We start from the raw sequence: 288,358 nt of genomic DNA, 5'->3' as shown, positions 1-288,358 counted from the left end.
AAATGAGAATAAAATAGTGCTAGTCTCGGGCGCCTGGGTGGCTCAGTTGGTTAAGCGACTGCCTTCGGCTCAGGTCATGATCCTGGAGTCCCTGGATCGAGTCCCGCATCGGGCTCCCTGCTCGGCAGGGAGTCTGTTTCTCCCTCTGACCCTCCCCCCTCTCATGTGCTGTCTCTCTCATTCTCTCTCTCTCAAATAAATAAATAAAATCTTAAAAAAAAAAAAAATAGTGCCAGTCTCATGAGGCCGTAGTGAAGGTCAAATGAGATAATACAAGTAAAGCCTGGTACAAAGGAAATGCTCAGTAAGTGTTAGCAATTGCCATTGTTTTTTAAAGGAACTCTTTTTTTTCTACCTTTTCTCCTTTGAAATGGAAAAAAATGAGGGCATGAAAAGTTTGTAAATCTTCTAAAATTTTGTGTGTACCTGCTGTGGTATGAATATTTGTGCCCCTCCGTCCCATTCACTTGCTGAAAACCTAATGCCCAAGGGGATGGTATTAGGAGGGTGGGGGGAGGGGGCTTTGGGAGATGATTGGGTCATAAGGGTGGAGCCCTCATGAATGAGATTAGGGCCCCTATAATTAGTGTCTCAGAGAGCTGGCTCATCCAAGGAGAAGTATGTGACCTGAAAGAGAGCCCTCACCTGACCATGCTGACACCTTGATAGTAGACGTCCAGCCTTGATTTCTGTTGTTTACAAACCAGCCGGTCTGCAGTATTTTGTTACAGCAGCCCAAATGGATTAGGACAGTATGAAACAATTAGTGTCTGTCTCCAAATTTAAGTCCTTATATTTTTGTGGAAATGTTGATTCAAGAATTACAACATGATAGTTTTTCACAGAAAAAAAGCATTCGATGTACAATATACATGTACATTAGGAGCCATGTTTAGAATCTAGATCCCCCATTTAGTGGTTCCTATAATGCATTTTCTAATATTCCAGTGTATAATTTCTAACATCACAGTATTGCAGTCCTGCTCACTCACATTCATATTTCACCAGAAACTTAAAGAATAATAGCTGTTTGTTAGCCCTATTTAAAGTCAGAAAGACAAATGAATATAACGAAAATATAGGTATAATTTGGCAGTCTACACTTATTTTTCTGCTGAAATATTTTACTCAAGATTTCTCCCCAGGTCCATGCTCTCAAACAACTAACATGGGGGTTATGATCTTCTTTCTCTCCTCCCTTCCTTCTTTCCTCTCTCCTCTCCCTGTTTCCTTCCCTCTCAGTACTTCATATCTTTCTCTCCCTATGTGTTCCCTATTGTCTCATTCATATTAGAGAACCAAAAAGACTTTGGAGAAACATTACCCAAGGCAGTGTATTGGGAAATATGTATTCAATGACTTTCATGGGTCACAGAATAGTGCTATTTTAGGAGTGCTCCAGCTAAATAAGAGATCATTTGGTAAAGGATATCAAAGACTCACAAAGCTATTTAGACTATTAAATAGAAGAGAGTAATTATATAAAAATTTACATCTCTCACAGTGAGGAAGGGAAATCTAATTATAGAAGGTGAATTAGAGGTAGACACACTTAATATCTTCTTTGCTTTATCCTCCATAGAAAGATCAGAGATGGATTATTGTTTGGGGACTGATATAGTTTTGAAGGAATAAGAGAGGAAGGAACAAAGTTCTTAGAGAATATCTGGAAAACCTGGGGCACTCAGATCAGTAGGGTCTAGTGATATGTTCCTTAGATTTTTCCAAGAACTTCAGGGCAGCCAGCCAATATTTCTAAGAAATTCTGGAAAGGGGTTGATGTCCTTTCAGAGCAGCAAAGGGAAAGTGTTGCACATATATTAAAGAAAAAAAAGGTCTCCTAAAATTTATTAAAAGAATTTTTAAAATAAATTATCCATGACTTGCAGAGGCACAAATGATTAGAAATCAGAAAGTATAACTTTGGTGTTAATAAATCTTTCTGAAGTTAAGTAGTTATTTATGCTGTACTAGTGGGCCATGCAGACAAAGGTAGAGCAGAAGAAATATTTTGCCTCAATTTTCCCATGGTTCATAACTCATAAGCTAGTTAAGAGATTCTGGGATATTGACAGTACTCATGAAGTTAACAGCACAACTGATTTTTGTAATGCATGGTTACTTTGCTTGCATGCAATATTTTCTTGCTCCACATTTGGAATGTTAACTCCTAAAATTCAAGTAAGGCAGAACAGCTAAATCAGAATCTCTGAAGGTGGGGCTGAGATATCTGTATTTTGTAAGCTGCACGGGTGGTCCTGGTGCCCAGTGAGGGTTGAGAGCTACTGTCTGAGAGAAAAGGTATTGCAGCTCTACACTCCATAGAGGGGAGTAGAGACTGTCAACCAATTGAAAGTTTTCTCTTTGTCCCCCTTGTTTTCCTGCCTTCTCACCTTCAACAATGGCATACCCTGTGCCTACGAGGTACCTTCTCTCCTTCTGAGGGTCCATGTCCCATTTATCTTTCAAGCCTTAGCTCGATTTCCAACCCTCTTACAAAGCTTACTGCCCCATCCTTTACTATGCAGCCCCTCCCACACCTGGACATCTACAGTCTCACTATTCAAAGTGTGGTTCATGAACCAGTAATGGGAGCAGCATGGGAGAGTTTATTGGAAATGCAGGTCTTGGACCATACCCCAGACCCACTGAATCAGCAGCTGCATTTTAAGAAGATCCCCAGGGGTTGGGTGTGCACATTCAAGTCTGAGGAGCCCTGGTCTATAGTACTTAAACTGCTTAGCACTTCCCTGGATGTTGTCTGGTATAGTTCACAAACTGATTTGTCGGTTGGGCTCATCTTATCAAAGAGACTATATGTTCTTTAATGGAAAGGACCACTTCTTATAGTTTATTGTTTCTCTCTATAACATTTTGTATATGGACACACAATGGCCAATAATAATGGTAACATTTATTGAAATGTAGATTGTGTGCCAGGCAGGGTGTCAGATGCTTTATATGAATCATTTTATTGAATCCCCATAGCAATTCTGTGATGTAGGGTTCAATACTCACTGTAGAGGAGAAACTGGGGTTCAGAGGGGTTAACTAAGTTGTGCCAGGCCACAAGGCTGGCAAATGGCAGAGCTGAAATCTAAAGCTATGGCTCTTAACCTCTATGTGAACTGCAACATGCACTCAATAAATTGTTTAATAAGTCCAGGCTTAGAAAAAGATGTCATTAATTTAAAAGTCCTATGGGTTTTACTTACAAATGGGAGCTAATAGGCAGAGGTCCACTGGCCCATTTAGGATATTTGGCGGGTTTACAAAAATCGTTATAGGCAACAACTCTTCTCTCGTCTTATTTAGCTTTCATGGTAGCATATTATTACATTCTTCATCTGGTTTCTCTTCCACCATTTTCTTTCTAGAATGAATCTCATTTGTGTTGTTTAGGGTGGCAAGACTCAATCTGACTTCTATTTTTGTTCATCTCTTAGTTGGTTTTATCTAAGAGGCACCTGGTCTGGTTTTGGTAAAGGAGCTGGGGGTGGGGCCGGTGTGCATCTTTGTTTTTCTTTCTGTTGTCTTTGTTATCATGACCGCAGTAGCAGTGAATAAAAGCATGGACTTTGGTAGCAGCAGGCTTGGGTTTGAATTGTGACCCCATCACTTGAATAATTTATTTTACTCCTCTGCACAGTTTCCCCTTTTATAAAATGATGCCAATAGTATTTACCTCATAGGGTTGTGAAGATAAAATAAAATTATCTATTTAAACTTCCTAGGACACAGTAAATAGTAACTATGAGATGTTATCATCAGTGCAAGTCAGACTCCCTGTTTCCTTTGTTTTTGTTTTTTACCTTGTCCCAAGTAACCTTCTGGTAGAAGGCAGACCACCAGGCTGTCAGCCACGCAGGAGACACTGCTTTATTTCTAGTACATTGCACAGGGTAATGCGCATAGTCTTGAATGGGAAATCTCGGTTGGATGTTTCATGGTCAAGATTGAAGATAATAATAGGTCATAATCACATATTTCCCACTTGATCATCTCTCTTCCTTATATGTTAGTGCCAAGAAAAGTTTGACAGATGATAAAGGCAGGGCTTTCTGGGAAGCTGCAGGCAGTCAGGGTGTGGCTTAATGGGTTCTTTCCTAGGTGGCTAGCCTCTACCTGGCACAGCATCTGTAAGGCATGCATAGGTATCTATTGAGTGACTGGCTTTGCAGGCAATGAACTGGACATGATTGCTAACCTAAAGTTAACCATGGACAAGCATCGCAGCATCAGGATAAACTGATTTGGAAAACCAGATTTAGAAATCAGTGCTTTTAGAATTCCACTGTTCTTCTAGAACTGGTTGAATTTGGGGCACGTTTCTGAGTTTTAGTAGCCACAGCACTTGGCAACAAACACATAAAATGTATGGCTGGATCCCTCATCTGTTCTGCAAAGCTAATAATGCTTAGCTTACCTCAAAAGGATATTGTGTAGGTTTGCTAATTAGTGTCAGTAATGAACTCGAGAGCTACCAGTGAGTGCTGAATTAATGTTAATTGTTTGTCAAGAATAATTTGATTCAGATGCATTCTGACGTTCAGTGTTTAGGCATCCAATGTCCTCGGAATTTCAATTCTAGAATTTTTTGGGTGAATCAAGTTAGGCCTTTAAGGAAATTGAAGTCTTCAGTAATGCATGTATCTCTGAGGTTCTGCCATCACATATTATATAGGGTGAAGGGGCAGGAGTACTAGTTTGGGAGCCCAGGAACCTGCTTTTGGTTTCAGTTCTGCAACCATATCATCTTGGGCAACATTCAGTCTTCTGGAGCTTCAGCCTCTTTATCTGTAAAATAAGAGAAGTTGACAAGACCTTTTAATCACTTACAGCTTTGAAGTCCATGACCAGGCTTTCCTCTGGGCTTTTACAGTTCAAGAAATTTAAAAATCTCATCCATTTCCATGCTACACAATGTTTCGAGAATCCAATATTGTAGCCTGTGATATTAAATATTCAATATATAGAAGTATTTGTGGGTTTATTAGTCCTGGTAATTACTACCACCTGAATTGTATTTTCTATGTAATTTCCAATATTCCTTAGCTATTTTGGTTGACAACATAGTAATATGGCTCATTGGCACTCCCAATGTACAACAACAATAGACAGAAAAATAAACAAAGCCATTCTTCACTCATGGAGAGGATGTGGAAGGTATTAACTAGAGAATATAAGGTACCTATAGTGGTTTGTGTTTGCAGAGCACTCCACTCCCAAGCGACACTGTTATTTTGTTCCCTACTTGGTTCTGTTCATAATTTACAACAGGTTTGAGGGAGGAAATCATTGAATATTATTGCTCATCTAAATACCAGTACATTTTGTGCCAGAGTGGAAAGGAATATGTGTTTTATTTCAATTACTATGTACCTACTCCTTTGGGGAAGGCAGGCTACTAAAAATTATGGGCTGGTAAATATTTTCCATTTGTTTCCAAGACTCCAATAAGTGGTATAACACTTCAGGGATCAAGGAAAATTTTCCATTTGGATAATATGTCTCTTGAGCCAAAATTCCATTTGCCAATTCAGTTGAGGTCAAGAATTGTGATAAAAATGTTAGTACTTACCTTCTAAAACTGATCACATTTAACAGAAAAGCAGGCTGAATTTTAGTAATGTAGAATATGATCTTAAACTTCTGAAGAATGTTATGAGGAAGCATGATAAGTCTTTTAATTTATTTAAAATTTATTCCCACCTACTTCTGAAATGGATTTGAGGTGACTAAGCTACTAAGAAATTTGAGTTGCAATTGAAATTCATCATTTCTGCTGTGCTGGAGGTGATTTGGTTAATGGAAGCTTAATGGGCTAAAACTGTCATTGTTTGGTTAGGATTTGTAAGTTCTTTTATTGCTTCTTCATTTTCACATAGTTTTCATCAACACTGATGGTTCAGAAAATGAATACAAGTGCTTTCGAGACCTGCAGTTTTGAGAAAGCAGATTCTAAAACATTAGCATTGGATTTGTATACAATGAAGCATGTACTTGTGTGAATATGGCCATGCTATGTTATTTAAATTTTTAAAATTCAGTAAACATCTCTTAGAAGATTGATTTTATGGAGAAGCAATGGAAAGGGGGATGGCATTTTTTCTGGGATCTTTTATTCTCATTTTGGTATTTATTTGATTAGGATAGTACAGAATGAAGGGCGCCTGGGTGGCTCAGTCATTAAAAGTGTCTGACTCTTGATTTTGGCTCAGGTCGTGATGTCAGGGTTGTAAGATCAAGCCCCATGTTGGGCTCTGTGCTTGGTGTGGAGCCTGCTTAAAATTTCTCTTCCTCTCCCTCTGCCCCTCCCCACCACTCACAGGCACATGCGCTCTCTCTCTCACTAAAAAAAAAAAAGATAGGACAGAATGAGAGGAAAAAGATTGTATTTTATTAATTCAAACATACACTTTTTTCTTTTACATTTCAGTATATGAAAAAATTTGTCGTTGAAGTATAGTTAATATCCAGTATCCTATTAGTTCCTAATATATATCATAATGATTCGATAGTTTTCTACATTATGAAATGATTCCCATAGTAAGTCTAGTTACCATCTCTCACCATCAAAAGTTATTTCAATATTATTTTATTACATTTAAACATCTTTGAAATAAGGATGTGTCTTATAGTTGAGAGTGTCTTACAACTGTTGTCAATCAAGGGATATGGTTTTCATTACTTGCATATGAGCAAACTTGGTTATAACTCTTAGGGTGAGAAACAACTGGAGTCCCTGAAGGTTGACATCAACAAACTGTTTATAGACCATTTGACAGAGGACCAAATCCTCCTTGTCTGAGAACTTTCAGGTGACAAGTTGGTAAGATGAAGAAAGTACCAACAGCAAAGATTTCAGTATGGATGTCAGAGGATGAGCAGAAAATCCACAGACAGCAGTGGAGAAACTCTGAGAATATAGTGCCACCAACACTCTAAATGGAAGGTTTATTCAGAAGGCTGAACTCTGGGAAAAAATTTAGGAATAACTTAACCAACTTATTTTACTTACATTTTATTTCATGTATGCACACATAAGTACATAAGAATGATGTATGATAAACATTTATACTTACACATATAAAGTAAATATCCTAAGCAATTAGAAAACATTGGTCATAGTTTAATTAGTAGATATTTTTCTTTCTTAAAAATAATTTATGGTATTGTACTTAAAACAAAATCCAGTATTTATGTATTGATTCAATTTCTACAACCAAAATGATGGGGGCCACCAATAAGTTAAAATTAGTCCCATATCCCCAAAGAGTCAAAAATACTTAGGACATTATAAATTCATGACATCCTACATTATTGTTTCAAAAAACCTGGTACACTTTTGAAAGACTCCATTGTTTCAGGAGCTGTCCCTTTGATTATGGGAAAAAGTGAGAACGTGGACAACACAGATGTTTCCAATTTGGAGAATGAGGAAGCCCATGTGCCTGCATTTTATTCTCATTCTTGAGGATCATGGGAATCTGTTTTCTGGCTTCCCCGCCATGATCAACATATACACAGCATTTAGCTTTTACAAGTGTACTTTATGCTAACCCCCTGCCCCAACCCTAATACACACTAAAAAAAAATCTGTAGAGTTTTCTTCTTGACCTCCTCAGGGAATTTTGGATAAAATGTTGTAAAGATTGATCTTAGGTTAAATCTTGTAATAATGTAAGATCTATCCTTCTGATCTACTCTTCCCCATTAATGTAATGGGTGGATAAAAATTGTCCTATTTCTCTAGGGAACACATATCCTGTACATTAGGAAAAGTCAAAGAGATAAGCCACATGGAGCTATAAGAAGGAATGAACATAGCTATGGCCTGTTTGCAAACCCAGGGCTTCAGTGTTCAGATTTCATATAAATTTGACAGATGCTAGGAATAACTATCCCCAAATAATATTTTTAATTAAAAAAAATGGTTTCAGATCTTTTCATGGTCAGTACTATCACATGGAAACCTCCCAGCTCAACAAGGCCAACAACAAAAGTATTTCCAATCCTTGGCCAATGGCCTACTTTTTTCAGTAGCATGCATATTGTGATTCTAGGGCAGCAAAAGAAATGGGGCAGTCCCTGAAAGTGGTCACAAAGGGATTTGGTCTCTTCTCAGGGCAATCTATTGCAATTATATTCAAGCCTAATATTCAAGGCATGAGGCTTTAAAATACATACCAGACTCAGGGACTGGAGGCAGTTGTGGGGCCTCAAGACAAAGGTGTATACGATTGTTCCACCGTAAGAAAATATCATTGCTAAGACAAATCTTTCTTCTCTTCTCCTTCCACTCTTCCATTAAAACTTATTTACAGTATGCCAGGTACAGTCCTGGACACTTGAGATACATCAGCAAACAAAACAAAACAAAAACTTCTCTTGTGGAGCTTATATGCCGTTGACAGAAGAAGCAATAAGCAATAAATAAATACAAGTCACACAGTGCATTAGAAGGAGTTACGTGGGAAAGACAAAACAGCAAAAAAGGCTACTGGGGGTGGGGGTAAGCTGTGGGAGGAAGCATGTGATATAGCTTTAAATAAGGTAGTTGGGGCGCCCAGAGCAAAGGTGAAATTTGAGCAAAGACTTGAAGGAATGAGGGAGTTGGACAAGCAAATACCAATGGAAGAGCATTCCAGGCAGAGAGAAGAACCAGTAGAACAGCCTGGAGCCTGGAAGATGCCTGGAGTATTAGGAGGACTGAAGCACTTGCATGCAGGATGCATGTGGAATAGCAAGTGATGACGTCAGAAGGTAAGGGGGTCCAATCAGCTGGGACCAAGCGTGGCACAGTGTGTCTCCTTTGGTGCTGGAGGCCATATCTTCTCTCTGATGCTGAAAATGGGAGGGTCATCTCAGACTTTGGACATGGCTGTTTCTGAAAAGCTCTTTCCTCAGCTCATGCTGTAGCTCCCTCTTTTCTTCTTGCAGACCTCAGCTTTGATGCCACCTCTGTGGAGAGGACTTTTCACATCACTCCAGTCCACCCCCACATTGCTGCACTTTAGCTTGTGAAATTAAAACTGTCAACAGTAAGAAAATACATGTATTGTGCAAAAACCAATTGACCTTCATTTAAAGCAATTCACTCCCTCTGACAAGGGGCTTACTTTTTTCCTTCCCACCAAGTGGAAGCTACAAGCTGTGCAAACACTCCCTTTCAGTGATAGAATAATGGTGGTCAAGGACGTAGATCTTGAGCAGCTTCACTAAGGAAGGTAGGCCTGCCCTGAAAGAAGCTACAGAGAGCAGCCCATCTTACCCTCTTTACTGAAACCACTGCAAGTTCATTGTTTTCTGGGAGTTAATATTTCCTTACTCTTTTTCTGAAACAGAACTCCTGTTTCCTCCCCTGGCCATTGTCCCCATGATAGGTCTGGGGACAGACACATGGCCCACGTCACACTAACTGGAGCTGCCACTGGAAATTTTATGCCAGAGCCATTAGGGCAAATGCTCCTGTTTTGTGGAGTCACTGAATGGATGTTGGGAGCATTAGTGTCCATCCTGCTCCCCAGATGGAAAACTCTTCTGCAAGAGGTCATAAGAGAGACTGAGATCTGGTGACATCATATGAGACCTTGATCCCACTGTGCCTGAGCCTCTTGTGCTTTTGGACTTTTTCATCATAGCAACCATAATTACACTGGTTAGATTGGGGTTGCTCTCCCTTGTAATAAGAAGAGTCTTAATAATGCAGATATCATTCTCATTTCTACTCTTTCAATAAATAATAGTGATGATCATTGCTCCCTAGCCACTGTAGGATTCAGAGGCAACATAACTAGGCCCTCAGTTATTATATGAGGCCTTCTCCAATACCTCATACTGTATACCATTGCCGATTGGAATTCTATTTGTTTCAGTTTCTCATCCAGCAAATGGAAGCTCTTATTTTCTTCTTGAACTTGTATCTTTAGTTCCAGTTTAATTATTGTAAAGATCTCCAAAGACCTTGGAAAATTAAATTAGGCCCCTATGCAAAATTTCAAGTTCATTTAAGAAGGTCCTAGAAATCCAATTCCTTCACAGTCTCTTGCTCTCCCTAAAATGATATTTTTCTACTTAAAAGGTAAATTTGCTCCACATTTAAAAGCTGTTAATGTTAACTGGCATTTAGAAGAAGTTAAGAAGAAAAATAAGTTTCTAGGAGGATGTTTCTCTTTGTTTCTTGCTCTGCCCTCTCTGTTCTGCAGCATCACAGACCATGACAACTATTACTCAAGAATGTACAGAAATAACCCCATCTCCAAAATAACAGTATGAAAGCATTTTTTCCTTGCTGATAAAAATCAGGGGTATCCAAAAGCAACACTGGAGCAATTCCACTTCTTGGTATATATCCAAAAGAATTGAAGACAGGATCTCAAAGGAATATTTGCACACTCATGTTCATTGGAGCATTATTCACAACGGTCAAGAGGTGGAAGTAACCAAGTGTCTGTCAACAGATAAATGGATAAAGAAAATGTGGCTTATATACATATATACATATGATGGGATATTATTCAGCCTTAAAAAAAAAAAGAAATCCTATCTATGCTACAACATGGATGAAACTTGAGGACATTATGCTAAGTGGAATAAGCCAGTCATCAAAAGGAGAATATTGTATAATTCTACTTATATGAAGTATCTAAAGTTGTCAAACTTATAGAGACAGAAAGTAGAACGGTGGTTGTCAGTTGCTGAGGGACAGGGAAACGGGGAGTTGTTGGTTAATGGGTTCAGAGTTTCAGTTTTGCAAGACTCTGGAGAGCTGTGACACGACAATATACACATCATTACCACTAATTTACTGTACACTTAAATATGGTTAAGATAATAAATTTTATGTTATGTGTTTTTACCACACTAAACACGTTTTTAAAAGAGGAAAAACAAAGAACAAAGCAACACCAGAGCATTCGCTTTACATCTTCCTGAGGCCCCCGTGCCTGGGAACTCAGTGTCACCAGGAGTCAGAAATCCCATCTGAAGGGTAGAATACGAAAGCTAGAAAGTCACTCAGTTATCTTTGCTTCTTGAACCTCATCCTCTTAATTTTTGCTTTGCTTGTTTCATTGGAACACAACCACACACAGTTGTTTGTATTTTCTCTGGCTGCTTTCACTCTACAGTGGTGGAGCTGAGTAGTTGTGGCAGAGATTGAATGGCTTCCAAAGCTGAAAATATTTGCTCTCTGGCCCTTTATGAAAAAGTTTGCTGACTCTTACAGGCTGAAATGTGTCCCCCTAAAATTCATATGTTGAAATCCTAACCCCCAGCACCTCAGAATATAACTGTATCTGGTGATAGGGTCTTTAAAGAGGTAATTAAGATAAAATGAGATCATTGGGGCGGCGGGGGGGGGGGGGTTAATCCAATAGGACTGGTGTCCTGATAAAAAAAGGAAATTTGGACATAGACACATGGAGGGAAAATGATGAGAAGACCCAGGGAGAAGACGCCCACCTACACGCCAAAGAGAGAGTCCTCAGACAAAATCAACCCTGCTGATATCTTGATCCTGGAATTCCAGACTCTAGAACTGTGAGAAAATAAATTTCTTTTGTTTAAGTCACACAGTGTGTGGTACTTTATTGTTACAACCTGGCGAACTAGCACACCGCCCCCTAGAACGTCCTTTGTTTTCCAGTGTTTTTCAATGCCATCCTTGCCATTAATATCTTGGCATTTGTTTTCAGATAACAGAACTGCTTCTTGTTTGTTTTGTCTGATGGGGAACCATAGATCAGACCTTAACGAAGGAGAACAGGGGAAGGACTGGCTGCCTTATGGCCATTTCACTTGCTAAGAAGATGATATCTGAGCAGCTTAATACTTTTAAGTATGTAATCGAGCCTTGTAGTGGGCTGAATGGTGGCCCCCAAAAGATATGTCCAGGTCCTAATCCTGGGAACACGTGAATGGGAGTGTATTTGGAAACACGATCATCCTGGATTGTCTGGGTGGACCCTAAATCCAAGGACAAGTTGCCTTAGGAGAGACACATGCAGAGGAGAGTCCGAAGAGGAGGCAATGTGACCACAGAGTCAGTGACTTGGAGGGACGTGGCCATAAGCCATGAACACCTGGAGTCCTCAGAAGCTGGAAAATGCGAGAAATGGATTCTCTTCAAGAGCCTTTGAAGAGAGTGCAACCCTATTAACACCTCGATCTAGGGTTTTTGCCCTCCCAACTGTGCTATAATACATTTTCATTGTTTGAAGCCACTGATTAGTGCAGTCCTAGGAAAGGAATTCAAGCCTTGATGATATCCAAAGTTTGCACTCAAATGTTGTCAAATGCAGTGCACGCTATGTTTATGATGATCTGGGGTTAAAGAGAGAAACAATATTATAGCTAAGGGATTGGTCTGATCTTGAACTGGTCTCTCCTTTTTCTGGATTCTCACTGCAGGGATGATAAGGTTTTACATTATCAATATGCACTGCAGTTTCCAAAGGGCTTTTAATGTTATACTCTCACACTTGAGAGAGTGCTACATGCCGTCTCTAGGACGTGGGGAACACATGATTATCCCCAATCCACAGATGCAAGAACTGAGGTTTGAATTCATAACTTACCCAAATGATTCATATCCAGGCTTACTGATTGCTAGTTGATGTCCTTTTGACCCAGACACAGTGGTGCCTATAGACCAGCATTAATGAGAGCAACTGACCAAGGACTTCCAATGAACCAGGACGTGGACTTCAGTAATTTTATGGTTTCTTTGATTAATCTTGGATACAGTGCTATACTACCCATTCATTTGGATGGGGTTTTTGTTTTTGGAAAAGCAAACATAAATGAAAGTATTTTAATAATGTAAAATCTCAGATGCACAAGCCATTAAGGTGAAAGCTTGACTCTGTGAGGCTAAATGAACTGCTGGGAATGACTGGTTCATTTCCAAAGCTTGGACCTCAAAAGTTGAGGCAATGCTAAAATTTCACTTCTGGTTTTCCTTGATCGCTGCTATAAGCCTAAGAGGGAAAATTTATATAAAATTTTTATGTTCCTTCTTTGTTTAAAGCACAATAATAAACATTTTTGAGTGTTTCTTTTGTGTACTTATTTTCTCATTTAACTTTCATGTAACACTGCAGGTGAGCACTGATATTCCTTTGAATGAAAGGCATTGGGGTCTAGAGCAGTTAAGCTGCGTGTCCAGGTCACAGACCCCCGAATGTTGCAGCTAGATCCAAAGCTTGGATCATTTGATTCCAGAGTCTGAGGCAACAAGCTCCCTGCACATGGCAGGACCTATGTGCCTTTGCCCCATCCCCAGTGGTCATGGCCTCCATCAGACCTGTGTGCACGTAGCTCTAACCCCTAGATGAACCCAGAGATTTGGCGCCTCCCTTCAGCCTACCATGTGTCACAAAACAAAGCAGATAGGTTTTGGCAGCTCTGGGATGCTGGGTCCCTGACACAACATTGACTGAGTGTCATATTTTCCTATCTGATTTCACCGCTTTTCACAAGGCTATTATTTAGTGTGCAGCAATAAGTGAGCATAAACACAGCTCTGACTTTTTGGAAGTAAATATCAGCTAGAATAAGCATTTGGTCTCCCTGAAGGCTTTTAAATCTACTGAAATGTCAGGTGCAATGAGATTCTGGGCAAAGGACAGAAGAGCAAATCTCTGGATTTTATAAAAGTTCCCTGAATAATCAGTGCTTCAAACGAGCCAAGTGCGTCCTGCTTTGGCTAGCCTCTCCCTGGATCCTTTATACGGTTCTAAATTCATCTCCTTTGGTGGACAACAAGTAAGGATTTAACTTAGCTGCCAATTGAGGTAATTATTTAAACTGCAGGTACAGATCACTGATCCATTTCCCCTTTATCATACCTAGAACATCACTTGGAACAGAGAACGGACTGGATCGTGCTCATTCTGAGGGAGGAAACAATTGGAGGAACATAGCTATAATTCAATGCATTTTGCCTTTCTGGGGGCCCTTGCTAGAGAAAATTTTTCACATTTGGGTTGCCAGGAGGGTAATTGTTTTGTTTTATATTAATATTTAATATAGATATAAATCCTCTGGGCAAATAGACACCGTTAGCTGGAATATACATACGATACTACCAGGGAGAGAATTCCTAACATTCCACCCATATCATTCCAGCCACAGCACTGGATTTCCAAACAAAACCATTTATACAAGGATCTCCTCATATTTCCCTATCAGAATATTAAGACTTTCTATGTGAACGTTTTACATACTTTTTGGATATTCTTGACAGATGGATTTTTCCCACGTCTACCAGGATCTTCTGTGTAAATATTTTAGATAGGTCAAAAATTACTGGTAGCTTTTATGGGTCACTTGAGTGGAGTGGTTATACTTACTCCTTAAAATATTTCCTCCATCATTTGTATGTCTCTAGAAGGAGCGGCAATGATTCCCAAAGCCAATATCGAAAATTACAAAGATATGCCAAAACTATCACCACCACCACCAAGTGCAACAAACAATGACAATGAAGCAACACAACAGCAACCTATAATATAGATCTCCCCACCAGGAGGGGCAAGCATCCTAAGTGTTACTATAATTCAACATAATCCCTTATTTTAATTTTATTATTATTATTATTATTATTATTTTTAGAGATAGAGAATGTGCATGAGCCAGGGGTGGGCAAAGGAAGAGGGAGAGAGAGAATTTTAAGCAGGCTCCAAACCCAGTGTGGACCCTGACATGGGGCTCAATCTCATGACCCTGAGATTATAACCTGAGCCACAACAGTCGGACACTTAACCAACTGAGTCATCCAGGTGCCCCTCAACATACTCCTTTAAATATTTTTCTTATTATCTGTATTAAAATCGTTGTCAGAATTTGCTCCCTACTAACATTGGTCAAGTCCCTGAAATGAACATTTCTGTTAAGTATTTTTTATTAGCTCTTTTTGTTTTTTAAGAATCTATGGAAACACAAAGAAACATCCTTAAACTACCATTCCACTTTTTAAGACTTTTAATTAATTTATTATCTCTCAGAAGTTAATTCTTCTTTGATAGGTGCTTAAAAGCCATGGTAGGAGCTCATAAAACTCTAAAAAAGCCTATTAATTATAGGACACTTGCAGAATTTATAGTTTTAAGAAATGCTAAGTAGCAAAAAAAAAAAAAAAGCTCTTAAATTCATGTTCCCCTCATTCTGACCTCTGGAAAAATCTTAATAAGATTTATTATTTTGTACTTGGGTGGTTGATATATTCTGCAGATAACAATTCAGATAGGGCATTCAGGATTCAGGAACTCTTGTTTTACGACTTTGGTTATATGGGTATAAGGCAGTTATCCTTTGGAGTGCGTAAGATCAGTGCTATCAAGTCCTTTACTCAGGTTGCAGAGGGATTTCAAAGTTAGTGAAGACTCTAGCCCTGGCAGTGACTTTTGGAGTGCATTGTTTCCAGAGGACTTGATGCCATTATTTCTACCTTAGTCTTCATTTTTGGCTGTGGTTACTGATTAGAGTCAATTCTTGGTGTTTCTTTCTTTAATCAAGCTGAAGGCTTATGTAGACTCCCTTTGCCTAAAAGAGTTGATGAGACCCTGCCAGCTTGAGTGATTATCCTGACTAGTGTTAGATGCCTCCCTTCTCCTGTGGCCATCTACCCTCACGGCCTTTCTCTGAGTTAGGCAGGAAAGGCAGGGAAAATTGTTTCCAAAATACCACGGCAAAAAGTACAAGTGCTAACTGGAAGCAAAGGGATGATCTGAGGAATCTGTTTGTTTGTTTGCTTTCCCATGAACCCTACTGAGATGGTTATTTTGCATAGGACTTAGGGAGGCAGAGGTTCATGTAGTAAGAGTGGTCAGGGATGGGGCAGGACGGGGAGTAGGCAAGTAGAGACCAGATTTTGGTAAGTGCCTGGCCACCTGTGAAGACTGACTCTGAGGAAGGGTGCTTCATGGTGGTATTTTTAGCAGAGGCAATTGAAACACAGACTCATAGGTCAGGTGCTTGATGGAAGGCAGGTGTGTTGGTAGAATGTCTCAGAGAAAAGATGAAGGTAGAGCAAGGAATCCACTTCATCTATTATACCATTATGCCTAAAACAACATTACAAATAGGATTACTACTAGATTATAAAGCCTCTGGGCCTCTAGCCAACACTAATTTTAAGCATGTTTTCCAAGCTTTGAGAGCATTTGTGTATTAAGCCAACAGTTCACAGCAGCTCTGTTATTTGTAATAGTCCATTTTAAGTCTTGGTTGCTCTGCTAAGCAAATCATATTTTAATGTTGGCATATGAAGAATAAATACTGGAATCTAGTCTGTCATCTTAATATGGCTTCAGCTTAGCATAGACTTCACTATTTCTGAAACTCCTGTGTTCCCCTACCTCCACTGATATAAGTTCAGTTTTTGGATATAGGAACATCATCTCTGATTATGAACTGTTTACCTACAATTCCTCAGAGAATCTCACATTCCACCACCTTACGCACATCTGTATTTGAACCATATAAGTCATAAAAGCAAATCAGGCCATGGCTCGCTAGCATGCTTCTGCTTAGGGGCTTCTGGTACTATCTAAAGAAATACTGACGTATAGGAAGCCTGTGGGTGAGGGTAAAGAGGATGAGTTGCATGTTGACTTAAGTTCTAGTCAGTGGACTCAAGATATGCAGGACTGGAACTCAGAAGAGAGTCTAGTGATGGGCCAAGAAAGTTAAGATCATTCCGTTGAGGGGGAATGTTAATGCATTAAGTGTGCTGAGAGATATATCAATTGGGAACAAATAAAAGGTTGTTTAAATAAAATAGAAGACTATGTCTCTCTCATGTCATGAAGGGCTATTGGTTGGTAGTCCAGACCTAGTATGGTGGCTCTACAAACAATGACCCAGAGTTCTTCCAGCTTATGGTTCCTTATCACTAATGTGTGGCTCTCAATTGTCTTTATGCCAGATATATGCTAGAGCCCTAACCATCACATTTGAGTTCCTGGGAGCAGGAAAGGCACACATACTCACTTGAAGGAGACTTCCAGGAAGTTTCACAATGTTTCATCTTACTTATTGGCCTAAACTTAGTCACTTGGGAGCCTTCAGGGGAGGTTGGCAAATGTGGTGTTTGGGCTGGGTAGTAATAAGAGATCCATGTGATCAATTAAAAATTGGAAGTTTTATTACAAAGTAAAAAGGAGAGGAAAGTGGATATTGGGAGGCATTTATCAGTGTATCAGTGTCTGCCATGGAATCCTGAAGGGAAACCATTTAGGGAGGTGAGAACAGTCCAAGGAGCAACTGAGTCTTTTCTCAAAAAGGAGGTGTTAGTTGTGTTGCCAGATAGGGAGAAAAGTCAAGGAGAATGGAAGCTGAGAAAAAGTCACTGGATTTCATGTTATTGGATAATTTTGTATTTCAGCAGTATTTAGTTTGAGTAGCTTGGGGCCTTGTTGAAGCAGCATACCTTCAACTCCTGGAGCTTTCTGCTTATTTGGGTGGACAGGAAACCAACCAATGAGCAAACAAATCAATGTAAAATTCTTCATATAGAACTAAGGCAGGAAGAGGAGAGAATTACTGGCATGCTCACTTGGAAAGAGTGGTCAGGAAAGCTCTCTTGAAAGAGGTGACGTTTGAACAGAGACTGAAGGAAGTGATAGATGGATTCAAGTAAATAGCAGTTGACTGTTTTGGGCTAAGGATAGCAGAGGTAAAAGCTCCATGGTGCAGTGTGCTTGTATTATTATAGGAACCAGAAGAGAGTCATGTGGCCAGAAAGGAGGGAACAAGGAGAGGAGTTTCAGGAAATTAGTAAGAGTAATATCCAGGTGCTGGATCATGAAAGTTTGCTCAAAGCATAACAACATTTTTTTAAAAGATTTTATTTATTTGGGTGCCTGGGTGCCTCAGTCAGTTAAGTGGCTGCCTTCAGCTTGGGTCATGATCCCAGGGTCCTGGGATTGAGTCCCGCATCAGGCTCCTTGCTTAGTGGGGAGTCTGCTTCTCCCTCTGCCTCTGCTTCTCCCCCGCAACTTGTGCGCTCTCACTTTCAAATAAATAAATAAAATCTTTTTTTAAGATATGAGATAGAGAGCGAGAGAGAGCACGAGTGGGGGGAGGTGGGGAGAAGCAGAAGCAGGCTCTCCATTGAGCAGGGAGCCTGATGTAGGGCTCAATCCCAGGACCCTGGGATCATGACCTGAGCCAAAGGCAGGTGCTTCACCGACTGAGCCACCCAGGTGCCCCAGCATAACAATATTTTATTCTAAGAACAATGGGTAGCCATTAGAAAGTTGAGTGCAAAAGTGTGACATTTTATGATCTACATTTTAAAAGAATCTCTTTGATTACTATGTAGAGCATGAGCTGTAGGACAGCAAAAGTGAAGCAGGGAGACCAGTCAGGTGGCCGCAGTGCAGATCCAGGTGAGTAATAATGGTGCCCTAGATTTGGATTGTAGAGGTGGAGGTGGGGAGAAAAGGTTTGGGTCCAGAAGGTATTTTGAAGGTAGATAAAGCAGTATTTACTGAAAGATTTTATGTGGGGTATGAATGAAAGAGAGAAGTCAAGGATGTTTCCAAAGTGTTTTGCTTTGGAAAATGGGGGAATGGTGGTGTTATTTCCTTAAGTGAGAGCTTATTGAGTTGGTCTGGGAAAAAGCAGCAAGAGTTTGGTTGGACATGTTAAGCTTGAGATGTCTATTAGACATCCAAGAAGAGATGGTTGGTGGGCAGTAGGATATGCCAGTCTGGAGTTAAGAGAAGAGATAGTTCAGATATAAAACTCAGCAGTTACCAGCATATTGATAGTAGTTAAAATCAGGGAACAGGATGAGATCACTTAGGGAAAGCATGTAAAAAGTAGATAAAAGAAGTCTGGGGGCTGAGACTAAGAGCACTGCAACATTTACAGCTGAAAATAGAATGAAGTTCCAAAAGAGGAGCTGGAGAAGGACCAGAGATAGGAATACATCCAAAGAGTATAATGTTCCTAAAGCCAAGTGACTAACTTGTTTCAAAAAAGAAATGATCAAGTGTGCAAATGCTGCTGCAAGATCAGGAAGATGGGGTTCATTGGATTTAATGATGAGGAGTAGTTGGAACAAAATCTGGTTGAAGGGGTTAAGGAGAAAATGGAAGGTAAAAAAATGGATAAGTCAAGTGTAGACAATTATGGAGTTTTCTATAAAAGGAATCAGAGAAATGGAGCAGTACTGAAAGAAATGTGGTGGGCTTACATTTTTTTTCTTTTTAACATGGAAGATATTTCAGCATGTTTTCATGGATAGGAAAATACTCATTAGGGAGAGAGAGAACACTGGTGATGCATATGAGAAAGGTAATTATGACACACAGAAAGTCTTCAAGTAAATAAGACGGCTAAGTCCTAGGTAAAGTAACTGAGTATTTTAGATCAGCAGAGGGTCAGTTCATATAAGGCAGAGATTGGGGGTGCCGACGGTGAAGGCTGGCTAGATTTGGTGGTCAAAGGTAGTCATTCTTTCTGAGGTCATCTATTTCCTCAGAGAAAGAAGAAGCAAAACCACCAGATGATAGTGAGAAGTGGGGAGGGGCTCTCATAGGTTTTACAAGAAACAGAAAATGTGAAAAAATAATCATTTTGGAACTTGGGACACTGGATTGTGACTCGAGAAAAGTTAGTAAATTATGAACACAATTGTGAATCAGCTTTTTTGGTGGTTTCCCAGAAGAGTGGACAGAATAAGGCCAAGTGAGGAAACTAAATTCCTGAGGTGGAACACAAAACAGGAGGGAAAGGGTACAGAACGGAAAGGAAAAGGAGGTCTCTTTTGTGATTAATTGGAGGATTTTACATATAATGAAAGAAGGAGTTTAATCAAAAGGAAACCATCTCCTGTAAGAAACACACTTACCAAGACTAATGATAGAGACACATATGCAGTGGGATCTTTAAAACAGGAGTAAAGCTGGCAGCCAGGCAAGCAAGCAAACAAAATATAATGGCTTATATAACTTTTATTGTCTGATAATTAAAGCATACCATTTTCTAGGAGAGTCAGGGTTTGTTTGTTTGTTTTGTTTTGTTTTGTTTTGTTTTGTTTTTACCACGTTATTCTAAGAGAAATTTATTTTGTGGGTTTGTTTACACTTAACAGCTTAATTGAAAATCTCTTCAATGACAATTTTACAGGTTTTAAACACATTTTGCTATGGCTGTTTCATATTCCAAATCTACTTAGTAGCGATGGTATTATGTTAATTCTTGTTCTGAGAAGACATTTGTAGGGGGTCATGTAGAATAACGTAGTCTAGTAGATTTTGCTGCTCCATTCATACTGGGATAGGACTGGGTAACTCCAGAGGAGGAATGAATGGTTAATATGTCCTTTAGTTTTCAAATATAAATTATCTCAATGAAGTTTTTGGAAGGAGCTGAATAACCTTTAATTTGAGATGAAATTCTCTGCAAAGTATTGAGAATTTTGGTATATTGTGCTATTAGCAAACAAAGAATAGGCTTGGGGACAAATAATGTTTTATTATTTATTCATATAAAGTATTGACTGAGCATGTACAACACGATATATCTGGCATTGTTCTGGGCATTTGGGATACATCAGTGAAATGCTTTGAAAATTCAACACCCTAACTCGCCTCATGCCCAGATGGATGACAGAGAAATGTTTTTGTAGGGATGTGGAGTAATTAGCCAAGAGAGGAAAGATCTTTGACATTCATTCAACAACATTTAGTAAGTGGTTGCTAGTAAGTTAAGAACTGACCCAGGCTGAGATGGCTGAATGAAGCCATCAGACAGTCATCAGAAAAACGGACTGATGGGCCAATCTGCATAAATGCAGAGACCAACACACACAAATTAATGTGGGCAAATATTGATGTAAAATTAAAAAACATTCTGCCGTTTAGGGTCCTTTAACAATGTTGTAGGTTTCAGGGATGTGATGATGTCCTCCTTGATGGGACAATTCAAACAGAGGCTGAATTAGATGCATCTGATGAAAGTTGATTGGAAATTCCCTAAAATCAATTCCAACTCTGAGTTTATTCATGCCTATGACCCTGCCTCCCACGGAATATCCAATGTATGTCTAGCTCTGGGGCCCTCAGGGCTGTGAGTTTGGACCTGAGTCTAAGAGTATATCCTGAAGGAAAGATCCTAGAAATGAGGAGGGGATCCTCGGGCAATAAGTTTTTTTGACATGACACTATTAAGCCCTCCTTCCCATGATGCCCCACTGAACTGGTTGTTTCCTAAAGCCACGTTTATGGTGGTGGAAGTGGCGGTGAGCTGGTGTTTGAGCCAGATTTTCAGTATTTGTGCTTCTTTTGTCTGTGTGAGGACCATTTCTGCCTGACTTTTATCTGCAGAGTTAAGACTGATTTAGGATGGATGTTAAATACGTGAGTTTTCAAAGACCTTTAGTTGACCATATTGATTTGATGTGGTTTGATAAGTTGTCCACTGTCATGTGCAATGACATTAAAGGGCTTGAAGCCTAAAGTCAAGTAGAAAAACAACAACTCTTTTGTGAGGGTGATCATTCCCTGAGATTTATTTATCTTGTAGATAGCTGTGGATGCTAAATCTCTCATTTTACTAACATTGTCCCTCACTTTAGAAGGTCAACAGCCACAAAAGTCATATAGATGGGACCTTGGAACATAGGACCCATACACCCTACTCCTGACACTAATAATGGGAGCTACTTCCTGACCTAAGAAAGATCAGATTACCAGAAAAAGTTTTTCTCCATTAACATTTTCTCTCATAATTTGTTCCTTTCAAATGTCCTGCTTCTTTTAATTAGGACTATCAATCTAATAATTCCAACTTATCACCATGTGATATATTTTGTAATCTTTAATTTTATTAACAATATTTTGTGATGTTCAGCAAAGAATAGTATATTTCAGGGGCTCCACTGCCTGCATAAGATTGAAAACAGCTGTGTGGGACCTTCCTTTGATTTATTCAACAACTATTCATTAAATGTATATGAGTGTTATACGCAAACAATGAATCATGGAACACTACATCAAAAACTAATGATGTAATGTAAGGTGATTAACATAACATAATAAAATAAAAAAATGTATATGAGTGTATACAGAGAGTTAATAATATAGGGAGGGAGTAGATCCATAAATTCTAAACATTCTAGTAATTCTAAAGTAAAAACTCTGAAATATCTTGGAAATAAAATGGGACAAATATTGAACAAATAAGTGCAATGTAAGATGTGATAGTTAACATAGGATAGTGAAGGTAACATAAGATAGTTAAAAGGTCCAGAGAGTTCAAATAAAGCAATGATTAATCTCAACTGGGGAGCTAGTGATGAATTGTCAGACCACATAATGTAGCCTTGAAGACTGAGCAGGAAATGCTGGGTCAGCACTCTCTGGGCATGAGCAACAAAAACAGAGGTGTAAAAGGGAATGAACTGTGTGGGGGAAGAGTGAGATGTCTTGCAATGATGGTACTTGGCAGGGTAAAGTAGGAAAGATTAGGTATGTTGAAGGTAAGTTGAAGCTAGTCATACAGCAAATATGTATTAAATACTTTCTATCAGCTATGTTTCTATCCCAGATTATGAGGACCTTGAGTGCCATACTAAGGATTTGGAGAACAGACCCCACACTTTCATGCTGAAGTCCAAAACCAGTGATCTGATTATGTCTGTGTAATAGAAAATAGAGTTGGTGGAAGTCACGTGGATGGATTTGGAGAGAAACAAGACCAAAGTATGGAGACTAATTGGAGAATGACAGAATAATCCAGATATAAGATGAAGAGTTGGAAATGATGGAACAGAAAGGTGGTGTTCGTAGCAACAGCTGCATTTCCCATCGCTGACTATCTGAGGTCTTTGACATGTCATACAAAGCATCATCAATATATGTCTTCAAAAGACTGTCCTGATTTCTTGACTGTGGAACATTATAGAAGAATCTAGGTTTTTCTATTTTGCTTAATTTATTAATTAACAGCTATATATCACATACTTAAAAGGTATCGGGAATAGTGTTAAATAAGACAGACAAGGTATTGGCCCCATTTCATTGATATCTTTGTAGGAGAACATAGATGAGGAACATGTAAACAAACAAATAATAAGTATATGTGTTGTTAAATTTTTTTAAATTATGTTTGGCGTACTACCCATGTAATGGCCCAAATATGAATCTTTATAGCCATAATGTCATCATATAAATCTAGATCCCCTAATCCTTCACCCCCAAGGTCCTGTGCCTTATTAATATCAAGAGAAGAATTCAAGGTCTAGTAGATAAAGGAGGTCCTTGAAGACATATTTTTTACAGCAATTGTGGACTGAATGTGTGTATTTATGTAAAATATTATATTTGCATTTACAAACATTGCTTCTGGCTTCCATAAGGTCCTGATTAGTAGTTTAGAACAACCTCCTTTTTTTTTTTTAAATAAAGACTTTATTGATTTACTTGAGAGAAAGAGAGAGCACGAGAGCACACAAGTGGAGGGGGAGGAGCAGAAGGAGAGGGAGAAGCAGACTCCCCACTGAGCAGGGAGCCTGATGTGGGGTTCCATCCCAGGACCCTGGGATCATGACCTGAGCCGAAGGCAGCCACTTAACCGACCGATCCACCCAGGCGCCCCTAGAAACAACATTCTTGATTAACAATAAGCAGACAAGTAGAACAAAATATTTCTTTAAAGTATCTGGTTGAGGGGAGCCTGGGTGGCATAGTTGGTTAAGCCTCTGACTCTTGGTTTCCACTCAGGTCATGATCTCAGGGTCCTGAGATTGAGGCCTGTGTTGGGCTTGGGCTTGTTATGGAGTCTGCTTAAATTTCTCTCTCCCTCTCCCTCTGCCCCTACCAACTGTTCTCTCTCTCTCTCAAATAAATAAATCTTTAAAAAAAAGTATCTGGTTGAAAGCACAGGAGACTTCCCAAGGAAGTGAGAGCCAAGATATGAGAGGGGAAGAAATCCCAGAAAGGTGAGACAAGGTGCTATTTTTCCCCTAAAGGTACCTGACAATTCCAGTGAAGATGATAAAAAAATTGGAAAACAGAATAACTTTTGAAATATTCAAAGGAATGAAGGCAAAAATTGGAGGCCACAGACTGCCAAGGCAAAAAAAAAAAAAAAAAAAAAAAAAGGACAAAAAAACAACAAAAAAATTTGCTGGGATTTTAAAGAAAAAAATACTAAAACAGAATGCAAAAAAAAAAAAAAAAAAAAAAAAAAAAAAAGAGCGCTAAAAAACTACCAAAGCTTTTGCTGGGATTTTAAAGAAGTATATGCTGAAAATCAGAATGGGCTGAACATAAACCAGTTCTAATAGGGGCTGGAGTATGCTTTACATCATGCTAATCTCTGATTAGTTGAAGGTGATCTGGAATTGCTAATAATAAACTGGTGCATCCAAGGGGCACCTGGGTGGCTCAGTCGTTAAGCGTCTGCCTTCGGCTCAAGTCAGGATCCCAGGGTCCTGGGATCGAGCCCCGCATCGGGCTCCCCGCTCAGCGGGAAGCCTGCTTCTCCCTCTCCCACTCCCCCTGCTTGTGTTCCTTCTCTAGCTGTCTCTCTCTCTGTCAAATAAATAAATAAAATCTTTAAAAAAAATAAAAATAAATAAAAAAAAACTGGTGCATCCAGAGCCTCAAATTATTTTTTCAAGTTTTCATATACAGCATCCACCACCCAAATAAAAATTACTAGCTATGAAAAAATAACCAGCTATATGAATGGAAATTAAAATATGACATCAAATCATAAAAAATAATAGATGAAAGGACATGGCCCACAGGACATTCAGATAATGGACCCATACACAAACATTAAAAAAAGCTTTGTTTAATATGTCAAGGAAATAAAAGAAAAGAGGAAATCTTGGCAGAGAACATGAAATTGTAAAAAAGTGCAAAATGGACATTTCAGAACTGAAGAATACCAAAAAGAAATAATTCAAGGGATGATTTAACAGCAGATTAATCACAGCTGAAAAGTTGTAGTAATTAGTAAATTGTAAATTTACTATTAGTAATTAGTAAAATGAAAGATAAACCAAAATAAAATATGTAGACTTCAGGGATGCCTGGGTGACTCAGTTGGTTAGGCAAAGTAAAATATGTAGACTTCAGTATAGAGAGACAAAAAGATGGAAAATACAGAAGACAAAGAGACATTTGGGATATAGTGAAAACATTTAATATATGCATAACTGAAATTGTAAAAAGGAGATGAGAAAGAGAGAGAGAGAGAGAGAACAGAGCACAGCAGATTTTGAAGAGTTAATAGTTGAGCATTTTATAAAACTGATGAAAAATACCATGACATATTCAAGAGATATACCCCCAAAAAAGTAAGTAAAAAAACTACACAAAGGAAGTATTCAGTAAAAATGCTGAAATCCAGATTTAAAGAGAAAATCTCAAAAGAAGTCGGAGAAAAGATAATTTCTGCTAAAAAGCAACAAAAAGACTTCCATTTCAAGAAGCCACTAAGAAAACACCAGTAAATGAAACCCATGGTAGAGAAAAGGAAGATGATGCTAATGATGAGATCAGAAATGAATGAATTTGAAAATAATCTTAAAAGAGAGAGGAGCACCAAAGCTCAGAATCAATTCTTTCGAAAGAATAAAATTAATCAATATTTGATGAGACTGACAGGTAAGAATGAGAAAAGGCACAGAAAACCAACTTTAGGAGTTAAAAGGGGGGCATCACTGTAGAACCCATAGACATTCAAAAGATTTAAGAGGATATTATAATCAACTTTATACCAATATATTTGAAATTTTAGATGAAATTTTAGATGAAATTAGATGAATTTATATGAAATAGAAATAAATTCCTATAAGACACCACTTACCAAAGCTGACACAGAAGAAATTGAAAATCTGAGAAGATTATAACTATTTCTGTACTTAGAAACTTCTCTACAAAGAAAACTCCAGGCACATAAACAAATCACATCAATCTTATGCAAAGTCTTAGAACAGGAAAAAAAAAAAAAAAGAAATAGCTTCTCAACCTGTTTTATGAGGCCAGTATGACTTTGATACTAGACCCTAACAAAGACATAGTAAGAAAGGGAAATTATAAGCCAGTATCATTTATGAATATAGATTGAAAATATCCTATAATTTAGCCATTCAAATACCATGATATAAAAAAAAAATGCATCACAACCAAGTATTGTTTATTCCAGGAATGCAGGTTGGTTTATCATTTGAGTATTAACTGGTGTATTCACTACATTAGCAGAATAAAATATCTACATTAGTTCAATAAGTACAGAAATTTGAAAAAAATTCAACATCCATTCATTGTAAAAGAAAAATACCCTGGGCGCCTGGGTGGCTCAGTTGTTAAGTGTCTGCCTTCGGCTCAGGTCATGATCCCAGGGTCCTGGGATCGAGCCCCACATCGGGCTCCCTGCTCTGCGGGAAGCCTGCTTCTCCCTCTCCCACTGCCCCTGCTTGTGTTCCCTCTCTCACTGTCTCTCTATCTGTCAGATAAATAAATAAAATCTTTAAAAAAAAAAAAAAAAAAAAAAGAAAAATACCCTTACCAAACTAGCAACAGAAGGGATATTCTCTATTTGGATAAAGAATATCTACCAAAAAACTAGAGTGCCCATCGTACTTAATGGTGAGATAGTGATAACTTTCCTTTTGACATGGTAATGAGAATAGGTGGTCACAATCAACACCTTTATTTAACATTGTTCTGAAGGTCCAAGCTACAGCAATATGGCAAGAAAATAAAAGGAAAGTCATAAAGAGTGGAAAGGAAAAATAAGCCCATCATAATTTGCAGATTACATGATTGTATAACTAGAAATCTAAAAGATCTACAGATAAATTATTAGAGTTAATAAGTGATTTTAGAAATTTTGTTGGATAGAAGATCAATACAAACAATTAGTTATATTCTGTATACTGGTCCCAGAGAGTTAGAAAATAAAAATTTTTAAATTTTATTTTTTTAAATAATCTCTACACCCAACATGGGACTTGAACTTACAACCCTGAGATCAGGAGTCCCATGCTCTACTGACTGAGCCAGGCATATGCCCCAGAAAATAAAAAAAATTAAATACCATATGCAATAGAATAAAAACATCAATCATAAAATGTCAATTTTCCCAAATCTGTATATTCAGTGCAGAGTCAAAATCCCAGCAGATTGTGTGTATGTATGTTTATAACGTGTGTGTGTTTGCAAATTGACAAGCTGATTCTTGAATATACATGGAAATGGAAAGAGCCAAGCATATAAGATCAACTTAAAGAAGAAGAAAGAATTGAAAAACTTATTCTATTGGAATAAACACTTAATATAAACTAGAGTAATTAAAACTAATCCACATTTAATTTATGACAAATGTGGTGCTGCAGAATGATGGAAAAAAGATGCTCTTTTCAATAAATTTTGCTAAGTTAATTGGATATCCTTAAGTAAAGAAGGAAATTTGAACCCTACACCATACACAAAATCAATTCCAGATGCGTTTAAATCTAATTATGAAAAGGAAAACAATAAAATTTGTAAAGGACAATATAGGAGACTATTTTCATAACACCACTAATACAAAAGAAAATTCTAATAAATTACATTATTTTAAAATAAAGATTTTTTTGGTTCTTTTAAAAACACCACTGAGAGAGTGAGAAGGTAAACTACTGTGGGAGAAGATGATTGCCACACACAAAACTGACAATGTGCTTTTATATAGAATGTATAAAGAATTCCTACAAATTTATAAAAAAAGAGAAACAATCTAAGGTTAAGCAAAAAAAGGAATGTGGGAGAAAAGAGATGCAAACAGCCACTCTACAAAGGAGGATATCAAAATGGCCAATAATGGGCGCCTGGGTGGCTCAGTTGGTTAAGTGACTGCCTTTGGCTCTGGTCATGATCCTGGAGTCCCAGGATCCAGTCCCGCATCGGGCTCCCTGCTCGGCAGGGAGTATGCTTCTCCCTCTGACCCTCCCCCCTCTCATGCGCTCTCTCTCTCATTCTCTCTCTCAAATAAATAAATAAAATATAAAAAAAAAAAAACCAAAAACCAAAAACAAAATGGCCAATAAACATTTGAAAAGGTGCTCAATCTCATTAACAATCAGGGAAATACAAAAGACAACCATGATGAGATACCCCAATAGAACCACCAGACTAGTTCAAATTAAACAGACTGACAGTTCCAAGTATGGAGCAATGGGGGCACTGTCACCACGTTGGAACACTGGATTATCTGTTAGGGCTGAACATACATAAATGTCATTACATAGCAAATTGACTCTCCACAGATCTGCATGCACAGGTGAAGCAAGAAACTTGTTTAAGGATATTTGTCGTGGCATTATATCATAATAGCCCCAATTTGGGAAAAACCCAAAGATCCATCAATATTAAAATGAATAAATGAGCTGTGGTATATTCATGCAATGGAATACTATTTGGCAGTGAAAATTAAGATACAGGTACACATAATAATATGAATAAATCTGTCAAACATATTATTAAGCAAAAGAAGCCATATGCATAAGGGCACAGTCTACCTGATTTCATCTGAACTTCAAAAACCAGGCAACAGAAATCTAAGGAGTTAAAAGACAGGTAGGTAGTTACATTTGGGGAGGAGGAAGGAGTTAGTATTTTGTTTCTTGGTCTACATTGGTGGCTACATTGGTATGTTCACTGTGTAATAATTTACTGATCTGTAGGCTTATGATTTATGCATTTTTCTGAGTGTATGTTAGAGTTTACTTTTTTAAAATTTAAGGAATTTTTAATTTTCCCAAGAGAAGGTTTATTTTGAAGGCACCCTGTAGATCGCCAAAATGTAACTGCCTTATTTCCCCCAATTTTTTTTTAAAGATTTATTTATTTATTTTAGAGGGAGAAAAAGAGAGAAAAAGAGAGAGAGTATGTGCGAGCTTGTGGGGGAGGGGTAGAGGGAGAAGGAGAGAAAGAATCTCAAGCCAGCTCCCTGCTCAGTGCAGAGCCAGAAGTGGGGCTCAATCCCAGGACCCTGAGATCATGACCTGAGCTGAAATCAAGAGTGGGATGCTTAACCGGCAGAGCCACCCAGGTGTCCCTAGTTCCCCCAATTTTTATTTTATACTTTGCCTTGAATGTAAAAGGGAGAGGTACAAAATTTGATTTCTTGCCACTATTTGTAGTTTTTAGATTTAATAATCATCCCAGAATTTTTTTCTTTCAGATAATCTTTGCTTCCTTTTTTTCCAATCATACACTACAATTGATAGACAAATAAATCTCATTTTCTCTATTTACACTTATATCTTCATTGCCAATCACTTCTGAACCAGCAACTATGGTAGAACTTGTTAAAATAATGTATCACTTACACTAAATGTGTGTTTATCATTAAAGAAAACCACACAAAGTTTTTTCTTCCTTGCAAACTGGTATGATTTGTTTCCTCATGAAGTTAGAAAACATACTTCCTTGGCTACAGTGCCAATTCTATTATAAGGAGAAAAATTATTTAGCCATTTTCATAGGGCATTTTCCTTATCGGGGCATATATAGGACCAACTGAAGCCTTGGCTATTTTCTGGGATCATCCTAATGCAGTATACAGAGGGACAGGTGGGGTGGTCCCATTGCGGGATGGGAGGTGATCTGTGCTTGATTAGAAACTCAAGCAGGAAGCCTGAAAGGAAAAGGGGCTTGAATCTAAGTTTTTATTTCCATGGCGGTGGCTGACTTTGACTTCCTTTCATGGTCCTTCTGCCTGTTTCCTTGGAGCTTTTGATATTTCCAACCAAACTGATGATGATGAAGAAACCATGAAAATACTTGAGGCCAGCTTGCAGTATCAGTCAGTGGCCCAGTGGTCCCGCAGGTAGGTATTGGCAGGTCTGCATTTGCGTTACGAAGTTCGACAAGAATGTTTATTGTGTGTAGGAGGAGGCCTTCAGGAGATTATCCAGCCATCTTTCTGGGTTTTGCTGGGACTGCATGAAGCCAGATTTCAAGTTCTCTTAGCCGTCCTGTTGACAAAATTGGATAACCTCCTCAAAACAGGGCAGGCAGATTCCCATGATGCTGCACCCTTCACAGACATTCTGTTTGGCTTACAGCCACTCTGCCTGCCAAATTCCAGCCTAGCTCCCCAGACACATGTGAGGCTGCCCTCTGACAGTCCAAGGCTTTCCTTTTCTCTGACATATCTAGAGGTCCCAAGTTTGATCCAAAGATAAGCAGTATCTGACTGGGAACTTGTTGGGAATGCTGAAACTCTGGCCCCACTGTGAACCTACTGATCTTGCCTATGAACAAGATCCCTAGGTGGTCTCTTCACCCCGCCCATCTAGAAGCACTGCTAGAAGTGAAAGTTTCCCAGAATGGAAGAATAGAAAGACAGATAAAGGAGCCTTGAGTTAATCTTCAGATTTAAAAAATGCTTTTAGTTTGTTTGGAACGATGGAGAAATCCAATATCAGATGTTTTTGACACTTTCAGTCATTTATAGTTAAGTCAAAATAATTTATTTATTTATTTATTTATTTATTTATTTATTTATTTATTTAAATTCCAGTATAATTAACACACAATGTTATATCAGTTTCAGGTGTACAATATAAGGATTCAACAATTCTATGCATTACTCAGTGCTCATCACAATAAGTGTACTTTTAATCCCCTTCACCTATTTCATCCATCCCCCACCCACCTCCTTTCTGGTAACCATCAGTTTGTTGTCTATAGTTAATAGAACTGTTTTTCTGTTTGTCTCTTTTTTTCCCTTTGTTTTGTTTCTTAAATTTCACATATGGGTGAAGTCATACGGCATTTGTCTCTCTTGACAGACTTATTTTGCTTAGCATTATACCCTCTAGATCCATCCCTGTTTAAAATTACCAGATTTCATTATTTTTGTATGGTGGAATAATATTCCATTGTATATGTATACCACATCTTTTTTCATTCATCTATTGATGGACACTTGGGTTGCTTCCATAATTTGGCTATTGAAAATAAGGCTGCAATAAACATAGGGGTGCATGTGCACAATAAAAAATTAGTGTTTTTGTATTATTTAGGTAAATATCTAGCAGTGGAATTACTGGATCATAACGTAGTTTTATTTTTAATTTTTTAAGGAAACTCTGTACTGTTTTCCACAGTGGCTGTTAAATCAAAACACTATTCTAACCCCTATTTTAGGAATTGGAATTTAGAACATTATTTGAGAAATTATGAAAAGAACTCAGATATATATTTTGCACTTAGTTTATTTTCTGGAATTTGCAGAAGAGATTATCAGGTACTTCTAGGTACAGAAAAAAACCGTTCAGGCTCTACAAGAGAGTTGGTTGTAAGTTAGCTGGGGGATAACAATAGCTTCACATTGCTGGTGAAGAAAAAGTTTGCAAGAGAAAATAGACACAGTAATATTAACACAAAATGTTTATTATTATTCTTAAAATTATTGATGATAATGTAATATCCAAGTACACAGTGACTACCCTATGAGGTAAGTACTATAACTGATTTATAGGTGAGGAGACTGAGGATTGTAGTGGTTAAGGAATTGACCCAAAGTAACCCAGCCAGGAAGTGTTAGGGCCAGTATTCAAACCCAGAGAAGCTGGGCCTGGTGTCTGTCCTTTTAGAAGCACTGTGTCATGTCTCTCAGCTTTGGGAGTTTAAACTTCTGAAATTCCTATCAAAGGAGTCCCAAGAGTCGTGGCCATGCTAATTCTAGGGCTTACAACTTCTGTAGATATCTTAGATGCATTGCATCATCTCCCTAGGCAGACCTCTGGCTTTAGCCATTGGATGGTTCCATTCCAGCTCAGATGCACTTGTGCTGTTATGTCCCAGCTCAGGTGAGCACTGAGTGCCTCTCTACTTTGCACTCCAGGGCTGATGACTGTCAGGCCTGGGAGCGAGGGCAGCCTATAAGTGTGGGGGTTTTGATGACCCTTGGGCAGCTTTCAGCCAGTGGGGTCCAGGAACCATCCTCTTATCCCCCAAGTTCTCAGCCTTCCAGCTCTGGGAGGCATTCTGTTTGTGTCTCAAAGACCTATTAACCTACAGCAGTGACGTCCCTAATGCACAATTCCAGTGACCTTTCCTCCTTTCTTGTCTCTCATTATTCCCCATGCCTTCACTCCAGCTTCCAGGGGCCACATCTCAGATTAACTGCCTGTACTTGAGTTCTGGTCTCAGGCTCTGCTTTTGGGGACCCCAACTTAGGTGGCAACTCAAATGGCAACAGGGATCAGGTAGGTGATGAAAATGGTTGAAAAGAACCAGTTAAATTTCTAGATAGACACATTTAAACAATGAAATAATTTCAGCTTTTATAAAGAAACATGTGATCATTCAATTTTCCTGAAATTTGATCTAGTTTTACTTTTCCCTCTTTTGATAGAGATAGAGGTAGAAGAAATGTTTGTTTTAATGTTAAGTTAAAGAAAAACAACAGTGTAATGATAAAAAGCAGCAGAGTGAGTTGGCCTCAGTATCTGGACATCCCAAAGAGTGGTGAGCACTGGAATGAACCTGGAAGCCGACACCCAAAGTAAGGAGCTTTAGCTCATTGTCATCATGTGTGTCTTTGGGCCCACCTTTGCCAGAACTTTCCGTTTTAAAGAAAAGCTCAAAGCTCTGATATTTACCTGGAATTTATGGATTTTTAAATGTTGGCAATCCATTCAAATTGTTTAAAAAACATCTGGAGGCAAAACTATCGAAGGCTGCCAGTTTGAGGCTGATGTTGTACATAATTTATACTTCATTAAAACCTTGATGTGCTAAACTCATAATTATTTTTCCACTCCTTAAAGCCTTCTTTCTGGGACTCCACCTAGAAATACTTTGTTAACTTATTCTTGTAAAAGAATAAGTAAATGATTTATACCTGAACATAATAACATTGCATTTCTTCAAGTAAGGTTTTATAGCCAGTCATCTTAGTAATCCGGTTGGCCTCAGTTTTCCCCCTGAGTGAGAATTAGAGCTCTGACTCTACTTTCAGAGGCACCGGGTACGTGGAGACTGCTGCAAGAACATGGATGGGCCAGCCATGGGTTTGGCCAGTGAAAGGTCCCTTTGGGTCAACAGCATCTTGTCTGATAGCATTGTCCTAGAGCAGGATATTTCACACAGTCTCCTGCTGCTCCATGGAATCTGGGACACCAGTTGTCTTGAAGGAATGCCTTGTTATGTAAGTGAAGCCACAGGGAGGCAGAGACAGGAAGCATTCTTCATGGGAAGTTACTCTGAGGACCCAATGCTGGTGTCTAGGAAGAGTCACAACTAGATTTGAGTTCATCTGTAGTGCTCTATCAGGGCCAGGATTTGGGTGGGGGATCTGAAGAGAGTTCATTGTTTCTGTGTCTTCTTGACCTTCAACTCTCAACTCCCTTGCATCCGTTGTCCTTCTTCCAGACACTTCTGCGGCTCCCTGTACCTTCCCCCACCCAGTCCTCTTCCAGTTTCCTCTCAGTCGATGGCTTTGCTCTCTACTCAGTTCCACCAGTAAGCCTGAAACATAGCAGCTGGCCCTGACATCCCATGCCCTTAGCTCCTATAGCTAACCCTCCTCAAGTCCGAGGGATTTGATCCCACCCAGCTCTTGAATCCCTCTCTCATACCCACTGCCACTGGCCTTTGCAGGTGATCATTATATCTTGTCAAAGGTTTCCATACCTTCACTGGCCCAGCTCAGGCGGCTATAACAAAATACCATGGGCTGGGTGGCTTAAACAACAGACATTTATTCCTCACAGTGCTGGAGGCTGGGAAGTTGAGGACCAATCTACCTTCTCACTGTATCCTCAACATGGCAGAGAGAGAGAGAGAGAGAGGAAGAGAGAGAGAGAATGCACATGTGCTCTGGTGTCTCTTCCTTTTCTTATAAGGGCACTAATCCCATCACAGGTCTCCACCCTCATGGCATCATCTCAACCTAATTACCACCCAAAGGCATCACCTCCTAATACCATTACATTGGGGGGTCATCATATAAATTTTGGAGGATGTAAACATTTAGTATATAATAATGATCTTAAAAAATGCAAATTTGATTATATCACCTCAATATCATGCATGACCCATAGGCAGGCCTCTTCCCATCACATACTATGCCCTAACCTCACTGGTCCTCTCCCGTTTCTCTAAATTTCATATGCCCTATCACCACTGGGCTTTCTCTATGCCTACACTGCTGTTCTCCACCCCTTTGCTGAGTAAATTCTTGCCAATCCTTTGGAGCTCAAGAGTTTTTTCCTCGGGGAAGGCTTCCCCTCCCCCAGATCAGGCTTAGTCCCCCTCTAATAACAATAACGTTGTTGTGGTTGATGATTATTGTATTAGAAATGATTAAAATTGATTGACCCCTAACCGGGGCTTCCATGGAAGCATCTTAAATTTACTCTCTACAACAACACTTTAAGGTATATTCTAGTGTTCTCATTTTATAAATAAGGAAATCAAAGCAAAGGGGAATTAGTAATGTGACCACAAAACCATAGCAATTTGCTTACATGCATTTATTGCACCTTGAAGCTTTTTAAAAATAGTACTCATTAGGAGTGCCTGGGTGGCTCGGTCATTAAGCGTCTGCCTTCCGCTCAGGTCATGATCCCAGGGTCCCTGGATGGAGCCCCGCATCGGGCTCCCTGCTCAGCGGGAAGCCTGCTTCTCCCTCTCCCACTCCCCCTGCTTGTGTTCCCTCTCTCGCTGTGTCTCTCTCTGTCAAATAAATAAATAAAATCTTAAAAAAAAAACCTTTAAAAAGATAAATAAAATAAATAAAAATAGTACTCATTAGGATTTATAATTGCATATTTATTTTTGTAAACTTTAGAAAATTAATGTTCATCTTTCCACTGGACCTTCTGGTCTCAGATGGCAAGGACTTTCAGCACCTGTGTTCACTTACCCCTGAATTGCAGGGATCTAGCATCGTGCCTAGAATATAGCAGATAGTCAACAATAGAATGCTTTTGGAATTTTTTTACTCAAATCGTTGTGCAAAATGTCCTTCAACAGGAACAAGATTCCTGTTGTTTCTGAAAAAATCCTTTATAATAAAAGAACAGAAAACAGTACAGCAGTATACAGAATATTGCAAAGTGTCTCTGAAGAGCCATTTTCCTTAATGTTATTATATTAAAGGATTTTAAGAGTTACTCAGGGTGAGGAGCAAGTATAGAGGACAGTTATGAGTTATTCCTAAGAAGTCAGAGGTATATGCTCCAAGCCTTAGTGAGGAGACCCTGAAAGTGAATCCTGCTTGGCTAGGTTTGGGTCATATGCCCATGCTGAACCAATCACTTTGGCCCAGGGGATAGGTGTGCCCTGATGAGCTAAACCTGGTTGTACCAACCCTTATGGTAAAGGAGGTGTTTTCTGTCACCAGATTGGAGGTGGGTTAATCATAGAAGCATCATAGACAACCCAAACCAAGAGCTTCCACATAGTCTCATAGGCAAGATCAGCTTGGTAAAGATGTTGGGCACATACTATCTTAGTGAAGAATGCTGCCTAAAATCACCTTTTTGTTCATAATTGGTTCCCTATGTATCTCTGCCTGCTGCAAGATAATTATTTATGCTGGTTTATCCAGTAGTTATATTTCTTAGTGTAAACTATAAATTGACATCCTAGTTTGTACACCAACCCTGTGATATGTCCTTAGGGGCTGATTTCCTTTTCAGTGTGCTAACAATTCAGGGTGATTAGCCCAAGCCCTCTCATGATGAATTCACCCAGGTGATGCCACCCATTTTTTTTTTTTTTTTTTTTGGTGGGAGAGGGTCCCCCTGTAGAAGGTCAGAGAGCTGTAGCTCAAGGACATGATGACTTCACCTCACTACTTCCATTCAACTTTCCATACACTGTAAATATGAGCAAGGAATTAAACAGGATTTAGAATGTGTCCCCAACAGTCAGGTGCAGATGTCATCCAGGGCTGATCTCAGAGTTTTGAAAAATTTCTAGGTGTGTTTGCTCTTTTGCTTTGTCCTTTTGTGTATATAACCCCCACAGGAGGGTGGGGACCATGTCTGTGTTGTACAACCATATCCCCAGTGCTGAGCCCAGTGGTAAATGACCCCTGACATCTTCCATTCTGCCTTTCCTTCTACCCTCCTTTCTGCTCAGGCAGGAGTAATTAAAAAATTCTGGGGCTCCTAGATTCTGGATGTACATTTCATCCACATTTTTTGTGATGTGTCTCACTATTAATGATGTCTTGGAATGGAAATCAATCCAGTTCTTCCCATTGTGCTGCTGGACTTTGTGTTGTAACAGCAAACCAATGACCACATTGATTTTTGCACGCCCTCGGCAGAACTATTTTATTCCTTCCACTAGCTAGTCAAATGGTGGAAGACTTCTCTGTTCCTTCTGAAAGCATAGGGTTTGTTAAAATTGGGTGAAGAGCACACAGCTTCCTGCTGCTACAGCTTCAGCCCTGGCGAAAACAGTGGTGAAGGTAAACCAAAGCTTTCAAGACAGCACGTTCTCACTGGCTGAACTGGAGAATTCCAGACACCGTGCTGAGGCCTCTAGCCATTGCCAGTTCACACAACTGAGTTGAAAAATACCATTCAATTTTAGCACTGACATTTCTTTTGCTAGGCAGTTCCTTCCCTCAGTTTGTTGTTGTTTATTCTTGACAAAAAAAAAAAAAAAAAAAAAAAGGAAAAATAGCAGAAACATTCTTTAAAAAGCCCAACCAATGATTCTGAGGATGCACTGACACCTGATTCATGGAAGCAGTCATTCTTTTAAGATGTTCAGTCAGCTTCCTTCATCTTTGAACTACAGCATCAACAGAGCAAAACCAGTTTCCAAGTGTTAGTTTCTAAAATGAATTCCAAAGAATAGCAGAGTACTAGGGAGGTTCTTCGAGGGCTCCACAGATGTTTGATTTGAATTCTTTAGGCTTTAACTTCTTCCAAGATTGCAATATTTACATAGCCAAATGTAATGTATTTAAATATAAACTTATGGAGGCCATTGATCAAGTATTCGTTTGGACTGATGGGTTTGTGTTTTTCTGAAAAGGAATAAATTGTAATGCTTCTCCTGACCACTTGTTAACCTGAGCTTGTAAGGCAAATAGTGATATTTACAACTCCTTGTCTGTCTTGAATAAGGATTTCCTTTATATCATATTGCCAACAATATTCAAGACAGACAAGGAGTTATAAATATTAAATATATTAAAATAATATAATATATTAAAATATTAAATAAATAAATACATCTATCTCACTTAATTGTAAGGTTAAACTGTAAGAATTCTTTTACTGCCATCTATGAGCCTGGGTTTATAGTTTTGTGTTAAAGAAAAGGAGATTGTTTTTCATTAAGTGGCTTTATAAGCAAATGAACTGAACCAGTAGAATGAATTTGCTTTATAAGCAAACTGAACCATAGAATGAATTTATCCTAATAAGATACTTCTTTATTATAAATATCTAAGTAAGGAGTTTTTAAAGAGTTCTGTAGCTAAAAGATATTTTTAGACCACTAGATTATATTATTTCCGAGTCTGTCAAGTTTTGAAATTACATGATTCTATGATATGTTTAAAATCATGAAACAAGTTAGTGATTTTGTAGTGAGGCTAGTGTTTTTCAGTGATTATAAGCTACCCTTCAGTTAGAACATTTTTGGTTTGTGTTTCAGTTATCTGTTGTTAGGTTACAAGATATCCCCAAACTCAGTGGCTTAAAACAAGTGAATTTTATTATTTTTATGATTCTGTGGATTGACTGGGTGGTCTTACTGAGGCTCACACATGTAGCTGCTTTTAGCTGGTGGAACTTCTGTGACGTGGGCTCAGCTGAACTCCTCTCTCCATGTGGTCTTGCATCTCAGCTGTCTTTATGGCATGGCAGTCTCCAGGTGGTAGTCCAAGAGAACAAGCCTTGGTGCACAAGTTTTATCAAGCTTCTGCTCACATTCTATTTGCTGAGGTTTCAGTGGCCAAAGCAAGTCCTGTGGCCAAGCCTAGAATCAGTGTGGTCGGGGAATACACAAAGACATGGATATAGGGAGGTGTGATTCACTGGGCACCATTACTGTAAAAATTTACCACAGTTTTCAATTGACAGAATTGTAAAAGGTTCTGCTAAACTGTACACGATCTGAAAATAAGACTTCTAGACTATGAGGCAGGAGGAAGGTCATTATAATGACTCCAATGAATAACCATTCCCTATGTTCACACTCTTTGCAGTATGATGCTGTCGTGTGTCCCATTAAGAGGTAGATAATATTTCTATGCCTTGAATCTTGTTGGTCTTGCAATTTGCTGTGACCAGTAGCATGTGACTGACATGATGTTGTAGGAGCTCCAGAGTCTAAGCCTCAAGATGCCTTGAAGCTTCTGCCTTCACATTCTTGGGATCTACATGCCATATAAAGAAAGATGGGCTAATCTACTGAACGATAAAGGGCCATGTGAAGAGGGAGATCCCAGTCTTCCAGTCATCACACCAAGGCCTCAAACATGTGGATGAGGCTTCACAGACTCTCCAGGCCTCCACTTATCCACCAGATGAACACAGCCACAGGAGCAAGTCCATGTGAGGCCACCCAACCATCCCCAAGATCTGTGAGAAATGGTTCGTTAGAGTGATAGATAACTGATACAGGGAGTTGATATTAACTCTTATTTACTTCTCATACTGTGGAGTAATTATTCACTTTCCTCTTTTACAAAGAAGGAAACTGAGACCCAGAAAGACTGAATTTCTTGTTGAAGTTCAGTCAGCTAAATAAGAGCGAGGACACAGGTCTGCTGACTTGTAAAATAAGAATCTTTCTGTTACATATTAAAGCTAATTTTGGAAGATTTAAAATTCAATTTTTTCTTTCTGAGTAAAGATTATTTGAATCCAACTTTTACTTACTTTCCTTTTGGGCAAAACTAACCTAAAACCTGATCCTTGGCATTATGTCCTTTGGCTGAATGTTTTCTCTTTCCTGGACTGATTTTTTTGGGCCAAATTTCTAGAAAATCCCACAGGCTTCATAAATGGAAGGGCAAGTTTGAATTCATCCCTGAGAAATAAAGGATCAGTCAGAATGGTCTGATTAAGTTGATCTTAAACCAATAGAAGGGTTTTGAAAATCTTCCTTTAAAAAAACAGCAAGAGGGGCGCCTGGGTGGCTCTGTTGGTTAAGCAAATGACTCTTGATCTCTGTTCAGGTCTTGATCTCAGGGTCTTGAGTTCAAGCTCCATATTGGGCTCCATGCAGGGTGTGGAGCCTACTTAAAAACAAACAAAACAAAAAAACAGCAAGAAAGTTCTAGTAACAAGGAACTCCTGGCCTGGAATATTTTGGCCTTATTTTTCTTCTGTGTTTTGGTTTTGATGGAATGTTTGAGTCTTACAGATTATTTTTTTGAGCTTTTGGAGTTTATATGAGATAGACATAGGTCACAGGAGTAGGCATCATTCAGTGACAGAAATGTGATGCCACTATTTATAAAATATTTTGTGCTTTCCGATGATTTAGCTGTTATAGCAATGCAAATATTACTTTAAAGATTCTGAATAATGTGGAAGGTGTGAATAAGGATAAAGATAATCTGGGGACAGGGCCATTATGAGTCAAACTTGACTGACCCAGGATGGCATATTCACTGATTCTGATTCACCAAACTCATTTTCCTCTTAAGGGCCCCACTCTGAGAGGATCAAAATCATATGCAGAGTAAAAAAAAAAAAAAAAAAAAAAAAAAAAATCCTTCTCTTGTTATTGAAGTTTTTTTCTACATAAATATTGGGAGGGCATTTTTTTGTAACCACATAAGACACAGCTAAAATAACATTGTCTGAATATTGCTGAGAGAGAAAGTGAGTTTAAGGAAGAGTTGTGTAACTTTGATCAAGAATTAATTTCTGTTTTCAGAGAAAGCTGAGTCAGAAAGTAGTTCAGGATAGTAACAAGAGCCAAAGGAAGAAAAAAGCCCTGCACACCCTCTCTCCACTTCTCCTCCAGAGGAAGCATCGGTATTCTGAGGGGAGTGTGTGGGAGCAACCAGTCCTGAGAAGGAGAGTGCCCACCAACCCACAGCAAATTAGGGTCCACGAAAATGTTTTTTCCTTCCTCTTTTTAAATGTATCTAGCTAACTGATTTTTTAGGATCTGATACATCTCAAAAGATGTTTAAAATGCTAGGAACATATATTGTATTATTTGTTTCAGAGGTACAGATCTGTGATTCAAATCTTACACAATTCACAGCACTCACCATAGCACATACCCTCCCCAATGTCTATCACCCAGCCACCCCATCCCTCCCAACCCCCACCACTCCAGCAACCTTCAGTTTGGGTTTCCTGAGATTAAGAATTCCTCACATCAGTGAGGTCATATGATACATGTCTTTCTCTGATTGACTTATTTCACTCAGCATAACACCCTCCAGTTCCATCCACGTCGTTGCAAATGGCAAGATTTCCTCCCTTTTGATGGCTGCATAATATTCCATTGTATATATATACAACATCTTCTTTATCCATTCATCTGTCGATGGACATATTGGCTCTTGCCACAGTTTGGCTATTGTGGACATTGCTGCTATAAACATTGGGGTGCACGTACCCCTTCGGATCCCTACATTTGTATCTTTGGGGTAAATACCCAGTAATGCAATTGCTGGATCGTATGGTAGCTCTATTTCCAACTTTTTGAGGAACCTCCATACTGTTTTCCAGAGTGGCTGCACCAGCTTGCATTCCCACCAACAGTGTAGGAGGGTTCCCCTTTCTCTGCATCCCCGCCAACATCTGTCGTTTCCTGACTTGTTAATTTTAGCCATTCTGACTGGTGTGAGGTGATATCTCATTGAGGTTTTGAATTGGATTTTCCTGATGCCAGGCGATGTTGAGCACTTTTTCATGTGTCTGTTGGCCATTTGGATGTCTTCTTTGGAAAAATGTCTGTTCATGTCTTCCGCCCATTTCTTGATTGGATCATTTGTTCTTTGGGTGTTGAGTTTAATAAGTTCTTCATAGATTTTGGACACTAGCCCTTTATCTGATATGTCATTTGCAAATATCTTCTCCCATTCTGTTGGTTGTCTTTTGGTTTTGTTGACTGTTTCCTCTGCTGTGCAAAAGCTTTTTATCTTGATGAAGTCCCAATAGTTCATTTTTGCCCTTGCTTCCCTTGCCTTTGGCGATGTTTCTAGGATGAAGTTGCTGTGGCTGAGGTCGAAGAGGTTGCTGCCTGTGTTCTCCTTTAGGATTTTGATGGACTCCTGTCTCAAACCATGAGAGGCTATGGACTCTGAAAAACAAACTGAGCGTTCTAGAGGGGAGGGGGGTGGGGGGATGGGTTAGCCTGGTGATGGGTATTAAAGAGGGCACGTTCTGCATGGAGCACTGGGTGTTATATGCAAACAATGAATCATGGAACACTACATAAAAAACTAATGATGTAATGTATGGTGATTAACATAACATAATAATAAAAAAAACTAAAAAAAATAAAGTCAAGGAATGGAAAAATAAATAAATAAATGATGATGTTGATGATAAAAAAAAAATGCTAGGAACAAAAGGATCTCTAAAGCATGTTATCCCCCCTGTCAGAGAAGAGGTCATGCAGTGCTAAAGGTTCCTAATGAATGTATCAGTTTCCATAAAACTAACAAATTGAAAAAATGGTTTTAGCTTGAAATAGAATGAAGTTGCATGGTGGGTCAAATAGCCTTGATTGATAAGGAGTCCAAAAACCCCTGGAGAAAATGGTGGTTAGCCAAGCTGTTCTCAGAAAGTTTAGATACTTGGTATGGGCAGTGAGACTCTCCAAAAGACAAATGGAGGGAATTGCCATCCCAGGAGGTTGCATATAGTTAACTGCAGTGGTTAATGCAAGTGTGGGGCCAGATTGGAATTGTTTGAACATTGGAGAAGGTGGAAAAATCAAGGCTGCCTCCTGTAGTTCTCTTTGTCTGCCCTAACCGGACACATCACCCAGCTTCCTTCCCTTAATGCTGAACATATATTTTAAATGTTTCAGTTAAACTTTCTGGGGCACACATATGGTTCAGCCCAGGTATGAGCTGAAGATTCACATTCAGTTTACATGTTGATTGCTGACAGATATTCCTAAATTAGTGGATATAATCTTCACTGTTTAAAAATTTCCAACAGGTAAAATAAAATTGAAAAAATTGCACATATAAGTAGTTTTTTATATTGAAAAACATTTGATTACTTGAAAATATTAGGGTTTTTAACTAAATGTTTTAGAATTACTCTGGATGCTTGGTATCACACATAATGCAACATGCGTTTGTACATCAGTTATGTTTCTCCCATTTCCTAACATTTGACTGTATTTCTTAACTCCTGCTCATTTCATGCCTCAGTCCCTAAGTCCCCACCATGATCACTAGACTAGCAAGTTTTCACTTTATATTTGCAAAACTATGGATCATTCCCATGTTAAGATTGGGGCCATTGCTACATCTGGGCTTCAAATCATTTGAGCGATTTTGATCAACATTAGTGATAATATCAGAAAATTTAAAAAGCTTGATGTTTTTTCTAAAAGTAAATGGCCTTGAGAAAACAGGCAGAAACTTTATATGAAAATAATGGGATATTTTACTACATAAAAGAAAATAAAACAAAACCCATAAACAAAATGGAAAGCTGAACAACAAACCGGGAAAAACACTTGCAACATGACCAAGAGTCCTTCTCATTAGACCTGTAGAGTCTTTTAAATCAAAACCAAAAAGGTGAACTTCCCAATAGTAAAATAGTCAAGTTACAAAAAGAAGGTGGAATATAATCCTATTTTTCTAAAATAAATATGTATACTATAATATATACAAAAAAAAAAGCACTCATAAGTGCCTGGGTGGCTCAGTTGGTTGAGTGTCTAACTCTTGGTTTTGGCTCAGGTCATGTTCTCAGGGTCTGGGGATCGAGCCTGAGGTTGGACTCCACACTCCGCAGGGAGTCTGCTTGGGGGTTCTTTCTCTTTACCTCTTCCCCACCTCCCCACTCACGCATGCTCTCTCTCTCTCTCTCTCTCTCTCTAAAATAAATAAATATATCTTTTAAAAAAACCTCAAATGAGGTTTTGGGTGATTCTGATGTTCTTTTTGATGTTTAACTGTACTTTCTAAATTCTATACAATGAGCATATGTTGCTTTTGTAACTTAACTTTTTTTCATGAAAAAAAGTGATTTTTAAAAACAATGAAAAAATACAACCACTCACATGATGTAGATGTGAGCAAAGCCTGATGCTGTATTGAGACCTTACAATTTTTCTATTACATGCTTATTTACTTGTTGTTCTGAACAGTTCTCATGGGAATATTTTTCTTAAATGTTGGGTATGCTTCGATATATATATATGAGCTACTTTGGTCTGTAGGAAGATAGTTGAGGAAGCCTGAACAATTTTGACTGTAGTTCTGCCATTAACTAGCTTTAGAGCCTTTCTCTAATCTGTAAACTGAGAGAGTTGGCCAAGGATTTTTCAAGCTCTAGCTAGTTTCTAATAAAGCTTCTTAATTTTATTTTGTAATGAGATTAATTTTCAAAAGAAACCTCAAGAAACTTGTAATAAAAATATTAGGATCTTTTTTTTCTGCTTATATTCTATGTGGTATAATTGAGGAGGCCACAGAAAATTCACATTTTTGGGCTGAAAAACTTTTTTTTTTTAAGATTTTATTTATTCATTTGAGAGAGAGAGCGAGAGAGCACAAGCAGGGGGCGCAGCAGAGGGAGAGGAAGAAGCAGATTCCCCACTGTGCGGGGAGCACGACGCGGGGCTCAATCCCAGCACCCTGGGATCATGACCTGAGCTGAAGGTAGATGCTTAACCCTCTGAGCCATCCAGGTGCCCCTGGGTTGGAAAACTCTTAAGGAATTTCTCAGTGCTGCTCCTACCTCCCAATAGGATTTTGACCTTTTTAAAAAAAATTTGCCTTTCTTTTACCATATAAGTAATATGTTTTACTTTAGAAAAGTTGGAAGAGTTAGATAATTGGAAAAAAAAGTCAGCTATAATTCTAGCACCCAGAAACAACCACTGTTAATAGCAGAGCATATGTCAAAACACACATTTACAAAAGTCTTATCAAAACATTCACAATGTTTTTTTTTTAAGATTTCATTTATTTATTTGAGAGAGAGAGAAGAGCAGGGGGAGGGGCAGAGGGACAAGCAGACTCCGTGCTGAGTGGGGAGCCCAAGCCAACCCAGATCTCGATCCCAGGACCCCAAGATCATGACCTAAGCTGAAGTCAGACACTTAACCAACTGAGCCACCCAAGTACCCCCATTCATAATCTTCTTCCTGCTATTAAATAATATATCCTAAACACTTTCCACAAGGAAATATGTATCTCTATAGTAACTTTTAATGGAACCAGATGGTCCACGTCATTAGTTGCCTTTAAATGAACCTTTAAATGGCTTTCCATTTTTCTCTATATCTGTTTTTCACTATTATAAATTACTCTACAATGAACAATTTGTAGATACATCTTTGTGCATTTGTGTTATTGATTCCTTCAGGACATATTCCAAAAAGTGGAATTTCCAAGGTAAATGAAACAAGTGTTTTTGGAGCTGTTTATTTTTATGACCAAATTGCCCGTCGGGAAGGTGATACCAATTTACACTCTTTCAAACATGATCGTTAGCATTCTTTTAAACCTTTGTCAATCTGATAGAAGAAGGAATGACTTCTCAATATTGTTTTAATATGTGCTACTCAGAGAACCAGTGAGGTAGAACATATTTTCATATATTTATCAGTGGTTTTCATTTCTCCTCTTGGAATTCCCCCATTTGGTTATCTCGCAATTCCAGGGAAGACTCCAGACTACTTTTTGGCTATGTGAGTCAGTGTGGAATTGTCCCCAATATTTCATCTTTTCACCTTATTTAAATCTGGTTTTGTCTAATCCTTAGAAAAATATTAGGAGCCTAACACTCACCCAAAAAAATTCTTTCATATGATGCTGACGTTTTCAACCCATTTTGACATCTTCTGTTTCAGTCTTTCAATAAAATGTAAAACAACCACATCTTTCAAAATGTGACAGGACAGTAATAACATTTCCAAGTTGGGGTGGGACATAGAAAGGGGCAAAAAAGATGGAATTTTCCTGGCTCAAGAGATTGAAAGGAAATGGGATTAAAGGGGTTCTTTGCTTCAGTGTTTTTCAGAACGTTTACTCTATGAATGTCCAGAGAAACTCTCCAGGAAGCAGAAAATAATATGCAAGTTTTCCCAAATGTATTTTTATCACAAGGTCATTTTTTCAGCTCTTCTCATTTGTGATACGCAGAAGCAAATGGTGGTAAAGAGTAAGGATGGACCAGTGCAGACCTTTCATGCACTGTTTGAAAAGTCAGCTCCAAATGCATGTCTCACTAATGGTGCATCAGGAGCATCATCGGTCTGTGTGAAATATGAAGTGGTGATGATAATTGTTATTTTTTTTTGAAGATTTTTTAAAAAAGATTTATTTATTTTAGAGAGAGAAAGAGAGAGAGTGTGTGTGAGCAGGGGGAGGAGCAGAGGGAGAGGGACAAGCAGACTCCGTGCTGAGCGGAGAGCCTGACGTGGAGCTGCATCCCAGGACCCTGAGATCCTGATCTGAGCTGCAATCAAGAGACGGATGTTTAACCACTGAGCCACCCATGCACCCCTGGTGATGATAATTATTATTACTCAAAAACATACCGCTACAGGATTTATGTTTGCTTAAGTGAAAGGAAGTGTCCACTTCCTCACTACACCAGAGGGTCTAGAAACTGAATACTAAAGATGCGAGGCTCCTTGGATTATCTCCTATGCCTCAGTTTCCTTATCTGTGCAGTGAAATATGCATTGAGTGAAATGTCTTTTTTTTTTTTTAAAGATTTTATTTATTTATTTGACAGAGAGAGACACAGTGAGAGAGAGAATACAAGCAGGGCGAGCTGGAGAGGCAGAAGCAGGCTTCCCGCTGAGCAGGGAGCCTGATGCGGAGCTCGATCCCAGGACCCTAGGATCATGACCTGAGCCGAAGGCAGACGCTTAACGACTGAGCCACCCAGGTGCCCCTGAGTGAAATGTCTTGCCCCGGGGCCACATATCTCAGAGTGGGAAAAATCCAGCTTCCTATCTCTAAACCGTGCCTGCTCTGCCTTACAGCCATTATCTGTGGCTGCTTTGAGCCTGGGTTCTAACGCCCAGCTGGTGTGTGGGGCACCGCCCTACTCTGAGCATACCCTGAATCAGGGTGAGGTTGTGCTGCTCCTAAGATCTGATGCATTTTATGAGACGTGCTCTCATCGGGTTACAGAGTTTATTGCAAGAGTTATTACATTTTCAAGTTTACACTTACAGAGATGATGAAGCTGATTATGACTCGTACGTAAGGCCCATAAGAATAACCATTGCTGGGAAATAAGATTTCTGTTTACACCATGAAGCACACTTCTAATGAGAGATGTGGAATTTTGCAGCTTCTCTGCTTTTGCTAAATAGATGTTTGATGAAAAGATATTTCACAGTCCAAAGCCTTATATACTTCTGACTAACTTTAAACTTAATTCGTCCCTTCTAAACCAATGTCACCTGCCCTACGGGAGGAGACTCTTGGAGAATTTTGCCATTCAGATAAAATAGGAGATGTGCATGGGCTGTAAGAAAGAGAAAGCAAAGACCAAATTCCATGTCTGGAAGCAAAGTTCCTGGAACCTGTGAGTCAGGCGGTGGAAGTTTGTACTTCATTTAGAGAACATTCCTGCTTGTGAAGAACAGAGTGCAAACTGAACCCACGTCTGGGACTCTGCACAAAACTCTTCCGATAAAGCGAAGGTGATAAAGCCCAGTACGCCCCTATTCACTATGGAAATTTCAGAGGCTTCCTTTGAGCTGCTTTCCACTGATAAGCTACTTCATGTTTTTCAAGTTCCCATAGTGAGGAAAACATTCAAGTGTGTAGTCTACAAAATTAACTGTCTGACTAAAGCCTCCGGAGGTGGGCTCTGCAACTCAACTTCCCGCCTCCCCAGACCCACGTCTGGGCCCACCCCTCCCTTCGACTCTGATCCCTTGCTGCTACCCTATAAGGATCTGCTTGAGTCCGTTTGTTCTCTTTAGTATTCTGCGAACATTCCTTGATCTTTCCTGCCGCGTATCCTTTTTCACAATGTTCCTCCCGCCTGGGATGTACTCCGTGATCTCTCTGGAGAGAAATCTGTTCCTCAGGTGCAGATAGAGCCAGGGCTTATGGGACGAATTTGGGGATCAGGCACTTTTCCAGTGCACATCAGTGTGAATAAGACGACCTTCTTCCCTTCAAGGCATTCCCACTCTAGTGAAATCCAAAGGCCTCGTGCTCACTCCTGCCCCTTGTAATCCTTTTATTGGCGAACTTAACATAGTGCTTATTCTCTAAACCTTTCTGTTTCCAGCCACCTATTAGTATTGTCTTTAGAACAGTTTCTCAAACTTCGGTCGTGGGGCTACTTCCTTCATGAAGGTGAACGAATATATTCCTTGAAGTACAAGTATTTATTTAAATATTTACTTCATATAGATTTAGTCTTTTTAAAAATTAAATTTAAGAGGAAACGTTTTATCACTATTTCATAAATAGAAAACCAGCATTACTTGCCTTAAATAAAAAGTAACTATAGAGAATACAATGAAACCTAAACATTCTTATTAAATGCTAGCAAGAAGCGAAAAGATGCTCGTAGGAGCCGTATTCGTGAAAGAAAAAACCGGAAGCAGTCCAAATGTACAGAATAGTACAAGAGATAAATAAATTGTGGTATATTCACACACTAGGAAACCACACGGCAATAAAAAAGAACAAGCTATTTTTATAACATCCAACTGGGTGACTCTTCCAGATATAATGATGAATGGAAGAAGCTAAGTATGTTCTAGATGATTCCATTTCTATGAAAATCAAGAAAGGAATTGAAGCCCGCAAGCTTGCTTTGTTAGGAGAGAGTAGAGAAGGAAGGACGACAAAATTTTAAAGATTCTTCACCATACCACATCCCCTCCTGGAATATAAGTGCCATAGGCCGGAATGCGATCTGCTTTCTCCAGTGCTGTATCCCCAGTGCCTCGAATGGTACCTGGCTAGTGTGAAATACCAGGGAAATATTTGAATAAATGAATGGATTTCCTTTGTCTGGAGGTTATCTCTGCAAAGTCATCATTCTTTTTTTTTTAAATTGAGGTATAATTGGCATATGACATTATATTAGTTTCAGGTGTACAACGTAATGATTTAATATTTGTACACACTTTTGATCACCATCAAAAGTCTAGTTACCGTTTGTCACCATATAGATTTAGAAATTTTTTTTTCTTATGATGAGAATTTTTCAGATTACTCTCTTAGCAACTTCCAAATACACAGTACAACATTATTGACTATAGTCACCATGCCATACATTACATGCCCATGGCTTATTTATTTTATAGCTGGAAGTTTGCTCCTCTTGACCCTGTTTCACCTATTGTGCGCACCTGCTAAGCCCCGTCCTGCCAGCAACCTCCATTCTATTCTCTGTATCTATGAGTGTTGTTTTCTTTGTTTATTTGTTTTGTTTTTTTAGATTCCACATACGAGTGAGATCATACAATATTTGTCTTTCTCTGTCGTGTAAAGTCCTCATTCTTGGATCTGTGTCAGCTGGGAAGTGTTGTGAATCCTGGTTTCACGTTCACTGAGGTCTGAACTGAAAGCCTTCAAGAGTCCATTTTTGCAGGTGTCTGCAGCACTCTCTAGTCCTCTGACTTCAGCCTGCACAGGCTCTTCCTCCATCGGTAGGTTCACCATCCCCAAACTCTTCTCCCAGAGTAGCTACTTGGACAAAGAACAGTTGAACTTTCATCACCAGCCCTGTCTTTCATCTTGAATACACAAAGCGCTCATGCTGGGACATATCCAAGTTTTGCTGAAGTTCTAACCTTCGCAATTAAGCCTTCCAGAGAAAGAGCCACACAGCCAGGGATGTTTCCAGGTTGGAAGACATATGGGTTTCCTTTGGCTTTGCTGGCTTTATGCTTGTGGGAAGGTAAGACCCTTTCCATAAAGAAGAAATGCTCATGCTATTTCAAAATAGAAGTAAAACCTTAGCATGCACGAGCTTTGTAGTATCCCTTTTCTTTGACATTTCGAGTGCAAGAAGCTCAAGGTAAACAGACATATGTCAAAATCAAAATAAATGAGAATTTAGGTTTGTTTTTTTTTTTTTAATTTCTACTCCGATTAATGTGATTATGTGGAAATGATGGCACGTATACATTCCTTCCCTCTGTACAGTAGCATCATGTATCACAGTTTACTTGCTTATTAGGGAATAACATCATAATTGCAAAAAGTGACATTAAACTCTCTTGCCTATGAAGAAAATTTTCAAATAGAAAAAAAAAAAAATTGTGAGTGTGTCCTTGGGTTACAAACCTTCTGGAAATTCCTCATGGACCCCAGGTTAGAAATGAAGCCTGAGCTCCTCTCTGGGCATTGGAAGTGTGTGTGGGGGGGCTTCCTCAGACACCAAAAGGCTAAGAAAACTTACCTACCAATTCACCCAGGAATAATGGCATTTTGTTAGCACAGAAGGTTCAAGAAAAGGAGCCACAGATTGAGAAGCAGTTGGTATTACTACCAGTTATAAAGATTACCTGGGTCATGTCAGTTCCTATTTTTTTTTTTTCTTTCTCTCCTTTCCTCTTCTCTACATCTCATGGGATCCAAAAACAGCATTTAGATGTTTTAGGTCATGTTAATAAAATGTGCTGAAAGGCCAAACTTACCTCTATGCCAATGGGAGACATAGAACTTTGAGAAATTTTCAGATAAAGATACTGTTCACTAGGTAAAGTGTGATACTGTTTTGCTATTTTCCTTTTATTTTATTTTACTTTTTTTCCTGTAAACACCATCCTTTCCATCCCCAGGCTCTGCTCCTGTAATCTGTCCTAAAGGTATAGATGGAGCTTGCTCTCTGTTAAACTAATTTCCAATGTACCTTACACTCCCTATTTCCTTCATACGAAGATGCCATTAATTGTAAGAAAGGTCACTGATTTGATAGGTTTTTGTTGGGGCCAGGGGATGGTGGATTACTACCATGAAGTATAGCCATTGACATTGATTATAAAATACATTCAGATTTTAGAAATGGGAAAATATGACATGTATCTTAGAGTGGATAAAATATGTTATTGCCCTTGTTAGGAAAATTGCATTTTAATGGGGGGGAATTTAAGCCTTTGATGGGTCCCTGAGAAGGACTGATGGGTATTTTCATGCAGGGTAGGGACCTTCTTTCTGCCTCTCCTACTGCATGGTGGGGCACCAGCTCTCCTTTCCTACCCTCATTTCTTGTTAAGACTGGTCTGGAGTCTGTTACTCCTTTATCATCTTATAAAATTAATAGATTGTCAAACTCTAAATCTCTTAGAGCAAAAGTGCTTAAAGAAAGTTGACAAAGCCAGATTTTTAAAATGTGATCTTCTAATGCCAGCAAAAATGTATCTTGTTAAGTTCCTCTTCTTTTCCCCAAACAAGTCTCAGTGAAAAAGCAGTATTGCAATATTTATAAGGGTCCTAGGTTACAATACATCAGCAGAGGAAAGCTTATATGAAGATAAAAATTGAAGCGTTCTTTAAAGTAATCAGTGTTCATCAAATTACCTACTCTGTTTTTACACAGTACAATAGATGAATGATATCACAAAATAATGTCAGGGCAAAAACAAACTCTAGAATTTAGAAACAAATATAAATACAGGACTTTCTTTGTAAAAGTTGTCAGCCAGTGACATTTATAGTCCAATGAGAATGAATAGCACGATGCATTTAGAGCACGTAGGTCTAAATCTGTGACAGGGCTGAGTGCTTAGTAAATGTGTCCAGTGAGTATTGTTATGAAGTTAGAAGTTGTGATGAGAGAAACTGTAGCGCTCAGAGAAACTGGAAATGTCCATCCTTCCAGGTACTGGGTCTAAAAGACACAGGTTTATTGAAGTTTCATTCACAGCTTTAAACACACAACAGAGGTGCATTGAAAAAATATTGTTCTTTCAACATGAATCCCTATATTACATGCATATGAATTCAGAAATAAGAGTTAATCATAGCTCTGGAATTGGCTTAACACTGTCAGGAGGAAGTGCAGGTTTCCCTTCTAATTAATGAGCAGAAACAGCCTTCACAGAGTATTTTTTTACTTCTTCAACATTTCACACTCAAGAGCCATAGAAAAGTATTGATAAATTCAGGTCTTTTGATTTGCAAAGTGAGTTCCTTCCTCCTCCGGGGCAAATTATCTATGAAAAGCTCTATTCTGTCGGTTGAATAATGGTGTGCTTTAAAAAGGAATGCACTGCTTGAGAAAGGGTGCAGTGTAACTCACTGAGCTCACATCAGATCCTTTGAGGTAGGTCCTTGACCTAACAGATACCTCGAGGAAGTGCTGTGGAAAAGTGTGGAGAAAAGAGGGCTTCTGAGTCAGGGTGGACAGGAACATGGGGCTCCAGAGACAGGGATAAGGCATCCCAGTGGGGACATGGGTACTGAAAAAGGAAATAGAAGGCTGATGGTCACCATTTTGCCCAAATCAACCCTGTTCACTCCTCTCTGTACATAATATGCAAATATGACAAAGATTATCATTCTATAATTATTTTTCAACCCTGCCAACTTATAACCTTGAAGGCAGAGTATTTAAGGTTTGTCAATTAATGACAACTTCTTCCCAGCTGTCTGCAGTGTGATCATTCTTTTTAGCTATGTTTCATTTCAGTTTCGTGGGAGCACTAACTCTCCCTCAATGTACGCATTAAAGCTACACTTGTAGTTAGAAAATGAGAAGCTGAATCCCCATTAGGTTTATAGTGGCCCCAGAGCTCACAAATAGATTTCCCTGCATAGTGGTTCATCTTCAGAACTGTGTTTGATGTAACATTGTCATTCCTCTTCAAAAGACAGAGAATAAGCCCAAGTGGCCGGCTGGCAAACACTAGAACAGTGGTTGTCAGTGGAGAAGGGGAAAAATTTGCTTCCAGGAGCCATCTGGCAATTATGGACACATTTGATTGTTACAACTTTGGAGAGGTGGTATGACTGACATCTTGCAGGTGTAGGCCAGGGATGTTGCTAAACATTCTGCAAGGCCAAGACAGTTCCCGCCATAACAAAAAGTTATCTGGCCCCAAATGTCAGTATTGGTGACGATGAGAAACCCCACATTAGAACTTTTGTTTGGATACAGCTTCTCTGACTTTGTAACCAAGCCTGCTCACTATACGTTGCAGAAGAGATGGTTTCCCTCCATATATCTTCAGTTTCCAAGGATCCTGGGAAGTGGAAAAGGTGAGGGCAGAACTTGATATGCTTCCAAAAAGAAAAAGGGAGGAAAAATAATTATTGATGGTTTCCTCTGCCAGGCACAGTTTGAAGTACTTTACATGCTTTAATTCACTTACTTTTAAGTACAATTCCTTGAAATAGTTTCCACATTTCATATAAAAGGAAAATAAAGGCACAGTAAAGTTAAGAAACTTGCCAAGGTCATGGTGCTGGATGGATCCAGGGCTTGGACTCACACAGATGTGTTGTTTCCTAGAAGAAAGCAGGAAAGGCGAAGAAGCCGGTTGGAACACTTTATGTTCACATTCAGGGCAGAAAGTACAACTAACCCTACTAAGAGAGATTTCTCATGAACCGTTTCCTGTCCCTTAGCCCAAGGGTATCAGCCACTCAGTCTATTAGCATCCGGGTTGCCAGGACTTTTTAAATGCAAATCACTCAGAATTATTATAGCATTTCATTGAAACTAAGACTGGTTGTAAGATGCATTATTCCTTTTATGTACCACTAAGAAAGAAAAAAAAAAAAACTCACCACAATTTATATTTGTAAGACATCATCAATTTTAAGAGATACATTATATTAAAGATACTAATGTATTTTAAAAATGTGCATTTAACAATTTAGTGCAAATGGGTTAAGCAACTCCACATGACACTAGGCTATGTTATGTAGAATAGAGTATGAGACCTGTCTCTGTCCTCAGGAAATAAAACAAAAGCCTTTTAAAGTCATTAAATGTTTAGATCTCATTTCTTAATACAAATGCAAGTTTAATGAATAATGTAGAGTCAATGATAGCTTTAGGTCTTGTTGACTTAGTAGGACTACAGAAAGAGGAAGTCCTTTTCTGTTAGAAAGAACTACACAATTTAGGTTGAAAAGATACAATTTGTGAAATCCTGTGTTTATAATCATGTAATGATATGAGAAACAGTGAGCGTGTTTTCTTCACTGTCGCTGTCAAGTTCTAGACCAGAGTAGGTTCTCAAAAATGTTAGTTGAATAAATGAAAGAATTATTTCTGTAGAATTCTTCTTTTCCTTTTGATGATTTTTTTAAAATGCAGGAATTCTTCTAGCTTCTTATGCTTGTTTCATTTTCTGTGTCTACAAAGGAGCAAAACATTGAGTTTAATTCAGGGAAAAAAGGGCCATGGAAAAGGATGCTGGAAAACAAGATGGAAGAAATCTTCCCTAGACATTTTAAAGTAAGTGCTTAGAGTCCCATTAGTCTTCTAGAGAAGAATCAGTTTAGGAATTAAAAGTGAGAGAACTTGTGCATCAGGTAACAGTATGCTGTGGTAGTACTTTGTGTCAGGGATGGATATCATCACCTTCCTTCCTTGCATTGTCCAGCGCTCCAGTTGGGAGTTCAGAAAAAGTGCTTGTTTGCTGAAAGTGACCAGATTCTCTGAAATGAAGATTTGTATTAGAGGTGTTGTTGTATTCTTTGAACTTGTAATTCTACTTCTTGAGAAAAATGATCATTTATCCAGTAGATATCTATTGAATCTTTTCTCTGTGCCAGAGACCACTCTGGGCACTGGGATCACAGTGGTGGGAAGAGCAAGAGCCTCCTTTCATGGATACTCATATTCCTGAGGGAGAAGGAGACAGACAATAAACCAGCAAACAAAAAAGAAAAAAATCAGATAATGATTTATGCATGTAGTAATGTAAATAATGTGAGTGGAAGTGGCTTCTAAGGGGCTACTTTAGATGGAATATATACAATTGGATGAGACAGTATCCAAAACACTTCAGCTTAAGACAGAGATCTGAGTGAACAGAGGGCACCAGCCCTGTGCAAATATGAAAGTAGCATTTCAGGAGGAGGAAATAGCTAGTAGAAAGGCCCATATACAGGAACAAGAATGGTCAATGTGTGGTGAACAAGGAAGAGAGTTGTGAGATGAGGGTGGGGAAGAAGGAGGAGCCAAGATCCTGTAGGGCTTTACAACCCAGGGTCTGCAGCATGAAGTTTATTACAAATATGTTGGGAAACCGTTTGTAATTTTTAAGCATGGGAATGACATTATCTGACTTTAGTTTTTAAAAGACTGTTTTTGATGCTGTATGAAGAATGCATTGTAGGGGGAGCAAGAAAGGAAGTAGAGACGTCAATTAGAAAGCTATTACAGTGGTCCAGTGGGGAGGTGACAATGACGTAGACTAGCATGGTGGCAGTGAAATAGAAGGATGCAGGATATGTTTCAGAGCCTAGTGGACAAGCCACACTGATGGATTTGACATGAGGAAACCAAAGGAATTTAAAAAAACAACTAAACATTTAACTTGGGCAGCTGGATGATCTTCCTCAATTCTAGAGCAAGAGCAGTTGCAGAGGCAGTGGGGAGGGGATTAAGAGTTTTGTTTTAGCCCGTTTACATTTGTGATGGCCTTTTAGGAGTACATGCATAGACATCAAAGAGACAGTTGAATATATGACTTAAGAATTATATGGTGATGGGTATTAAAGAGGGCACGTATCGAATGGAGCACTGGGTGTTATACACAAACAATGAATCATGGAACACTACATCAAAAACTAATAATGTAATGTATGGTGATTAACATAACATAAAAAAATTTTTAAAAATTTGCCAAAAAAAAAAAAAGAATTAAAAAAAAAGTCAGGTCTGGAGACAAAAAGCTGGAAGTCATTGTTATCTAAATGTTATTTAAAGATAAGCAGAAAGGAGGAGAAGATATGAAATAGTTTGAGGGAGTGGGAAAGCAAATGAACTAAAGAAATATAACATGAATTCTGGACCATGTTGATTGATATTTTGAGGTTCATGATCATAAATTATAAGGGATACCAGACACCACAGTTTTGTATTTTTCTCACCAATGATCAGCTACTTGGGTGCATCACAAACACATGTATATCTGGGATAGCTGGGTTTAAACAAGATTGGGGCTTTGCCAGTATTGGGAGAAAGGGGCAGGCAATGGGAATAGCAGCGCAATCTTAGCTGCGTGAGGCCACAGAAGGAATGGCTGATGATTGTATGTGGTCAGCAGCTTCTGAAATGACTCCTAACTATCCCCACTTCTTGATGTTTACAACCTTGTGTGATTCCCTTATCTGGTGTGTAGACTAGACCTAGTGACTTGCTTCTGGGGAAAGAATGTGGTTAAGATGATTGAATGTCATTTCTGAGATTAGGATACAAAAAACTGACTTCTATCTCAGTAGCATTCTTCTCATTTTCCTGCTCTAAAAAGGTAAGCTTCCATGTTGTGAGCTGTGCTATCAAGAAGTCCACCTCGCTCAGAACTTAGACTGGCCTCTGACCAGCAGCCAGTGAGAAACTGAGGTCCTCAGTCCAACAGCCTGCAAGGAAGCGAATCCTGCCAACAATCTGGAAGTAGATCCTTCTCCAGTCAAGCCTTTAGAAGAAGCCACAGCCATGGCCAATTTCCTAATTGAAGCCTTTGTCAGAGATCCTGAGCTGAAGGATCCTGCTAAGCCATGCCCACCCAGAGTCCTCATCCATAGCAAATATAAAATAGCAAATGTTTGCTGTTGTTGTTATTTTAAGATTTTATTTATTCATTTGAGAGAGAGAAAATGTTTCAGATTTACTGGCAAAAGAGAGGAACAAGTTTACAGGACAATACATACAATGTGAGCTCAGTTCTTTTTTTTTTTATTTTTTTATTATTTTTTTTTTTTATTTATTCATGAGAGTCAGAGAGAGAGAGAGAGAGAGAGGCAGAGGCAGAGGGAGAAGCAGGCTCCCCGCCTAGCAGGGAGCCCGATGCGGGACTCGATCCCGGGACCCTGGGATCATGACCTGAGCCGAAGGCAGACGCTTAACCATCTGAGCCACCCAGGCGCCCAATGTGAGCTCAGTTCTGCTAATAAAAGCTGTAGCTATCTGTATAAAAATACGAGGGGTAGGTATTACTAATGTGCTAAAAGTAATTGTCCTTGGAGAATCAGAGTAGAAGCTACATACATTTTCTTCCTTGTGCTTTTTTAGTATTTTCAAATCTCTGCAATGAACACATTTAAATGTGATTTTTTTTTAATTTTAATAAATTTTTTATTGTTATGTTAATCCCCATACATTACATCATTAGTTTTAGATGTAGTGTTCCATGATTCATTGTTTGTGCATAACACCCAGTGCTCCGTGCAGAACGTGCCCTCCTCAATACCCATCACCAGGCTAACCCATCCTCCCACCCCCCTCCCCTCTAGAACCCTCAGTTTGTTTTTCAGAGTCCATCGTCTCTCATGGTTCTTCTCCCCCTCCGATTTCCCCCCCTTCATTCTTCCCCTCCTGCTACATTCTTCTTCTTCTTTTTTTCTTTCTTAACATATGTTGCATTATTTGTTTCAGAGGTACAGATCTGAGATTCAACAGTCTTGCACAATTCACAGCGCTTACCAGAACACATACCCTCCCCAGTGTCCATCACCCAGTCACCCCATCCCTCCCACCCCACCCCCCACTCCAGCAACCCTCAGTTTGTTTCCTGAGTTAAATGTGATTTTTAAAGAGTTTAAACAAAAGTGAGATTTTTGATTATAAAGTAAGTTAGTATCCCCTCCAAAAATATACTGAAGAGTTTGTGTGGGATTCCTTGCTTGTAGTCCAACCATGGTGTCATGATCCCCATCATGAAGTCTGTGGTGTTTTGCTCAATCATGTCATGGGTGTCTCCCTGGGGATGCAGAAAGCTCTGCTGGTCACCAGCATACCTAGTCTGCCTGAGAATGAAGCTTCAGAATGTTCTCTTTCTTTTGGAGGGTTATGTTTCCCTAGGTGACAAGAAAAAAGATAGGCTGAAGCTGGAAGAGTTGCCTTTCAAAACCAGGTGAGGAAATGCTAATTGTGCTGAAAATTCATCTGACCTGGGAGCTTGCAAGTAGTCCTAAATCTAAGCTCTGATTTATGGGGCAGTTTTTAAATTAAACAAAAAATCTATATTTTCTCCTTGTTCAGAGGGTTAGTAAAGATTTCTTTTCTGGAAACATGTGCTCTCTATTAATCTCCTATAACATTATTTTTCAAAGATATTTTGGAAGTCTTTTTTTTTTTCTCCTGTGGATGGAAAGTTTTATGAAACCCTGTTTATCTTGAAAAAGTCTCTCTCCATGATACTATAGAACAGAGAGGAAAAAACACTCACTCAAAAACCAGAGCAGTGTTCATTCCAAAAAAAAAAACAAACTACTTGTTTCAATCTTTATGCAGCATCAATACAATAAGATTCTTTTTTAATGTACCTCGGTCAAGCTTACTATGCTTTAAACTGTGTTACAGAAAAAGATAAAATCTATTTTCTCTGTGTATTTCAACAGCCAGACACAATTTCATTTCTAAAAAATTCTGTATCAGATAAGATATATATGCAGCAAACAATACAAAAAGGCTAAAATATATTGCTTTTATAAATTTAACTTAATATAGTCAGTTGCAGCTGGGTAGTAACCACACACTGGAGGAGTGAACACAAAGAACAACATAAACTTTGAATGTGAATATTACACATTTTCTTTCAAATTTGGCTAAAGTAATGCTGCAGAATCCTCACTAAAAGTCAGCTCTCCCTGGTTTTGCCTTTTGTGGACCACCAAGAAACTATGAAGCCACTGTCAGGATGGAGCTCGGGCTTCTTTCTGATCTTTAGACCAGCTGTCCTTGGATATTCCCCAAACCTAGTGATGAAATCCATAGTATCAACACCTTGACCTTAGCAGTTTCTTGGTGGAAGCACACTGTCCATAGCCTTCTTGGAATTCAACCCAGAACTAAAATCACTGTCATGATTTTTGAAGCTTTATTTTATTATTTTTTAAGACTTTATTTATTTATTTATTTATTTGAGAGAGAGAGAGGGAGAAAGCGGGGGGAGGGCAGAGGGAGAGGGAGAATCTCAAGCAGACTCCTGCGGAGCCCGGCTCAGGGGAGCCCAACGCAGGGCTTGATCCCATGACCCTGAGATCATGACCTGAGCCAAAACCAAGAGTAGGAAGCTCAACTGACTAAGCCATCCAGGTGCCCCAATTTTTGAGGCTTTAAACAACTTATTATTATTATTTTCTGTTGGTAAGACAGACAGCAGTCAACTTTCCGGACAGCTGAGACAATATCCAGATAAAGGATTCCAGGTAAAGTTGCTCAGAAGCAAGTTATATATGTAGAATTCTTAATTTCCTGGAAGTTTTAGGAACTGTACACATGGTCTGTGCATTGTGTATGAATTACTTTTGTGGAAGAAGGCTCCAGCATGTCCCATGTAAATAATTAATATCGTGTATGTCCAGAACCAGCACCTGCAGGGACAGATTCCATCTGAGAACTCCTGTTTTCAAACCTGCAGGGTGTGCTGAAGACCAGGGTTATTTCAGGTTTGAGGAAATGAAAGAAATCCTGTCTTTCTTCAGATGAGAGAATGTATTTTTATTTTTATTTATTTTTATTTTTTTATTTTTTAAAAATTTTATTTATTTATTTGAGAGAGAGAGAATGAGAGAGACAGCACATGAGAGGGGGGAGGGTCAGAGGGAGAAGCAGGCTCCCTGCCGAGCAGGGAGCCCGATGTGGGACTCGATCCAGGGACTCCAGGATCATGACCTGAGCTGAAGGCAGTCGCCCAACCAACTGAGCCACCCAGGCGCCCGAGAGAATGTATTTTTAATTACTAGGTTTTCTATAGCTATTCCTTTTTCTCCTTTGGAGATTAGTGTTGCTCATCTAATAGGTCTCTTGGATATCTCCTTCAAGCCCCTTAAATCACCCTTTATGACTTCTATTTCTGTGTTTCTTTCATGTGATGTTTTTTAAAGACAGTTTTTTAGAGCACTTTTAAGTTTATAGAAAAATTGAGAGGAAGGTACATAGATTTCCTATATATTCTCTGCCCCCCACCCCCATGCATGACCTCTTCTTTTATCCATATCACTCACCAGAATATTACCATTTTTTTTAAACAAGGATGAACATACATTTACACATCATAATAACCTAAAATTCATAGTTTACCTCATGGTTCACTCTTGGTGTTGTACATTCTGTGGGTTTGGATAAATGTATAAGGACATATATCCATCATTATAATGTCATACAGAGTATTCGGATTGCTCTAAAAATCCTCTGTGCTCCGCTTCCTCATTTCCCTTCTACAGCCCCCACCCCTGTCAACCACTGATCTCTTAATGTCTCTGTTGTTTTGCCCCATTTGATTTGTGAGACAAAAATTTGAGTCGTAATAGCAACTATCTCCTTCAATTTATTTACTGATATTTTTTTAAAATTCCAAATTTTAAAATCAAAATTTTTGTTTGCTTTTCTATTCCAGAAAATCTCTTTGTTCTTATCTCAATTTGCCTTAAGTATTCTTATTATTCGAGTCATTTTCTATCTCCTCCAGCAGCTCTGTTACATTAGGGACAAATTCAGGTTTTCATTTGTTCTTCTCCATGGTTGTCAAGGTCCCTTGGATGTATGACTCTTACTTGGTAATCCAGGCTCAGTTCCAACTAGAAAGACCCAATGTATCATGTATTAGAAAGGTACTTCTAGAGTGGCTGTCCCTGCAGAGGCAACAAAAAGCAGCCCTTTTTTTCTGTACTGGGAATAGAGAAAATTCAGACCAATTGTTCAACTGATAGGAAGACTTGGTCTCCCTAGTTTGTGAATGTTCACCTCCTCTGGAGCGTCCAGGATCTTCCAGGACCAAGTTCTTCGAGCATCATGGCATTCAAATCTTAGGGGTCTCTTCTATTCCTAAGTTACCCACCAAGCCCACAGAGGAAAGAGCCCTGCAATGGCTCTATTGCTGGTACCCTTGGACCCCATGTACTTGTGACCCCTGCAGGAGAAGTAGGTGATCTTGTGCTGAAATTAGGCTAAAGAAGCATGGCAAACAGCTACCCTTTCCAGAATCCCTTTCTCTAGGGGGGAAAAAAAAGTGAGAGGATTCATTTTGAGATCATGATGTGTATGATATGGACATGCAGAAGGCTCTATTAGACTGGCATCTTCTGAACTCTAATCACTATTTATTTCTATATTTCATTAATACAGTGATGACTGATGTTCGCCGTGGTACCACTAGGAGATACTAAAGGACTTACAATATTACTAAAAAGTCAAATTATACTCAGCACATGCTTTTGTGTTGTCTGACTTTATGCTATTCGGATACTTTGAAATGTAAAATCTTGGATGATTTCCATGGTAACATTTATGAAAACCAGATTATTTGATTAATCAGAACACTTTGACAAGTTGAGAGTTTACTGGTTATTTCTATGCTAGGTCAAGTGGAGTTATTCTAAACCTTATATAATAGCATAGAATCTATTTTTAAAAGTTTTTCTGCAGAACATGATAAAACTTTCACCTTTTGCAAAATTCAGCAGGTTGAACTTCAAACTGATAACAATTGTGTTTATTTTCCTTCTTATACAAATAGGCTTTTCCTTTTCTACTCTGTGACTGTTTTCCTATTAAAGAGAGAAGGTTTTGTTTTTCAACTTCCTAGATATTTCTAGTAGAGACAATTTTTTTTTGTGCCTGAAGGCCTGAGATTTGAGTTTCTCTCTCAGCTTTAATTTGTTTCTCTTAAGAGATAAGTGATAGGAGATGAAATGGAGCAATATGAATCTAGAACACAACTTTATGGCAATGAAATATCAGAGAATCTATTATGCTATGCAACATGCAATTCTGGGCACAAGAATATGTACATTGCTGATTTCACAATGTCCTTTTCCTTATTTAATGGCTCCAAGCAAAGACATAAAGATTCTAGTTTCATGAAGTATTATCCTCAAGTGCAGGTGCTTTCTAATATTATGTACCTTACTTGCTATAAATTTGCTTTGCTTCTATTTTTCAGGCCTTTTCTAAGAAAATACTTTTATATTGGGAAGTTAGAAAAATGAATTTCTGACTTAGGTTTCAGGCTAATGAATTTCAGATATTTTGGTAACAATTTATTGAAATAAAAACATAACACTTATACACTGGTGACTTCTAACATTTTTCCCATTCTAGACCCTTTTCTTGAACTGGAAACATAAATTCAACAGCCCACTTGGCTTCTCCAGGGTTTAAGATAGCTAAGAGGTATCCTAAGTGTTGCATGTCCAAGTAGAAATATCGATGTCCCACCTGTACTAGTTTAATAGTGTTCCCTCCCAAAGTTATGTGTACCCAGAACTTCAGAAAGTAACCTCATTTGGAATAAAAGACTTTAAAATGTAATTAAGGTAAAAACTTAGGATGAGATCACCCTGGAGTAGGTGGGCCCTAAACCCAATGACGAGTGTCCTTCTAAGGGACAGAAGAGAAGAATACCGAGACATAGGGAAAGGCCATGTGAAGATGAAAGTAGGATCAGAGTTTTGCAGCCACAAGTCAAGAACTTTCAGGAGCTGTCAGAACCTGGAAGAAGCAAAGGATTCTCTCCTAGAGCCTTTGGGAAGGATGTGGCCCAGCAACTCTTGACTTCAGATTTCTGGCCTCCAAACTTGTGAAAGAATACATTTCTGATATTTTTAAGCCACATAGTTTGTTATAGTAGTCACAGAAAACGAATACACCACCCCTTCCAAAACCTGTGTTCCTCCATCTTCCAAATTCAAGGGAGTGACAACTCTAGTCTCGGAAAAGTTGAAGCCATGCCGTGACTGCGCTCTTCATCTCACATCTAAAACCCAGTTCATTAGCTAGTCTTATTGGCTTTACCCTCCAAATACAATCAGAATCCAGCTGCTCCTCACCACCACCATGACCGTAATCCTGGTTCTGGACACTATGATCCTTTGCCTGGGTCTCAGCAATAGCCCTCTGGCTGGTTCCACCCTTGCCCCTCCTTATATACAATGGACTCTTCATACAGTAGCCAGATGCTCCTTTGAAAGCTGAGTCAAGCCACTTCTCTGCTTAAAATCCCTCATGAGATGGATGGATGTCTATTTCACTGAGGGTTAGAGACAAAGATCCCGCCAACTTTTCCATCATCTGCCACCTCCCAATGCCTCAGCTCATTTTCTACCGCTCTCTTCTCCCACCTCTGCCCTGACTCTCTATCATAAACACACACACACACACACACACACACACACACACACACACTCTCACACACTCACACACATTCTGCTCCAGCTACACTGACCTCTTTGCTTATCATCCAAGGGTTTTTGCACCAGTCTTGCCTTCTGCCTGGAATGTTTGTATGGTTTTCCCATCTCTTAATCTTTTCACGTCTGCAAAGGTCACCTGAGCCTTTCTCTGACTCCTCTATAAAAATAGCCCCTATCACTCTCTCTCCCCTTCCCTCAGCTCATTCTTCTTCATTGCAGTGATCATGACTTGGCATGTTACTTTCTTATGGTCTATTCGCTGCTGTCTGCACCTCCAGCTTTGAGTCCAAACCTCCTAGAACAAGGGCTTTGTTTTGTTCAGTAGTTCAGCTGTTTTTTCCCCAGTGCCTGGCGCACAGCAAGTACTCAGTAATTATTTATTGAATGAAAGGGCAGCTCAGACTGTACCATGAGACTCCTCTGTTAAGACTTACTTTTAACACACTACAAAAAATCAGACATGTTGTCTATATGCTTTTTTATAACTGTTTGGGATTTTATTAATTGAACGAATTTTATTTAAATGTATTAAAAATTATTTTGATACAGCAGTTTGCCGACGACTGTTTGACTCAACCCATGTGTTCTCTGTCCAAAAATAATCAGACAGCTCAAAGGAAAAGATAAAAAGACTTTTCTGTCTCTCTAGAATTCTCCATTTGTGACGCAACTTCACCATTATTCTCTTAATTTGCTTTTAATTTGCTTTTAACATTTCTGTTAGCCATTAAGTTGACCCAATTAAAATGTAGCAGCCCTGATCTTTGCTCTATTTCTCTTACTTCAACGACATTAATGTTATAAGGTTTGCAACCAGAGGAGATGTTACTTCCTTCCCTCTGCATTCCCCCAGTCCTTCCTGCCCTCGGTCTGGTAACTGCACCCCCCACTAGAGCTGTCTGGGTCAAGCACACCAGTGACTTACTGATGGCTCAACTCGGGACACTCTGTCTTGATTTCTCAGCATATTTTACACTTGCAGTTTCTCCTCTTGGTTGTTTTATGGTTTTTCCCCTCCTCAGAGGCTGGCCTTCCCCCTTCTCTCCAGAGCATCTGGTCCTCCTGCTCTCTAAGCTCAGACAGAATATGGAGCCCCTGTCCTCGGAGCTCTCTACACCTCCTTGGCGGCGTCAACTCTCGCCTTCCCAAATGATATCTCCAATCCCCACCCCCACATCTGTTCCCACAGCCCCCTGTATCGGGTGGGCATCTCCTTTTGAGTGGTTTGTCACTAAAGGTATCTAAAAATAAACTTTTTCTTCTTCTCCTCCATCAGTTTCTCTCCCCATCTTTCTTTTCCTCAGCGGTTTCTCTCAGCCCTGCAGGTTCTAAACCATGGGCTTACTAAAAAATTTTTTTTCCTTGAATTTGTTTTTCACACTTGAATAGAGCATTCTATGAAGTTTTCTTCCTCAAATTGCTACTCATTCATCAATTTCGTTTTCATGTCTATATCCTTTCTTCAAACATGCTTATCACCATGAGATTAAATGGGCTTCTTGCATCTAGATTGTCCTCATTTAGCAAATACATCAAATTATTTTTTATAGAACATCTCTCTGATCATCTCATTCTCTGTCTTACGAAAAGAGGTTGAAAATCTTTCACATCTCCCTGGTCCTATATGTTACCCATACCCTGTGATCACATTTTGACATCTTGGCCTTGAACAACTGGTCCAGCCCCAGGCTTCTTGTCCAATACTCTCCTAATGCTATTTCTTTACCCAAACTTATTGCTTGAGCCAATCTGATTTCCCGTTTTCCCCTGAACCTGCCACATGCTTTCCCACCTTCGTGCTTTCATTCCGGCATCCTTTTATCTCCTCTGACCTTATGCCACCTGTCCTTTAAAACCTAGATCAATCCCCCTTCTCTGGTCCCACAGGCCTTCAAATATTTTGTCTTTGTTAGAGTTCTTTTCTAACAGTTACTGTCTGTGAGATTAATTTCAATCATTTTGTAGATATCTTTTTACAATCGCCCAAGTTTTAAGGCCCTTATGTACCTAGACTGTCTTCTATTGTTTTAATATCTTTTACGTCTCCTAGTTTAAAATGCCATCTCATTCTTGTTTTCAGTCTCTCCCTGTCCCTCTCTCACACACACACACACGTTTAATTATCTCTGCTTTGTAGCTGACTTTATTATCTCATAATTTGGGCAATAACACTTAATTTGAGTATTTAAAAAATTTTTTTTGCAAGCTGATAGTAGGAACAATACGTTGTCACTCTAGAAAACTTAGAAAATGCAGAAATTTGTGAAAAAATAGAAGTCATCCTTATCCTTCTATGACATTTGTTTTAAATATTTGTCTATCCATGAAACACATGCATCTCTAATTGTTATCATTCACTATCTATAATTTTGCATCCTTTTTTAAAATTGCGTCATGAACATTTTTTCACATCGTTGAAAACTTTCAATTCTTTCTAAATCCCTGTTGGTGGCTATGTAAGACGGGCTTGCTATGACTGCTCTCAAGGCAGTCCTTCAGTACAGGAAGTCCTGGGTAATTTCACTGTGAACACGCATGGAACAGTGTGAAGTTTTCTTTTTTGTTACTACTTCATGCTAACAATGCATGATCTTTTTACTGCAATGAAAGGGTCTCTATCTAGAGATCAAGAACTATTAGGTGAATTATTGGTCCTAAATAATAACAAAAAGGACAGATATTTCACAAGTTTATCACCAAATGTAGTTTTTAAACATCTTTTTCTTTCCTGCTGTGTATGTATGCTGACACCAGATGGGGGCAGAGTGATGCAGCGAGAGTGGGGAAGAGCGCTGTTTGGAAGCAATATGGTAGAAATCAGTTGACTAAAGAGTTTCATGTTTATAAACACAAGATTTTTTTTTTTGTAAATTTCTTTTTAAATACGAGAGATCAAATATAATAAAAAATAATTACCTAGAGTAAAGGGAAAAAGATTCTTCTACTCAGAGGCCATGTTTGCTTTGATCAACTTGGTTGTATGGCCCCATTCAGTAGTAATTATGGTCAGAGGACCTCAGAAGGGCTGCTGGCAATTGGAATCTAAGCTTTGCTACATGCACCTATGGCAACTTCTGCTACTTAACTGCTTGAGCCTCAGTTTTCCTCATAAATCAAATGGTTTCTATCTCAAGGTGTTGCGGCAAGGGTGAAATAAAAGAATGCTTGTGAAGCATAGGGCACAAGGTAAATACTCAATGTATGTTTATTATTATTGTTCTAATGGATTCTGTGGTCAACTACCTTCTCTTCCCCCCTCAAACTCCTAAATCCTAAATCCTAGAAAATAGCACAAGCAGAATAATTTTTCATGGTACATGTTCATGTACTTTGTTCAGTTCCTTGGCTATTTCTACTGCTTGTGTTACGTGTATTTTCTAAAGAATATACTTTTTCAATATGTTTTGTTTCTATTTCTGAAGTGTCATCTTATGGTTAATAAAAGTGGTTCATTGGTACCATTAATTGTCTTGTTTAATAAATGTTATTTGCTGATACCATAATTAACTCAATTTTCAATCGAGAAAATACTCCGTCTTGCTAAAATACCTGGTAAGCGCAGAGAAAATTCTGTCAAGTGGAAGTTATTCTCAATTGTAATTTTTCATATTAAAATGTGTAAATATTTCCACCCAAACTTTTGTCATTTTGACTCTAGTTAGGTAACCTTTGTTCAACAAGTATTTTTACAAGAAAAGTCTCACTAAATAAGTTCTCTCTACTTTTTTTTTTTTGAAGTTTTATCAATTTTAGATGTTATAAAACAGGCCTTCTGAATTTCATTCCATTGTGGTTCAGAAAATAAATGTATTAAGCTAAAAGTAGCTCCATCAAATGATTCTTCCTATTGGTTTAGATATTTCAAAGCATAGTGATTTAATTTTTAGTCTTTAATTTTCAACACTGAGGGTGCCTGGGTGGCTCAGTTGGTTGAGCGACTGCCTTTGGCTCAGGTCATGATCCTGGAGTCCCGGGATCGAGTCCCACATCGGGCTCCCTGCTCGGCGGGGAGTCTGCTTCTCCCTCTGACCCTCTCATGCTCGCTCTGTCTCATTCTCTCTCTCAAATAAATAAATAAAATCTTTAAAAAAATAAAAATAAAAAATAAAAAATTTTCAACACTGAGTTCTCATTGTTGAATTTGTTCAGTTCCTCCGAAATTTTATCAGGATAAATTTCAATGACTTCTTTTTTTTTCTTTCTTTTTTTGATGTAGTGTTCCATGATTCATTGTTTGCGTATAACACCCAGTGTTCCATTCAGTACGTGCCCTCTTTAATACCCATCACCAGGCTAACCCATCACCCCACCCCCCTCCCCTCTAGAACCCTCAGTTTGTTTCTCAGAGTCCATAGTCTCTCATGGTTCATCTCCCACTCCGATTTCCCCCCTTCATTTTTCCCTTCCTGCTATCTTCTTCTTCTTCTTTTTTTTTTTTTTAACATATAATGTATTATTTGTTACAGAGGTACAGGTCTGTGATTCAACAGTCTTACACAATTCACAGCACTCACCATAGCACATACCCTCTCCAATGTCTATCACCCAGCCACCCCATCCCTCCCACTTCCCACCACTCCAGCAACCTTCAGTTTGTTTCCTGAGATTAAGAATTCCTCATATCAGTGAGGTCATATGATACATGTCTTTCTCCGATTGACTTATTTCACTCAGCATAATACCCTCCAGTTCCATCCACATCGTTGCAAATGGCAAGATTTCATCCCCTTTGATGGCTGCATAATATTCCATTGTGTATATATATATATATATATATATATATATATATATATATATAAACATCTTCTTTATCCATTCATCTGTTGATGGACATCTTGGCTCTTTCCATAGTTTGGCTATTGTGGACATTGCTGCTATAAACATTGGGGTGCATGTATCCCTTCGGATCCCTACATTTGTATCTTTGTGGTAAATACCCAGTAATGCAATTGCTGGATCGTATGGTAGCTCTATTTCCAACTTTTTGAGGAACCTCCATACTGTTTTCCAGAGTGGCTGCACCAGCTTGCATTCCCACCAACAGTGTAAGAGGGTTCCCCTTTCTCTGCATCCCTGCCAACATCTATTGTTTCCTGACTTGTTAATTTTAGCCATTCTGACTGGTGTGAGGTGATATCTCATTGAGGTTTTGAATTGGATTTCCCTGATGCCAAGTGATGTTGAGTACTTTTTCATGTGTCTGTTGGTCATTTGGATGTCTTCTTTGGAAAAATGTCTGTTCATGTCTTCTGCCCATTTCTTCGTTGGATCATTTGTTCTTTGGGTGTTGAGTTTAATAAGTTCTTTATAGATTTTGGATACTAGCCCTTTATCTGATATGTCATTTGCAAATATCTTCTCCCATTCTGTTGGTTGTCTTTTGGTTTTGTTGACTGTTTCTTTTGCTGTGCAAAAGCTTTTTATCTTGATGAAGTCCCAATAGTTCATTTTTGCCCTTGCTTCCCTTGCCTTTGGCGATGTTTCTTCTTCTAGGAAGAAGTTGCTGTGGCTGAGGTCGAAGAGGTTGCTGCCTGTGATCTCCTATAGGATTTTGATGGACTCCTGGCTCACATTTAGGTCTTTCAACCATTTGGAGTCTATTTCTGTGTGTGGTGTAAGGAAATGGTCCAGTTTGATTCTTCTGCATGTGGCTGTCCAATTTTCCCAACACCATTTGTTGAGGAGACTGTCTTTTTTTCCATTGGACCTTCTTTCCTGCTTTGTCGAAGATTAGTTGACCATAGAGTTGAGGGTCCATTTCTGGGCTGTCTATTCTGTTCCATTGATCGATGTGTCTGTTTTTGTGCCAGTACCATACTGTCTTGATGATGACAGCTTTGTAATAGAGCTTGAAGTCCAGAATTGTGATGCCACCAGCTTTGCTTTTCTTTTTCAACATTCCTCTGGCTATGCGGGGTCTTTTCTGGTTCCATACAAATTTTAGGATTATTTGTTCCATTTCTTTGAAAAAAGTGGATGGTATTTTGATGGGGATTGCATTAAATGTGTAGATTGCTCTAGGTAGCATTGACATCTTCACAATATTTGTTCTTCCAATCCATGAGCATGGAACATTTTTCCATTTCTTTGTGTCTTCCTCAATTTCTTTCATGAGTATTTTATAGTTTTCTGAGTACAGATCCTTTGCCTCTTTGGTTAGATTTATTCCTAGGTATCTTATGGTTTTGGGTGCAATTGTAAATGGGATTGACTCCTTAATTTCTCTTTCTTCTGTCTTGTTATTGGTGTATAGGAATGCCACTGATTTCTGTGCATTGATTTTATATCCTGCCACTTTACTGAATTCCTGTATGGGTTCTAGCAGTTTTGGGGTGCAGTCTTTTGGGTTTTCCACATAAAGTATCATATCATCTGCAAAGAGTGAGAGTTTGACTTCTTCTTTGCCAATTCGGATGCCTTTTATTTCTTTTTGTTGTCTGATTGCTGTGGCTGGGACTTCTAATACTATGTTGAATAGCAGTGGTGATAGTGGACATCCCTGCCGTGTTCCTGACCTTAGGGGGAAAGCTCTCAGTGTTTCCCCATTGAGAATGATATTTGCTGTGGGTTTTTCATAGATGGCTTTTACGATATTGAGGTATGTACCCTCTATCCCTATACTCTGAAGAGTTTTGATCAAGAAAGAATGCTGTACTTTGTCAAATGCTTTTGCTGCATCTATTGAGAGGATCATATGATTCTTGTTCTTTCTTTTATTAATGTATTATATCACACTGATTGATTTGCGGATGTTGAACCAACCTTGCAGCCCAGGGATAAATCCCACTTGGTCGTGGTGAATAATCCTTTTAATGTACTGTTGGATCCTACTGGCTAGTATTTTGGTGAGAATTTTTGTATCCATGTTCATCAAGGATATTGGTCTGTAGTTCTTTTTGATGGGGTCTTTGTCTGATTTTGGGATCAAGGTAATGGTGGCCTCGTAAATGGAGTTTGGAAGTTTTCCTTCCATTTCTATTTTTTGGAACAGTTTCAGAAGAATAGGTATTAATTCTTCTTTAAATGTTTGGTAGAATTCCCCTGGGAAGCCATCTGGCCCTTGGCTTTTGTTTGTTGGGAGATTTTTGATGACTGCTTCAATTTCCTTAGTGCTTATAGGTCTGTTCAGGTTTTCTCTTTCTTCCTGGTTCAGTTTTGGTAGTTTATACATCTCTAGGAATGCATCCATTTCTTCCAGATTATCTAATTTGCTGGTATATAGTAGCTCATAATATGTTCTTAGAATTGTTTGTATTTCTTTGGTGTTGGTTGTGATCTCTCCTCTTTCATTCATGATTTTATTTATTTGGGTCCTTTCTCTTTTCTTTTTGATAAGTCTGGCCAGGGGTTTATCAATCTTGTTAATACTTTCAAAGAACCCACTCCTAGTTTCATTGATCTGTTCTACTGTTCTTTTGGTTTCTATTTCATTGATTTCTGCTCTGATCTTTATTATTTCTCTTCTCCTGCTGGGCTTAAGCTTTATTTGCTGTTCTTTCTCCAACTCCTTTAGGTGTAGCGTCAGGTTGTGTATTTGAGACCTTTCTTGTTTCTTGAGAAAGGCTTGTATTATTATATACTTTCCTCTTAGGACTGCCTTTGCTGCATCCCTAATATTTTGAACAGTTGTGTTTTCATTTTCATTGGTTTCCATGAATTTTTTTAATTCTTCTTTAATTTCCTGGTTGACCCATTCATTCTTTCATAGGACGCTCTTTAACCTCCATGTATTTGAGTTCTTTCCGACTTTCCTCTTGCGATTGAGTTCTAGTTTCAAAGCATTGTGGTCTGAAAATATGCAGGGAATGATCCCAATTTTGGTACCAGTTGAGACCTGATTTGTGACCCAGGATGTGATCTTTTCTGGACAATGTTCCATGGGCACTAGAGAAGAATGTGTATTCTGTTGCTTTGGGATGGAATGTTCTGAATATATCTGTGAAGTCCATTTGGTCCAGAGTGTCATTTAAAGTCTTTATTTCCTTGTTGATCTTTTGCTTAGATGATCTGTCCATTCCAGTGAGGGAGGTGTTAAAGTCCCCCACTATTATTGTATTGTTATTGATGTGTTTCTTTGCTTTTGTTATTAATTGGCTTATATAATTGGCTGCTCCCATGTTAGGGGCATAGATATTTACAACTGTTAGATTTTCTTGTTGGATAGACCCTTTAAGTATGACATAGTGTCCTTCCTCATCTCTTATTACAGTCTTTGGTTTAAAATCTAATGTGTCTGATATAAGGATTGCCACCCCAGCTTTCTTTTGGTGTCCATTAGCATGGTAAATGGTTTTCCACCCCCTCACTTTCAATCTGGGGGTGTCTTTGGGTCTAAAATGAGTCTCTTGCAGACAGCATATTGATGAATCTTGGTTTTTTTATCCAATCTGATAGCCTGTGTCTTTTGATTGGGGCATTTAGCCCATTTACATTCAGGGTAACTATTGAAAGATATGAATTTAGTGTCATTGTATTGCCTGTAAGGTGACTGTTACTGTATATTGTCTGTGTTCCTTTCTGGTCTATGTTACTTTTAGGCTCTCTCTTTGCTTAGAGGACCCCTTTCAATATTTCTTGTAAGGCTGGTTTTGTGTTTGCAAATTCCTTTAGTTTTTGTTTGTCCTGGAAGCTTTTTATCTCTCCTATTTTCAAAGATAGCCTAGCTTGATATAGTATTCTTGGCTGAATATTTTTCTCATTTAGTGCTCTGAATATATCCTTACAGTCCTTTCTGGCCTGCCAGGTCTCTGTGGATAGGTCTGTTGCCAATCTATTGTTTCTACCATTGTAGGTTACAGATCTCTTCTTTTTTTTGAGGTGATTTTTTCCGCCTTGTCATTTTGTCCAGAGGAGAATAAATGAATGAGAGAACAAAATGCTAACAGGGTAACAATGTCCCCAGAAAATATACCCTAAACAAATCAGAAGAGACCTGAAACTGGGGGAAAAGAAAGGGAAAGAAAGAAAAAAGAAAAAGAAAAAGATAAAAATAAACAAACAAAAATAAAACAAAACAAAAAAACAGAATACGATCAAATATGATCAGGCTGGTGCATAGATCAGTGCCACACACTAGATTTTGGGCGTATTTTGGTCTGTTAGAAGAAACTGCCTCCCAAAATTTTAAAGAAAGAAAAACTTATATAGGTACAAAAATAAGGGTGTAAAGATGAAAATTAATAAGATAGGAAGTTGGTTGAAAAAAGAAAGAAGAGGATTTAAACAAAGAAAGGGAGAGAATGTGATCAGGGAGGAGACTGGAACAAAGCCATACACTAGAGATTTAGGGTATATCTTGGTCTGTTAGAAGAAACTGTATCCCAAAATTTTAAAGAGAGAACAACTTATATATATATACCAAAAATAAGGTTAACTACTATGAAGGGATAGACTATGACTCTAAAAATGAAAAAATAAAAAAGATTTTTTAAAAAAGGGATTGATAAGATGTGGTTGAAAAAGGGAAAAAGAAAAATTCAAAAAGAAAAAAAGAAAAAGAAAGTTAAAAAAAAATTAACTTTGAAAGACTAAAGAATCATGGTAAAAAAGCCATGAATTCTATATGCAGCAGTCCCCTAGCATTGGAGTTCTGCCATTCTCATTGATGGGTAAACTTGGTCTTGGCTGGCTGTTCTTGCTGACCTTCTGGGGGAGGGGCCTGTTGCCGTGGTTCCCAAATGTCTCTGCCGGAGGCGGAATTGCCCCGCCCTTGCCGGTCCGGGCTAAGTAATCTGCTCGGGTTTGCTCTCCGGAGCTTTTGTTCCCTGCAAGCTTTCCCTACAGCTTTGGAGGCGGAGAATGAAATGGCAGCCTCCCAATCTCCGTCCCGGAGGAGCCGAGAACTCGGGCCCCGCTCCTCAGTGCGCCCCCAGAGAAAAGCCATCAGTCACTCCCGTCTCCCCGGTCTCTGGCCGCACTCTGTGCTCACCCGGCCTGTGACTGAGCATTTCTATCTCTGGCACCCGACTCAGTGTGGAGTCTCCAAACCCAGCAGATCCCTGCGGTTGCGCTCCCGTGCTGCTCCTCCAGGGGGAGGAAGGGGAGTCTCCCCGGATCTGCCGCTTGTTGGGTCCCTGCTGGAGGAGCAGTGGCCCGACTGTGCTGCGGATCACGGTTTATGGCAACCCCGAGCTGAGAGGTCGCACCTCGGCTCCGTCTCTGCAGCCGGCTTCCCCGCTCCGATACCTGGGAGCTCTTCCGCACTCAGGCACCCCCGGTCTTTCTGTGACCCCGAGGGTCCTGAGACCACACTGTCCCGCGAGGGTTCCACCCCCCACTTAGCCACTGGAGCGACGTCCCTCAGCGGAGCCGACTTCTAAAAGTTCCGATTTTGTGCTCCGAGGCTCTATCACTTGCCAGAAGCGGCCAATGGAGGCCCCCTCCCCCGCCGTCTATCCTCCCGAATATTGCCTCGGATTCACTTCTCCGCTCGTCCTACCTTCCAGAAAGTGGTCGCTTTTCTGTTCAGAGAGTTGCTGCTATTCTTTTCTTCGATCTCCTGTTGGTTTCTCAGGTGTTCAGAATGGTTTGATCCCTATCTATTTGAATTCCTGGGACCAGATGAAATTTAGGTGTCCTACTCCTCCGCCATCTTGCTCGCAATCCTCAATGACTTCTTGTTTATAGTTTTGTTTTCAAAAATTGAAATTCTCTGGAAGCCAAACTTTATTGATATACCATCCATTGAATAGTTTGACTAAAGATATATGATTTTCAACAAAATACAACCTAAATTTTGATAACTCATTTAGAAAATGCTTAATATTATTGTAAGATAGAGCTCACCACCTTGAAGAGCATAGATGTAAACTGCATGGATCCATTTACATGAAGATTTTCTTCAATAAGTACAGTACAGTATTATAAATGTATTTTTCCTTCCTTACGATTTTCTTAATAACATTTTCTTTTCTGTGGCATACCTTAATGCAAGAATACAGTATATGACACATATAACATACAAAATATGTGTTAATCAACTCTTCCCAGTCAGCCATAGGCTATTAGTAGTTAAGTTTTTTGGGGAGTCAAAATTATGCATGGATTTTTGACTGTGTGTGGGGAACGGTGCCCCAACCCCTGTGTTGCTCAAGGGTCAACTGTACTTAGGTAGATTTATGAAGAAATTCTTCCAATGTTCAAACCTTTTTAAAATCTAAATTATGATTGATAAAAAAAGAGAAGTATATTTAAAAATTCAGCGTATTTTCATCACAAAATATTTGGAGAGTAATTGCTTTAACTGCATTTATAGAAAAATACTTGTGTATTTTGACATCTATAGCTTTTCGTAGAATGCTGTCACTTGTTTGGCTACAGTTAAGATTTGTGTGCACCACACAAGTAATTCCAAGCACATTTCAGCTCTATAGATTTCTTAATTTAGGAATAACATTTTTACCATGGCATTATGCTCCACAAAAATCATATCATATTATCACTGTAAAAAAATAAATCACACACACTGTAAAAAAGAATATCAAACATAAAACTTTGCCTTCAGCATTGAATCTTTAAACTAAATTCATAATAGTACTGAATGCTTTATCTTTGATTGAATCAATTTCCAAAACTTTCATTTGGATTCCATGAATTAGAACGTCCAAAAAAATTGAACATTATCGGAATCAGCTTCATTGATTTTCCATCTGAAGCATCCGATGACGTTGATATAAAACTGGCTCCATATTGTTTTCAATGTTCTTCTGTCAATAGAGCCAAGACATTAGCAACACTTTGCTATTTTTCATATGCAAAGAAAACCTGGTATTGAAAAGACGTGAAATTAACTTAGAAAGCTCTATCATTTGATTTGAATAAAAAGCCATGCTTCACAGAGTGATGATATACTCCAGTACCTACAAATGCATTTATTAAATCATCATTGTGGGGCAGTCTTTTGAAATAAATACAAATAACTTTTAAAGTTGATGCTGACATATGGTAGATTTGAGTCTTGTAGTTATGTGGTCAGTGTTATTTCTATGGTCTCCAATGTGGGCGGTCAATATTGAGAAACATTTTGCACAGGTCACACATTCCATCTTAAGATATGGAAATTTGGTTCAATTGATTAAGCATGCACTTTTTTATTGAACTCATTAACTATGGGAAGGCTTTAATGAAAAATACTAAAAATATCAAATAATAATATAAATAGTTGTTGATTGATATCATAAAGCAAACTAATAAAACTATCCTAGAAAAATCAGACAATTGTATACACTCTATAGCAGAACTGCTCAGGTTCTATTTCCTCTACTTCTTTTGTGTTCATTTAAGTTATAACTTCCCACAAATCCCATTGATCCTACTAACTGGTAGCCTGCTAGGTTCCTGTATTTCACAGGCTACAGAGCAGACCTCAGCATAACTGACTGGCACACCCAATGGCAGGCAGAAGAAGCATCACCCAGTCCTCACACCACCATCCATCTCCAGTCTGTGTTGTCTGAACAAGCCTCATTACATCATCAAGCATTCTTGACCAGGAGGTGTTAATCATAGTGTCTGGGTGGGATTAGGAGAGGAGAGATGGTTTCTCGCTGGTTGTCTTTCTGATTTAACCACATGTTCAAGTGAGCATCATTCTCACTGCACACTTGTCTCTCACACACTGCTGGACAAGACCCTGGCAGAAGCTTCAAGTTCAAAGGGGAGTTCTACTTTGAACTCTTGTTCAAATTCAATGCTCAGTACTCATCCTAGCTTATTGCAATACAACCAAAAACATCAGGGACAAATGCTAAACACAACAGGACTTTGGGACAACAGGAGTTAACCAGGCCTGTGTCAGAGAAGCAGGACATGTGTTTGAGGTAGACATAAGTGATTTATCCATGCCACTTTCCTGCTTCCCTCTGGCTCCTATTATCCCACTTCTCTACTTCTCCTAAATGCCTTTTCATTTTAGGAATAGTGACTTGGCTCCTTCTCTCTTTTTCTTAGCTTTTTATGAACAATAAAATCCAGCTTCTTCCCAGCTTGATGATTTAGAGCTTTGCTTTACAGGTTTTATGATAGCTTTAACTCAGCCTTTTAAAAGATTTTTTTACTCAAAAAGAAAGTTAAGTCATGTGATTGAAAAAAAACTCTAAAAATAGAAACACACTTGATGTTTTAATGTGTTTACTACAGGTACCTTTATATGTTCCTCAAAGCAGGTAGAATTAGCAGTAGAAATGAAAATGGAAGGAGTAAGAGACATGTTAAGTTTTCCTATGCCTGAAAACTGTATTTTAAAGTTGGCCATACCTCAGAGAAAGCTAGTTTCATGACACTTTATTAATTTGCTTTTATGTTGCTTTGTAAATGTGTTATATACTTCAGTGTATTTTTTCTCCAACTAGACTGTAGACTCTTTTGAGAGCTTTTTATCATGTCGGTATTACTCCATAGATTTTAGTATAGTTCCTATATTTATTTAGTCCCTGTATTTACTGACTGAACAGTCAATAAACTCTCTCTTACTCACTGTTTTTACCTGTAAATGGAATCCATTCATCTTTTTTCATTGAATTATCATCTTCTTGAATCCGTCAGTGAGCAGAGAAATGAGGCACATATTTAACTCTTGAGCATGAGGAATATGCCAAACAGGAAGCAATGCTTTTTCAATAAGGTATGTGAGGTTGATTAGACTTACTCCCTACTGTAATTCAACTTCTTTTATTGAATTACAATTTACAACTGTCAAGTGCATAATCTTAACTTTATAGTACAATGACTTTTTCAGAAATGTACACACCCATGTAACCACTAAGGTCAAGATGTAGATAATTTCTAGCACCTGGAAGCCCATATCTTCTACCGCCCAGTCAGTACTCCCCATAATATCAACAACATTCTGATTTCTTTCATCCTACATTCATTTTGTTTGCCTGTGAATAAATAAACGGAATCACAGCATATCTATCCCTTGGTGTCTGGCTTCTTACTTTTTAAAAGTCAAAAGTCTAACTGAATTATATAACATGCAATAAAGTGTTTACTGAATTTTTACTAAGTGAACCAGCACCCAGAATCTAAGTGATCAGCACCCAGAATCAAGAATAACATAACTAGCACTCTAGGTTCTCCCATTAGACCCCTTCTAGTCAGTTCTTCAATGTCAAGGCTAACCACTTTCCTGACTTCTAATACCATAGATCAGTTTTGCATGTTTTTGAACTTTATATAAATGGAACCAGAGTATTTACACTTCTGTGTTTGACTTCTTTCACCCAGAGCTGTATTTGGTAGATTCATCTATGTTATGCATATAGTTGTAGTTTATTCTTTTATATTTCTGTTCAGTATTCCATTGTATGAACATACCATCAATTAAAAAAAATCGGTTTTGGGGAAACATTTGGATTCTTCCCAGTTTGATGTTATTATGCATAATGCTGCTACAAATAGTCTTGCTCATGTCTTTTTGTGAACTATAGGTGCATTACTGTTGGATATATATATAGTAGTGGAATTGCAAATGTTCATGTTTGGAAAATATTGCCAGTTTTCCAAAATAATTATTAATTTACATTTACATTGGGCATTATATGGAAGTTTCAATCATTCTATATCCTTGGATATAGTGGTGTGCTGATAAATCAGCTCTTTGGGGACAAAAAGAGCCATGATTTGTAGTGTTTGCCAATTTTGTGATGTAAATTCTCCCACCATGGCCAATGTCAAGCTACCAACATGACATTACTAAATGAAAGTTGAGAACAGATGTGGATGTCCTGCTCAAGCACACCCTTGGTTCTTTGCCTTTTTCATGTTAACCACTCTTTTGAATGGGTTGCACATTCTGATTTAAAATTTCCTTCCCTGGATGATTTAAAAGGTGAATATATTCTCTTAGACTTAGTGATCATTTGGATTTCTTCTTTTTGAAGTGGTTGTTCAAAACTTTTGCTCATTTTATGTTGGAGGTCTTTTTTAAAATTAATTTTTAGTCCTTTATATACTCTGGATAAAAGTCTTTCTCAGATACATGTGTTGCAAATATACTCTCCTACTCTGTGGATTGCCTTTATGTTTTCTTAGTTGTATCTTTTGATAAACAGAGGTTTTTGCTTTAAATGCAGTTTAACTTAACAATTATTTCATCTATAGTTAGAAATTCATGTGCCTAGTTTGAGAAATCTTCACTTACCAAAATTTATGATGATATTTTCTTGTGTTTTCATCCACATATTTGCTTTATCTTTCACATTTAGACATTAAATCCACTTGAAATTTATTTCGTGTATGGTTTGAAGTAGATGTCAAGATCTGTTGTTTTCCATGTGGGTATCCATCTTATGGAAGAGATTGTTCCTTTCCCACTGCATTTCAGTGGCAACTTTGTCATAAATTAGTTCATTATTTACATGTGAATCTTTCTCTAAATTACTTTGTTTCATTGATCTATTTGTCTATCTTTGTGCCAACCTGTCTTTGTTATTATAGATCTTATCAGGTCTTGATACATGGTTCTGTTATTTTATTCTTCCTTATTTATATATTGTTTTGGTTTGTTTTAGTGAACTATTTCTATAAAAGTACTGGATAACAAACCACCCTAACATTTTGTGGTATTCAACAGTAAGCATTTATTCTTGGGATGTCTGGGTGGCTCAGTCGGTTAAGCATCTGCCTTTGGCTCAGGTCATGATACATCGGGCTCTCTGCTCAGCAGGGAGCCGGCTTCTCCCTCTCCCTCTACCTTTTGCTCCCCCTGATTGTGCTCTCTCTCTCTGGCAAATAAATAAATAAAAAATCTAAAAAAAAAAAAGAAAAAAAAGCATTTGCTCTTGTGCTCCTGGATCTGTGGATTGGATTTGATGGCTTTCCTTCAGCCTGCAGGTAGGTAGGTGGGTTAGGATGGCCCTGCTCCATTGATTTCATTCTGGAACCCAGGCTGAAGAGGTAGTGGTTACCTAGAGTTTGTTCTCATGGTAATGGCAAAATACTAGAGATAAAACTCATCCATACAAACTCATTTCATGCTTCTGCTTTCATGACAGCCTCTAATATCTCATTGTCCTATGCAAGTCACATAGCCAAGCCCCAAAGTCAAGAGTCCAGAAAGTAAATTATGTTCATGTGAGGTTAGCAGAAGAGTGTGGATATATAATATTACTATGGAGAGTAAAGAACAGGAGTTGATATATGAATATACCACCATTGCCTTGGCTATTTTTGGCTTTTTGTATTTTCATATAAATTGTAATATCATGTCAACTTTCCAAAATTAACTGTTGGGGTTTTGACTAACATTACATTGAATTCATAGATCAATTTCATAGTTATTGATATCTTTACAAGAACATGATATATCCTTCCATTGATTTAAATATTTAATTTCTCTCACCAACGTTTTATAGTTTTCAGGGTAGAGGACTTACACATCTTTTATTAAATTTATTCCTTGCTAGTTGATGTAGTTGATGCTATTTTGAATAATATCTTTTTAAGAATTTAGGTGTTTGTTTTTATTTTTTCTTCTGAGATATAAACACATATTTAAAAAAATATTGAGCCCATATTCAGTGATCTCACTGAATTCCTTATTAATACTAACCATCTGCTATACGTTCTTTTGGATTTTTTACAATCACAATTTTATCTTCCGTTAATAGTGATAGTTTTATTTCTTTTTTCATTACATATATTTATATTATATTTTATTATATATTTTTTCATATTGCATATATATACATATATAATTTTCTTGCTTTATCACACTTTATCATATTAACTAGAACCTCCAGTACAATGTTGCATACCATTGGTGGTAGCAAATATGTTTGCTCTGTTTTTTTTTTAATTTTTATTATTTTTTATTAAGTTTTTAATTTTAATTCCAGTGGAGTTAACATACAGTGTTGTATTAGTTTCAGGTGTACAATATAGTGATTCAACAATTCTATACATTGTTCAGTGCTCATCATGATAAGTATATTCTTTTTTTTTTAAAGATTTTATTTATTTATTTGACAGAGAGACACAGCGAGAGCGGGAACACAAGCAGGGGGAGTGGGAGAGGGAGAAGCAGGCTTCCCGCGGAGCAGGGAGCCCGATGCGGGGCTCGATCCCAGGACCCTGAGATCATGACCTGAGCCGAAGGCAGACGCTTAACGAATGAGCCACCCAGGCGCCCCATGATAAGTATATTCTTAATCCCCTTCACCTATTTCACCCCTCCCCCACACCCACCTCCCCTCTGATATGTTTTATTTTAAATAAGTACCCTCAGTTAAAGTTTTTTTTTTCAACAAGAACATTTTTTTTTTTTTTTAAAGATTTTATTTATTTATTTGAGAGAGAGAGCACATGAGAGTGGGGAGGGTCAGAGGGAGAAGCAGACTCCCTGCCGAGCAGGGAGCCCGATGCGGGACTCGATCCCGGGACTCCAGGATCATGACCTGAGCCGAAGGCAGTCGCTTAACCAACTGAGCCACCCAGGCGCCCTCAACAAGAACATTTTTTACTTGAAGCCTACTTCAGAATACATGGTTTTAAAAGGTATATATAAAACATTCCATTCAGGAAAAACAGAATACACATTTTCTTCACATACACACTGAAGAATCCCCTGGATAAATCACATAAAAAGAGGGATGACAACTACTACAAATTCAAGAAGACTGAAATCATACCAAGTATATTTTCCACCCACAATGGTATAAAATGAAAGATCAACAATAAAACAAAGCTGGAAAATCTATACATAAATATTAAATATTTAATATATAAATATTAAAAAAATACACTACTCCACAAGCAATGGGCTACATAAAAAATCAAAAGGCAAATCAAAATATGCCTTCAAACAAAAGAAAAAGAAAACACAATATTCCAAAACCTATGGGATGCAGCAAAAGCAGATGTTAGAGTGAAATTCATACTATCAATGCTTGTATTAAGAAAAGAAGTTCAAATAAACAACTTAACATTATACCACAGGAACTAGAAAAAGAAGAAACTTAGCTGAAATTTAGTGGAGAAAGGAAATAACAAAGAAAAGTCAGAAATAAATAAACTAGAGACCAGAATAAACAATAACATAACATTGAAAGTAATGGCCAGTTTTTCCAAAAACAAAAAATAAACAAAATTGACAATGCTTTAACTTCATTAACTAAGGAAAAACCCTCCAATACAGTGTTGCATACCAGTGGTGATAGCAAATATCTTTGCCCTGTTTTTGAACTCGGAAGAAAAGCTCACGGTATTTAGCATTAAGTCTAATGTTTATGATAGCTGATTTATAAATAACTTGTAAGGTTAAAAAAGTTAATTCCTTAAATATAAATATAGCTTGAAGTTATATATACTTTGCCAAGAGTCACTGTCTATGTAGTGTATCTTTCTTTTTTAATTGTTTTTTAATTTTAATTCCGGTATAGTTAACATACAATGTTATATTAGTTTCAGGTGTACAATATAGTGATTCAACAATTCTGTACATTACTCAGTGCTCATCAAAGTAAGTGTATTCTTAATCCTCTTCACCTGTTTCACCCATCCCCCCACCTCCTCTCTGGCAACCATCAGTTTGTTCTCTATAGTTAAGAGTATGTTTCTTGGTTTGTCTCTCTTTCCTTTTTTTTCTTCTTTGCTTACTTGTTTTGTTTCTTAAATTCCACATATGAGTGAAATCATATGGTATCTTTCATCATCCCAAACTGAAACTCCGTATTCATTAAACAATAACTCTCTATTCTCCCTTCTCTGGCCTCTATAATAACCACTATTCTACTTTCTCTCTTGATGAATTTGACATATAAGTGGAATCATACAATATTTGTCTCTTTGTGTGTGGCTTATTTTAGTTATTATAATGCCCTCAGGGTTCATCCATGTTGTAGCATGTTCATTTCTTTCCAAGGTTTCTTTTTCTTTTTAAGGTTGAATACTATTCCATTGTAGAGAGATACTGTATTTTATTCATTTATTTCATTTCTTTTTAAGAATTCCATTTCTTTTTAAGGTTGAATACTATTCTATTGTAGATAGATACTGCATTTTATTCATTTATTGGTTGATATTTGAGTTGTTTCTACTTTTTGGCTGTTGTGAATGATGCTTCTATCAAAATTGGTGTATACACATTTGCTCATGTCCCTGCTTTCAGTTCTTTTGTGTATATAACCAGAAGTGAAATTGTTGGATCATAGGGTAATTCTATGTTTAATTTTTTGAGGAATTGCACACTGTTTTTCATAGTAGTTGAACCACTTTACTTTCCCATCAGCAATGTATAAGGGTTTCAATATTTCCAATATTTCCATATCCTTATCAACACTTGTTATTTTCTGTTTTTTTAAATAAATGTCATACTAATGAATATGAAGTGGTATCTCATTGTGGTTTTGATTTGTATTTCCCTAATGATAAATGATATTGAGTGGTTTTTTTAAAAAGATTTTATTTATTTATTTATTTATTGACACAGAGAGAGGGAGTACAAGCAGGCAGAGCGGCAGGCAGAGGGAGAGAGAGAAGCAGGCTCCCTGCGGAGCAGGGAGCCCAATGTGGGGCTCGATTCCAGGACCCTGGGATCATGACCTGAGCTGAAGGCAGATGCTTAACTGACTGAGCCACCCAGGCACCCCAATATTGAATGTTTTCTCTGTGCTTATTAGCTATTTGTATACCTCCATTGGAAAAATGTGTATTCAAGTATTGCCTGATTTTTAATAGAATTGTTTCTTTTTTTTTGGTTGTCAAGCTGTAGGAGTTCTTTACATACTCTTTATATTAATCCCTTTCATATATTGATTTGCAAATATTTTCTCTCATTTTAGGGTTGCTTTTTCACTTTCTTGATAGTACCTTTTGATCACCTTCTTGAGAGTACCTTTAAATTTTGATGAAGTCCAGTTTGTGAATCTTTGATATCATTACACTGAAAATAAAATTTTCAAGTTATTATATTGCAGCAGATTAGATCCAGTTGACAAACGTCCCGCTTTCTACTCTTGTGTGTGTGTGTGTGTATACACACAAAAGTATAAAAGCCTCTGAGAAGGGAAAAATGACCATTATAAAATCTATGCAATTTGCTTCAGAGAATAGGAATGTCTATCACCTCAGTTTTACACACAATGTCACAACCTGTTCTTTTGGTGGTTAATCTTTGTCAGTTTCAGTTATCTGGAATGTAATTTTAAATACAGAAATAAATGAAGACTGTTCTGAGAAGTAACCAGGGTTATAACATGGCCCATAAATTTTCTTCTAGAGAGAAATAAAATCCTCTCCAGATCCGTAGTATTGACTTAGAAATTATATGGTGTTAGCTACCAAGTCCACATGCTGAGCTTAGTTTCTCCTTAGGGAACTTCCAATCTTCTTAGGTTGTAATGAATTGAAAATTAGAGAGGGTTCAGTGGAAAGTGGGAGGAAGGTTTGTAGAAGTAAAATAAAGAGAGAATATACGTGATCTTATAGAAGGACATAAAACAAACACCAGCAAACTGGGGAACTGCTCCCTTACTGTCCTATAAAAGACATAGTAAAGTGGTTTAAGAGAAGAATAAATGTTATAAAAGAATGATAAATGGTTTCCTAATTTTTATAACTTCAAAAAACAGTTAAATGATGTTTTATTGGTTTCATTTACTAGGGAATATTTTGTATTTTTATGTGTATTTATATCAATTCACATATGCTGAGTTTCTGATTTCAGTATGAGATGAATTAAAAGAGGTGTTGCTTACTCATGTCCTTGGGGCTAATATGTAAGGAAAAAAAACAGGAGGAGAATGGGTTCGATGGCCAGGACTGCTCAGTGTGGGTAGTTGCCTTATTCCACTATTTAGTTTTCTTTTCTGCAACTGTGAAAAAAAAAGTCATAAAAGTTTTTTTAATTTCAAGGTTTTTTTAAATCAATATGTTCTACTTTAAAATGTTTTTCTGTTTTGTTATCATCAGAGTGATGTGTTCATAAATGAGAATGTTGGGAATTGTAGCTGTTCAGTTCCCTTTCCTTTTGAAGAAATGGTTGATTACTGTTAAGAAGGTGACATATGCTCTGCATATTTCTAGAGCGAGCTCATCTCAAGTAAAATACAATGTTCTCTATATCTTTTGTTCCCTGAATAACTTCGTGATTTAAGTGAGTGACTCAGAGGCAGAGAAGGGATAAAAGAGAAGAAATGATTTAAAAAATAACTACTTAACCCCTACTCCCACTTCAGTTCCTAGTCCAGTTGTTTTTTTCTCAGAAAAAGCTTCTCTTCTAATTTATCTACTTCACATCCCCCCACAAGAAAATGCAACAACACCATGGACCTCTCCTTCATGGGCTTTGTCACACTTGCAGTCTCACCTTATTTGAATGTCTTGTTGAGGAATGTTGTCTTTAACTCAGTCTAGATTGTGCGGGAGATGGACTCTAAGATGGACCAATGACCCCTGTCTCCTGGGATTCATGCCCTTGAGGGTGGGCTGGACCTCTGACTTGCTTCTTATCAGCAGAATATGGCAAAGGTAATGAAATGTCCCTTCCATAATCGTGTTTTATATATAACTGTAATTTCTGTCTTGTAAGCAAACCTTCTCCCTTGACAACTTTGATGAAACAAGCTGCTATGTTGTGAGTTACCCTATGGATAGGCTGCACATGCCTGAGGATGGCTTCCAGCTGACAGCCAGCAAGGAACTGAGGCCCTCAGTCCAAATACCCACAAAGAACTCAGTCCTACTAACAGCCACTTTAATAAGCTTGGAAGTGGATCCTTCCCCAGTCGAGTCTTCTGATGAGACCTTGGTGCTGACTGACCTCTTAGTTGTGGTCTTGGGAGAATTAGGAGCTGTGTATGAGAGGAAAAAGTGAAACGTAAAAAAAACCAAGAATTTTGTATAAATAGATAGGTCATATCAAGCTCATGTTGGAAAAAAAAAAAAAAAAAGGGAATAATAAGGGTATTTTCCTCCCCTCTCCAGACCTCATGGTTCCCCTGCAGAGCCTCAGTGATGCTCATTCTTCCATTTGCATTTTAAGCTCATGACAAAGGGACTTCAAGAGAGGTAAGGAGACAAAAGGAGAAAGAACAGAGTTAGTCTGATGCCAAGCCATGTGGGGGGGGGCCTCTTCTGGGTGGACTCAGGCCTCAGGGTCTGCACTGCTGCTGAAAGCTGCTTCCTGGAAAGGCCATCTGTCCCCCAGCTGGAATTTCCCTTTTGCCAGGCCAGTATTCTGTGAAAAGAGTGGGATCAGCCTCAATGCAAAAGAACCATCATTTGCACTCTGGGATTGGCCTGCTCTGGGGGTAACCTGGGAATTTCCAAGCTTCCTCTCTGACACAGCTCAGTGCTACTGCCTTCCATCACCCCCCACCAGGAATAGGGCCTTGCAGAGGTCAGCTAGAAAAATCCAGCTCTGCGCTCAAGTGACTGACAGCCTTCCCTGTGGCTCTACCCCCGTAGACACAGAGTGTGCCATGGCCTTTCCTGAATTCACCCTTAGTGATTCAATTCAATTCAATTCCACAAATGTTTACTGAGCATCACTCTGTGTCAGGCTCTTGTATTGGCAGTTTGGATATATCTGAGAATAAAGCAGAAAACAAAAACAAGGCAGAAAACACTTTGCTTTCACTGGGCTTGCTTTCTAGTGGAATATCCAGACAATACGGTAGTCCCAATAAGCATCTCTGAAAAGATACATATAGCTAATATTTTACAAGGTAGGGGAAGTTAGCCAAGCAGTTTTCTGGGGCAAGAACATTCCAAATACTATGGAGGCCCTAAGATGGGGGTGGGTGGGTGTCTGGCATGTTTAAGGGACAGAAAGGAGACTTGTGTTCCTGGAACAACGTGGGAGGGACGGTGGCAGGCGGGGAGGCACAGACATGACAGAATCTCACAGGTGATTTATGCTCTTGATTTTCATTTAATGAAATGTAAAGCTGGTGCAGGGTTCTGAGAGAGGAGTGTGATATGCTCTGAAGAGTGCTGGTTTCTGCAGTAACCTCCCTCACTGTTCCACACACCAGAGCTGCATGCAGATCACCATGGGCCCTGCCGTCTTGACCACCTGAATCTCCTTTCCCAAAAATATCAGACATGTTCAGCACCACCAGACCCTCATAGTCACCACTTCTTTAAGGTGGCTGTTTCTCATTCTCAACCCAATCTCATCCTTCCCTTGAGCCAAGTTCATTATTTGTCCTGGGCATGTCCTGTTCATTGCTCCCTACCCCCCATATTTCACCCACCTGCATTTCCCCACATTTCCCAGGTGTAGCTCAGGCTCCATCTTCAAACACCCAAGGCCACAAATCAGCATAGAGTTATTTCCACATTGTTTCAAACATTTCGGTTGCATATCCTCAGCTAAATTTCAACTTTCCTAATCCTAGCATAGAATATGCCCTCCCTGGCTTCCTTCCATCAATATTTACTGTGTGCCAAGTAACACTAAGCTATGTGCTGCAGATAAAAGGTGAGAAAAATACATGGTCATCTTTGCTCAAAAGGCTTGCTGCCTGTGCTAATTATCTATTGCTGTGTAACAAATTACCACAAGGTTAGTTTTTTTTTAATATTATCTCACAGTTTCTGTGGGTCAGGAATCTAAGCATGACTTAGCTGGGTCCTTGGTTTATTATCCTTCCCCCATTTTATGTTCCATGTAAGACCTTATGAAACAACCATATATATATATATATATATATATATACACACAGATGCACAGAAATAAAAGATTTAAGTTACTTTGACTTGGGCCCATTTGCTCATATTCTTGTTTGGGGGAGGCAATTTTGTCAATCCTAGCACAGTCTAACAGGGACTTGCTGAGCATATGTCTCCTAAGTGGTTTCTCTCAGTTGGATGGTATATTAATTTTCTAGGGCTTCCATAACAAAGTACCACAAATTAAGTGGCCTAAACAACAGAAACTTATTGTTCCTCAGATCTGGAGGCTGGAATTTTGAGATCAATGTGTTGACAGGGTTGGTTCCTTCTGAAGATTGTGATGGAGAATCTGTCCCAGGCCTCTCCCCTAGCTCCAACTGGTTTGTTGGCCATCTTTAGCCTTTCTTGGCCTATAGACGCGTATCTCTGATCTCTACCTTCATGGTCTAGTTAATTACATCTGCAATGATCTTATTTCAAGCAAAGTCACACTTTTAGGTTTTGGAGGTTAGGATTTCAACATACGGATTTTTGAAGACACAGTTCAAACCATAACAGATGGGTTTGTGGAAAAATTAGGTACTTGAGTGGACTGATTTCTTCAGTCTATTAAAATGGGTTTGCATAAAAGAAGCTCATTACATTCTTTTTTTTTTAATTTTTTATTGTTATGTTAATCCCCATACATTACATCATTAGTTTTAAAAGCTCATTACATTCTTTTTATCCTCTCAGATCAAATACTAAGTGACAAACTATGGATGTCAGATTTAGAAATCCTAAGCAAATTGGGGTAAGAACAATGTTATGCATTTTCTTTTCTATTCCCATTAAATGTTGATAATTTCAAAGAAACTTGAGGACTCAACACTATTTCATATAAAGAGTGGCTTCCCGTCTCACTCTATCATGTCTCTCTGTGGAAGCAGAATAATGGCCCTCCAAAGAAGTCCACACCCTGATTATGGGAACCTGAGAATATATTACCTAGTATGGAAAGGGGGAGTTTGTCAATGTGACTAAGGTTAAAGACCTTGAAATGGAGAGATTGTCTTGGATTATTCAGGTGAGTCCCACCTAATCATATGATTCCTTAAAAGTAGAAAATCTTTTCCAGATGAGGTCGGAGGTATATGTAACAAGGGAAGACAGGTTAGAGAGAGGTACAATATTGCTGGCTTTTAAGGTGGAAGAAAGTGGCTAAGAGCTATGGAATGTACACAGCCTCTGCCATTTACAAAAGGCAAGAGAATGGGTTTTCTTCTAGAACATCCGGAAGGGAGCACAGTCCCACTGCAGACACTTCGACTTTAGCCCAATGAGACTTGTGTTGGTCTTCTGATTTCTAGGATTATCAGATAATAAACTTAAGTTGTTTTAAGCCACTGTTTGTAGCAATATGCTACAGCAGCAATAAAAAATTCATAATTCTCTAGCTAAACTGCACATCTCTACCCACATAATGCCTAGCACAGCCCCTCTGCACACGGTAGGTGTTGTATCAATGATTTGACAATATTGTCAAGTATGGATCACAGAGCTGTTTCAGTAAAATAAAATTGTACCCATCTTTGTGCATTGGTAGGTCTCAGGATAAGCTAAATGTGTTTAGAAATCTGAATTTAAATCCTCCTTAATTTCTTAAGTGAATTGGCTGGCTCTCCATTGTCCTTGGATCAATGTTACTGATGAAAATATATGTGTTTGGCCTTACAAAAAATGTATTTCTGTTAAAGTAGCCAAAGTTCATAGTTATCCCTATGTCCTGGGTAATTCTTTCCCTGAGGGCTAAGAAGGGAGAACAGATTTTACTTTGAAGATAGGAGTAAGGCATGTGGGAGTCAGCAAAGCATGTAGGGGCAGTTTGGCTGAGTTGTTTCAATATTGTGTCATGCTCTCTAGTCAGACAGTCTCAGCCTGAATATCAGAGGCAGGTGGTAAAAATTATAATGGGAGAACTTTCTACAGTGAGAGAATACAGGGCTTATAAGCAGACCCATAAAGTAGCCAGCATCTCCGTAGGGAAGAGGTCACTGCAGATATTCAAGAAAGCAAGCAATGTTGTTCCCACTGTGAAAATTACAATGCTGAGCCCTAGCCAAGGTTCACTAGGGTATTTCTCAGCAGCCAAGGAATATTGGAAGAAAGGGATAATGTGTTATTACCTCAACAAGAGCCTGACAAGAGTTCTAGTCAATTTTCCTCCCTCAATTTTTCTTCCTCAAGCATGGCAGGTAATATGCTGTAGCCTTATAAACCAGACCAAGGTGGTCAGGTGCTTTTAGTGGCTACTTTCTTGATCTTTTCTCCTACTAATGATTTTTGTCTCCTGCTATTTTAATAGCATGTTGTCATATTTAGCTCTTGATGAAGGGATGCAAATCCTACAAAGCAAAAAATGAGATGGCTGAAATTACTCACTCTAAAGCAGGAATGTTAATTTTCAGAAGACTGTTGCCCTAGTGACTGTTAGATTAGAGTCTCCTTTGTTTTATCCTGGTCATATATCAAGATTTATTATACATTGATGAATTAGTCAGTGATAAGCTAAGTATCACAAGTATCATTAAAAAACAACACAAAGTATAACTCAACAGAACCACACATTAATTTTTTCTCTATTCTCCATTTCAAGGGAAAAAATAAGGACTACAAAACAACCTTGCATTAGCATATTATTTTTTAGAATTCTTTTTAAGGCCATGACTGCTATACCATCAGATTGACTCAAAGTAACTCACAACAAGGCATCACACTCTATATACGTTGATGATATTTTTAAAAAACCATGTTTCCGAGCCTCTTGTAAGATCTTCAAATAAAGAGCAGAGAGTGACATTTTCTCTGTACTCATGCTTATTACTGCAGTAACAAATGTAGTACATCTTAGGGAGGTATTTTTCAATAAAAGTGAAATTAAAGATGGTGCCCATCTCAGTAAAATACACCATCACGTGCTCTGTTTCTCAGGCTGAAAACTTTGGAGACATCTTTGGTTTCTCTCTTTTTCATGTACTCCACGTCCAATCCATTAACCCATCCCACTGGATCTACCTTCAAAATAGATTCCAAATTTAACCATGTCCTGTTACCTATAATAGCAAATCCCTAGAGCCAGCCACCACCATGTCCCACCTGTTCTACAGCAGTACCCTCCCAACGGGCTCCCCGGTCCCCACTTGCTCATACTCTCCACACAGTAACCAATGTGATCCTTTTAAAATGTAAGTCAGATCATGTCATACCTCTGCTCAAGACCTGCTGTGGTTCCCTATTTCACACACAGTAAAATTCCAAGTACTTGCCCTATCCTGCAAGGTTCATGTGATCTGTCCCCCAATACCTGTCCAGCCTAATCAGACTCCCTCACAGACTGTTCCTGCCACACTGGCTTCTCCTGCAGGCTCCTGCCCTAAAACATTTGCAGCCGCTTTTTCATCTTTTCCCAAATGATTCCAATCCCCCAAGATACACAAAAGATTCATCCTCTCACTTCCTTCATGATTTCTGCTCAAATGCCACCTTTTCAAGAGAGATTTCCTGATCACCCTTCCTACAAATGCACTGCTTATCTCTCCCTGCCCCCTCACCCTGGGTGTATCATTCTTCATGATACTTATTGCTACTTGAGATGTCATATATATTATAAATAATTATACACACAAATGACACATATTATAAAATATATATGTATATTATATATATAATTACTGATTTATTATTCTCTTAGGAGGGCATAAGCAAACCTGACTTCACACAGGCCAGGAACAGAGGCTGATTTCCCTCCAGACCACCAGGCAGCCTTGGAGGAAAATGCAGAACCCTGACTTTAAATAAAGTAAAGAGGATTGGAAACGATGAGCTAAGTAGTGATTCCAAGTGTAACCTAACACTAGTTTGGAATGAAGTAATCTCACTCTTCAAACAATTGTTCCTCCCCTAGGTTTTCAGCCATCATTTACCAAATCCCTACTACCTCTTGAGCTTTGTGTCAAACAAGAAACCATAAAATGCCAAAGAGAGGACTTTCTCTTATGGAGTTTACAGTCTACTGGGGAAAATATGATATACCACCTAGTTTTGCTTCTCTCTTTTATGTGTGTTATGAATGTCAACATGGGCAGTTCAAATACCAGAAGCAAGTAGGATTTAGAGTAGAGAATAAAGTGTTTCTAAGGCTTGTGGCAACCTGAGAATGGTCATGGGTGAGGCTTCAGAAAGGTTAAATGAGAAAAAGTACAGAAACACACAGCTTTTAGAATGAAAGTTGAATAGACTTGACTAGAGCAGTTTTTGCCAAGAAACCTGGTAAAAAGTCATTAAAGCAGAGGATGGAGGAATCTGGAGGTTGGACTTGACCTTGAAGACAGTGAGCAACTGCTGAATGCTTTCTCAGCGTGAGGAAGGAGCAGGTGACATGTGCACACTTAGTCTAACAAAACAATAATGTGCATGATAAATGGCATTTATCGTGTGCTTACCAGGTCCCGGGCACTGCTCTAAGCGCTTCACAGGCATTTATTTAATCATATGACAATCCTAGCGGTAGTTACTCACAACACCCAGTGGGCATGCACATAAGAGATCAGATACGGAGGGGCGCCTGGGTGGCTCAGTCATTGAGCGTCTGCCTTCGGCTCAGGTCATGATCCCAGGGTTCTGGGATCGAGCCCCGCATGGGGCTCCCTGCTCGGCGGGAAGCCTGCTTCTCCCTCTCCCACTCCCCCTGCTTGTGTTCCTGCTGTCACTATCTCTCTCTGTCAAATAAATAAGTAAATAAATAAAAATCTTAAAAAAAAAAAATAGAGATCAGATAGGGAGAAGCTGCAAAGGAGGGGATACTGAGGCAGGAGCAGTAAAGACAGCCAGACCAGGGCGACAAGCTGCTGAGTTTAGATGAACAAGGTGGTGTCTGACATGTTTTGTTGAATGTCAAGGGAAACTTCCCAGTTAAATATTTAAAATATACAGAAACATACAAGGTAACTCCTTCCCTTGACAAAAAAGGGCAAAGATTCTTCTTTGTAGCATGAAACAGGTCCCTCAAGGGGTCTTCTGATAACACTGACAGAGAAGAGAAAGCTCTGCATTTCTTCTGGATCCCCTGATGTTGTCCCTCGGTTTGCATCCTAGAAACACCTCTTCGCCACCACGCATAAGTATAACATTTTGTAAAGTTCTTTCAGATTAAAAAAATGAAGAAGAGGCTTTTATTATTTAATATTTATTTCTGCATTCTGGACAAAGTAGAATTTTTTTCTATTTACTTATAGTCTTTAAGGCGTACCAAGGGGTGTTGAGAAAGCTATCACAGGCAGCCGTGTGCCATAATTCAGATCTGTTACATTGTCTTTTGTCATGTTTTCTTTATATCACTTTTGTCTTTTGCTTTTTTTAAACAGCTTTACTGAGTTTAGTTGACATATGTCACATATATCTCTACAAGTTTAAAGTGTACCATTTGTTAAGGTTTGATGTACTTGGATACCGACGAAACCATCACCACCATCAAGATAATGAGCATTTCTATCACATCTAAATATCACTTTTTCCAGAAGTGAAATATTTCCAATACAGTTTAAGCACCGACACTGTTCTCATCTTCTCCTTCCCAGAGCTCATTATTACCTTGAAGCTATTTTTCTTAAGTGGTTCTCTTTTTTTAACCTTTTATGTACTCACAGATAATATGCTGAGATATTGAATAATAACCTTTAAAATTTTACATAAATGGTATCCTACTGAATATATTTTTTGACTTGCTTTCCCTCCTCAACACAAGGTTTTTGACATATTCCTGCTTAAACTTGTAGATCAGACTTATTCATTTATCTACATTATAAAAGCATCCTATTGTATTGGGAAAGGAGACAAATCTGAAGTCCAAATTAAGCTTTTTGCATGATATCATGGTCGCCTGGTAAGGCGATAGAAAAAATATAATTGAAAACGCATCAATTGTTGATAGTAGTTTTTTATATGGTGGGAATACGGGTGATTTTTACTTTATTCTTTGTCCCTTTCTCTAATTTAAAAATTCTCCATAATTAATATGTGTTATCTTTGGAATAAGGAATATTACAGTAGCAAGTTGAATAATTGGAGTACCTGACCATAAAATGACGTAAGTGAGACATTCACAGGCAAACATGAGCATAAAAAAGTGACTCAGAGAGGGAGGATAGCAGCTGAGACAAAGTTAGAGTTGAGAGCAACTTCAAGGATGTAGAGATTTTCTTATTGTTTTATAAGTTGTGGTGTTTATTTCAGAAAAGGGAATGGATTGGTGTATTCAGTGGGACTCTTCTAAACAGAGCTGAAGGGATACATTAGACTTATGGGGATAGGCAGTGGTAGATATATGTGTCATTTCTTCAGGCATATCACTGCATTCATTCATTCAGTGCATGAAAGGCTACATTCTATTCACAGGGAAGCTGATGGAATTCTTAGCACCAATTTCCTCTACTTTTTTCTAGTTGAGAATATATACATATCTTTTCCACTTTTTCTAGATCTTATTTCCCATTGATTCTTCTTCTTCCTTTTTTTTTTTTAAATAAAATCTTTCTAAGCACTCCCAGGCAAAGATTACTAAATGCTTCCTTGAGTGTCCATAACTAAAATAAAATAGAGGAGCAATATATTTCCTGACATTTTCTTTATGTTTGAAAAATGTTGAGTTATATATTCTGAAATACCTATCTTGGAGGAAACTCAGGATGCATGTTATGGTGGGCAAATTTCCCTGCACTATTGTTAAAGTTGTTATCTTTCCAGAATGCCAGTGAATTATCTTTTTACTTTGTAAATTTATTTAAATGGAGATTGTCGTGCCTTTGCAGCTTACCACAGTATAGTATGGTGGAGACTGAATAGTAAGACTGAAGGGTTGGGCATGTGTGGGCTGCAGGTGGCAAATAACACTGTGAATGAATTAGGAATTAATTCTTTTCTAAGTTACTTTAAATTAACATTAAACATCTTTATAAGGATGTATAATTTTGACTGAGACAGCTGGAATAGGTTTATATAGACATCCAAATTCAACATTGTGTCTCCCTCCATTTGAGACATTTCCACCTCTTCATCTATGTATTTGTCTTTTGCATTATTCCACTTCAAATTATATATATGTGTGTATATACACACACACACACACATACATACATACATTCTCTTACTGCTTTTGTGTAACTGTGTGTAACTGCTTTTGCCCTCATCCGACATTGCATATGATGTTTATATACCAATATTCCAATTATTGGTAAAGTGTGTGTGAAATGTGGGAGTACTTCAAGCTGTAGACAAGTTATGTTAAGTGGCAAAAATTGGCTTACTGAATAGAAGCAAATATTCAAGAGCTCTGTTAATGGACACATTTTGTATATGCTCTTGGGAGTGAGTGCTTAATAAATATCTCATGTTCAGAGGTCCTAAAATACTGATTTTTAAAAAGGCACAACTTATTAATAAATGTGTTACTTAGTGGAAAGGCCATCAAATACTGTTAATACTGACTACTCTACAAAGGAAGTAGAAATTTAATTAACTAATAGTATTGTAGTCTGTTTACACACTTCCTGTTTTATTTCTCAAAGGATAATACTAGCAATTAACTTAGAATAGTTGAGTAGTAATATGTCTAAAATATCTCCCATGGTAATTTATTTTTATAAGAGCTAACAAAGGAGAAAAAAAGCCTGAGGATTAATACGTTTTAAAAAATGGGAAAATTATTTACATTGTTTACTCTGAGTTTCAAAGTTACTTTTAAAAAAAACATAATATTGTCCTTTTTTAGGACATAATTAGTAAAAATTATATAATAAAGCATCAAATATTTTTCCAGATTTGCTCTCTCATTTTATTATATTGTCATTACCATTGTTTCATGTTTTACTCATAAGATACTGCTTATAAAGGGAGTGGAGACATTATAAGCATATAGCTTCCACAAAATAAATTATTATTTTTAATATATATTACATTGTTCAGTAACACTCTACTTGACAACAGAACACTCAGAATCACACTTGGTACAAAGTCAACTGTCATTTATTGTTTACCTTCTAGTTTTTAAAGATGTCTTCAGTTACTATTTTGTTTTCTTAGTTATTATTATTATCACCATTATACAAATGAGGAAACAGGCTCAGGAAGGTCACTTATCAGGTAAATAGTGGAGACAGGATTCAAATCTTGTTGTTCTGGCTCCACTATCTCTGTCCTTTCATCTTCAACATGCTTCCTTTTAAGGAAAGACTATGGGAGTTGAAACAGGGAAGGGAGAGAAAGGGGGAACAAAGCCATTATTGAGCTAGAAAAGTAACCACTCATTCTAACAACTTGACTTCAGTCAAGGTAAGCTCATGAAGTAACTAGAGAACAACAAAGAGACAGTCTTCAAGAGAAGACTAATAGGGCGCCTGGGTGGCTCAGTTGGTTAAGCGACTGCCTTCGGCTCAGGTCATGATCCTGGAGTCCCTGGATCGAGTCCCGCATCGGGCTCCCTGCTCGGCGGGGAGTCTGCTTCTCCCTCTGACCCTTCCCCCTCTCATGTGCTTGCTCTCTCTCATTCTCTCTCTCTCAAATAAATAAATCTTTAAAAAAAAAAGAGAAGACTAATAGCTCTTGTGCTCTCAGAGATTGGGATGTGGGGCCAGGTACACTCAGGGCTTGTTGTTTTTTTTTTTTCCTGTCCTATTTTGTGTTGATCTGGCAGAAAAGTTTAAAAAGGAACACAAATGTCAAGAGAACTACTGACAGATGAGAAATCAGATGCTCAGAACAGCAGATGATTTGGACAGAGTAATTATCACTGGGTTGAAGGGATAAAACGAAAGAAACTATAGTTTTGCTCTGATACAGGGAAGGAACAATTGACTAGTTTAAATATAAACTTTAAATTGCAAGATTTGCTGAAAAGAGTGAAAAGAAAGAGGGGAGCGGAGGTCAAGAGTAAATTTAGTCATTTCTTATTTGTAACTGTATTATAGTATTTATATTATCATAGGTATCAGGGATGTAATATTCTTGTGTGGATAGTACTTAATGACTATTATCCTCTTATTATGAAATTACATAAAACTGAGATCCAAAAAAGTGAGAGAAACACAATTTGTCAGCAATAAACTGGGGCATGGGCCCAGACTTCTAGATTCACATTACATTGCTTTTTACAAAGGCAGAGTAGGAACAATTTCCAATAACATCTCTTCACTAAATGAAAAAAAAATTAGTAGTAATATGATATAGAGTGAGAGAGATTATGATAAGTATTACCCTGGTATTGGATAGGTATTGGCTTTCAAAATGGAGCCTTCAGAGAGATATCTGGAGAGGTGATTGCCTGAGCCAACTGGTCTACAGCCACTAAAGCTTTGTGTAGAATTCTATGGTCTCTTAGAAGTGTTCACTAAAGACATAGGATTCTTGAAGATTGAGAGTTGGTTTGGTTGAAGACCTAACTTTACTTTTTAGAACAGGGAAAAACAAAATGGATTTTATTGTTGGTTCTTTATTGGGAAAAGGAGGAGGAACTGTCCGTGGTATCAGATAAGTAAGAATCTCTACCAGCGTAGGTTCTCCACACTGGGTTATAGAAGTCCAGGGACCAGTAAGCCAGGGTTAAATATAGATGAAAATAAGTCAGAGTGGATGGACAAAGACGGATTTCAAAGGGCCATGGTTGTTATGTGGTTTTCTATCATCTTGAATTATATTACCTAGATATTTGTCTCACTTTGTTCTTTATTATAGAAAATGTAACAAGTTCTTACTAAAGAAGTTTAGGAGAATTTTCCCATATAAAAATGAAAGAAGAATTTCTAAGTCTTCTGGAAAAATGGCATTTACAGTCCTCTTTCAAATATAATTTCTGCTGCTTATTTCAAGAGGCATCCAGATGCCTTCCTTAATTGGATCCTGTTAAGATAGCCCTGATGGAAAATTCAATATATTGGCCATAATTATTAAATTAGTGAGTCACAGACACGTTTAGAAAGAAATTAACACAGGCACCTGACTCTTGTTAAGGTTCTAATTGATTCTGGCTATTGAAGTTGTCCCAATTAAATTAGAGATGCCCACCTCAAACTCAACATTCCCTAACAATATTAAAGTGACTCTTATTTATACAAAAACTAGTCCTGTTAATGCTGGGCAGAGAAAAAAATCTCTGTTTCTTAAATGTATGCGTGTAAAAAGTGGAATTATTTTTTCTGGTAATGATTTAAGTTCCCAATATAGAGTTCTTCCGATACAGAAGAAATGATATCATGAATTCCAGAAGAGGAAAATTGAAGGTGACTCTAAAGATCTATCTCAGCCAACAAACACTCTATTGTGTCAATCCCCTTTAAACTTGAAACTGAATACCTCCCTGAAGGGTACTCCTGCGGTAGTCCATTTAATCTTTGGGCAGATTTAATGCTGAGAAATTGTTTCTCATACTAAGTTTACTCATTCATTTAACAAATATTTATTGTGTGCCTATTTGCCAGGGATTACATCAGGGTACTGTGTATAGAGAGGTAAACGAAAGATCCTCTACCCTGAAGAAAATTCAAATAGGAGCTGAAATACTGCTATTTTTCACCCCTAGTCTTTGCTTGACCTGTCCTGTGGGCTATAAACACAGCTTCCCAAGGAGCTAAAGATCACTGTTATAGGCCTATAGATTCTTTTCTTCCCCTAGATAAGTACTCATTGTTAGTTTGCTTGCTTGCTTTTGAGAATTCTTATAGGAGATGATTTCAAGTCTTTTTTGCCATCTTATGATTCTTCCTTGACCATCTTATTTTCTCCCTACCCCTTTTGAAGTGTTAGGCTCAGTATTAAATGTGATTCACTGGGCAATAGTTAGTTTTACTCATGTACTCCCTAAAAGAACTTTGAAAAACTATGTACTCCTTTGAAAATTTTTGGGTAGGCAAACTACCCAAAACTTTTCATTGTAAGTATAAATAGTTGTAGTGGATGTAATTTCCAGTATATTGGAGACATTGATTTTAAAAATAAAAGTGTTGCATCATTCTTTTTAATGTATCCAAAGGAATATAAACATCAAGGTGATTTAATATTCACCATTACCCATTTTGAAAAAACACATACATTTGTATTTTGTTGATGATTTAGACTCACTCTTATTTCTTCTTGAAATCATAATTTTATTTCATTTCTCCCACAGAACTTTATCCGAATGTAATATAAATTTTACTTAATGCCATATATTAATGACACTAATTATTCTCTGTAATGATAAAACCAATTTAATTTATTTCTTGTGATGATAGGATTTATGTGTTAAAAATTTTTATGAGCATACAATATAATAATATCAGTATATAATTTATCAAAGCATGAACCCATTATAAATTTTGATAAATAATTAAGAAACAAAAAGGTAAATATTTATTGTTAGTACTTTTTAAATAAGTTAGATGGGGAGGGTATTTGGATGAATTACCCTTAATTGAAGGATTTATATAATGTTCTTTTCTTTCTTTTTTCTTTCTCTGTAGTGTTTTAAAACTTTGAGCAACACACCAAGACTGTGGGTGAGTGAGAGCTATATCTTCTTTTTATATCATGGGCAAATGACAATGGGTGTTGGGGGCAGTAAGAAGAATCTTGACCACAGTCACCTTCTCAGGGGGATCAGGTTAGAAAAGAATAAATATTGATAGTAATGACTTGGAAATGCATTCCCCTTAAAATATCCATGTGTTTGTTCCCTTTCAAGTCTCTGCATATTCTTGGGGTAATTATATTCCAGTCTGAAGACCATTACTCCAGAGTGTCAAAAAGCAGTGGAATAGGATTATTATCTTTCTTACTTTAGAAACAATACTTTTATTGATACAGCTTAAGACTACATCAGATTTTCAGGGGCCAAATCATACTCCAGATTTATACAAAGCCCACAGTTATCTTTAAATTAACTTTTAAGTCTTTTTCAGCTATGCTCTTGCTGAGTTATGTCCTTCCCCTATCATGTGCCTGTACAAAAGCTTAAATTTATCTCCATCAGTTTTCCTCAAGTCTAGATTCAGGCTTTCCTCAAGTCTATTGAGATATTTTTGGATTATGATTCTGTGTTCATCCCACAGAGAGAACATTTGAAGAGCATGGGCATTTATTCCTAGGAACTAAAAAATGCAACATTGCTCCAGGATCAGACAGTCCTTAATTTCAATAATCAAGATATATTTTGAGTACACTGGTGCTTAAGAACACATTCATTTTTGACTTAGTTTATTATAAAAGAATAAAAAGAGCACTGGACTTGTGAGAAATACTGGATTCTGATTTTAGTTCTTCCACATCATTCACCCATTCATTCATTCATCAACAAATATCACTGCCTTCTGTTTGCTGGGCCCTGTGTTAATCACTATGGAATCAGAGATGAAGAATATGATTTTACCGTAGCAGAACAAGTGTAAAGGAGATAGACAAACCATTGGTAATAGTACAGAGTGTTAAGGCTTGTGAGAAGTATATGTACGAGGTGGTGCGGGAGTACCCGGTAGAGGCACTGAATCATATGAAAGAGAAGGGTCAAGGAAAACTTCTTAGAATAGGAATCTTGATAAGAATCTACAAGAATAAGTGGAAACAAAGTGTGCAAAAAATAGAGGGTATGCAATGGGTTGAAGGAAGGGTATCAGGAAGAATGAGCAACCCATATGAAAGCATGGAAGTATGGAAAGTATCTAAATTGTTAAATCTCTGGAACAGAAAAGGAAAAATCTGGCTGAAATATAGTGAGACTTCTTACAAGAAAATCAGGGAGAATAAATAATTTATTCATTTTGTTGGCAGGGGAAAACAATAATCAAACATGATAAAGTTTCTTAAATTATGTGAAAATGAGAATTCTCATGACTAAAACGTATGCCTGGCACAGAAACAGTTGAAACCCTATTTTATGACACCAAAACTTTCAGTGTTGGATTTCTAAGGAATTTTACCATTGAGTACACATGTTACTTCTCCCTGGATGCCCTTCCCCTCATCTCTGTCTAGAGAAATACTGATTTTTTTTTTCAAGTGACAGATAACAAGACCACAACATACGCAGAATTTTCATGACACCTTAAACCTAGTATCCTATGAATATACCCACATATCACATTATAATATATGGAGTGAGTATTTGTTTCTTCAGAGGAATCATGAGTTCCTTGAGAGCAGGAACCATGTCTTAGTCAATTTTGTATCACCATCACCTGGAACAGTGTCTTCCACTTCTGGTGCTCAAGCAGTGTTTCTTTGATTGAATGAAGTAGGCCCATTTTAGAGATTGTAAATACATGTGTACAGAGAGATATGTTCATATTAAGTACCATTACTACCACTGGAAAAAGATACACTGAGCACATTGAACATATTGACTCCAAGAAAGTAGGATTAGCTACTTTAGATAAGATAACCTAGCCACTAAAAATGTACCAGAGCAACATGAACTACCTACATGTTGGTTTGACCAGTTTCTCTGAAAAATCTCCTTTTCAAAGACTAGGTCTCAAAAAAAAAAATGCTACTTTGATATGAGACCTTCTTCCTTTAGTCACCAGGTTGACTCCTAACTTCTATGAAGATTGTAGACTTCATATTATCAGGTATATGATACAACTTCATTATAGTGTAATAACTGGAATATAAATGAAAATGCCATGATTGAGTTTTAAGGGTATAATTGGTTATGGTGGTACAAAGGAGGGGCTTGGATTTCTTGGCTCATGCAAGTGTAATTGCCCTTGATAAGAGCAAAGACTACATTCAATTACCCCAAAAAGCAAGGAGAAATCGGGTCTTTACTCAGGCAGCAGCCTGGCATCATAGAACTTACGTTGCAGTCTTTGACATTGGGATTGCCTTTGCTCTACTGACAGGTTTCTGGGGTGATACCTAATAGCCTCCATCCGTTCTCATTATTCTATGTGTTTACTGCCTGGAGTGGTAAAAATGAGAATTCTGCTTTTCCTTGAGCTCTGGGGTAGCTTTAGAGATTGTTCTTTTTTATTCTCTTATCTGATATCTATATATTTTGTGTAAGGGTTCACCTAAAGGGCAAAAGTTTACTCTTAGTTTTACTTTTGGAACTTGGAAACTAGTTTTGAACCATATTAAAACATTTTTATTCTGTTTTATTATATTCACACCATTTACTCCACTGGGTCCTAATAAGAACCCCATAGTGTAAGCAGAAATGTGTGGAAGAAAAATTTTAGGGTGAATTTCCAACTCAAAATTCTCTTTCTGTAAGGATGGCACATCTAGCCCAAAGGAAATGTCACATTTGTAACAAAATACTGAAATGAGACTCTTTGGTTTTATGTTTTAGCTGTGGATCCAAAGCTGAGAAAAATGGTAACAAGCTAATTCCTACATTCTAAAATGGAGTACTAGGCCATGAATGCAGCACTTTTGTCAAGGAGATCACCTACAACTAGCTCTGCAACCAAAGCCCATCATCTGCCCCAGGTTTTATAAAAACAAAAGTGAAAGATTCATTTCAGAGGTAGACTGCTATTGGGACATTTTTGAAGACAGCTTTTATTGAAACACTGTGTGGTTTTTCTCTCCTCCTCAACGAGCGGTGCATTAGTCAAAATACTTGGGAAAACATATGTTCCTAAGGGTGGCTGCAGGAATATGTGCCAGATGACATCTGGACACATCTGAGTATGAGAGTCTGTCTGGAACTGCCCTGATAACAGGGCATGTGGAAAGGGACTTAGTGGGCATTAGCTAGGGTACCTAACCCTGCTTTCTCCAGCTTTAACATCTCCCTCCCACTAGGGTCAAACCCAGTTGGAAGCCAGTGCAATAAAAAATAAGGATGCAGCCCATAAGGGTCAGCTGCTTGAGATCCAGAAAGGAAAGAGAACTGATCTTAAGAGAATGGATCTTAAGGGTCGCTCAGTTGGTTGAACATCCATCTCTTGATTTTAGTCAAGTCATGATCTCAGGGTTGTGGAATTGAGTCTCACATTGGGCTCCATGCTTGGGAAGGAGTCTGCTTGGGATTCTCTCCCTCTCCCTCTGCCTCTCCCCCCCACTCACTCTCTCCCTGTCTCTCTCTCTAAAATAAATAATTTTTTTTAAAAGAGAGAGAATGGATCTTAAGAGAGAGACAAATGAAAAATAAATTCTGACTGAAACACAAGCTGGTGTCACGTGTTCACAGGTGTGTATGGAAGAAGATTATGCAATTTCACCACTGAGGATGAATCTGTTTCCTGGGTTGAGTGTCTATATATGTGTGTATGCTTTAAATGCTGAGGATTTCAAACAAATAGGAGCCAGAAGGTGTCCACCATACACAGTACTCACAGTATGAGCTGACTGAGAATTCAGAAGAGCTGAAACTCTGCTTACTTACGTGGATGGTTAAATCCAGAGCCAACCAACTCCTAAGGTTCTAACCTGAATCAAACCCAGGGGAGTCCAGTTTTATTCTGGCTGATGGCTGAATTTTTGCACATGACTGGGGCCTGTGGGCTTACACTGAGCTAGAAGTTCCCAGCCATCGGATTATCTTTGGAACAGATCTATACTACTTACTCTGCCTCGGGATTCACCCAGTCTTTACTGATCTGAAATGCTAAGGATTACTCAGGATGAAATGAAGATCACCTAGAGCATCTCCTTATTTGATTGAATTCTTGTTCTCTATACCTAGGCACATGCAAAGTTGAGTGAGAAATTATAAATTATCATTTTACTTTCCCACAATTCTGTTTTAGAACTATTGGGATTAAGGAACTAAATTTGATGTCTTCATCATTGAAAGCCTATTGCAAAACTTCTTTGGTCAAAAGTTTTTATACAAACCCATATAAAGTTCTAGATTTCTGAAATATACTATCATTCTCTTTAAGCCACCAGAGGAATTTATCATAAATATTTATGAGATCCCAATAGGCATGCAGGAAAAATATTTTATCAGAAGCAAAAGATTTCCATCAGCCCCAAGAAAGTGGAGAGTCTTCTTTTGGACACTAGCATTTCTTTTAAATAAACTTGGATTTTCAAGTATAATTGGCCACATCTGAGAGCTTTGGCCAAAAAAAAAAAAAAAAAAATGCTAACTTACATGGATATGTCTTCCATCTTGTTTTATAGAGCAGGGATTGTCTCAGAGCTATTATGCCCTACTGGTTAAATTGGGGAATTAAACAGTTTCTTTGCTCCAACATCCCAAAGGCATTCTCTTGACAATGAATGCACAGCCAATGTCCCATGATGAGTTAATATCTAAGTTAGGCTTTATCAATTAGTCTTGCTGTATGGAAAGTATTTTGGAAAATATTTTCCAAATTCATTGGTAACTTCTCAGGACAGCACTGTCCCATCTGACAGGGCAGACTGTTTTTGTGTATTAAAGATCCCAGTGGTATGAAAAGGGAAAATATTATCTTTGTTTAACTTTGTAAAGGTTTTATTTTATTAATTTGTTTATTAAAGAAATCATTTAAAAAATACCAGCATGTACTAGCTTGAAAGTCTATACTAAATGTGATTGTTCAATTTTAACCTTGGACTGCATTTTCCAAAACTAAAAATTTAACTTTCTACACTTGCAAGTATGATAAAAAGTAAGTAAATTAAACTATCCCTCTTTTATATAAACTTTCATCCACCCCTTGTAAAAATGATGGGCTAGGAATCTATACACACATCTGGTCCCCAGCTGACCAGTTTCTGGTATGAATTTATATATCTGAATCTCAATGACAGTTTTGGTTGAGAGCATTAAATGTTGTTTCTGAACACTTTTAAACAAATCTCAGAGATTTTAAGAAAATATTCATCTGCTTTAAAAAAGAATAAAAATACGGGTGCCTGGGTGGCTCAGTTGGTTAAGCGACTGCCTTCGGCTCAGGTCATGATCCTGGAGTCCCTGGATTGAGTCCCGCATCGGGCTCCCTGCTCAGCAAGGAGCCTGCTTCTCCCTCTGACCCTCTCCCCTCTCATGTGCTCTCTCTCTCTCATTCTCTCTGTCTCAAATAAATAAATACAATCTTTAGAAAAAAAAAAAGAATAAAAATACTATTCATACTCATAGCCAATCAGCTGAGCTTAGTGTAATTTTTGCTAAGAGTTATTAAGCTCCAGGTAAGAATATTTTTTATAAATAGAGCCCTAGGCACAAACTGAATTCTGTTTGTGGATATGAGAACAAATATACAAATTCTGGGGTTAACTTAAAGATAAAAACCCATCTTTGGAGCAAGCTCCATGAGGTGCTGGAGTAAGCACCTGTCTACTTTATCCAGGCAAGGGATCTTTGTTGTTAAAGAGCTGCAACCACCAGCTACTGTGTCTTCACTCTCTCCTTCATACCTATTGGAGTTTCTCTCATTAACCTCCTTCCTTTGAGTTAAAACCTTGAGCTTCTGGAAGACAGACTTATGCACAATGTAGATATATCCCAAGAGCATGGCATGCTGAACCATTAGCTCCTTGTCACACAGTTAACCCAGAGTAGTGGATCAGCTTGAACAGTTACCACCCAACAGGGTCCAGAGAAAATAGGATAGCTCATTTGTGGGTTTAGTGTGAGGAATGGGAGAGGAATAAGGAGAGGAAATGTTGAAGTGTGAGAATAAGTTTCTTATGGGAAGATAGGCCTTGGTGGAGAGCTCTTAAGAAGCTAACAAGCCAAACTGAGTAACAAAACTGCATATAGAACATCATGTAAAAACTTCGCTTAATTAAGGTTTTTGCCTGCCTTCTGTCTTGTTACACTTCCTGTAATTTCTTTGTTCCAGGGAAATTTGTCTCCATAATTTTAGCAAAGAAGCTGTTCTTATCAGTCAGTCTGGAGGAATTCATAATTGATTATCTCCTTGGTGCATGGCATAGAATTTATTATTATACTAATTGCAGTTTTAGACATTCTTATTCATTGATGACTCTTTACAATTTAACAGATTTAAATAACCACTCCTATTTTTATTTCCCACAAGTTTTTAATAACCTTTTCTTTTTAAGAATATCTGAAGCTTCCTTGACCATAGTTTTAAAAATACGATACAAATAGAACTATCACTTGCCATTTTGAAGGTGGAAAATGCAGATTTCTGAATCTAGGAGTTCCAAACCTGTATGTACAACTCATCTGGGTAACTCTGGGCTAAAACGCTTAAGCCACCTTGGGATATCAGCTTCCTGCATGAAGGGTTTGGACTGATAACAATGACAACAGTAGTAGTAATAAGCATTTATTGAGCCCTAAATCCACACAATTGCTAATTGGCTGAGATCAGTTAATCTACCTCCAGAATTCACACTACTGATTTACTGCTTCCTTGGTGATCCCAATGGTCTCATTTAATTCCATGATGGTCTAATCCTAAAGCAAGATAAACTGACAGAAAACAAGAGAAAACATTTATATGTCCTTTTATTTTTCTAGTAGCAGTGAGTTTATACCACAGGAAGATTTATATTTGTAATTGATGACCCTGCAGTCCATCAGAATTTCAATTTCTTATGGTCACCCTCATCTTCCTAATAGAAATCTGTCTTTTGAAAAGACTGTGTTTACATGGAAATCTTTTCCTTTCAGTCAGACTCTTAATTAACAGCTGTAGGATAATACTTTCTTTTTCCAACATCTCTAATTTTCTCTCAAGCTATTAAAGTTTTTCCCAAATACCAGAACCCTTGATGGACAGTGATGGTGGTATTTCTGGCTCTTCAGGATAGAGTTTACCAATGAAAAAGACAGGATATAAAATTAAATTGTAAAGGCAATGTAGTAAGGAGTAATCTGCAGGATAGTCAACTGTTCTGTGCTGCTCTAGAGACTGGAAAAACTCACAGATGGCCTTGCTGAATTAGGCTTGATGTTTCTGTGTGAATAGTTAGACTTTCCTTCTTTAGGATTATGGGCCACTCTCATGACTGGTATTTCAGTCTGCTTGTCCAGCACCTTATGGCACTGAATCCTGCTCAGGACCAGAACAGTTGGTTGTTGCCTGAGGAAAAATTTCAGGGCCATAGGGAGTGTTCCATCCTGCAGATTTTAAAATCTGTCATTTCTTTACTATGAAACAAAGATTTTTCAATTTGTTACCTAGAGTAAACAGATACAAATGTCCTTGGGAGGAATTACCTGAATTTTTCAGAAAGTCCTTTCAAATTAGTTTAAATACAGGAGTGTTCAGTTCAAGGGACTACTCTAAGGGTTCAGTCCAGGGATTCAAAAGTTTTCATTAGGGCTTTTTCATTTTCACCCAAACTTGGGGTTTTCCTTATGGTGGCAGGATGTTTGCCAGTGAGGCTAGGCTTACATTCTCTCCATTCTGTAACCCCAGTGGAATGAAGACTTCCCCACCACGCTGTTCTAAAAAAGATTCAAGGTTGAGTTTTATTGACTTTTATTGATTTCCTTTGACTCATCTTCCCATCTTGATAGCAATGTTTGTGCCCAAGTGGGTGAAACATTTTGATGAACATGGCTTGAGTCATATGCCCATCTTTGAAGTCAGGAGATGGAGAAACTCGGACTTGAAAGTAGGGGAGGAGTAGACCCCAAGGGAAATTAGGTGCCTTTACCAAAAGAATGGGTAGGAGATGCTAGGCATGCAAAAATAGTGGATGTCTACTATATAACCTTGTAGCCTCAAAGAGTTCTCCTCCATCTTCTGCAACCTAGTAGCTCAATTGAAATAATTTTTTTTTCTCAGCTGACTGATCATCTGAAATAAAAAATTCCCTGGCTCATCATGTCTCCAGTGTCCCAAGAAAACAACATGCTTTTAATCATCCATTGGGAGAAATGTGACATTTTAATAGCAATTTTAGTGTATCATTCCACCATGGTTGGTAATTTTTAACCCTTGTGTTATTTGTCACATTTCTACATCAGCTTTCCTCAGGCCAATAGCTACAAATGATAGCTTAAAAGGGCAACTGCTTGTTAATTTTCCAAGTGGCAGTAAATAGATGGAAATAGCAGAGCTTAAGACAAAGCAATTTGTCTGAGAAGGCCAGGTTGTGACTTGTTTCTCACATCATGTGGAGTCAGAGAAGTCTTTTTGCCTAGTGGGTCTCCGTGAGGCTCATGACCTAATGAGGTAAGTGTGAGGTAGCTCACGCAAAACAGAACCCCTGAGAGAATGTGTTATCACGGTTATAGAACACAGGTATTCATAGAGCTAACATAAGATGTAGTGGATCCATACACTATTGCCAGTTTCCTACAGTGACATAACATTACTATTGCTTTTTCTTAATCACTAAAATATGCCATAAAATATGGAGTTAAAGAAAAACACTCTAAACATTATTTGTTATGGCAATGCAGAGTGGTTAGAAATAAAGGGCAGTCCTTTCCTAAATCCCACCCCCACACTTGGTATAGCACATCGCACGCAGTAGGAACTTCAGAAGTGTTCTCTTTGTTGAATTAGTGAACATTACAGGAGCTCTGAGAGTTTGTCCTTGGGATGCCCTCTTACATGATGGCCTCTCTTAGTATGGATGCTCGGTCAGAATGTACCACTGCAGCCCTAACTGTGGGTGAGGGCCTGTGCCCATTCTGATTGGGCTAGAGTCCTTTCAGTGCTTATAATATACATTATAAATTATTACACGAGCCACTCCTGCTTCCTGCTTCTTCTTCACCAGGTACTCAATGTAAGCCCACTAAAATCTCTTTTCCTAATGTACTGGTTCTCTTTAAGCCTCTTTTCTATCAAAAGTTGTGTGTTTTGTGTCCCCTTATGAATCTAAGAGGTTTCTGATTCATGCTAATACGTCAATGGCTTCTTGTGATACTTTACCAAGGATATAAACATTGGGGTTCTGATGCCTGAATTCAAATACTTTAGTCATTGATGATCAGTGATAATGTCAAGCACAATAATAGCAGGTGACAATAAATACTTCTTTGGCTTCAAAGGTTTCTTCTAGCCCTTCTAATACAAACCAGTCAGCAAAATTCTACTTTTCCAGGACACTAAACCAGCTGAGGTTTATCAGATTTGAAGTCTAACACTTGCATTCAGGAGTATATTCTTTAAATATAGGAAATCTAAAATTTATAAAACTTAAAGGCTCCTATGACTACCAGCTGCCTCCAAGTCTTTGCCCCATGAATCTCTGTTCTTCCATTACTGTTAAGCTCAGGCAGAGGGGCATACATTATTAACTTTAGAATGGCTATTTGATTTTAGATACAGAGGACGACTTTTTTTTTAACTCACAAATTTTGAACAAACCATGAATAATCAGGTTGAACTCAACGGATGGCATCTCTTAGAGCTGCAGTCTTTCAAAAATGAGAGAGATACCTGTTAGCTTCACATTGCAAATGGTCAAAATGATTTACAAAGGAAATGAGTATTGGTGGGATATGTAGCCTTTGTTGATGGGCTGTTCATCAAAAGGTTTGGGGTGTGTGGGAGAGCCCCCAGCAATTGCAACAACCACAGCAGCATAGGGACACAGGATCCCACAGGGCCTCTTTATATTGTGTTATCATGGGGCCCCTAGGAGCTAGCTTGGGCCAGCCCCTGGGCAGAAACAAGAAACTCTTATTTTGTAGACTTGACCCAAGGAAGGAAAGCTTGTAGTGAAGGGTTCTCTATAACCTCATTAAGGTTCATCTGTCACTACTTCCTTACACATGCCTTTACTTCAGTGGAAGTTCTCTGCTTGCTCTGTTTTGAGGCCATTTGGTTGCTTTGGTTCAAGCTTTGCATCCCAGGGCCTACATGCCCTATTCTCAACCATGGCAAACCCTATTCCTCTCTCGCTGCCCCATGCCAAATTCCACTTCCTCCATGATGGGCCATCAGAACCTGCCCAACTCAGTTGATAATAGTGTCTCCTTCCTCTCAAATATTATACTTATGCCTCTACTACACACTCCATTTTATTATACTATTTCCTAAACTTCAGTTATTATTGTAAGTCTTTTATAATTGTTGCCATATCAATGAACCATCTGGGGCAGTATTTATTTTCTTAAAAAAACTTAAATTGGACTCACTTTTTAAAAATTTAAATGAAGTAATTTTAAAAGACAACATTATACCACTCCTGAAAATAGAAAAACATTTCATTTGCCACAAACAGAAGGTATCCATGGAAATAAATACATCAGGAGCCAAACAATGTAATTAAATTCTAGCTTCACTGGGCCAGCTTGGGTCTCTCAGCCTGAAGCTCCCTCTCCTGAAGATGTAGAGGGAGACAAGCCAAGTATGAGAAGGATGTTAAGGACATCCTAGCATGAAACTAAGGCTTTTATCTGAGAGTAGTCAGAAGGATGGAAAGCAGAGTAGCTTTCTGAATCAATGTTATTTAGCACCCTGTTCTTGCACAACCTGAAATCACCCTGCATGTCAGAGAGTACCTATCCCACACTTTGAGACCTCCGTCTTATAATGCATTGCCCTCTGTTGCCAGTTTGTCTAGGCATTAGTAAGCCTCTTGATGATCGAAGTGGGACAAAGATCTTGGTTTCCCTTACTGCCTGCAAGTTTCTTGATCCCAAGCATAAGTATGGGAGCTACACCTAAACTAATATAATATTGCATGTCAACTATACTTCAATAATGAATGAATGAATGAATAATAAAAAATAAGTAGGGGATCTGATTCGAAAAATAAGTTGGGTAAAAACTACCTTAATATTCCTTACAGTGATTCCATCTCAATTAGCAAGCACTGAGCAACACTCTTGTGGTAGGTGCTGGTTGGGTTTTGGCACTGCAAGTGCTGGGCATACAGTGGTGAATAAACAGAAAAAGAGGAGGGAAAAAAGATAACCTGGCAATACTAAGATGAACACATATCATGATATAAACTTATTCTAGGATTTGACCTATGGTTCCAATCTTATTTCAATGCTAAATGAATTAAAGTAAATCCAGAGGAAATTACCGGAATGAAAAAAAAATAGATTGTAAATCTTAAAAGGTCAGTGGGCATTTATTCAGTTTACTGGATAGCATTAAAAATATTGTTAATTGTTCACCTTTCCTTTAGGGCTCTGGCATCAGGAACCTGCAGCTTATTACATGGCATGTGTGATCACTAAAAGGGATTGATTTGGAAATAAACAGTACGTGGAGACATTCTTTAAGCCATTTTTCAGCTGGGTCATGATTTTCTGTCTATAAACTAAGAACTCCCAGGTTGCAGGGTCACAATAACAGCAAACACGTGCATAGAGCTTGCTTACTGTGTGCCAGATGGATTTCCAGTACTCTGAACATATATTAGTGAACTAAATTCTTATTACAATCCTATGATTAAAGATGTTAGTTTTCGGGGCACCTGGGTGGCTCAGTTGGTTAAGCGTCTGCCTTCGGCTCGGGTCGTGATCCCAGGGTCCTGGGATCGAGCCCCACGTCTGGCTCCCTGCTCTTTGGGGAGTCTGCTTCTCCCTCTGCACCTCCCCCTGCTTCTGCTCTCTCTCTCTCTCTCTGTCAAAATAAATAAATAAAATCTTAAAAAAAAAAAAATATTAGTTTTCTATTGCTGTCATGACCAATTACCACAAACTTAGCTTAAAACAACAGATTTGTTATCTTACAGTTCTGTAGGTCAGAAATCTGAGTTTGATCTCAGGTGGTGAAAAATCGTAGTCCACAGGGCTATGTTTCTTTCTGGAGGCTCTAGGGGAGAAGCCACTTCCATGCTCATTTGGGTTTTGGCAGAATTGAGTGTCTTTGGTTGTAGGACTGAGGTCTCCATGTCCTTGCTGGCTATGGGCTGAGGACTATTCCCAGCGTCTAGAGTCATTCTCCTTGGTGTTTGCCTTCTTCCTCCAACTTCATGCTTTGAAATTCTATGGCCTCTTCTGCCATTGCATCTCTCTGTCCCACTCTTCCACTTTTAGACTCATGTGTTTACATTGGACCCACCCAGATCATACAGGATAATCTTCGCATCTCAAGATCCTTAACCTTAATCACATTTGAAAAGTCCCTTTTGCCGTGTAAGACAAAATAGTCACAAATTCTGGGGATTAGGTGTGCATATCCCAAAGATATCCATTTCTTCCAGATTATCTAATTTGCTGGCATATAGTTGCTCATAATATGTTCTTAGAATTGTTTGTATTTTTTTGGTGTTGGTTGTGATCTCTCCTCTTTCATTCATGATTTTATTTATTTGGGTCCTTTCTCTTTTCTTTTTGATAAGTCTGGCCAGGGGTTTATCAATCTTGTTAATACTTTCAAAGAACCAGAAATGAAGTGATTTTGAGAAAGCAAGAGTCGGATTTTTGACCTAGGACCTTAGTGGCCCCATCAGGGTTTATTGGATTTATGAAGCCAAGAATAAAATAGAATAGACTTACCATGGCCTTATTTGGCATATCCTATGGAGACCTACTCCCCCACCCACACAATCTTCAGCCACCCCCATCTCTGTTACCTGGCTAACTCCTTTCGTGATCCTTTGAGACTCAGCAGGCTCTTTCCCTGACATCTCCCATTGGGCTAAGTCTACAACCTGTAGATCCCACAGCACCTTCTACATGTTTATGTGTCTGATCCAAAATATCAGGAGACCCATGGTCCCACTAAAATTGCCATAGAGCTTTGTCTTGTTGCACTCTAGAGGTTATCCTTCCCTTTATCAGCACTTGACAAATGTGTGCCTGGGAGAAGTCAAGGGGCAGAGTGGAATGACCCAAGGAAAACTTGTCCCCAACACTGAAAGCAATTCACAGCATCAGCCCAACTGGTGCAAATCCATACGTGCACATTAACTTATTTGGCTAACACAACAATTGATGAAATTTTTTTGCTCTAATTTTTTAGTTATGATTACATCAGACAAAATGACCAATATCTTATGTAAAACATGATCCAGTAAAGAAGATGTGGTCCATATATACAATGGAATATTACTCAGCCATCAGAAAGGATGAATACCCACCATTTGCATCAACATGGATGGAACTGGAGGAGATTATGCTAAGTGAAATAAGTCAAACAGAGAAAGTCAATTATCATATGGTTTCACTTATTTGTGGAACATAAGGAATAGCATGGAGGACATTAGGAGAAGGAAGGGAAAAATGAAGGGGGGGAATCAGAGGGGGACGAACCATGAGAGACTATGGACTATGGGAAACAAACTGAGGGTTTCAGAGGGGAGCCTGGTGATGGGTATTAAGGAGGGCACGTATTGGGGTGCCTGGGTGGCTCAGTCGGTTAAGTGGCTGCCTTCGGCCCAGGTCATGCTTCCAGGGTCCTGGGATTGAGCCCCAAGTCGGGCTCCCTGCTGAGCGGGGAGCCTGCTTCTTCCTCTCCCTCTACTTGCCACTCCCCCTGCTTGTACTCTCTCTCTTTCTCTAATAAAAAATAAAAAATCTTAAAAAAAAAAAAGGAGGGCACGTATTGCATGGAGCACTGAGTGTTATATGCAAACAATGAATCATGGAACACTACATCAAAAACTAATGATGTACTGTATGGTGACTAACATAATAAAATAAAAAATAAAATAAATAAAAATAAAACATGATCCAAAAAAGGAAAAGTCTAGTCTGATAGCCGCCAAACTGATAGCCCCACACAACTTGAGAGGTACACAAACTACACAACAGTTACCTGAGCTGCATAATTTTAAAGGAATTACTTTCCAGATCCTTAACTTGTGTCTTAAAATACATCTGCCTGAGAACAAGCTTGTAGCAGTCAAAACTACTGGTGGTTTCTCCTTTCTTACCTTCCCTTTTCACAGTCCCCTTCCTACCACTTTGCAAAAGAAAGGCATACCTCCCATCCATCTGTCATGTTTTCTACAATTACATTGTACTTTTGGATGTACAAACCTCTAGACCAAAAACAAATGGACCATTTGAAAAATTGATGTCTGGCTTTGTGTTTTTCATGGTCTTATACATGATTCTTTTTAAGAGAAAAGCATGGAGTTAGATAATGGGTATCTTGATTCATGTTGAGATATCCAGAATTCATATATACTTAAGAAGGAGAAAGCAAGAATGCTGACCATTTTTCTCTAATAACCTTTCCTCTCCTATCTCCTGGCTATTGCTACACAATGTGTCCCTGTGGGGAGAGGCTCTTTTGAGAGCAAAGCAAAGACAAGATTACTGATGAAAAGTACTGAAGGGCACTGTGCTTTATTTCATCATGGCCAGGTGCCATGTTTTACATATTAGTGGTAAAATTAGTGTTAAAAAAAGAGATGGTCGCCATGGGAAGGCATCTCATTGCAAGTATTTAAATTGAAAAGAGGTTAGACTTTTCCTGCCAGAAAACTAGTCTGATTTTGCTGATAAGGAGGGCTGGCTTTTTCAATTAGATTAGATGATGGATGTTATCTACTAAATGAACAAGCTGAATCAGCAGCTCCAAACTTATGATGAAAATATATTTAAAACACAGACTAAGACAAAAGAGTTTTATCAAAATATTGGACTGGTAAAGGTGAAATAAATGAAAACTTTGCTTTTCCTCCACCCTTCCTGAGTATATTGTGATAAAGAGCCTTTCTCTCAAGGAAAACACAACAGGAAGTCATTCTTTTGTTAAAATATTGACATACTTTTACACTGGCTGGTAATATTTATCTCCCTGAATCCTGGAGTGGATCTATCTCAGCCCCAGATCCTCCCCTGGGCCTGAAGCCTATAAGAATTCTTTATAATCCAGCAACTATAAGGTTAATACCTTGTACAACTAGGGATTTTAGGACCCTGCTCTAACACTAAGACCTGCATCCAGCCCAGTTGGATTGGCTGGTCGCATATCTTACTCTAAGTTAATATTTGGATATCACTTCTAGTCACGAATATAATTTAATAGTCATTTTACAAATCTTAGTAAATGTTCTAGAGTAAACTAAGAAATGGAAAACAATGGACGCCAAAGATGGATAACAAATAATTTTGCATACTTATTTGTTCCCAATTTTTAAAATATTTCAACAAACTTGTAGGAGGACCTGAGTTGCCAGTTGATTGAACATGAAAGCAATTTTTGATGAGCTCTCACTGTGTGATGTTAGCATGGAACTATGAGAAAGTTTAAAGAATTGGATGAAATTGTCCTATTAAAACTTCTGTTCTCAGCCACGTATTTCTGAGAACATTATTTCTCAGGGCTTGCATTCCTAAAATGAAGAATTGAAGTAATACTGATGCTGAACTACAATTGATTTTATAATTAAACAATTCTCATTGACAAACACATGAACTAATTGGGGGGAAAAAGCCTCATCTATGTATCATTAGCAAATGCATTCAGAATAAAAATTTATGTCTTGAAAAATTATCACATTTTATAATGTGATTATGTTGTTTTGGTCAGTTGTGCGTTTCTAATGATTGCAAAGAGAATTCAATCCAGAAGAAAAAAATTTTAACACATAGAGCCTTAGAGACACTGGAAACAATAAATTTCAATTTATGTACATATTGTTATTGTAGAGGATATTTATACAGTGATCAACAAAAGATTTCTAAGCATAAAATATACTTATTTGGGATAAAATTTTTATGGGAAGTAGATGGAAATAAAGGTCAAACATATAAAGGGGTGCCTGGGTGGCTCAGTCGGTTAGGCATCTGCCTTAGGCTCAGGTCATGATCCCAGGGTCCTGGGATCGGGTCCCACATTGGGCTCCTTGCTCAGCGGGGAGCCTGCTTCTCCTTCTTCCCCTCCCCCCCACCCTCCTCCCAGCACTCCTGCTCACTAGCTCTCTCTCTCCCTCTCTTTTTTAAAAGAGTCAAAAATATAAAGGAACTACATAATATTTTTGCCTTTTAAAGAAAAGTATCTTAATGTATTTAAAATAGATGAAAATAGATGATGTATATCAAATCAATCTGGAATTTATATTCTACTATATACATGTAAAAGATTGGTATGATACATTTATTTTTATCCAGACACCATTGTATTGGCCTTTCTGATGTTTTCCTAAACAAGCATTGGATTTATTGAAAGTCATTTCTTGGGTTTCTGAGGCTAGTGATACCCACTGCACATACAGCCGTGAATCAGGCTTGCTCAGCTTTAGGAAATTCTTCTAGGATAGTCCAACTCCTCATTTTTCATATACAAAACTAAGGTTTGGGGAAGCCAGTTACTTATCCAATGTCACACAACCTGTATGTGATAGACTAGAGTCCGGGTCTCTGGCTCTTGGTCTGGTGCTGTTTCTTAAACTATAATCTAATACATATTGAAACCACAAACATTTTCATTTTCAGTTAACTAAAGAATCAGATAAGAATATTCTTTACGGTGACACTAGTATGTATGTACGTATGTGTGTATGTATGTGTGTATTGAGTCTCTAGACATAATAGCAAAGTGTTTGGAAAATCCGAGGTTTCCATGGCAAAAACAGAGGCTTTGGGATCTAGGCCTGAGCTCAATTTCTCGTTGCTTATTACCAGCTGTGGGCTTTAGGCTATTTACCCAACTCCTCTGAGTTTGTTTCCTTTACCTGGAAGATGGAGATAAAAATCCCTGTTTGATGAGGTTAGGATTAAGAATAATTGAGATCATGGGGCTCCTGGGTGGCTCAGTTGGTTAACTGTCTGCCTTCAGCTCAGGTCATGATCTCAGGGTCCTGGGATTAAGCCCCGTGTCAGGCTCCCTGCTTAGTAGGGAGTCTGCTTCTCCCTCTCCCCCTGCTCGTCCCCCTGCTGGTTGTGCTCTCTCTCTCAAATAAATGAATAAAATCTAAAAAAAAAAAAAAGAATAAATGAGATCATGCATGTAATGTGAGTAGTGTGATCGTTAGCATATGTTAGGAAAGCAAGAACACTAGTTTTCTTTTGGATATTTCTCCCTATTTTGTATCTCTAATTGCTAATGCATGTATCTGTTATGCTATAGCCTCAGGTCCTTGATAGTTCCTTGGACAATGTGAGAGGCCAATAGTTTAATGATTTAGAAAAGTGATTTTCAAGCTGTGAGCCACAGGAGCTCTGCTGAGGTAAGAGCAGGGAGATGGGGGCCGGGAGGGAAAGAAAGCCTTGGGTCTCCTGTTCCTTCATTAACAAGTGAAGCTTTGTTTTTCTCAACCGTATGACAATGATTTTGTTGGGGTGGGGTGCGAGATGTTGCCCTGGGCTTCAGGGGGCATTTGAATTGGAAACCCCTGGAGATGCGATCTTTAGCCCAAGGCTTTGGATCCTGCAGGTGGGAATTTCTGGTACGGAGCCTCTTTATTTGGGGATGTGTTTTGAAAGGGGCTTAAAGGTGAAGGTGTTTGGCTAAAGTCAACAGTAAATAGTGACGTCAGGGTCAACTCTGAATAGGGTACCATGCACAATACACAATATCCATGTAAAATGAGGCAACATATGATACATGTGAGCAGGAGAAAAGTATTTTCAGTACATTCATGGTGATTTTAGTAACTGGTTTTAAAATTCTGAGGATTGAAAGAGATGCTCTCTCTCATTCTCAATCACCTTGCCATTTTATATAACATCTGTTTGTTGGGGCTTATTTCTGTTTTTGTAGTTGGAACATCATTTCAGTTATTATCCGTATCTACCAGGTAGAAGAAGAAAGATTGAAGGTGATCTGTCTTCTATTCTTCTGTTAACTAGGAAAAATGATGCCCTGGAGTTTTGATAGAACAATTTGAAGTCCTTGTTAACTTCTTTTTTCTCTATAGCTTTAAAAATATCCCCATTTTGTCCTTTTCATAATTGTGTTGTAGACATACTCTGTACCCTTGGCCTTTTAAGAAAGATGAACTTTTGTACTGTTTGAAATGTAATGAAAATATTAAATAGTTGTAGACTCATCATTAAATCAGCCATGAGAATGAGTCTATCTTAAGCCTAAAGGGAATACATCAGTGGGCTTTGAAAAAAACATATGCCTTTCTACCTTCATCATAACATACATTGGGGAAGGTCCTGCCCATTTCAGTACCGATCATAAAACAGCGTCTGCCACTTTCTTTCTAAAGGGTCTTTTGTACCGAGGGGTAATGACATTCTATTCTTCTCTTTTGTTCTCATTATTTTTCCTCTGCCATTTCAAAGTTATATAACTTGTGTCTTCCCAGTTCTTTAAAAAGGTGATATTTTTACAGCGTCAACTTTCTAATTTTGCAGAAAATCCAGATCCCTAAAAACAAAACCACTCTGTCTAGTTGTTCCTAGGAATTTCTAGTGGATGTTCCATGTAGAGCCACAAACAGGTAGAACCCACCACTTTCCTCCTGTCTTGTATGCTTTTCTCCTATACACCAAACTGTGCATTTGCATGTTAGTTGGAAGGGTTTTTCTTCTTGTTCTCTGAGCACTTGGAAAGATTGGGTGGGCAGCAGTCTTATTATCTACTCCTTAAAAACCAAGGTTCCGACTTAGTAAGGCCACTATTCTAAAATAAATTTTATTTATTTATTTGTCAAGGGGAGAGAGAGAGAGCACAAGCAGGGGGAGCGGCAGGCAGAAGGAGAAGCGGCTCCCTGCTGAGCAAGAAGCCTGATGTGGGGCTCCATCCCAGGACCCTGAGATCATGACCTAACCCAAAGGCAGATACTTAACCGACTGAACCACCAAGGTGTCCCCCATCACCTACTTTGAATCAGGTGTGTCTGTGACTTTATATGTGTATGTGTGTGTGTGGGGGGGGGTGCACTAGTGATAGTGAGTATGAGGAAGCAATGGGAGGGATATGGGGGGACAATTTAGATCATTTGCATTTGTGTGATGTTTCATATTTGGGGTCTTTATAGCTTTTACCTCATATACTTCTGTATAATAAGGAAGAAAAGCATTGACTCTCTCATCACAAAATGAGTACAAAGTTGTCTATTTTTGGAAATCAAAACCAGAACACTAGCTGGAAAACAATATAAATTCTGGTTGGAGAAAATAAATGATTAGGGGGAAATAACAGGTGGAAGAATAAATGTGCTTGGCAATGAGATCTGAACCAGTCAGCGTTTGAGAAGGAACACAGATGGCGCATTTAAATGAAGTACAGGCAAACTTTGAAGATGTTGCAGTTTTGGTTCTAGACCACTATGATACAGTGGCTATTGCAATAAAGTGAGGCAAATGAATAGCTTGGTTTCCCAATGCATATCAAAGTTATGTTTATACTACACTGTAGTCTATTAAGTGTGCAATAGCAGTATGTCTAAAAAAAAAATGTACATACTTTAACTTAAAAATACTTTAGTGCTCAGAAATGTTAACCATCATCTGAGCTTTCAGCAAATCACAATCATTGATCATAGATCACCATAACAAATAAGATAATAATGAAAAAGTTTGAAATATTATGAGAATTACCAAAATGTGACACAAGTGAGTGGATACTTTTGGGAAAATGGTGCTGGTAGAATTTGCTCAACACAGAGTTGCCAAACACCTTCAATTTGTAAAAAACCAAAAAAAAAAACCCCAAAAAACAAAAAAACCCAAAACACAATATCTGTGAAATGCAAAATCTGAGGACAATAAAGCAAGTACAATAAAATGAGGTATGCATGTAATTCAGCAAGGTTTAATAAAGGGACTATTTACAAAGGCCTGGGCAAGCTTGAAGGAAAAAAGATACAGTGAAGTGCCTCAGAGCTGGCAAACACTGCTAGGCCTGAAGGGACAAGTGGAGGAAGCAGTGACTGGAACCTGGGAAGGGTAGTTGTGTGGAGAGGACCCGCCACCAACAGAAGTTGGCTTTTGATGAAGAGACACAGCCAGGCCACAGTGACCAGATCGGAGCAAAGCATGGAATGAATACTGTCATCTCGCTGTCCTTCCACCCTCTGGTCTTCTGCTAGTGCCCCAGAAAATCAGAGAAATTGAAGAGAAGGCAAGGAAGCACATTGATATGATCCATATGATTCAACCTGCCTGGACATGAAACAGGCGGAGAGTGTAGAGCATGAATGAGAGGAAAGGGGGCTGCAAACAGAAGATATTTAGCCAAGACATTTCTAGTCCAACTGACAAGATGGCAGACCTTAAAGAAGACCTTAGAGTAGACTATCAGAAAAGTAATGGGATTCCAAATGGGAAATGCTAACAACAGAAATTTTCCATTTTAAACAGTGTTGACTTTTGAACAACATTTGTTGGAACTGTTTAGGTTTTTCAGTAACTATATTGGAAGGTTTTTTAGCGATTTGTGATGATTTGAAAAAACTTGCAAATTGCCTAGAAATAATACAAAAATAAGAAAAAGTTCAGTGTTGGGGTGCCTGGGTGGCTCAGTTGGTTAAGCCACTGCCTTCGGCTCAGGTCATGATCCTGGAGTCCCGGGATCGAGTCCCGCATTGGGCTCCCTGCTCGGCGGGGAGCCTGCTTTGCCCTCTGACCCTCCCCCCTCTCATGCTCTCTATCTCATTCTCTCTCTCAAATAAATAAATAAAATCTTTAAAAAAAAAGAAAAAAAAAGAAAAAGTTCAGTGTTCATGAATGCATAAAATATATGTAGATACTAGTCTATTTTATCATTGACTGTCATCAAATATACACAGATCTATTAAAAAAAGTTAAAATTTATCAAAACTTGGACACACAGGCTATACCTTGTACCATTTGCAGTCATGAGGAATGTCAAGATGCCATATTAAATCCTAACTGCATAAAATTAACTATAGTACATCCTGTACTACCATAGTAATCTCATAGCCACCTCCTGTTGTTAGTGCCATGAGCTCAAGTGTTGTAAATATTGGCTTAAAAGACTATGTGACCTGAATCATCTCTGTAAAAATAATATGTGATGCTAATCATCTCTGCATAGTCTCTCCAGTAAACTGTGTATCAGAGCAAAAGTGATCTCTCATAGCTCTCAGTATTAGTAGTTAAGTTTTGGGGGAGGCAAAAGTCATATGCAGAATTTCAAGTGCATGGAGAGTCACTTTCAAGGGTCAACCGAATAAACATGAATACTTGGGAGACCCTCGGTAATCTGTGAAGAAATTAAAAATGCTTTCCTATTGAATACTCACAAAAAAGGTAGGTAAAACAAGGTTCAAAGATTATTTTCACTATGTTATGGGTAACAAACCTGAAGCAAAGAGAGCTTAAGTGATATGCCCAAAGATGGTGGCTCTTCCAGTTTCTAACTTCTTTTTCAGTGCTTTTTACTTTTGACTTCTATTTATACTTTACTGCACCATTCCCAGGGGACAGAATTACACATTTACTGGAAATTCTCAACCATTCAAGTTTCAAAAAATATATAGAAGCAGAGGACACTTGCTTTTGCCCCACAGTCAGTTCTCAGTGTATCAATGCGTTCATAGGAAAAGCAACCGGAATCCAAAAGTTTTGAGGAATGATGTAGATCTTTTTTTTTTTTTTTTTTTAAAGATTTTATTTATTTATTTGAGAGAGAGAGAATGAGAGACAGAGAGCATGAGAGGGAGGAGGGTCAGAAGGAGAAGCAGACTCCCTGCCGAGCAGGGAGCCCGATGTGGGACTCGATCCCGGGACTCCAGGATCATGACCTGAGCCGAAGGCAGTTGCTTAACCAACTGAGCCACCCAGGCGCCCACGGAATGATGTAGATCTTTAGTGAAGATCTGGCTTAGGTGGGAAGCAAAGGGAGAAGAGAATTACAGCACCTAATGAAAAGCAAAACCTCTCTAAAGTCATGTTTTCCAAACATCAACTCAAAACCCTACCCAAATATCTCCTTTATCCTTGCAGCCAAATAAGGCAACCAATAATCCTTCCCAGAAGTAGCAGGAAGAGGCGAAGGCAGTAAAAATGTCTATAGTAAAAATTTATAGTTTGTCTGTGTCACATGTGAAATGGTTGTTAATATCACTCACAGCTTTAGTGCACACCTCTGGACAGAAGTAATTACATGTTCGTTTTCATTCCTTGAAGGTTTTGCTGAGTTAATTCTTGTTGCAAGTGTGTGTGTGTGTGTGTGTGTGTGTGTGTGTGTGTCTGCATTTCTCCTAATTCTTGGGATCAGAAATTATTTTTCTTTTTCCCTTTTCTCTCTTATACAAGCATCTGTAAGTAGCTTAAGCCTGATGTGAAAGGGTACAAATACCCAGCATTTTTATTTCTAATCAGATCACCATACAAAATCCATTTAAAAGTGTCAGCTTATCATCCAATGGCAGCTGTCTAAAGAAATTACAAGAAATACTCATGGTCTTTTTTTGCTTTTGCTTTTTACAATAAAAGTTGGCCAGAATTTTGGCATAAGTTTTACCAGCAGAATAGACATTTAGTCACTAGGCAAAGATTGCAAAACTCACTGAGGAGTAGGGGAAGATTTTAATACGCTGCTTTATTAATTTCAATAGGTATTCAGCTCATGTTTTAGGAATAATGCTTGTTTTATAATTTCATACTGCCAAGGATAGTCTTCCAAAAAAGACTATAGAGACATTTCTTTGATTGAGAAAAAGAATATATTTGAAAACTACTAAATAATTCCCAGGAAGGAGTACCATGTAGCCATTAAAACCATAAACACTATTTTCTATATGATTAAACTTTAAAATATTACACCCACACAGACACATTAGTAGAAGGAAATATAAAAATACTATAAATAGTATTTAGTACTGGTGATGATCTTTTTTTTCTTTCTTGTACTTTCCAAATTTTCTATGAGTATGTGTTTTATGATCATAAAAATGAACATCATTTATTCTTTAAACAAAAAATATAAAGCACTATTCTGGAGGCTAATTCCGAACCCAGTAAATGATCCTTGAGCATACAAGCAGCCTGACAATTTCACACTGAGACAGTGCCTAAAATAGGCCTGGCAGAATTGAAAGGAGAAACAATCCCTGCTTCTGGAAGGAACATTATAATTGAGACAGTTTGAAGAGGAAAGATGAGTGAACACAATATAAAAACATCAAAATGCTATGTTTTATGATTGTTTGATGTAGAACAGATGGCATTATACAGTTCAAAATATATTCTGTTTCGCCACCAAATATTAAACCTCTACCCTTGTGCACCTAAATGCTACTTTTAGCTGTCATATACTTAAGGCCGCATGTTCTATGTAGAGCTATATTCTCATAAAAACCGTTTGGGTTTAAAACCTCTGCTTGTGTAGATCATAACTTTTTCCTACAGAAGCAATTAATTCATCATTTAATTAGAAAAAAGGGTCTGATTTTACAAATTTTTAAAGATTTTATTTATTTATGTGTCAGAGAGAGAGAGAGAGAGAGAGCGGGAGTGCACAAGTCGGGGGGGTGGCAGGCAGAGGGAGAGGGAGAAGCAGGCTCCTCACTGAGTGGGGAGCCCAATGCAGGGCTCGATCCCAGGACCCTGGGATCATGAGCTAAGCTGAAGGCAGATGCTTAACCTACTGAGCCACGCAGGCATCCCTGATCTTACAGAATTTTAACCAATAGTGTAAAAAACAGTGCTTAAAATCTGGAATCAAGACAAAAAATGACTTAGGATGTAAAATGTTTACTCGAGACTACCCTATAGGAAGTCAAATACTTATGGTTAAGGCTATGTAGAATCTGAGACGGATGAGTAATGTACTTTATATCAATCTATTTAGGATATTCATACTTTAGTTGAACGCACTGAAATTCATGAGGGACTTACCCATGATCCTATAACTAATTAGTAACAAACATCACTATATGTAGTGTGTGGTATCTTTAGTCTTTTCAAATCTGGATATTTCCTTCAATTGCCATAGATTAATGTACCTTCTATTTTTATTTTTTTTTAAAGATTTTATTTATCTATTTGTGAGAGAGGGAGAGAGAACAAGCAGGGGGAGCATTAGGCAGAGGAAGAAGCAGAATCCCCAGTGAGCAAGGAGCCTGACAACGGACTCAATCCCAGGACCCTGGGATCATGTCCTGAGCCAAAGGCAGATGCTTAACCGACTGAGCCACCCAGGCATCACGATTAATGTACCTTCTAAATTAGATCTTAGATGTATGAGAGTTTGGGGCCTTAATGGGCAAAAAGAATCAAGGAACATGAGAGCTCTAAGGGATCTGAGGGTTCTTTTAGTCCAGACTTCTTGCTTTAAAGGGGATGAGGAAACTCAGGCTCAGTATGGTTTAGGGGAGCTCAGCATTTCCCCTTTTGTCCTTCTTTGGTAAACAGAAGATCCAGAGGGATATCAGCTAGGTGCTCTACCTGTTCAAGCCTAGACCCAAGTGGAGGTGAAGAGACACTCTATTCCGGGGAGATAGGAGGTTCATGGAAGCTGGTTGGAAGCCCTTCCATGTCAGAGTTTGAGACTTCTTCTGAGTTCCTGATCCTGTGACCCTGGCAGCTGCCCTCAAGTCCTCTTCCTCTTGAACCCTGATGCCTCAAGCTTTTCTTTGACTCTGGGAGCTAGTCAGTATCCTTCTACTCAATTTCTTTTTTTTTTTCTTACAAGCCTCCAGAGTTGTCAGGTTCTGTGCCTCCCAACAGAGAACCTGACCAATGCACCTAGCATAGGTAAATTGAGGTTCCTAGTGCTCCATAGTCAGTCGGCGGGGAGAACAAACCTGCTGCCTAATTCTCAAGGATCTGAACTAAACACACTTCCTCTACTTTTTAAAAAGAGAGCTTTGTGGACATACTGTATAATTAATTCTTTATGGTCTTCACCTTATCCTAATATCTTAAAATTGTGATTCATTCCTGGGGTAACAGGTCAAATCAACACTTCAGTCTGAAGAGTTTTATCCTTAACAGAAAATGTAACCCTTAACTTTTGTGGACACTGTGTTCTCAATTCTCAGAATTTTCTCTTCACCTCAAAAATTGTTTATCAGGTTATTTCAATATTTTATGCCCTTTTCTTCAAGGACTAGTAATTCATCAATTCCTTTTAATTGTATGGAGTCAATGTTCCTATAGAGATCTGACATAGCAAATGCTCGGTAAGTATTTCTTGGTTGATTGATCTCTTATTAACAGCTAAATAAATTGTGGACAATTCAAAACAGATGAATGTTTACAACCACAGCAGTGGGTGACTGAACTGGCATGTCACCAATTCTATTAGCTTCTGCCCTGAATCTCACCCAATACACCTAATTTCACTCCATACATCTAACCCTGAGAATAAGGCAGAAATGAATGCCATCAATCTCATTCAGGCCACTTAAAAGGACGACACATACACATTTTATTCACATCAGGATCTCAATCAAACTAGAGAGTGGTTTGGTTGGTTTTATTATCTCTTGTTCATTATCTAGTTCTGTCTTTGCTATCTAATTATGTACATGGCACCTGAGGTGATAATCATAGTGAGAATTATTAGTTAAATTCTAGAGAGTAAAAGAAAGATTTTGACATTGTAGAGCTCCTGAGTTTGGTAGTATGCAAAACTTATAATATCAAATATTGTTATATCTAAAACAGTGATAGGTCTGTAATTCCTTTTGTTTTGTTGACTATATCACAGCCTAGAACATAAATAAGCAATTTTTTTTTTAATTTGCTGAGATTATAACAACTTTGCCTGAATCAATTACAGGTCTTCCTTTGTCTTCTCCCAAGTATTTTATTATTTCCAATTTGAGAAGCATTCATTAAGTACCTACTATCCATGCATTATTCATATAATGAACACTGAATCACTAACACTGAGCTTAGTGCCTCTCAAATAGTAGACATTCAATAAGAAGTGATTGAGAGGCAGCCCCTTGACTAATAGGGGCTTGTTCATAGAAAGGATTAGATAAGTAACAAATAACTAGCATACAAGGGATGAGGCATGTTATAAGAAAACTATAAATGAATTTCTGAGTTTAAAGGAGAGAAAAATTATACTCGGAAAAAGAAGATTTAGGTAGTTGTATTATTAAGGACAGGTTAAACTATGTTTAAAAATTTAACACGAAAAAATTTACCAAAACAAAGGCTTATTTCTCCTTCTTATATGCTCAGTGTGGATTGAAGAGAAGTTCTGCTATACAGTCACGCAAGGATCCAGCGTGATGAAGACTCCACCATCTTGTAGCTTTGCTAGTTAGGACATATAACTTCCAAGATCATTGAGATAAGGGACTCATGGGATGGTGCACAGAGTCTTAAAAATCTCAATTCAAAAGTGACGTGTGCCACTTACACTTAACATTTTTTTGGCTAGAACTAGTCATATAGTTCTGCTTAAGGGCAAGGGACTGGAAAGTATACCGTTCCTTCTTGTCCAAGAGAGAAAGGAGAAACAGGGGCATCTGGTGGCTCATCAGTTGAGTGGCTGACTTCAGCTTAGGTCATGATCTCAGGGTCCTGGGATCAAGCTCCATGTTGGGCTCCCTGCTCCACAGAGAGTCTGCTTCTCCCTCTCCTTCTGCCTCTCTCCCTGCTCATGCTCTCTCTCTCAAATAAATAAATAAAATCTTTAAAAAAGAAAGAAAGAAAGAAGAACCAGATACAGGTGAGCACTAGTAATCTCTTTCAAATTTTTTTCTGAAGTAGGTAAGGGGGGTGCGTTTATTATGATCGTTGGAGAGAGAGTGGATATTTGAGTATTTCAGGCAGAGCAAATAGCATGTGTGCAAGCAAAGAATGGAGAGGGCATTGAAGGTAATCTTCAGAAAATTGTAAATAATCAGCTTTCATTTGTGACATGAGATAAGAAGGTAGAGGTAATGCAAGAAATTAAAATGGAAAAGTAGGCTCAGAAGTATTGCAGATGGTCTACATCGGTGAAAGCACAAAGAATGTGTATTCTGCTTTGGTTGAGTGTAGTGCTCTGTAAATATCAATAAGGCCAAGATAGTTGGTAGTGTTGCTTAGGTCGTCTTATATTTTTACAGGTTTTTGGTCTAGTAATTCTATAAATTGCTGAGCAATGGGTGTTAAAGTGTCCTACTATAGGCAGAAAATTGTCTGCTTATCTCTTTAATTTGTCAATTTTTGATGCATATATAGTAAGGCTGTTTTTAGGTGCATACACATTTCAGGTTTTTAGGTTTTGTAAGGAATTAACCCTTTTATCATTATGAAATATTCCTCTTTATATCTCATATATTTGTCTCAAATACTTTTGTTTAAGATTTTATTTATTTATTTGAGAGAGTAAGAGAGAGGGAGGAGAGAGAATGAGGAGGGAGACTGGCAGAAAGAGAGGGAGAAGCAGACTCCCCGCTGAGCAGGGAGCCTGATATGGGGCTCGATCCAGGACCCCGGGATCATGACCTGAGCTGAAGGTAGATGCCCAACCAATTAAGCCACCCCAGAGCCCTTGTCTTGAATACTTTTATCTGAATTAATATAGCCCCTTCAGCCTTCTTATGCATCCTGTTTGCATGCTATATAGTATTTCCATCCATTTATTCAGCCTACCTGTGTCTTTGTATTTAAAAAATATCTTTTGTAGGCAGCATATAGTTGAGTCTTGCTTTATTATTCATTTTGAGTATCTCTACCTTTTAATTGGAGCATTTGGTCCATTAACATTTATGTAATTATTCATATGATTGGATTTAGGCCTTCTTATTTTATTATTTTTTAGGTGAATTATTTATTTTCAACCATCACTTTTTTTTTGTTCCCCTATTTCTCTTTTTCTGACTTGCTTTGTATTACTTGAATTTTTTAGAATTCCATTTTATCTATTGGCGTTTAGCTATGTTTGGTCCATGCATTTAAAATATATTTTATGCATTTGAAATTACACATTTACAATCAGAATTATATAATCAAAGCAATATTTATGGTTATATGTACTATTAAGGTATTATTAGAATATTAAATCTCCTTTCAATCTGTATAGTTTTAGAAATGTGGACAATTTATCGGGTGCCAGCAAAGAGAAACAGAAATGGTAAAAGGGTTGGAACTAAAACCAAAGAAGAAAAACAAGCAAATGGCCTGAAGAAGAGAAAGCTCAGGGATAATGTTTGCCTTTAAATAGATGAAGCATTTTCTTGTGGTGACCAACTGTTTTCATCTCTACCCCAAAGAGAAGAAAATAGCATTAATTGTAACAAGGTAGACTGCATGGGTGTCAGGGGAAGAATAAGTCTGTACTAAATCAGCAAAGATGCCATGATACTAAAGTCCTGGGGAATATTAAATAACATATTTATCTCAATATCTTTAAGAAAGCATTCTGTGTATCTTTGTGATCTATCTACCTGTCCTCATTCCTACAGAGAGCCCATAATCAATTTGCCTTTGAATATTTGTAAAGAGGTATGGATGACCTACATGCAGAGGGAAGGATTAAGTTATTTTGGGGATTTAAGTAAAATACTATAATTTTGGAACCAAATGCAAAAGGTAGTCTCAACTTGATATGCTTGAAGAAAAAAGTCTGAAATAAAATCATAATATTATTCAGGCATAGGGTCGCAGATTTAGCAAATAGAATTATAGGATGCCCAGTTAAATTTGAATTTCAGATATACAGTGGTTTTTAGTGTAAGCACGTCCCATTAAATAACTGGGACATACTAATCCTAAAAGATGATTTGTTGTTGATTTGAAATTCAAATACAAGTGGGCAAAGTGTATTTTATCTGGCAATGTTATTAAGAGATAAATAAATTTAAAAATTATAAGAAGATCTAATGTTTAAGATACATTTTCTATATCATGTATTTGAGTCTTTCTCTGGACTAAGCAGATATATTTGTAACTTGGCCAGAGATATGGGAGAGATGTCTCTGATGCAGTGAATAGCTCTATTAATATTTTTGCCTTTATTTAGCTTTCACTGGACCATCCACAACCATTTACTAAAAGAAACATGATTTGTAGAATACTTTCAAGTTGTATGGATATAGATAAACTGCCTGAGCTCTCTCTCCCTTTTGTTTATCACGTTTCAGACATTTATGTTGTAGAAGTCACTGAACATTGTACAGCCCGAAGTGTGGATATTGTGGTAGTCTCCAAAGATGACTGCCATCAGTTCTTTCCCCTCTGCTGCTCAAGTCAAGAGGCGGAGAGGATGATTTCCTTCTCCTTGAATCTAGGCTGGTCTTAGTGACGTGTCAACCAAAAACACACATTGGAAATGACACTCACAGCTTCCACGCACATCTCTTGGAATGCTTGATTTGGGGACACTCTCTCTGAACACAGGTGCCATGCTGCAAGAAGCTCAAGTCACCCAGAGACATCATATTTGGTGACGTAACTCCCCCTCTTGGACTCCTAGCTTACAGCCAGCACCAACTGACAGACACTCAAGTGACTCATCCTGGACAGTGACAAAGACTCTCTCCTTAAGCCAGGGTCTTCAGAGCTTTCTTCTAGACTAGGCTTCCATTGTGGCCCCATCCTTGCCAGACCTGCACAGTGCAGCTATAGCAAGAATCCTGCTAAGTCAGTTTGGAGAAAACCCTTCCCCCTTTTGATTTCTGATCACTTGTGATATCTAATCAAATTTCTCATCCCCTACTCTTTTTTTTTTTTTAATTTATTTATTTGACACAAAGAGAGAGAGAGAGCACAAGTGGGGGGGGGCGGCAGGCAGAGGGAGAGGGAGAAGCAGGTTCCCCGCTGAGCAAGGACCCTGGAATCACAACCTGAGCCAAAGGCAGACGCTTAACCGACTGAGCCACCCAGGCGCCCCGTCTCATTCCCAACACTTAACAGTTGACCACTCTGGTCTGTCCTCGGAAAAAAATACTGTTTGGTCAGTTTAGCAAAAGTTCCCCCTGATCTTGATGTCTATTCTTATTAATTCTCCATTCATCATTCCTGCTATTTGACTACAAATCCCTTGTTCTTGTTGTGTTTGGAATTGAGCCTAACTCTCCACTGAGGTTTCCTTTCCCCTATTGCAACAGTTCCTTAGTTAAAATTGTTTTTTTTTTTTTTACTTTAACTACTATCAGGCTCTGGTTTTAACAACTTTGTTAAGCCTTCAGATGACTGTAACCCCAGCTGACTGCAAGACCATGAAAGACCCAAAGTGGGAATCTCCCAGTTGAGACAGTCAACATATAGAGCTGTGAAAAATAATAATACATTGTTGTTTTAAGCTACTAAGTTTTGGGGTGGTTTGTTTGCAGTAGATAATTATAATATTCATCTGAGGACTTTTTAAAAGGAGACAAATTCTCATTACAATGTACTTTAGTGGATAAACAGATACTGTATGTACCTTTCTGGTCAATATTAAATATAGTGCTTTCAAAAATATAAAAGTGTTTTCCTAATTAGATAGCAAATAATATATAATATTGGGCAGCGCTTAAGCTGAGTTAAAAATTAATGGAGCTAATACTACTTTATCTTTATTCCTCAAAAAATAGAGGAACAGTCATTATCAGTAATAGATTCTGTTTAATATTTTCTTCTCCTTCGTTATTTCCATTAGCATGTTCAATATGTTACCTAATTTAAGCATCTTAATAACTGTATAATGCTGCTGTTATTATCCTTGTTTTACTAGAGGGAAGACTGAAGTCTAAAGCGGTTAAGTGATTTATTCAATATTTCACAGTCAGGATTTAAATCAATGTCTTCTCATTTTCAATTCCAGGCTCTTTTCCAGGAAACTCAGGCCAGACTGGAATAATAAAACGAAATCCAAATCTGAAAGTGTCATCCTCGGTTTCTGAATTCTGAGGCCATTACTGTCCTGAGGAGTGAATATTGTTTTACTTTTGGGAAATTCACATCAGGAGAGGCTTGTTGTTTTCAGAGGTAATCACACAATGGAAAAGTCACTTAGATTGAATTTCACTCTGGAGATAATAGTATCGGTTTTTTCAAGTTTCAGTTTTGAGTTTTATTTTAATGAGAACAAAATGTGCCTTTATAGAAGGAAATAGGAGATGCAGAGAGGGAAGTGCCTTAATCCAGTTCTCAGGATAGAAAATGGCAGAGAAGGTACTAGAACCCTCATCTCCTGGCTCCCGCCCCAGAGGTTTTCCCACCTTGTTTGAAGCCTCAGATCGAGGTGTGTAATTTGATAATACATGTGTGAGTTTTCAAGGAAAGCTCAGTTAAAAATGCTTCTAATATATGTTAAATCAAGACAATGCTTTGTAACCACAAAAGATAAAGGAAAGCGCTAAGGAAAGGTGCCACATTCAGCTAGATGCTGCTCCATGGCAAGGCTTCCTCCCAGGGCACCCTCAAAAATGTAGTGCACAGCACCCCATTTGTCACTTCTCTTTTCATAGGCAGGTCTTAATTAGACAGATAATCTAGAGCACTGCTGTCCAAGACGATGTTCCACATGAATAGAAATGCTTTCCATTTAGCACTGTCCAACGGGGTAGAATTAGCCACACATGGCTAATGAGTGCTTGAAATGTGGCTGATGAGACCAAGGAACTGAATTTCTAACTTTGTTGAATTTAATTAATTTCAATTTAAGTAGCCACAGGTGGCTAGTGGTTACCATATGGGACAGCACAAATCAGACTACAAGGGGATCTTGTCCATGTTTAGAAAAATGGGAAAAGCAGAAACAGCACTCTTCTCTCTGGGCTAGGGGATTTCTGCTGCATTGGGTCATGATGCTGATGGAAGCCCATGTCACTGGTTTTGAATCTCAAAACCATATTCAAACTTTCTTGCGTGTTTGTTTAAACTAATGTTTAATTCAATAGACTGGAAAGGAAAACCAGATTGTAGTGGTGCATGGTTCCTTTGTAGCTGCTTTATTGTTCTCCCTCTGTGCCCACCTCTCTCCATCCAAAGAGCAAAGAAAATGGGTCAGGAGTAGGGTTGTCAGAGAAAATACAGACTGCCCAGTTAAGTTTAAGATAATATATATATATATTTAGTAGAGGTATGTCCCCCATGCAATATTTGGGACACATTATACTATAACATTATTTGTTGTTTACCTGAAATTTAAATTTAAGGGGCATCTTCAATTTTTAGTTGCTACATCTGAAATGGGGAGAAGGATGCTGACTGGGGGAGGGGCTTAAGATCAGTTTCTGGGCTTCTGAGCCCAGAAACAGTGGACAAAGGAGGAGAGACTATTAGTGTCAGGACGTCTGAGAGGCTCTAACCTCATGGGTAAGGCAGACAGAAACTGTGCACAAAGCTACTCTAAGTAGAAGTGGTTTGTAGAAAGCTTCATTGATTCAGCTGGGTAGACTCATGCTCATGTCAGTGAGATCCGGAAGCTCAAGAATTACCGCAATATTCTTGGTCTCATGTAACCACCACCCAGGTCAAGAAGCAGAAAATAGCTCCCCAGCTTCTGCCCCTTTCCCCTCTCTTAATCACTACCCCTTGCTCCTCTTCAAAGATAATCACTATGCTGACGTCCTACATAGTAGATGAGTTGTTTTGGACTTTATGTAAATGAAATCTTGCACTGTGTATTCTGTGGTATAAGTTTTTTCCTGGAAGGAGTTTCTGAGAGCCATTGGCAATCTCCCATCACCTAATCCAATCAGAGTTGGAAATCATTCCCAGCTGGTCTTTACTCAGTGGACTGCGGACTTCTATTTATGGTTCTCTCTTACTCCTGGGTGATAGCCCTTTGTGGTCCCAGCCACAATCCTGGGTGTTTCTTTCAGGCCCCCACTCCTCAGTGGAACCTGAAATTCACTTTTGGTATGCCAGCCTGTGATTCTGTCCAGTGCTTTTATCATCATCACAGAACCTCTAGGTGCAAGCTCCCCCCTGCCTAGCTCACTTCTCTGAGTTTTCTTCTTGTCTTGGTCCTTGGTGCCATAATTCTTTAGTGCTTTAGAAGCCATTTAATACCTAATACCTTTAATGTATTATTATTATTTATTCTTATTTATTTATTTGTTTTTAGAGCAGAAGGGAGCAGGCCAGAGGGAGAGGGAAAGAGAATCTTAAGCAGGCTCTATGCTCATCGCAGAGCCCAATGTGGGACTTGATCTCACAACCTTGAGATCATGACCTGAGTGGAAATCAAGAGTCAGCCACTTAACCGACTGAGCCACCCAGGTGCCCCAGAAGCTGTTTAATACCTTTAAGTAGATTTTTGTTTTTCAACTTTGCTAGTTTTCAGGAGGAAAACCAGGCTGGATTACCCAGTTTGTCATTTTGGGAAGTGGGTTCCTCAACATGTGAGATCTTAATGCATTCCACTTACATGGACAGGACTGGAGACCCATTCAGCCTCAGATCTAGCTGTACTTCTGCCAGAGAAGGGCATATTTCTGGCCCTGAGGCAAGTTCTTTAGGGTCTAGAGGATGAGATGTGTTTCACTGGGACACGTACCAAGGAAGCAGCAGTGATTCCTGTGAGTGTTTATGCGGTCTCCTCTGTTCCAAGTAGGAAAACAAAAACTCAGTAATGTTCAAATATGCTATCATGATTTTCTTAAATCTTGTCCATAACTTGAGATCATGAGCTTTTATCTTTTCTCTGAAAAAAGGAGCAGACTAATATTGTGGAATCACACATTACAATCATGCTGTCAAAAAACCATTTGTTAATTTAACATTCATCTGAGTGATTAAATCCTCATAAATCAAGACCTGTTTCCCTCAAAATATATTCTTAGCTTTACAACTAACACTGTAACCCAGCTAGCTAACACATACAGGGTTGTTGGTTGAATTTAAAAGGGATATGCTGCAGTTAAAATTACAGTTTCACCCCCCCCATCATAACAGCGGAAAAGAAAAATGTAATATTGAAGCACATATGAGATGAAGTGAAATATTCTTTATTTGTTGCCATATCTTGTGTTATGACTGTGGTTTTAATAACTTTCTGGATGAATCACGGAGAAGAGCAATGACATGTTTTCAGTCCAAATTTCCGAAAGTGTATTTTATTTCCCCCTCTCTGGACCTTAATTTTCTTCCTGGCCTTTGCCATAAGGAAAGATTGTCAATAATTTTATGAGCTTTCATAGTCAAAACGTGGAAAGAATATCTTACTGCCTGTATGGTGTGTGGAAGCTTTGATATGACCCAGTAAATAATTTGTCAAATAACTTTTAGAATGTGATTTATTTTCCCTTGCACCTTCAATATAAAATTCCTGTGCTTTGAAGCAGTACCATGGAATGTTACAGTGATTTAAAGAATTTTATTAATTAAATCTTTACTTCATTGCTTTTTCATATAATGAAGAGAACTTTAAAACCACTAGAATGTCCACTCTATCCGGGAGGGGGCTTTGTCAATTTTCCTACATGCCTAGAAGTGGCTGGTACAGTTGTGGTTGTCAGTAAATACATGTTGAATGAGTAGAGCCATACAACTGTGGATTATTAGAGACTACATGAATTTCAAAGGTCATGGAAGTCAAACCCCTCTTCCATAGATAGGAAAACTGTCAAGGCATAGATCTCCAAGTGACACAGTCAAAGTCGGAGATAGCAGAGTGATGGAGAAGCATCTAGACTCCCATATCTGATCTCATGATCCCTGCTGAGCACTATTAACTTCCTGGTCTCATGAGTTCAAAGCCTAATATGGTCTTGAGGTTGAACCTGAGATACGCCGCCCAGGTTCCACTCAAGGAAGGATTTGTTATAATAGAAGGCTACCTTCAGTCATTAACTCTTTTAAGGTCTATAAAGGACCACCTCAAATGAGGCACAGACTTCCAGGGATGTTTCTATTTGGTGGGGTACGTAAAGACCTGGCCACTTCTGCTTGATGTGAGACAACATGGCAAGCCATACTTGTTGAGTTTGCCAACACTCTGAACCCAATTCAACTTCATCCTCTTCTCAATCCTGCTTCTTCTCCCTTCTTCCACTGGTGTTGATCCCTAATAAATCACTTGCATCCCAAACTCTATCTCAGTGTCTGCTTCTGGAGAGCCCAGACTTTGATAGATCCCTACTCTGTTGACTCCATCGCCTCTAAAAAATATTTTAAAGTTGGTGTTTCTTTATACTGTCTTTCAGGACAACATTCTCTCCAAATCTACTGGTCCCCAGCACCTTTATGTAGTTACCCTGTGCCCTACCATCCTATGAACTTCATAATGAAGTTCAAACCCTGGCTCCCCTACTCACTAATTACAAAGGTTATGATCTTTCTATTATACCACACTGTCCCAATAAAACTCATTTCTCTCAAATCCCATTCTTTTTAGACATTATTGATGACAGTTAAGGAGTTAATCAAATAAATTAACCTCCCCTATGTTAGCTTTCCTGATATGTAACTTAAATGCAAGTCATTTAATTATAAACTCTGTAAATGTTGTTTCCATCTCTTTACCTCTCTTTCCCCCCAATTCACACAATGTTTACTGAATAGCTGCTATTTTCCTGGTCTTTCGCAGAAGTTACTTTCTTTAATTCTATCAATAACTATATGGTAGATACTACTACTGATATTTCTAGATATTATAAAACCCATTACACAGATGAGGCCACTGAGGCTCAGAGAAGTGAAAAGACAAATTCAGGCTCAGACAGCTGGTAAGTGGTAGATAAGTCGACCCTCAGCTGGATCTTTTGACTTTTCCATTCAGTTTTTCTAGAAGGCTCTAACAGGGAAACCAGTATTCAGACTGTCTGTTGGATGAGGGCTCTCATAGGATGTGTGAATAAGGCAGAGAAGTGTTTGGCAAGACAGGTTATACTTTGGAGACTTGTGCCTGTAAGTTTGGGCGAGCTACATGACTTTTCTCATCTTAATTTCCTCAGTGGTAAAATGGGGCTTATAATGTCTCTGCCATACATTTGCCATGTGGGTTAGAGACAGTGGATTATCAAGAGACAGTGGATTATCATTCCTTGCACAATGTCCAGCACATCAAAGTGAAAGATGGTCATAATTATTAGTAACAGTGGCATCAGTCTTAAATTAGGTGTAGATTGTAAGAGGTTTGTTACTTGTGGAAACAAGAGGTCCAGAAACTATACTTTATGGCACTCTTCCTTTACTCTGCTTTTATCTGGACTGAAACATGATAACTGTATCTTAGTATTGGGTTCCAAAGACCAAGTTCACTTTCAGTTAAAACAACTCTACTTAAAATCCTGTAGTTAAATAAAATATAAAAAAAAACAAAAAACAACAAAACTGTAGTTAAGTGTTGAAATGGCACCAGCCCATGGACTGCAACTTTTAGCTAATCCTCTTGGCACTTTATAACCAAATAATTACCCAGCTTTCACAGAAAGGTCAGGAAATGTCCCTATTTTTGCAAGTACATTTGAAGGGAATGGTGCTAAGTTAACCTCAAAGAAATGCTGTGTCTGGAATAGCATCTCTGTTTAATAGAAATGATTAATATTACTCAAAATAGACTAACAAAATGCCTTTATTTTCCCTTTAAATATGTAATCTACAATATTTACGAGCTTAATCATAACTTCAGTTTAGTGGCTGTTGTGTGCCTTAAAGAATATAACTAAATGTAAATAATAAAATAAAATAAATGAGTAGTGAAAAATAATTTGGTTACTTTAGTTTTCAAGCTGTAAATGTTAAGTGGCAGGCACCCCATTTCTTGAAACTGCTATTCTGATCATTCATAAATTTATATAAATTCCATTAATTTAGCAAGAGTTGCCTGCATATCTTTATGATAGATTATCATTACAATAGTAGATTAGCAATGTCTCATTCACATTGTATAACTAGATTTCTTTTTTTTTTTAAAGACTTTATTTATTTGGGGCGCCTGGGTGGCTCAGTCTTTAAGCGTCTGCCTTCTGCTCAGGTCATGATCCCGGGATCGAGTCCCGCATCAGGCTCCCTGCTCAGCTGGGAGTCTGCTTCTCCCTCTCCTGCTCCCCCCTCTTGTGCTCTCTCTCTCAAATAAATAAATAAAATCTTTAAAAAAAAAAAAGAAAGTCAGGTTTAGACAGCTAGCTGACTAACCAATATCAAATCCCCTGCTTTTTCTCAATTATGTAATTAATTATTGGCACTGGTGATGATGCTGGTAACAATGTGCCCAGTTAAAAAAAAACTATTATCTGCAAGCCTCTTTGCAGATAGAAGTGATTAAACAAATTCTGTTCAATGGAGTATAAGTGGAAGTTGTTGGGTGGGCACTGGGGAAAAAAAATTCTTTAAGGGTGCTAACTTGGCTGGCATGCGCCTTTGTCCCTTGTTCTTTTCTTTTCTCCCACCTGGAACAAGAACATGGATCCGCCCCTTTATAACCACGAGAAGATAAACACAGGCAAAGATGGCTGGATTGAAAGAGAAAAAGAGCCTGGATCCCTGATTCCGTCATGGAACTATTCTAACAGCTCTGAGTGGCTTCTTCCAGATTGCTAGTCACATGAGGAAAAGACAACTTTTCCTATTTTAAAGTTTCTGGTTTCTGTAATCAGGAGCTGAATATGATTCCTAAGTGGCAAGAAGGTATGCTTTGAAAAGAAAAAGGCTGGACATATCTTTTTTTCTTTTTCTTTTTCTTTTTCTTTTTCTTAACATAAACTATAGAGAGTAAAATGAAATCAATTTTCTTGCCTGTCAGGGGAAAGTAGAATAATAGGGAAATCTTGAGAATTTGGGAAAAACTAGATTTTAGGTTATGAGATCCTTGAGAGCAAACACTGTCCTTTGAGTTGTTTTTCTAGTGCCCAACACAAAGTGAGGCACACTGACATTTAGGATGGCCAAGGGTCCCTGGTTGCCCAGAACTGTCCCAACTTTAGCACTGGAAGTCCCTAAGTCCAGGTAACCCTTCCACCTCAGGCAAGATGGCATGGTTGGTCACCCTACTACAGGTACTCAATTCATTTCACGGTATGACGAGTGAAGCCAGAGGAGAGTCTATACGTTGTGCTGCAGAACGCTGTCCCCTTTCCCAGGGCTTCATTAATGACCTGGAGGAGGATATTAATGGGATACAAGTCAAATTTGTATTAAGCAAAAACTTCGGAGAGAGAGAAGATACTTTGGAATCCAAATCTCATAATATTTTTACACACTAGATGATGGACAAAATATTGCTGGAGAATTGGAGCAGGTCTTTTATAGCAGCACCTGTGAACATTAGGGGATACATGGGTGAGGGGTGTTGGTTAGCGGAGAGCTCTGTTCTTCCAGTAATGGGATGTGGCTCCTCAAAAGCTAAAACAATCCTAGCCCTTATAGACAGAAGCAACATGAGGTCCAGGCAAGAGAGGGGACCCTGCTGAGTCTCCAAGGTGATGGACCTTGGTGTCTCATGCTAAGGAATGTGCTCTAAGTGCCGTGTCAGCAGAGCAGACTTCTGTCCAGAGGACGCTGATCAGGATGGTTAGGGAAATGGACCCATGACATTTGGGAAGTTGTCAGAGAACTTTGGAAGGTTTAAAGTTACAAGAAAACTCTCAGAAGGAACAGACAGATGAATGCTATTCAAATTCATCAAGGGTTTCTCACTGGATAAGAGGTTAAAATTACTATGTTACCTCATTTTCCATGGCTAGAGCTATGCATATTTATTAACCTACAGTGCTGGAGGTTGAAGTCTGACATGAATATCACTGGACTAAAGTCAAAGTGTCAGTGGGGCTGCATTCCTTCTGGATACTCTGGAGGAGAATCCATTTCATTCTTTTTTTTTTTTTTTTTTTTAAGTTTCCAGAAGCTGCTCACATTCCTTGGTCATGGCCCCCTTCCCCCATCTTCACATTCAGTGCGGCAGCATTTCTCTGACCCTGCTTCCACCATCTTTCTCTGCCCATCCACTTCTGCCTCCTTCCTCCTCTTTTAAGAACTTTTGTAGTTATACTGGGATCACCTAACAAACCCAGGTTAATCTTCATTATCTGCTGACTAGGAACCTCAATTTCCCCTTGCCGCATAACATATTAACACATCCCAGGAATTAGGAAGAGGCTATTTCTTTTGGGGGCGGGTGATTATTCTGCCTACCACATGATGCCTGTTCCTTGTGGTTACAGATGCAGATTTACAACTAATTGGGTTAATTACAAGTGTTGCGAGTGCTACAAGCTGCTTCAGGTATAGAGTTCTCTACCACTATGGGCGTTGAATCATAGACCTAATCACCAAGCGTGTTCTCGAATTGTGTTGCCAATACAGTAGCCTCCTGCGGCATGTGGCTGTTTAAATCTAAATTTCAATTAACTGGTTATTTCCTCAATTGCACTGGCCACTTTTAAGGACTCAATAGTCCTGTGTGGTTAGTTCCTACTGAGTTGGGCAGTGCAGATGTAGAATATTTCTATCATTACTGAAAGTCTGTTGTACAGCACTGTTCTCACTTTTCTACTCAATGTGTGGTTCAGGGACCAGCACATCAGCATTACCTGGGATCTATACCCACGCTGAAGTTTTCAACGCACAGCCTACAGAATGCCCAAACATCAGATGAAATGCTGTGAAATTCTAGGCAGTCTTTCCTAGATTCTTTCTTTTGAAAATTCTTTTTCCTCTTATCATCTCAAAGTAAGTTGGTTATATTAGTCTTTTGATGGTTTTTTCATTTCTTTATTTGCTTTGTTGTGAATGGAAAGCATGGTATGTAGAGAACTGACTTTTTTTTTAAGTAAGCTCCACGCTCAGGGTAGAGCTTAACACTGGGCTTGGACTCATGACCCTGAGATTAAGACCTGAGCTGAGATCAAGAGTCTATTACTTAGCCGACTGAGCCGCCCAAGAGAGGACCAAATGAAAACATGTGGGGGATTATTCTCCATCAGTGATCATCCTTCTTATGTGTGTAAGGACACAGTGACTTAGAAATACTGACATACTCACCTAAGAAAACATGTCTGTTTCCCTTACTGTTGTTGTGTAGTAAAAATATTCCAAAACGTAGTTTAAACAACCATTTCATTTTGTTTATAATTTTGTGCAACAGGAATGCAGGAAGGTTGCAGTTCAGCAGTTCTCACTTGGGATCTTTCATGTTGTTGATGTTAGATATCAACTGGGGTTGGAGTCACTGAAGGCTCCATGAAGCTGAACATCCAAGATGGTGCACTCATGGAGCAGGCAGTTCATGCTCGCTATGGGCTGGAAGCTCAGCTGGAGCTGTGGGGGGGAGCATCTGCATGTGATCTCCTCTGGATTTAGTCTGTTTAGAGGGATTTCTTACATAGTGGCGGATTCCTCACAAAGTAAGTGTCCCAAGGGAATCAAATGGAAGCTGCACAACATTTTCTGACCTAGCCTCCGAAGTTACACACAGCGACTACCACTACAGTCTATGTTTTACAAGGAGTCACTGAAGGCAATAGAGATTAAGAGGGATGGGGACATAAACCTTGCTTCTTAATGGGACACATATCAAACAATTTTTTAAGTGTGTTTAAAACTACCACAATCTCTAATATATGGAACTTGAGCCCAGGCATCCTGATTCCAGTGCCAGCACTCTTAACCAGCATACATACTATGTTTTACATTGTTTTAGAAAAAGCAAATATATCTCTGCATTTTCTTTAGCCATTGTTAAGAAAAAAGGTAAAGTCGTTCAGTCTTCTAAACTATGAACAAAAATGTTAGGATGTCCTTAGTCACCGGAGTGACCTAGCAAGTCCTTATTCACCAAGTGACTTAGCAAGTCACCGGAGTCAGTCCTAGGGAATTTGCAAAGAAGATGCAGTGTTTCTGGCTCGTCTTCTTTGGTTGTGCATCTTCCCATACTCTGACTTCTTCAGAGTCACGTCCTCTCCAGTTCTGCAGCTCTCCTTGCCACAGGTGGTCAGTAGCTCATTCCATGGAGCTTATTTCCTTTCTTGAGGGTTTCATTGAATACTCACCCTTCAATTATGCAAATTGCAGCTGTCCTATAACCTGAGCATGCCTGCATTTTAATGAGGACTAACGGAAAGACTCTAAAAGTGAATTGCTGCTTACTTCGTGGGGGTGATAGTGGAGATATTTTGGAGTTAATTGTGTGACCTTGGGCAACTTTCTTAATTTCTTATTCCTCTCATCCAGAAAATGAAAAAAGCTGAAGTAGGGTGTCTTTCTTGACTCAAATATTACGATTTCCTGCAGGAACCACTTGTGTGAATAGAGATACTACAGTCTCTAAGGACATTCAAAGAGGTTCAAACCTAAGCAGAGACAAAATGGCTCAAATGCAAGCAGCCACATGGGCATTTTTCTTTTTTAAAGATTTTATTTATTTATTTGACAGAGACACAGAAAGAGAAGGACACAAGCAGGGGGAGTGGGAGAGGGAGAAGCAGGCTTCCCGCCAAGCAGGGAGCCCGATGTGAGGCTCGATTCCAGGACCCTGGGATCATGACCTGAGCTGAAGGCAGACGCTTAACGACTGAGCCACCCAGGCGCCCCCACATGGGCATTTTTCTTATGACTCATTTTTGATATTCAAGCTCTTAGTGAGTTTAGCTCAGGAACCTCTTCTCTGCCCAGTGAATGGTTACTTTGTGGTCCTAATAACTACTGCTATTTAGAAGAAGATTAGAGAAAAATTGCCCCATCAAATTGGATATCCATTTTCCTAATGTTCTATTTTAGATGAAAGGCACCTTATCTTCCATTATTTTAATTTGGGAGGGGAGGAGGTTGAGGTCTGGGTTTTCATTTATTAAGGGAAAAAGCACATTAGTAAATTTCCTTTCATTTTTATAAAATGGGTTTTGAGGCACATGACCATTTCTAAAGGACGTCTATATCACAGAACTTAGCTTTCTCCATGGTATGTGTTATATATGCAGCCACATACATGTTAGTGTTAGGATAAAGATGATCATAGTTACTATTTATTTAGCATTTCTGAAGACCAGATAATGAGCTATGTGCTTTTCATTTAAACATTTGAAAGGCAAATAGTAAGTAGTGGGGTCAGGATTTGCACTCAGGTCTGTCTGACTCTACAGCCCAAAGATGTACAGAGAAATATCTTTTTAAAGTTGCCATTGGAGATAATATTACAGATTGGGATTTTGTCGTGGATTGCTTTGTGAATTATTTATATGTCAGAGGCACTGACGACCAGGTCATTTGTCAAAGAATTGATGACTCTTGCATCATCAAGAGTAATGAAATGTCTTCTCTTCGTTCTGTCTTTTAATCATTATTTTTTAATATGTGCTCAAGGTGTCTTGGTACTGTGGAATTCTGATGAAAGAATCCAGATCACTTGAGGATAGAAGGTATGGTAAGAGCTGGTAACCTGAGCCTAATAATGGCTAATGAATTCATGCCAGTCTCTGTCCTTTGTAAATAAGCCTAATTCTGGCATTCTGCAGAGAAGAAACAGTATTTTAGTGGGCAAGCTATGTCCCTTTATCTTTCTGAGGCTGAGGACACCTGCCTCAGGCCTTTCTACAGCCAGGGTACCTCCAGGAATTCCACCCACCAGTGCATTCCTGAGTTCTAGCCTGAGAGAGGAGCAGAGACTCCTCAATTCTCAGATCCCCAAACTTTCCTGGATTCCATTGCTTCCCTTGTTTGAGGCTAAGGACATGTTGTGAGGTGGGGACCCTTCTCAACTCTTGCCAGCATCTAGCACTTTCCTTCTCAAGTCTAAAAGTGTATTTTGCTTTTCTTGGGCTGAGAGGAGTGTTGAGGAGGTAGGAATGAAAATAAAAAGCAGACTCAGCAAGTATTTCATTCAATATCATTCTACTACGTGCTCTATGTAACTAGCCTGAGGCTGTTGAACTGAGTCATCTCAAACACAGCACTTTTGTTCTCGTATCTGGCAAACCCTTGCTGGGAAAGGTCATAGAGTTAAAATGGCATCCTGCCACACCAACCGTCTATACTAGGAAGCTTGGTTACATGAACAATGTATGTTTTCCTCATAGTATAATATTATATATCACTAAAATTCACATTGTAGAAGAACACTGAATGGCATGTGAGATGAATTTCAAGTCTTTAAAAAAATATGTTATATACAATAAAAATACAGATTAACATCCATCCTCTCAGTAATTATCTCTAGGTGGTGAGATTATGCATGGTTTTAATTTTATTCCTATTTTCATTTTTAGTATTTCTAAAATGTTCTCATGAATATGCATTATTTCTATAATTAAAAAAAAAAACAGTAAATAGCACTAAATGATCTATGACATTTTCTGACTCCAAGGGGCTCATGACAAGGAGACATTATTTTCTCAGGACCCTGTGGGAGGTGGGCTCCATACTGGCCAATTCAGGAATCCCTGGCCTCCTCCAGGCTCAAAGACAAGTAAACCTGAGGTTATTTGTAACTGGAGTGTTCCTTGAACAAGAGCTAGGGATGGGGAGTAGCTCTGAACAGGAAGGGAACCCCCAAGGCAATCTTGTGAGTATTAATAGTGGAGCAACTACTAACTGCATTACATTAGGTTTTATAATACCATCTGTCAGGATTTTCCAAATATAACAAGAATGAAGGCTTTGGAAGACAAATACTGGAAGTTTTTAAAAGGAAACACCAAAGATAAATGGTAAGTGCAGAAATAAGATGATTCCAAATTGCATGGCCTCAGGAGGCTCTAGGACATACAACCAGAAATGGTAGCAAAAATGCAGAACCTGGAAGCCTATTATAGATATTAAGGAGGGCTCCCCCACCCCCATGCTGCCTTAAAGAGCAAACACAAATGCACATCTAGCAGAGAGGCTTCCTCCAAATGTACACCCTTCCCTCCAAGTGAGTTCTTACTTTGCCACTTCCCTGCCCTTTCTTCTGATAATTAGACTTAGGCCTGGAATTTCTCTAAGGTAATACTGAAGTGATTTCTGACTCCATCTAGAAAAAGTTCTAAAGGTCATTCTTAGGATCCTTTCTAAGAACATTAGAAATGTCATCTTGTGATGGACCAATGGTGTCACGCTACAAAGTCTTTCTCAGTAGGAACAAAGTCTGCTTTATGAGAATTTGTGGCTTCCTCTATGTCATCATAAGGATGTATATCAACACTATATTCTTAAATTGCCTTAGGAATCCATTTTGGAATTGTCTTTCAGAAAACTATCCAAAACCTCTTTGCACATAATTACGTCATTAGGGTGAAACATCTTTTGGGATAATGAGGTTTGGTAGCCATGCATGTCACAAAACAAATTAGACTTAGGATCACTAAATCAAGGTACAAAATTGTTCTTCACTACCAGCTTGGACAAGTCTTTTAATCTCTATGTATTTCTGTTGTTTCATTTCTAAATGGGAAAAATAATTTCTGAACTTTTAGGGATGTTGTGTAATTAAATGCAAAATTTTATGAAACATTTAACAAATATCAAACCCTCTTTTCCATTCACTCTACAAAGTAATATTTCTCTGTATTTTTCCTAAAATCCCATTTTTTCAAACTTAATGGGAGTATATTATAGAGTTCTGTTCCTCCAAGATCTGGTGAAAAAATTACCCTGCTATGCATTTAATCTTCTTAATTACTTGGATTTTGACAAGATCCTCTATCAATCGTTATTCTTCTGGGTCATCATTATATTTTGATAGTTTATCTTTATGTAAGGATTCTTCCATTCTCAATGATAAAGCCAGAGCCCTTTTAGGAGACAATGGGGTAGATTTTTCTACTATGACCATTCCCTAATATAGGTCCATCTCATATTTAAACATTTCTAAAATTTTAACTGTAGTATATGAAAAACTTAAAATGAGGACTTGGAGTTCAGATTAAAATTCTGCTGGTGTTGTTAAGAATTTATCATCCCATCTTTTATTACCTTTAGCCATCTCTTGGGTGTCTACCTTATTTCCTGCTTCTGCTAAGGATAAGATTTATTAAAATAACACAGAGAGTATCCCTGTCCTTAAAGCTTATCATCACAGTAGGAAGGTGTATCATACACAACAAACACAATAGGAACATTTGTAAGATGCTGAAAAATGCCATTAATCACTGGACATCCATCATTCCCACCTCTGTACTGTCACCCAGTGGTGATAATCTTCTAGTCACAAGATGAAGGTAATGAAGAATACAAAATACTTACAGATATATAAACCTTAGAATTCTTAATAAGATAAGTTTCTCTCTTCATCATAACTTGCTTCATGTTCCACTTCCAATTTAATAACTTCCCCTGCCAGGGGCACCTGGGTGGCTCAGTTGGTTGGGCATCTGAATCGGCTGGGGTCATGATCTCAGGGTTGTGAGACAGAGCTGAGCCTAGGGCTTGCGCTCACTGCTGAGTCTGCTTGGGTTTCTCTCTCCTTCTCCCTCTGCCCCTCCCCCACACACATGAACTCCCTTTTCCTCCCTCCCTCTCTCTCTAAAGTAAATAAACAAATCTTTTAAAAAATAACTCCCCCTGCTCATTAGGTAATGACCCATATCCCATAAAAAACGATAGAAGCCTTTGCCAGAAGGGAAGAAGGAAGCACTGGATTGGATTTGTTGGAATAATCTGGGGATCTGTTATTTGTTGATATAATCAGGGTAAAGATCTGTTATTTCAGCCAATCAGATTAGAGAATCCTCCATCTTAATCAAGATGCCACTGACACGTTGGTGTCAATGATGCCTCTTGGCAGACCTCTGTCCCTCTCCATCACCTGGCATCAATATACAAGACAAACACCTTAGATGCATAGTTCCGATCAAGCAAAGAGAAAATCAGAAATTCCATCTCTGCCTTTATGCTTATCATGCTTAAGACTACAACAATTTCTAATTTCAAACAGGAGGCAGAATTTCATCAAGAATATAGGGTGTTGGTATGAAAAAGTGCTCAACATCGCTCGGCATCAGGGAACTCCAAATCAAAACCTCAATGAGATATCACCTCACACCAGTCAGAATGGCTAAAATTAACAAGTCAGGAAATGACAGATGTTGGCAAGGATGTGGAGAAAGGGGAACCCTCCTACACTGTTGGTGGGAATGCAAGCTGGTGCAGCCACTCTGGAAAACAGTATGGAGGTTCCTCAAAAAGTTGAAAATAGAGCTACCCTACGACCCAGCAATTGCACTACTGGGTATTTACCCCAAAGATACAAATGTAGGGATCCGAAGGGGTACGTGCACCCCAATGTTTATAGCAGCAATGTCCACAATAGCCAAACTGTGGAAAGAACCAAGATGTCCATCAACAGATGAATGGATAATAATTTATCTTCTGATAAAGAAGATGTATATATATACAATGGAATATTATGCAGCCATCAAGAAAAAATGAAATCTTGCCATTTGCAGCGATGTGGATGGAACTAGAGGGTATTATGCTAAGTGAAATAAGTCAATCAGAGAAAGACATGTACCATATGATCTCACTGAGATGAGGAATTCTTAATCTCAGGAAACAAACTGAGGTTGCTGGAGTGGTGGGGGTGGGACAAATGGGGTGGCTGGGTGATAGACATTGGAGAGGGTATGTGCTATGGTGAGCACTGTGAATTGTGTAAGACTGATGAATCACAGACCTGTACCTCTGAAACAAATAATACATTATATGTTAAAAAAAAAAAAAAAAGATAGTAGGAAGGGAAAAATGAAGGTGGGGAATAGGAGGGGGAGATGAACCATGAGAGACTATAGACTCTGAGAAATAAACTGAGAGTTCTAGAGGGGAGAGGAGTGGGGGGGTGGGTTAGCCTGGTGATGGGTATTAAAGAGGGCACGTATTGAATGGAGCACTGGGTGTTATATGCAAACAATGAATCATGGAACACTACATCAAAAACTAATGATGTAATGTATGGTGATTAACATAACATAATAAAATAAAATTAAAAAAAAACATAGGGTGTTGGAAGTGCTTTAATCACCCTAAAATACTTCTTTGGGAACAAAAGGGAGAGAAATTCAGGCCCAACCAAGAGTCTAGAGTGGAGGTGATATTGAGGGAGGCTTGAGATAGTCTCTGAATCCTTTTACTCCCAGAAATTGAGTGCCCTCATTCCATTTCTTTGCAGCCTTCTCCAACCCAAAGTATGGTGCAGGTAATGTTGTCTTGGGTCGAATGGACTGTCTATACCATGGGTGTTTAGAGAGAAGAGGCCTCAGGTGGGTTGGTTGAATTGAGGAAAGTTTCATGTAAGAGGTAGGATTTCAGACAATGAAAGATAGTGAAAGATTTCAAAAGGCACGAGAAGTGAGCAAAACATTCTTCAGCCTAAATGAAAGGGAAATTGTAAACAACATGAAAATAACTTAATGCTTACAATTTCTCCTTCATTTAATCTTTCCATGAGGTTTGTTTACCCACATCCCCCAATCTGGAAGGACACAAAGATGATGAATGTATTAAACTGAGTTCTTAATTCCTAACTGCGGCCTCTTTATTTAGCTGAGAAAACAAACTTAAATTTATCTTAAGTGTCTAATGTACATGTCTCTTCCTTAAGCCACATAGATTATGAAGTCACTACTTTGTGGAAAAAAATTCATATAATATATACTCTACCTTGTTACTTTTTAAATTAATCACTACATTCAAAGAATTGACACTAGAATCTCATGCTAAAAGTATAACTTAGAATAATGTGCTTTTTTCCCTCTCCACTGTAATCAGCTCCTGCTGGTTTATCTATTTCACAGAACTTATGGCCTGAATGTTTCAGTGTTGCTATGGTTATCCCAGCTTCTTCCCTTAGGTCTGTTAACAATGAATATTTTAAAGATCTTATACTCGATACTCTTACTGATGCTTTTTCTACTTCATGATATGAAGCTAGAATCCGTATCTCTTTCCTTCCACTTCAGTTATTAATAAGAATGTAAGCTCTCACTGATTCAAAGACTGAAAGAAGTCTTATTGTGGGTAAGTCAGAATTTTAAGACAGATGGAAACAGGACCCTCAGGGGCAAGACCCTTTCATGTGATAGATGATGCCAACTTTTGGTTTCCCCCAATCACCTCTTGATGATAATCTGCCCTTAACCTTTTCACTGTAACCCTCTACTCTACTCTTCTACCTTTCATCAGCCTCAGGCTAGGAACTTGTGACTCTCATTCTCTCCAGAGTCTCACCTTAAATAAAGAAAATAAAAAACACCCACTCATGTCTGACAGCAAGGACCCCAAGAGGAGAGAGCTCAGTCCATGGGAATGGTTCACAGATTATGAGCTATCAAACATTATAGAAGGATAAGGAAAAAATTACATAAAATTCTTTCTCCTACTTGTTGAGTCACACTGATTTTCTAAATCTAATCCTAGTGAGACAAATGCTCTGAATTACTGTTACAATAATCAGAGTTTAGGCTGATGTCGGTGGTGTAAAGAATAAACATTGGAAGCTGGCGCAGATGTTGAGGATCTATGACCTCTGGTGTGACATTGCAGTTTCAGTTTGCAAGGCTATACTTCACGCTATTTCCTCCTAGGTGCTCTGGGGCCTGGGACATCAGTGACCTTTGTGGTTTGAGAGAAAGTTCTCCCAAGGGCATAGATAAATGAGTCACAGAGGCGACAACCCTTGTTAACTTGCATTTGAGTTTTGCTTATAAAAATAGAACTACAAATGGATATTCTTTCCGACTCTTCATTACAAAATGTACAAACAAGTCCAGGTCTCTAATGGAAAGGTTTAACAGCTTTTTCGTGGGTAATAAAATGCTTTGGAACTTTCTTGAACTAACTTTAGCATTTCTCAAGGACTTTATTTGCCCTGATTGTCCTTTCTAACAACCAAGCTGAGGTTGCTTTGACCAGTACATGTCTTTTTTCCCATAGCATGTGACTTCACTGAAGGCAGAAGCACCATCTTAGATTAGTGTCACCAGCACTTAGCAGAGTACCTGTCAAAGCATGAGCACTCAATAAATTCTTATTGAATTGAAAATGACCATTATACCATCTTGGATGACTTGAGAGACACAAAGATGTGTAGTCAGATTACAGACCTTGAGAGAGGCTCCTGTGGTCCAGGGGTACAGTGTCAGTATGAAGCTGTTCTCCTACATCTTAATTCTTAGGACGAGGATTGCCAATTGATTAATTTATAAATTGGAAATGTTATTTTTTCTGGTCAATATTCATAGCTGCTACCAGTGTCCATTTTTTTCTTTTGTCATAATAGCAATTAGTCATGCATTAGAGCATTTAGGTTTATTATTTATAACCCATCTTGTTTCCCAAAGACATGGAATGACTTGTGGAAATAGTTGTGTCATACCTGACTATTTTAAAGAAAGAATCATAAGTGGAAAAGTGGAAAGCACGTAGAGGAAGAAGCACCTTAACAAGGAATAAAATGAACAAAAATGAGAAGATCGTGTGGCCTGGTCTCTGATAATAGTTATTAGTGTTTCAGTGTAGTTAGCAGCAGGGTTTAAGTGGGGTCATAGCACAAGTATAGGTTATGGAAGGAGGTGCAGTGCACAGAGTTCTTAGAAATGAAGCCTAAGAGATGGCATGGCTAATGCTGAAGAAATTAATCTCAACTAGCAGAGAGATAGCAAGGAGTCATTGAAGGACTTTAAGTAAGAGAATGAGTGAGATAATCAGATTTGTGCTTTTAGGAAGATTCATCCCAGCAATAAAAAAGGCACACTGGACAATAGAATATTACTCAGGCATCAGAAAGGATGAAATCTTACCATTTACATTGATGTGGATGGAACTGGAGGGTATTATGCTGAGCGTAATAAGTCAGTCACAGAAAGACAATTATCATATGGTTTCACTCATATGAGGAATATAAGAAACAGTGCAGAAGATCATAGGGGAAGGGAGGGAAAATTGAATAGAAAGAAATCAGAGAGGGAGACAAACCATGAGAGACTCTTAACTCTAGGAAACAAACTGAGGGTTGCTGATGGGGAGGTAGGTGGGGGGATGGGGTAATAGGGTGATGGGCATTAAGGAGTGCATGCAATGTGATGAGCACTGGGTGTTATATGCAACTGAAGAATTACTGAACTCTACATCTGAAACTAATGATGTTCTATATGTTGGCTCATTGAATTTAAATTTTAAAAAATTAAATAAAAAGGCATATTAGAAAGAGATAAAATTGGCTGCAGGAAGGCACCGAAACTGGAAATTTTTACATTAGTCCATATGGGGATAAACTAAGGAAGAACCACTAAGGGTAAAAAGAAGGGAATGGGTAGGGCATTTTAAGGAAAGGTGAATCAAAAGACCAGGCCACTAGTGCAGAATATGCCAGGGATGGGAAGGCATAGATGACCATGTGGTTTCCAGCTTTGAAGGTGGATGGTTGACCAAGATTAGGAATAAATATAGGACAAAGAGCAAGACACTTCTGAATATGTTGAGTTTCCTGAGGTGGGGGAGAAAGGAGAGTGTAATCACTAAAAATATTTCAAGTCAATAGGAAAGCAGAAGGATCATATACTGTTCAATGTTGTGATGAACCTTGATTCTCAGGGTGCATTTCGGGAAAAATTTCTATAAACTATCATCAGCCAAGTGTCTATAATGAGCACATGCAGACTTGATCATACTCACCTACTCCTCAGAGCCAATAAAAGAGCAATAAATGCTATAAACATGATTATTGCAGTTCCCCTATCTATATGAGGGGTTCTGGAGTGTCACATCAAACACACAGGGACACTGCAAGATGTTGTACATTTTCAAGGGTAATACAGCAATACCTGTCAAATGCTGTCAAACAACTGCCACCAAGTGTCTGGGCCCGATTCTTTCATAAATAGAAGTGTTAAATATTACTTTTGACCTAGGGACACCGTGAAAGAATTACTGAGACACTGAGGCCATGGTGGATTAAAACAGTTTGGAAACCTCTGCATTATTATAATATTTTTGACAGGTTTCTCCTTACACAACCATAAACTCTAGTCTCTAAAGTCATAAATAGGCACACACATTCCAGAATTTGTCTCATTATTAGTTCTGATAGTTAAGACAGATTCTTCTACAATAATATTTCTTACTTGAGTTTGAGCATCCAATAGTGACTTTACAACAGGATTTAAATTGAGGAATTTCTATGGAAATTCTCTGTAATTTTGTTTTGCAAATGTTTCTTTACCTAGCTTGGAGTTTATGTCAGATGTTCTAAAGTTCTTACCAACCAGGTGACCCCACATTTGCCCAAACATGGAATGCATAAGAATGTTTACAAAATTCATGAATAAGATGTAAGAGGGGAAATTTTTTTCTTACTATACCAGGTTTAAAATTTCTGTAGACAAAAAATCTACCAGTCAAGTTAAAATACATATTTCGTCACCTCATTCTTCTCAACTCTTCACCATCAATACTAACAGCAAGGATTAAGGTCTGCAGAAAATAATCATTTTCTATCAAGCCAAAATATTCACCCTAACCATGGACTATGACAATAACCTGAAGCTTAGAGAAATAAACACAATGTCTTCCAAGTTTTTCCCCCAAATGTGCTTCCATTCACCATCACATTTTTCTTATTAGTACATGAAATAAAGCATTTTCCATTAAATGGGCACCACTATCCTCCCTCAAAAAAAGGTTTCTCAGATTTTAGTGTGCAAAAGAATCCCCTAAGGAGCTTGCTAAAAATGTAGGTTCCCAAGATCCACTCCCAAGAGATTCTGATTCAAAAGATGTGGGGGTGGTCCAAGAATCCATGTTTGAAACAAGACCCTTAAATGATTCTGAGGTGGATATTCCCTGGATCACACTTTGAGTAACTTTGCTCTAAAGGAATGGTCCCCAGAAAATCAGAGATCCATTGTGTTGTTGCTTCAAGTTAATCCTCAAAATGTCTGGCAAGATACTAAGATTCAGGATCTAGAGATAATTGCTCCATGATTCTTTTTCAGGGAGACTCTGATCAAATTTTTAGTCACAGGCATTAAGTCTCTTTGTCACTTGCCAGATATTTAATGATTTTTACAAGTTCCTTTGTAAGAAGAAAAAAGATGGAGATAACAGATTGTTAGTTAGGTATTGTTCTCAATTTATTCACACTCAGAATGAAAGTTTTAATTTCAATGAATGGAATGCCAGTACTTCAAAGTTCCTGTGTGTAATCTTTATCCAAGAATTATGCAAGCTTGCTTTTAAAAATGTTGTAACTAGGTAACCAGAGAGGGATCTGCCTAAAAAATCCTTATCAAAAGAGCCAATGGCATTGTGATTGGGCCACGTCACTGCCAATCATTTCTGCTGGAGTTGGGATGGAAGCTATTGAAGGGGCCACACTATGTCCCACCTTGGAAGAATATATCCAGCTGAAGGCAAATTCTTTGTATTCCTCCTCTAAAAGTAGGGCAGTAGTATGGAGTCCCATCTCTTCTCAGATAAGAAAAAAGCTTTCTCCTAAGCAAGGCAAGTGTTAAAGTCTGTATGGCACTAATTGAACGTCATGTAATGCTGTTTTTAATAGAGAATAAGAGACAACGACACTTCAGTGTCTAGGTCTCTTGGTGCCCTGAAATTTTACCTCATTGATTATCTTAAAAGAACTGAAATTAAGTCCAACTTGGAGAATAAAGGTCATTGAAATGTTACTGGAAGAAGACAGAGTGTGCATATGGAGTAGTGAGGAAAATAACATCCAATTTAGGAGAGAAATCAGACTTGGAAAGAATGGTTTGCGGCTTAGGAGACTGCAGGCAACCTCCTGGGCTCTCAGAGATCAGAATTGCCACCCTGTTCAGTGTAGGTTGTTGAAAAGAATGTTGGCTCTGAGTCAGACTGATAAGGTTTTAATTTCTCCTCTGCTACCTGTGACTTCTACATAATCTTGGGCAAGTTATTCAGTCTTTTTAGGCTTCAGTGTTCTTATCTGAAAATGGGAATAACAATAATACATATTGAATTACCTCAATGGTTGGGATGATCCATAGAAATATTCCATTTGAAATGCCTTATCAATGAGTATGCCTCAAACGGGAAGAGCCATCCCACCGTTAGGGTCCAATCAGCCACATTGTAGGGGAGAGGTCTTAGATATGTCTCTGTCTTATCCCTCATATTGTGTAGTTGAGGAGAAAATGTCACTGAAAAAGAAGACTCATATGTGCCTACCAATATGGAATAAACAAACTCTGCAGTTACAAAGACAGCTGAAACAAGGTAAAAATAACTCAGGTTTGAATGTTCCTAACCTACCTTCCCTGGGCCCCCTTCAGCTTGCCAAAAAAGAATCATAATTGCTAGTCCAGTGCCACCACCTTCTTAAAAGGGAGGCTAAGCCTTTCCACATAATAAAGGCATGGGGATAAGGAGTGGGGGAAGGGGCAAGAATGAGTAAAGAGAGGTAGCAAGAAGGTTTGGGGAAACCATGAGAGAGTTGGTCCAAGCATCTGTAGGATACGATAGGTATGAAAAGGGGGATAAAGTAAGAGTGTTGCTATGTTGCTGTTAACCATGGGTTTGTGTTTCTTTGTGGTTTATATGAAATGTAAGTAAAGGATTTCAGGTATTTCAAAATTATTTTTGGTTGCTGGGCTGTGTATTCTTGACTGTAACATAACTTGAACCAAAGTGATATATCAGTAATAATAATGGTTCCATGAATCCTGAAGAATGACCAAGTCTACCTTTAAAGACTTTAATGTTTCCCACATACCATTCTTTTCTCTCTTGGGAAGAAGGCAACAGATAGGAGAAGCCCAACTCAGCCACTTCCTGAAGTCCCCTGATGTTTTCCACTAGAAGAAAAGATCCAGGGCCAAAGGCTAGGATGGTCATTCCCTTCTCCCTTGACTCCAGCAGCCTAATAAGGCATGGAATCTCCACTAAGGAGAAAATGGGGTGATGAGAAGTACAACTGGACCTGGAAGCGGAAGTACAGCTGGATCCATCTAAAGCCACACCCTGCTGGCAAAGACCTCAGCTCTCACCAGCATTCCCAGCTCATCAGTGTTGGAGGCAGGAAATGAGAAGACTTACACACCAGAAAGCTTTTCCTATAATTCCATAGAGAAAGGACAATAACTAAATAAGATGTGTAGCAAGGGCAGGTGAATGCAGAGCAGAGGAACTGGATACTGCTCTTCTCTTGGGGGAAATGTACCAGCTAGGAATCTCCATGAAAGCCAGGACAGGGACTTCACCTGAGGATTCTTGTTGGCATGGAACCAAACTGCTGCCTCTTCCCCTTCCTGTTGGGTAGCATGCCTTGTCCTAAATTCAATAGTTTTAAATGTTGAAATCATAGGTTCCAAAATTTAGTAACACATAAAAAGGCTGGTAAATATAAAATGTCAAGGAGAGCACTATTCCAGTATTTTCTGGACTTAGCAAACAAGGTAGAATCACAAATGTCCTGAGTAACTGAATTGTCATAAATATCCTGAGAAATGGGGAATAAGATATTTTATAGAGCCAAATTGGACCAGATGGGAAATCTATAAAGGGGAGATGAAGGGATAGTTTGCTATCCTTCCTTGCGTGAAGGGTGGGCTTGTACAATGGCTGTTTTTTCTGACTATCCTTATTACCTACCAGCAGAAAGACAAATAATGAACTAAAAATTAAAACAAAATATAACTTAGAAAATAATTAAAAATAAAAAGATAAAATATTAAAATGGATTTGCAAAAGAAAATAAAAAATCTATCTGATAAAATATTCAGAAAACTAAGACCTTAATTCATTCAAGTTTAAAAAGTAAAAAAATAAGGATTGACCCTTAAAATGATAGAGAATAAAGAACGCAATGTTAGAACAGTAAAACTTAGACATGTGTGTTGTGTTTCATATAAAAGGGCCATTCCATTGAGACCACCACTGAGCAGGTGTTCCACTTTTCCATGATCCTAGCTGGCCAGTCAATGCTCCTTTGAGAAAATCCTCAAAATTGACATTATATCAACAAAATTTTATTTATTTTTTTAAAAGATTTTTATTTATTTATTTGAGATAGAGCATGCGCAAGAGAGAGGGAGAGGGAGAAGTAGAAGCAGACTCTCCACTGAGCAGGGAGCCTGCTTCAGGGCTCGATCCCAAGACCCCGAGAACATAACCTGAGCTGAAGGCAGATGCTTAACCAACTAAGCCACCCAAGCACCCCAACAAAATTTTAAAGAATATATTGACATGATGGTTACAACTGTGATGAAAGGTAATTAGAGGAAACAGCAGAAAAATGAGAATAGGATAAAATTTAAATGAAAAAGGAGACAGAAAGCTAAAACCAGAGATATTAAAAGTTAGGGGGCCCAAGTTGAATAATGAAAGCAAAAAGTTGAGTTATGAGAGAAAATAAAAACACTAGATAGTAAGAAATAAGGAGGTTATAAAAGAATTTAAAATAAGACAGAATAAACATTAAAAGGACCATGAAATGAATAAATAATAAAATGAGGAGTTTCAATTCAAGAAACTTGGGAAATTAAAAAGATATATGTACTTAAAAAATGCAGTTACCTTAATGCTATTTGTTTTATGGCTTTATTTCTCTTTTAAGTTAATAGAGAAATTCTTGGTAGAACAAAAGAATAAAAACATAATTCTAGAAGCACAGCAGTTGCAAGCAAGTGGCATAAGAACTTATTAATAAGCACTCACCATGTCCCTGTAGCACATGTCTACTGGGGGGAGCCTGGGCAAAGATGACAGCACCTTTAGACCAGTGATTCTCAACTTTGAGGGCATACTGGAAATACCTTCTAAAATATACTTGTACTATGCCTCATGCCACACCAAGGAATTCAAAATTTCTAGCAATGGGGCCCCAGATGATTTTAATATGCAGCCAGTGTTGAACACTACAGCCTTAAACTCTGGCTCTTCAACATGTGGTCAAGCTTCCAGCTTTGAACAAGTTCTTCAAGTTTCAGATACAATTAAAAGAGGTCAACAATATTTTGAGCGGATAGACAAGTGTGCATTTCAAGTTCAAAGACGTGCTTGCTGGTCATGCAAATTCCATGAGACCCTCCTCTCTTATTTCTCTGATAATATTCCATTGTGTGTATAAACCACAGTTTCTTGATCTGTTCATCAGTTGATGGACACTTGGATTTTTTCTATGCTACTTGTTTCTATGTCTTGGCTATTGTGAATAAGGCTGCAATGAACATGGAAGTGCCATTATTTCTTCAAGATCCTGATTTCATTTCCTTTGGATATACACCCAGAAGTTGGGTTGCTAGATCATATGGTGGTCCTATTTTCTGTTTTATGAGAAACCTCCGTACTGTTTTCCATGGGGGCAGCACCAATTTACATTACCACTAATAGTGTACAGGGTTCCCTTTTTTTAATATCCTGGCTAATATTTGTTATCTTTTGGTTTTTGATAAAAGGCATCCTAATAGGTATGAGGTGATATCTCATTGCAATTTTGATTTGGATTTCCTTGATGATTAGTGATGTTGAGCACCTTTTCATATACCTGTTAGGTCATATAACTGTTGGCCATTTGTATGTCTCCTTTGGAGAAATGTCAATTCAGTTCCTCTGCCATTTTTTAAATCAGTTGATTTGTTTTCCAGCTATTGAATTGTAGGAATTCCTTATGTATTTTGGAGATTAATCTTTTATCAGATATATTGTTTGCAAATATTATCTCTCATGCTATAGGTTGCCTCTCATTTTATTGTTTGTTGCTTTTGCTGCTTAGGAGGCTTTTAGTTTGATGCCTATTTTTACTTTTGTTCTGTGTGCTTTTGTTGTCATGTTCAAGAAATCTTGCCAAGGCCAAAGTCCAGAAGTTTTTTTCTCTGTTTTCTTCTAGAAGTGTTAAAGTTTCAGGTCTTATGCTTAAGTCTTTATTCATTTCAAGTTGATTTTTGTATATAGTGTGAGATAGGGGTTCACTTTCATTCTTTTGCATGTGGATATCTAGTTTTCCCAACATCATTTATGGAAGATACTGTCCTTTCCCCATTGTGTATTCTTGGCATTCTTGTCAAAGATCAGTTGACTTTGTATGCATCAGATTATTTCTGAGCTCTCCATTCTCCTCTGTTGGTCTATATGTCTGTTTTTATGCCAGTATTATACTGTTCTGAATATTGAGACTTTGTAATACATTTGAAGTCAGGAAGTTTGATTGATGCCTCCAGCTCAATATTGTTTTGGCTATTTGGGGTCTCCTGTGGTTTTATAAATATTTTATCTTTTTTTTTTTCTATTTCTGTAAAAAATGCCATTGAAATGTGATAGGAATGCATTGAATCTGTAGATTGCTTTGGGTAGTATAAATATTCTAACAATATTAATTCTCCCATTAATATCCTGCCATTTATCTGTGTCTGCTTTAATTTCTTTCATCAGTGTTTTATAGTTTCAGTGAATAAGTTTTTCACCTCCTTGGTTAAGTTTATTTCTAAGTATTTTATTCTTTTAAATGCTATTATAAATGAAATTGTTTTCTCAATTTTCTTTTTGGATAACTCATTGTTAATGCTGTAGATTTTTAAATCTAGGCTTTCTTTATCAGATTAAAAAATTTCCTTCTCGGTTTATGTGGGTTTTTTTTAAGTCATATTGAATTTTGTTGAATTTTCCAAATGCTTTTTCTGCATTTACTATGATTTTTATTGTTTTTTCTCCTTTCATTTTAATGTGATCAAATATATAGATACACTTTTAAAAACATTACATGAATTGTGAATATCTGAAATTAAGCCAACTTGGTGATGATTTTATATATCATTGAATTATACTTGATAACCTTTTGTTTAGAATTTTTGTATCTATATTCATTTAAGATTTTTGTTTTTAATTTTTTGTGGGGGAAAGTTTTTTAGCTTTTGGCATCAAGGTTACCCTGACCTCATAAAATCAATTGAGAAAGTTTTTCTTTTTTTTATTCCTTGGATGTGTTTGAGTTATTCTTTCCCTAAACGTTTTGTAGAAATTATCAGGGAAACCATCTGGGCCTGGTGCTTTGTTGTGGGAAAGTTCTAATTACAGATTCAATTTCTTTAATAGCTACAGAACAAATCAGATTTTCTTTCTCTTCCTGTTTCCGTCTTACAAATTGTGCTTTTTTTTAGATATTTGTCTATTTCATGTACATTTTTAATGCTATTGGCATAAAGTTGTTCAGAATAGTCTCTTTTTACAATTCTAATGTCTAGAATTTCTGTGATGTTTGCCTTTTATGATTTTTGTTATTTCTTCTCTTTTTCTTCTTGATTAGATTTGTTGAGTTTAGAGATTTCATTAGTCTATTTCAATAAAACCTCTACAGCAGCTCTATTGAACCTCTAATATATGTTAATTTTCTATTTCATAAATTCTGCCATTATTATTATTTTTCTCCCTTTTACTCGATATTTATTTTTCTATTGTTATTTTTGCTTTTTTGGTGGGTATTTGTTTTATTTTTGTTTGTTCGTTTGTTTAAATTCAAGTTAGTTAACATACAGTGCAGCACTAGTTTCAGGAGCAGAATCCAGTAATTCATCACCCACATATAATACCCAGTGCTCATTACATCAAGTCCCCTTCTTAATGCCCATCACCCAATTACCCCATCCCCCCATCCACCTCCCCTCTAGCAACCCTCAGTTTGTTCCCTATAGTTAAGAGTCTCTTATGGTTTGCCTCCCTCTCTGTTTTTACCTTTTTTTAATTTTTCCTTCCTTTCCCCTATGTTCATCTGTTTTGTTTTCTAAATTCCAATGTTAGTGAAATCATGTATTTGTCTTTCTCTGATTGACTTATTTCACTTAGCATTATACACTCTAGTTCCATCCACATCATTGCAAATGGCAAGAGTTCATTCTTTTTGATGGCTGAGTAATATTCAATTATATATACGCCATTATATATACACACACACACACACACACACACACACACACACACACACCACATCTTCTTTATCTATTCGTCAGTCAATGGACATTGGCTATTTTTAATAATAAAAATTTTCATATTTTGGCTATTGTTAATAATGCTGCCATAAACATTGGAGTGCATGTACCCCTTTGAATCAGCATTTTTCTTTCATTTGGATAAAAACCTAGTAGTGCAATTGCTAGGTTGTAGGGTAGTTCTATTTTTAACTTTTTGAGGAACCTCCATACCATTTTCCAGAGCGGCTGCATCAGCTTGCATTCCCACCAACAGTGCAAGAGTGTTCCCCTTTCTCTACATCCTCACCAACATCTGTTGTTTCCTGTTAATTTCAGCCATTCTGACCAGTGTGAGATGGTATCTCATACTTTTGATTTACATTTCCCTGATGATGAGTGATGTTGAGCAGCTTTTCATGTGTCTGTTAGCCACCTGGATGTCTTCTTTGGAAAAGTGTCTATTCTTGTCTTCTGCCCATTTCCTAACTAGATTATTTATTTTTTGGGTGTTGATTTTGAAGACTTCTTGATAGATTCTGGATACTAACCCTTTATAAGATATGTCATTTGCAAATATCTTCTCCCATTCTGTAGGGTGCCTTTTAGTTTTGTTGATTGTTTCCTTCACTGTGCAGAAGATTTTTATCTTGAAGAAGTCCTAATAGTTCATCTTTGCTTTTGTTTCCCTTGCCTCTGGAAACGTGTCTAGTAAGAAGTTGCTGTGGCCAAGGTCAAAGAGGTTGCTGCCTGTTTTCTCCTCTAGGATTTTGATGGTTTCTTATCTTACATTTAGGTTTTTCATCCATTTTGAATTTATTTTTGTTTATGGTGGAATAAAATGGTACAGTTTCATTCTTTTGCATGTGGCTGTCCAATTTTCCCAACACCATTTGTTGAAGAGACTGTCCTTTTTCCATTGGATATTCTTTCCTGCTTTGTTGAAGATTAGTTGACCATACAGTTATGGGTCTATTTCTGGGTACTTTAGTCTGTCTCATTGATTTATGTATCTGTTTTTTGCCAGTACCACACTGTCTTGATCATTACAGCTTTGTAATACACCTTGAAGTCTGAAATTGTGATGCCTCCCACTTTGCTTTTCTTTTTCAAAACTACTTCAGCTATTTGGGCTCCTTTCTGGTTCCATGCAAATTTTAGAATTGTTTGTTCTAGGTCTGTGAAAATGCTGGTGTTATTTTGATAGGGATTGCATTGAATTCGTAGATTGCCTTGGGTAATATAGACATTTTAACAATATTTGTTCTTCCAGTCCATGAGCATGGAATGTTTTTCCATTTCTTTGTGTCTTCTTCAATTTCTTTCATAAGTGTTCTATAGTTTTCAGCATATAGATCTTTTACCTCTTTGGTTAGGTTTATTCCTAAGTATCTTATGGGTTTTGGTGCAATTATAATTGGGATTGATTCCTTGATTTTTCTTTCTTCTGCTTCATTATCAATGTATAGAAATGCAACAGATTTTGGTACATTGATATTATACCCTGTAACTTTGCAATTTGTATCAGTTTTAACAATTTTTTGGTGGAGTCTTTAAGGTTTTCTACATAGAGTTTTTGATGGATGCTTAGATCATACATTTGTTTTCAGTCTTTCTTGTTCTTTTAAAACTACAAGCATATAAGGCAAAGCTTTATTTACATCTTACAATGGTAGTTATGTAGTTATGTTCATTATTAGTCAGTTCAAAATGTGTTTGAATTTCCAGTGTGATTTCTTACTTTATTCTTGAGTTATTTAGCAGTATTTTGCTTAATTTTCAAAAGTATTTTTCTACTTATTGTTTTTAGCTCTTTTTTAAGTTTTTAAACAAACTTTTTATTTTTAAATAGTTTTAGATTTACAGAAAAATGCAAAGATAGCATAAAGAGTTCCCACATATCCCATAGCCACTTTCCTCTATTATTAACATCTAACATTAATGTGGTACATTTGTCACAATTAATGAGACAATATTGTTACCTTAGTAACTAAAATCCACATTTTATTCAGATTTCCTTAGTATTTACCTAATGCCTTTTTTCTGTCTCAGGATTCCATCCAGGATACCACATTACTTTTAGTCATTATGTCTCCATGTTTCCTTAACCTCTCCCTGGCTGTGACAGTTTCTCAGATTTCCTTGTGTTTGATGAACTTGACAGTTCTGAGGAGTACCAGTCACGTATTTGGTGGAATGTACTTCAATCAAAATGTGTCTGATGTTTTTCTCAGGATTAGATGAGGATTATTCGTTTTTGAGAAGACCACCAAGTTAAAGTGCCATTCTCATCACAGCATATCAAGGGTGCATACCATCAATATGTCTTATTGTTCATGCTGACCTTTATCACCTGGCTGAGATAATGTTTGTCAGGTTTCTCCACTGTAAAGTTATTCTTTCCCCTCATTTCCAAACTGTCATCTTTTGAAAGAAGTCAGTATATAGCTATTTTTAGCCTCTCAGTTATGTTGCATTGATCTATGCACCAATTCTTTAGCCAACATCACACTGTCTTTATCATATAATCTTAATATTAAGTCTTGAAATCAGCTATTGTGAATCCTTCAACTTCGTTCTTCAGTATTGCGTTGGATATTTTTGGTGCTTTGCCTTTCTACATAAATTTTAGAATCATTTTGACGATATTGATGAAATCTTTTGCTGAAACTTTGGGATTCCTTTGAATCTACAGATCAAATTGGGAAAAATTGACATCTTAACAATATTTAGTCTTCTATTGACTAAATATTCTTGTCCCAACTCATGTGAATATGGAATATCTATGCAATTATTTAGATTTTGTTTGTTTTGTAGGTTTTGTTTTTTTGTTTTTGTTTTTTTTTGAATTCAAGTCCTGTACGTATTTTGCTAGATTTATACCTAAGAATATCTTTCTTTCTTTCTTTCTTTCTTTCTTTCTTTCTCTCTCTCTTTCTTTCTTTTGCTTTGCTTTGTTTTTTTGATGCTATTGCAAATTTTTGTTTGCTTTCAATTCCAATTATTCATTGCTGATATGTAAGAGAACAGTAGACTTTTGTTTAACAAACATGTATCCTGTGATTCTGCCTTGTACCCTGTGATTCACTTATTATTTCCAGGATTTGTTGTTAATTGTCTGTGGTGCTCTACATAAACAATCATGTCATTTGTGAATAAGGGTAGTTTTACTTCTTTCTTTCCAATATGTATATCTTTTATTTTTCTTGTCTTATTGCACTAGCCAGGACTTCCAGCATGATAATGAATAAGAATGTTAAGAAAGGATATCCTTGTCTTGTTCCTGATCTTTGGGAAAAAATGTCCAGCTTTGCACCATTAAGAATGATGTTGGCTGTAGGGTTTTTCTGTAGATGTTTTTTATTAAGCTCTCCTCTATTCCTGGTGTTCTGAGAGCTTTTATCATGAAAGGATGTTGGATTTTGTCAAAAGCTTTTTCTGCATCAATTGATATGATCATATGATTTTTTTCTTTAGTCTATTTTTCTGGTGATTACATTCATTTTCAAATTAGAATAAAACTCACTTGGTCATGGAATATAATTCTTTTTATATACTGTTTTATTTGATTTGTTAATAATTTGATGAGGAATTTTGTGTATTTGTTCATGAGAGATACTAGTCTATATTCCTGTCTTATAATGTCTTTATTTCATTTTGGTATTAGGGTAATGGTGGTTCATAAAATTAATTTTAAGTTATTTCTTCTGTTTCTATTTTCTGGAAGAAATTGTAGAGAATTGGTATTATTTCTTTCAATAAATGTTCAGTAGAATTCACCAGCGAAGTCATCTGGTCTTTTTCTTTTTCTTTTGGAAGATTATTAATTATTGGTTCAATTTCCATAATACATACAAAGCTTATTCAGGTTATCTAATTCTCCTTGTATGCATTTTGGCAGTTTGTGTTTATCGAGGAATTGGACCATTTAACTTAAATTATCAAATTTGTGGGTATAAATTTATTCACATCACTCCTTTATACTTTTAATGTTTATTGGATAAGTGTGACAACCCCTCTTTCATTTATGATATTGATAATTTATGCCTTCTCTTTTTTTCTTGGTTAGTCTAGCTAAAAGTTTATCAATTTTGTTGATCTTTTCAAAGAACCACGTATTGATTTCATTAATTTTCTCTATGGTTTACCTCTTACTGATTTCATTAATTTCTGATCTAGTTTTATTATATCTTTTCTTTTGTGTAAGTTATGCTTGAAGTGTTCTTTCTCTGATTTCCTAAGGTAAAAGATTATTATTAATCTTAGATATTTTTTTCTTTTCTAGTGTATTAATTGCATGGTATAAATATCCCTCTAAGACGTGCTTGCACACCTCACCAATTTTAATAATTTGTGTATTTTTATTTTCACTTAGTTCAAAATATTTTAAATTTTTCCTGAGACATCTTCTTTGCTCCATGGGTTATTTAGAAGTATTTTGTTTCAGTCCCAAATAGTTGGGGATTTTCCAGGTTATCTTTTTGTTCTTGATTTCTAGTTTAATTCCATTTTGGTCAGAGAATATACTTCATATGTTTTGTAGTGTTTCAAATTTGCTCAGGTGTATATTTTGGATCAGAATGCTGTCTCTTGGTAAATGTCCCATGGAAGTTTGAGAAGATTGTATATTCTGCTATAACAGGATGGAGTAGTCTTAAACGTCAATTAAATCAAGTTGGTTGTTAGTGATGTTTAAGTCATTTATACCCTTACTAATTTTCTGCCTGTTTGATCTGTCAATTACTGACAAAGGGATGTTGAAGTCTCTAACTACTATAGTCTCTGCTAAAATAGTGGATTTGTCTGTTTTTTCTTTTAGTTCAATCAATTTGGCTTCATACATTTTGATGCTTTCTTGTTAGGCACATATAAATTTAGAATTATTACATAATCTTGCAGAACTGACTCCTTTATCATTATGTAATGTCATCTTATTCCTAATGATTTTTCTTGTTCTGAAGTCTGCTTTGACTAAAATTAACATAGTTAATCCAGATTTCTTCTGATTAGTGTTGCCATGGTATATCTTTCTCCATTGCTTTATTTTTAAACTATATAAGTCTCTATATTTCAAATGCATTTCTTGTAGAGACCATATAGTTGGGTTTTGTTTTATGATCTACTCTGGCAATCCCAGTTTTCTCACTGATGTGTTTAAATCATTATTTTAGAATATTAGAAACAGTCTAGTTCACTAAACTTTTGATCACACGAAATTTGAGGGATAAAAAAAACTTTATGCATGTGTTTTTGTCTTTCCTCTTTATCTATTCAACTGTATGTATAAATAATGTGAGTTATACTTAAACTATATTAAAATTATTAACCATATACAACAACTAAATTTAGTAAGAACTGGACAAAGATTAAATAAAATATTTATGATACATTATATTTTATATTATAGAAGAATTTTTGTTTTCACTAAAATAATATTAAGTATTTTTAAGTAAAAGCAAAAGTACTAAATATGTTTTTTTAAATCTTGGAATAATACTTTTGATATAGCAACTAGAAACTTAAAGTCTGGAAATTTATATAATAATGGTTTTCATGAATATATAATTAAAAATTATATTTCATGAAGAAATTTAGATACAAACAGGGGAAAAAACACATTATTGATTGTGCTTGCTGAATAATGATGTTCCTTTTAATCCTCACATTAAATTAGAGGTTTTTGCTTTTGTTTGTTTTTTGTTTGTTTTAAATTCTGGAGTAAGTTTCTTTGACATGATGTCAATCAGTTGTTCTTGAGCACTTATCAGAAGGAATTACATTTTTAATTTTTTAAATTGAGTGGCAAAGCCACTAAAACTCTTTGGAAAATTATAAAACAGAAAATTCTGTTCCAAGTTTGTAAGTATTCAGATGGGAATGTTTTTATGAGTGACATTTCACATTACTTTCAGCATTATGATAAAAATATTTCAGATATTCTTTTTCAAAATGATCTTTCTGTTATATAAGTTTTTTTCTTTCTGTTAAAATGTCATCTTTTTTTTTAAAGATTTTATTTATTTATTTGACAGAGAGAGACACAGCGAGAGAGGGAACACAAGCAGGGGGAGTGGGAGAGGGAGAAGCAGCCTTCCCGCCGAGCAGGGAGCCCAATGCGGGGCTCGATCCCAGGACCCCGGGACCATGACCCGAGCTGAAGGCAGATGCTTAACCAACTGAGCCACGCAGGTACCCCTAAAATGTTATCTTTACCTTGAAAAGACAGATTAAGTGTGTTTCTATTTTTCAGAAATACCTCAAGGTAACATACTGGTAGAAGCTTTTTGTTATCATAGGAAAGGTCAGAAAATTTTGAATACTAATAACTTTGAGCAAAAGAAATACATGATTCATGTTTAAGCTCAATAACCATTAAGTGTTTTGCCACAAAATTAGTGGTTAACATTTTTAGTGCTAACCACGTGTGAGAGGGTGCACTGTGCTCTTTATACACTTTAACTCGTATCATTCCTCCTAATTACCCTTTTGTCATCCTTATTTTCCAAGTGAGGAAACTGGATTTAACATAATGTTTAAGTCGCTTGCCCAAGATCACCTACAGAGTGTGTGGGGTCAGATTTTTCAAAAGAAGGCCCTCAAGATGAGGATTTGTTTGTGTAAGTGATTTATTAAGAAAGTACTCCCAGGATTCATGGGTAAGAAAGTGGGAGAAGCAGGAAAGAGAAGAGAAGACAAGCAAGGAGTGTCATCTGAATAGTCTCAGCCTCAGCCTGGTCTCTTGAACATTGATTGCAGAGTTTGTCAAACTACAAGGCAATAGATCTGAGCTTTTAAAATCTGGTCCACTCAGTAATGGCCATGCCACCTAGAAGGATCAACTCTCAGGCAAGTTTCTATCAGTTTTGGTAAAAGGTCTTTGTAGTCCCCATGGGACCCTTCCTCTGAAGGGAATCTCAGGTACATGTCTTTAAAAGAAAAACCCAGAGAAGCTGGGGGATATGTATACAAAACCTTTCAAAAGTATCTAAGAATCTGAGTGTAGCATTGTCAGTATTTGCAACAGTAAGTGACATAGTAAGTGACATAACCGGGATTAAACCCAAGCAATATGGCTCTGGACCCCCTGTTCTTAATCAATATACTAGACTACTTGTGATAACCAGCAAATATTTGGGTAGGAAATATATTTCCACAGTCATTCTCCATTTACAAACACTATTAATACTTTACTCTGTTTTAAAGGTATTTTTCTGATAAAATTTACCAAATCAATGACATCCTGCAACATTTTGGCCTTTCTGACTCAACTTTTTGCTGTAATGGTTTGCCCATGAATTATGCATTAAATGAATTTTACAAGAAATGCTATCTCTGTGAATTACCACCAGAATTATTTGTAAATTCCAATCAAAGGAGTAGCCAATCTAATTGAAGAAATAACTTTGTTTTCCAGTGTGGATTTAGATGTAGATCATTCAGAAATTGACTTTCCATGTCAGATGTGTATGTATGCTAACCTAATCAATCTACTACTTTACATAACAGATATTCCTACAAGCCATAGTGATGTGCATATTGAAAGGAAAAAGTAATCAAGGGGCTCCTCACCATCCTTGGCCTTAAAACCTAGAGTTCTTCCTCCCACTGACTATTTTGTGACATAGTCATCACTTAGCAGACATCTGTATAAATTATTAGGGTGCTGCTTTAGATTAAGTGACTCAGACCTGGAAATTTGCATGAAGATGGAGGGAATAGGATGGATTTAGGGACAAAGTTCTCTCCTAGGGGAAAGGACAGGTCATCCTAAGGGAAATGGGTGGAGACTGATGGGCCTAAGTCAGGGTTATATTCCCTTTGGGTCTTCAAGATAAGTACAAGTTAGTGAGAGCTCTAACTTTCCTCTTCTACACCAAGAGTCACTTCAGAAGTGATTCTAACTATTCAATAGAGTAATTAACACCTATCAGACCATGAAGTGTAGGACTGGGAAAAGTGAGTGGTAAAGGACAAATAAACTTGCTCCATTCCAGCTCCCCATTGGCTATTTGGGAAAGGAATTCTTAGCTCATTGATAGGGCCAGGTTAGGAACATTTAGCTGTCCTAATCACTGAAAAATAACAACAGCTAATACCTAGACACCTATATGGTACTTTTTGAGTGCCAGTGCCATGTATCTATATACACATATATATATGAATTTCATATATTAATTTATTTATTAAATGTTATTATTATTCTCTTGTTATAACTAAGGAAACTGAGGCACAAAGAGATTATGTAATTTGTGCAAGACTACACAGCTTGGAAGAGGTAAATCTGGAATGTAATCATTTTAGTTTTAACTACTAACATATACTGTGCATAAGGAAAGCAAGAAATTAAGTTGGGAATACATAAATAGAGGATGGCTTCATCTATATTTGTATAAATATTTGTTAAAATGAGTGGCAGATAAACAATGATATCCTTGTATTTTTGTGTATCTAAATAATTCATAATTTATAGAAGAAAGAAATTATGGTTTTTACTTGTATGAAATACAAATGATAAATAACATTAAACTTTGAAAGAAAGGCTTGGAAATCTAATAAAGACTTTTCTCTGCGATACCTACTTTAATACATTTTTTGAAAATATTTTTCCCTTTTTTTTTTTTTTTTTTGGTACCTCCTTCTTGGACTGACAAAAAAGCAAGAGGGTTCAAAATGAAAAGAACCTTCAATGCCCGAAAACTTTTATGGGTATAGAGAAAGTTGAGCAAACTACTCAGTTGAAAACAGACCTTTCTTATAAAAAATGGAGGATGACTCAGAAAAACAGAGCCAAGAGACCAGAGGGCAAAGCTAAGAGACACCAAGAATCATCCTGAGGGAGAAGAATTGAGCATTAATCGAAGACATAGTAACATACACCTGGCTAGATTTTATTATTTTTTTTTTTTAATTCTTTTTTATTGTTATGTTAATCCCCATACATTACATCATTAGTTTTAGATATAGTGTTCCATGATTCATTGTTTGTGCATAACACCCAGTGCTCCATGCAGAACGTGCCCTCCTCAATACCCATCACCAGGCTAACCCATCCTCCCAACCCCCTCCCCTCTAGAACCCTCAGTTTGTTTTTCAGAGTCCATCGTCTCTCATGGTTCTTCTCCCCCTCCGATTTCCCCCCCTTCATTCTTCCCGTCCTGCTACATTCTTCTTCTTCTTTTTTTCTTTCTTAACATATATTGCATTATTTGTTTCAGAGGTACAGATCTGAGATTCAACAGTCTTGCACAATTCACAGCGCTTACCAGAACACATACCCTCCCCAGTGTCCATCACCCAGTCACCCCATCCCTCCCACCCCACCCCCCACTCCAGCAACCCTCAGTTTGTTTCCTGAGATTAAGAATTCCTCATATCAGTGAGGTCATATGATACATGTCTTTCTCTGTTTGACTTATTTCGCTCAGCATAATACCCTCCAGTTCCATCCACGTCATTGCAAATGGCAAGATCTTATTCCTTTTGATGGCTGCATAATATTCCATTGTATATATATACCACATCTTCTTTATCCATTCATCTGTTGATGGACATCTTGGCTCTTTCCACAGTTTGGCTATTGTGGACATTGCTGCTATAAACATCGGGGTGCACGTAGCCTTTCGGGTCCCTACTTTTGTATCTTTGGGGTAAATACCCAGTAGTGCAATTGCTGGATCATATGGTAGCTCTATTTTCAACTTTTTGAGGAACCTCCATACTGTTTTCCAGAGTGGCTGCACCAGCTTGCATTCCCACCAACAGTGTAGGAGGGTTCCCCTTTCTCCGCATCCCCGCCAACATCTGTCATTTCCTGACTTGTTAATTTTAGCCATTCTGACTGGTGTGAGGTGGTATCTCATTGAGGTTTTGATTTGGATTTCCCTGATGCCGAGCGATATTGAACACTTTTTCATGTGTCTGTTGGCCATTTGGATGTCTTCTTTGGAAAAATGTCTGTTCATGTCTTCTGCCCATTTCTTGATTGGATTCTTTGTTCTTTTGGTGTTGAGTTTGATGAGTTCTTTATAGATTTTGGATACTAGCCCTTTATCTGATATGTCATTTGCAAATATCTTCTCCCATTCTGTCAGTTGTCTTTTGGTTTTGTTGACTGTTTCCTTTGCTTTGCAAAAGCTTTTTATCTTGATGAAGTCCCAATAGTTCTTTTTTGCCCTTGCTTCCCTTGCCTTTGGCGATGTTTCTAGGAAGAAGTTGCTGCGGCTGAGGTCGAAGAGGTTGCTGCCTGTGTTCTCCTTTAGGATTTTGATGGACTCCTGTCTCACATTGAGGTCTTTCAACCATTTGGAGTCTATTTTTGTGTGTGGTGTAAGGAAATGGTCCAGTTTCATTCTTCTGCATGTGGCTGTCCAATTTTCCCAACACCATTTGTTGAAGAGACTGTCTTTTTTCCATTGGACATTCTTTCCTGCTTTGTCAAAGATTAGTTGACCATAGAGTTGAGGGTCCATTTCTGGGCTCTCTATTCTGTTCCATTGATCTATGTGCCTGTTTTTGTGCCAGTACCCTACTGTCTTGATGATGACAGCTTTGTAGTAGAGCTGGAAGTCTGGAATTGTGATGCCGCCAGCTTTGCTTTTCTTTTTCAACATTCCTCTGGCTATGCGGGGTCTTTTCTGGTTCCATACAAATTTTAGGATTATTTGTTCCATTTCTTTGAAGAAAGTGGATGGTATTTTGATGGGGATTGCATTGAATGTGTAGATTGCTCTAGGTAGGATTGACATCTTCACAATATTTGTTCTTCCAATCCATGAGCATGGAACGTTTTTCCATTTCTTTGTGTCTTCCTCAATTTCTTTCATGAGTATTTTATAGTTTTCTGAGTACAGATCCTTTGGCTCTTTGGTTAGATTTATTCCTAGGTATCTTATGGTTTTGGGTGCAATTGTAAATGGGATCGACTCCTTAATTTCTCTTTCTTCTGACTTGTTGGTGTATAGGAATGCCACTGACTTCTGTGCATTGATTTTATATCCTGCCACTTTACTGAATTCCTGTATGAGTTCTAGCAGTTTTGGGGTGGAGTCTTTGGGATTTTCCACATAAAGTATCATATCATCTGCAAAGAGTGAGAGTTTGACTTCTTCTTTGCCAATTTGGATGCCTTTGATTTCTTTTTGTTGTCTGATTGCTGTGGCTAGGACTTCCAATACTATGTTGAATAGCAGTGGTGATAGTGGACATCCCTGCCGCGTTCCTGACCTTAGGGGGAAAGCTCTCAGTTTTTCCCCATTGAGAATGATATTCGCTGTAGGTTTTTCATAGATGGCTTTTATGATATTGAGGTATGTACCCTCTGTCCCTATACTCTGAAGAGTTTTGATCAAGAAAGGATGCTGTACTTTGTCAAATGCTTTTTCTGCATCTATTGAGAGGATCATGTGATTCTTGTTTTTTCTTTTGTTAATGTATTGTATCACGTTGATTGATTTGCGGATGTTGAACCAACCTTGCAGCCCAGGGATAAATCCCACTTGGTCGTGGTGAATAATCCTTTTAATGTACTGTTGGATCCTATTGGCTAGTATTTTGGTGAGAATTTTTGCATCCATGTTCATCAGGGATATTGGTCTGTAATTCTCCTTTTTGATGGGGTCTTTGTCTGGTTTTGGGATCAAGGTAATGCTGGCCTCATAAAATGAGTTTGGAAGTTTTCCTTCCATTTCTATTTTTTGGAACAGTTTCAGAAGGATAGGTATTAATTCTTCTTGAAATGTTTGGTAGAATTCCCCTGGGAAGCCATCTGGCCCTGGGCTTTTGTGTTTTGGGAGATTTTTGATGACTGCTTCTATTTCCTTAGTGGTTATAGGTCTGTTCAGGTGTTCTATTTCTTCCTGGTTCAGTTTTGGTAGTTGATACATCTCTAGGAAATCATCCATTACTTCCAGGTTATCTAATTTGTTGGCATAGAGTTGCTCATAATATGTTCTTATAATTGTTTGTATTTCCTTGGTGTTGGTTGTGATTTCTCCTCTTTCATTCATGATTTTGTTGATTTGGGTCATTTCTCTTTTCTTTTTGATAAGTCTGGCCAGGGGTTTATCAATCTTGTTAATTCTTTCAAAGAACCAGCTCCTAGTTTCGTTGATCTGTTCTACTGTTCTTTTGGTTTCTATTTCATTGATTTCTGCTCTGATCTTTATTATTTCTCTTCTCCTGCTGGGTTTAGGCTTTATTTGCTGTTCTTTCTCCAGCTCCTTTAGGTGTAGGGTTAGGTTGTGTACTTGAGACCTTTCTTGTTTCTTGAGAAAGGCTTGTATTGCTATATACTTTCCTCTTAGGACTGCCTTTGCTGTATCCCAAAGATTTTGAATAGTTGTGTTTTCATTTTCATTGGTTTCCATGAATTTTTTTAATTCTTCTTTAATTTCCTGGTTGACCCATTCATTCTTCAGTAGGATGCTCTTTAGCCTCCATGTATTTGAGTTCTTTCTGACTTTCCTCTTGTGATTGAGTTCTAGTTTCAAAGCATTGTGGTCTGAAAATAGGCAGGGGATGATCCCAATCTTCTGGTACCGGTTGAGACCTGATTTATGACCTAGGATGTGATCTATTCTGGAGAATGTTCCATGGGCACTAGAGAAGAATGTGTATTCTGTTGCTTTGGGATGGAATGTTCTGAATATGTCTGTGAAGTCCATTTGGTCCAGTGTGTCATTTAAAGTCTTTATTTCCTTGTTGATCTTTTGCTTAGATGATCTGTCCATTTCAGTGAGGGGGGTGTTAAAGTCCCCCACTATTATTGTATTGTTGTCGATGTGTTTCTTTGCTTTTGTTATTAATTGCCTTATATAATTGGCTGCTCCCATGTTAGGGGCATAGATATTTACAATTGTTAGATCTTCTTGTTGGATAGACCCTTTAAGTATGATATAGTGTCCTTCCTCATCTCTTATTACAGTCTTTGGTTTAAAATCTAATTTGTCTGATATAAGGATTGCCACCCCAGCTTTCTTTTGGTGTCCATTAGCATGGTAAATGGTTTTCCACCCCCTCACTTTCAATCTGGGGGTGTCTTTGGGTCTAAAATGAGTCTCTTGCAGACAGCATATCGATGGGTCTTGTTTTTTAATCCAATCTGATAGCCTGTGTCTTTTGATTGGGGCATTTAGCCCATTTACATTCAGGGTAACTATTGAAAGATAGGAGTTCAGTGCCATTGTATTGCCTGTAAAGTGACTGTTACTGTATATTGTTTGTGTTCCTTTCTGGTCTATGTTGCTTTTAGGCTCTCTCTTTGCTTAGAGGACCCCTTTCAATATTTGTTGTAGGGCTGGTTTCGTGTTTGCAAATTCCTTTAGTTTTTGTTTGTCCTGGAAGCTTTTTATCTCTCCTTCAATTTTCAATGACAGCCTAGCTGGATATAGTATTCTTGGCTGCATATTTTTCTCATTTAGTGCTCTGAATATGTCCTGCCAGTCCTTTCTGGCCTGCCAGGTCTCTGTGGATAAGTCTGTTGCCAATCTAATGTTTCTACCATTGTAGGTTACAGATCTCTTCTCCCGAGCTGCTTTCAGGATTTTCTCTTTGTCTCTGAGACTCGTAAGTTTTACTATTAGATGTCGGGGTGTTGACCTATTTTTATTGATTTTGAGAGGGGTTCTCTGTGCCTCCTGGATTTTGATGCCTGTTTCCTTCCCCAAATTAGGGAAGTTCTCTGCTATAATTTGCTCCATTATACCTTCTGCACCTCTCTCTCTTTCTTCTTCTTCTGGGATCCCAATTATTCTAATGTTGTTTCGTCTTATGGTATCGTTTATTTCTCGAATTCTGCCCTCGTGATCCAGTAGTTGTTTATCTCTCTTTTTCTCAGCTTCTTTATTTTCCATCATTTGGTCTTCTATCTCACTGATTCTTTCTTCTGCCTCATTTATCCTAGCAGTTAGTGCCCCCATATTTGATTGCACCTCATTAATAGCCTTTTTGATTTCTACTTGGTTCGATTTTAGTTCTTTTACTTCTCCAGAAAGGGTTTCTCTAATAACTTCCATGTTTTTTTCAAGCCCAGCTAGTATCTTTAAAGTGATGATTCTGAACTCTAGATCTGACATCGTACTAATGTCCGTATTGAGTAGGTCCCTGGCAGTCGGTACTACCTCTTGTTCTTTTTGTTGAGGTGATTTTTTCCGTCTTGTCATTTTGTGCAGAGGAGAATAGATTAATGAGAGAACAAAATGCTAGCAGGGTAACAACGTCCCCAGAAAATATACTCTAAACAAATCAGAAAAGACCTGAAGCAGTGGGAAAAGAAAGGGAAAGAGAGAAAAAAGAAAAGGAAAGAAAAAAAGAAAAAAGAAAAAGATAAAGATAAAAACAAACAAAAGCAGAACAAAACAAAACAAAACAAAAACAGAATGTGATCAAATATGATCAGGCTGGATTATAGATCAGTGCCACACACTAGATTTTGGGTGTATTTTGGTCTGTTAAAAGAAAGTCCCTCCCAAAATTTTAAAGAAAGAAAAACTTATATATGTACAAAAATAAGGGTTGATGTCAACGTCTAGTGCGTTGGGGTCCCTGGGTAAGGGTCGCGAAATCACCAGGACACAGGGGATGCAGAGCAAAGGCAGCACTTGCAACTGCATACTGCCGTTTATTTCTTGACATCTTATATACTCTTTACAATCAAAATCTATTGTTACTGATTAACAATGTAAGCATGAAGATATCCCGATACTTCTTTACGCAAGGGAGGACAAAAACAAATCAACTCCAGTTGCACCGTAAATCTCATTTTCTGATTAACCATTGTGCAAGGATACTTCGTGACCCATTCCCCGAAACTACATAAAGATAGAATCAAGTTCTATGCAGGAATCCTGAGACCGGACAACACCCCACATAAGCAGGATGTTATCTGATCACTACACCCCCGCACACGGAGCCATTCTCTCTGGTGGGCGTTACAAGGAACAATGTGCTCAAAACATCATGAGCCATTTCTCAGCTGACCGGATGCCTGCGGCATAGGCACACAACAAGGCGAGGGAGACTTTTCCCCCTCTCAGACCTGGGCGTTCCCGACCTTACCCTGCGTGCACCACAGCGCACAAACAATCACGGCCACAGAGGGCTCTCATACCTGTATTAGCCTCAGGTTGATATGATGAAGGGATGGAATATGACTGTAAAGATGGAAATTATAAAAAATTTTAAAAAAGGATTTGATAAGTTCTTTGAAAAAAGAAAGAAGAGGATTAAAAAAAAAAGAAAGAAAGAAAAAAGGGAGAGAATGTGATCAGGCAGGGGAGTAGAAAAAAACCATACACTAGAGATTTAGAGTATATTTTGATCTGTTAGAAGAAACTATCTCAAGATTTTAAAGAGAGAACAACTTATATATATATGCCAAAAATACGGGTAACTACTATGAAGGGATAGAATATGACTTTAAAAATGAAAAATAAAAATGTTTTTTTTTTAAAAAGGGATTGATAAGATGTTGGTTGAAAAAGGGAAAAAGAAAAATTCAAAAAAAAAAAAGAAAAAAGGAAAAAAGAAAAAAAGACAGTTAAAAAAAATAATTAACTTTGAAAGACTAAAGAATCATGGTAAAAAAGCCATGAATTCTATGTGCAGTGTTCCCCTAGCGCTGGAGTTCTGCCGTTCTCATTGATCGGTAAACTTGGTCTTGGCTGGCTGTTCTTGCTGATCTTCTGGGGGAGGGGCCTGTTGCCGTGGTTCCCAAATGTCTTTGCCGGAGGCAAAATTGCCCCGCCCTTGCCGGTCCGGGCTAAGTATTCTGCTCGGGTTTGCTCTCCGGAGCTTTTGTTCCCTGCAAGCTTTCTGTACAGCTTTGGAGGCGGAGAGTGAAAATGGCAGCCTCCCAGTCCCCGCCCCGGCGGAGCCGAGAACTCGGGGTCCCGCTCCTCAGTGCGCCCCCAGAGAAAAGCCGTCAGTCACTCCCGTCTCCCCGGTCTCCGGCCACACTCCGCGCTCACCCGGCCTGTGACCGCGCCTTTCTATCTGGCACCCGACCCCGGGTGGAGTCTCCAAACCCAGCAGATCCCCGCGGTGCGCTCCCGCACCTCTCCTCCCGGGGGAAGAAGGTGAGTCTCCCCGGATCTGCCGCTTGTTGGGTCCCTGCTGGAGGAGCTGTGGCCCGACTGTGCCGCGGATCACGGTTTGTGACAACCCCGAGCTGAGAGCCCGCGCCTGGGCTCCGTCTCTGCAGCCGGCTTCCCTGCTCCGATCCCTGGGAGCTCTGCCACACTCAGGCACCCCCGGTCTTCCTGTGACCCCGAGGGTTCCACCCCCCACTTCGCCACCAGAGTGACGTCCCTCAGCGGAGCAGACTTTTAAAAGTTCCGATTCTGTGCTCCGGGGCTCTATCACTTGCCAGAAGCGGCCGACGGAGGCCCCTCCCCCGCCGTCTATCCTCCCGAATATCGCCTTGGATTCACTTCTCCGCACGTCCTACCTTCCAGAAAGTGGTCGCTTTTCTGTTCAGAGAGTTGTTGCTCTTCTTTTCTTTGATCTCCTGTTGAGTTTGTAGGTGTTCAGAATGGTTTGATCCCTATCCAGCTGAATTCCTGAGAGGAGACGAAATCCAGGTCTCCTACTCCTCCGCCATCTTGCTCCGCCCCCCCTGGCTAGATTTTAGAATGACTATGGGTCAGTGACTGCAAGATGCCTCTAGTCTTCCTCCTCTCTTTTGAATAGGAATGTCCATTGCTGTTCCAGCATGCTTCTGCATTGCATTTGAGGGTATGGAGAGCAGAGAACTTGTCTCTTAATTTCTCAGGGCTGAGATGGACAGCTTCACTAAAGGAGCTGTATTGAAAGAAGCACATTGAGGAGTCTCATCGACACCTGGGCTGATTTAGATAACAAGATCCTAAACATCAAGCTCAGGATGAGATTTTGGTGATCTTGGGAGGGGAATGAGAGTCTTTTGCATGTGGGAGAAATGGGAACCACTGGGGCCAGAGGGTAGACTGTGATTGCCAGCTAAGAATCTTGCATTAAGGAGGGCACCTGATGTGATGAGCACTGGGTGTTATACGCAACTAATGAATCATTGAACATTATATCAAAAACTAATGATATACTATATGTAGGCTAACTGAATTTAAATGAAAAAAAAAAGAATCTTGAATATACCTACTGTGAGATTTTTGCTGTTTCTGCATACTGGCCAAAGAAAAATTATAGCTAAGATAAGAAATATCAGACAACATGCCTGGAAATGTAACACATTAGCATTACATAAGGTTTTATCAAGGCCTCCAACAACTGCATGCATTCATTTATTTGGGTGTACAAACTGCCAGTTTTTAATTGAAAGTTTTCTGAATTCAGATTAAATTAGAAATGGATATTTAATGCCTTTCAATATGGTAATTATACATCTATTTTCCAATAATGCAAAAATGATTCTGGGGGGGAGGAGGGAATAGATGATGCTCTACCAGATTTGGTCTTCTATAATGAGAGAGGTTTCCTAGCCATTTTTTCCACCACGTGGGACATTGTGACTTAGTTCTGGACGTGGATTTGGGGTGAAAGTGATAATGACTAAGCCAGGACAAGGGGGGGCCCCATCACTTTACTCCTAGTTAGGAGTCATGCTTCCTTGGCCAGTGCATTTGGCAAGGATTCAATTGAAAAACTGTATAAAGCACACTGTTTTTTCCAAGAGCACTTACAGGCATAAAATCAAGTATTTCTTTCTTTTTTTAAATTCAATTTAGTTAACATATAGTGTATTATTCGTTTCAGGAGAATTTAGTGATTCATCAGTTGCATCTAACACCCAGTGCTCATTACATCAAGTGCCCTCCTTAATGCCCATCACCCAATTATCTCTCCCCCCACCCACCTCCCCTCCAGCAACCTTCAGTTTGTTTCCTAGAGTTCAGCATCTCTAATGGTTTGCTTCCCGCTCCATTTTCATTTTATTTTATTTTTCCATTCCTTCCCCTATGTTCATATTTTGTTTCTTAAATTCCACATATAAGTGAAATCATATGGCATTCATCTTTCTCTGACTTATTTCCCTTAGCATAATAGCCTCTAGTTCCATCCATGTCATTGCAGATGGCAAGATTTCATTGTTTTCAACTACTGTAACAACAACAACAACAAAAAGAAGGCTCTCTTAATCAGAAAAAAAAATGTCATTGTCACTATGTGGGTATCTAAGTCAATTCATAGGGCATTTTGGTAGATTAGACTCATTTTGAAAGTTGTGAAATGTATTTAATTGGTTTGTCTGTTTTGATTTTGAGTGTGATCTCTGTAGCTGTCCATGTAATTACGGCAGTTTTTCAACACACCACAGGGGGAGGAGGGAAAAACAGTTGTTCAGTCTGAAAGCAAGACAGAGATTCTGTGTGTACATTGTATATAAAGCCTTCTGGCTGTGAGTATTAAACTCTGGTATAATGAAGACCTTGTATTTCTTGGATATGAGGCCAGAATTCTTCTTATAATGCCAGGGATCCGGCATCCTCTAAAGACTGGGAGTAGCTGCTGCCAAAAATGATTGAGTATCCTGAAAGCCCCCATACTGTACAGTGTGATTGTAGAGAGGATCCACAGGAAAGACCTGAATTTGCAAATAAAATATTTATAGTCTGAGTTAACCGAGTAGCTCCTAACAGCTGGATGTGTGTGTGCACACTTATGCTCATTTTGATACTGTGTAGATTCCAAATCCAACTGAAATGCAGTAGTTCTACAATTTATATTGATCAATTCCATGAGAGAATTGGGATGAGTAAAAGCTTTGAAGACCTCGCTGTCTGAAAATACTGTATACTGTTTTTTAAGGACACTGTTTTATTTCAAATACATGTCATTTCGCTGTCCAAAAGAAAACAAAAGTCATTGCCACAGATTCAAGTGATCAAAGCATCCAGGGAAATGACAAGAATTGGGGTGTGGAAGAAAACTGTTGGCAAGGTGCCCACACTCCAATTAAGGGATAGTTGGTGGCCTGAGCATCAAAGGAATATAGGGTTTCTTTTTTTAAGATTTTTATTTTATTTATTTGAAAGACAGTGAGAGAGCACACAAGCAGGGGGAGGGTTAGAGGAAGAGGGAGAAGCAGACTCCTCGCTGAGCAAGGAGCCCGATGTGGGGCTCAATCCCAAGACCCCAGGATCACAACCTGAGGCAAAGGCAGACGTTTAACCCACTGAGCCACCCAGGTGCCTCAGGAATATGGGGTTTCACATGAAGGTGGAGGAATAATTGTTTGGAAGCCATCGTGTGTGTTCTAAAGAAAAGATTCACGGCGGATGCACTCTTGGTTTCGAAGGGTACTCTTTATTAATATTATAAAAATCTAATAGAAACAGAAAGAAGAAAAGGGAAATCTATGCATAGATGAGGGCAATAGTAAGCAGTAAAAAATAAGACAGAGTTACCTCAAATCAGGTACTTATGTCATCTAACCTCACTAGCTGGGGAAGCCCTGTGGAGACAACCAGGCTGGAGTCCCGATTGAGAGGCCTGAGCTGAGCATCCTCCCCACAGGTGAGACTTCCAACTGACCATCCCCATAAGGGCCATATTTATAGGGCAAATGACAGAGTTTGAAGTTAAACATTTGTTCACCTATGTGCAGTTTGGAATGAGATGCATTTTTTTAAAATTTTATTTTATTATGTTATGTTAACACCATACATTACATCATTAGTTTTTGATGTAGTGTTCCATGATTCATTGTTTGCGTATAACACCCAGTGCTCCATTCAGTATGTGCCCTCTTTAATACCCATCACCAGGCTAACCCATCCCCCCACGCCCCTCCCCTCTAGAACCCTCAGTTTCTCAGAGTCCATAGTCTCTCATGGTTCGTCTCCCCCTCTGATATCCCCCCCTTCATTTTTCCCTTCCTACTTCTTCTTCTTCTTCTTTTTTTTTTAAACATATAATGTATTATTTGTTTCAGAGGGACAGGTCTGTGATTCAACAGTCTTACACAATTCACAGTGCTCACCATAGCACATACCCTCCCCAATGTCTATCACCCAGCCACCCCATCCCTCCCACCCCCACCACTCCAGCTGCATTTCTATGTTATCATGTCTTTTTATCTTCAAGGAACCTGGGCTGGGTGTGTTTGCCTTCCCTTCCAGATTCCATTCTGGGGAGCCACCCTAGCCTGGAGCTGGAGGGGATATAAGGCAAAATTAACAGCTCATGGCACCCAGACCAGAAGGGCAAATTTTGACCCGGAGGCCAGCTAATGTCAACTAACCAGGCTCCTGAGGTCATTCATGCAGCACAAGTCTCACAAACAACATTCTTTAATCTGCCTGCATACATGCAGGTATGGGTGGTCAGTTATGTAGGACAAATCACAGAAACCTCCATCCACACAATACACTGGGGAAGGGGAAAGTCAGGCTCCTTCCCTATCCTGGACAGTGAGAAGGCTGCATTCCAGGAAAGAAGGCAGGTTGGAGAATGGAGTCTTGCAGGCACGCCATGTTTCATGGGAAGAATGTGTCATGAAGAACTTAACGTTGTTACCATTTTGGTTTGAGGATGGTGAAATGGTGTTCCAGAGGGTGTAGTTAAGGATGAGAATAAGAGAAGCAAGCTGGGTAGGGGAAGAAAACAATGTCAATGGGGAGAATGTTTCAGAGAGTCTAGACCCCCAAAGGGACTTCTACCTCAGATGCTAAGGACAGCTAACCAAGATGTGCACTTAGGAGGGATCATCATTCCTACTTTAATTGTATGTAATTATGTATTTATGGGACATTTCTCCATTTCTATCTTTAGGTACAAACTTGATTTTCCTGAATATTTTTCTGTCTTAAGTCAGTTGAAATCCATGTCCCAAAAGACCACTCACCAAATGTAATAAATCCACAAGGGAGATAAAACTTTTACATATTTTTAAAATTTAAGATGTCTACTAAATTATTGATTTATTTCTCCTCAGTAATACACCAAATGACAAATAATAAAATTATTCATTTCTTTACAACATTCATCACTCAGGAAGAGAATGGCAAAAGCAACATGTTTTTCACCATATAGTTTGCTCTTTGCTCTGCCATGCTCCTATAATGAACTCAGCAATAATAAACAGAAAAGAGCTATAAAGCACTGTGCTTGTCTCCAGTGATAGAGTTCTGCCCTTTTTAGGTTTATCTAGGTGAGGAAACTCAGTATACCCTTTAAGTTACCATGTCAGGAAGTAAATGACTAAAAGAAAGAATAAGTTGTGCCTTCATTAAGTCCTGTGGTAGTTCTGGGAAGGAAACAGGGCAGCACGATCTAGAAAAACTGTATGAATGTGAAGAACACTTTTATCACTTCTTTGGATAAGTGCTGTGGTGAAGCAAGCAAGGAGCTTTATATCTTTCAAGGCCAAAAAAAAAAAAAAATCAAATGATGTAATGTTTGTGAAAATATAAATCACACAACCCCATAAAAATGATTAGCATTATTTCCTTCTTATTATTAACAGTGCTCATCATAGTTAAACAAGTGTTTAGAAGCACGGTTTAGAAGCACGGTCAGAGTGGACAGAGTTAGCATAATTACAGAGGCTAAATGATACAGTGAAACCAATTCAAAAGCTGAAAAGGAATTCTTAGGTGGCCAAAGCCTGTGATCTCAAGGATCCTTTGTTTCAAAGATAAACTCTTTTTTTAATGAAATGAATAATCCATGGCTTCCAAATCATTTTTCCTGGTTGGATTTTATTCCATTTTTACTATGTTTAGCGTGATGGGTTTGGCTTACATTGCCTAATGATGGGCAAGCTGTTCAGCTTTCACATGATCACTTCTGTATTCATTACTGAAAACTGGAAAAGATACATTAGATTCCTAGCAGAAATAATAATATGTTGCTCTGGGGTGATATCTGGACAAAGATCATTACAGAAATATGGGTAAAGATATTTGAGCTTTCCTTTGCAGTTATGGCTCTTAAGACATTTGACCGAAATATCATCTGCTGATAATGGAGATGATGAATCTGTGTTTCTAATCATCTCTCAAAAATACAGCCATGGTTTGAATATTTGTTTATTTTGCATCACAGAGCATGCAAGTCCAAGTGTCAGTTGTACCATCTCCTACCTTTTTAGGATTTCTACACCGAAAGGCTAGAATTGAATTACCATACTATCAAATATGGATAAAATTTTCATATAGCAAATACTGTAGGATTTATTGAATTGCCTTATTAAAAAATAATGGAATCTCACTAAACTTCTCCATTGCTGGAAATTACAGGGATTCCTTGTGTGTGATGTTTTGGTTAGGTGGCTTAGAGGACTGAGATTTGCTGCAGTTGCATTCAGCAGAAACAGACAGTGAGTGGGAGTGAGAAGTGAAAAAAAATAGGCATCAAAGCCTGAGAAGAGAAGAGAAGGAAAGAATTGGGTAGAGGGTGAAACTGAACAGCAATGCAGACCTGATAAAATCTTGGCAAGCAGATGGGGGTCTCTGGAGTGAGTACTGACCATCAGAGTGTCCTGCACTGGGTCAGATGTAGGTGGCTCTGGGGAAATATGTCTTTGCACAAAAAACTCTTATGTCAGTGCAGAAGTTGCTGAAAGCAGGAAAGTGCCTGCTGTGTACCCTCCTCACAGCTGCAGGAGGGTCTGAGACTGAGTGACATACCTCCCTGACAACCTCAAGCCTAAGTAGACTAAACAGACGTCGGAGAATATTTGGATTGCTTCCAACTTCCTATATCTAATGCTGTACTATGTGTGTGTTATTATTAATTTGTTTCCAGTGGTTAGAGATACACTGTTGACAAGTTGATTGATGGTGAGAAATGGATCTAATTTTCATTTCTGAGATTTGGAGAACAATAGCATCAAGAATGAATTAGGAATCTAGGCTAACAGGTGGAGAGATAATTGGAAAAGGGTTCACAAGAAGAGTACCTGAAAACGATAGATATTTTGGAAACTCATCAAAGGGCAAGTCCAGTATGGAACGAGGTGAATTGCAACCTGAAAATATATCCCAAGTGATAATATAAGAATAGCTGTCTAGTATGGGGATCTAGATATAATCTTATGTACTTAACTCTTTTTAAAAAGGTATCTGAATTCATTTTTAACAGTCTTATCGCGGTATAATTGATATACAAAACTGTACACATTTAATGTATACAATTCAATGAGTTTGGACATATGCATACACCCATGAAACTATAACCACAATGAAGGTAATAGACATATCCACACCTATGCTTATTTCCCTGAATCCCTTTGTTGTTGTTTGTGTGTATATGTTTGTTTGTACTGGGGGTCAGGGAGCATAAGAACAGTTAACATGAGATCTCCACCATCTTAACAATTTAAGTGCACAATATAGTATTGTTGGCTATAGACCTTATGCACCAGAGCAAACATCTAAACTTAATCATCTTGCACAGCTAAAAGTATATAGCAGTTGAGCAATTCTTCTTCGTTTCCCCTTCCTCCAGCCTCTGGTAGCCACCATCCCATTCTTTGCTTCTGTGAGTTTGTCTATTTTAGGTAACTCATAAGTGAAATCATGCAATATCTGTTCTTCGGTGACTGGCTTACATTTTTTAAAAAGTTTGTAAAACACAATCAAAAGAACAGAAGACTAAAAATGTTAAAATAAAAAATGTATTCTTGCTATAATGACTTACTGGATGAGTGAATGGAGGCAGTGCTCCCCCAAAATAAGAATTAGTGGTGAGAACTTTGTTCCCAAGACCATCTCTTCCAGAAAGATACACTTTGCACTCACAGATGGTGATAGCAAAGGCATACTTTATAGCCTGCTCTGGCTATGATGTCATAAAGGCTAACTGCTGGCCAAGAGTAAATTATGATGCTTCCGTAGCTTTGTAGAAGAAGGAGCTGAAATTTACTGAGCCCTTAACTATATGCCAGATACTAGGCTTGGCATTTTATGTATTATCGTCATCTCAGACTTTCTTAGGCTGCACTTTCTCCTGCTATGGAATATGGCCAAAATGACATCATTGTGTGCAGTTCGTTATGAGAAGAGCTTGCATCAGAGAAGGCTGTTGTTGAGAACTTGATATGGTTTGACTGGTTACAATTAATCAGGGCCTGATTCTTCACAGGACGTGGTCCTTGCAACAAAGCAGAGATGGGACTTCAGAGGAAAGAGCACTGGCCATGTCCTTCCTACCCAGTTCACATCATCCTTCTACTAGGGCCTGACTTCACTGAAACTACAGTGTGCTTTTGGGCTCTGGAGACTTCACAGTTAAATAATTTACTCATTCAAATATTTATTGACTGTATTACAGGTAAATTTTTTTTAATCCAAAATATTCAATAGATATTGATTTTCCTTTTCCCTGAAACTAACCCATATTCTAAAGGATCAGAGATATATAGGGAGACTTTGAAGTGATCATTTGTTGTTTCTATCTGCCCACCATCTCTTTCCCCTTCCTCTAGCAACTGAGTTTCCCTTCCCATTTTTTTCTCTTTGTGACCCATTTTATGTGACTTACACAGGGACCAGCATTGCTGATCTTCTTGGTAAAAATAACTCACCATTCATGGATGATGAGCAAAGGAATAACTATTAACCAGCAACTTCTCCAAGGCTTGGAAATGCAGATGGTGAAGAAATCCTAATTACAATCCTGCCTTTTGTACTAGAACAATCATAAAAGATTCCTCATGTGGAATGACCCTATTTGAGAGATGGAGAGCACAAGAGCCATGAATCCCTGGACTGAACTATGCCTGAAGGAAAATATTCCCTTCTGGTTTTTCAGCTACATGAACAAATGAAGTTCTATGTTTGGCTTAATCTAGGTTGAGCTGTCTTTCTGTTTTTCCATCACTTGTAACCAAATGAACCCTGACTATTGCACAGACTTTTCCTTGAAAAAGACATGGGGGAGGGCAGGAGAAAGTAATATTGTTCTAAGTAACTATATGTGTTGGGCGTAAAGCTAGACACTATCATTTTATTAATAAATGTTTTTTATTCATGGGGAAAGAGGAGACAAAATTAGGTTATGTGATTTGCCTCATATCTCACTATAAGTTAGAGATTCAAGCCCAAACCCAACTGTGACTCCATATCCAATATACCATGTTGCCACCCCATGTTGCAATTATGTTGTATATTCAAATACAATTATTTATATGCAAATACTATTTGAAGAATTTAAGCAATAGTGAGAGCTGTTGCCATAAAAGACAACAAAACAGATTGAGTTTGGAGAGAAAGTGGAGTCAGAAGGAAACTTCCAAAGCAGTCCAGAGCTGTCCAGAGTCCTGACCTCAGATATCTTTGACCATCGTCCTTAAGCCTGTTCCATTTTTCCAATACCATAGCCTTGTTCACTCTCACCCTTATAACATTTACTTCTCAGTCTTTCCCAAGGAAAGTTGTGAATTTTGTTAGGCTGACTTATACAAAATGGTTTGGAGTCATCTAGACCTTAGTTCAATTTTTAGTACTTGGCTAAATGAATCATGTAACTTTGAATAAGTCACATAACTTCAGACTCGATTTGTTTATTAATAAAAAAGGGATAAACTAGGAGCTACTGTAACTAGAATATAGCAAGAAACTTCTTCACTTTGAAATAAAACTTGAAAAAATGTTTATTGGCAGAATGACTTTTTGAAATTATATTTGTTGTGACAAAATTTTACCTATTGGTATTTTCAGACATGTATTAAAAGTTTCTAATTTCACATACAAAAACTTTGTCTTCATGGGATAAAGGTTTGGGCAGCCTCTTATGTAGATTATGCTCTAGACGCCCACAGATTTATAGAAGGAAATATTCCAGACCTGTGGAATCAACTGATTTTGGATAGCAACTGGCACATCTCCCTTCCCATCCTGTTTCTTACTTGGTAATTCTTTCATTTAAAGAAAAAAAATAGGAGCAAAGCAAATTGGATTATTCCTGATAATATATGTATTTTTTCTTCTGGCAGGGACGGCAGCACATAGCAGCTGGGATAAATGGGCAAAATATTCCTTCTGATTTAAACCACAAATACAGTCATGTAGAAGATGTAGAGATAATTTTAGTTTTCAAAATATATATTCAAGTCAGACATTAGCTTGACAATGTGATTTGCACTTTTCAAGTTTTACGTAAAGAAGCTAAATGCAAGCCCCTGAGAAACCTGAGAAAAAAAGCAGATCCTGAAAAAGCACAAAACACATGGAGTAAATATGTACTTGCTCTCCCATGGATAAGTCTTCTTTTTCTTTTAAATCTCCCAATTTTCATACATGATTATTATTATTGCTATTATTATTTTAGCAATTTATGCTCTTCAAGGAGTTGCTCTTTGGTTCTAAACACAATTGCTATTGTTAAGGTCTTTTTATTATGCTAGGTTATTAACAATGTGTCTTTTCCCTAAGACTTTACAATGGAATAAAAATGGTAAAACAGAAGTCATCAAAGTACCTTGTTAACCTCACTGATAGCTTTTCAGGATCATTATGTATTGTACTTAATGTGTATATGTGTGCACTTAGGCTATGGGGGAAAAAATCACATACTCTTGTGATTACACCCATAAATGGTCTCCACAAACTATGGTATAAAATAATTTGTTTCTGTTTTATAACTTACTTGATCTAGATTTTTTTTTTTTTTTTAAGATGTAAGAAAGAGCAATGAAGAGTGATTGGAAGCATGTGGGCCTTGGGGTTGAGAAGTGCTAAGGTTTGAGCCCAGGTTCTCTGACTTATTTTGTGGTTGATTTCAAGCAACTGACTTAAAATCTGTAAGCCTCAGTTTCCAAATATGTACTGGGATGATACTAAAGTTTAAATTAAGTAGCAAAAGAACTGTGGCAGAAACTACTGGTTGATTAATCCAATGCTATTCCAAATCTTCTTTTCTGACAACCTTTTACCTTTGGACATGGAAATCTCCCAGGAAGGGCTTCCCTTCTCAACTAAAACAACTAAGGTTTTATTTGTACCTCTTTCTTCCCATTTAGGAAGGAGATATGATGCCTCGAGGTAGAGCAGCCATTTTGGAACTATGAGTATAAAACCCCACAATGGCACAGAAGGAAACTAGAAGGCGCCTGGTTCCTACATGATATTCTTGAGCAGCTGGAGCCAAACTAGAGTCATTTTCTCAACACTTCTTATTATGTGAAATCAGTCCCTTACCTAAGAAAGCCACTGTTTCTGGAATTTTCTGCTACTCAAAGTTGCAGCATCCCTGCATGAGATAAGACCAAACATAGTACCCAAGCCATATAAGGAAGTTCAAATAATGTTAATCATCATGTCCCCTCCACTGGTAGCAATGGCCATATATAATAGATGAGGCATAGTCTCAACGTACACTTTTTAAAAATAAATAATAGGTTAAAAATTTCAGGTACCACTTTTCACTATCTTGTGAGTGGTTTCACCATTCACCTGGTTTACATTTCAGAGTCTTAGAAAAAGCCCCGACTTTCTTTCCCCTATACAATCTTACCCAATCCAGGTCTCAAAGATTTTACCTCTAAATATCTATCTCCTCAGTGACTTCTTTCTATCTCCCTGCCCTCACCTTAGTCCATTATGGCTCATCAGGGCTGTCACATTCTCACATTCTTACAGATGAACTTCTGCACATGCTGTGCCTTCCACCTAGAATGTTTTCTCCTCCAACTCCTTATCTTTTAAATCTTGGCTAAATCAGCACATAATCAGAAGACATTTCCCTAACTTCCTTGCTCCGATCCTTTCCATTTTTATCTCATTATACCTCTCTTTTTAGCAAATATTAAACACTTTACATTTATATGTGAGGCTTAATGTCTATCTCCCCACCTATCTGTAAGTACCAGGAAAAGATAGCCTGATGTTTTATCTTTCATCATTTTATGCCCAAGTCAAGCCCAGCACTGAGCACATAAGTGCTCAATACTTACTCACAATAACTAATATTTAATGTGCATAGACTGTATATAAGATAATCCTGTTTTACAGATAAAATAATCCCATTTAACAGATAAAGAAGCCAAGACACAGAGAAGTTAAGGAATTTGTCTGAGGTCACACAGGTAGTAAACCAGGATTTGAGTTGGGCAGTATGTCTTTGGAACCTGTGCTATTAACCACTACCCACAGCTGAATAAAAGGATGAAGCTTGCCACCAACTGGGCAATGATAATCACTTTGGTTCCATAGCTTTGATGGTCAACAAGAAATAAATAGAAGCTTCTTTGTACAAGCTATTCTACTGGGGTTCAGTGGTTAAGATGGAGTCTAAAGGCACCCAATCTATATTTTAAAGGCTCTGTATAGTTAAACACTGATTAGTCTGTGACTATAAAACAAATTGCTCTTACATGTTTTCCTTAAAAGCAAAATACCAATGCATTATATAATTATTGGCTTTCCTCCTCAATTTGCTTGACCCACCTATTACCTCATACAAGAAAGTACTAGATTTCTTCTTTATCGTGCCACATTGGGTAATGCTATATTGTTTTTTTTTAATTCCAAAACCAAAATTATTTTGAAAGAGTGAAGAAAACACCATCTGTGACAATTGAAATCATAATAACATTTTTTTCTATTCTAAAAGCACATGAATGTTATATAAAGAAGGGAAAAATGATTAGTCCCAGCCTGAGCCTGACTGCGCCAAGTAAGTATGCTAATTCTGTTGGCTTGGTTAGAAAACCCTGAAATCATAAATTTATGCAGGGATTTGCAAATGACAGAGTATTTATGTACATCCATATCTTTATACTTCAGCCACTAAAGCATTTAAAATGGGATTGGATTCTAGGGAGGGAAAAAAAAACAAGAATGAAGAAAGTCAGTAAAGTGGTGGAGAGAGAGGCAAAAATTGGGTCTGTATCTGATTCAAAATTACCTGAATTTTTAGATGAGTCTACACTGAAAAATAATTAATGTTATAGTAATAACTGAACACATCCAGCATGTTATGATTTTCAAAGCACCGTCACATTATTAATCTCACATAATTCTTACAGCATTCCTGAAAGTTTGATGATATGGCTCTTCTCATTTTATAAACTAGAAAGTTGAAGCTCAGAGGCGGTAAGAAAAAGAGGCGGTAGTGGTCTGCAATGAGGACTTTACAGAGAGGGCTTTCAGCATGCAGCGCAACCTTGCCCCAGGGGTATGAGGGTATGCATCCTTTTCACCTTAAATTAAGTAAGAGAGAAAGCATCGAGAGCACTGCTCAGAGAGTTTTACACTGAGTTTGGGGGATGCAGGTCGTGGTGTTTCTACTCCGGATGGGAGAAGGCGGGAGGCTGGTTGGTAATGGCTGAACAAAGAGAAGGTTGCGTTGGGAATGAAATGAGTTGTACATCTACTGTAAGTGGACTAAATGTGTGATTCCTTGCCACCAGATATGGACCTTTAGAATAGAGCTTGCCTACAGTTATCCTACATTGAAGCTCTACCAAGAAGATGATCTGGAAAAGCGTGACTCCAACAAAAGAGTGGGTTGCCGGAAGCCCTAGATGATACAGGAGAAGTTGAAAGTAGGCAGCTGGAGGAGGCATTGCCTTCATTAGAGGAATGAATATCAGAAACCAAAGTGCCGCATTGTTAGTGTGGAGAGGGAAGGAGCAGCAAGTAATGAGGAAAAGAGCCAACAGTGTCTCCCCTACTAAAATCCTTTTTCCACCGTTAAACAATTTTCTTCAGTTTTATCCTTGACCAAAGCAAAGTAATCTATAACTGACTCCTGGTTGATGCCAATAGTCGACTACAGTCACTGTATTGTCCAAACCATCTTGGAACTATCAGTGGAAATACCAGTTTTGCTCACTAGCAATAATGAACATCTTTTAATGAGAAAGACAAGAGAATCTAATGAAAAGGGGTTTCAATTTCTGACCTTTCCATTAATTGTTCATATAACTGAAGGCAATTAACTTGGCTTTATGGATTTAAATTGAGTAAAATGTTCTCTAAAATCTCTTCCCACTCTAATTATAGGATTTGGTGAGAAAACCTTATGAAATCAGACTCTACATTCAAAATTTATGATAATTTCCCCAAAACTACTGCCTGATATCCTTGTGCTGCTTTTAGTCTGAAAATTGGGTGGGGGAGGATTTACTAAGTTATCATGTAAAGGATTTTTAAAATAATCAACTGATTTAAAATATTTTAGAAATACCAATATAGGTACGAAATTCTTATTTCTATGTCAGTTGAATATTCTATTGGGCAAATCCTAGTAGCAGTGACATATAAAAGAAAAAAGCCAATTTTCTTCCTCTGAGATTCTATAATGTAACTTTTGTATCAATTCTGATTAGTCTCTCTCTTGCAGACCAAGTAGATTTTCAAGGTCTTTTTTCCCCCCAATTTCTCCTTATAGTATTGAAATATGTTTGATTTTTTAAAATTGAATTGGAAATGATATATCAAGGTAAAGCAATTTTCAAGCCTCTGAAAAGTGAGGAAAGTATTTCTTCTTATTTGATGGGAAATGTCAGGAAGGAGAAAGTCATAGGTACTAAAACAATGTGTGTTTCTAAGAAGATTGATGGAAACTTGCAACATCCTTGAGGAAAGAAGTACTGATATGTTTCCTTCTCTTTGTGTGAAAACTAATGCACAGCGAGTTTGACTTTCTCAAGATCAAACAATAACTTTAAGTCAAAGCATGGGCTGGATCTCAGATCTTGGTTCCTCCATCATATTTCAGTTTCTTTGCTGTCTGCTCCTTTGATAGATACCGACACATGTTGTTTTCAGCTAAATTTCTTGCTTCTAGCGAGCACAGCAAGAAGCACTCTGTCAATAGCACCAGGTTTCCTTGAAATCGATTGAGGCTCTGGGCTTCCAGCTAAAACACAGCCCTTGTGTCAAACCACATGAAATAAGCACTTTTCCTGAATAATGTGAACCCTGCCTTTTGTAGCAGCCAAGGACTATTCAAGACACCACATGAAAACAGCAAATTCTCTCGGGAGGGAGAAAGGAAGTTGGCATTGTCTTTAAAAGTAAAATTGGGCTATTTCACTGAACAGAACATCAGACAGAAGAAGCCAACTTGGTCTGCATTAAGCAGCATCATTATCTGGGCCACTGTCTTGTAACATCTTTAACTGTTTGGGTTTGAGGTGTATGTCTGCTGTGGGGGTGGAAAGAGGATGGAATAAAGTAAATGGCTACTCCCTTTAGCTGGCACCTACCTGACCGTGCTCCTGTCTTTTCTCCCCTCCTCTTGGCCAGTTTGGTGACTTCATTCCTTCCTTTGCTCCTTTCTCTCACCTTTTCCTCCCTCTCATTCTCCCTCTCTCTCTCTTCCTCCCTCCCTTCCTTTCTTTCCAAAGGTAATCCTGTTCCCCTGATTCGGGGCAAACTTCTTGGGAATGCCCTGACTACTATTTCTACTTTTCTCCCTCTCTCCTCATTCTCTTCTCCTAATGCCAGTTCTCTCCCCTCCCCAAAGACTTGACTGATTTTCTCACTTCTCCCCTGCTACAGGAGCTAGAGTCTTTCAACGAGCTGGAAATGCAGTCAAAGAACAGTGCTGGTTATGCTCTGTTGCCAAGTACTCGGAGCAGAAAATGAGCAGATGTGGACAACAGGTGTAGTTCATTAACAAGAAGCTTTCCTGGCTCCAAGGCCTGGGGCACCCTGCAGGGAGGGGTGATTGTGAAATCTTTAAATCTGAGAACCTTAGAATTGGAGGAATCTTGTAGATCAACTTGTTAAAAACTGTCACTTTTAAGAGATGACAACACCGAGACCTAAAGAAGTTGAATGCCAGGTGAAGGCAGAGCCATGAATGAATGGAGGTCCCTGACCCCCAGGCCTGTGCTCTTTGCACATCAAACTGCCTTGTTTATTGATACCTTAAAGGTGCAAGAAGGGGAATGAAGCATGGATAGACTATAGGATTTGGTGCATTCATCTGTGGACCTGTCATTCACTGCAATTTATTGCCAAGAGTAACTTTCAGATATTCTTTTTTACTAAAATACCCCAAGTACAATCCCATTCATGGGGCAATTTCACCTCCAAGAAATATCTTGTGATTTTCATTTTGTTCTGATTTACATCCTTGCCCACCAGAAAACAGCATTTGTTTCATTTTCCTAAGAAACTGTGTCTTATGGCAGCCTCACTGATGATCTCAAGATTCCATCCCATATTACACACCTATTTCTATGGCTCCCATTTTTGCCTCTTAATCTTCTTAGCCAACTGTGTTTTTTAATGATATGAATAGCTATTTCAACTTACGGCTAAATTTTAACTTTCGAAACTCTGTTTATATTTGATTTGAGGCTTCCCTGCCCCTTTGAGGGACTCTGGGAGGTAGAAATGAATACTCCAAAGAACGTTGCATTGTGCAACTCCACTGCGAGATCTGGCAGTGCATCCCACAGCCTGCCCCCAGAACAACCCCTCAGGAATGTGGATAGGCAGAACCAAGACAGATGGAGCAGATGATGGAATTATTAGTTAAGATTAAAGGCATTTTTGTAGCATAGAAAAATTGGAAAATGTTGAGACACAAAACATATACACAGATCATTTTTTCCAAACACGAGACCAGAACACATGGTCTGACAACACCCATAGTCTAACAAAAGAAGAAGTATTTGAAATTAGGACTTTCCCAGAGAATCTTGTTTGAGAGGCCACTGGACACGTAGAGAAAAGGGAAACCAATCTGGCAAGCAGTGAATTGTGTGTGCGTTATCTAGTACTGCCCCAAAAGTTAATGTGCACACAAACCACTAGGGGTGGTGGTAAAATGTAGGTTTGGGTTTTGTAGGTCTGGGGTGGTATCTGAAATTGTGCCTATCTAATAAGTCTCTCTGGTGATTCTGCTGGTGCTGGTCTAATGACCATTGGAACCAAGTTCCTAGCGGCCCTGTCTGTCTTGGCTTTGTATACCCAACATCTAGTAGGGTTACAACAAACATAAAGATTTGATAAACTAAGTTCCATGCACTTTACATACACACTAAATTATTTAATCTTTTCAATAGTATTATAGCATAGGTGTTGTTATCCTATGTTACCAATGGATAAACATGAGCTCAAACATTTAGTAATCTAGATTCGTATGAGTAATTTTAAAAATAACTTGGCATCATGGGCATTCGGTATTCAAAATTTGTCAATGCAAGGAGCATCTTTCTTTCCAACCTAATTTCCTAATCTGCCAAGATAACGTGGGGAAGCTGTTATACTTAAGAACATGGACTCAAGGGGTGCCTGGATAGCTCAGTCGGTTAAGTGTCTGCCTTCAGCTCAGGTCATAATCCCGGGGTCCTGGGATGGAGCCCTGCATCGGGCTCCCTGTTCAGTAGGGAGTCTGCCTCTCCCTCTGCCTCCCCTTGCTTGTGCTTATTCTCTCTCTCTCTCTCTCAAATAAATAAATAAAATCTTAAAAAAAAAAAAGGAACATGGACTCGAGCTGGTCAGGCTAGTCTGAATCCTAATTTCAATCCTTACTAGCTGTGCAACTTGAGTAAGTTCATTATCCACAGGACTCAGTATAGTCTGTGAAATGGGAATCATAACAGTTCTCATCTCATAGGAGTATTATGAAAATTAAATAACTTACTATTTGTAAAGCACTTAAAACAGTTTCTGCCGTACATTGTATGACAAAGCATGGATTACATGGTGGACTCTGTAAGAAGCCAACAACCTATTGCCTAGAAACTGACATACACATTGTTTTAAAGATACTTCTCAGAGATGTGTCCTAGAAGTTCTTGTGGCTTATAGTTAACTGGAGTAATTTATTTCATAAGAAAATCGCACCTCTCTATCCCAGTACCCCAAATCAAAGTGACTACATCTCCATTTGAAAAAGAAACTAGCTTTCATCCACTGGGTATTTATAAATGCACTCAGAACACGATTAGAGAGGTATTATCAAAAGTGTGATTAAAATGCTCGTAGAAATTCTTTTTGAGAACATAGCACATACTTGCTTTTTCCACTTTGTTTTTAGAACAAGTGGGACTTACTAAGTTCTCTAAGTCTTTTGTGTCTGGCAAGAGGTACATTGTATATTTCCACCCACTGGCTTTTAATGACACGCAGAGAACAATGATTCACCCCGGTCAACATTTTAATATTATTGAAATATCTGCTTTAGTCCCCAACACAATTTTCAAAACATGTTAGTTGATGAGAACAAAGGGCATCAAACTGTCTTTGCTAAATCATTTTCTGTTTCTTTTCCTCTGCCCAAATTTCCTCTGATCTATAGCTTGCCAGCCAGCCAGAAGACAAATGGCATTCCTAGTTAATTAATCAAACTCAATCTATTGTCATTTAGTAATATCCACCACTGGTTAGACTGGCCACATTTGAGCCTAATTAGTTGGTCTTCCCTGGCTTCAATTGTACTTTTCGCTATGTGTGAAAGGTGACATTAAATAAATCTCACCCCAAGATTTTCACTTAATCTAATGAATCTTAGTCTCATTTGGAAATAATTCATGTCATTCTCAAGACACTTTGAGTATATATGATAAGGAGCAGGATGATTCAGAATGGCGCCGACCAATGGGCCCTGACTCTTTGACGTCCAGCCTTTGAAACTGGAAGCAAGTCAGAAAGAGGGTTTCAAAAGGAGTGCAGCAAACTCAGTTTCCTTAATTTAGCCACTCAGCACCAGAGGAAATAGTCTTTCTGCCTCCTGCCCTGATCAGCTTGTGCCCCAGGCTTAAGGGCTTTTAAATATTTTAACACTTCTCTTTTTGGCTTCTAGTCCTGCAGATTGTTAATAGAAGGCTCAGGTTAACAATTAATTAGCACAATCACATAGGACTGAAGGGGATTTGGACTAGTCTGAAAGGAAAGCAGCTGGAAGCAAGAAAAATATGTGAAAACTAGACTGTGGTGTGGCCACTGCATTTCTCTTCTGTGGGCCCTTGATTCTTTCTATCTTTGTGACAGAGTCTTGGCAAGCCAAGGAAAGGTTTGCTCGCTTGCTTGCTCTCTTTTTTTTCCTCTCCTTTCTTGGTAAGATCATTTTTTTTCTTAATTGGTGAGTGTTTTAGGTCAGCAAAAGAACCAAACTAGAAGTTTAACAGAAGTGAATTTTCTATCAATATATTTTGTAATCCCAAGCAAGTCCCTTTTTGAGGCCAAGGATTTTAATCTGAAAATGAAGGAGTGGAATTAGTCTTTGAGGTCGGTTCTGAAAGATATTATTCAAAGCAAGTTGAGCATAAGGACAGATGTGATATATTAATACTCTATGGGGGCCATATTAAATAGGCCATGACAATCTACCAAAGGAAAAAGTAGGCTTTGTTGCCCTTCTTATATGTTGCCATAGACAAGAATAGTCAGGAATATAGCTAAGTTGATTAAAGTCTTAGACACATGCCCCAACAAGGTTTGGGAATTTGGCCTACGATGTAGTGTGGCTTTGTTTCACTAGGCCAAGAGTTAATATTGGCTGTATGGACTATCTCTCATTCAGGTAGGCATTCATTCACTAAAATTCATCAGCCTTATTATATGTTGGACTCTCTGACCTGTGCCAGGTGAATCAATCATTGTTGCTAATGCATTTGGTAGCATCTCTCAGTGAAATCTGGATTAGGGTTGTTCTGGCAACTTTCCTGACTCTTCTCTTTCTTTGGGTCTCTATAACTCTCTACATTGTGAGAATAGCACATCCTAGAATGTATGACATTTTGTGCCCAAAACTTTTAGAACTGGAGAGACTTAGAACAAGGAAGAGTTGTTTTTCCATCTTCTTATCTCCCAAGACTCTAGAAAAGGCCTAAGGTATTCATTAAATTAATAAATATTTATTAGTACTATGTGTCAGTTTCTGTGCTGTGTATTATTTGATTAATTTTTATTTTTCATTTGTTAAACTACATTGAGGTATGATTTACATATAATAAATTGTACATATTTTAAGTACAAGGTATGATGAGATCTAAGATACATATACACATATAGCCTCCAACCTGGTCAATATATAGGCCATTTATTCAACCCATGAAGTCGCCTCATGACTCTATAATTAATTACTACATTTTCACCCCCATCCACTTCTCTTAAACCCACGAATATAATTTCTATCACAATAGATGACTTTCCTACCCTAATAATCCATTACAATGAAATTATAAAACTTGTACTATTTGGTTTTGTTTCTTTAGCTCAATATACTGTCTGTGAAATCAAGCTGTTTCATATATCAGCAATTTGTTTATTTTTATTGCTAAGAAGTATTCCATTATATGACTATATCACAGTTTGTTGCAGACTTTTTTTTTCTTTTAGAATCTTTATACTTGTAGCTTTATCTCCATGTGTATGATTCATCTTGAATTAATTTTCATAGAGGTTAAAGGTCTTGTTTTCCTTCGTAGATATTCAGTTGTTGTATCACATGTGTTGAAGAGATTTTTTTTTTCTCCACTGAATTGTTTTGACGCTCTTGTCAAAATTAATTCATCATATGTATGTGGGTCTGTTTCCAGACTCTTAATGTTGTTTCATTGATCAAAATCATTTTGGCTATGCTAGGTCCTTTGAATTTCCATATTTAAATAAAGTCCACTGACATATATTTATTGTATACTCTTTGCTGTATAAATAATGCCATGTTTTGCCTCACTGATATTTGCACACACACATATATGTATTGTTATAATATAACATAAATACATATAAGCAAACAATCCTAGAATCAGCCAGAAAAACATGACATCTTACTTACAGAGAAAAGAGTATTTGAATTATAAGACCAACTTTTTATCAGAAATATAAAAAGGAGAGAAAATAATAGAATCACAACTTTAAAACACTGAAAGAAAAAAAAATATCAACTCAGAATTCTATAACCAGGAAAAATATCATTCATTTTATGAGTGGAATACTTTAGTTGTCAGATAAACAAAAGCTGAGAGAATTTGTCACCAACACACTCCCACTGCAAGAAATAGTTGAAAACATTCTTCAAGCTGGAACAAATGATACCACATGGAAAATCAAATATACAGGAAATAATGAAGAACACAAGAAACAGTAAATAAGTGGACTAATATTAAAATCTGGTATTTTATTCTCCTCTTCATTTCCTTAAGAGAGAAATTATGAATTTTTACAGTGCCAAGCTTAACAAAGCCTGTTAGTCCTTTCTTGGGGTAAAGGAAGTACCTCCATTGGACTATGAGGCAGGCTCAGTATGTGTTCTACTCCCCTGCAGCCCTTTCAATACCAGCCTTAGTTCCAGACACCGGGAAGTTCTGGAACATCTTGAGATCCTATCTATACTGAAAATCCATTTGTATTATGAAGACTTTCCAAATGTGTTGCATTTGGTATGATGGCAATGTAAAACACAAGAAATCTCTAATAAAATGTTTGCCTCATAAGCGTCAACTTTTCTGCTTACAGAGTTTATATTCCTCATTTGCTTCCTTAAGCTATGCCCTTACCAGACACCAGGCACTCCCTGTATGTCCAATCTGGCCCATGAATCTAGATAAATAGTCATTCAACTTTGTCAACTAAGAAGGCAGGTCATTATTTTCAGTGAAGATAACTCAACCAATCTAATGTCTGTAGCACCAACAGCTATTCCAGATGATACACGAAGGCTTAGTTATGAATGAGCACTACAGAGAGGACTCCCCAGTTGCACTGGTGATGATATAACTACGGGTGAATCCTTTTTTGTTTTTCTTCAGGTGAATGCTTTTTTTTTTAAAGGAAGATATCCTAAAATGATAGACACAGATGACAAAAATGTGGATAGAGTGTTAACAGTGGATTACTATGGCTCCTATGTTGACATCAGGGTTTCTTTGGCAATAAAAGAGAGAATGTGTTTACACAGTTGAGGTAGAAAGTGCTTCAGTTTAACTGGTGTTGTGGCTAATATGCTAAGGTGAGGAGGTATTGAGAACCAGAAAGAGTAGCTCATGTCTATCATAGCATGGTGGTAAATATTTGGAAGTCAACAACTCCTTTACATTCTAAGAAAGGAGTCAATTACTTAGATATTGGGAGAAAATGTCTCCATGTTGGTGTCTCCAGGGTTATGAAGCACTATTTTCCATCAGATGAGGATGTATTTGAGTAAACACTATTTTGGGGGGAACAAAAACAGAGGATACACTGAGTATTCCTAAAAAGGTCTGATTTTTTTTTTTTTTAAGAATTTTGCCCCAGCGTCTATGAAAGAGCTGAAAAAGTTGGCACTAGAAGTTTTGACTTCATATTTATCTTTTTTTTCCTTACAGAAACCTGATATTTAAAAATGGTATGAACTATTTTTGAAGGGCTTTCTCAACTCAGGAAACTGCTACCTCACCTGGGTCCCTGAATTCCAGGTCTATGTAATGTGCTAGAGATTTGAGAACCAAGCATGCTTTCCTTTCATTGTTGTCTGATGGTTGGCTTTTGCATGGCTGTGTAGAGCAGGAACCTCAAACCCCAACTGCTGCCAAGTTTGGGCAGGGTTAAGCTCTTTAAGACCATTTTCCCAGCACAGTATTGACTGTGGACACTTGATACGAGTGTCGATTTTAGTAGTTCCCACAAAGTGTCTCTTTAAAATTAAGCTTCAGCACCAGCATGATTTGTATAGCAACTTAGGTCTGTGTAAGAACTCAAGGGCACCTTACGTGATAAATGTGCTTAAATTTTTCTTCCATATTTTCTCCTCTAGGCAAAGTTATGGTTCTAGCTTTCAAATAAATTGATTTATTGGTTGAATCCAGGTAGAATTTTACTTCCTTCTCTTAGATCCGAAATGCTTTGACAGGTTCTTTGGGAAATGGATGGGCAACCTCCTATAATGTTGTGAATATATCTTGAGACAGCCAGATTTTTGACAAGAGGCTTTTTTATTACCTCTCACATTAACTGGTGGAAACTTTCTGAAAAGATGCCAAGCTGAGTACTCTCACAAAACAGCTTCTCATACCAGTAGCCCTGTGATCAGTGTAATCCAGAAGGATGCATGGAGATCTAAACAACCTTGGTAAAAGTTCCCCTTCGAAAATATTGTAAAAGATAACTTTACTCATTGAAGATATGCCTTCAATCTTGTAATTGTGGCCATTTCTCAGGAGTCATTATAAATCATGAAGAATCCCTGGCTAACTAGGATATAAATTTGGATTTCACAACCACATGAATAACCAAGACCTCCCAATACTAGGTTATGTAAATAGTTACACTAATTCTCGGACTTCATTTGAGTGGACTGAAAAGGAATACTGTCTCAAGGCTTACTTGAGTTTTAGAATCCACACACTGCATCACTGAATCTTACTCCATGCAGAGGTTGATAGTCTAAGTCGATCTGCAGATATTCTGGAAAATGCAATCTGACATGAGACACTTGCCATATTGGCAAGAATTTTATGCTCATGTGCCATGGATGATGTATTAAAAGACGATCTGTTATTACCGTGACATATATTCATATGTAATCTGAGCCTTTTCTTGGAGCAATACAAAAGACAAACATGTTGCTATCAACATTCAAAATTGTAGGGAGAAAGTCTTTCATTGAACCCTTTTTTAAACTGTTGCTGGAGCTTTATTTTTACCTTTATTTTATTTTACTTTTTAGAGTAGTTTTAGGTTCACAGAAAAATCGACCAGAAAGTGCAGGGAGTTCCCATATGCCCCCTGATCTTTATGAACTTTTAAAAGGTAACTTCTATTTTTAAATATTTTAAGATTCACAAAGTACAAAGAGTTCCCATGTACCTTTCATCCAGCTTCTCCTAATGATAATATCTTACAGGACCATAACCACAGTACATTATTAAAACCAGGAAATTGGTGTTGGTACAATATTATTAACTCAGATATAGATCTCAATCCACTCGTTTTTGCATGCATTTTTTTTTTTAATTTTGGTGTATAGTTTCATGAAGTTGTATTGTACCTAGATTCAAATCACCTTCAACATGGTCAGGATAGAGACCTATTCCATCACCACACACACACACACACACACACACACACACACCTCCTTTATATTAACCCTTAATAGTCACAATGTTTTCTGAAACTCTTGGCAACCACTACTCTCTTCTCCCTCACTATAATTTTGTGACTTTGAGAATGCTGTATAAATGGAAACGTAAAATAAAAAACCCTTTGAGATGTACTTTTTGAGCTCAGTATAATATCCTTGAGATCCATCCCAAACTACTGTCTATATCAGTTTTTCCTTTTTATTACTGAGTAGCATTTCATGGCATAGATGTGCCATAATTTGTTCATTTATTCACCCTTTGAAGAATATTTGGGTAATTTCCAGTTTTGGCAATTACAAACAATGCTACTATAAATATTCATGCACATATTTTTGTGTGTAAATCTAAGTTTTTATTTCTTTAAAATAAATACCCAGGAATGTGATTGCCAGGGTTACATGCTAAGTGTATGTTCAGTTTTTTTAAGAAATTGTCTATTTTCGAGGGTGGCTGTACCAGTTTATACTCCCACCAGTTATATATGAGTGATGCAATTTCTTGCCAGTAGTTGATACTTTTTTATTTCACTTTTTATTCAAAATTTTTTATTTTGGCCATTCCATCAAGAGGATATTGGTATCTTATTGGAGTTTCAAACTGCATTTCCCTAATAGCTAATGATGTTGAATACATTTCCATGTACTTATTTTGCCATCTTGCATATCTTCTTTGTGAATTCTGTCTTTTGCCATTGTCTAATTGAATTTTTTTTCTTGTTTTTGTGTTTAGAAAAGTTTTTAAATATGTTATAAATACAAGTACTTTGTCACATACGTGATCTGTAAATATTTTCTTCTACTCTCTGTGTTGTTTTGACAAAACATCAATAAGCCACCCAAATTTCTGACCCCCAAATTTCTATCTCTAGCTAAGACCTCAATGCCCAATTCTAGATTCACTTATACAATTTCTGGCTTTTATTCCCACTTGTATGTCCTGGAGACATTTCAATTCAACATGCTCAAAATGAACTCACCTTTTCCCACAAACCCATCTAGGTGGAAGCAATGCTGCCCTTCCAGTTGACTGGCCAAAGTAGTTTTGTTATTCTTAACTCCTTCTATTCCTTCACATCCCATGTACAGTCTGCCAGAAATCCTGTTCAATCCAACTTCAAAACAGAGCCATGCACTTTCTCAACACCTCCATGGCCCCACCACTATCATCTTTCAACTGGATTACTATGACAGCCTCCTAACTAGTCTCCCTGATTTTATCCTTGCTCCCCTACAGTCTGTTCTCAATCAACAGCCTTGAATAATCTAAAATTATAAATCGAATCATGCCCTTCTTGGCTCCAAACCCTCTAAAGCTGCTGATTTCACTGAGTAAAAGCCAGAGTCCTTACGATGGCTAACAAAGCTTTACCTGACTTGATTCCTGCCCTTCCTCCACCTTGCCCACAATCTATGCCAGCCAAGGTGCCCTTGCTTTTCAGAATATTCAAAACACATTCTAGTCTTTTGGCCTTTGCTGGCTCTTCCCTCAGCCTATAACTCTCTTCCTCCATAACTTCATTTGACCAACTTCCTCATGAATTTCAAGTCTACCCAAATGTCATTGCGGCCCACCCTGAATATTCCACTTAAAAGCACAACCTGCCTTGACACACAAGACTTCCCCTCCATCTTACTTTACTTTTCCTTTTTCTATATAACTTACTACTTTCTAACATACCAAATATTTTATTTATTTATTATATTCTTATTTACCTTCTGTTTTCCCTCAGTTGTAAGCTTTATGAAAACAGGGATTTTTGTCTACTTTGATTAAACCCAAGCACTCAGAAGGGTATCTGGCATGGAGTAGATAGATGCTTAATATGTATTTGATTGGAAGACCTTGGGCAAACTGACAGCTCTGTAAACTCAGTTTACCAACTTTGAACAGATTAGAAAAGGAAAAGCAACATCACCATCATTATCATCATCAACAACACCATTTTGTTTTGTTTTGTTTTTTTTTACCCCACTGTAAATTAAGTAATTACATTTAACCACTGAAATTCCTATGGTGTATAATTCGAAGACTGTTAGAATTTCATTCAAATTGAAAATAAATAAATAGAATCTGAGGGCCTTTCCTTATAATAAAATGAGGGAATTTTATTGAGAGGATTTTGTGATTTATTTTAATTTCTTGTCCTTAGGATTTTCAAGATGCATTTTCTAGTTCATATGTATGTTTAGGTAATTGACGTTATTAAAGAAGTGACATATGGTGAGATGCTGCTGTATCCACTTTTAGATCCACCCCAACCATAGGTGAGTCTGGTAGATTAAACAGACCTTGATTGATGAAGCCCTCTCTGCCTCCTCTAGGGATAGAAAATGGTTTTAATAAGATACTCCCAATTCTAATAAAACTTCCATTTACATTTTGTAAGTGTATCTTTTCCTCAATATCTTACATGAAGAGGCTTAAAAACTTGTTTACTATAACACACTATGGTGTTTCTGTATTCTTTAGCAACATGTTCATTTAGTCATAGAGAAATATGTTTCCAGTTCACACAAAGCCTTCTGACAGAAAAAAAGCAAATGTTTCTAATCCTTTTTAAAAAAAAGTGATTCTCTTTAAAAACTTAGTTAATTGAGCCACCCATACTTTAGCTCCTTGTGTGTGTGTGTGTTTGAATTAGAGATCTACGTTGCCGTTGACTTCAAGTCTTAAGAGATATTTATAAATATTATTCAGTCTATTTGATCAGTCCTAGTTTTCATTTTCTATTTACATGTAAGTTCTACCATAGTAAAAAAAACGTCAGTCAATAACATAATACATTAACTGAATACACACTATTCTTTTGATATCAGAGTTGGTTTCTTTTCCAGAAACCACAGTCAATACTTAATAAATATTTCTGATGACTAAAAACCAAATTAATTTTAGATTTAATTAGCATTCTCTACTCTTGTTGCTATGCCTACCAATGAAACAGATATTTTAGCATTGAGATACAGTAAAACATCAATTAACTAAAAAGTAATTAATCAGAGACTTCAATTTATAAAATTTACTTTTAATTCATCATAAATTTCATAACAATGAAGAAAATCACAGGATATTGATTATTTTTTAAAAATCCTATCACTTTTAGGTTATTTTCTGACATTAGTGCATATTTATCCTTCTCCCTCATATTTCTTCCTTAATAGGTACTGTTGTAAGGATTGGAGTGATGGTCTGTGCCCTGGGAAATACTCAGTTATCAAAATTCAATTCTGTTTTAAAACTCAATTAAATTCACACTACTGTTTTACTAAGATGTTAACATAAGTCTTTTAGAAAGATCTTCATGGACAAATGTTAAGGAGTAGGCAACCAACTAAATATATATTCAGAACATTGAATTCCTTAACTTTCTTTTCTATTGGAATTCAAGAATTTTATTCTGAAAAAATGTAAAGTATAAAGAAGAAGGTCAAGTGGTCTATGTAAAGGGAATCCTATTTTGCTAAATACCTAAGAAGTGATGGTCATTGTCCTAGGTACATTAAATAGGCCTAGAATCTCAAGTTCCTCTCAATATATATATAAGCTTTCTGAAGGAAAGAATGTATATCTGGCAAAAGAAACGTTTCAGAGGAAACTAATTATGATGAAAGGTGATTCCCCTAAAGCCTTATTTCAAACTTTATGTTTTCACTCTTTTGGTTCCTCCCCTCCCTTTTTTTATTCTTCTAGGCAAAGGTAAAAAGAGGTATACAGTGTCTATTTTATCTTTTCCACATGTGATGAAGATTTGATATTTTGAATCAGTTCCCATCTTTTCTGGGGAACAGTTGGGGGAGATTGTGCTCTTCTAATAAAAATGAAACCTTTTTTTAGTGCTTTCACTCAACGGACCTTCAGGCGTCAACTTGATGTATTCAAATAAAGTGTGACCATGTTGAAGTGTTTTCCTAACATAATTGTGTTTGCAGGCCTTGGTACGGAAGTGCCCTTGGTACTACGAGAGCAACATGGAGGCTTATGCTCCTAACTGTATGCATATGTGATTGTGTTTCTGTATTTTCATGGCTAACCGGAATGAACATGCGTAACTATCTACAAAGTTCAGCTTTGCAGGGTACGTAAGTTTGAAAATAGGGATTTATATAGTGTTAAATACCTCACCTTAAAGATGAAGAAATGGGGCACCTGGGTGGCTCAGTCGTTAAGCGTCTGCCTTCAGCTCAGGTCATGATCCCAGGGTCCTGGGATCCAGCCCCGCATCGGGCTCCCTGCTCCGCGGGGAGCCTGCTTCTCCGTCTCCCACTCCCCCTGCTTGTGTTCCAGTTCTCACTGTGTCTCTCTCTGTCAAATAACTAAATAAAATCTTAAAAAAAAAAAGATGAAGAAATGGACAACCATAGAAGAAAAGCAATCTCACTAAAGTTATTTCTCAAGCCCAGGATGTGGCCAGAATCCTGAATCACAAGGAAAAAGTGTGCGTTGTATAATAATTATGAATATAGAGTGCTACATTTCTAAAACATGTATTCCATGGACCAGATTATTATGTAAATCTATATTATGTGTATATTGGTATGTTCTGTAAATATGCGTTTGTTTTCAAGCAATGTCAGGATATGTGATGATCTGGATATTCACAGGGGAGGTAGAATGTGGCTTCCAGTTTGCTACTGCCCTCTGTTCAGTGCCTTCAGAGTGGTAGTTCATCTGAAATGAAGTGAATACTTATCTCCTGAATGCATCCTATTGATTCACAAGCCGGTTCATATGAGCTGGTTCTATTTTTGATAGGTTTCCCTACATATGTTAACTGTTTTCCTGTGTGGAACTTGGAAGAGAGAGAGAGAGATCTGGAAGTGCCATGTTTTCTAGACCAGGGTTGCCAAAACCTTGAGGTGGAACTTACAGTCAAGAGCTTGTCCTTTGCAGAGTCATCCAAACCTAATCCACTGGGTTCTGTGTTGCCCACAGTAAAAGTCCTGAATCCTCATAACTTGTCCTGTTTTTTTTCCCTCTGCCTTATATCCTTCCCTTTAGACTCAGAGTGTTTTGATTCACATACGTTCCCCAAAGCATTCTGATTCATTCCTGGATCAATGCTTAGTACTCTGCTGCTTTCCCTTTTGCCCTGGGTTCAAGTCTTCTAACAACCCTGGGTCTAAACGGACAATCAGAAATTCCTGTAGTTGAAAGTGTCCCATACTAGTTTTTTCCTCTTCCTTCTTCAATACTTATGTTTTATCCCAGCTTCTCGGATACCCTTCTCCGAGGAGCTGGTAAACTAGGAGGGTAACATTTTTTTTATAGCTTAATATACTGTCCCAGATTCTTTGAGTTCTAAAGCTGCCATTTTCTGGGCACCTGCATTTTCCTAGATGCTTTCATTATGTCATTTTACTTATTCCTCTTGACAACCCTACAAGTTAGCTGTTATTATTGCCATCATTTTCACCCATTATTGCAAAGGGAAAAACTGAAGGTCAAAGAGGTTAAGTATCTTGCTATAGACTATATAATTAATAAGCACAGAGTCAGGATTTGAACTCAGAGCTGTCTGACTTCAGGGGCCAGGCTTTCCTCTTTTTTACCATGTATCCTGCCTTTATTCAACTAAAAAACTCTTTAGATGCCTGTAATTTAAGGAATGACCAACATTGGGATTCTAGGTGAAGGAGGAAATCCAGTAAGGGAGATACTTTGATTCTGGGGCACTTTGTGCAAATCCAACAGGAGTTTGGACAACTTTATATGTGTAAACTTTTTGACACCTGCCTTGAGATTATGAGCCTATTTCTTTGGCATCATGCCCACTAAAGAGTAAAGTTCATTCCTTCCATGGTATCTGCTCAGCATTTTATCAGCAGGCACATGACATTTTGATGCTTCTATGTTTTGATGTGACTGCTTTAATGTCAAGGACATTGTGATGAGGCTGTTTGACCCAGTTATGAGAACATTTTGATCCAGCTTCAAGATCACCTTTTAAAAATATTGGTAGTAAAAAAAAATGGTAGTAATATACACTCAGGACTAATTCATATTCTATTCTACTTATTTCTTAAATTAGTTTCTTAAATTAGACCAAAAGCGAAGTTTCTGTCACCAGTTTCCTAGGACATATTACTTGGCTGTGGCTCTGTGGGCTAGACAATCTGTATGCTTTCCAGTCCCAGGTTACTAAAGAAATGATGTGGTCTCCCAGTTTTAGATGGCGGTAGAAAGACGTCTTCTTGCCTCTCCTTGCTGAAGCCAATTAAAAGCAACCAGAAGAACAGAAGACAAAGAAAGAAATCTCTTCTTTATTAAAAATATGAAGCACCCCTAACCACAAACAGACAAATGAAGCTGAACAGCTATGTGGTTCATAGTGAGAAGACACACCACCTGCCGCTGCAGATTTGGGGCTGAGGCTCCGACCTCATCGGGGGCAACAGGGAGGCTGTGAGAATTTCCCTGAACTCTGCTTGACAACTCAGAGGGTAGGAGAGATGAAGATATAACATCGTTGCAAGAGGAAGGCTGACAGTGTGGCAAGAGAGTGGAGAAATGGAAAGTGCCATGTCTCTGGTCAAGGCTGGTCACACATGTGACTTGAATCTAAGCTGGGAAGACTACCTGCCCTGAGCAGAATCAAACTTCCTGGTGGAGAATGTTCATAAGAAAATGTCTGGAGAAAAAAGACCAATGGACCAAAGTCCAAGCTGCTGGTACCCTCTGGTTGCTTTTAAATCTACTTTCCTGGAAATAGCTATTCCAGGAAGAACGCCTCATTCAAACGTGAGAAGCAACAATGTAGAACAAAACAAAATGAAACAAAAAAAGTGTAGGACTTAAGGAAAAATATTGGAAGAAAAAAATGAGAAAAACAATAAGCAGAGATAAACCATGAGAGACTTTTAACTCTAGGAAACAAACTGAGGGTTGCTGGAGGGGAGGTGGCTGGGGGGATGGGGTAACTGGGTGATGGGCATTAAGGAGGGCATGTGATGTGATGAGCACTGGGTGTTATATACAAGTGGTGAATAACTGAACATCTGATGAATAACTACATCTGAAACTAATGTTGGCTAATTGAATTTAAATAAAAAAGAGACAAAGATGCACATTAGCATTATTGAAATGATTAAAATTTTTCAATAAATAGTTCTCCATGAAATGAGATAAATTAATTATATCTTCTCTAAAACAAGAGTTCATTGAAAGGCTCAAAGAAGTAATAATAACAGAAGAAGATTAAGTATGACCTTTGCAGATCTCAGAAGCTATTTGTATAAAATAGGAATTATTAGTTCCAGAAGATTTGTTAAAACTTATCCATAAAACTTCTTAATGACATGGCGCCTTTCTGTCATGTGGCAGAAGTTTTGTTTTTGTTTGCCACCTGATCCATTCTGATTGTCCAGGATTTCTTGCACTAATTATAAGAACTACTCTGGCTACCTCTCCTATCTTTTGATATATGCTGATTCTGATGTTATTCACTTAGTGCTATATGTTTCATAATTTTCATAGTCATTTCTTATTTAACTCATGGATTATTTAGCAGGTGAGGATTTTTAAAAAGACAAATGCATTGAGATTTTTTTCAATTTCTTTTTATTTCTGATTTCTAAATGTATTTTATCATGCTTAGATAATGGGGCCCATGTTGTACTGGATTTTTTGTTGTTAAGGATATTTTTATGGCCTATATGGATATTCTTTCTCATGCTCTTTGTGTGTTTTGGAGGGGGATATGGGGATTGGTGGCATGCATCTCTCTCTCTCTCTGTCTGTCTGTCTATCCCTTTCTTTCTCTCTCCACCTTCCCCTCTCCTTTTCTTTCCCAGCCTTCAGGAAGTCTAGTTAGAAGTTACACCTGGCTTTAGCTGTGATATAAAGAAGGAGAAGGGCCAGCCCTGTGATCTGGAAGCAGCAGCAGAGCAATCAGAACAGTTACCCTCAGAGGTGATGGTCCCCACCAGTCAAGGCTTGCACCAAGGTCATATGGCACAGAGGTGTCTGTGGAGTGGGTGGCAGGACAGCAGGTAGGAGCAGAGAAAGATGAGTCAATAGTCCCTGGGTCCTGGGGCAGACCTTTGGCCAACTTCCAGAAGAAGTGGGGCCACACATTTGAGAGGGACAGATTTCTGTCCAGTTAGGTTAGGAAGGGCCTAGGGTACACTAGTTTAAGAATCAAACAAGAATGTGACGTGATTTTGTAGTTACAGGATGAAGCTCTCTTTCTGTAGGCAAGACACAAGCCCTCTGTAGCTGTGCAGATTGTGAACTGCTTGACTTGCTTGTCCCCTCTGTGGGTCTTGAGCAAGGCTGCCCCATTTCAGCACAAGGGGACAACCTGGTCTGTGTGTTTTTTTGTTTGTTTGTTTTTTGTTTTTGCTTTGCTCCCCTTGCCCTTTTTGGGGGGAAGGAGGAGATTTTGTTTTTCTTTTTTTGCTCCCCGGAAGCAGAAGCAAATGTCCTGAGGTATGTTTTAGTTTTTAAAAACACCCTGGAATCAACAGATTTTTAAAAAATAAGTGACATTGACCTAACATCCCTTCTTAATTAAAAAAATTCCCATGTAGGGGCGCCTGGGTGGCTCAGTCAGTTAAGCATCTGCTTTTGGCTCAGGTCATGATCCCAGGGTCCTGGATGGAGTCCCGCATCGGGCTCCCTGCTCCTCAAGGAGCCTGCTTCTCCCTCTCCCTCTGCCTGCTGATCCCCCTGCTTGTGCTCTCTCTCTGTCAAATAAATAAATAAAAATCTTCTTTAAAAATTCCCATTTAGTTGAGTATATAAAAGAAAAATCTTAGCACATGGGTTACCAGCACCTTAAACTAGAGACTTGCTGCTTTCCTATTTAGACTGCTGCTCAGTTTGTCCATCTCAAAACCATTACTGAGAGCGTGAGGACATGGAACGAGGAAGGAGAGGGTCTGCAGACACACCCAGGTATCTAGTGTTAAAGATATTGTGCAGAAATTTTGCGCTAGGACTACCTCAAAAATGCCATCCTGTGAGTACACTATTCACATGGTAGTCTATATCGTTTTCTGTAAAAATTCACAGGAATGATATGACAGCCTTCCCAAAGATCGATCATTAAATTCTGCCCATTAATCTGTTGTCTAATTTCTAATGAGTATCATTTTCTGAAGTTGCATCTTACTATATTTTCTTTGAAGATAGAATGCTGATTGATTGATTTTGCTTGTACCAAACTGTAATTGACAATTTGCTGTAAAAGTTATCATGGTTGTCTTTGGTTTTGATTTATGACTAGATCCAGAATTAATCTTTAGTTCAGAGCTTTACTGCATTTGAACTGAGCTACAGCCCACACTACTGCAGCTTCCTTGGGATGCCTTGTTTTAAAGTAAGGTAATCAGGGGGAACCAGGTGTACATCTAAGTAATGCTCCCACTCCAAAGTATAGTGTGAGAAGACCTTGTGAAAAGCCTGCCAAGAATCTTGAACATGTCTTTCTATTTTTATTGCGATGGCAAAAGTACTTATTATCAGTTAAATTAGGAAGAACAAGGATACCCACAACACTGAAACGCACATCTTGGGAAGGAAGGAGAGCTGCTCAGAGGTAGAGAGGATTCAGGGATGTGTGGTCTGCACACTTTATTTGGTACTAACACAGAGCTTTTACATTTTGAAGCAGCTGCTTTATATAATTAAGATCAAATGATCACATCAAAATGTCATTGTTGTCAAAATGCTGTGTCAAAATGACCTAGTCAAAATGTCCTCCTGCATGTCAGACTGCTCTGGTTTGGAGACTTCACTATTTTAACCTCAGAATATCACCATATATCTGACAAAGAAAACACTGCCTTAAGTATACCGCTTGGTCTTTAGCTTCCCTTCTCATCATTTGCCACTTAATTCACTCCTTGATCCCTAGAAATTTTCCAAGTATCCAGTATAGGTTAACTAATTCTTGACAACAACAACAATGATGATAAAATTAGCAGACCTGAAGCATGTACCAAACACCAGACACTGTTTTAAGCACTGTACATGGACGAACTCATTTAATCCTGCACAATCCTCATAACGATTGTCCTAATAAAACACTGTAGGCTGGGTGGCTTAAACAACAGATATTTTCTCACAGCTCTGGAGGCTGGAAGCCCAAGGTCAAGGTGTCCTCAAGTTTGGTTCCTCTTGCGGCATCCCTCCTTGGCTCGTAGATGGCTGACTCTTGCTGTGTCCCCAGATGACATGTGTCCTCTGTGTGAGCACATCCCTGGTGTCTCTCTGTATGTCCTGATCTCCTCTTCTTATATGAACGCCAGTCAGATTGCATTAGGACCCACCCATCTGACCTCATTTAACCTTAATTTCTCTTAATAAAAATAGGAGGCACTTTTTAAATTTTATTTTAAAGGTAAGGAAACTGAGGCAGAAAGAGTTTTGCTTGGTATTTTGCCTAAGATCACAGTTAATAAATAGTGCACCTGAGACTCACACTCTTAAACTCTGACTCCAGAGCCTGGGCTTTCTGCCACTTTTGAAAGTGTAGTCTACTGTATACTATATTATAATACACATACTCTAAAAAGCAAGGATGGATGATTCCTATCCTATCCTATCCTGTCCTATCCCATCTTATGTACACACTAGCTCATTCTTGGTCTTTGACATTAGCTAAGCCTAATAAGTGTAGGCAAATTCCGTTCTTCAGATTATTGGTAACACTATGGGTTATTTTGAGAGATTGGTATTATGGACTAAATTGTGTCCCCTCTCCTCTCTGAATTATCATGTCGAAGCCTTGACCTGTAGTCCCTTAGAATGCGACCGTATGTGGAGATAGGGACTTTAAAGGAGAAATTAAGGTTAAATGAGGTCAGATAGGTGGGTCCTACTGCAATCTGACTGACATTCATATAAGAAGAGGAGATCAGGACATACAGAGAGACACCAGGGATGTGCTCACACAGAGGACACATGTCATCTGGGGACACAGCAAGAGTCAGCCATTTACGAGCCAAGGAGAGATGCCACAAGAGGAACCAAACTTGAGGACACCTTGACCTTGGGCTTCCAGCCTCCAGAACTGGGAGAAAATATCTGATGTTTAAGCCACCCAGCCTACAGTGTTTTATTAGGACAGCCTGAGCAGACAAATATGATTGGAAAACCAATTTGGGTGTACACAGATCCATATATGAGTATCTTATAAAACATATTTTCTAATATTTTAGTTTCAGAGATGCAGCCCATAAAACTGAATTTTTCAGGCAACTGGTAACTATGATTAGTGCTTATTGCCTGATGATTTCGATGGACTGGTATGTGTGGGCATAACCATGTGTGTATTGTCTGTATAAAATTCTAACAATAGCTAGTGTTCTGCTTTCAGGGACCGACTTCCAATATGTGTAGTGGATAATTATATCAGGTGGGTAATATTGATATTTTTGAACAAAAATTATATATAGCTGTTTGAAATAAAACTTGGCCTCATTTTACTTGTGAATCTTGATAGTTGATTTAGTTAATGTTAATGTAGTGATTACATAGTTCATGTCAGTTTACATCATCATTCTATTTTAACAAAAATAAAATAAATACAACACTAATCTGTTTTATTTTTTCCAGGGAAGCATCAAATGTAATTGGACCTAAACTGGTATGCCCTATAAAATTTTATTTGGTGACAGCTAAGTATATTAGGTTTTTCTACTAAAGCAAGATTTTCTGAGGTACATATGATATTATGTGGCTAAAAATTCCCAGTGAACAAAACATTTTTAGTTTGAATAGAATATCTTGATATCTAAGGCAAAATGCAAATAAGAAACACATCATATTTGGAAATAGTGCTTCTTATTACTACTTAAATATATCTTCAATTAAATTAATATCAAATGTTTTTACTTGCTAAAAAGTTAAAAAATCTTCTTTTCATATCAAAAATGTCTGTATCTTTAAATAATAAAGACAATCATCTACCTTATCACACCAAGAGACCACTTAGTATTACATAGGCTAACGTACTTAAATTCTAAATAAATGATCTAAGTGGGACTTTTCTTATTAAAACTTCAGGTGAAATCTGTTATAAACAAAAAATCTTTATTTCTCCATTACCATTAGTTTCATTTTTAACATACCAAAATTGGTAATAAAAAGCTAATACCGGGACACCTGGGTGGCTCAGATGGTTAAGCGTCTGCCTTCGGCTCAGGTCATGATCCCAGGGTCCTGGAATCGAGTCCTACATCGGGCTCCCTGCTCAGTGGGAAGTCTACTTCTCCCTCTCCCTCTGCCTCTGCCTCTCTCTCTCTTTCTCTGTCTCATGAATAAATAAAATCTAAAAAAAGAAAAAAAAACTAATAACTAGAAGAATGAATTAGTTGAGCTACTTTGAAGGGGAATTTGGTAATATTTTAATAACTATAAATTCTTATACTCTTTGACCCAGAAAGTTCTATTCATCCCTGCATATACCCCAACATGTTTTCAAAAAATATATGCACAACAATGTCCAATGCAGTATTATTTCTAGTAGTAAAAAGGCCATCAATATGGGACTATGAAAATAGAATATAACTTCCAGAGAAAACATATATAGATGGCCAACAGACACATGGAAAGATGTTTAGCATCACTCAGCATCAGGGAAATGCAAATCACAACCACAATGAGATAGCACCTCACCCCTGTCAGAATGGCTAAAATCAAAAACACAAGAAACAAGTTTTGGCGAGGACTGTTGGTGGGAATGCAGACTGGTGCAGCCACTGTGGAAGACAGTATGGAAGTTCCTCGAAAAGTTAAAAATAGAACTACCCTGTGATCCAGTAATCACACTACAGGATATTTACCCAAAGAATACAAAAACACTGATTCAAAGGGAAACATGGATCCCTAGGTTTATAACAGCATTATTTACAATAGCCAAATTATGGAAACAGCCCAAGTGTCCATCGATAGATGAATGGATAAAGAAGATGTGGGATATATATACAATGGAATATTACTCAGCCATAAAAAAGAACAAAATCTTGCCGTTTGCAACAACGTGGATGGATCTAGAGGGTATAATGCTGAGTGAAATAAGCCAGTCAGAGAAAGACAAATACCATATGATTTCACTCATATGTGGAATTTAAGAAACAAAACAAATGAACAAAGGGGGAAAAAAAGAGACAAACCAAAAACCAGACTCTTAGCTATAGAGAACAAACAGATGGGTACCAGAGGGGAGGTGGGTGAGGGGATGGGTGAAATAGGTGATGGGGATTAATAGTATACTTGATGAGCACAGAGTAATATATGGAAGTGTTGAATCACTATATTGTATATTTGAAATGAACATAACACTGTATGTTAACTACACTGGAATTAAAATTTTTTAAAAAATTAAAAAAATAGAGTCTAACTAAATGGAGGAATACTATGTAATTGCCAAAAATTAGAATAAAGAATTAGGAATATTATTGGGGTTAATATAGAGCATGAAATCAGCCATCATACCTGGCTTGCTAAAATGTTACACAGAGGCCCCTGGGGGCAATGGAGGGTTTCAGAAGAGCGCAGACCTTTGGAATGCCGGGGTCCGCGTGACCACTCGGCGGTAGGAATGCTGCCACAGGGAGTTGCCTTCCCAAGCTTTCTTAGCTCAAACAGCCACCCTATGATCTAAGAGATGTATGCATTGTCCCCTAGGCTATGTTTAGCAGAACTCGAAGAACTCGCAGATTAGCATATTGTATCTTTCCTGTAAACAGATCCTCCTAGTTTCAGTAAGACCCCTTGTCACATATCACGTGCTTGAGAAAAAGTGATAAGGATTTGTGATTATCCTGAAGGACTAATAAAAGCAGGAGCAAAGAAGAGCAAAGGGTCTTCGTCTCTGAGAGTTGACCCCCTTGCCTTCTCCTCTCTTTAATGGCAAAGTTTGGAGTCATCTTTCATCCGTCAGTACAGGGATTGCTGGCCATTCCCCGCAAGGAATATTATATAACTGTCAAAAAATTAGGTGGGATTTTGGAAATATTCCAAAGAGCAAGTGGAAAGAGCAAAATGCAAAACACTTTGTATAGTTTGATTCTTTTTATATAAATTCTTAAAATCAACATTCCATGTAAATATACACATGCTAGAAAATGCATAAGATTTTGTTTGTCTGCTTTTTCTGAGGCTGACCGGGAGACTTTAATAGGAAATCCTTTAGAGGAGCACGACTAAAGGCAGATAGAAAGGAGGCTTTCTGTCTTTATACTGTGCCTTCCTGTTGTCTATGAATTTCTCACAATGTTCATAAGTTGTATACAATTAGTGAGCTAGTGGGCCATTGTATATATTTTCTTTCAGACACATTTTTACGTTGGAAAAAAAACATACAGAACTTAAATGTTCCAATTTTTTTTTTTTTAAAGGTAATATGTGAAGTGATGAATGTGTTAACTTGTTGGGGGAAATGCTTTCACCATGTACACAAATATCAAATCCTCATGTTGTACACTTCAAATACCTTATAATTTTATTTGTCAAATTATACCTCAGTAAAGCTGAAAAAAGAAAAAACACTTAAAAATATTTTAACATATAGTTTACAATGAAAAGATTCCTCCTGTCCTTTTCAAAATCATATTCAAAATGTTCCATTTGCTACTTTCAAATTGACAGTTGTAGCATTCACTACCATGTCAATGGACTTTACTCTTTTTGGACACTAGAGGGAGTTTGGAAATGAGATGAAATACATCAAAGAACCAAAATGGCTCATAAAATTCTATGGCTGGGTTTCCTTACTCCCGTTAAGAACCTCTATAGAATTAAGGCATTACAACAACAATGGTGGACTCTATAGATATATTCCTAAGAGCTTGTGTGTAAATTGAATCATATTTTAGGTTCTCCTGGAGAGATTGCAATTGAGAAGAGTCCTACTGTGAATAGTCTTGTAAAAAAAAAAAAAAGAAGAAGCTTTCAGAAAACAGATAATCACTGCCAGTTTATCATTAGATGCCAAGAGTCTTGTATTTTATTATCTTCTTTACCAGCAGATATTGTAAACCTGAGGTGTGATTATATTGGTACAATCAGTTTTGCAAGCCTTAGAAGGTACAGGTACTCAATAAATATTTAATCATCTAATTCTCCCAGGATAATGGAATAAGTAGCTGCTATGTTTGAGTTTTTTCCTTACTAACCTAATTTAAATGACCCCCGCATCTGAATCCTTCTAGACGGCTCTCTGTCTTCATTTGTTCATTCAGTTTGAGTGTTTACTATGTTCCAGACAGAGTAACATTGCCAATGGTAAAGAATATAAAGACTCTGACCTCAAAATTTTTTCAATCTAATGGGAACAGACCAGAACCAAATAAGCAAATAGATAAGAGGTATAGGATATCATTAGAACATGTGATCATGATAGGCAAAAATTAAGTATCCTATGGTGAACATTACTAATGCGTACCCGGTTCTCCTGTACTTGTGGGTATATGTAGGTTGTACTTCTCTACGGTCCCGAAGTCCTGCATGGCCATCTGATGAATTCTGGCTGGTAAGATGTGGGTAGAAGGCTTATGTGACTACCGGGCTGAAGTTTCAGATTGCTAGACTGTGACTCTCCAGTTCTTTCTCCCTCCGATGTGGCAAATCAGGAAAGCACATCAAGAGCTGTATCATGAGACAGATAGAAGGAGGCTGGGATGCTGAGCCACTACTTCAGTGGCTTCACTGAAAAATTGCCAGGACCTTATCTGGAAAGTTTTTGTGAGTAAAAAAATAAATAAATAAAATAAATAACGTTGGCTTAAAGCCAATATAGATTTGGAGTTATTACCACAGCAGAGCCAAACTTGTCCTGACTGATGCAGAAGAGAGGGGCGAGGGAGTGTCCCTCCGTCAGGATGGTCAAGGAAGGGCTCTCTGACAAAGCGGCAATAACAATACAGTTACTGTTTTTTTGAGGTGCAGTTGTCACGGACAGGTAGCCGTGGAGAGGAATGGTTTTTGAATATTGCCTAGTGAACCCACTGCTTCAGAATCATTGGAGGGCACTTGTCAAATGCATAGATACCTTGACCTTGCCCCAACTTGTTGAATTAGAATCTCGGGGGGAGGGGTGGTGTTGGGATTCTCTAATTTTAATGAGCTCCCCAGGTTATTTTGATACACGGCCAGCTCTTGGGGACCATTGATTTCAGCTTCAAGCCCTGACTGTTCACCTTTCTGACATGTATGTTGTGGTATCTAAAATTTTAAATTGTATACCTCTCAATCTTTTCCTTACTCTGACAAGGGGGAAAATAAAGGGAAGACCACATTTTGATTCTCATCAAAATAACTTTAGGGGTGCCTGGATGGCTCAGTCGGTTAAGCGTCTGCCTTTGGCTCAGGTCGTGATTCCAGGGTCCTGGGATGGAGCCCCACGTCGGGCTCCCTGCTCAGTGGGGAGTCTGCTTCTCCCTCTGCCCCTGCCCCGGCTCATGCTCTCTCACTCGCTCACTCTGTTTCTCTCTCACAAAAATAAATAAAACCTTAAAAAAATAATAACTTTCTTTTCTTTTCTTTCTATAGTTCTGACAAAATATGATCCCATATGCATCTGTCTCAGTTTTATAGCATCTTCCTGAAGTCTTCACATCATAACAATATCAGAGACAGATATTCTTTTGTTTGATTCATACAGACGGAATCAAATTGTAACTTAAAGAATGTTGTTTTGAGAAAGAGAAACATCAAGGTAGTCCAGAATGGTTTTGCTGTTTGAATTTTAAAACAATCGAGACCATTTCTGAGTGCTTATTATGTACATACAATCAGCCTGTGAGATAATATGTTCTTCTCAATGACATTTTGTTTTCAGAAAAATGTTGGTACTTTAAATTTGTTTTTTTTCCTTTTGATGATATCTTTTAAAAAACTTATCATTTTAATAACTACATCTTTGGGGTAAATTAAATAAATTAACCGAGGAGCTTGGCTATAAAATGATTGATTCTTAGGTAATTATGAATTTAGAGCCTTCATTCTAGTTTTTTGTTTATGTATATAGAAACTTAATGACGGAACATGCATTCAAGGCTCTAAATTTGGGACTAAAAAGGAAAAACTGGTATGGGGTGGGGGAGGAGCACTTACCATAGACAATTACTTTGTAAGACTGCCTGTATTTGATGTTTTGATCTATGCTTTTCAAAGCCAAACATAAAGTGCACATCAAACCTAGCCTCTTTGTAATATTGTATAAAGAAAGACTTTCAATTAAATTGGGGAGAGAAGATACACAAGGCAGACTGATCACCTATGTTTATCTTTCCTCTATCACAGAACCCACTTCAATAACAGTAAAGGATATAAGGCATACAATTTTGTGTCTTTATATGAAGGCAAGAGGACAGGATTGGCTACAAATAATAGAAGAGAAGCTGATGGCAGTAAATCCTGTCTCCAAACACCACAAGGATACTATGTATGTGTACGTGTGCCAACGAACTATGGTGATAGTGGAAAAAAGACCAGTTCCTCAACACCACAGCCCTACCACCCACTAACCCCAACATTTTTCCATAAGAAACACAGAGTGATTGAATAAGTGAATACTTCTACAAAATTTCAGAGGGGCTCTAGATGACAAGACAGTGTCACTAGATTTCTACGTCTGCTGTTTATTTCAAGTGCCACATAACTCAAGTAAAATAAGTGGATAAATATTCTATGTTGGTGTATTTCCCTGTATTGGTCGAGAGCCTGGGGAAGAATCTAAGCGGTAATTTGGAGAGGACCTCTTGCTGACAATTAAATTCCATCTGGTCTTTGGGTTAAACAACATTTGTTCAATTATTATTATGGTCACATTCACCACCAGAGGGAGCCCATATATCCCCTTCAACTAGAGACCAACAGGCTCCAAAGTAACAATGCTTTTTCTTCTGATTTTAGTATTAAAATATATTATGTAATTTTGCCTGGGATAAATGTTGGAGTGTTTATTTAGATTTATGCTATTGTAGTTGTCTCTGAAAGCAGCACAGAAACTTTAATCAAAAACACATTCATTCTCCAATTTGTTACTTCCTCAAAACCTCTCCCAATTGGAAACAAGCAAAAACTCATGGGAGAATTACATTTTCCACATGTACCTTCTAGAACCCTAAAATTAATTATCTTTGTACATGCTCTGATTTAAATTTTATTATATTTTCCTAACGAAGCATCACATCAGAATTTTTTTAGGCTCTGTGAGTCAAAGTATAGAGGAAGGATCTTTGAAGAGAAATGATTGGCTGGTTGGTGACTAGGAAGTCATTCAAAGGAAACAGGGATTAGCTAATCAATAGGTATAAGGTTTCAGTAATACAAAATGAATAAGTTCTAGAGATCTGCCATAAAACATTGTTCCCACAATTAAGAACATGCATTATATACTTAAAAATCTATTAACAGGGCAGGGGTGACTGGCTGGCTCAGTCATTGAGCATCTGGCTTTTGATCTCCGGGTTGTGAGCTTGAGCCCCATGTTAGGTGTAGAGATTATTTAAAAAAAAAGAAAAGAAAGAAAGAAAAAGTAAAAGTCTGTTGAAAGGGTAGATCTCAGATAAGTGTTTTTATCATGATAAAAATTAAAAATAAATTTTGTCTTACATATCCCAAGTTGAAGTCACCATCTGTCCTGACATCAATAAATCTGCCTTTGATGCTCATAATCATTAATATGAAGTATAAACAAGCAGAGAAAATGTCTTAGGACTTTATTCACCAAATGATTGAATCCATAACTAATAAAACAATGTCCATCTTTTTTGTGGGAAAGTAAATGATCTCTGAAAGTAAACTAAAATTAAGTCCTGGAAGATTATATATTAGTTTTCTTTTAGTATCTGCTTCTCACACGCAAGAATTTCATTTATTTATGTCTTTAACTGCCAGTAGCAAAGATTTGCCCTTTAGAAAACAGACCCATTTTGATATTTTTGAAAACTCAGTAAGTCTATTGTATCTGTAAATATTTGAATACTATAAATGTCTGGTGCGGAGGAGAAGGATACAGTATTTCATTATTTACTCCATTTTATAGAACTGTGACCATGGCAACCAGGTGCTATAAACTGACCCCAGTGGAGGCCACACTTACCACTTTTATCTAAATCGCTACTGGAAGCGCACAAGCTTTACAGATCTATCGAATCACATTAGATTACGGGCATTTTGGGACGAGTTCAAACAGGAGAAATGCTTTGTTTTTATCCAAGGAAGTAGAATTGTTATTTTGTACTGTTTCCTGGAGGTAATATTCATATACAACTTAAGGATTTAAGGAAACAAAGAAAGGAAATTGACAGATGCATAAAATAGACAGATCCCATATGCTTATCTCTGCTCCACCCCAGAACCCCTTCCAATAACGATAAAGGAATATAAGATAGACAATCTTGAGCCTTTATACAAGACAAGAGAGCAAGAGAAGGATGACAGCAGGCCAGATTGTCAACAGAATTTTGAAGGTTGGAAAATAGATAGATGAGTCATAACTGATTTAGCAGAGCAGAAATGCTAAAATCAAACTGTCTATTGCGGGGAGGAGGGAATGACAACAATAGGCAGGCTGATTCATGCTAGAATCCTCAAAGGCACAGTGATTGAAGGGACTAAAATCTTCCAAATGAAGTCTGGGATATGGAGTGGACCCGAAAACAGAGTGTGGTGGTGGATTAAGCATTCACATCCCCCAATTTACACCCCAGACACTGAGTTAGGTACCTCTCCTGGAAGAACAAGCTGAGGGAGTAATGGGTCCCTGGGCTGAAAACAGGGTAATGAGTAAAAATCTGAATTCCTAAAAGCCAGACACCCAGCCCCCTGCCCTGCCCAGCTATCAGGTACATACCAACCAGGATGGATACTGAATGAGTCTTTTTAGGAAATAGGCAAGGTATACCTATTTCAAATGATCAACCTCATAATAGTATTAGACTTTTTAAACTATGTACACATATCACTAAAATATAAAAATAAATTATTAATGTCAGGGAAGAGCTGCTTTGAATCTGTGCCTCTGCAGTGTAGATTATGTATGTGGTATATAGTCAGAAATTGTAATGTGCAACCCACCACTCAGGGATGCAAATCTGACAGCATGTTGTAGACGTACCCTGTTGCCTCGGAATTAGAAACTGAGGGACAAAGTGAGGCTCGAGAGGCTGGAAGTAAGGCATCCTAAAAAGACCTGTAAATAACAAGCACCAGATACCCTCCCCTTTACCAAAATGTAGCCAAAGAGACTCTGCTGCCCCCAACCGCGGTCTGATACTTTCTTTCTCTCTATTCCCTTCAGGAGATAAAAGGAGAGGAAATTTGGGGGTGGGATCGAGGAAGAGAAAAACATGATTGGAATCCTAAGCCTTGACCCTGCTTAGGGAGAAGTCCACAGCTTCGTGGAGGGGATGATCTCTGCCCTCCCTCCAAGCTAAGAGAGGTGGTACATTAGTTTCCTTCGCTGCTGTAACAACCAACCACAAACCTAGTGGTTTAAAGCAACACGAATGTATTATCTTACAGTTCTGGAAGTCAGAAGTCTGCAGTGCATCTCACTGGGCTGAGATCAGGTCGTTGGCAGGCCTACATTCCTTTCTGGAGGCTACAGGGAAAATCTGCTTCCTTGCCTTTTCTAACTTGTAGAGGCTGCCTGCATTCTTTGGTTTGTGGGCCCTTCTAGCTTCAAAGCCAGCAATGGCCAATCAAGTTTTTCTAGCATGACATCACTCTAACAGTGATTGCCTACCTCTCTCTTCCCCATTTAAGGACCCTTGTGATTACATTGGACCCACCTAGATAATCTAGAACAATCTCCTTACCTTAAAGATCAGCTAGTTAACAACCATAAATCCATCCCCAATTTTAATCCGCTTGCCTTATAATGTAATGTAATATTCACAGGTGCTATGAATTAGAACACAGATGAATTTGGGGGTTGGGAGGTTGGGAGGTATTATTCTGTCTACCCCAGAAGGGTTCAAGAAAACCATTCATCAAAATATGGAGTGCCTATGAGACAGGGTGGCATCATTTCCAAATTGGACATGAGCTTAGACAACTCTGATCTAATCTAAGCTACCAGGGGAGGAGATTCACTGGAGATGAATAGGAAGCTAGAGAGGGGAACAGCCTGCACTCTATGATTTGGAATGGACAGGATGCTTACTTTCTGTGGGTTAAGCAGAACTGCAAGAGGTAACCAGTTTTGAAAAATCTGTCTGCAAGTCAAGAACCCTCTAGGAAGAGAAAGGAGGCTCATCACAGCTAATTCTCCTGTGCCAGGGAATTTGAGCTTTGGGAAACCCCACAGACTCAGCACCTCCAAATTGATACACACGTGTGTCCATAAGAGCCAGTATTTTGCCTACTGCAGCAAGGATATCAGCGAAGATACATTGGCCAGAAAGCAATGGCTCTCAACAATAGTGCAGTCAGATGGTCAGTTAAGGGGGAAAAGTGTCTGTTTCTCTTCCATCTCATCTTCCCTCACCCTAATTCCAGAAGAGTTAGAACTGGAAAGGGAGGCACAGGTACCTTGAGAAAGTGGACCACATCTCCATTTCTATTCAGGATCTTCTAAGCTCAGGTTAATAGAAGCTGGGACGGAGAAAGGATGAGGAGGTATGAGATGGCAGTTTTCAATTGGTCTAGACCAGACTTTTAAAAAGCTTTTGCTAAAATATAATAAAGCTACTAAAAAGTTCATTTACGTGTATAGATTGCTGAATTTTCACAAACTGAACACAGTGGTGTTACCAACTTCCAGGTCAGAAACAGAGTATTCTCAGCTCCAAGATACCCCCTTCCTCCCTTCTAGTCTCGTAGTTTGCTCTCCAAAAAGTAACCAATATTGTGACATCAAACAACATAGATTAGTTTTACTATTTTTGTACTTTATACAAATGGAATCATACAGTTTATTTAGGGTCTGGCTTTTTCCGCTCAGTATTATGTGTGTGAGAATCATTCATATTTTTACAAATATTGTTAGGTCATTAACTGTCATTACTATGAAGTATTCTGTTGTGTGAATATGCCACAGTTTATCAATTTTATTGTTTATGGGCACATGAATAACTTCCAGTTTGGAGATACCTAAAATAGTGCTTCAATATATATTTTAGTATATATGTTTGGGTGAAAACATGTTTACTTTTGCAGTGGATATGTACGCTGGACTAGGATGTTTGGGTAGTATCTTTGGCTTGGGGATAAGTCATCTGAGTTTTCTAAAGAGCAGTATGTGATCATTCTTGTTCCTCCACATCTTCATTTTACACTTGGTAGTCTCTATTTTATTTAGTTTTTCTACTGGGTTGGTAAAAATATTTCAGGGTAGTTTTAATTTGCATTTTCCTGATAAATAAGGAAATTAAGCAACTTTGCATATGTTTATTGGCCAATTACATATCCTCTTTTGTGAAGGGTCTGTTTAATCTTTTGTGCATTTTTAATTGAGTTTTCTTGCTCTTATCTATTCAGATGAGTTCTTTATATATTCAGCTATGAATCCATATCAATCCCACTGCATATAGTAAATATCTTCTCCCCCCTGTCCATTACTTTTTCCCTTTTTTAAATAATATCTTTTAACAAACTTGATCAAGTTCTTAATTTTAAGAGTCCAATTTATTAATATTTTTTATGGTTGATATGTTTTATGTCCCATTTAAAAAATCTTTGCCACCTCCAGACCCTGAAGTTATTTTAATTAGACTTGTTATTAATTGCAAGCAACAAAAAATCTATAAGTTCTCCCTGAAAGGTTGATTCACCCAAATGTGGTTGAAGTTAGTGAGTGGAGACAAATCAAAACTTGTCACAATTGTACCTCACCCAGTTAGGTTGTTAGATAAAGTAGTTACACAAAGAAAACATAATTTAATTTTTTTTTTTTAATTTAGTCTTCCTCTGTAGCTTCCTCTGAATGGGGCAAGAAAGAAATTTAAACGGAACAAAACCTGAGTCTCTTCTGGTTTAAACAGCCACTTTTAGGTAAATGATAGATCTTCCTTCCCACTCCCCTGAAGATGTATGAATAGGGAGTCCGCCGTGTCCTTCTCTGACGGAGCCCTCTATAATCTCACATCAGAGAAGGGGCAAGGGAACTTTCTTAAGGCTTCTTTTATAAAGGTACTAATCTCATTCATGAGGGCTCCACCCTCATGACCTAATCACTTCCCAAAGGCCCCACCTTCTAATACCATCACCTGCGGGGGGGGGGGGGGGGGGGGGGGGGGGGGCGGGCACGGTTAGGATGTCAACATATGAATTTTGAGGGCACACAGTCAAACCAGAGCTTCTCAGTAGCAAAAGAGTCTTGCCAAGTCTACTGGTCACTGCTCATCCTTCTGGAATTGGCTGCTAAACTCTGCAGCCTAAGGGCTTGTGGTCAGTTACTCTGGTCTCTCTGCTGGTCAGCCCATCTGGATTCTTGCTGGTGAGGTCTGGTTGTGATGCTCACTTGATTCCTGGCTTTGCTGATCTTCCTGCCGTCTTTGGCCCAGACTCACTTTGATGCCAGCACAATGAACTGTCTAGCACCATCAGCTGTCTTCTGTATCCTTCCAAAGGGCAACTACACTCTTGGATACCTTCCACTACTGTCACCAAGGAATCAAGAGAGAATTCAGGGGGTTAGACCCAGAACATCCCTCTGACTCAGCAGCTCATGCTGCTAATCTTATTGTCCTGTACTCTCCCTAAGTCAGCACTGAGGTCTCCTCTTAGAGATGCAAACATGAATCAGGACTAGGCTCTATGATTTTTTTTTTTAAAGATTTTATTTATTTGACAGAGAGAGACACAGCGAGAGAGGGAACACAAGCAGGGGGAGTGGGAGAGGGAGAGGGAGAAGCAGGCCTCCCGCTGAGCAAGGAGCCCGACATGGGGCTCGATCCCAGGACCCTGGGATCATGACCCGAGCTGAAGGCAGACGCTTAACGACTGAGCCACCCAGGTGCCCCTAGGCTCTATGATTTCTATTTTCCTTTTCATCATATTCAAACACATCCTTCAACAGCAGGAGGAAGAGGCACAGGGTGGTATAGGGGAACATAAACCTTGTGGGAAATTGTTTATAAAAATGGGCACTATTATTCCCCTTCGTGCTCCTTTGTAATATGACTTTGAAGTCTTTCCCATGAAGAGGTGGGTCTCTTTCTCTACTCTATGAACCTGGGCTGGCCTTGTGATTTGCTTTGACCAATGAAATGCAGCAGAAGTGAGGTCATGTCATTTCTGACTGTAGGCTGCAAAGGATCTTATGTGCCTCCATCCTTTTTCTTGGTACACTGTCACCACCATATGAACAAGCCAAGGTTATCTGGCTGGAGGAGGGGAGACATTGGAAAAGAAAGACAAGCTGGCCCATCTCAGGCCATCTTAGACCAGCTAGTCAACCTACTATCCAGTCACAAACTTAAGAGTGAGCCCAGCCAGGACCAGAATGACCTAGTTGGGCTCAATCAAATTTGATGACCTGCAGAATCATGAACTAATTAAATTATTGTTGTTTTAAGACAGTAAATTTTAGGTGGCTTGTTATGTAGCAAAAGCAAATTCATCTCTCACTGTCTCCTTCTCCTTCCCATACTTCACCATCACATAAAGGCAGGTTTTCATCTCATCTCCCCTTCTGTCATGGACGGTACTTAAGTATATCACCGATCACCATTCATCTTCTTGGGACATCAGGTCTCACAGTGCAGTCTTAATGGCAGAATCAATCTTTTCTCTACACTATGGAAGAAATCCTGTGATCTACTCTGTCAAGCCTAGCTCCTAATATGTTAATAATATCCAAAGGAATTTAAAAATACTTTCTGTGAAGCCTGGGTTCTAAGACAATTTGATTGTTGCAGACTTAAAAATTCTACTTTGTATGCAAGAGCTGAATGCCTCCTCTTTCTCTTTGTATCTATGCTTTAATGATCCTAATCCTCCCAGGACAAATGGATGCCTCTGAAAGAATGGGGATGGAGCAGGAGAAGGTCACACTGACACTAATACAAAAAAAAAAAGAACACTGAAATATGGTTTAAAACATTATCTTCCTAACATGTATGATCTATGTTTCCTTGGGTCTGTAAGGCGCATCCTAGATCCCTCATCTATTGGAGAGGACTGGAATTCACAATCTTCTGTGTCTAGATGGAACATTCTATTACTTTTTGGTATTTACTATGAACTAGTTGGAGCTGCAGTGCAAGAGTAAGTCACAGATATATTTATTTCATATGCTATGATGTCCAATGTAATGTTGAATAAAAGTGGGGACAATCAACATCCTTGCCCTGTTTCAGTCTTAATGGGGAAAGTATTTGGTCCTTCGCCATTAAGTCTGATGTTAGCTATAAGCTTTTCATAGACAGATTGAGGAAGGTACCTTTTATTGCTAATTTGCTGAGAAATGTTATCAGGAATGTTGAGTTTAGTCAAAGCTTTTAATATTGTGAATTTTATGTTTCAGATAATGTACTTTTCATCTTTAGAATTTCTATATGCTTTTTTCACCCTCCATTTCTTTTCATTATCATCAGGTTTTTCTGTGACTCTGAGCATATTTAAACAACCATTTAAAATCTTTGTCTTATAATTCTACTAACTACCTTATTTCTAGGTTTGTAGCTATTGACTAATTTTTCTCCTGGTAATAGGTCATAATGACCTGATTTTTGGTATTTCTAGATTTTTTTTTTTTTTACAGGATCCTAAACATTGTGATTTTACATTGTTGAGTGTCTGGATTATGATTGCATTTTTAAAAGAGCATTGAACTTTGTACTTGCCAGCAATTATGTTTTTTGCCTATTAGCTTGATTGTTTCAAGCCTTGATTTTATAAGGTGGGTTCTAGATAAGCCTTTATTTGGGGGCGAGTATGATCATGGTACTGATGCTCTGGTGGTGTCTCCACTGAGTGCCCCAAGTGATCAGTGGGACGCCTCGCTCTTGCTAGTCACAACTCAATGCCTCCTAGGTGAGAGAGAGCTTTAGAAATTGTTTAGCTTAGAGCTCTCCGCTTGTTCTTTGCTTGTCTTCAGGGTATTTCATCCTTTGCCCAAGTGGCTTAGTATTTAGCAGCAGATTTGAGGAAAACCCTATGCAGATTTCTAGAGCTGTCTCTCTCTGTGGCTTTCTTCCTTTTGGGACTCTGTCCCACAAATTCCTACCCGCTCTGCTCGTTTCTTCTGTGAGACCATTGTAATGTTCCAGTTAACCCACCTCACAGGCCGATTCAGAAAGCCTCTCCAGGCACAAAGCCACATGATTCTAAGTCTCATCACATTGACTGTCCTTCTCTCAGTGATCCCAGGCCTGTGCTACCTTTTGTTCGAATTCAAAATTTGTTTGATATTTTGTGTACAGTTTTCTAGTTGTTAAGGTGGATGCAAGTTCTGTTCCAGTTCCTCCATTAAAGTCAAAAACCAAAGTTCTTTCTATATTCTTGCTGATGTTTTTTCCTACTTTGTCATTTACAAGAAAGAGGAATAGTGAAAATCTCCAGCAATCATGGATTTATTTCTCTCCCTAGTTTTGTCATTTTCTCTTTTTGTCTTTGCAACTCTGTGGTAGAACACACACATTTAGGATTATTGTGTTGTGTGTTCTTGGTAAATGAACCATTTATCATTGAAATTCTATTTCTGACAAAATTCCTTGATTTACAGTCTACTTTGTTTGATAACCATTCCAACTTTTTCTATGACTATTCTTTACAGGAAATATTAATTTTTACCTGTTTAGTTTTAACCTGTGTCCTTATGTTTAAAGTGCATTTTTTGGAGATAGTATATATTGGATCTTGCTTTTTTATTTAGTCTGCCACTCTGCATTTTAAGTGGAATGATTAGAATACAACTATTTAATGAGAGTTTTGATTATGTTGGATCAAAATCTAACATGACACTTTTTGTTTTCTATTGGTCCAACCTGATTTTTTTACTTTTATTACTCTTTTACTACTGTCTTCTTAATTAATTGTATATTTTTTAGTATTTCATTTAAATTTTTCTGTTGGGGCTTTAACAATAACTTTGTTTATTTAACACTTGCTCCAGGGATTAAAATATGTGTCCATAATTTATCATACTCTACTTAGAATTAATATTGTGGCACCTCACATAAAATACAAAAACCATGTAGCAGTACAATTAATTCCACTTACTCTCCCACAATTTAAGCTGTAATTGTCATATATTTTATATCAACCTTTGTTAAAAACCTCAAACATGATGTTATAATTCTTGCAATAAACGCTGAGTTTCTTCTTGAAAATTTTAAAAAGAAAAATATTCTTTGGGCACATGGGTGGCTCAGTCAGTTAAGCATCTGCTTTTAGCTCAGGTCATGATCCCAGGGTCCTGGGATAGAGGCCCGCATTGGGCTCCCAGCTCAGTGGGGAGTCTGCTTCTCCCTCTCCTTCTGCCCCTCCCCCACCACTCATGCTTTCTCTCTCAAATAAATAAATAAAATCTTTTAAAAAAAGAAAAGAATCATATTTGATTTTTCCACATACAAATGATTTATTGTGCTCTTCATTTCTTTCTGCACATCTGAGGTTCCATTTGGTGTTACTTACATTCAGCCTAAAGAATTTTTTTAAAATCATTTCTTGTGTTATATACCTGTGTGTTGATAGTTAATTCTTTCAGCTTCACTATATCCAAAAATGTCTTTATTGACATTCATTTCTGAAGGATATCTTTGCTGGATATTAAACTCTGGGCTGATACCACTTTCTTGTTATTGAGCACCTGTTGCTCAGTTATCTTCTGGCTATTACTGTTTATGATGAGATATTAGCCATATTCTTATCATTGTTCTCCAGTTTGGGATGTGCTTTTCATTCTATAAATATTTTCAAGATTTTTTTTTATCTCTTGTTTTCAGCTACTTGCTTTTGATTTGCGTAAGTATAGTTTTGATTATATTTAGCCTGACTACCTTGGACTTGTGGAAGCTTGATTTTACACTTTGCTAATGCAGGTCTGTTTTAATCTTTTCCTTAAACTCAGATCTGGGAACTAATATTTACTCCTAAGACCCTCTCTTTGTGCGCATTCAGACTGTAATCTAGATAACCCAGGTAGTGGACAACAGCTGAAATTTCTACTTAGCTTTTTAAGCCATCTAATTTTTACTTTTTGCTGTGCTCCTTGAATTCTCCTCTGGACATTAATACTTATTGGGGCAGACAAATATTTGAGAAAAGTTTATACGCATATCTGTGGCTTCACCAATTTCTAGTCTTTTTTTTTTTAATTTTATTATGTTATGTTAGTCACCATACAATACATCATTAGTTTTTGATGTGGTGATCCATGATCCATTGTTTTCGTATAACACCCAGTGCTCCATGCAGTACGTGCCCTCCTTAATACCCATCACCGGGCTAACCAATCCCCCCTTCTCCTCCCTCTAAAACCCTGTTTGTTTCTCAGAGTCCGTAGTCTCTCATGGTTCATCTCTCCCTCCGATTTCTCTCCCTTCATTTTTCCTTTCCTTCTCTTAATGTCCTCCATGCTATTCCTTATGTTCCACAAATAAGTGAAACCATATGATAATTGACTTACTCTGTTTGACTTATTTCACTTAGCATAATCTCCTCCAGTCCCATCTATGTTGATGTAAAAGTTGGGTATTCATCCTTTCTGATGGCTGAGTAACATTCCATTGTATATATGGACCATATCTTCTTTATCCATTCATCTGTTGAAGGGCATCTCAGCTCTTTCTACAGTTTGGCTATTGCAGACATTGCTGCTATGAACATTAGGGTGCATATGGCCCTTCTTTTCACTACATCTGTGTCTTTGGGGTAAATACCCAGTAGTGCAATTGCTGGGTCATAGGGTAGCTCTATTTTTAAATTTTTGAGGAACCTCCACACTGTTTTCCAAAGTGGCTATACCAGCTTGCATTCCCACCAACAGTGTAAAAGGGTTCCCCTTTCTCCACAACCTCTCCAACATTTGTTGTTTCTTGCCCTGTCCATTTTTGTCATTCTAACTGGTGTAAGGGGGTGTCTCAATGTGGTTTTGATTTGAATTTCCCTGATGGCTAATGATGATGAACATTTTTTCATGTGTCTGTTAGCCATTTGTATGTCTTCTTCAGAGAAGTGTCTTTTCATATCTTCTGCCCATTTTTTGACTTGATTATTTGTTTTTTAGGTGTTGAGTTTGAGAAGTTCTTTATAGATCTTGGATACCAGCCCTTTATCTGTAGTGTCATTTGCAAATATCTTCTCCCATTCTGTGGGTTGCTTTCTAAGTTTTGTTGACTGTTTCCTTTGCTGTGCAGAAGCTTTTTATCTTGATGAAGTCCCAAAAGTTCATTTTTGCTTTTGTTTCACTAGCTTTTGGAGCTGTATCTTGAAAGAAGTTGCTGTGGGTGATGTCAAAAAGTTTACTGCCTATGTTCTTCTCTAGGATTTTGATGGATTCCTGTCTCACATTGAGGTCTTTCATCCACTTCGAGTTTATCTTTGTGTATGGTGTTAGAGAATGGTCGAGTTTCATTCTTCTGCATGTGGCTGTCCAATTTTCCCAGCACCATTTATTGAAGAGACTGTCTTTTTTCCATTGCATGTTTTTTCCTGCTTTGTCAAAGATTATTTGACCATAGAGTTGAGGTTCCATATCTGGGCTCTCTATTCTGTTCCATTGGTCTATATGTCTGTTTTTGTGCCAGTACCATGCTGTCTTGGTGATCACAGCTTTGTAATATAGCTTGAAATCAGGCAATGTGGTGCCCCAGCTTTGTTTTTCTTTTTCAACATTTCCTTGGCGATTCGGGGTCTTTTCTGATTCCATACAAATTTTAGGATTGTTTGTTCCAGCACTTCGAAAAATGTCATTGGAATTTTGATCAGGATGGCATTGAAGGTGTAGATTGCTCTGGGTAGCATAGACATTTTACAATGTTTATTCTTCCGATCCATGAGCATGGAATATTCTTCCATCTTTTTGTGTCTTCTTCAATTTCTTTCATGAGTGTTTTAACAGCTTAAACTTTGTTCCCTGATACCTAAGTCAAAAAGACTATACTTTTTTCATGAATTCTAGCTACCCCACATTATGTATACCGAACAGAGCCTTCATAGGAAAGTATTACAAATATAAAACTTACCTCATGCATTTCCCTTCTTTTAATGCTTATATTCCCTTCAATTTTGCCTACACTGATTACTTTCCAGTACCTTTATAGAAATATTCTTTTATATTTTTGCTGATAATTTTTACCCATGTGACATTTAGTTTGATACAAGCTTTCTGCCATTATTGGAACTGTAACTCCTCCTCCAGTAGCTCTTCTAAGTATAAAAATGAGGTATCTAATGTTAAGAGAAATCTATTGCTGCTACTCTGAAACTTCATACGTGCACCAGCTCTCTGGAAACTACCACTTGATCAATGAGTATAGTTGGTCTGATATTGAGTTCAGGCCATCTTTACCTTCGATGTTTTCTCTATAATGGGTTTTCTAACGTATTCTCCCTCTCCCTCTCTCTCCACAGGTAGAATACTACCAATGTCTAGTTGCTCTATAGCTCTTCACTAACCATGTACTAAGCAGACTTCAGTCTTATTGTAAATCATCTTAAGAGCTCAGCCATAGGTAAAACAGAGTATCCTGCCTTGCCTCAGAGCTCATGTTTTTGATGCAAGGACTCTCTTCCAACTGCATATTCCTCCTTATATAATTCCTGCAGTTTTTATATTTTAATTGATTAAATGACCTGTGATGATCATAATTTTTTATTATTTAATAATTAGCCTTCACAGTATTTTATATTTAAAGCTGGAATGCATTTTTCAGGACACTTTATACTTTATGAAAAGTAGAGAGGGGCTCCTGGGTGGCTCAGTCGGTTAAACAGCTGCCTTCTGCTCAGGGCATGATCCCAGGGTTCTGGAATCAAACCCCACATCTGGCTCCTTGCTCAGCGGGGAGCCTGCTTCTCCCCTGCCTGCCATTTTCCCTGCTTGTGCTTGCTCGCACACACACTCTCTCTCTCTCTCTCTCTCGCTCTCTCTGTGTCAAATAAATAAATAAATAAAAGCTTTTTTTAAAAAAAGTAGAGAAATACATCTTTCATTCACACAAAATGATTTCACACGCACTACAGTATTTCAGAGGTCACATAGCAAATTGGTTATGAGTACGTGCTGTGACATCAGATTCTCTGATTTTACATCCTGATACTTAATAGCAATTTAACTTTGGGAAAATTACTTAATTTCTCCATACTTTGGTATTCTCATCTATAAAACAAGAATGATAATAAGCAGTACTATTGTTATAGACAAGTAAAACCTCTGCTGCGTGCTCTGCATTGTGTAGGGTGGGAACGGAAAGGCACTTTCCAGTGAGTTCTTTAAAATTTTCTGAGTATACCTTCAGTGCTTAGAACTGGCCAGGGCTGACAGTGCTATCAGGCAGAGAATCCCAAATCTAGACCAGGACCCATATACCCTGCAGACTCCATTTGTCCCTACCAGGGAACTGCCATGCATATAGGGCTGACCAGATACCTTGAGAAACTCTAAGAATTCAACAGTGGGGGCATCTGGGCCTCCAGTTCCAGAAGGCAGCCTGGCCTGTAGATTATTCTCACTGACTAAAGCTGTATTTTCTTTTGATTGGATCACCGGAATGATGCTGGCATGGTCATTTAGGGTGACTCTCACTCATATCCAACAAAAGATAAGGTGAGGACACTAGGCTATGGATGGTTCACTGTCAAGCTTTGTTTCGTTTTGTTGTTGTTTGGTTTGGTTTGGGTTTTTTTAAGATTTATTTATTTATTTGAGAGAGAGAGAGTGCATGCATGCACACACATGGGTCAGGGGAGGGGCAGAGGGAAAGAATCTCAAGTAGACTCCTGTCTGAGCACAGAGCCCGAGGTGGGGCTTGATCCCACATTCCCAAGATCATGACCTGAGCCAAAACCAAGAGTCAGACACTCAACGGAACCACTCAGGCGCCCCTCAAGCTTTGGTTTTAATCTCTGTATGGGGGTTCATTCATCAGTTCTTGCCTATTTGTGTTTCAATCATACCATCTTTGGTCTATAGCACCTAAGGGTCTATGGCACCTAAGGGTGCCAGGTATTTTTTAACTCTGAGTGTCCCCACTGATGGCACCCTGGGCAACCACTTTATTCTCTCTACAATCTTCACATCACATATCAAACTGGCTTTTGGGGGTAGCCATAACTATCTCTTTTGAAGGCTTTTAATGCAAGTCCTCTGTAATGCCAATGAATCCTACCAATCAATGTCTTTTCTTGCCTTCAACCAATGTGGTGTCATGTCCTCCTTGTCAGTCTTAAGTCATAGTTTATAGTTTTTTCTCCATAATAGATACATAGCAGAGATGCAGTCGACACTAAAAGAGTTCACATTCTAGGAATACACTGATTGCAAGATAAAGGCTTCAATAGGAGACATGGTTGAAAGATGCATTTTCTACATTTATTCTACATAAATTGGAATGATAAATTGAACATATCCAGAAAATGAACTGTCATTCACATTTTTTCCCCACATACTATGAGCAAGGCTTGTATTTGCATATTTATGGTCAGCAAAGAACTTTTGAGAGTACCATTGGAAGTAACTCTTCTTGGGTAGCACATGGATAATGCAGTGTAATAAATAAAGATACACCAGAATTAAATAAATGACATTATGGAAATGTAAAGGCAAGATGATCTATATTGTTTAATACAAATAGTCCCGCAGAACCATGATGATATAGACAAAATTTTAACTGCTTCCACCCCAATTTTTGCCCCTTGGTGTGCACACTGCATAATCACTGGGACTGTGAATATGATTAATTTGCTCTTGTGAAAAGGAGATGCTATATGGTGGAGTTGACTTTTAAAAAGGGAGATTATCCTCTATGAGCCAGACCTAAGTTAGGTGAATTCTTAAAAGTGACTTGACTCTTCTTGGCAATCAATCGATCAATCAATCATTCAAAAGGACTTAAAAGGAGCCATATGGTGAGGAATGGGTGGCCACTAGGAGGCAAGAGCAGCCCCTGACTGACGGCCAGCAGCATGGAAATGAGGGCCTCAGTCCAAGAGCTACAAGGAATACTCTTTTTGGGTGATCCTCACAACAGGAGCATAGAAGCAGATTTGTCCCCATATCCTCCAGAAAGGAATACAGTGCAGCTACCACTCTGATTGCAGGGTGTGGGACCTGAGCACAGAACTCAATCATGCATTGTCTAAACTTCTGACCTCAAGAACTGTGACCTCATAAATAGGTATTGTTTTAAGTGGTTAAGTTTGAGGTAACTTTTTATGCAGCATGGAAAATTAATACAGATGGCATTGCTATCTTTTCCTGTGGTGGGAGATATTAAAATGCCGGAGTGGCACATCTAACAATAAAGGACCTGAAGAGAGGATTCCTGTAGCTGAGCGGGAAGAGAGATTGCCTAGACAGCATAAAGAACCTCCATGTGCTCTGATTTGGCAATCAACAATACCCAAGTTTCTATTCTTTCTTTTTATTTTTCCGAGTTCTTATTCTTTACTCCTTTTTCTGAATCTTCGACTACATTCTTTGTGAACTTTGTAATACATTTAAAAAATCAAATTGTGAATACTTACAAGGGTCCCACACACCCTCAGGGTGGCTCCAATAATGGTTTTAACTTCATTGGTTTGTTGTGAGGATTAAGTGAATTAATATATTTAAAGGGTTTATCACAGTTACTGACAAATACTAAGCAATTAATATTAGCCACTATCATTTGAACTTTTAAACTATCCCCAGGTGTAGGAAGACAGAGATTGTAGGAATAGATCTTACAACTGAGGAAAATGAATCTTAGCAAGGTCAAATGACTCATTCAGGGTCACACAATAGTGTAGAGCTTGGAATCAATCCCAGATCTTAGACATGCCAAGTCCCTTGCACTTTCTTCTATTGATTTTTTTGCAGAAATTCTTATTAGCCAAATGATGTCAAAGTTCTTTATCTTTAACAGACAAATCTGCACAAAGTCACATTCTGAGTGACACAGCAAGTGAAAGTCCCTAGTGAAGAGGCAGAAACCAGCTCTCACCTTAGATCCTTGTTACTCAAAGTGTGGCGCCTCTACCAACAACATCAGCCAGTTGGAAGTGTTAGAAATCTACCACATTAGAAATACAGGTTCTTGAGCCTTACCCATGACCTACTGAATCACCACCTGAATTTACCAAGATGTCCAGGCGTTCATATACATACTGAATTTTGAAGCACATTTGAAGAGTTTTTTGGCCTCCTTCTCCATCTACAGGGTGTCTCCAAATGAGTTCAGCTAGGTTTGTGTTTTTCCCCAAGCTTGCTTAATGTCTCTTTATACATCTTCTATCATTTTAATAATAAAATTCCTTTATTCTAGCCACTAAGAGTACATTTTAATTTTTTGGAACACTTTCCAAAGAAGTAAGTAGTTGGCTTTACCCATTATTGATATTTTTTCATATTTAAACAAATTTTAAACAATTATATTTTTACAAGCATTTTTTTCCTCCAAATCCACATTTAGGGCATTCCAGACCACAATATTGAATAATAAAGTGCAGCCAAAATACAGGTCTGAGTTGACTTGGGGGAAATTACTATAAGATGGAGGTTATCAAGTTAGTTCTATGCTATCCTTAAGTTAATATTGTCAGCCCTCTCCCTGTTCGAGTCCAATCTCAGCTCTTTCTAATGAACAGCCAGTTCCTTGGGCCACTCTGAATTTCAATGCCAAGGAAAAAGTGGGGGCTGGAAGTTTCACACCTCCACCCAGAAACCCACAGAAGTTTAGGTATAATTGTGTTTGCCCCATATAATGGTCTGATAGCACCAGAATGCACTCAAGCTGAAGCCAGGCTGTTTCCTGGTTCTTTTATATTCCCTGGTCTTTGTCAAAGAAACAGTCCTGATACTCCAACCAGTTGATTGGAATACACCCTAATACCCAGTAGATCATGCATTTGATTAAAGTGTGCACCAATGTGTCCCTCCTCCTATATTCAGCTTTCCTTACATCTCCCTGATTAGGGAAAGTGGGTTTGGCTAAACAAAGACAAGTTTGTTGTCCTGGGAGTGGAGTGTCCTTTGGAGAGGAGAGCAGTTTTTCAATGAAAGAGAGATTGATAAGTCTCCCCAGAAGCTGAACACACACACTTACATGACAGGCTCACTGAAGATAGAGAAGGATGTTCCTCACAAATGTCCCTTTTTGTCTTGAGTCCACATCCCTAGGTCACAGAGGGGTTCCTACAGAGTATTCCCAAAGCTTGCAGCCTTCATGAATTTATTAAATATAAAAAAAATAATGAGTACAACCAACAACTTTCTTCCCTGGAAAATGTTCAAAATTTTTTTGAAACATACCATTAGATATTTGAATAAAGAAATTTTAGGGGCGCCTAGGTGCCTCAGTCGGTTGAGCATCTGCCTTTGGCTCAGGTCATAATCCCAGGGTCCTGGGATGAAGCCCTACGTTGGGCCCCCTGCTCAGCGAGGAACCTACTTCTCCCTTTCCCTCTGCCTCTCCCTTCTGCTCGTGCTCTCTCTCTCTCTCTCAAATAAATACACAAAATCTTAAAAGAAAGAAAAATTTTATTAAACAGCAGGCTCATTTTATATCCATGGGACATGATAGCACATATTAGCCTGTTTAACTTTGTTTGCCACTGTGCTGTTGTTCTACTTCCAACAGGGCTCTACCGTGCCTTGTCCTTGCCTTTCCTGTAGGAATGAAATATTTTATCCAGCTCCATGTATTTCATACCCTTTATCTTCCCAAGCTTCCATCCATCCCATATCCCAGATTAAATATTGATGCTGAATCTCCTTCTCATCTCTGACAAGGCATTAGCAACAAGAGGGTGCTTTCTCAGACCTTCTATGGCACTAATTAATTGTTCCTCTATCATACCAAAGTACCCTCTTTTTCAATGTAGTGTGCCATTTATCAGAGGAGATTCAAATTTCCATTAGCACACCTGTCTTCCCTACTAGAACATGGGCTTATTAAAAGCAAGGCTGAGAGGCTCCTGGGTGGCTCGGTTGGTTAAGTGTCTGCCTTTGGCTCAAGTCATGATCCCAGAGTCCTGGGATAGATCCCCGCATCCTGGGATCAGGCTCCTTGCCAGCAGGGAGTCTGCTTCTCCCTCTCCCTCTGCTGCTCCCTCTGCTTGTGCTCTCTCTCTGTCAAATAAATAATTAAAATTTAAAAAATAAATAAAAGCAAGACTGGTATCATTATTTTATGTAGAGCCAGTGAATGAATTGCACTGTCAATTCATACCCCAGGACCTACATCTCTCCCTTAGTTGTCTTATTAACTACTTCTTAATCCCCAACACTGCATCTGCCCTTAATGTCCACTCTGCTAGAAGACCAATGTAATGGATATTATTTTTTAATCTCCTGCAGGAAAAAGTCCTGGCAAATTATTTTTCACATCAGCCCTGGGACATATATAGCACAGGGTTTGTTAGACTCCAGGAACCATTGTTTTCAGCATGTCCGCCCGCCTGTTTCCAAATATTTATTGCCTTAGGGCCATTGCATTACTTGGAGAGTGAATTTGTCTCTTGATAGTTATGTTATTAAAAGAGAGCCTGTTTTTCTGGATCCTTCTAGGTCCCTGAATTCCATTTGCCTTTGGGGTCTTAAGCTGTAGGTTTCTTTCTCTTTCATTTCTACCATTTCTCTACTGTTCTCTTCTTGATGACACTCTTGCCTAATACGTCAGAGCCGTGTCTTTGGCTGGAGTGCACAGCTGGGTGCAAGAAGCAGCAGGTTCTATTTGTTTAATTGTTTGTTCTGAACAGCTAGAATAATTTGTTAAATGGTCCCTCTGCGTGTCTATGTCTCATGTAAATCCAAAGATGTGGTGTGATTTCTGCTGAGTCTGTGCAAGACATACACTTTTAGAAATCTGAGCTACTCAAATGAAGGAAATGTAGAATTACTGAAATTTGATAACCCTTTCCTTCCAGAGTAAACTTGATGTTTTACTGTTACATTAGGTTCTTATGTAACTATGGCAGAACCTGTGAATGTTCACCCCTTAGGTCACTGACCTGGTCCCCTTCTGGGTGTGGGACCTTGCTCAGTCAAAGTAAGCATGCAGAAGACCAGAAGCAGAGGGGGGCGGGCAATGGCCCAGGGGTGACCACCAAGCAGTGACATAAATTCTCTACCCACCTCCCACCCTAGAAATAGATTTGGAGATATTTTTAAACGTTCTCACAGAAGGGCCCTGGTAGGATTGAACCCCAAATGCCCTAAGCAGTGTCTCACTTATTAATTCAACTTTCCCTTTATTATTTCACTCCCCAAATAAACTACTTGTATCCAAATCCTTGTCTCATGCTCTGCTTTTAGTAGAACCAAAATTATTCAAATTCATCCAAATGGATAGAAACAACAAAAGTTATCCGCTCTAACAAATCACTCAATATTCTTGTGTCAGTAGATTGTGGGCCAGGATCGTGAATCTTATTAAGGGAAAAGGGTCAGATGTATTGTCCCCCTCCAAAAGTGCTATGAAATGTGGCAGCTGTCTCCTCTACATGGTCTTATGTATTCCTAGTGGTACTTTCCTCATGGAGTCAATGTATGAATTAAATGAGTTAATGAATATAAAGTGGTATAGTGGCTAGTTATTATTACTATTATGTACTTTTTATAGATAAACAAAGTGAGGCTCAAAGATGTGGAATGTGTTTTTCAAGGCAGTGGGTAAGGGTTCCAAACCCAGCTCTGCCTAATTTCAAAGTCTACCAACCTCTGCATGCTGCCTCAGTTCCATGATGGCCTACCAATCATTGAGTATTGAAAAGAATAATTAATTTACAAACGTAAACACCTTTCCTCTGAAATATCAGATATACTCCTAGGCTCCTTACAGCATTAAAATAATACCCTGTCCTCATTTAAATAGGCTGGCACCCCTCCCATGAATCATCATGCAACATGTTTTTCTTTAAGATTTCCACTATAAAAGAGCAGCCTTCACCAAATTCCTCACTGGCAGGGATATCTTCTAAAATGTCAAATCTCTAAGGAAAGAAAATAGATCCATCTCTATTTCTGTCTCCTATCCTAACAAAATCCAATTATGGTGGCAGTAACTGCTCATCTGCTTACTATCAAGATCAGTCGGTATTGGACTATTCAAGATGACAGATGATTCAAGTGTCCCCACATTACCCTTAGGAAAGAGCCTATCTTTTTGGCTAACTTTTAGGCAAACTTTGAATAATTATTCTGAAGATATTGCAATCTACATTTATATCTTTCATCCAACAGACAGAACACAACTAGTTGATCTGATACAACAATCTTAATGTGTTCTTTTTTCCATACATTGGCGGTAAATTTTTAATCTTGTTTAGAGACTCTGCTGGGGAAGAAGAATTAATCCTATATCTTTAACCCAAGGGATCTGTCTTTTCTCTGGGATTGCTGTCATTGATTAAAGCTAAGGCTTTCAGAGGAAAGGAATACATACCTAGCCAACCTTAGGGTCTTGCCTTGGGATCATAGTGATGTTGATATTTAAATAATTTACATCACAAAAATAATACTGACTTATTAAAGAGTATTTGGAAAATATAGATTGTTACAAGAAATAATTGATGGAAAGAGTATGGTAGGTTAATCACCTATAATCCCCTTCGTGAAAATACATTCACTCTGATATGCCCCAATCAATATGTTAATGCATTTCTATTATAACAATCACTCTATGTATTCAATTTTGTATTTTTCTTATTTAATTCAACTTTATATCATAAACATTTTTATTATATATTCTTTTAAACATAACTTTTAAAGTATTAGCAAGATCTAATTGAGTAGATAGACATGGCTTACTCAATGATTAACTTATGGTTGGACATTTAGGTGGCTGCCATGTTTTTGGCATTATAAACAATGATATGTATTTTCTGTATTTGGGATTATTATATCAGACTCAAATCTTCAAAATGGAATTAATAAATCAAAGGCATAAATAAGTTTAAGCTTCTTGATAAATATTGTCAACTTGACAACTCTATTCGAAAATAATCAAGCTCAACTCTTGGCAAAAAATTGAATTTGTCAGTTTGTCTAATGTTTCTACCAAAACTTTTACCTTCTACCTGTCTCTCCCTCTGTTGTCCATCTCTCTTCATTTCCCACTCTGACACAGCCCATGGCTTTACCTGCACTTGCCCAATGATTTCAGGCCAACCTCTGTTTCTTCCTCCATCTCCACTTCCCTACAAGATATCTCTCCTGATTCTTTTACCAGTCTTGAATCTCCTTCCCTTGAGAACTTGCTCTCCATAGGTATTTGTCATTATATGACTTCATGTACTACTCCTCTCAGATATTTACATTTTAACAAATACCTTCTATATTTTAATCCAATAGGAAATGTGGAAATTGCACACTTTGTGGTCAGAACCATGGAAAAGAATTCAGGACAAGAATCTCTGATGGTGTCATTTACATTATACTACATAGGAAATTGCCCAGTCTACCTATTGATTATGAAACACAACCTTTTTTTCAATAAGTCAGTTTTGATGTATATTCATATTTTCTCAGGGTTTCTCTTCTTATAGGTGCACATCAATAGCATTTAAGCTAACAGAAAGTCTGATTCTCAAGGTGGGAAAGTGGAAGATACACTGTAGAATATTGAGTCTTTTCTGCTTTGTAGTTTGTCAAAAATTGTCAATGATTGATGTGGCTGTGAAATTATCTGAACCAGCTTTGATTCATAATGTACTGTTGATGGACTTCTAAGCTCACTCAAATGTCAGGAAACCAGTTGGTGACTATTAGTATTTTCCTAGCAACAACTCATTTTTTGTTTCCCTCAACATGAAGAGAAAAATAAGACCAAGGAAACATTCAGTCAACCTTTGAAATTTGTTATTATGCAGCTAAAGTCACTTCTAGTACCAGGAAGGGTGAAAAAGAAGACCACAGTAAAATGTTCGGGTGAATTTCAGACCATAATACTTGTCAGTGAGACCATGATTAGAAATGATCTCCTGGTCTATTCCTTAATCTAAACTGTTTTGAGACCAGTTTATAGTCTAAAATGTTAACAAATGATATGGAAGGCCATATTAAACTATAAATCATACAATTAAAGATAGAACATCCTGTGCTTATCTGATCTGGTTGCTAAGTACCCACTCTTTATGACTCAGGGGCCCACCTAGATCTGAGACACCAGCTGTACTTCAATATAGCAGATGGGGGAGATAGCAACACCAACCTGTTGAAAATAGATGAGGAGGAAATTGTCTCAGGATTTTAAGGTGGCTCAGGCAAATGAAGTGAGGAAAACTTATTTAACATTGAAACATTATGAGGTGATAGCCCAGTCAGGAACCATCTGGAATTTGCTTTGAGCTACCAAAGGATATTTCAGGCACAAAACATTCATTCCCTCCATGTGCTGAGAAATTACATTTTTCCTCTCCTGAATCCTACCCAAGCATCTAAATATTCCAAAAAGGAGCAGATTGTTTAACTCACCATTTTTTTCCTATGCAAAAATATATACATGCAGCTACAACTAAGGCAGAAAATCATAGTATGGGTCTGGAACCTTGACTCAGTATGGGTCTGGAACCTTGACTCACAGTAATAACCAACTGTATGACTAGGCTGATTGATAAGCTTTCCATGCTGCAATTTCTTCCTCTTATAAAATAGGCTCCCTCATGAGTGAAGGTTAAACAAGATGAAGTACAGAAAGTCCTTGGCCTAGTATTTAAGCCATATTATATATGGACAATCAGTACTAACTATTACTACTATTCCTTTCTGGAGGCACATAGACAATGGATCTCAATTTAGAGCATTCTCTATTTAATTCGGTTTGTTTCCCTAAACTCAGGCAGGGATATTATAGAGAAGATACTATACATATTTACCGTATTGAGAAACCTGAGCTTTAGAAGAAACATACTACACTCTAGGCCTATCAGGGAACTATGAATATGAGCAGTTAATGTTCAAATACTTGAAAAGAAGGGTAATTTGGTAGCTAAGGACTGTGTTTCCAGAATGACATAGAGCTGAATTTAAATCTCTGCTTTGCTGTGAAGTGTGCAAGACTGTTGAATCACAGATCTGTACCTCTGAAGCAAATAATACATTATATGTTAAAAAAAAAAAAAGAAGAAGAAGAAGATAGTAGGAGGGGAAGAATGAAGGGGGGGAAATCGGAGGGGGAGACGAACCATGAGAGACGATGGACTCTGAAAAACAAACTGGGGGTTCTAGAGAGGAGGGGGTGTGGGGATGGGTTAGCCTGGTGATGGGTATTAAAGAGGGCACGTTCTGCATGGAGCACTGGGTGTTATATGCAAACAGTGAATCATGGAACACCACATCAAAAACTAATGATGTAATGTATGGTGATTAACATAACATAATAAAAAAATAAATAAATAAATCTCTGCTTTGCCATTTACCACATGGGCAAGTTACTTTACTCCCTTGTGCTTCAGCTTCCTCATCGGAAAAATAGGGATGATAATGGTATATACATTTTTATGTCTTGTGAAAATGTATGAAATAATTTTTCCAAGTTGTGTAAAGCACAGGACCTGCGATATAACAAATGCACCACAAATGTTAGCTGCTTTTATATTAGGAATCCAAGGAGTGGAAGGGGAGAAGTTTAAACAGGTAGAACTATTTCAAAGAATTGCCTTCTACTTAATTGCCCTTTAAAAATGATTGTCTATCAACCGAAAAATTTAGCAATATAAAGTCATCACATCCTTGATATGTATACAAGTATTTTTTCATATTAGATTCTTGCATATTGGACTTACTATAGAAGAGTCCCATCGTGGATGGTCTGTTCTAACATAAGAAATTATTAATATTGGTTAAAGCAAAAACTTTCATGGATATTTTATCCACAGATAAATGATCACTACTATCTGAAACAGCACTAACATATAATCAGCCAAACATTTATAAACTCACTTACTTTTCTATTTTTTCCCCACCAATGTCTCATTTTTTTTTAAGGGAATTGAACTCTTATTATCTACTAGCTCCTTCTGCTTCCAAGAGTCTTTGATTCTACCTTTCAATTCCTGCAGAAAGAACTAAGCTATGACATTTCCAGGTGAATTCTACTTAAAACAAATGTCTACTCCAATGTTTATCTGGCCTGTTCTTGCCTGAAGCCACTGAATTATCTGTCTTTCTCAGTCCAAGGTGGCAATGTTTCTGCTGATTAAAAACTTGGGAGGAAACTTGTAGGTTTTCCATGTGTCACAGGGATTCCCTCCATCATACAAGAGGCTTCTCAATGGATCTTTCCTAGATGATTTTATCTCCGTTTTTGGCTTCTGCTGAGATGACTGAGGGGATCTAATTTCAATCTCTTCAAATAGCCTTTTGTGTGACTGGACATTGACTCCTTGCAGGAAAAATTGGCTCGGAATTTCCCAAACATCAAGGTTTACTTATTTTTTGTTTAACAGTTGTTCCTCCATTTTGGTCTTCCCTCTCAAATTTCACTGCTAACAACAAGGAGACATAGGCCACACCTTTAGTGCAATGCTTGGAAGTTTCCTGAATTTCATCATTTATAAGTTCTGCTTTCCACACAATGGCAGGACACAACTCCGGTACGTGTTCTGCCACTGTATAACAAGGCTCCTCTTTCCTCTCATTTCCAGGAATATATTTCTCATTTCCTTCTACACATTCACTAGCAGCGCTATTAGCATCCATATTTCTGTTTATAGTCTAAGGCAATCTAGGCATTTTTCTATCATGCTTTTCAAAATTCTTTCAGCCTCTTCCTACTTTCCAATTCCAAGGCCACTTCCACATTTTTAGATATTTGTTTGAGCAGCATCCCACACTCAATACCAAAACTATTCATTTTCAATTCCTGTTGCTGCTATAACAAAGTACCACAAACTCAGTGACTTCATGGTACAAATGTAACATCTCACAGTTCTGTTTGTCAGAAGACTGACTGTCTCACTGGTCTAAAATCAATGCTTTGGCCAGGATGTGTTCCTTTGTAGAGACTCTAGTGGAGAATTTTTTTCTTACCTGCTCTAGCTTCTCGAGGCTGCTTTCATTCCTTGGCTCATGGCCCCTTTCTTCCATCTTCATCTCCCAATGAGGGTTGAGTACTTCTCATTGCATCAGTCTGACCTTATTGTGATTCCTTTGGGCCCATCTGGATCATCCAGGATAATCTCACTATTTTAGGTCAGCTTAGTAGCAATCATAATTTCAGCTGTAACCTTATTTTCCCTTTGCCATATAATCTAATATATTCACAGGTTCCAGGGATTAGGAAATGAACATCTTTCAGGGGTCATTATTTCTGCCTACCATAGCCCCTGTTCTATTAAATTCCAAGTAATTAATACCTTATAATTCATCTTTCCAAATAGTTTAATTCCTGATGGTTGATACACTTTATTCTGAGGGGAGAACTAAGTAAGATGGGGTTGACAAGGCAAGATTGCCAAGCCCCAACTTTCTAGCCCTGCCTGGAGGTACAGTAGAGTGTTTTCAATTGACACTTGAGGGCTCCAAACAAATTCCCCACATTTAAATCTCTCTAACCTTCATTCTGGTTTCCTGGAACATATAACCTTTGTATACTGAGACACTTCTCATATCATCATCTCTCAAACTCTCTCTCTCTCTCTCTCTCTCCCTCTGTGTGTGTGTGTGTGTGTGTGTGTGTGTGTGTGTGTCATGGAGAGCTTAGGAAATTTGGAGGAGAGGAATTAGAAAAGAAAGCTGAATCTTGGCTAGCAATCAGTAAAAATTCTGATTCTTTGGAGAAACATACTTACTGGGTTTCTTGAAAGGTCAATCCCTGGAAAATGCTACATCTTGGGTAACATCTAAAAATCTAAATTACTTTTATAATCATCCAAGTTCTTGCTCTCTAAAGATAGTTTGGGATACTTAGATTTTTCTTCATCAATATAACTTTTTCAACTCCTCCTAGGGAAATAGTGGATACTTACTATAATTTTGATAGGTTAAGAGAGGAGGAAGATTTTTTTCCCACCTAAAATACCCTTATTTCTTTTTGGTTTTACCTTACAAGTAACACTTAAACCAATGGGCTTATATGGATTTTAGAGACAGTAATGATATTAAAGAATCACTTATAATGTAAAATTTTATAAATTCAGAATGTGTTAGGTTCAGAATGTATGATAGTCAACTGGATCCAAATTTAGCATATAGGTTCTAGTGAGTTCACCATGATTAGCCACTCATTCCCACCAAATACAATTTTGCTCATGTGTTCTGACACAGTACGTTATGAATAAATTAAGTCATGTTCTAGGGTTCTGATTAAATGAATCATAGTATCTATCATGCATTTGAGTAATATCATAAATTCTCCATGTGAGCCAGCAGTTATTTCTTAATTGTCAAAGCTTTAAGAAATAACTCAATCTTTTAACTATTATTTCAAATTTAGGTGGCTCCCCCACAGAATACTATATTGGTTTATACTGGTGTCTTCCGTTTTTACCTACTTGTCTGATTCTAAGAGCAAGTCAACTTACATTCTATAATCATATCACATTCTTGTTTTAAGCATCTTTCTAAAATCTAACCAATATGCAGAAATATATAAGCGTTCATAATACAATCTTGGATTTACCTCATACCTCTCCTTGCACGAGTTTGAAGTATTATGGCTTATCTTATTAGATCGCAGTCATCTGCTGTTGAAAGATTTTTATTGATGGGGCTAGATTAATAAAGTGCAATCGTTTCTTGATTTTATGATTCCAACCATATGCACTTCTGGGATGGAGATGCTGTCTATGTTTTCTACCCTTACTTTCATCGGCACTTCGATTTGTTTTGATTATTGAAGGCAACTCATTTCTCTTTTGCCTCTGTTTCTATTTGCATGGAAATCAAGAAAGAGAGCCTTGAGGGGTTTACAGTAAAGGCATTTAATCTTGGTGCTTGCAAGCTTGGTGCTTGCTCACAGAAGTCACTTTGAGAAAATGATTATAATTCCTATCCTTGAGTTTCCTCACTTTCCCTTTGCTCTTAAACTCCTACCTATCTTAAATTTATCATAAAATGACCCACAGGTGTTTTATATTCCTCATGGACTGAAGGGAATAGAAATTCTTGCTCTATAAATTCATTTTACTGCCATATAAGCCACTGCTAAATTTGTAAATAAAAATACCCTAGATCCAACACTGGCTTTCAAAAATGAATTTCTACTAATCAGCACTTTCAGAGATTTGAGTATTGCATGAGAAAATTGGTCTGCTTACTCACTGAAACATTATAGCCCCCGAGTTAATTATTTTGTACCAAAGGGTATTGTGAAGGAGTTTTAGAATTGCTTCATTGATTTTAGCCAATACGAATTTTCTACAAAAAGCTCAGTAAGGGTCTAGAAACTGGAGATCTGAATCAAGGTGGGAAATTGGAATTTGATGTTCTTGTAAACAGAGCAGATTTTTGGATTTTCCCCTTGAATGAGAAACACATATGGGGAGAATCTGGTCTGAGCTACTTAAAATACAATTCCATGTGGCCTGAAGGACACAGTCACCACAATTTAGTTAACTCATTAATCTTATCCAGGTATAAACTGGCAGACTTGAGTCACTCAAAATAGATTTTACTTAGTTGCCAAACAAATATCACTAGATATTTACTCGACTATATTGAAAATATATTCATTATTACTAATATATAAGTACAAGGCCATAGCTTTAGGATCATAAATTTATAGAAATGAATATACTAAGATAAACAAGTAAATAAAGGAGAAAATCATATTCTTTGGGGCTTCTGTTTTGAACTCTTCAAGCACCAACAGTCAACTGGCCTCAGGGCCAAAAATAGAAAACAAAATACATTAGCATCAAAGGACTTGCCCATCAAAATCGTTTATAGTTTCCTCTGCTGCATCTATAAGGCAGGAAGACCTGTAGTTAACTAATTGGTTACTTTGGTGTCTTACACTGGTTTTTTGAACCACAAAGTTGGCAAATTGTAGAGTTGACAAGCTGATGAATGACCACTGACAATAAATTATTTTAAAAAGCATTTTTATTGCACACGTGCTATGTACGGGGACCCATACTAGGTGCTAGGGAAGATACAAAGACTAATAAGAACAGGAAATTAATAATCAAAGTCAGCACAAATAACTCTCATCTAAGGTAAAGGGAACTGCTCAGCATGACACTGATATGCACGTTTTATGACATGGCCCCCAACAGGGTACTGGAACAGTGGGGGCCAAGTGTGTAAGAATCTGAGAGGAGACCATACAGTTGGATGAAAAGGTCAGTTTTAGACTTCAACCAAGGAATAGAATGTTGGTGTTAAAGAATTCTGCCAGAAGTTGAAATAAGTATAATAATAAGTATTCAACTCTGGCAAGAACATGGTGAGACCAGTACAATCCTAAGTGATAGTGGAAATGTAAATCCATGAAAAAATAGAATGTCAAAAATATTTCTGGAAAGCAATTTAGCAACATATGTGAAGATTCTTAACAGCGTTCATATTCCTGGACTCAGTTTCCTCTTCTAAGAATGTATTCTCATGAAATAATCTGAAATTGTCAAAGATTTATGTATAAAATTCTGATGTCATCATAGTATTATTTATAATATGGAAAAAATGGAAACAATATACATACTGAATAAAGAGTGGTTAAATAAATTATGGCACATCATTTATTGAAATGTGATGAAATTACTAAGTAACACATACTTAAAAAGGAATCAGTAAAATAAAAATGCTCAAAATATAACATTAAGTAAAAAATAAACAGAATACAAAACCATATATTTAGTGTGATCCCAATTTTGTAAAACATATGCTGGGGAAATATATCAACATGTTAAAGGATGAGTTTTTAGAGACAGATTTTGCCTGCACAAAGTTTATCGGGGAGCTCTCTCAGATGTGTCTGCATGGAAGCGAGGGAAGGAGGATTAGATAGTTAGAGAAGCTGACCCACAATGTGGTTGCAATGGGTGCTTCAAGACCTCATAAGGTGTTCTGGAACTGGAAAGGCCCATCAGAGTTATTCTAAATTCAGGCAGTGGAGCCAGAACTTTGTACAATTGCATCAACCAGTCATTACATTCCCAGGAGGGAACGTAACCTTGGTAAGGCAATTGCCAGCTGAGTACAGTTTCCAATGAGGGGCAAAACTTTGAGCTACCAGCAGCCATATTCCCGAAAAGTGGGACTTGAGTACATAGCCCTGAAGAAAGGATTGGGGCAGATGACCACAGTATCTATTACAAATGGTCATTTCTAATAGTGAGAGATACCAATGATTTCTAGCTTAGTTGTACAATCAAAAATTGATCATCAAATCTTAAGAAGAAGATACTAAAGTGTCAGGCCATTTGGAGCTCTTATTTGAATGTCCTTAGTTCTCTAAAACAGAGGGTAAAAGAGAATCAGAGCTTGGCTCAGTTGTCTTTACCAGACATTATTTGCATAGTGATAGAAATTGCTTTTTTTTCATAATGACAAGGATGACACTTTATGGAATATAAAAATAAGATTGTGACACGGTCTTGTGTTTTTAATGACTAAATAATAGCTTCAGATAGCATTATAAAGCTTTTATCTGAGAGTCAGTCATTGGCTACCCACTCAAGATTATGGCCTTAGCCATGAACAACAAATGAAGTCGAGATGAACTTGAAGAGTGAATTTGAGGTGTCCTCCTGCCCCACGGTACCCCTCAAATATCTCAGCCTCAAGCCCTCCTGTCTGATTTTTCATGAATATTTGTGCCTCAGTTAGTACCACCCTTCACTAAACTTTTATGGCATTTAGGTCACATAATACCATAGCCAGTACTGAAAATAGACAAGTCGTCTGTCTGCCAAACCAGGCCAGGAACTGGGAATGATAAATAAAGGGTGATGAATGCATTCTTTCATTCTACCTGTTTTTGCTAAGGATGAGCTGTGGCTGAGAAGACACAGTATATTGCCTGCTAATATTAGCTATTAAAGAATTTTATTATTCAAGTGGGAAACAATGAAAAATTCTGAATTAACAATGTGAATAAGAGTTGCCTATAGGCATCCTATCTTTTTCCTCTTTTCCTGAGAGACAGTAACCCTGACCTTGTTAAAGAGTGGGGAATGACAGGGATGAGGACAGGCAGAGAGCCCAATTCAGGAGAGCATGTCAGAATCTCTAGGATAGATGGACAGTGTGCTATGTCCCTCTTTCTGGATCTCAACCAACCTCACTTTTGATTATTTCTAAAAAGTAGCAACAATTAAAGATAAAAAAGATAGTATATCTGAAAATTATCTTTGATTCTCACGGTGATTTTTTTTTTTCTCTTTCAGTGTTCCTAAAGGCAATGTTCTATGTATGGGCAGGTCTCTCTTGGTCTCATCTACTACAGGAAGGAAACCTCTCAGCCCCAGCATAGCTAATATGGTTTCTTCCCTTCCCATTCTAGAGGAGGGTGAATATCCTGTAGCAGCAGGAGCCAAACACTTAGGGTGAACAGTTAATCTACACTGAGTGAAGACAGTCTTCCTGACCTAACATGATTCCATCTCTATCCTCAGTGGGACTGAATGCTACCTGATCAGTATTTCTTTTTCTAAAAAATTCATCAGTCACAGTGACTAGGATTAACCATGAGGAACCATTCCTCTTAGTTTTAAACTTTTATTCATTATTTAGATGGAGCTTTGAGCCCGTTCTTCCTTGGGAGAATGTTATGCTGTATTGTGACATATGGAGTAAACTTTTCCAAAATGTCACACACTAAAAGAGGAACAATTTTTAATATTCCCAAGCGCTTCTTTTATGTGGAATAGTAACAAAGGGACCTTCTACCAAGAACAAAATATCAACCTGATAGTCCCGATTCTTCCTACAAGGTAATAAAAAGAGCTAGAGGAATTAGATGACTGAAAATTCACCCACAAGTCTCCAGATAATCTTGCAGAGCCTTGTTAAGTAAAACTCATTTGGGGAGATTTGGCACCAGATGCAGCTGAGTATTATGTTCTTATTTGATTTCTGACATGGTTTGTCCATGATATTTGAGACATTTTTGCATGTTCAAACAAGCTAAGGCAGCCTGGGGCCAAAACAATTTTAAAGAAGCGATTTCAGTTGAAGGACAATCTAATTCTGGGCAAACCTAAATGTCATAGGCTGGAAGTACAAGCTTCTAAAATATATAATAAAAAAATTCAGTCACTATTGGTTGTTTGCTATTTTTCAGTTAAAGTTCTTAAAAAATGAAATTTTGGATGAGGTCAACTTAGTTAACTTAATATTTGGCAGATATAAATCCAAAGAGTAAATTTGGGTGAATGGAAGATACTAAGTAGTTTTAGGAGCCAAATAAATAAAGTATTCATGAAACAGATCATTAAAGTTATTATTTTAGATGCTAGCTATAGGAAAGTACAGCTGACTCTTGAGCAACATGAATTTGAACTGTATGGGTCCACTTCTGTGTGGATTTTTTTTAGACAAATACATTACAGTCCTATAAATGAACTTTCTCTTTCTTGTGATTATATTAACATTTTCTTTCCTCTAGCTTACTTTATTGTAAGAAAACAGTTTATGATACATATACATGCAAAATATGTGTTAAACAATTGTTTATGTTATTGGTAAGGCTTCCGGTTAGCAGTAGGCTATTAGTAGTTAAGTTTTAGGGGGAGTCAAAAGTTATATGTGGATTTTTTACCGCAGAGGGGGTCAGAGCCCCTACCCCTCGCATTGTTCAAGGATTAACTGTATTATTATTATTATTATCATTATTATTATTATTATTATCTTTTTTAGAGACAGACAGAGGAGGAGCAGAGGGAGAGAGAGAATCTTAACCAGGCTCCATGCCGAGCGTGGAGCCCAACTCAGGGCTCAATCTCTCAACCCTGAGATCATGACCTGAGCTGAAATCAAGAGTCGGACGCATAACGGACTGAGTCATCCAGGTGCCGGATCAATTGTATTTTTAATTCAAATTACCTGATAATGGTGTTGGTCAAAGGATTCAGCTCTATGGAACCTGAGCTAAAAATAGGGAACATCTTGCATTTTTATGATGTCTTATAGCTGCCAAGTGGCTTTTTGGAAAAAGAAGGGAAATAAACACAGAAAGAGAGTTTTTCTGTCAATTGCTTGGGTCAGAATTTCTGGGTGTGAATCCCATATCTGTCACCATAGCAGAAATGGCTTGCTTTTCACTAAACCCTGTGCTTTTTTGGCACACAACTAGATTCTATATCCTGGCCTCTCTTGCATTCAGATGTGGCCATAACTAAAGTCTAATAATGAAATATGAACATAAGTACTATGTACATTGGCCTTGCCCATAAAACTTGCATAATTCTTCATGTAAAGGATTCTAGAACCACAACATAGAAGGACCTGGATTTGTGGAGCCCTATGTGGAGAAAGACTTCCCACAAATCACCCATTTGGATTTTATGTGTTAAGCCACTAAGAGCTATGGGTTTATTCTCTATAGTAGCTCACATTATCTTAACAAATATGTCCAGTTTTTCCCTGACCTTGGTCAAATTACTTAACTTTACTATGCCTCAATTATTTCCTCAATAAAACAGTAATATTACAAATAACTACCTCAAAGAGTTGTTGATAGAATGTGTATAAGGTACTTTCACAGGCCAGATGTGTGGTAAGGTCAAAGCAAATGGCAGCTGTTATTAATCACTCCCATTGGGTCCATAGTTCATGTTCAGCATCAGTGTTAAACATTTACATATTTTATCTCATCTAATGCTCAAAACAACATTGCAATGCAGGAGTTATCACTCTCACTCTGTCCATATCATATTATGATAATAAAAAAATAATGGTCAATTTATACATCTCGGTACTATTCCAAGAATTTCACATGCACTAATATAGAACAAGGTAGGTAGTTTTCTGAGGTAGGTTCTATTATTATTCCCATTTTATAGATGAGGAAACAGACACTGAGCTTACATCATCCCCAAACCCATACAGCTAGTGAGTGGCAAAGCCAAGAGTCAACTCGGCAAATCTGACTCCAGAGCCCTTGCTTTTAACCACTGCTGGTCACTGAGGTCCCTGAAGCTTATCAAGGTCAAGGGAAGTACTTGAGATCATATGTGTGAGAACCTCTGGCTTTGGAACCCAAGGGATCTAATGAGAAGTGATGGCAATTGCATTGGTCCATCTTAACCAAGGGGTCAGTAAAATGAATTTAGAAGTCTCAAAGCAGAACTAGACCAGTGCCATCCAGGGCCAGTCCTACAAGTTGGACTGGTCTGGTATGGCATTAGGCAACAGCCATGTAATGTGGCCCATTCTAAATATTGATATCACATAGAGTTTTGTTTTAAACCTAAAATGTTCCAAATTCCCACAAACTCTTGCCAACTAGGAAATGTGGATGGCATTGGCCAAGGCCTTCAGTTGCTGTGAGTCTTTGTGGTGGGTATCACTGTTAGCCCAGAGAGATCACTCCAGCAGCGGGAGCTAGAGCAGGTACGGTGAGACCAAATTTTTGCTTCTGTGTCTCTGTCATTCGGTCTAAGATGAGTCATCACTGAGAGCCTGCAAAGCAGCCTGGTTCCTGACTTTCGGGGGGGGGGTTCTAGAACACTAGTGATGTTTAATAATTTAAGTGCAGGTGTTGCATGGGCTGTAAATGCAACCGATTAGCTAAATTTACTTTTTCTCATGAGAAGTATTATGATGCCACAACAGTGGTGAATTTCTTTGCCTTATAGCTCTTGCATAAAAAGTCCATTTTACTGATAAGTGTTTTTCCTTTCATAAAAGCAGAGGTTTCCTTCTGCAGAAAACTGCATTTAAGTTATCCATTGAACATTACAGACTGATGGATTCATTGTCTAAAATATATGATTGAGTTTTATCATTTTAAGAGTGAGTTCATTATCTGTCTGCTGCTCAATCTCAGTGATAAAAAAAATAGTACAAAGAATAAGACATGTTGAAATAGAACACAGTATCTTTGTTCAGAAGCACTCTGGTCAAAATCATTCCATCAGTCCTCCAACATTTACACAGCAAAGAGTTATTACTCCACTATCAGTTAAAGGTACAATCAACCTTTAAGGTGGATAGAGAATGGCTCCAGAAACTGTCTAGGTCACACAAAACTGTATTATTAAAGGATGTATAAAACATATGGTCATGTACTAAATACAGTACTCTTTTTATTGTGTTTGTCTAAAACTGTGGGTGGGTGTGTGTTTGTTTTGAGAACCAAAGACCTTTTGTGGTTAGAATATGTAGTTAAAACTCTAAGAGTGACTGCAATACCATAAGAAGAGCCAAGTGTCTTCCAGGGATGAGAAATCTTCCTTGTTTTCCCTACAGCAACCAGACTGGGCCTCTGGACGACACTGGAAGTATGACAGTCACACCTTCTAGAAGAAGACAAAACAAGGTAGGAGTTTCCAGTGCTTAGCTCACAAGCCTCAAGTAATTGTCCACCAGGGAGCCAACAGCAAAGATGGCATTCTTGTCCACACATGTCCCTACAATCTTCAAGCAGATCTTATGATCCTCCTGAATCACAATGTCCCCATCCATTGTCTATAACATGGTGGGTTGGAGTTAGGATCAAACTCCATCTCTGATGGGATGGAATTAGAAAAATTCAAAGCATATGAAGGATGAGTGAATATGAACTGCTAACAGTGTGGCCATTTGCTTGGTAGGATGCTGGGTATCCCTTTAGAGTACACAATAGAATTCTGGGGTTGACGCTTGGGTTCTGGGACCTGTGTAACCTTCAATAAGTCACTTAGCTTCTCTGTGACTCCATATCTTCATCTGCAAACATGGTAACAATAATACTATTATAATAATTACTAATAATAAGATAATAGTAATTCATAATGTTGCTGTAGAAATAAATGGAATCAAATATATGAGTTTAGAATAATACCTGTCCTAAAATAAGTGCTTGATGAATCTGTGAAAAAAGAATAAATATTAGTTTTCATGGGTAACCATACATTACTTTTTCAATAAAAATTAATACATTTAATTAAAAACAATGCACTAATTTGAGAGGATGCTTTAGTTTCAAAAGGTGTGAAAGAGGTAATAGGATATTAAGAATAAACATATTCTACCTTCCCTACTAGAGACCATATATTAAGGAAGTGAAAAACAAGATGGCAGAGAGGCCAATATCTTCCATTTCCCACTTGTCACTGTCTACTCTGGACATGTTTTCAGGGAAGAAAGAACAATCTAGGTATCAGTTCCAAACTCTAACAATTAAGATTAATTTGGGTGAGTTTCATTTTAAATGCAACTTGCCTTTCTTATAGGAACTTACTTTATCCACTCAGCTTGTTTTAACTAACTCATTCAGAGATTTCGGATTGTCAAAGAATGTGAAATAGAAGTCTGTAAAGTGAGAAGCTTTAGATGAAAATAAACTATGGAAGATCATCTCTGTGTGGCACTTGGGTAGTATGTCAGTTATCACTTGCTGCTTTTAAAACATCCTCAAAACTTGTAAGTATAAACGATAGCAGTTAGTTGAGCTCATATTTCTGTGGGTGATAAAATAATAGACTGAGTTCAAAATAGATTGAGTGATTCTTCTGGTCTAAGCTAGTTTGGGACTTTTAGGCTGCTTTAGGTCACATTTCTGGGGCCTTGTCTGGAACAACTGGGCTGAATTAGCCATATGGACTCATCCTACAGCAAACTAGCCCAAGTTCATTCAAAAGGTGTACATGGAGTCCTAGAGAAGTGGAAGCATGAAAGATATTTTTGGTTCTAGGCTGAGCACTGAAACAGTGTTGCTTCCACAACATTCCTTTGGTCAAAGCAAGTCACAAGACCAGCCCAGATTCAGAGATTGAAGCAATAGAATCCACACTAGTTAGAAAGAGCTACAAACTCACATCACAAAGGGTGAAGTCTAGTAGAGGCAAGGGAAGAATTTGTGGTCATTTTTGCAAGCTACTAAAGGTCAGTCAATGTCATTCCTATATTATAAAAAAGAGTGCTGAAGATTAAAAAAGAGGGTCCCCCAAGATAGGAGAGCATCAAAGGTTATCTTGCAAATTGGCTAGGAGTCCCCTAACCTTAAAATATCCTAATTTTTCTGGTACCTGGTTGCATTCTGTTGTCCAAAGTGAAGCAATATATTGTGTAAGTGGAATTACTGGTTGGACCAAAACAAGCATGTATTTATGATCCACTCTAATTCAACCCATGTGACTACAGAGTCAAAGAGATCCATAAGTTTGCTGCCATTAAGTGAATATTAACAATTCTTTAAAAATATAAACAATATAGATAATAAATTATTTGCATACCATTGCTATTGCTTCAGTTTGATCAACTGTGAGAGACAACTTTTCATAAACTACTTCCCCACATTAGGAAGGGGTGACAGGAGAGCAGTTTCAGTAATTCAGTGTATTAATTCATTAATACAACGTAATTTTCTGGGGTAAGGAGACCTCTGTGGTGGGTACCTTTAGAACCCTCCCTTTTGGGTTTACATAATTGTATTGCAAATCTTCCTAAGATTTATTTGTAGAATTTCAGCTTTTAGCAACCTCATCTATCAGTCTGCAGACTACAAGGTCAAGACCTTTGTAAGAGGCTTCATGAACATACAAAGTTAAGGTAGTTATTAATGCTTCTAGCTAAATAGCATGAACACCTAATGAAGACACAAATAATTCTTCAAGACACAAACAGAAAATATGACCTTCAAAAGTTTAGAAAATGTCAGGTTCTTTAAAATGAAATTGTATTGGAAGTATAAAAAGCTAGAGGTAGTCCAGAAAAATAGTAGGGGAAATCAACAATGTTTGTTAAAGTAACTAGAGATAATAATATTAATCTTACAGTTGCCTCTGGATCTCCTCTCTGGCTTAATAAATGCAGATTAGATTCTCTTCACCTCTTCTGATCAAAATGCACAGAGGAGCACGTAGAAAATCTTTAGAAGTTTATCAGAGATGAGATGAAAATGAAAGATGAAAACAACCCAGGTAAATTAAAAATCATAAAATGTAATAGCTGAAAAGATTTGCAGAGACCAGATTATCTAATCCCTCATTTTAAAATTAAAAACCTAAAACTCAGAGAAGTTACCTGCCCAACATTTGCACAGCTGATGGGTGACTAATCTATTCCTTAACAACTGATTTTACTGTACTTGCCTTGGGGCATGATCATAATTGCATCATAAGTTCCTAGTCACGCTCATCCAGATTTTATGATGTTATTTTAACATATATGAAATATTTTAAACAAATTTCTGAATATTTTAATAGAGCGGAAGATTATGGGCTCGTAACTGGAATAAAAAAAGTTTTCTTGAACTTCTGGTTTAAATCTCAGTTCACCTTATTACTGAGTTTTTCAGGTGTGGATTGGCAAACTTGGGTTACTTGAAAATGCAGGAAAGGCTTCAGTTTCTATAAATGTGGTCAGCTACATCTCTCTCCACTTGAAGTTCCACTCTGCTTCAGACCAGATGAATGGGCTACAGACTCAGGCAATCACATGAGTGAAGGGGCCTTGAACTTTTCATTTGTTTACGGGAAAGTGGGCACTCAAAGTTTTATTGGAAGCACTTGAGTTGTTGATTCTGCAAGGACAAAGCCTTGCCCATTCGTAGGGAAAAGTCAACTAATTATGGTATCAGGCATCTCAAGCCTGGGCAGCTCCCATGACGTAAGGACTTCACCCCCCATACCCTGCAGAAGCACAGCTCTTCGCTGCCATAGACGTGTGATGCCAACTGGGGAAAATAGAAGAGAGGAGGAGAAGGAGAGGATTAGAAAACTGAAAGGACAAGGGATAAAAATAAAGAGCAAGCACCATTTGACAAGCACTTTGGGTATTGGGAGGGGAAATGAGAATGAATAGAAGGAGAAATAGGGGGTTTGGGTCCAGTTGAAGGAAGTAAGAGGATTCTAGAATGAGGAGTAATGCGAGAAAAGGAACATTATGTAGTGTGGCTATGGATTATAAATTAATTCCCTTGGTCATTATTTTATTACAATTGGTAAATAAATAATGTAATTATTTTTATGACTATTGCTTGCTTGATGGAACTTCTTTGTATGTAATACCTTTCAGAGACTAGACCTTGTGGGGCCCCAGTTTCTATCAGGCTATATTACTGGTTGCTTTCCCAGTCTCCACCTCCATTTCTGGAGCTGCCTTTCTTCTGCACAACCTCCCGTTCCTAGAAGTGGCTACTCACTGTGCCCCTGGTCCTACCCTTAACGCTGCAGGGCAGCGCCGCTTCAACCTCTCTGTTGATGTAGCAAATGAGAAGCAACTGCATAATAGTACAGCTTAAAATAAATACTACCTCAGAAGAAAAATTAAAATATAAGGATTTGGGAGGAAGTGCATCTGTGGGAGACAAAGGAAATGAGAAGACTGTGAAGTGCTGCTACAATTAAAATGCTGATTCTAAATCTGAACTTAAAAACTCCTCATTTTCTCTGAGTAATCATATGGCTCATATTCAGAATGTGTTAGCTTAGGCATCCTGCTTAAAATACACTCTGATTAATTCTGAATTATTCAGCGTTAATCAGGTGTCGCTTCAAGTTATCTTCTTTGTGTTTCATGTCTCCAAAGTCACAAAGTTGAGTTCAAACGTTTCTGAATAAAATCAGCCCTAAATGAAATGTCAACTCGGCTCTACCAGCAGTTTACCAGACATCAAGGGTATTAGAAATGCAAGGCTTGGTTGCCAAAGGGCAGTTTGGAAAGAAAAGGAAACTATTTCTCAAAAGATGGATGCAATCTATCTGAGGATGGAATTCTGCTTAAATGGTTTAGATGCTACAGCACTTAAAGGCAGTGCTGTTAATGGGTAATGGGACCGATGCTGTGTTTCTGGGAGGTGTAGAACAACACAGGTTTTTTAGTAGAATGACAGCTCTGTTTTGGGATAATGCTCTAGCAAAACTGTACTGGGGAAACCAAGATGCTTGTCATTACTGAAGGGGATTCCCAGTGGAGCAATGGCATGAGGCACTGAGGAGTATGATTTTGGCATGGGTACCCCTGGATCCAATTCTGATTCTACTTCTCACCAGCCATGTGGCTTGTCCAAGTTGAATGACTTAACTTCAGTTTTAGATACTATTTGACATGTGGTAGATATCCAAGCATTGATAACTGTTAATATTGCTTTTTTAAATTTAAATTTTAGGTAGTTAACATACAGTGTTATATTAGTTTCTGGAGTAAAATTCAGTAATTCATCACTTACATACAACACCCAGTGCTTATGATAACAAGTGCCCTCCTTAATGCCCATCATCCATCTAGTCCATCCCCCCCTCTTCCCTCCATCAACCCTCAGTTTGTTTTCTGTCATTGAGTCTCTTATGGCTTCTTTCCCTCTCTCCTTTTTTTCTTTTCCCCCTTTCCCATATATTCATCTGTTTTCTTTCTTAAATTCCACATATAAATGAGATCATATGGTATTTGTCTTTCTCCAACCAACTTATTTCACTTAGCATAATACACTCTAGTTCCATCCATGTCATTGCAAATGGTAATATTTCATTCTTTTTGATGGCTGAATAATATTCCATATTGTGTGTGTGTGCGCGCATTATATATATGGCAATATTTCATTCTTTTTGCTGGCTGAATAATATTCCATTGTGTGTATATATTTTATATATGACAATATTTCATTCTTTTTGATGGCTGAGTAATATTCCAGTGTGTGTGTGTGTGTGTGTGTGTGTGTGTGTGTGTGTGTGTGTGTGTATACATATACATATACATATACATACACCACATCTTCTTTATCCATTCATCAGTCGATGGACATTTGGGCTCTCTCCATAGTTTGGCTATTGTTGATAATGCTGCTATAAACATCAGGGTGCATGTATCCCTTCCAATCTGTATTTTTGTATCCTTTGGGTAAATAAATACCTCGTAGTGCAATTGCTGGATCATAGGGTAGTTCTATTTTTAATATTTTGAGGAACCTCCATACTGTTCTCCAGAGTGGCTGCACAGGTTTGCATTCCCACCAGCAGTGCAAGAGTGTTCCCCTTTCTCCGCATCCTCACCAACACCTATTGTTTCTTGTGTTGTTAATTTTAGCCATCTTGACAGGTGTGAGATGGTATCTTATCATGGTTTGATTTGTATTTCCCTGATGATGAGTGATGTTGAGCATCTTTTCATGTATCTGTTAGCCAGCTGGATGTCTTCTTTGGAAAACAGTTTATTTGTGTCTTCTGCCCATTTCTTAACTGGGTTATTTGTTTTTTGGATGTTGAGTTTGATAAGTTCTTTGTAGATTTTGGATAATAACCCTTTATCAGATATGTCATTTGCAAATATCTTCTCCCATTCAGTAGGCCGCCTTTTAGTTTTGTTGATTGTTTCCTCTGCTGTGCAGAAGCTTTCTATCTTGATGAAGTCTCAGTAGTTCATTTTTGCTTTTGTCTCCCTTGCCTGTGGTGATGTGTCTAGTAAGAAGTTGCTACGGCTGAGGTCAAAACGGTTTCTGCCTGTGTTCTCCTTTAAGATAGGTCTTCAGTGCACAGAGTGATGGTCTGAAGTCATGTGGTCCTCCCACAATGCTTTTGGATTGGATTGTAGTGCATGGAAGAACTCATCTGACGGTAAGGGGCGTGGTTTCTTGCATAAAAATAGGAATATCAGCTCCAAAGTCTTCTACCATGAACTGTCCTTATGCTACAAGGAATTGAGGGGTGGTACCGCTGGCTAAAACACACTATGTGAACATGAAAGAGTCCTGGAAAGGACAGCTTGGCCTCAGAGTCTGGGACCGGAGACAGGCCAAGCTCCAACCCATTTGCTCCATCCCTGCGCAGACGCCAACAGCAGTGAGCTGGCTCAGGAACAGCCAGTAATGGCTACTACGCAGCTTGCAGTCAGGTTTACTCAAAGGATTCTTACTCTTATCAGCTTTTAAAGTTGATAGTATTGGCACCAAATGTATAAGATCTGCATGTTTTTGTCTGAGAATGTTTCTTCTAGTCCTCTAACCCATAAAATCTTTAAAGATCAGATTCTACTTTAACTCCTTTTTCAATTTTGGCCATGCAGATTATTCAGTGGAATGTGGTAAAATAAAAACTGAGTTTCATGGGCCAAAATAATTCCTTATGCTGAAGTTGTGCCATTTCAAACCTATTCCTTCCAAATGACATTTTTGTTTGACACTTCTGTCTTTATATTTCTTAGTTGGACAATTTATACTTGCCTGGTTAATCAACTTTGACTTCATTTGATTATATTTTTAAAGAGCAGTGTACTCTTTCCATCATGTCTCTTGCCTGTTGAGAATTATTTTAATAAAACAAAGAAGAATTCACTGTTCATTCCATTCATAGATTTACTTCCCCTGGGCATTCTTTGTCCAGCTCCCTATCTGTTTCTTGGCATCTCCCTGCCTAGCCCCCTTTTGTATCCTAAAGTTACTTTGGGAAAAGATCCTCATCTCTCCTCAGTTATATAAACTGAGAAGCTCCAAGTCCTTCTGCTCTAACCCTTGCCTTCATCCTCCACATTTGATACATCACCAAAGTCTGTCCATTTTTCTTGCTGAATATTTAAAAAAAAATAACAGCTTTATAGAAATATAACTCATATACCATAAAAATTATCCTTTTAAAGTGTACAAGTCAATAATTTAAAAAATATATTCGTAGAGTTACACAACCATTGCCACACTCTAATTCCAGAACATTTTTATTATCCCAAAAGGAAACTCCATACCCATTAGCAGTTATTCTCCCTGCATCCTCCCCCCAGTGCCTGACAACCTTGAATCCATTTTCTCTCTCTCTAGATTTGCCTATTCTGCATATTCAATATAAATGGAATCATACAATATGTGGTCTTTGGTGGCTAGCTTCTTCTACTTAGCCTAATGTAGTCAGGGTTCATCCACATTATAGTATGTATCAGTATTTTATATCTTTTTATGCCAAATAATATTCCATTGTTTGAATATTCCACATTTTGTTTATTTATTCATTAGTTGATGGACATTTGAGTTGTTTCTGCTTTGGGGCTATTATGAATAACATTCATGTACCAGTTTTTGTATGAACATGTGCTTTCAATTCTGTTGGGTAGATGCCTAGGAGTGGAATTTCTGGATCAAATCCTAACTCTATGCTTAACAATTTTGAGGAACCGTCAAAGTTTTCCAAAGTTGCTGTACCATTTTACAATCTCATCAGGAATGCACAAGAGTTTGACATGATGAATATTTAGGTCTCCAGACCGTCCTCTCAACCTCACTATCAATATCTCAGATCCGCATCTATCAATGTTATTTCAGATCCCCATCTTCTCCCACCTGGACTATGATGATCACCTGGTCAGTGATGGTCAGTGATCACTATGATGATTGGCCTGGTCAGTGTGGTCGGCCTTCACTATCCATCTTCCCCACTCCCACAAGGAAGAGTTCTTTGTAAAACACAAAACTGACTAAATCACTCCTTCCTATCAATCCTCACACACCTTCCTGTTCTACCTCCAAAACTCATTGCTTATCATGAAGTATAGGGATCTTTGGGGGCAACTTGAGATTATATTTTTACATTGAAATATGTTCTTTGCCTTTCACAGTGTCATCCAGTAAATATTTATTGAAGACCGACTACTGTATTAGAAAATAAGCATAAGCATTTTTCCTCTTGCAGTATCCAATATTTGGACTTAAGATTAAAAATATTAATATTTTGAATTTATCCAAAGTATTTCCTTATTGGAAAGTGCTTAAAAAGTTGTACTATTCACTGGAAATCAGTTTAAGATGTGTTATTAACTAGTATTTTGTTATTCAAAAATATTTATTAAGGACATGTGCTAAAAAACTGTTCTAGGCACTTGGGATACAAAACAGAATTTCCTGTTGTCATGAGTTTTCCTTCCAGAAGGGAAATACAGGCAATAAACAAATATGTAAAGTATTTTAAATGGTAGTAAATGGTATGGAGACATGTTAAGCAGGGTGGGGTATAGGAAATGTTCAGAGAGGGTTAATTTTTAATAGAGTGGTCAAGAAGGGCCTCATGGACAAGGTGATGGTTGAGAAAAGATCTGAAAGAAGTGAGGCCTTGCATCATATAGCTATCCATGAGAGGAGAAATCGAAGTAGAAAGGACCCTAAGATGGCAGAATATTCAATGTGTTCTAGTGACAGTCAGGAGACTAGTGCACTTGGAACCACATGAATAACTTATTGTGTGTTGAATGAGAAGAACTCATTTGTTTCATAACAAAATAGAATGATGTAGGTCTGCTCAAGGGTTGGCAGGGCACACAGATTAGGACCTTCTCAGAACTGAACCTAGGAAATAGTAGGAGAAGAAGCCTAGTTCTGTTACTGTTTAATGAACAGCAAGACAACTTGGGTGAAGAGTTCCTCTGTGAGATGCTTACAGCTCAGTCATTTCCCTGACTCCTTGTAGAAGGAAGATATAAAGAATCCAAAACTTTTCCCAAAAAGAGTTTGCTCTTTTAATTCAGGGACAGCAGGGAGACAGGAAACTGGAGAAAGTTTCCATTTGTCACAGCAATAGTGGGGCAGTGGTGGGACCCATGTGGAGAAGTGGGTGTGGTAGTAAGGGAGGAGCTGGACTACATTCCCAGGTATGTAGGTAAAAAGAAGAGGAAATTGGACCTGGCCACAGGAGATGTGTGGGCTTCAGTGTTTGGCTGACAGCAGTTGGTCTCTGGCAGGTATACTGACTGCTTTTAAGAAAGATTCCTGTTATCTTGTTTGCCCTGGTTATCATGTTTTCCCTTCTGAAAGAGAAGCTGATTCCTGTACTGAAGCAATTAATAGTTAAAACACACATGGTCAGAGTATTTCAATTACAAATTTGTGCTCAACCAGAATATTCCAGTAAAAGAAAGTTGTGCCTATCAGAAGCCTGATAATTGCTTTTGTCTCTCTTTTTTTAAATGTATGTTTTTAAGACAAAAGTAATACATGCACATGATTTCAGAAGTCAAATATTGCCAGGTTTAGGACTAAAAAAAGTATCCTTCACATCCATCCTCTCTCCCTATTCCTCTTTGTTGACATTCATTATCACGTCTTTCAGCTATTTCTTCTGGTCTCTACCTCAAGAATTTCAAATTAATGACAAAATTATTTAAGGTGTTTCTTTTCCAGGCTCATATGCTATTAAATTCTCTCTTTAAACAAAAAATGGAATTTTGCCAGGACCAGATGGCTCCATAGGTAAATTCCACCAAACTTTAAAGAAGAGTTAATACCCATTAGTCTCAAACTGTTCATATGTAGAATTAAAGAAACAAAACAAATGAACAAAGAGAACAAGAGAGAAGCCAAAACCAAACTCTTTTTTTAAATTTGTTTATTTTTTATTAACATATAATTTATTATTTGTTTCAGGGGTACAGTTCTGTGATTTATCAGTCTTACACAATTCACAGCTCTCACCATAGCACATACCCTCCCCAATGTCCATCACCCAGCCACCCCATCCCTCCCACCCCCCTCCACTCCAGCAACCCTCAGTTTGTTTCCTGAGATTAAGAGTCTCTTATGGTTTGTCTCCCTCTCTGAAAACCAAACAATAGAGAATAGACCGGTGGTTACCAGAAGCAAGGTGAATGGGGGGATGGGGCAATAGGTGATGGGAATTAAAGAGTACACTTATCATGATGAAGATTGAGTAAAGAATTGTTGAATCATTATCCTGTACACCTGAAACTAATATGACACTGAATGGTAATTGTATTGGAATTAAAATTTTTAATGGGATTTTCATTCTTTTACAAGTCATCCTACCATCTTCCATCCTCTCCAAAGAGTTATATTACCCTTTTGGATTAAATCGATCTCCCTGTTTACATAATTATAACTATTTAAGTATTAAGCCAAGGACACTTCACTTACTGCATTAAAAGCCTACAACCCTCTGGGCCCATTCTTCCCTTCTTCCAATCAGTTCTGTGCTCTGAGCCAGAGGATCTTTCTAAAACTCCCAAACTGAAGCACATCAGGCTTCGAATTCTCAGTGAGTTCCAATTCTTCTATGGAAAGAGTCCAAAATGCCTACCTAAACACACAAAACTGCTTACTTCCCTTTGTCTGGCATTACTTTCCCTTTTAATCTCTGCCATTTGTTGTACTCTACTTTTGTTGTTGTGGATTATGTTCATTTTGTTTTTAAAACCTAGTCTTCCCTGTTCCAGGATCTTCATGCAGCCTTCTCTATCTCCTGGAAATTTCCTCTCTCCACCCCTCCGCTGCTTTCCCCTCGTCTTGAACTCTTCTGCCGTACAGGGAATTCTGCAGACTAAGTTAACTTCTCAGGGGCATGCCTCTCTATCACATTGCACTTCTTCACAAAACACATTATATCTGTCAGGTTCCATAAGGTCAGAGGTTGTATCAGCCTTCTTTCTCATTCCAGCACAGTTTTGAATATTTAGTTGACTTCTAATAAATATTTGCAGAAGAAAAGGAAAGAGAGAGAAGGGAGGAAGGAACAGAAAAGAGAGAGCTCAGGAAGACAAGGAGGAAGAAAGAAAGGAAGTGTGAGTAGACTTATTACCTAATTTATTGATTGCTAATTTCATCTTCTAACACATTAAATAATGTTTTCTAAGTGCTTTGGTTAGCTATGGCCACAAAAGTCTAGATAGCGAACCACCCTAAAATGCAGGGCTTATAGACCATAAGCATTTCTTTTTCTTGCTCAGGAATTTGTGAAATGGTTGGTACAGCTTTGGATTGGCCTTTTAGGTCATGTGGGTTTGATCAAAAACTAGAAGTTGGGTTCACATCTGCTACACACGATTCTCCATTCTCCTTGGACCAGTGACACTGAGGGGTATATTCTTGTGACACATCACAGAATTCAGGACTCAACCTGGAGCTGGCACTGTCACTTCCACTCACACTCTATTAAAGTCAGCCACAAAATCCAGTCCAACGTCACTGGGTGGGAAAATAGATTCCAACCACACTAGTGGGTGGTTCTGCAGAATCATATGGCAAAGGGCATGGATATATAATTCTAATATAGAGAATGCATGAAGAGTTTCAAACAATAACTCAATGTTTTAACACTTTGCTTTAACACTTAGCTTCTTACCATATCATTCACATTTTAAAATCTACTTTTCTTAATTTCCTTCTGTTTCCATCTGCAGAAAAATCACAGGAGCCAGTCTTCCTCCTGACAGCTCCTAAATAGGTTGATGGGGGAGAGGACAACACATGACACTCCGTATCCTTCACCTGCACAGGTTCCCATGACTACTTTTGCCCATGACTAGGATACCACCTTTATTGTTCTCCCTCTTGTCAGTACCACCTGAGGAGAGCTGTGTTTTTGGCAAATTTGACATTCCCAGTATCATTGATCATTTCATATGAGAGACACAGATGCCTAGTGTCTTCTATGATTAGATAAATTCATGAATGACACATGGATTGTAGATTATTTAGGGAAGATTGGACATTTTGATGCACCCCAGCCTTTGAGGACAATACATAGGAGGAGAGCTAAACTCTTCCATGTTCAGGGCCCCAGTGCTTATGTAAGATGGAGCATAGGTCTGGCTCAGTATGATAGAGTCCCTAAATCTCATCCTCTTATTTTAAATAAGAGGAAGTCAATGTCCACAGAAGTGGACTTACTTGTCTACTGGACAGTATTGGAATCAGAATTCAGTCTCCTGACACCCAGTTTTATAAACTTTACATTTGTGCCATGATGAATGTGTGTGTCATGAAGAGAAGGTAGAGCTTGATGAAATATTCATGCATAAGCCATGGAAACTGAAACAGTCCCAGGGAAACCATTTTAACTTCTTACTTTCATGATTTAATAATTAATTGGTATGTGTCAATAGAAGACAGAAGCCAGATTATTTTTTTAAAGATTTTATTTATTTATTTGAGAGAGAGAGAGAGCACAAGCAGGGGGAGCGGTAGGCAGAGGGAGAAGGAGAAGCAGACTCCTCTCTGAGCAGAGGGAGTCCGATGTGGGACTCAATCCCAGAACCCTGGGATCATGACCTGAACCAAAGGAATACACTTAACTGACTGAGCCACCCAGGCACCCAGAAGCTAGATTATTAAATTGTTCTAAATCATGGCCATGTTTTTAAGTCTGATTCTTCTATTTCAGTGCATTATGTAACCAAATGGCCAACAGGTTTCGGCAATACTATACAATTTTAACTGTTAGATGAGGTAGTAGGCAAAAAGGGAAGAGAAACTGTAATTTGTACATTAACCAAGTGTTCACTGAACTAGTAAAAATATTTCTTTTTAACAGGAGTAACAATAGAAGATTTCCTGGGGCTTTCAGTCTCAGTGTTTTTCATTATTATGTAAGGAAAAACTTTATAAGCTGCTTTTCTTTAATCCTAAAAGCACCTGTAAAGATGATTAGAATTTACCTTCTTCATCATTTCAAAAAACAGCATTTTCTAATCTAAAAACACTGGGTTTATAAATGACTGGTACCTTTACTACTGTTAGAACAACTGCATTATGGATTAAATAGACAAGCTGACTTGGGTTCAGAATCACCCTTTATGGTGATTCTCAATCTCTTCTTCCACATACTGATGATTCACAATTTAGTTCAGTTATAGTGGTATGAAGAGATGGAGGGGAGGCAGAGTAGAATCCATATACTTGGAATATATGTAAGAAATTAATATTTCTTACATCTTTGCCAACCGTTGTTTCTTATCTGCAATTAAGCCTAGCAAATGGCAAGGCATCAGTGATGATTGGACAAAGAACACATGATATTTAAATGGAAAAATTATTTTCATGGATACATGTGCTCTTTGTTGTGATTTGAAATTTCATACATATACTTAATTAATATTTCTCATTAGTCGAATATTACTATTTCCTATGAAGGAATTAAATGTCAGTATTTCAAGGTGTCTTGCAAAAGCACCGTGCCTTCCAGGTGCTCCCCAACCTGAGTAAATTTTTTTTTTTTAAAGATTTTATTTATTTATTTGACAGAGAGAGAATGAGAGACAGAGAGCATGAGAGGGGTTAGGGTCAGAGGGAGAAGCAGACTCCCCGCTGAGCAGGGAGCCCGATGCGGGACTCGATCCAGGGACTCCAGGATCATGACCTGAGCCGAAGGCAGTCGCTTAACCAACTGAGCCACCCAGGCGCCCCCCAACCTGAGTAAATTTAAAAATCTCCCTGCATAGTGAATAATATCTTCTGTGTTCCAAACAACTAACTGAAAAATGAACCTTTGAAAGGTAACCTGTTCATAACAATCAAGTCATAGAATATTTGTTTGTATTTTCTAGTTTCCAGACTTTCAACTTTCATTACTGCATTTGAGTTCCAATAACACCCCTCTCTTTTAGGCAGGGCAAAGGGACTATTTCCACTCTCCAGATGAAGAAACCAGAACACAGAGAATTAAAGTGGATTTTTCAAGTCCACACAATTAGTAAGTGCCAGAGGTAGAATTCAAGGTCTGGGGGCACCTGGGTGGTTCAATCTTTGGGCGTATGCCTTCGGCTCAGGTCATGGTCCCGGTGTCCTGGGATGGAGCCCCACATCAGGCTCCCTGCTCTATGGGAAGCCTGCTTATCCCTCTCCCATTCCCCCTGCTTGTGTTCCCTCTCTCGCTGTGTCTCTTTCTGTCAAATAAATAAATAAAATCTTAAAAAAAAGAAAAAGAATTCAAGGTCTGCCCTTCTAATGCAAATCCAGGGTTCATTTCTACAACTTATGCCATTATTTTATTTGCTATGAAAGAAAAGAGTGAACAATGTCCCAAGTCCTATATAATAACCAACTCAGGAAAAGAAACAGCAATATACCAAAAACAAGCCCTAAAATCATCAGATCCCTTTTAGTACTTGGAGGTCATGGAGCAGCTTAAAGTAATTTTATCCTTGATAACATTTTCTCTAGAAATAAAAAGATGTTAATACCATGAAAGAGAAATAGAATATTGGAGGGCTAGTATAGTCAAATACCATGCAAAGAAAGAAACATTCTATAAAACCAAGCAATTTTCACATCTGCAGGAATAATGCAAAGAAAATGCTTTGTTGAAATTTTTTAACAACAAATGTTACCCAACCAATAATTCTGTTCAGCAAGAACTTTTATTGATTCCTGTTCATACCTGACTATTATGTGTTTGGAGAAGATCTAGGTTGAATTAAAGCTGTATTCTTTATACTGCTTAGGTTTATGATCAAGAAGAAATCTAACTCTTCTTATCTCTTTTTTCCCAAACACAAGTCAAGTTACCATCTAAACAACACACTGCAGAAGAGATTTGATTCTGACCTCCACTTTTACTTTCCAAGAAATTCAAAGCACTTGCTGAATTTCTGAAATAATATGAGGGAACCAGTATGAAATCTGTTTCAGCTATAGATCTTGAACATTTATTTATATAGAAGTGAATAATTTAGTAAACCTTTATTGTTTTAAGACAATGTGGAGGTTTCTGTGGAGCTTCTTACTAACATATCTATACCGGTTAAGCCATTGGGCATAGAAACATTTGCCAAGTCAATCAAGTGGTGTTGAGAATAAGCAACATTTGTTCCTTTACACTTAAGAGTTGGGGTCAATTAATCATTTCATGTGCTTATTTATTCCAAATGGCAATGTCTTAATATTTGCACCAATTGTAAAAGCAATGACATGCCTGAAAATTGAGTTATCAACAAGTTTCTAAAGCAGAACACAAAAGTTTCTTCTCATTAAGAGATGGGAATACATTCCAGTTCTGTCTCGAGTTTGATTAGTTTTCTCCCAATGAAGATAGCAGAGAAAAAAAATTTCTCTCTGCTTTAGTATCTACTTCCTCTCCATTTCTCACCCTTGTTTACTAATTATTATTTATATTAATATTAAATATAAGGAGAAAATTTTAATGACTGACTTGGCTAAAAGAGAATCATTGTTCAATTAATTCATACACAGAAGCCATTAAAGTATAAGACAGCAAAAAGGATGTTTCTGTATGAACGAAGCATGGAATTTCCCTCCGGAGTCTATAGTATCCCTGAGAAGTTTAAAAAATAGGCAGTTACTACAGGTTCTTTTACTGACGTTAGATAGCATTGTCCTTTTCTTATACACAGTGATAAGAATCTTTAGAATCTTTTTTAGCAGGAAAGCCACACACTGTTGTCTAGATTTCTAGATGGGCTTATATTCACTTGACTATTGGCCAAATGAAGATACATGTGAAAGATCCTTATAAACAGAAGAATACTGTGTACATTTAAGATAATATTATCATTGGGGCACCTGGGTGGCTCAGTCACTTAAGTGTCCAACTCTTGGTTTTGGCTCAGGTCATGATCTCAAGGTCATGGGATCAAGCCCCACGTGAGGCTATGCATTCAGTGGGGAGTCTGCTTGAAATTCTCTCTCTCTCCCTCTGCCCCTCCCACTGCTTGCACTCTCTCTCACTAAAATATAAATAAATAAATAAATAAATAAATAAATAAATAAATAAAATATTTTTTAAAAAGATAGTGTTATCATTATTAGGATATCAATGCTATGGGAATTACTAGCATAGGAATTATGTGCAATTTTTTTTTTCCAATGCACTCTTACCCTATTAAACTCTTAATAAACTCATTCATGTGAAACTCTTATGTTGTTTCAGGCTCACTGAGAACATTATGCCAACTCAGCTCATTCCACTTTATTAATGTTGCAGTGCAGATAGGAAGTAACTAGATTTCTGCATGGCTGTTGATGTGGTCTCTCAAAATATTTTCATGAGCAACACAGAAAAGTTTAGATTGGCAAATTGGATTCTTAACCATTTGGAAAACATTACTGTATGACTTGTTTAATGGAGTAGTTTCAGCTTAGAAGTAAGTTTCAGTTGGGTTACCAACAATAATAAATCTTTATTAGATACCTGTAAGTGCCAGTCACTGTATTTAGTGCTGAGAATACAATGGTAAACAGGGCAGAAGTAATCTTCACCCTTAAGAAATTCAGAGGCTAGCGAAAAAGACAGGCAATTATATGAAAACAAGCACAATAATTACACAATATGGTAAATGCTGCAAAAGAATCACGCAGGGTGATGGAGATACTCCTTTTCTATATTTATCCTTTTCTATATCCAACAGTCTGTTCTTAGTCTTGCCTTATTTGTTTGTTTTTAATACATTTTTAAATAGCTTTATGGAGATACAATTCACATACCATAAAATTCACACATTCAAAGTATACAACTCAATGGTTTTTGGTATATTCACAGAGTTGTACAACCCCAGTAGCAAATCTTGGAATATTTTCATTGCTATGAAAAGAAAACCCATACCCATTAGCAGCCACTCCCCATTTCCCTCCCAACTCCTCCGGAAAAACGCTCATCTACTTTCTATCTCCATAGAGTTAGTTATTTTGGACATTTCAGATAAATAGAATCATACACTATGTGGTCTTTTGTGTCTGGCTTATTGCACTTAGCATAATGTTTTCAAGGTTCATCCATGTTGTAGTATGTATCAGACTTTTATTTCTTTTGAAGACTGAATAATATGCCATTGAATATATATACCATGTTTTGTTTATCCATTCTTCTCTTGATGGACATTTGGGTTGTTTCCACCCTTTTGGCTATAATGAATAATGCTACTGTGGATGTTGATGTACAAATATCTTCATTCCTTCTTATGACCAAACAATATGTCACCATATGAATATATGACATTTGTCTATTTGTCAGTTGATAGACATTGGGTTGTTTCACTTTTTAGCTATTACAAATAATGCCACTATCATCATTTGTGGACTAGTTTTTGTGTGGACATATGTTTATATTTCTCTTGGATACCCATCTAGGAACAGAATTGTTAAGTCATGTTATAATTTTATGGTTAAGATTTGAAGGACCTGTTAAACTGTTCTCCAAAGCAGTTCCACCAATTTACACTCCCGTAGGCAATATATGAGGGTTCCAGTTTCTAGTCATTCTCTCTAATGTTTGTTATTATCCATCTTTTTGATAATTGCTATCTTAGTGGGTGTGAAGTGGTATCTCACTGTGGTTTTGATTTACATTTCCCTAATGGCTTATAAGCACTTTTCATGTGCTTATTGGCCATTTGTATAACTTCTTTGGAGAAATGGACATTCAAATCCTTTTCCCATCTTTGAAATTGGATTATTTGTGCTTTTAAGGTTGAGTTGTAAGAGTTCTTTAAGTATTCTGGATGTAAGTTTATTATCAGCTATATGATTTGTAAATATTTTCTTCCATTGAATAGTTGTCTTTTCATTTTCTTGATGCTATCATTTGTAGCACAAAAATTTTAATTTTGATGATGTCCAGTATATCTATTTTTGCTTTTTTCCCACATGCTTTTGGTCTCACATTTAAGGAACCATTGCCTAATAAAAGGTAAAAAGGTTTAATTATATGTTTTCTTCTAAAACTTTTCTACTTTAAAATTTTATATGTAGGTCTATGGACCATTTTTAGTGAATTTTTTTGTGTGGTATAAGGTGGGAGTCCAACTTCATTCTTTTGCATGTGGATAATCATTTATATGAGCACTGTTTGTTAAAAAGATTTTCTTTTCCCCATTCAATTGTCTTGGCACTCTTGTTGAAAATCAATTGACCATAAAGGTAAGGGGTGCAATAACCCGTTATTTCTGGACTCTCAGTTTTATTTCATTGATTTATATGTCCATCCTTATGCCATTACCACGCTATCTTGATTATTGCAGCTTTATAGTACATTTTTATATCAGAAAGTATGAGTCTTCCAATTTTGATCTTCTTTTTCAATATTGTTTTGGCTATCTACCTTCCCTTGCATTTCTAAATGAATTTTGGGATCAGCTTGTCAATTTCTATTAAAAAAAAAACAGCTAACAGTTTGATTATGATTGTGTTGAATCTGTAGATCAGTTTGGGGTATATTGTCATCTCAACAGCAGTAAGTCTTCTGACCCATGAAACAGATGTCAAAAGACTACATAGACATACTTAGGTATTTTTTCATTTATTTCAACAATCTTTTGTAATTTTCAGTGTACAATTTTTGCTTTCTTTTCTTACATTTATCCTCAGTATTTTTAAAATTTTTAATGATATTATAAATGGAAATGTTTTCTTTGTTTAATTTTTGGATTGTTCACTGCTGCTAATAGAAATACAACTGATTTTTGCATATTGATCTTATATCCTACAACCTTGTTGAACTTTTTATTCATTTTAATCATGTTTTAATGGCTTCCTTAGGAGTTTTTGTATATCATCCGTGCTGCCCCATTTTTAATCTTTAATTAGTAGTACACATATAGAAAGAAAAAAATGATTTAAAGGATTGTGAGCAAATATTTGAAGTAAGCTATTTTTTTGTCTCTTTATAGATCAATTTTATAATCAAAAAATACATACAATGTAAAGGAAAATATATTTGGACTCAAAGTCAAAAGAAAGATTCTAATAAGTGCAACTGTCTTTGTGAGGTAATGAGCACTCAATAACTAATGGTGTTTAATCAACAGCACAACTGATCAGGTGTTATAAGAGGAATATAATGTCAGGAAATTGGCTGAGCTGCATGATTTCTAGACTTTTGCCAATTTTGGATGTATAGTATTGATTCATTCTGCTCATCTTTGGCTACTTTTATGTAGATGTTTAAATAAAGAGGTGTGGAAAGGATGGGTAAGAGCTCCTACCTAACAATAAAATCAAGACCACAATGCTCTTCTATAAACTTCTTGGGGTATAAAGGTAGGTTTCTATTCTCAATCCTGTACAGGCTAGGCTATATAGTATGTCAGGAGATCTTAAATTTTTCAGGAACAATTCATCCCCTGATAAGAAGTATTATCAGGCATCAAAGGTATATGAATACTAATACTATGCATCCCCTTTCAAAGTACTTTCATTCTTTTTTTTTTAATATTTTATTTATTTATTTGACAGAGAGAGAGCACAAGCAGGGGGAGCGGCAGGCAGAGGGAGAGGGAGAAGCAGGCTCCCAGCTGAGCAAGGAGCCTTATGCGGGGCTCAATCCCAGGATTCTGGGATCAGGACCTGAGCTGAAGGCAGACGCTTAACTGACTGAGCCACCCAGGCGCCCTTCAAAGTACTTTCATTCTTAAAATATCTCCATGAGTTTCCAAAATGCAATAACCCCTACTCTGCAAGGAAACATTTGGCTTAACCTTACAATTTAGCTATATTTAAGTTCCACATTGGAACAGTTGTGGTTTCACAGTACAAGAAGCAGAAATGGACTCTTAAGCAAAGGGAAGTGATTGGGAAATTCAGAGTCTCACAAAATTGAAGAAAATAGAAGAACCAGATTGTAATGGAGCACAAAAGGGCTAGGACCTGGAAACGTACAAATGTCTCATAGAAAAATCTATCTGACAATTTCTCCATAGTTGCCACCATAAATAGTTCTATCCAACCATTTTTTCTGCCCTTGGTTCACACCATCAAGATTTGAAGTCTTGCAGAAAGCACCCAGTTAATGTTAAGTCATTCACCTACTTCATTGAAACACAAGGAGGAGGAGAGGACTGCTTGTACAGACCTCTCTATAGCTGAAGGCATGAAGAAGGAATTATTCTCCCACCAAAAGACACAGAATGAGGGAGAGGTAACTCTCCAGGGAGAAATTGCAATACTATCAGAATTTGATATTGGGCAGTCAGTCAAAGAATGTCAAAAACTCTCTCCATACATGCAATGCAGTTGTTGATTTTATTTAAAGCTGACTTTAATTGTAATACTGGCAGCCTCAGAAATCAAATTTTTCTCTTATTGTGGCACTGTGCCATCCATTTTTTTGTTTACAATACAAAGAGATAAAGCCAAGATTTTTGCCCTGAAAACATTTGTCTATGGAAGATCCTTGTCTTTATAACTCTTGCCCCAATGTGAACCAAGTGGCCTAGTTTCTGTTTTAGACCATTATTTAAAAATCTGACCGTTTCAATGTACTAATGAGGCATCATTATCTGAGTGCTGTTTTTCAACTGTCCTGGTTTCTTCTTTGTATTACTACTGTCATCTCTTGGCCTAAATATTTTTTATACTTAATGATGCCTTAGCACTTGTATCCCTAGGCTTTTCTAGAAAGGCAGTTATTTTAAAAATCAAATAAGTAAGTCTTTCTGAACTTTTAATTTCTGGCTCAGGGCTAGAACTACTAGAAAATTATCTCCTTTAAATTTAAAGTAAATAGGATATAAAATTTAATCATTTATTTAATATAAATCAGAATATAAAGGAGCAACATAATATAAAATCACTATTGTTCCTTAGAATCAGAATTAAGAATCCATTTCTTTCTCTTTAACTTTTGAAAAGAAGAAAAGACTTTGCAATTCCCAAAGCTAAAGTCTCATGAATCATGACTTAAGCCAGTTTGTTCAGCACCACACAAGACTGTGACTCATGTCTTGTCTTTATTTCACGCTGTGATTTTTAAAGAAAGTACAGGTTGGTCAATAGATTTGATTTGGGTAGAGGATTAGAGCACCAACCTAATCTAAAGCCAATATAATCACTGTTTTTGTCAGCTCTCTTTTCTTTCCTTAACATCTACTAATCAGAGGAAGATGGCTCATTATTTCAATTGGTTCAATTACTGTTTAACTTTCTAAGGAGTTACTATTGGGGCCAAATTTGATTACAATTATCAATAGGCTCCACGATGCTACTTTTTTATTTAGCTTGCTATCCTGAACTAATAGGAATTAAATAAATATGTTCAAATGGAAGGCATTTGTAATTTCTGTGAATATAATTTTGAAGGGAATAATGGAAACTATATGTAGAGTGAGTGCAACAATCAAGAAAACTATATACTCCTTGGTCTTTTGGTTTGTTTATATCTGTCCTCCTTCCAGAAACATTTATGTATGGTGCCTCTGTGGCTATAACAATCAGTATCCTTATACAGGAAGCATGACTAGAACCATTGATATTGTCTTTGGAAACAGTGATTAAAAATATCCATCTGAACCAAGTAATTCCATATTGAAGCAAATATTTAAAAGGCTATTGCCTTTATACCTGGACAAGTTCCCAAAGTTTTGCTACTGTCAGGCTCCTTCTCTTCAGCCTCTTTGCAAGAAACAAGCAAAACAAGCCATGTCCAGCTTTCTCAAAGAAATGGGAAGTGGTCCTTCAAATCCATCTGCAAATATCTGGCTGGGTTGACCTCTCTTTTGGTCTAGTACAGGCAGATAGAATGACAGAAAGAATATAAACCTTTAAGACAAAAGAAGGTTGTCTCACAAAAGATGTGACAGCTTGTCTGCTAAAGGATGAGTACCTAGGAATGAAGGAACCCCACCTTCATTTCAGCTGAAGATGTCTATTTATTTGTTCAATTCAAGCCAGAAAGGTTATCCTAGGTACCAAAACTTTCATCAGTATTGTTTAATACACGATGACTCATTATTCTGAAGTATCCCGTCTGTAGGGGTCATTAGAAAGGTGGAGACTTAAACAGACACTAGCAGATAGCTAATTAATGGTAAGCAACATAATTAAAAACAAAATAAGTGAAAATTTACAAAAATATTAAATAACCACAATGTTTAATAACTTGTAGGTAATTAAAAATTTGCTCTTAGTCTCAGCCCACCTCAATCCCAAGAGTATATTGTCAATGTGGCTAGTTTTTTACAATCTGGATAACTTTTGAATTTTGGAATGGTTCAGTGATTATATTCACCTAAAGGAACAATTCTAGAACCTAATGCATAATTCTATTACCTATGGCCAGTATTTTGAAATATAACATCTAAAACTGAATCCCTTGAAACCTAGCAAGTACATACAGAAAAGCTATGATATATTGCATTTGGCTTATAAGACTGGTGTTTCTTTTTTTTTTTTTTTAAGATTTTATTTATTTATTTAACAGAGAGAGATAAGCGAGAGAGGGAACACAAGCAGGGGGAGTGGGAGAGGGAGAAGCAGACTCCCCGCTGAGCAGGGAGCCCAACTCAGGGCTCACTCCCAGGACCCTGGGATCATGACCTGAGCCGAAGGCAGACGCTTAATGACTGAGCCACCCAGGAGCCCCAAGACTGGTGTTTCTTAATACTAATGTTCTACGTGGGGATTTCTTCTTGTGTTAAAAATTATTAAAAGGGTAAGATCTTGGCAAAGTAGATTCATGAGCATGGGCTGTGTTAATCCATCTGAACCGTTGTGGGAAGAATTGCATTGCTTTAGGAAGTATATAGACATCAGGGAATAGATTGTGGTGGATCTAAAAGTTTATTTAAACATACATAGTTCATCTACATGAGATTTAGTTAATATTTTCCATGAGTTTACATATGTTATGAGTGGGGGATTTTTTAAAATAAAATGATAATTCCAGGCCACCAGCTGATAGCTGATTCAGCTACTACGTGGTTACATCTTGTCTATACAGAAAATTAATGAGGTGCACATTGCTTACCTTGTTTATCCTAAAAATCCTTTAGTATGCAACAGTCATCTGATCTGGGATTGTTTGGAAAGTTAGTTCAATAGCCAACACTATCCAAGAGTGTTAATAGATAATTTGGCAACAGCAAGCAACAACCAGGTTTAAAATGCTAGCATACTCTTGGAGTGACAGAACTGAGCTGGTCAAGGAGGAAGCACTGTGGAGAAGGTGTACCCATTGGTGCATCCACCTGACTTTCTTGGCCAGCTCAGAGGGTCATATCTGGCCCTGTCTCTCAATGCAATCTGCTGAACCCTAATGTCTTAGGATATGAGGTTTCCTACCCACTGACTTTTGTTGTCTGTCACAATATATAGAGAGAGGTCTGAAGATATGCTACCCCACTCACAGTACAGGGGTTCCCCTTCCCCAGCTTTCTTGTCAGGAGTCCCAATTTTACTAGTGCATGGCTAGTAAACACAACTCATGGCTAATTTGTGATAAGAAATGTTCTTCAGGAAGGAGACTCCAGTTATTATTATTCAAAGATGGGAAATTACAAAGCTAGGATCTCAGACATCATGAGTGTCAAAGCCAGGATATAAACCAGGACTCCTGACTTCCGTATCTGAGCTTGCTTTTCCTAAAAGATTTTACCAGCTCCCTGTTGCTAAATATTTACCACTGACAGAGCAGCAAATCAGGCAGACCTGAGACACCTGCATTGTCTTTGTTAACTGTGGTAATCGCTTAAAATACCATAGGACAGAGGGGAAGAGCCATCTCCAAAAGTGGAAGGATTGGGGGACAAAATCTTGGTATGGACTAGTAGATTGAAATACCAGCCTTTCACCTCCATAAAAGAAACACCCTTTAAAAAAATCATGATACTGAGGCATTGATAATTGCCAAGCCTTAGAAATTCCTGTTCATGCTTGAAATTCTAAGCCCAGCTGCCTAATCATCTCTTGTTAGATTTAGCTTTTAACTGCTGAAATCTTGGACATAGTGCATTTTGTTCAAGCAGACCTAGTGGATGGGATGCCATTTGTCATCAGGAAGAGATTGAGAGAGAGAGAGAAAAAGATTGAGAGAAAAGTAATTGCCATGTTTGACCTCCTAATTTGTATTTCCTATCATTAATTGACTCAAGAAAGCACCCTGGGAGATACCAAGAAGTGAAACATATACTGGTGTTAAGAGTACCGTATAATTTCTAAGTGTAAGTACCATGATATTACTGAATATCTTGTATTTTTGTTTGTTTGTTTTTTTGTTTGGAGCTTCTCTTTTTTTAATTTTATTTTTTCCAGTTTATTGAGATATATTTGATGTGCAGCTTATGTTTAAGGTATAATGTATAGTAATTTCACTTACATATATTGTGAAATGATTATCACAGTAAGCTTAGTTAACATCCATCATCTCATACAGATACAAAAAAAGGAAATGTTTTTTTCCTTGTATTGAAAACTCATAGGATCTATCATCTTAACAACTTTGAAATATACCATATAGCAGCATTAACTATAGTTCTCATGTTGTACATTACATCCTACTATTTATCTTATAACTGAACGTTTGTATCTTTTGACCTCCTTTCTCCAATTTCCCCTAACCACCTTTGGCAAACCAACCACAAATCTGATCTCTTTTTTTCTGAGTTTGAGCTCTTTTTTTGAGTTTTTTGTTTGGGAGGGTATTTTTTTCTAAGTTTTTATTTAAATTCCAGTTATTTAACATACAGTGTAATATTAGCTTCAGGTGAGGTATTTTTTTTTTTTAGATCCCACATATAAGTGAAATCATACAGTATTTATCTTTCTTTCTTTGACTGATTTCACTTAGCATAATGCCCTCAAGATCTGTCCATGTTGTCACAAATGGCAGGACTTCCTTTATTTTTTATGGCTGAATAATATTTCTGCTGCAATGAACATGGAAGTGCAGATTACTCTTCAACATAGTGTATTAGTTTCCTTGAGATGTACACCTAAAAGTGGAATTGCTGGATCATATGGTAGTTCTAGTTTTAATTTTTTGAGTGACCTCCATACTGTTTTCCATAACGGTTGTTATCAATTTACAATCCTAGCAACAGTTCATAAGTGTTCCCTTTTCTCTACATCCTTGCCAGCATTTATGTCTTGTTTTTTGATGATAGCCCTGAATATCTTGTATTTCAATTAACATATTCAAAATTATGCAAGTGATAATCAGAATAGCCCAATAAGATATCCATATTCTTCACACCATTTCATTGCATTTTTTAAAACTGTAAGTTGTTAAGAGTTTACTACATGCAGGCGCCTGGGTGGCTCAGCATCTGCCTTCAGCTCAAGTCATGATCATAGGGTCCTGGGATCGAGTCCAGCATTGGGCTCCTTCCTGGGCAGGGAGTCTGCTTCTCCCTCTACCCCTCCCCCCCTGCATGTGCTCTCTCTCTCTCTTGCTCTCACACTCTGTTTCTCAAATAAACTTTTTAAAAAATTTATTTATTTATTTATTTATTTGACAGAGAGAGAAAGAGCATGAGCAGGGGAAGCAGCAGAGGGAGAGGGAGAAGCAGGCTCCCCGCTGAGCAAGGAGCCCGATCCTAGGATGCGGGACTCGATCCCAGGACCCTGGGATCATGACCTGAGCCGAAGGCAGATGCTTAATCGACTGAGCCACCCAGGCACCCCTCAAATAAATAAAATTTTTTAAAAATCCTAAAAAAAATTTACTACACGCCTAATATTGTGGTGAGACATTTACTTCTATAATCTCTATAAAATCTCAATCCCCACAACAGTCCTTTAAGGTACACATTAATATAAACATTTAGAAGAAGAAAAGGTTAAATAGTTTTCTGATCTCACAAAGTACTTAAGAATTTAAATTCAGGGACGCCTGGGTGGCTCAGTTGGTTAAGCGACTGCCTTCGGCTCAGGTCATGATCCTGGAGTCCCGGAATCGAGTCCCACATCGGGCTCCCTGCTCGGCAGGGAGTCTGCTTCTCCCTCTGACCCTACCCCCTCTCATGCTCTATCTCTCAAATAAATAAATAAATAAAAATATTAAAAAAAAAAAAAAAGAATTTAAATTCAAATGTGGCTGGTGCCAGAGGCTATCCTTTAAACCAGTACACTATATTTCTACCCAAAAACAGATCTGATAATTGATATAATCTCAGAATTATTACATTCTGGTATCATTGATTACCTGTACAGACACTTACTAATCCCATTGCTTTTCTCCAGTTAGGAAAATCTTGATGCCAGTTGAGAACATCACATTCTAGTTTGTCACTTAATTTCCTCAGTAAGTAGAAGGCAGCATTGTTTCCAGGACAAAGAGGAGCTTCATTATCTCCTAACACTGTGATGTTAAGGACATGTCATTTTAAAAATAAATCACAGACATAATCAAATTTCTAATCTGTACAGAAAGGAATATACATGTGTGTAACCCTGAGCTCATCCTCTCGTACATGATCACCATCTGCTTTCTATTGCTTTAAATGAAGCTTTTCATTTTAGGCTTTAAAAATGCTTTAAATTGAATAATTATCTGACCAATGAATCATTAGAAAAACAAAATAGAGAAACCATAATTCTTTGTACTCTAGTCTCTTTCAGGCTAATGACATCTCAGTAATGAAGTCTAGATACATTGTGACATAAAAAGGATCCCTTTTAATTATTAGTCAGCTTTTAGAGTCAGTTACTCTGGCAAGACTGAGCATTTTGGAGAAAGATCTCATCTCTCCCAGTCCAGTCCTGGCATATCCTCAGGACATCTCTATTGGCATTTATGCAAATGGCTAATTGTACTGGGCAGAGAGACAACGTGGGCCATGAGACTCTGTGCCATGACCAGCTGCTGCTGACGGAAGCTTATGGTTAACAGTGTAAAATGGGTGTGACAGGCACTTCCATCCCAAGTTGGTTTAATTCAATCAAGAATAACCTGAGGTGAAGGTTTCTGGTCTCCACCAAGGTAAATTCAGGTTTTTCAGAGCAGTCTAGAAATTTTCTGAACCATAATAGTCAGACTGGTTTTCATTCCTAAGAACATTGTGTTCTGCAAGTTATTATATCTCTTTGGGTCCTTATTCATCATTAATGAAATTTTTTTAAAAATGCCTTCCTAAAATGCTTATGAATTTGTGAGGTTCAGATGAAATAATGAGCAGGGAACTCTTTTGAAAGGTGTCTTATATATTCTGGTTTCTGGTCTGACATATAAAAAGTTTGGAAGTAGCCACTCTGTTTAACAACAAGTAAAAACCTGAACAAACTGAAAAATCAACAGCTCTTCTTAGATCTGTGAGAGAAATGATTCATACGGCAAGCCTCTGCCTCCAAAACTGGAGTGACTCACAGTCAAATACAAAGAATCACAGCTTACTGGAGCAGAAACCCATTAGCTGAAACCTGCACAGGAACCAGTGCTGGGGTAGAAAAACCTAAACTGTGATTAATGAATTGCTGGAGGTTCCATGTGGGTAAGTCCAATAGATTAAAAAAAAAAAATAGGGGACCCAGTCATTGGGAGGATCCCAATTTTTGTGAAATTTGCCTTCTAGAGATCTACCATGTTCTCACAATGAATATTGGAGAAAAATCCTTTTATGCTTCCAGCAGGGGGAGGGAAAAGAAACAATTTTGTCATATACTAGAGTACTCTGTTCTTCTACCAAGGTCTGCCTTCAGAAGAAACTATTAAACCAGAGCCTAAACAACTGGGGTTTTATCAGAGCCTAACTGACTTCGGGAAAGAGAAATCTCCAACTTCCTGACCCTACCTGCTGATCCTAATACCAAAACCAGACAAAAATATTATTTAAAATGTACAGACCAATATTTCTCATTAACATAGATGCAAAAATCCTCAACAAAAGTTTAGCAAATTGAATCCAAAAATGTGTTGAAAGAATTATAAACCATGACCAAGTGGGACTTATTTCAGGTATGCAAAGCTGGTTGAATAGTCAAAAATAAATTAATGTAATTCATCACATCAACTAATCTGTTGTGATGTGATGAAAAAGAAGAAAAATCACATGATTATATCAATAGATGCAGAGAAAATATTTAACAAATCTGAATACCATTCATGAGAAAAACTCTCAGTAAACTGAGAATAGAGAGGAATTTCTCAATGTGACAAAGAATATCTACAAAAACTATAGTGAACATCATACTAAATGATGAGAAACTCAACCTTGCCCACTAAGATAAGAAAACACTGCTTTTCAACATTGTTATGAAAGTCCTAGCTAATGTAATAAGACAAGAAAAGGAAATAACAAATAATACATTGGGAAGGAAGAAATAAAATGGACTTTGTTCACAAACGACATGATCATCCATGTAGAAAACCTGAAAGAATCATCGAAAAAAACCTCCTGGGGGCTCCTGGGTGGCTCAGTCACTTAAGTGTCTGACTCTGGTTTCAGCTCAGGTTGTGATCTCAGGGTCCTGAGATGCAGCCCCAAGTTGGGCTCTACACTAAGTGCCAAGCCTACTTGAGATTCTCTCTCTCCTTCCCCCTCTGCCCCTCCCTTCATTCACATTCGCTAACTCTCTCTCTCTCTCAAATAAACAAATAAATAAATAATATCTTTAAAAAAAAACCTCCTGGAATTAATAAGCAAGTATAGCAAGGTTGGAGAATAAGAGGTTAATATACAAAAGTCAATCACTTTCCTATACAAAAGCAATGAATAAGTGGAATTTGAAATTGAAAACACAGTACCATTTACACTGTAACCCCCCAAACTGAAATACTTGGATACATATCTAACAAAATATATACAAGGTCTATATAAGGAAAACTGTAAAACCCTGATGAGAGAAATCAAAGAAGTAAATAAGTAGATATTCAATATTCATGGATAGGAAAATTCAATATTGTCACAATATCAGTACTTCACAATTTTATCTATAAATTCAATGCAATCCCAATCAAAATCTCAGAAAGCTATTTTGTAGATATTGAAAAACCGATTCTAAAGTTTATATGGAGAGGCAGAAGATCTGGAATAACCAACACAATATTGAAGGAGAACAAAGTCTGAGGACTGACCCTACCTGACTTCAAGATTTACTATAAAGCTGTAGTAACAGGGCACCTGGGTGGCTCAGTTGGTTAAGCGTCTGCCTTCAGCTCAGGTCATGATCCCAGGGTCCTGGGATCGAGCCCCACATCAGGCTCCCTGCTCTGCGGGAAGCCTGCTTCTCCCTCTCCCACTCCCCCTGCTTGTGTTCCTTCTCTCGCTGTCTCTCTCTCTGTGTCAAATAAATAAATAAAATATTTAAAAAAAAAGCTGTAGTAACAAAGACAATGTGGCATTAGCAAAAGAATAGACAATCTATCAAAAAGAGACATCAATAAGATAAAATAGCCCAGAAATCAGCCCTCGTAAGTATAGTCAACTGATCTTTGACCAGGAAGTTCAGAAATACAATGAAACAGAGTATTTTCCACAAATGGTGCTGGAACAACTGAACATCCACATGTAAAAAAAAAAAAAAAAAAAAAAAGAATTTAGGCACAGACTTTATACCCTTCATAAAAATTAACTCAAAATTGATGAAAGACCTAAATGTAAAATGCAAAAGTATAAAACTCAAAGAAGATAACGTGGGAGAAAATCTAGATGACCTTGGGTTTGGCAATAGATTTTTAGATACAACTCCAAAAGCACAAGCCATGGAAGTAAAAATTAATAAACTGGATTTAATTAAAATTTAAAAATTCTGCTCTGTAAGAGACACTGTCAAGAGAATGAAAAAACAAGCCATTGATTAGGAGAAAATATTTGCAAAAGACACATCTGATAAGGACTGTTGTCCAAAATATATAAAGAACCCTTAAAACTCAACAGTAAGAAAACAAACAATGCAATTCAAAAATGGGCCAATGACTTTAAAAGACACCTCACCAAAGAAGATATACAGGTGGGGAATAAGCATATAAACAGATGCTCCACATCATATTTCATCAGGGAAATGAAAAAACAACAATGAGATATCGATACACACCTACCGGAATGACCAAAATCCAAAACAGTAACACCACCAGATGCTGGTGAGGATGTGGAGCAACAGGAACTCTCATTCACTGCTGGTGAGAACGCAAAATGGTGCAGTCACTTTGGACAACAGTTGGGTGGGTTGTTACAAAACTAACATACTCTTACCATACAATCCAAAAATTGTGTTCTTTGTTCTTTACCCGAAGAAGTTGAAAACTTACGTCCACACAAAAATCTGCACATAGATATTTATAGCATTTTTATTCAGAATTGGAAAACTTGGAAGCAACTGAGAGATCATTCAGTAGGTGGTGGATGAATAAACTGTGGTACATCTAGATAATGGAATATTACTCAGCACCTAAAAGAAATGAGCTATTAAGTCATAAAAAGACATGGAGGAAACTTAAGTGGATATTACTAAGTGAAAGAAGTCAATTTGAAAAGTCCACACCCTGTATAATCCCAATTATATGCATTCTGAAAAAGCCAAAACTACGGACACAGAAAAAAAAAAAAAAAATCAGTGGTTGCCAGAGGTTAGGGGGTGGGGAGAGATGAATAGATGCCTCCCAGAGGAATTTTAGAACAGTGAAACTACTCTGTATGATACTATAATGGTAGGTTCATGTCATTACAAATTTGTCCAAACCTATAGTATATACAACACAAAGAGTGAGCCCTAATGTAAACAATGGGTAATTTGTGTAAATGTAGTTTTATCAATTTTAACAAAAGAACTGCGCTGGTGGGGGACACTGATAATGAACTAGACTATGCATGTGTGGGGGCATAGGATATAAGAGAAACCTCTATACTTTCCTCTTAATTTTGCTGTGAACCTAAAACTACTCTAGAAAATGAAGTTTAATTTTTAAAATATTTTATTCCAGTTGGTGTTGATGTCATTAGTATTTGTCTATCTCCTGTTGCTGGATATTATGCCATCCCTTTATAGGTAATCCCTGAACAGCTATAACATTCTGAAAGTTCAAAATATTCTCCCAAGATCTCAAATTAATGCAAAGAATCAATATTCATTAATTAGTCATGGGCAAAGAATCCCCAACATTTAGAGTTACAGGCTTTCTACCACTTTGATACCTCTATCAGATGACTTTTATATTTTACATGTAGCCAAACTTCTATAAATAACAGCAACCTAGTTGTACACACACACCTTTCTTTCCCACTCAGAAAAGTAAGTGGTATCTTTTCTATCTATATTTTAAAAAAGAAATAATTCAACAATTTTAACAGCAAATTACTTGTTGTACTATTGTGTTATTAACCTTTGGATAAGATCACTGTTCTAGAAAATAAATTGAACTTTTCAGTTGTTTCTTTCTAATTATGAAACATAAAGCCTAATTTAATGCTAACTTAACAGTAATTTCTTGGTTCAGATTTTTTCTATTTTCACTTTTGCCTCCTCTTTATATTTCTATAGTTTTTTAAAGGACTTACTATATACTTTTTTCACTGTAAATAACTAGGAGTTCTTTTTGAAAAAAAAAAGTTGGGATTTAAATCTTATGTGACAGATACATATATTCTGTGATTCTCTGGCTTAATAGTCCAAACAGTTCATTTACTATCAATGACTTATAATACAAATCATGTTATCAAACAGGAGAAATGACTAAACTTGTAATTTTCCACTCAGTATATTTACTATGGAGGAATATGAAACTGACCATTTTCAATTACTTTGAAAACAATGAAATGGAAATAATAATGGTCTTCCCCAAAAGGGGAAGAGTAAAGTGTACACTTTTCACTGTGTTTATATTGCAACTGTGAAGTATGTCTGATGTAAGTCCCAGTGGAACTTGAAAATTTTCCTCCTGTATCATCTCACACTTCACAATTTTTAAAAATGCAGCATCATTTCAATTAGAAATGACGGGAAGCACCAAACAGTAACTTTATAGAGTAGAAGTCTTTTCTGCTTGGTTTCCACATGTAAAAAGGGCAAGAAACTAGAATCAAATCATGGGAAATGTCTTTTCTAAATACATAGAGATCGTAAGAAAAATAGTGGTCATAAATCATTAGGCAAAACAGGCTTTACTATTCAATTATTCTCTATAGTAGATTGTTTACAAAAAATGGCCCCAATTCTGACTCCTCCCTGTTTCCATGCTCATTGCCAGATGACTCTGAAGTTCCTCCAATCAAGAGCTCACTCCTAGTCCTCTACTGCAGGAGGTGTTGGAGAGGTATGGGAAAGAGCAGGTGACTGTGGAGATATAGGAGGGATAACGAAGGGAAAGTAATGTAGCAGAAGGGGAGGAGTCATATTGGGTTTGAACTTTGACAGGTGGAAGTGATGTAGGATACAAACAGACACAGAAGTGATCATTCTCATGAAGGGATAGAGTTAGTGCTTATCAGAAAATTCTTGATTGACAGGTTAAGACAACATTTCTGGGGGAGGTTGAAACTCCCATTAGGCTAGGTATTAAGCCCTGGTGTGACTTGGTATGGCTATTTGGGACCCGTGGTTTTCTTTCTAACACTATAATAATACTATGATGGGTTTTACTATTAAAACCTTAACCTGGAACCTGAAGGTGAGTTCTTCCCTCCTTCGTACAACATCAGGATTACTGAGCTTCTTCCTTTTCAGCAGTAGTGGAACAGTATGGAGTTGAAAAACCTGGTTACAAAACAAAATGTTTTTTTTGTGTGTTTCCACTCTGTGCAGACAACTCTTAACTCTATTACAGGCAGAATAGTATATGGTTAAGAGCATGGGCATTGCCACTCACAAGCTATGTAACCTTGGGTCCACTTCTTTAAGAGGTGATGATGAAAACAATGCTTTCTTCAAGGAATTCACCCTATTCTTGGTTCCTCTCCTACCTAAACATTTCTCCTTCTCAGGACCTATGAATGGATAATCCTTGTTTCCTCAGCCTTTAAACTTTGAAATATGGCCAGTTCAGTTTTGGAAACTTCTAATCTCTCAAATCCATAGGTGAACCTTGCCAAACTTATGTCTGAAAGGCCATGTTATACACTGATAATTCCTGAAGGTATATACACAGTCTTCACTTCTCCCGTGGACTTCCGATCCAAATACTCTGCCTTCTACTCCATGTCTCTACTTGGGTGGCAAATAGTCATCTTGTACCCAACATGCCCAGGCCAAATTCTTGATTTCCATCCCCCCACCAAACCTATCCTTGCATACCTTTCCTCAACTCAATCATTTCAACTGCACCCATTTAATTATTATTCAAGGCAAAGCTTTGGAGTCATTATTGACACTTCTCTTTCTGTCACTTCCCCCATCCAATCCATCAGCAAATCTTGTTGGCTCCACCTTCAAAGTATATCTGGCGTCTGATCACTGCTGACCACCTTCATCACTGCTACCCAGGTTCCACTCACGTCACCTCTCTCTTGGATTATGATAATATCCTCCTACTCTTTGTCTTTCTAATCCTATCTTTGTCTTTCTAAAATCTGTTCTCAAGAGATAAACTAGAGGGATGTTTTAGAAACATAGCCCAGACATAATGGCTTTTGTACTCAGACTCCTTCAATCGCTCCCATTCTCTTAGAGTAAAGCCAAAGTCCATCAAAAGGCTGTAAGGGATCTGAGTCTTAATCGTCTCGGACCTCATTTATTCTTCCTTCTATTTATTCCTATTCATTCTATGGTAGGCATACTGGTTTCCTTGCTCTTTCTCAAGCACAAGCTCCTGCCTTGGGGCCTAGAATTTGCTGGAATCACTGGAATGACATTGGCTGGAATTAACTTCCCTAGGACATATATGATTCACTAGCCTGTATTTCAGGTCTTTGATCAAATGACATCAACTCCAAAAGGCCTCTCCTGACTACAGTCCTATCTAAAATAGCACACTTCTTTACTCCGCTATATTGTATTTTCTGTTTGCTCATCTGTCTCTTGTACTCCCTCCCCAAATCCGAGATAACAGTACTTTATATTTTTTTCACTGCTGTATCAACAGTACCTATAATTAATGCACATAGTAGGAACTCAATAAATATCAGTCAAATAAATGAATAAAAGAACGCTTTTATCCCTGATAAGTCACTTTCGTTGACTTTTCATTGACTGCAAAATGATATAGAAACTGTTCCTTTCAGCTTTCAAGGCTTTCCACACTTCATCATTTCAATTACATTTCCCCACTAGATACCAAACTTCTCAGCCTGACTGTTTCCTGAGATCTAAGCCTCTCCTCCTGCACTCTGCCCAGGAGAGATTTCCTCCGCACCTCCACATGCACCCATGCTATCTCTTCATCAAAGTATGGCCCAAATGCTATAGACTTACCCAAATCTCCCCTGATTCCCACAACCCTGGGACAGATGTTAATATCTGTATCTTTTATGCTTCTAAACAGGGACTCCCCCTTAGTGATTCATGTCATCCATGCTCCTGGTTGGGACCCCAATCAAAAAATAAGTTTATTTAAATGAATTATAGCCAAGAGTCACTTTAGCAAAGAACCTGACAACCATCTAAGCCACATTACCATTCTAAGTATTACCATTCCAGTTTTGCAATAAGGGTTTGAAATTTAATTTTCCAAAGATACATTTTTGTTCATCATACATAGCAAGCGACTACTCCCCGTAGTGTAGGCTGAAAAATCTAGTTGAATTAAAATATGATTATCGGGTTTGTTTCAAGTGACTGGGAAGCTAATTGTTAGCACTGAATCTTCAGGGAAAGACTAAAAATCAAAATGGAATTATTCCATTTGAGGGTGAGAGTTACATAATATCTCAGTACTTGCATCCTGGCTGGCAGTGTGGTTCTTCAACAGTTTCTAAATATCCATCTCTACCTATGTCTTATACAGAGCGTAAGACAAATATATTAAGTCAAACAAGAGGTCCGTGTAGCTTCAGTCATTCCCTGCTCACCTCTTTCCTTCTGTTCTTAAGGAAGCGGAGCCCAGGACACATGTAGTTCTCTAACCATTCCGTCTAATTACAAGCAACATGTCCAGCTTCAAAATTCCAGCTCTGCTGAAGAGCGAGCCAAGCGCTTCACTCAGTGAGACTGATAGTCTGTCCTGCCCCCGCGGATGGGACTACAAACCAGGCCATGTCCCAGGTGACATCCGATTTCCAAATGAGGCCAAGAATATTTAGAAGTGGTTACAGCTCTGACTTGGGACTTGTCTCCCAGAGATGCCATGACGCCTTTTTAATTTCCTGACGTTTTCAGACATGGGGAAAGAATCCAGCTGATGAGTCACCAATATTAATGGGGGTTTGAATTCTATTTGCTGCAGCAGCTGCATGCATTAGTCATTCACACACACACACACACACACACACACACACACACACACACACACACCAGGCAAACTCAGGGGAAAAGGCAGTGCCGACAGCCGTTCAGTTGCCTTTTTCATTCTCAGACCTTGGCTGCTGCTTCTTGGGGAGGAGAGTTGTTTCCTTGCCTTGTGTGTGTCTGTTTGAGAAGCCAAAAATAATTGCTGTTTACATACTACCTTGATGGAGAGGGCTTCATTTATTTGATGGACAGAAAAGACTGTGAATCTGCTTAATCATAAGAGGGTGAGAGTTACATAATATCTCAGTACTTCTTGTTTTTCTGGTTCCTGGATTTTATATATCTGCATGCCCTGATATGAAAAGGAGAAAGGATAAAGTGAAGCATTTATGTTTAGGGTAACAAATATCCAAGGTTTGAAGTTGAAGTATTAGAATAGTTGCATCCTGGCTGTCTGTGTGGTTCTTCAACGGCCAACATGCCAGGTGAGCTTTTCAAAGCCACACCAGCTGGCTCCCAGCAACGACTGAGCTTGCTGAACAATCAAGTCTCTTCATCCTATTTGAAAGATAGAAGTATTGCCTATCTTTCTACAGGTGTATGATGGGCACATCTCAATTTTCCTCTACTTCTTACACTTTTCAGACTAAAGGGGGTGTGGTGTGATTCTAGAGAGTCCCCTTTGTGAGTGAACAGAGGAAATTTTTATTCAGAGAACATCTCTTAAGTTCTTTCTCCTGAATCATGAGCCCATATCAGGCTCTCAGCTAGTTGCTCTCAACAATTAGTGTGCATAAGAATCACCTGGAGAGTTTGTTTACAATGCATATTTTCAAGATACAACCTAAAGATTCTGGTCACCAATTCTAATATGTGTTTGCGGGGGAGGTCCTATTCCACAAAGCAATGCTCTGACAGCAGCTGGTTAAGTTTAACTTATTTCTGACATCATCTACACAGAGATAGCATCAGATTCCATGGGTTAAGGGCTCAGTCCTATAAGATTGTACCCCTCCCCGACTTCAGACACCAGATTATCACCCGAGCTTGTGACTAACTGGCTATAGATTGGAGGTTCTAAGGATCTCCTCTTTGGGTTTGATAAATTTGCTAAAGCAGCTCACAGAACTCAGAAAAACATTTTACTTACTAGATCATCAGTTTATTATGAAAGACTATAACTCAGGGGCGCCTGGGTGGCTCAGTCGTTAAGCGTCTGCCTTCGGCTCAGGTCATGATTCCAGGTCCTGGGATTGAGCCCCGCATCGGGCTCCCTGCTCCGCGGGAAGCCTGCTTCTCCCTCTCTCACTCCCCTGCTTGTGTTCCCTCTCTCGCTGTGTCTCTCTCTCTGTCAAATAAATAAATAAAATCTTTTAAAAAAAAAAAAAGAAAGACTATAACTCAGGAACAGCCAGATGGAAGAGATACATAGGGCAAGCTACGGGGAAGGGGTGTAGAGGTCTGATACCCTCTCTAGGGTGCCACTCTCCCTGCACTTCTACTGTTCATCAACTTGGAAGCTTTCCAAACCCAGTACTTTTGGTTTTAAATGGAACCTTCATTACATAGGTATGGTTGATTAAATCATTGGTCATTGGTGACTGATTCAACCTCCAGCCTCTCTCCCCTTCCCATTCAGGGGTAAGGAACTGAAAATCCCAACCCTCTATTCAGAGTTGGTTTTCCTGGCAATCAGCCCTTGTCCTTTTACTTTCCAAAAGTCACCTCATTAACATAAAGCCAGTCATGGCGACAAGGGGCTTGTTGTGAATAGCAAGACCCCCATTTCACATTTATGGCCCTGAAGTGATTTCAGGAACTGAAGACAAGAGACTAAATATTATGACTAAAAGTGCTTTTGTTACTCGTGTCCTTCAGGAAGTTCCAAGGGTTTTGGCAGCTCTGAGCCAGAAACAGTAGATGAAGACCAGATATATATAAGAAATCTGAATGACTAAATATATATTTCTTATAAATCGTATCGAACACCCCAGTAGTTCTTGGATAAAGCCCCAGGAATCTATAGTTTAATAAGGATATTGATGATTCTGATGAAGGCAGTCCATAGTGCAAATATTGGTCAATCCCAGTGCGGTACCTGAAATCTACTGTGATGGAATGTGATGATCCATTTCTTCATCAGCTCTGCACTAATCTATGATAAAGCTGCCATCACCGCTTAACTAAGAAAGGGGAATGTCATACAGCAAAACCCAGCTACACATCTCCACCCTGAATCCAAAACACTCCCTGGAACCCCTCTCAGGGCAAACCCAGAAAACAGATAAGATATCTGTGCCCTCAGATCATAAAAGGAGTAAATGTCCCACTCGCACAGCTGACCTGAAGAGCTACTTTATCACCACCTTGTTCTAGGGTTTCTTAGGTTCCATATTATCTTGTAAATATACAATGCCTTCTGGCTTTGGGGTTGATTTCAAGGGCAGAAGACATTTCTTTGAGTTCTGCTGTGAGCTTTTCCAAGATCAGTCAGGAAGAAGAAAATTTCACTTCTTTCAACTTGCTTGTGGAGAAGACAAACCCTGGCAGCTCTCTCTTAACTCTGCTCATGAAGGAAAGGGAACATATGCATCTAAATATTCCTGGGAGAGCAGACTGCTGTTTCTACCATGGAGGGTACCAGTTACCATGAAGAATCACGTCTTAGGCAGGAAAGAATCATATATTCTTCCCCACTGCTTCCCATGGCAATGAGGTCCTTCCCCTCCTCAGTGGCCCAAGTCTGCAAGGTAGTTTAAGTGGAAGGCTCCAGAGAAGTTAAACAGAAGGAGTGATGGGGCATATCAAAGCCCCTTACAACCATAACCCCAGTTGAGGCAATTGCCATACTGCCTCTTGTCCACCTGCACTTCTCCATTCCGTAAGGAGCCATTCATGCCTGCAGGCTCATGTACCAAGCGTTATTCCCAATTATAAACCCTTTATATTAGTTAAAACTTCCAGACTATAGAGAAACTCAACCCAAAGGAAATAAAGTTTTTTTAAAAAAAAAGGTGGTGAGGAGTGGTGTTTATTGCTTAAGGCATGGCTGTGCCAGAGTCTGAACAATGTCACCAACTAACCCCCCTTTCTGTTACATTATTACATACCACTGTTCTGCTTCTCTCTGTCATTAAACATCATTCCACAGACAGGCTTTCTTAATGCAGAGAAAAATGTGTGTGCTGCTACCCACAAGACTGCGTGATTATGACTTCTGATACTAAAAAAGAGAACCAATTATATTAAATTTCAGTAAGAACAGTGATCGGCACTGCTTGAGCCCTGTACCTACCCCTGAGTCAAATGCTGTGCCAGGGACTTGACTTTCCCTCATCATCAACTTTGAATTACGACACAAACTTGGCAGGAGGTTGTAGAGGTGAGTTGGGGGCCAGGGTGTGAGACCACAAGGAGTGAAAGCAGTGGGGAGGTAGCATGCAGAGCAAACAGAACCCTATCTCTCCTCTACTTTTCTCTCTGCCTTTTCCATTTTCTCTACCTCTCAGTCATTGACTCTCAGCTCAGATATCACCTCCTCGGAGAAGGCTTTTAGAACTCCTGAGTACCAGCTGTTCTTCACAGAGTGTTTATGTACCTGACTCTCCCATATGACAGACCTCCTTAAGTACGAGAAACAAATCAAAGACATCAAATGCCTCTATGTTGAGCATCTAGCATCTTGAGACACCATATACTAATTTTCTCCTAAAGTCAATATGAATTCAGCAAGAAGCAGCAAGATCTGGGGTTTGCCCCCCAGCCAGAGCAAAGCTGATCCCAAGCATCCTCCCTGTGGAACTTCTCTCATACAGGATTGGTCCCAGGTCTTCCTTTTTTACCACTTGAAATTTATTTATAATTTCTTAAAACAGGCTTATTAGAGGTATAATGTATAGATTCTAAAATTCATTCATCTTCAGTGTACAACTCAGTGATTTTAATAAAACTACAGACTTGTGCAACCATCATTATCATCCAGTTCTAGAACATTTCCATAACCTTCAAAAGATCCCTTGTGCCCATTTGTGGACACTCCCCCTTCCCACTGCAGCCCCAGGCAAGCACTAATCTCCTTTCTGTCTCCATAGATTGTTTTCTCTAGACATTT

This window comes from Phoca vitulina, unplaced genomic scaffold (genome assembly GCF_004348235.1).
Source record: "Phoca vitulina isolate PV1807 unplaced genomic scaffold, GSC_HSeal_1.0 scaffold1, whole genome shotgun sequence".
Classification (NCBI taxonomy): Eukaryota; Metazoa; Chordata; class Mammalia; order Carnivora; family Phocidae; genus Phoca; species Phoca vitulina.
Note: the sequence above shows the minus strand (reverse complement) of the source record.